Raw genomic sequence first — 286,575 nt, forward strand, 5'->3', positions numbered from 1 at the left:
TTTGGCTGTCAAACTTCCATAATGCCCCTTTAAACCAAAAACATGTTTTGGTACCAGGCTGTAAACATGTTTATTTCTGCTGTGAAATTGGTATTTTTAACATGGGAGTCAATGAGGATTTACTCGCTTCTGACACCAGCCCCCAGTGGATGAGGGTGGAACTGCAATTTATTTCATTTCCGCGTTTGCTTCAATTTTGCTTTAATTCTTGACCCGCATTGTGGGGCTTGGAGGAGACTTAAGCTCCCAATAGCGAATCTACAGAACAAGCTGCGTTTTGAACACAAAGACCATCATGGAACACTCTGGTGTCTTCCCTGATATATGTGGATGTATGGCCATGACCTATAGAGAGATCTCAGCTGTGGGGCAGAATCTGCGGTTGTCTTTCAGGCTGTCTCCGCATGCTATTGAACAACGTGACATAATCACCACTGTGGATGTCAGTCAACGGGGCAGTCTGCCTTGCACTGTTGAAGAAGATGCAAAAACATAGGCACTGGTGCCTATCTCCAGCGGTCAATGGGCAATCAGGCGGGGTACACCCTGGACAGAAAGCCAGTCCATCGCAGGGCAACACAGAGACACACAGGACAAACAACCATACCATACCATACCAACTTTATTTATAAAGCACATTTAAAAACGGCATGGCAGCCGACCAAAGTGCTGTACAGAATAAAAAGTAAAAACACAAAATAAAACACGGTCAACAACAAAAAAAAAAAAACACAACAAAGCTGATAATCATGGTCAATAAAAAGACACATGGTTAAATAATAAAAGTCAGGGATTTAAAAATGCCTGGTCGTAAAAGTGAGCCTTAAGTAGCGACTTGAAACGGAGGAGGGATGGTGCCAGCCTCACTGAAAGAGGAAGAGCATTCCAGAGTGTCTGAGCAGCATAGACAAAAGCACGCTGCCCCCGCGTTTTGTATTTCCTTGTTGGAGCGCGAAGCAGCAGGCAATCAGCAGATCTCAACACCCGGTTTGGCACATAACGAGTGACAAGTGTTCCTGGACTGTGGGAGGAAGCCGGAGTACCCGGAGAGAACCCACGCATGCACAGGGAGAACATGCAAACTCCATGCAGAAAGACCTCAGACCGGGAAGCAAACCCAGGACCTTGTTGCTGCAAGGCAACAGCTCTAACCACTGCGCTGCCCTATTTTCTTATTTTTAACTCAAATTTTTAATCTTTCATCTGTTTATGAAAATATATAATTTAATGACTTTTTTCTAATGTTAATCTAATTCTGTTTTGAGAGCATTTTGATTTTATGATTTTAATCTATTTATGATTTTATGGCTTTGTTTTGTTTTGATCAATGTGAAGCACTTTGTGATTCTATGTCTGTGATAAGTGCTATATAAATACAATTTACTTACATTAAAAAAAATTGTGGCAATAACCCAACTGGTACCAATCTGGCAACTTGCCGGTCAGGTCATAACGAATCTCTGTTTCTCCAAACTGAGGTTGTTCAGAGGTTATCCATGACAAGGACGCTTAAATCTGTCCTCAAAATTAATCTAATAAATACATGAACCACTTCAACGTTAACTTTCATCACTCTTATTGAATGCCAACAAAAGTATGACACAAGGCTGATATTTATTTCCCACAATGATTTTTGTTAAAGCTTGATTTTATTTATTTATTTTTTTTTTGTATTTTTCACCTATTGTTTTTAATTGTTAAACCATTTAGTTTTCAAACCAAAAGTGCGCCACGCTGATGGAGGTGTGGTGATGACCAAACCACTCAGGTCGGTTAAGTGAAACCAAAAGCCAGTCTTTGTTTCAGGGTGAATGTGCGCACTGCCTGGTTTTTGGAGTGAGCCATCGAGGATAAATGCTGCAGTTGATGTAACTTTTTAGAAGAGGTTTTGGTCCAATAACGGAGCAGGGAGTTGTGCACACGTGAGTATCACTTTAGCCAGAACCGACAGGTGAGGATCCCATCCGTGAGGGAGCGGGGTGGTCGCGCGCTTCAGTGGGAGAGATGATTCCCGACCTGCAGCACGCTGTTTCAATAGTTTGTGATCCAATTATCAATGAGAAAATTATTTATTTGTGATGTGCTTCGTTGGATTAAACACATGAATGATAAAAAAATATCCAAAAATATGATGCTGCAAAAAATAATAATATATGTTTATAAAATGTCTGAAAATTAAATGTAATCTTTGTTGGTTTCCGGTTTTACTAAGTCTTTAAAATAAGAAGTACAGCAAGTCGGATCAGTTTCTTTACGCATGCGGTAAAAATCAACACACGGGGTGAAGCAGGGGGAAATGCACGTACTAGTGGCGGTGCTGTTAGATGGGCTTTCGGGGGATTCACAAGCCAACTATTTGACGTGTTTCATGCCAAATCAAATTAAACATTATACAGTGGCGCGCGCATGCTGACCAAAGATGGCTGCGTGCGCAAATGTGGAACAGAAGAAAGTTCAAGCTCCAAATCAAAATGTGGTAGCAGCTTGTTCCTGTTTGGCAGGTGCGGTGTGTTTTTTTAGTAACGGTTTTAAATGGTATTCAGTTCCAACCTAAAACTCTGTTAGACTTTTTTTTAAAAGTAACAAACTAATAAAATAACAGGTTTATTTTTAAAAAGTAAAAACCATTTTTTTTATTTTATCATAAAAGCTTTTAAAAATAATGGAATTGTTAGGAATGTACACAACAACATAACTAGTGTGTGTAGCATAAGTGTGGACTCGAGTCAAACTCGAGTCATTATTTGATTTCTGACTTGACTATAAAATACCATACCATACCATACCATACCACCTTTATTTATATAGCACTTTAAAAACACAGCCATACAGCTGACCAAAGTGCTGAACAGTCGCACAATAATAGAGATAAAAAACATAAAACAATACTATAAAATACAGCCAACAATAAAAAAAGACAAGCCGATAAAAAATACCAATAAAAACCTTGCAATGGATGATAAAATAAGAGTAGTAAAAGCCAAACTAACAGCTAACTGTTAAAAGCAAGGGTAAAATAGTGTGTCTTTAGTGTAGACTTAAAATCTGCCAAGGAGGATGCCAGTCGAACTGTGACTGGAAGTTCGTTCCACAGTTTAGGACCCGCAACAGAGAAAGCTCTTTAAAATCTATAAAGACTCACGACTTGACTCAAACTTGAACGCCGATGACTTGCGACTTGAATTGACTTGCATTTGTTGACTTGATGGTGACTTGAGCATATTTGATATTTTAGCACAAAAGTGGCACGACATGGACAGAAATCATAAATCATTCTTTGTTCTGGGTGTGATCTTGTACTGCCAAGTGCAGCAGCACTTTGTTTATAAGTTGCACTTTCTGCTCGTTTGAGCAAATAAATGAAGTTTTAAGAAGCTTTTTTTCTGGAATTTATTTATTATCATTGTCATTAAATTGAAATTTGACAGATGACTTGATTATGACTTGGAAATTCAAAGTTAAGGACTTGGACTTGACTTGGACTTCCACATCATTGACTTTGGACTCGACTTGGACTTGGTTGTCTTTGATTTGGACTTGACTCAAGACTTGACTGGAAAGACTTGTGATTTACTTGTGACTTGCAAAGCAGTGACTTGGTCACACCTCTGGTGTGTTGCTTTCTGTAAAACTTCAGCACAACATTAGCCACAAGCCCAGGGTTTGAATGACACATCCTGAGGGAGTCCCTGGAGAATTTCCGTCCCGCAGTCTGATCTCTTCTGTCGCACGATAGTCCCGACATCAAGCAGGACTTGAGAACAGAAAGCGGAAAGTTTTCAGCTTTCTTTCCCAGGGTTTCCGCTATGTGTATTTTGCCGTGGCGCAATCTGGCACAATCAACCATGGACGTAATTTTCACTTTAGAAGTGGGGGGACACGGGGGGGGGGGGGGGGGGGGGGTATCTTTACAGTATGCTCTAATGGGAAACAGGCGTCAACACAAACGGTTGTTTTCCGCTTGGTCCTAGAGCTCAACCAGTGTCAATTTAATATAGCGTAATATTGTCTTTGGATGGTAAAAAGTGCAGGGGTCAAAACTTGACTTTGGAAAAAGTGGGGGGGGGCATGTCCCCCCTGACCCCCCCCCCCCCAATTACGTCCATGCAATCAACCATATCACATTCAAAGACAGTTTAAATCTTTTACATCCATTCTGAAGCTCCTGGTGCACCTCTGGGCAACAGACCTAGAATACATCATTTGATGATTATTATTCTAACATTATACAGTTTTTTTTCATACGTGTATAGGTTTTAAAGACTTACGTGTCCATAAGGAATGTCGCCAACTCTCCATCTGTCTAGGTAGATCCTCACATGAGTGCACGCTCTGTGATTGACATCTCTACATAAGCATATGTCTAATTATTGGCTAATGCTGAGCAACTGAAATTGCATTTGGCTTTACGGGACGGAGGCGGGCTTAGCAAAAGAACATTTGACGTATTGCCCACATTATATCGCAGCACAAGATTGACTCTGATTTTTACTTACTTCTAAAAAGTCCTACATAATTCCTGAAAGGGATCTGGATTGCGGCCACAGCGAGGACTTGTACCTGGCGAGTGTAGATGAGCTGTATAGTGCAAACTCTATACATTTTAATCAAATAAGCAGTAAAGTATGTGTGTATGTGCTTAAGACAACTGAGGGAGAATTATTCTATGTAATGTTTGCTAATTTCATAATTTTTCAGCTGTAGAAAGTCTGACTCAGCGTCTCTGCATTGTGCAGATAATAAAATGAAGAATGAGATCTGAGGCATTCTGAGAAGTGTTTTTATTAATCAGTGCCATGCAATGCCCTGAGGAAAGTCGTACGCGACCGGAACTCATCTGCTTTTTCTTGCTCCATTAATTAATTAATTAATTAATTAATTAATTAATTAATGATTGATCGGATCCTGAAGAGCACCTGAAATATATATTTATCTACATACTATATAAAGATCTTTTGCAAACCCCACCGATGCACTCACTTCCACCTGATTTTGAATAAAATGAAGAACTTGTGACGTGAGACCAAATGGCTTCCTTAATGTGCAAAGAAAAGGCATGTAGCATGAACTGATTTCCTTCCTCAGTTTAATAAAAGTCTACTTTTTATTAATTTTTTAATATTTTCATTTACATACTTCATCCTGTTTTATGTGTTTCTTCTTTATCAGATGCCAAGATGCAGGTCTGTGACCAGGAGCTCTTTAACTTCGACTTCTTTCCAGGTTTGTCTTGCAAAAACAACACAAGTCACCTCACATAAGGCCTAAAAGACATCAATGAGTAGATCATTTATAACATTTGGTTTCATATGTGGCACATCAAGGTTAGATTGCTCTATAAAAACAACATTTATTGTTGTGTTCTCAGGCACAAACTCATGTTTACATTTTGAAAAGTAGCTCTACGAGATGTTTAATAGTCCCCCTTTTTTTTAACAATGATTTATTAAGTTCTTAGAACAACACAAATAACTACAAATCAGCACAGCCAGATACAAATAAGAAAAGGAAAAACAAATACAGGTACATGAGTTACAAATATAAATAGTCCCCTTTCTGACTCAAAAAAAGGAATCTGACAAAGACGTGCAACACTAAATATGCTGGTTGAACATGACTTCTCAAAGTAAAACAAAATCATAAAAGGATAACAAAACAAGATCTTTCACTTACAGTGGAAAATTTATTTCTGTTATTTTTTTTTCTTACTTTTACATCAATAATAAAAGTGAAAATAATCTATTAGGAATTTGTTCTAAGTTTAATTTTATGTTTGGAGATCACCTCAAGACCTTAAAGGTGTTGTAGTGGTCCGTAGAAGGACTGAACGCCTTGTATAAGTTGTACTCAGGGGGAAAAAAAGCTCCGGAGCACCCGTATCAGCACTAGGGGTTGTATGAACTAGTCGACTAGTCGACTTCACGGCTCTGTAGTGACTTTTTATGCCTGTCATCGACTAGTCGCTGTCATGTGATAATGACTGACAAGATGCAGTCCTCCAGCAGGTGATGAGCACCTGCGTCGGGAGGCGGAGGCGACGCGCTGTGCCAGAGCGTCGGTACTGACACCGGCGGTAAAACGGACATTTAACCAAACTGTGACCTTTTGCCTCTTGCAATTTTACCCTCCCCTCACCCCCATCCTAACCGTAACCAGCTTGCGCATGCAAAGCTCTGATCGTTGACGCGCTCCAGACATCTGTGTCCGGAACACCGCCAAATCAGGTGTCACCACCTCAAAATCAAATTAAACACGTGATCGTTCATGTCGGCTCATTTCCTTTCATGTTTTCTGTCTGTTATTTGTGCCTGATGCGTTTCGCTGCTGCGGAGCGAGGCTCTTCACCTGTTTTGTTCTCCGGTGACGCACCCCTAAGATTCCACTATCTCCGCTCCGCTCCGGCATGGACTCCGCAGCAAAAATGGTCCCGTTGTAGTCGGCCGGCGAGCAGCGCGCACTCCGCTGTTTTTGCGGTCAGTAGATCTTTTAGAACTGCAGTTCAAAGGTAACTCATAAGGTGAATATATATGAACCCAGGTAGCAGTTTTTCTTTAGGATTGAGAGGAGATGCAGGAAGATAATAAACAGACAGGACAGAAAAATAGTCAAATAAAAACAAGTTAGTTTTTGTACCTGCTGGTTGCAACAAACAGACACCACTGAAGGTAATCAGAAGTGAGGAACAGAAAATTTTAATGTTTAGAGCAGCAGGAACTCCGAGAGGCTGCAGGCGCATCAGTTTGCTGCTGCTGCGCAGGGGGAGGGGGGAGGGGACTGAAGTAGGATGCAGAAACTACCGTTGTTAAAAGAGATGTGTTAACTTAGAAAATGTGGGCGCAATTTTAATTGTCAAAAACTCCCGCGAACCTACCGAACCTATGAGGGTTATTGAATGTGTCAACATGGACGTAAGTTTTTTTTTGGGGGGGGGGGGGGGGGGGGGTTGAGGGGGGGACAGGGAGATGCCTAGGGGGACAGGGAGGGCATGCCCCCCCACTTTTTCCAAAGTCAAGTTTTGACCTCTGCACTTTTTACCATCCAAGGACAATGTTATGCTATATCAAATAAATACTGGTCGAGCACTAGGACCAAGCGGGAAACAACCGTTTGTGTTGAAGTCCGTTTCCCATTAGAATGCACTGTAAATACCCCCCCCCCCCCCCCCCAGTCAAAACTACATCCATGTATATTAATGATTAATACGTACAACACAAACTGTGTATTCCTGGATTCTGATTTAACATTAATTTACAAAAGCTTTAAACCACATTTTGCTTCCATGAAGTAATATTTTCTAGTAGCTTCTTAAAGTAACCTTGATCGATAGCTCTTTAGGCTTTCTGAAGGTCTTTCAAGGGTTTTTCTTTGGACTTTGATTCATTGTTATCTAATTATATGACTGCATCTTGTCCGAGACATGGCAACACATTGTAAAGTCTGTGCCTTAACCCTCTCTGGCTCAAAATAAGTTTTGATAAAAGGACGAACAACTAAGTCATTCAGGGGTACTTCTGAGTAAAAAAAATGCTCATGAAATGCGTGTGTGGAGTAACCAGGTAGGTTGGTTTTAACGTTGCAAATCTGCAACGCCTGCCTCCAGAGGGTTAAAGATTAGGCGAAAGAACAGAAGAGTCAGATCTATCAAAGTAAGAACTGTGTCTGAACCTTACACGGCTTTGTATTTGGGAATTTTTTTGTTAGATGGCACTGAAGGAATAATCATTTTAGGCTGCTTGGTTTAGTAAAACGCAGTAAAAAGCAGCCACAGTCCAAGAAAAACTATTAACCAGGATTTAAAGATGGCAGGGAACTGCATTTGTTTCTATGCAAATAAATAAATAATGGTGGATGAGATGGCTTTAACTGCTCTAGGGAAGAAGCTATTCCTCAGCCTGGTGGTTGTGGCCTTGATGTTCCTGTACCGTTTCCTGGATGGCAGCGGCATAAACAGTTTGTGACCTGGATGGAAGGGATCAGCAGCGATACGGTTAGCCTTCCTTTGCAGTTGGATAGTAAACATTGAGTCTAGATCTGGTAGTGGGCTCCCCACGATCCACTGAGCAGTTTTCACCACCCTGGCCAGGTCTTTTTTGTTCTGGACAGTGCAGCTCCCATACCACACCGTTATACTGAGTTATAGAGTGCTCTCAATCATGGCTCTGTAGAAGTTCTTTAGCAGTTGGGGGGGGGGGGGGGTCGGGGGAGGGGGGGGGGGTCTAGCCTAGCCTTGTAGCCTAGCCTTGGTCAAAAATTACCCACAATACACCGCAGTATTTTCTAAAGGACGGCGGATCAGAAGCCGGCAGCTACTTCGGGGACACTTTTCAAGTTTAAAAGAAAGTCAACTAATTTAAAATGTTTTTGTAAATCCAGTGAAGTTATCTGTGGTTGGTTAGTTGCTTATTAGTCGCAGCTTCAATGGCTAGCGGGTAGTAACTCACTAATATATTTAATTTAACAAACATATACACAATTTAAAAAGTAAAAGGCTCGTTATATATTTATATTGAAACTAATACGTATAAAATATAACGTTATCTCCCGTGTCACGTGACGTTACGTGACCGCCGTGGAAGCCGTGGTCACGTGATGCAAGTCTGTTCCATTTAATTGTTTTCTTTGACCAAGGAAGGACAGCGTCCTCGTAAGCAAGGCACCTGGCCTAGCAAGCCATCGCCTCGCAAGGCCAGGCGCCTTAACATTGAGAAACACCCTTAGACCCACTTCCATGTATTTTAGACCAGCTTTTTATGGTTTTGTGTTACGAAGCCGCCAATATTTTTCAACAACTGGTTATCATTTAATTCATTTTCGACAACATTTAGATGTATTTTTCCAGAGATTCACGGTAAAAGATGCACATTGCCTCTTTACAGAACGGAGGTTTAGAACACAGAAATTAGGGCTGGGCGATACGGCCTAAAAGTAAAATCTCCAATTTTATATTTTTTAATTCGATTTACGAATTTTTTCCGATTCTCTCTCCCCCTCAATTATTAAGAATAGCAATAAGTACAAATGGACGGCACCTTAAAGCCAATTTTGTTTTTTAGTTTGTCACAAGCAAGACAAATGTAACCCTCATTTCTGGGATAAATAATGAATAAATGAACAGCCTCTTGGTATAAAAGTGCCACGCTCCATGTCCGTCGCAGCAAACCCAAACCAGTTCCAAACAACGGATGATTAATTCCTTTCTTAGGAACAAACTTCCTGTTGCCCCCTTTGAACGAACTGCCAGACGACATGTTCTTCTTCGTACTTTTGCAACTTTTATTAACAGAAAAATGCCCCTGGTTCAGAACTCAAGCATCCATTTTTTTTCTTCAAAAGGCCTTGTCCAACACTTCTTCTTCTTCTCTTAAAGGACTAGTACAGCATTTTATGTTCTGTTTAACACCAGTAAGCATTATGGATAACATTTTAACTGGTAACGTCATGGATTAACTAATATATATATATATATATATATATATATATATATATACTGTATATATATCCTGAGACCTATATTGTTCAACCCTTAATGAAATAAACAGAATATATGGAACATATTTCAGTGTGCTACATTCCCACTCTCACCGGTGGTCATGGAGTCGCTTGCTGTTGCTGCTACATGTACGTGCTGTGACGTTCTTGTAGCAGTTATGTGAAACTAACACTACGGAAGCTCCAGGGGGCCAAAAAGGTGCCACCCATACATTTATTTTCATCTGCTTATCTGGAGTTGGGTCGCGGGGGCAGTAGCCTAAGGCGAGAGGCCCAGACTTCCCTCTCTCCAGCCACTTGGGCCAGCTCTTCCCTGGCCAGGCGAGAGACATAGTCCCTCCACCGTGTTTTGGGTCTACCTTTAGGTCTCCTCCCGGTTGGACGTGCCCGGAAAACCTCACCAGGGAGGCATCCAAGAGGCATCCTGACCAGATGCCCGAGCCAACTCAACTGGCTCCTCTCGATGTGGAGGAGCAGCGGGTCTACTCCGAGCCCCTCCCGAATGACCGAGCTTCTCACCCTATCTCTAAGGGAGAGCCCAGCCACTCTTCGGTGAAAACTCATTTCGGCCGCTTGTATCCGCAATCTCGTTCTTTCGGTCATTACCCAAAGCTCATGACTATAGTTGAGGGTAGGAACATAGATTGACTGGTAAATTGAGAGCTTCGCCTTCTGGCTCAGCTCTCTCTTCACCACGACAGGCCGGTACAACGCTCGCATCACTGCAGATGCAGCACCAATCCGCCTATTGATCTCACGCTCCAGTTTTCCCTCACTCGTGAACAAGACCCCGAGATACTTAAACTCCTCCACCTGGGGCAGGACCTCGTCCCTGACCCGGAGAAGGCACTATACCCTTTTCCGAATCAAGACCATGGTCTCAGATGTAGAGGAGCTGATTCTCATCCCAGCTGCTTCACACTCGGCTGCGAACCGCTCCAGCGAAAAGTGAAGATCACGTTCTGATGAAGCCAACAGGACCACATCATCTGCAAAAAGCAGAGACCTGATCCTCAGGCCACCAAAACGGATGCCCTCCACACCTTGGCTGCACCTAGAAATCCTGGCCATAAAGGTTAGGGAGAGGCGCTATTACATAAAAATTTGATTGGCTTTTTTTTAAATCGCCCGCAACCAATTTTTAAAATAAATTCATTAAATCAATTTATCGCCCAGGCCTAACAGAAATATTGTTGAAAATGAACCGTCCTGTTGAGGCGCCTCACTACAATATCAGGAAAGATTGGTGAAAATGTCCTTTCTTTGTGTTTCAGAGGATTTATCCGAGTTCATGGATGAGAGCTGCCTCGGTAAGGTGCAACAAAGCCTCTGGAAAATGTGTGAACATGAGAAAATTCCATTTAGGTTCTGATGTCTTCTTTGACGTCTCTCATCTAGACCCAAGTGTGCTCCTTAACGATCAGCTGGGATGGATGGATGACCTCAACCATGGTACAAATCTGGATCCTGAACTTTGAACAACTTTTTTCTGATTGTTTAGGTTTAGTTTTGTCATTTCACTGGTGTTCCAGGTCACTCTCATTGCTCATACTATTTTAGATTCAGTACTGAAAGACATGACAGTTTCAATAATTTCTAGTTATGGTGTCTGCCATCTGCATCACCGACTCTTTTCCTTCCTCTTCTTTGCATTGCAGATGGTACTCTCATGCAGTTGGAGGTCCCAGAGTCACCAAACCCCAATGGGCAGAAAAGGGCACAAAAACAAACGGACAAATCGAGAGTCAAGAGAAAGAAACAGAGAAGTAAATGCCAAGAACTAACTTGGAGCTCAAACGCACCGCATGTCTCAGGTCATTCTTTGAACCTTAGATTTGTCTTTTCCAGCTTCCCAGTCTCAACGGTGCGCCAGAGTCAAAAAACGAAAAACAGGTGAAATATTATCTCTCTCTTTTTAAAATTATTGTTGATGTTTCACTTTCAAATGTAAAACAATCAACTGACATGAAAACTAGAACTAGCTTCTCCTCCTGTTGCTAAAATGTCTTGTTTACTGGCACCGCCATGCTGGATTTGCTCACCTCCCCATCTGCACACTACCCTGGTGAGTGTTTTATTTAGTTTAAAATGAATGTTTGAACAAACACAAGTAAGGTAAAAATGACTAAAGAACAATACATTTTATTTTATTTTTGTCAGGAAAATGTCCATTTCGTTTGCATGAAGAGGGCGGAGCTTAATACTTATATTGCAGCCAGCACTCAGCCAATTGTGGTTTTAATTAGCATTTCGTTCCTTTGCATCTAATTTCTTTTATACATGTTGATGTGACCCCAGCCTATCGTTGAAGTTATATTCCAGAACCAACAATAGGTGAAAATACACAAAATAAAAGTTTTTTTAAATTTAAGCCTTAAAGGTGAAATATGTAAAACTGAAGTAAGAGTGACATTCTGTGGTCAAATTTGGGTACTGCAGGTCCTTTTTCTAAACAAAAAGTGACTCTCACTACAGTTCAGTGAGTTTCATAGCTGTTACCAACTATGGATCAACACCAGACGTTTCTTGATGATGAGCAAAGATGTGTCAAACACAGTAAGTTGATAAGTAGATAAATACTTTTAATTCTAGGGGGGCAACAGATCACCATTGATCCGTGATCCGCACTGAACTCTCTACGGTTCAGTACGCAATTAGTCCGTGGATTGGCCACAAGGAGGGTCGAACGTCGCTCGCAAATGCGTACCTCTGATCTCTGTGAAAAGAGGAAGGGGTGGCTCGAGCAAAAATGCCTGGGACAATTATTACGTTAACGGTAAATATCATTGGAGGCAAATATGTAAAAAAGAAGGAATGAAAATAAAATTTGTGAAAGTAGGACACACAAGAAGTGAGCAGCAAGCTGTTTTAACATTTAATCAGCAATCGGACCTCTGTAATTTCTGATTTTAATAGCAAGTTCCAAATTGAGCAGAATTTGTTGCACCAAGTGTTCTACAAAATAAAAAGAGATTGCATTATTGTGTTGTTGGTAATTGAAAAAAATGATTGGAGATCATTTTAGAGCCAACTTATTGTTTCCAGTTCATAGTTAGCATTGTTAACTTAATGCTGGCTTCTAGCCAAAAATATGCCATGGGTTTTTAGGGGTACAAGAAATTACTTCTAGGTCACTCCTGTTTACTGGCTCAGGAATTTTACAAAATGCTGCTACATTTTGCCCACTGGTGTAGAATAACAAACGCTAACTCCAAAGTGCTAGCTGGTGAAGACTCACCAACGCTGCGGGCTTACAGATTGTAAATAGTGACTACGTCCGTCTTTGGCCATTTTGAAAGGAGAAACACTGAAAACCCCCTCGCCAGTTGAGAATAAAATCAATTTTAATGTAATTTTCCTTCCAACACGATTAAGACAAACAATTTAATATTCCCCTCCTGCACATGAAATTTTAGATTTTGTGAGTTCTGTCAAATAGCAAAGCGTAAAATGTGAAAACCCAAAAGAAATGGTTACTATGACTCTGCGGACTTCTGCAATAGAAAACTAGCTATGCTCCACTGAAGAACCCAGAATTTAGCTGGGGCACAATAGTGAAACCACGAGGGGATCACTGTCGCTCATCGGCTATAAACATTTTAAGCTGCAGATTTACTTATCACATTTATAGTAGGTCATAATTTTCCAGAGTCCAGATCCACGTAATAGCATTTATAGCTGTGCCACGACAAAATAACAACATGAAGTATTTCAATATCTGTCCAACATCTGGTCTTTATTCCTCTCCTCTGAGCATCAGAACAGCAGAACTTTCTACTATGTTGCTTAAAATGCTAATTAATGGCTGCGATAATTTGTAGAGCAAAATTCAGATGAAATTTTTATTCATTCCTAAAGGGCTGAAACCCATTCTTACTGTCCTAAAAACAAAACTTTCCAATAAAATATGGTTAATTCTCAATAAAAGGTTTTTCTCTTTATCAGTCGTCTCATGTTGTAACAAAGAATAAAAACAGGACTTCCTTTATTATTCCTCAGATGGCTAACAAACGATTGATGTCCTGTTTTGTTTGGCTTTGTTCTGTAGATGAACCAGTAACCCTGGAGGTAAATGCTGAGCTGATTGTCTCTCAGGGTAAGTTTGTTTGTTTGCTCACACCTACAAGTCAGCTGACTAGCTATTATACAGCCGGGTGTCATAACAGTGATTAATTGACAAATCTAAACTACTTTCAATAGCATGTACATGAGTGCAATAGTTCTGACCGAACCGGTGTATCACATGATCCCCTGGTGCTGAGAATCGGCGAAACCAGTTCAAGTGAGGATTGCTGTAAAGTCACTGACACTAGTCAATGACTTGATGCAATTTGCTGGGTTCCTTATATAGGAAACATTATTTCTGATTGGCTTAATGAACTGACCTGAATTGGAATGTTTATTATGTGAAATGCCTTGAGACGACTCTTGTCGTGATTTGGCGCTATATAAATAAACTTGAACTGAATTGAATTGAATAGTTGGTCGTCTTTCACTTTGTTCCTTTGTTGGTGTATGTTGACTAAAGATAAATATAAAATTCAGGAAGTATTACATTACAGATGTTAGAGATCATCATGGTAAATCAAAGGAACTACGACAATATGAAACTTCCCCAAAGTTGTTTTGGTTTTTGCAGTAGCTATCATGTTTTTGTTGGCCCTTTGCAAACACAACTTTACTCTTAAAGTCACCTTTATCTGCACTTGATCACTTAATAGATTGATTGCTTAAAAATCAAAAAGACACGCTTGTTTTATTTCTTTATATCTACAGTGGGAAGGTCATTGGGTCTAAATGATTGGCTCCTCCGCTTAAATGCGCTTTTTATTTTCTTCCACTCTCACGCCGATTCACAAAACCAGTTCCTGGAAAATGTTAAGGATGTTGTTTGTGGTTATCTTCGCAGGTCTTGATCCAGTAACCGTGCCAACTCTAACAGATCAGACAGGTGAACTCTGCACCCCTCCACCGCTGGTTCGGGTTAGCCCCGCCCAACCGGGAGCTCCCATTCCCCTCCAGTTCATCACAATCCCAGACAGTCCAGGATACAAAGTGGTCCAGTTGTCCTCTTCTCCTCCTCCATCTCTCATCAGGCTGCCGCTCCCCAGCATGACAGCCACACCTACGTACATATTTGGTGAGTTCATGAGAAAAAAATCCAGAACCTTCAAGGAAATGTCTGCTTATGGTGTTTGGTTTGGATTACACTTAAAATGTGTTTACCTATGATGCTACAAATAGCAGCTATAGTTATGGAGGAGATATGAATAGAATAGAATAGACTTAAATGATCCGACCATGGGAAAATTCACTTGTTACAGCAGAACCAACACTTAAGAGAATAATTTGAAGAAAAATAATAACAAAGGCACATTAAGCTAGTAATGTGACCTTCGATCAATTAAAACCAAAAGTCTGACATATCTACTGACTGTCACTTATCATTTGTGGACTCACCCATCTTGACTCGCCACAGGAAAGGCTGTTGTTGGTTTAGCGTCCAGGAAACGGCAGAGAATGTCTTGGCTAGTAGAAGCTAACTGTTAGCATTAGCAACTCCACCACACAGCAGAACCCCTTCAGGCTTGTGTTATTTGTGGATATAAAGCATCAATGTTGCAAAGCAAACAGAGTCAGTGGTAAAGTTGTTTTGCTGTTATCCACTCCCGAAGTGAGATATCAAAATATCAGGAGAAAAAAAACTCTAAATTCTGCCATCTGAAGCTATTTTCTCCTCTGGTTTCTCTATGCTGAAACAAGAACACCGGACCTTTTTTCCCCCCAGAGTACGACTTAAGCCTAAATGATGCGTCTCCATCTGCGTCGGTACAGAGACACGCAACGCCATTATCCGTTGATGCGAGTTAGGGCTGGGCATGAATCAAAAATTTATCGTTATCGGCATTTCTGACTCTTATTGAGAAAAATGTCCCCGTGTCAATAAATTTGATAATAAAAAAATGAAAAAATGTGTGTAGGTTGGCAGCGTTCATGTACCTTTAAGAAGCTGTACCACCTTGAGTCACGTAAAAAGGTGACTCAACGTAATACATGTGACAGCCCCATCTAGTGGACAACTTTTGTTTCTGCACACACCTGTAGTTATCGTCCATTTATTGTTATCGAGGTGAAATCCTCAATATATTGTGATATTGATTTTAGGCCGTATCGCCCAGCCCTCTTCCGAGTGCTCTCCAACAGGCACGCAAGGATGGACAAAGTTGAGCCCACTTTTCTAAACATACGTCTAACGAGATGATGAGAAATGACGACAAACGTCGGTTTAGAGGTGGTGAGTGCATGGAGAGGTGGAGGATAATGAGGGACACATTTTTCCGTGTAAAAAAGTCACCGAAATACAAGAAAACAATAGTAAATGCACTACCTTGGACCGGATACATGACGGGATACCCCAGAAAAGAGCTTTGCCCCCTGTTGCCCTGGCGGGGAACTGCTTTGCAACTCCCCCCAGGTGACGGAAACGTTTGAAGGCAAAACATCTCCATCAATGCGTGTGCGTCTCTCCCTCACATAGCTCATGGAGAAGCATAAATCAGGCTTAACGGTCCTACTAGAGACCACAGCAAATGTATAAAAAATATGAGTGAAGGACTTCTTTAAGTAATGGTTAGTAAAGTCCTTTTATCTACACAAAAATTACCCAAACTTCTACTCATTTGCTAATGATTCATATCAACCTGGGACGTAATTTTGGGGGGGGACGGGTGGGACATGTCCCCCCCACTTTTTCAAAAGGCAGTTTTGGTCCCCTGCACTTTTTTCCGTCCAAAAACAATATTACGCTCCATTAAATGGATTTGGTTGAGCACTAGGACCGAAACGGAAACCGCTTTACTATTAGACCCGCCTAAAAGCTAATCTATTGGCTCTGCTGATACTTGCTAACGTATTATTGGCTGTTGCTGCTGTCACTCAAGTTGTAAACAGTCAGAACGTGCTCACGTTGTTTTGCTAGTTTGGAGCCGCTAGGGAACACCGGTACTGAGTCACATCGTCAACTAGTCGCTGTGTAATATCAGAGCTCAGCTCAGCTTCCATTACATAACATTTGAATAAGTGTTCATTTGTGAGTCTTTGGTAGTTAGGCACAGCCAGGTGGCAGCATGTCAAGAAAACGAAAAGTGGATATAAGAGACTTCTTTCAAAGTCAAAACGTAAGTTGGAACATGTGACAGACCTGCATTAAGCTCAGACTCACCTCCTCCTTCACACACATACTCAAAACTAACTTTTACAAACTCATCTCCTCCACATAACTGACTCCTCAGACACAATTTATTCGTATTACTATAATTATTATTTTTTTATTATTACTATTATCATCATAATTATTATTACTAGTAGTAGTAGTAGTAGAAGTGTAACTTCAAAACTTTTATCATTTAACTTTATTGTAAACTTATCTATTGCAATGCATATTTTCACATTAAAAAGCTCTGAAAAATGAACAGTATCATCATCGTCAACAGATTTTTTTAAGCTTAATGTCAAAGATGTACACTTTTCATTAGATTTATCTTATTTTTTCCATTTATTTTTTGTGTGTTGAAATGCAACAACTGTTTAAACACTTTTAAGGGGAAAAACATATTTAATATGTTTTTATACACTCAAATGTTAGGGTGATGATCATGTGTAAAACATTAGTTCAGCATGTCCTCTAACACAGCAAATGAACAAACGGCCAGATCTCAGGAGGAACCGTTTATGTATAAATAATTTTTATACTTTTGACTAGGCCTGGGAAAGTAACACATTTTGCTGGACGATATTTTGTCCAACAAATTGTTGATGATAAACGATATTGTCAACATTATCTAGACCAAAATAACCACTAATATAATGTTAATATATCATAATAATGCAAGTACACCCTTTAAAATGCAACAAAGAAACCTTCATTTAACATTGAAATGTCCAGAACCAGAACTTCTAAATGAATAAAAATAACAAACAAAAATTAAATAAAAAAGGAATCTCACTCCCTGTTAGAAAATGTTGCACCAAAAACAATAAAAAAAGACCCAAAACAATAAATACAATGGCCTATCCATTGTCAACAGCCAAAACTGCACTTCAATAATGATAATAAATAAAAATAATAATAGAGTTGTAAATTTTTTAACTTTGATATATATATATATATATATATTGAGGATGGAACAATTATTGAGATGGGCACGTGACGTGTCAAGGGGTCTTTACATAACACCCCCCACCCCAAATCCGCACAAGCCTGCTGTGTCCCCCCCACTTCTGAAATCAAAATTTCGTCCCTGATATCAACATACAGATCTTAGGGACATATGTGGGTAACTCCCACCCGGGGCTGTCCGGATCAGAATTTTCTTGAGCCCTAGTCTGGTTTTATGTTGATGTTAGAATTCAAACATAGAAGATAAAAAATATATACTTTTTTTAATCTTAGATTATTTGTATATCAGAATAAAGGTGACAGTTTTTCATGTAAAGGATACAGTAGCACATTTTCTCATTTCGACCTTTTAACATTCGGAGATTGAAAAGTTGTCGTTCGAACATACAAACAGCACAACTTTTACTTAAAAAACGTACATGAAATAAATCCAGGCTGTTGCTCATTAGGACACCTGCTTGACATTGGGGTTCCTCATGGCTCAGTGCTTGGGTTTGACTTGTTGGCTGGTTAGTTTGAGTATAAGTGCAGCTGTACACCTAGCAAGACTAACACTGCTTGTGATGATTTGGTCCTTGACTAACACCTCTTTTTCACCTTATTTTGGTCACTTTTGCATTTGCATTGTCTATACTGCAGTGAGCTATTTATCTAGATTTTTGCTTTAATTACTGTAGATGAACAGCATTTGCAAATTGGTATTTAACCTTGTTTCTTCTTTAGTCCCTGCCACTCCACCAACTTGCAAGCGCCAAGTACCACCACACTCTCCAGGTGAGTAAAAGTTGAATTGTGCATGAATCTGTGTGCAGATGTGCAGGCCTCCAATTACTACGAATTATCCTCTTCTTTAATGTTTTTTTTTTCTCCTGTGTTCATAGTGGACGGTGCTGTTGCGCCTGTTTTGATGAGTTCGTTCCCCCCTGGTTCTTTGTCAGACACAGCCAGTAAAGCCATGTCTCCTTGTTACACCTCGCCTCCCTCCCCCTGTAATGGTGGGCATCACGATCTCTCTTATTTCTTCATCTATGTGGGTACTTGTTCTCCTAATGCCAGGTGATAAACTTGATTTTTCCCATTTCAGAGCTGCCGCCTTGCAAGGAACCACCAAAGTATCCCACTGTTGTTGAAATTCCAAGTAAGTTTCAGGAAGTTTAATCTGTTTAATCAAAGTTGTGTTTTGGTATTCATTTGTTTTTGTTCTCCAGAGGGTGTAAAGGACTACATACAACAATACAAAGCACATATGGCTGAAAGGAGTCAGGCTATTGAGGCGGGCCTGACCCTGACCTCTCATTACGTCGATGTTCAAGTGATCAGGAGAGAGATTCTTCGCTTGGGAAAAAACACAAATAAATGTTTGGACATGGAACTTATCATCACTGGAGACATCGATCGACAAAAAAACTCTGTAGGACACAGTCAGGTAAGAGGGGATGTGCTATATTTTAGCAAAACAGTACGCTAAGCCTAGTTATGGACAATCCATGTCCATGTTTTGCAGTTGAACTCTTGTTCCAAAATGAGTGGGCAAAATGTAGCAGCTAAATACCTGAACTACTGCATTGAAATCTGGGGAACAACATATAAAACTTACACAAATTCCATTTACATCTTACAGAAAAAAGCAATAAGAATAATCACAAGGAGCAACTACAGAGATCCGTCCAATCCATTATTTATTAAATTAAACACACTAAAATTCTATGATCTGGTGGACTACAATATTTTAAAATTTATGTATAATGCAAACAAAAGGAACATACCTGCAGGATTAATTAAACGATTTTCAAAAAGACATAGCAAATATGATTTAAAGGGACATGAATTATTTAACATACCTAGACATCGGATACTCGTAAAGGAACATTGTGTCTCCGTATATGGAGTTAAATTGTGGAATAAATTGAATACTGAACTCAAGAATGCAAAAACAATATTGGCTTTCAAAAAAGAGATAAAAAATAAAACGATTAACTTATATAGATCCGTTACATAAATGTGTGAGGGGAGGGGGTGGGGGGATGAAAGGAAAAAAATAATAACCCAGTAGGTGCTTGTATGTGTATATATGTATGTATATAGATCTGTAACTTAATGCTTCTTTCTGTGTAAATTGTTTTCTTTTTCTATTTTTTTCTCAAATTCATGGGTTGAGATTTTGTCGGCCAACAGGTCCAGGAACTATATTGTTCAATTTCTTTAAGAATCATATGATTATTTCATTTGTATTAATGCTATTTTAGTTAAAAGGGGAGGACAACATACGTTTTTCTTCTTTCTGTCCCCTTTTTCATTTTGGCTTGCAGCAATTTAGTTCTAACTGTATTTTTATTTTAATGTCAATAAATGAAAATAAAAGATTTTAAAAAAATGTCTACAAGCCAGACTATATAAATACATTATTTAGTCTGGGAACGCTCCATTGATGGCTCTCGGTCGTAGGGCGGATTCTACCGTTGTCTTTCAAACGATCTCTGCATGCTTCTGAATCCAATAGCTCCCGGCACCTTACTGGTACATATGCATTTGTCCTTTTCAGATCTTCTCAAGCCTAAATGAGGACAAGTGCAAACGTTACATTTTGCTTTTTGGGAAAGCAGGCATGGGAAAAACCACACTGATCAAGAAGCTGTGTCTCGACTGGTCTAAAGACCGCACCCCCCAGTTTGACTTTGTCTTTGTATTAGATGGGAAACAGCTGACTCTAACAGAGCCTGTCTATAGTCTCCAGACACTTCTGCTCAGCGTTTCCTCCTTTGCTTCTCCTTGCACGGACCTTGATGGCGTATACGCTCAAATCCTTGCAGCCTCTAAACGCGTGCTTATCATCTTTGATGGGTTTGAGGAGCTGCGGGACTATGAAATGCTGCTCCAGACTCTAGAAAAAGAATTAGTGACGTCATTGCAGAAGGACAGCAAGTTGCAGAGCTTCACAATAAGGCAGTTGTTCTCAGCCATCCTTCAGAGGGTCTTGCTTCCAGGTTGCACTCTTCTACTCGTTACCCGGCCAAGAGGTGCTGCCAGTCAGTTACTCCGGCGAGCAGACAGCCTTCTGGAGCTGTCTGGCTTCACCACAACACACATAGAGACGTACTTGTCGAAGTACTTCCCTGATTCTGAGCTCAGAGATGCTGCAGTGGACCACTTGAAATCCAGCAGCTATCTAAATCTCCTCTGCTGGAACCCTGGATTGTGCCACCTAGTGTGCACGGTTTTAGAACGGTCCAAATGTTCAGAGGCCTTACCAAGAACATTGACCGGCCTCTGTCATCAAGTTATATGTCTGAAAATAGAAAGAGACAGAAGTGCAGGAACGCCTGATGAAAGCCAAACAGAAGAACAATCAGGACACGAAACGCAATCAAAGGTCATAGACAGTTGTCGTGCAAGAAGGTCTCTAAGAAGTCATTCGACGAGCTCAAGAGGAGCTGGATGTGCCCAAAGAGCTAAGAGAACAAAAAGACAGGAGAAACAGCAAGAGACGGTGAATGAGGATGACTGTCAGGAAGCAGAAAAAGAGCTGCTGTCCCAACTCAGCTCTTTGGCCTGGGAGGGGGTCAAATCCAACAAATCAAACTCTTCCATCCTTCCCGCAGAACAAGCACTATCAACCAAACTCAGGGAGTTTGGCCTGAGGACGGGACTGCTGGTCTCTCAGCGCCTGAGGACAAAGACGGACAAAAGGGGGAGGGAGGGGCAAGACGGGGAAGGAGGGGGGAAAGAAGACAAAAATGAAAGTGGAGGAGTGGAGGATGGAGAGGAAAAAGTAAAAGAGATGGACATTAATGCTGTGGATGATGGTGGTGACCTTCTGCTGTGGGCCAACTCCTTCCTTCGGAGTTTCATGGCTGCTGTTCACCTGTCTTTATCAAGGTAAGAAGAAAATTTGTGCATTAATTAGGACTTAAAATAAAGGGATATCGTAACAAAGAAAACAAAAAATGGCTGACAGACTTGGCCAAAAGTGAAAAAGGTTCCTCTTTCAGTTACAGGAAATGTAAAAGAGAAAATTCTTCATGTGTTCTAGTTTCTCTTTTTTCACCTTTGTTACCGTTTCTCCATTTTCCTGACCAACGCTCATGCTCTGTTTTCCCAGAACGGTGCCAGAGCGTTCCTTTCTCCAGATTCTCCCTTTCCAGACGAGTGCAAAAGCCCGCCGAAAACCTCAAAGGGGGGAGTTTGAGCTCACTCAGCGGTTTGCAGTTGGACTCTTGTTCCAAAGCAGGACAGAACTGAACAGACTCCATTCGTACACAGAGACCGTCTTCAGAGACATGGTGGCTAGCAAGCAGGCTTTAGTGACCAAACACTTAGAAGGCCTCTCCTTCAGTGATCTGAGCCCGGCTCAGGTTCTGGAGCTGTGCAACTACGTTCACGAAACCGGTTTTACACACGAAGAGAGCTGCGGAGAGACTGGAAGCAGAATGCTGAACCATCTGGCAGCAAATCTTCCTGAACGCCTGACTTTCCGTGGAGTTCCCCTCAGCCCACCAGAAACGTTCATCGTGCAGAATGCTCTCAAGCGAGGTGGAGCTGAAGTTCGAAGTTTCTGTCTGGATTTGGAGGACTCGGGGATACAGATCCGTGGACTTAGAGATTTGGTGGGCCTCAGCAACATCAACACGTACAGGTAAAAGTCAGTTTCATTCAAACTATCTGTTTTAGACTCTTGGGTAATTTGTCCAACAAATCCATTACCATTACCTAATGACTTGTAATTGACTTGTTCCAAATCAGTGTGCAAACCACAATCTTTAACTTTTGGCTGTGACTGGCCCACCAAACCAATAGACCGCTGTGATTGGACTGCTACGGATGTCAGTCAACGGGGCAGCGAACTACATAAAATATAAAAACAAAAAACAAACAATACAATGTTTTTCTGAATAAACGTGCTGTGATTGGTCAGCAGCAATACTGGCAGGGCTTGAGGAGCATCCAATGGAGCGTACCTGGACCGACATGCAAAGGATCATTGTTTTGCCTTGGCAAATAACTAGTTGATGGGCAACAACCGCCTTTAACATTGCTCTTTGTCTGTGGTCTTCTACATAGAGCAGTAATTGAACTTGTGAGAAATCTAACCAAAGGTCACGCAGAGCATTTGTATTGTGGCCATTGATGTTGTGAAACCAAAAACCGTGGTCATGTACGAACACAAGCAAATGCTGACAACAGAGAATTTGCAAATCTTCACTTTGATCAGACTTTTTGAAAGAATCGTTGTTGGTGCCGTATACCTTCACTTTCATGTGGATGACAGGCCAAACAGTTCAAAAATATCTTTGTTTTGTGGGCTACAAGTGTACATGGTCTTGGTTAGACTCACAAAACCGAAACTGAGAAGAGTTCGAGACTGTCTTTGGTTATTCTGAGAGAACGTGGGCAGCAGTAGCTCAGGTGGTAGAGCGGGTTGCCTCATGATCGGAGGGTCACGGGTTTGAATCCAGCTCCCGCCAGGGGTATCCTGCTGTTGTGTCCTTGGGCAAGACACTTCACCCAACTTGCCTGTTTTAGTGGTGGTCAGAGGGGCCGACGGCGCCAAATGGCAGCCTCGCCTCTGTCAGACCTCCCCAGGGCGGCTGTGGCTACAAGTAGCTTACCATCACTAGCAGTGTGTGAATGTGAGAGTGTGTGAAAGCGTCTTTGGGGGTCTAGAAAAGCGCTATATAAGTTCAATGCATTATTATTATTATTATTATTATCATTATTAACGTTTGTCATGCAGTTGACTGGAAGTCAGCTTAACAACGAAGCCTCGCAACTTACTTGAGAAAATGAAAACTCTCAGGAACATCTTGACATATTAGAAATCCCCAATTGTAATTTGTTGTCAGTAGCTGCAGCCCATGCTTAAGTTAGTTTGCTAAATACTAACATAAAACATTCTCAAGAATCATAAATGCCATAAATGTTCAGTGTTACAAAGTTTAGACCATTTTGCTGAAAACATTCTGGTTTCTTATCATCTGAGAAGATGTTTCCTGCCTCAAACTAAGGTTTTCCTCTCAGAAGCCAAAACCCATACCCATAGTGAATGTCTATGTTCATTTGTTCATATATCCTAGCTAAATATCTAAGAAAGATACACATGAATGTGAAGACCCAAAGGCTCCCCACCAACATTCCAGCACAAGGCTTCACGGTTTCTCTCAGCCTTTACGGGCTGCTATGACAAGCTGTTCCTGATGTGAATTACTAACTTTAAGCATCCATTGAGTTCCAGTCTTAGACTGATCACTCATCACATCTCACTGCAGATGACCGATACAAGTGAAAACCTTTGATTGGTCACATAAAAGGTTGCATGAGCTAAAATGCTTCCTCTAAAGCCCAGTGTTGGTGTGTTTCGTAGGGCGTGCATTGCTGATGTCATCACCCTCTGGGAGCAGCTGAAGCAGAGCGGTGAAGACGAATTCCTACAAGGAGCAGTGTCCAAGTTCAAAATCCATCCTCTGAAAGCTACACAAGTGTGTCACATTGAGCACCTGGAAAAACTGGTCAGCATACATGTGCGTAAGAAGCTGTCAGCGAGGTGAGACTAGTCACATGCAGAGAGAGTGGTTTTTTATTTATTTTTTGCTGTATTTGTTTACCGAAAAAGCTGTTTTGCTCCTCTGCAGCTCCAGCCAATCAGATTCCTTCTTGGCAGACGGGGTGCCAGCAGTTAGGGAGTTGCTCAAACTGGAATTTGAGTAAGTAGCTGTAACCGCAGGGGGAAATACTTTGTAGCTGTATTCATTTTCAATGGGAAATACATTGTTGCGTGTTATTTTTGGGAGGAAATAAAATACAGAAATTAAAATTGAGTGGGGAAAGTAAAAAATGAACCAGGAAGTGAGGATGAAATTCTCAGGTGATTGTTAAAGTCCTGATGGCGTCCTTGAAGTCGTGTTTCTGTAAACATTTTCTGCTACTGTGGACCACAACATACTCCTTGATAGGCTCACAAACTGGGTGGGACTATCCGGTACAGTCCTTGCCTGGTCCCATTCATATCTGAAAGACAGGGGCTATGTTGTCTTAGCCTGGCCTGCCAGACTCCTCCTCTGTTTAATTCTGCACAGAGAAGGGGTCTGGGAACTCTCCTTTTCAAATAGCCCCACCCCCTGAGAATTCTAACCGAGCCAATCAGCGCTGAGCATCCAGAGTTTTAGTCCTATAGTTGGCTTTTAGAAAGTTTACTCAGGTTCTGCAACATGTGAACAACTTTCACATTTTTAAACGTTCATTCATATATAGTTGCCCACTTATCTGGGTCACATGGGTAGCAAGTCCTAGCAGAGAGGCCTAAAACATGCTTTCCCCAGCAACATTCACCAGCTCAACCAGTCTGACCTCAAGGTGTAACCTGGCCAACATGAAGATATCCCTCTAGTGTGTCCTGCCTCAACTGGCTCCTCTCCATGGGGAGGAGCAGCAGCCACTCCCAAGTCTTTCCTAAATTTTGAAGCTCCTCACACAATCTCTAAGACTGAGTTTGGCCACTCCCTTAAGGAAACTCATTTTGTATTCACGGTTTACCTGGGTATCTCAAGGCTTTGGGTGTTGTAGGACTGTCTTGGTTGACACGTCTCTGCAACATTGCGTGGTCATCAGGGGCAGTTCCTGTGGAGTGGCAGACCGGGGTGGTGGTCCCAGTTTTTATAAAGGGGGACCAGAGGATGTGTTCCAACTATAGGGGGATAACACTCCTCAGCCTCCCGGGAAAGGTCTACTCCAAGGTACTGGAGAGGAGGGTCCAGTCGATAGTTGAATCTCAGATAGAGGAGGAGCAATGTGGTTTTCGTCCTGGCCGTGGAACTGTGGACTAACTCCGTACCCTTGCAAGGGTGATGGAGGGTTCATAGGAGTTTGCCCAACCAATCCACATGTGTTTTGTGGATTTGGAGAAGGCTTGTGTCCCCAGAGGCACCCTGTGGAAGGCACTCCAGGAGTATGGGGCGGATGGTATTTTGCTAAGGGCTATTCAGTCCCTGTACCAGAGGAGTGTGAGTTTGGTCTGCATTGCCGGCAGTTAGTTGGACCTGTTCCCAGTGAGGATTGGATTCCGCCAGGGCTGCCCTTTGTCACTACTCCTGTTCATAACGTTTATGGACACAATTTCTAGGCGCAGCCGTGGTGTTGAGGGTGTGGAGTTTGGTGGCAGGAGAATCTCCTCTCTGCTTTATGCAGATGATGTGGTCCTCCTAGCTTCATCAGGCTCTGACCTACAGCTCTTACTGGAGAGGTGCGCAGCCGAGTGTGAAGCGGCTGGGAGGAGGATCAGCACCTCCAAGTCTGAGACCATGGTTCTTGACCAGAAAAGGGCAGCTTACCAACTCCGGGTTGGGAGAGAGATCCTGCCTCAAGTGGAGGAGTTCAAGTATCTCGGGGTCTTGTTCATGAGTGAGGGAAGGAGGGAGCGGGAGATCAACAGGCAGACTGGGGCAGCATCTGCAGTGATGCAGACGCTGATCCATTCTGTTGTAGTGAAGAAGGAGCTGAGCCGGAAAGCAAGGCTCTCAATTTACCAGTCGATCTACCACCCAATACTCACCTATGGTCATGAGCTTTGGGTAATGACCGAAAGAAGAAAATCGTAGATACAAGCGGCCAAAATGAGTTTTCTCCGTGGGGAGGCCGGGCTCAGCCTTAGGGGATAGGGTGAGGAGCTCGGACATTCGGGAGAGACTCGGAGTAGAGCCGCTGCTCCTCCATATCAAGAGGAGTCGGTTGAGGTGATTTGGGCATCTTGTTAGGATGCCTCCTGGACGCCTGCCCACGGAGGTGTTTCAGGCACATCCTATCGGCAGGAGGCCCCCTGGTCGACCCAGGACACGTTGGAGAAAGTATATCTCCAAACTGGCCCAGGAACGCCTTGGGGTCCTGCTGGAGGAGCTGGTGGAGGTGGCTGGGGAGAGGACAGCCTGGAACTCCTTAGTTAGGATGCTACCCCCGCGACCCGGACCCAGATAGGCGGAAGAAGACGAGACGGAACGAGATTTATGTATTATATGACCAAAAAGTCTGAAATTACCAAGTAATCGTTTATGTTTTTTACAAAAGAAAAGCTGTCTAGAAGACTTCCAGACTTCTAATGGAGCTGTGCTATTCTAGTGTCTGATCATCCTTCTTCCCCCAGGCTTGGCCCAGAAAACGGCCCATTGGTTCTCCCCAAGCTTTGGGACCTTCTGCCGGGACTACAAAACCTGCAGCACCTTGAGTGAGTGCTCACAACTTTACTTTTCATTTTAATAAACAGTAAAACATTGTGCCTTTGTAAAACTGGCATTAATATTTGCATTCTTCAGTCTAGAGAAGAGTAAGATTGGGGACAAAGGAGCAGAGAAACTGGCCGATGCATTAGTTACTCTGAGCTCTCTGGAGATACTAAAGTGAGTTTACGCTGATCTTTTCCTCCTTCTGTTAAACACATCTTCATCTTTATTTTTATGTAATTAATGAAACATTTTCTCACTTTTTGTTTCAGTCTGTCGCAGAATTGTATAGGAGATGAAGGAGTGAAGAAGCTAGCACTCACATTTAAAGAGCTACCCAAACTCCACTGTTTAAGGTTCATTTTACACACATGCCTACACAGCAACTATAAGTGGTATCCTTCGAGAAAAGGCGCCTAATTTCACTTTTTGTTTCTTCTACAGTCTTTACAGCAATGTGATTTCTGACGAAGGTGCAGAGAGTTTAGCAGCTGTCCTCCCACACATGGCGTCTCTCACAGAGCTTGAGTGAGTTTATGACTATTTCCTCTATTTTTTGTCACACTTGGATTTTTCAGATCAAAAAACAATTTCTAGCCCGGCAAGCCATCCTTTACATGCAAATATATAGTCTGGCCATCTGGTCTGTATTCATAAGTGGTAGTGAGTCCCTCGTGTTGTTCAGGATTTTCTGATCCAACATTCATGTTTCTGAGGAAGCAAAAAGATTCTAAGCGTCCCCAAACCATCACACTACCACTCCCATGTTGGGCTGCTGCTATGGAGTTCTTCTAAAGTGCAGTGTTAGTTTTACTCCAGATAGAACGGGACACACATCTTCCAGAAAGGTCTGCTTTAGTCTCGTCAGGCCACAGAATATTTACTCTAAAGTCTTTTGTGTTGTTTTTGGTCAGTATAAATTTCAGTCTTCAAACTCTTCAATCATGACCTCTGACCTTAGCTCAAATCAAATGAGAATGGCAATGTTTTAGATGTTGGTCAGGATTCTTTTGGTTCTTGAATTCCTTCAGAACAGGGTAGTCACATCCAACCCTGGTTCTTAAGGGCCACCGTTCATCATGTTTTAGCTGTTTCCCTGATTCAATGGTTGAATCACCTGTTAAGCAGGTTATCAAGCTCTGCAGAAGCCTGTTAATCTCCCATGGGTTAAAATCAGGTGTGTTGATGCAGAAAAAAACTCTAAAATTTGTTGGACTAGCCTGGTGAGCCATCCACGTCTCATAGACAGATCTCATTCATATTGGCAGACTCACAGGCTTGTCTTTTAAACAGTCTGCGCTAGGATCTATCAGAGCAGTGAAATCAGTCAGCGGGACAGTCTGCTATATGCTGTAGAGGAAGTACTTCTTGTGTTTTAAAGAAAACCCCAAGTCTAAATTGTTGAAAGTCCAGAGCCACCGCTATCATTGTTGCTCCGTCTGTCGCAGCTCTGCTGTCATCGCAAAAGAAATAAAGTTCTACCATTAAGGCGCTAAGCCCGCCAACAGACTGCGCTGTGAGTGGCCCGACTTGCTATTAGCTAAGCCAATGGTTGACCTGCTGAGGCTACTATGACTGTGATTAAATCAACCTGCAGAGCAAAATATGTTGCTGCTGCTACGGTTTGGCTAGAGACTACAATTAGACACCACTGGAGCATTGCATGATGTTGTGCTTTTTGAGGTGTTTTAGCCAACTTCATGTTGTCAGACAAGTTCTATTAAAGCGATTTCTTTCTTCTAGAGGTCTGATAGTAACTGGGTCTGGGTGGGGCTTCTCACACTTCCAAATAATATAGTTAATCACAATTAAAGCCGCAGTGGCTAATCTGCAAAGCTAGCTTTTAAACACGGTCTCGGAACTCTCACCCCTCCCGTCGGCTACCACGTCCCCCGATATGGGATTACTTTTCCAGAGTAAACAAGAGAGTGATGAACACCAGTTGCCCTTTTCTACATCCATATGTTTTTTGTTGTCCGTGACTTCAACTGGTGTTTTTCTTTTTGGGACTCTGGTAGTTTGTCCTAAAGTCGGAAGTGGTAGCAGCCGGCTGTTTCTCCTTCTCTGACTTTATTGAGCGGAGAACCTCTCACCAAATAAATACAGAAGTGTGGTGCTTTGTTTTTGACACAGACAACTAGATTGTTCAATTGCTTTCTGACTGAGCCGTGTTATTGGCTGAGGTTTTTAGACGCTAAGAGGCATTAAAATGTTTTAAGCGAACTTGTTTTGCAGATTTGACATTGCAGCGCTGTAATGACATTAAATGCATTTTTACAGCACTGCAGATCAATCACGCTGCAGTACATTTATGCTGGCGTTACAGTTTTTATTCAACCTTAATACAAAAACAACAGAAGTTGCACGAAAAGCCCACTTTTCCTGTCGTCGTGTCCAACAGTGTGAAGTACAACAAGATGACAGACGTTGGTGCTCAGATTCTGGGAGCAAGTTTGAAAAACTGCACAAAAATGAAGACATTGAGGTGAGCTGTTTGGTCCTGTTTCCTGATAATAAATCTCTCTGTCTTTTGCTGACTCGCTCTGCCTCGTCTCACTGCAGGATGTGGAACCAGTGTATTCCTTACGGCATGTTCGAGAGACTTCAGCAGCAGGATAGCCGCATCCTTTGGCATTAAGACCTTTCTCTGCCTTTGCATGAATCTAGGATCTGATGCATGCGTGTGAACACTACACGCTGGGTGTTCTGAAGCCCGTGCACTGTGACATGCGCACAGAGAGAGATTGCACTACGACGAGCAGTCGCTGCTTCACTCATCAGGTTGATTTTGCCTGTTTTATTAGAGCTATGAGCAGATTCACAGAGCTGCTATCCAAGTGTGTTTTATATAAACTTAAGAGGCAAATTTGCACAATAACTTAGATTTTAATTAACACGTCTAGTTGTAGATAATGTATAAAGACTTGCTGTGATGTGTGAACATATTTCTGGCTCTAAAATGGACTTCTTCTCACTTGATACTTTTTTATATAAACCTAATTTTTTTTATGTTTCTGTCACACGTTTATTTTGTTTCCACCACACCAGTTGCTTTATTAACACCCACAGCCCCCCACTTTTCACTTCCTCCCGCTGTAGTTTTCTGTTCCCGTTTACACAGACTGACCTTTCTGAACACGGAGATGTTTGAGCTTCCTCGCGGTTAAACGACTTACCCGTCTTGTTTTTCAAGCATTACACCCAAAATTTTAATGCACTCATTTATAATCAAATCAAATTATTGTTGTTAACCAACGATAGCATCCTGGATGATTCTAAATACCTCTTTTGTAAAATAATAATAATGATTGCACTAATCTGTGGAATGAATTATGTTCAAAATAATTTTGTTTGAATTTCCACTCATAAAACATCATGCCATGTATTTTCTGCATTGCCACTAGAACCATTGTGGTCCACCGGCTTCCTCTTGTGACCGAATCAAGTAACAGCAACAACATGAGAACATTTATTTACAGTGGAGTCACTGAGGGACCAATGGGTGGCACTCAAAGTTTATTAAATACGGATCAGAAAATAAAACTGGCACAAGGTTCAGCGAATGGATACAGCTGCTACAGTGTAGATGTGGACGTGACTGCAGTTCGGAGTCAATAAACACAAAATTCTAAAGATTTAAACTGTAAAATAACCAGAAATGATGCTACTTTGTAATTTCACATTGCAACATTTTGTTGACATCAATTCAAAATAAATGTTTCTACTTTAATGTATTGTTTCCTTGTAAAATGCATTTTTTTCACATTTTATCCAAAACCCAGGTTTGACTTTAAAATGTTCGTATTAGTTTGCAGACGAACGTCTGAAACGGCCACTAATAATAAAAATAACATGTTACGCATTTAGTCAATCTATTAACAAAAATATGCAAAAACTATTGACCAATTAGAACCATTTACATAACTTTCTGATCAAACTCTACAAATTTACAATAATTAATAAGCAGTATCCTGAGCATTTATTTTGCGAGCAACTTTTATCGTGCCCAAAAAAATTGCAAAAATTTGTTATAAAAAATGTTGCTTCATGGCATTTTGAAATAAAACAAAACAGCTTTTAGTGTTTTGATTGTTTAAATGTATAAAACTATGGTAACAGTTTGGTATCAGGAACTTTATACGTCAATATTCTTGCCTTAAACAACATTTGAACATCACATTACACTGGATTACTTTCTGGTTGCCCTCTCAGCTGAGTAGGTTTTAAATCCAAAGAAAGATTAAAATGTTTGACCAAAAAAAAAAAAAAAAATAATAATAATAATGGAGTCAGGCAAGGAAATTTTGGACCTAGAGCTTCAGAGTGAAACATGCATGTGTAAATATTCAATTTCTTGAATTAAAACCAAAACAATGTCCAGAGCATTCAGCATATTGAGTGTAAAGAAAGAAAATACTGTTTAAAAACAGGTTTTCAGTCAGGCTGTACGTCCTCTGCCTAGACCTGCAGCATGTCCAGTACATTCAAACCCAAAAAGGATCCATTCAGTCATTAAATGTGAGAGGTCTCCTTATTATCCGATCACCCATCTTACATTTCTTATTGCTGTTCAGAGCTTATGCTTTAACTATGTAAAAACATCATGCACTGAGTCTCTCAGTCATAAATCATGTAAAACCGACAGAAAAATTTGCATTTTTAGAAATCTCATGCACGTCTTTTGAGGTTTTCCACAAAATTGTTTGTCCTAATTTGCCAAAAATAATTTATTAAGAAAAATATATCAATATATTTGGCTGATAACTTGCTGCAAATTAGAAAAGTTCAATTCCTTTCCATCTCCAGTGATATCCTGTCCTGCCATTGCTACTGAGAGCTGAAATTCATTATGGAGAACCTCAAAAGACTTTCTGATTTAAGCCTCAAGGATGTGCGAGCTTGCGTTCAGAGTCCAAATATAAAAACAAGCTGTTGTCGGAGTGCCACATGCTTACAGGGGATGTTGTCTTCCCGTTCTTCCCTAAAGTCTCAGGACACTGGAACACAAGAGACAAGTTCTGATGAGTCTGTGGAGCTTGCTGCCAAGTCCAACATAGCCTGGAAAGCTTTTTGGTGTAAATGCCGGGCAGCTGGATGAGAAGCATAACGCATCCCTCAAATTACGGGAAACACTTTAGAGTCGTGCAGCACATAGTTGCTCCTTTTGTCCCAAATAAGAGTCGGTAACGCCACAGCTGTGATAGTCCTTTGTCCCCATTGGGACGGTCGACCTTCCTCGGGTCAGCTCTTTGTGACGACACAACCTGAGAACAGCGACAAAACATGTTTGAATTCATGCCAGGGCATAAAAACATATGGACCAAAGACGTCTCCAAACGGATGGATAAGTGAGGTCGCACCAAAAACAAATGCTGTTTAGGAGTTTGTAGCAGCTGTGTCAAAAATTGCAATCAGCTTTGGATTTAAAGAGCACAATGTTTATTTTTACCGTTAATCTCTGGAAGTATCCATCAAAATGTTGTCGAAAAGGAATAAAATGGTGTCCAGTCGCTGAAAATCATTGGTGGCTTCGTAACATATAACCAGTGTTGGGAAAGTTACTTTTAAAAAGTAATTAGTTATAGTTACTAATTACTTTGTCAAAAAAGTAACTCAGTTACTGAGTTACGAGATTATAAAAGTAACGAATTATCAAGAAAAATAACTACTTAGTTACTTTTTCATTAAGGAATGCAAGAAAAATGGGTTAATTGAACTTACTTAATTTACTATAAATGACTACAATAGTGAAATATAAATGACTAATGACTGGAACAAAATAAAATGTATGTCCAAATGTTTTTTATAAACCTGAATAATTTAAATAAATAAGCACATAACAGGAGGAACTACTAACAGGAACATTACACTTATCTAGACTATTAAAAGGTCACTGTGTGATATTTAACAAGACCCCAATCAGCTAAAATTTAAAATTGCAAACAGAAACACCTGTAAAGGTTCCCGAGCCTTTAAATGGTCTCTCAGTCTACTTAAATTACAGAAATAAATGTAATTTTGCACAGTATTTTAACTTTTACAGCTTCACATAATTGTGTGTTTTTAGTAGCATTTCTGTTGCTGGTAATCTAGTAATGGTTAAATAAATAAATAAAATCCTTTAAAATGGCACTAGAAGAGGCACAAGCCTAATGGAGGACTTAAATGTACTAACGTGGGTCAGACCCAACCACAGAAGAGCTGAAGCTGGGTGGTAAACACACACAGGTGGTTCTAACAACACCTGAGCTCCATGACGGCTGAGACTGATGCATCAGCGTTACAGCGGGACTAAAGACATGATCAGAAACAGGTTACAGCTGGATGATCTAGGAAGGTAGAAGATCAGGACGTCTGAGCGGTGAACAGGTGAGCGGACCTTCGGGACGTCCCGCTGTCACGCTAAGAAGGGCACGGCTGCAGACCCGCAGATTCGCGGCTGCAGATCCACACCTGCAGCCGTAGACTATTCATCATGTCTTCCTCGTTCTTCACGGGCCATGATGCGCTTGGATGAAAACATCTACCTCTTTAGCTCCTGATCAGCTGATGACAGCTTCAACACACCGCGCTGCTTAACGCACACATTTCCTTATCAGTAACAGAAACTATCGTTTTGTTAAAAGAAGACGGTAATTAATTAGTTTGCTCGTTAATGAAAGAAATGTTTTTTTTAATTAACGTGGTTATTTTAAACGGCGTTATTCCCATCAGCACTCTGTTGGGTCTACAGCAGGCAGTGACAGAGACAGTGAGAACACTGAGGGTCTCCGCCCACCCGGCCAATCATCATCGTGTTTGTAAGTGCGTTACCGACATCTCTCTCTCCCTGGCTGCAGCTGAAGTGTGGCGGTCAGAAAGCCTCACGCTGTTGCTCAACGTTCGACAAGCACATAGTAACGCACAACCTTCCGTCCCCAGTAACGGTAACGGCATTGCAACAGTGGGAAAAGTAAGTAATTAGATTATTCCGTTACCTAAAAATGAACGCCGTTAGTAACGCCGTTATACTTAAACGGCGTTACTCCCATCACTGCATATAACCATAAAAATCCGGTCTAAAGTACATAGGATCTAACGTCTTAGGTGGACGCCATGTTTCCTTTTGGCCAACTCGGGGTCCTGCGCCTGTCTATGACGTCACAAGATGACTGGCTGGATATAAGACTTAAGGGACTTATGTTCAAAAACATTTAGGTAGCAAGAAACACGAACTTAATAACAAAACTGCTGGACTCTTTCCGAAACAATCTAAGGAGATACAATTTGTTTTGGCAGAGTGGTACAGGGAGCCTAAGTCTCCTCCCCTTCCAGTCGGCTCCTGGGTCCCCGGAAGAATAAAAAAATGAATGCAAGTCAACGGGGCTAAAAACGCTATTTTCTAATCCGCTTTGCCTTACGCCCTGGATCACACACATGTTGTACTGCAATTTAAATGAAAAGAAATGATGGGTGTTTCAACCACGCCAGTCACATACTTTGAGATTTATCAGCTTGTAAAAGTTTGTAATTAGCATGACTACACACCAGAAATCGGCATGTCGTATATGTGACGTCACCACATAATCTCCTCTACCCTAACGTAGCTGCTACTTACCACATGACCAGATTCATGGTGGTTCTTTCCTCCTGTGGGACGTTAGCTGAACTTACAGCCATTTTCCCTCAAATTATCTCAGTGTCTGGTTCGATGACGTCACTTTCGTGAAGCGCATTTGTAGTCCTGGACTTATTTTCACACAAAACCTAAAATAGCGATTGCCTCCTCCTGCCCCCCCCCCCCCCCCCCCTTTGAAAATAAGCGTGTTCTTGGTATCAAAATGTGTGTTTAAAATTCACAGACATCATATGTGAAACCCACGGCACAAAACAAGCAGAATTATAAAATAGTGCTTTTAGCCCCATTGACTTGCATTCATTTTTTCGTTCTTCCTTGGACCCGTGGTCCAGAAGGAGATGGACGTGACTTAGGCTACCTATTGCCGCAGTATGATGACATCATCGGCAGGCGCAGGACCTCGAGCAGATCTGGAAAGTACAGCGCCAGGAAACTGCCATCAGCTTTGCATTGTCTCGATGGAATTTCCTGAAGGACCATCAAAGTCTGGGAAGTCACGCCGTGGTTTCAACATTTACTGTAATGTTTTATTAAACTGGGAACAGTCATGACAATTTGGTGTAAAGCTACTCTAAAATGTGTGTATGTACTGCCCCCTAGAGCCAGGAAACTACACACTAACTTTAAGTCAACATTGGTGCCATTTCTTGTTTTAATCTCAGCTTCTTCCTTGGCTGTGAAGCACTCAAGAGGGAGTTTCTAAAAACGTCCCAAATCATTTGCGAAGGCTCTCAAATTCCTCCTGTGGGACGACACGACTCTAGAGTTGTTGGAAGCATCAACATGTTCAAACAATTTAAATAAATTCTTCATCAAGTCAGTCGCAGAGTTCTGTCCGGATTGTGACCCCTTACCCAGACACTTAGGAGAGTTTGCTGACTTGTGAGACTAAACCGTGAATGACTAGAAACAAAAAAAAAGACGTCTAAGTGTGAAATTTTTTAGACAACAAATAGCGAACAAATAACATAATTACGACACCTTGCCACTACATTGGAATAAGAACTGTTATTGTTTGCAATTTTGACACAAAATGTGTCATAATTAATATTTTATTGTATTCCAACTAAATAAACTAGGTTTTCTTGGAGTTTTGTACCCCCCACTAGTTAAAGCCCAGTGAAAAGCTCAGAGCCGTGTGAAAAATCTTTTTAAATTAGAATTTTCCTGTTTTTAATTTTTAGACTAAACTTTTTTAAATAATAGAATACAGAAGTCTGGAAAAACTGTAAATAAAAGTGGATTTTGTGGTGAACTTGATAATGTATTATAAAACTGGCTGTAGGGGGAATGAGGTGGCCATCATTTGTGTAGATGCCCCCCCCCCCCCCCCCTTGGTCCAGTGCCGCCTCTGGTATTGATCCAAGTATTTAAACTGTGCCTTGTCACTGCTGCAAGTATGTATATATATATATATATATATATATATATATATATATATATACAATATAATGTTGTCACTTTTGTTTCTATGTAACATGTGTAGGTTTTTGGAAGCATTATTAATAAAAATAAGCTTTTCTATGAAGTTTCACGGGAAAAACGAGAGGTCATCGAATTGTAATATAGTATCAAATCACTATGGACTTATAGAGAAACATGTTTAAAAAGGATTGTCACAGTCCTTTTTTAGGCATTTCCACCATTTGTAATATCTGTTAAAATGGCGATATGACTATAATTTGGTAACTTTTGAATTCCATTTTTTAAGTTTTAAAAATAATCAGACAGAAAATAGGTTTCTGATTATGGGCTTTCATTTAAAAAAACTGATTTAAATGGTGATATAACTATAATTTTGTTTACATTTAAATTCCATTTTTAAAGTAAAAAAAATCAGTCACGTTTATGAGATGGTCTTTTATTTTGAAAAACTTGTTAAAATGGCAAAATAAATGTAATTTTGTCACTTTTGAATTCCATTGTGTACGTTTTTTAAACTATCAGACAGAAATTAAGTGTCTGATATGGGCTTTTAGTTTGAAAAACAGTGGTTAAAATGGCGATATAAATAAAATTTTGTAACTTTTGAATTCCATTTAAGTCTTTTTCATATAAGCAGACAGAAAATACATTTCTGAGATGGGCTTCTATTTTGAAAAACAGTGGCCCGAGCTTTTACCGTAAAGCTGTGAACGCAAGCGCCTAGCAAAATCAAGTGAGGGCTCACTTTACCGTGAATCGGCGAGTGGAGGCTGGCTTTATCCATTGTATTTAACCCCCCCCCAAAAGACGCGAACTGCTTACTTTTTACCGTTATATGTGACTGAGAGTCTGCATCCCCTCTAACAGGGTTCTTCATGTCCACGCCTCGATTCGTCATTCCAGATACCCCTCGAACACATCCAGCTCCGTGTCTGCGTCGTAGGGCACAGAGGCCGGCTCGGACAGCACCCCGAGGTCCACCAGCGCCTGGTCCATGTCCTCTGGCAGAAACACTATCCCCACATTCAGCACGATGTACTCCATCAGAAAGGCATAGTAGAGGATGAGGACGTTGACAAAAAACAGGCCCAAATACAACATATATGGGAACTCGTCCAGAAGCGATTCCACCGAATCCAGCTGGGCATAAACTGGGTGTGTCATAGAAAACAGAAAGACACGTTTCGGGGTCTTGTGCGGGACTAGATGCTGTCGATGGTGCTCCAGGAGATCTGTTTATGTCGGAGAGACTCGGGCGTCCATTTCTTCTCGGCCCGACTTGCAACAGTGACGAGGATGCCTTTCAAAGGCGATTTGTCTATCTATACGGTCCGCAGGAAAACAACGGGGAAGCAAGAAGACCCATGAACGTCACGTTCATTGCTAATTATATCCGTCGGAGTCGGTCAGGATTGAAATGGTGTTAGCTAGCTAGCTCGACGCATACTTGACATTGGTTATCTGCGTTAGCGGAATTCACACCACGCAGACTGGCGAAAAACACTAAAATTAGCTTGTTAGGGCTAGAACATTTTCAAAATGCATAACAAAATATATAGTCATACACACATGCTGGTTTTCGCTAAGTCTTCACGGATATATGCCGCATTGTTTTTTTTTACATTTTTGCCAACTGCCTGCAGAAAGAGCTGACCACAAAGCGACGTCTGAACTGTTCAAACGTGATTGGCTCGCAAACTAGCTGCCTCTACTCTGATTGGCTGAAAAGCTGTCACACGCGTACGTAAGAAGTTACTGTCGCTTGATTTAGTCGTCACTATCAACGAAAAGAAAATGTAGTTTTTATTCACCCATTTGTTGTTTGATTTCGAGACTGTTTAATGACGACGGAACAACAATTCCCAGAAAACACCAAGATACCAAAGAGCTGCTCACCTTTCTGCCGTATCCGCCTGTCACCCACTGTATGCTAAGAGGATATCGGTATCGGCTAAATAGGTGATATGGGTAAATGCAGATTATAAAATTAAAATTTTTTTAGAACAGATATTTTCTCAAACCTACAACCATGTTTGGTCGGTCGCGGAGTTGGGTTGGAGGACAAGGAAAAGCGAAAAACATCCATTCGTTGGACCATTTGAAGTGAGTAGTTAGCGTCACGTAGGCTAATTTAGCTTTTAGTAACTGGTAAACAACGGCACAGACGTTAGCTAAGTTATTTACGGCTAAAACACGACAGTGTATGAAAGCAGATATAGTCGGTCTTTAATTAATAATAAAGCTATTCATTGTTTCTCTGTTATTTTTTGTTGTAGCTGGCGAGATAAAGATGCTAGTTAGCATACTTGTCATTTGAAACCATAAAGTCAATGCCAGTCTCTTAATATTAGCAACACACTTCGCACTTTAAGGCTGCACACAGCTGTTTTCAAACATTCTGCAAAGCAAGACTACCACAGAGGCGGAGGCTTAGTCAAGCGTGGGTGTTTAGCAAGACCCCGAACCATCCTCTGCCAACATTACAACAGCTTCTAGATTTGTTTCTACAGCACTACAGGTTATAGTTTTACTGATAAGTATGAAAAAAAAGTGCTCAAAATGAACGAGAAATGTCTTGTGTCTAACCTGTCCCCCATAAATGTCCCATTTACCAGGTACATGTACCACATTCTGACCAAAAACACCACGGTGACAGACCACAACCGAAACTTGCTGGTCGAGACCATCCGCACCATCACGGAGATCCTCATCTGGGGCGACCAGAATGACAGCTCAGTGTTTGAGTGAGTCCCAGTCAGCAGTTTCATGCTGTTGTTATGTATCCGAATCATTCACTGGAGCTGAAGCATCATCTGTTCATTTGATTACATCTTTGGAGAGTATTACAGAAAAGAGGTTCGAGATGTGTACAGATGTTTTCGACCTTTAATTTGATTAATGCAAAGGCGTAAGAACCTTTGAAACGAAACTATTTGTGAAGTCTGAGTGTGAAAATTGAGTTTTTGGTTCCAGAACAGCTGATTTCTAAGTTTTAATTCACTTTAAGTGTCTTTGTTTTGAGCCAAGTCTGCAACACAAGAACAAACGAGCACAATGGAAAGAAAAAGCCATCATTAGTGCAGCTCTAATGAAGGGAAAAAAACCTTGTGCCACTGTACTAGTATATCCTTTTTCACACATAAGAAGAATAATGTCCTGAACTTAAAAAGGTACCATAAGGAGACAGAGGCTGCGTAGGAAAAGCTGCCAGAGTCAGCGTGGAAGTGAAAACACTCAACTGCAGCGGTCGCCTTTTATGTTCTGAACTGAATAAAATGATTAGTTGAAAATCAAATTTGGACCCAGGTGAAATCTGTTGACCCAAGTAAAGATTGAGGCTTGTATGAAAAGGTCTGCATGCATAAGACAACATTTTCCTGTTTCCCTGGACCTTTCTTCCCTTCCCTGTTTTTGTTTTCAGCTTTTTCCTGGAGAAGAACATGTTTGTCTTCTTCTTAAACATCCTACGTCAGAAATCTGGTCGCTACGTCTGTGTTCAGCTGCTTCAGACCCTCAACATACTTTTTGAAAACATCAGCCATGAGACTTCTCTATGTGAGTAACGATAATAACTCACTGAAAGAGCCAAATCTAACAGCAGCGGGGGTCTTTGTGTCATTTTGGTTCTGATCTCTTGTTTTGAGGGGAAAACAGCTAAGACATTCCCGAGGTTTTCAGCAGCGGATTAAATCAGTGGCATCTCTGCTTTTGGATTGATTTCATCTGTACAGTGTGCAGTTTTTAACTCATCACAGATTTCCTCACTTACAATTGGTTTTGACCCTTTGTCATCATATTTTTGTTTAAATGCTCTCACGTTCATTATAAGCATTGAGTTATACTGTAGATTCTAGTCACAGTATAATGTTTTTGCCTGAGCTTGTGTGTTAAGTTGTGCATCTCTCATGAGCTACTGGACAGATGTGGATAAAACTCTTTAGTGAAATGCACGAATCCCTCTGATACCCAGTGGACACCTGGAAAATACAGGTCATTTAACTCCTCTGTTCTTTAACGGGACATTTTATGTTGAGATATGTCTCATAAATAATGCAACGCTAATCACAAGTGTAAACATCTTCTCTGTACACAAGCTTGCTCTGGATTTGTTCTGTCTTGTTGCTAGGAAACCATCATCTCCAAAGATACGTTGCTGTCAAATTCAGCGACGTTTCCTGAGTAGAGCGGGGCCTTAAGAGACCCGGGGAGAGCCGTTGCTATTTTTAGAACAGATGGTGAAACTGTTGACTGAGTGTTGAGGTGTTTGTCTTTGAAATGGTTTGTTTTTCAGTTTGAGGAGTCCTAAAGAGCGTCTGATTAAAAATGTGTTTCTAAATGATGAGTTTGGGTTTGATGTGGGTTATTTACATGGTTGGCATAGATACCTCTGATTTTATTTAAATGTTTCTGTTTTTTCTTCTTTGGGTTTTATTATTGTTTTATTGTATTTTATTACGTGTTTTGTGTAAAGTGACCTTGGGTGTCCTGAAAGGCGCTTTTAAATAAAATGTATTATTATTATTATTATTATTATACATGGTTTTCCTTCATTTGACGCGTTTGTAATCCTCTCATCTGTTCACAGATTATCTGTTGTCAAACAACCACGTCAACTCCATCATCGTGCACAAATTCGACTTCTCAGATGAAGAGATCATGGCGTACTATATTTCCTTTCTCAAGACGCTGTCGCTCAAGCTGAACAACCACACGGTGCACTTTTTCTACAATGAGGTGAGGCCATAGAGGGACGTGGGTGTGGGAGAAAATCAAGAGACAAGTGATCACATTAGGGCTGCACAATATATCGAAATATTATCGTCATCGGGATAACAGGAGTCGGAGTCAGCCCGGTAAAAATGATTAACGACACCGAGCGGACTCGCGTTCACGTTTGAAAGCAGCGCTGATTCCAGAAACATCAGCGCAAAGTGCGTACGTTGCTCTGAGCCAGCATGACGAACAAGGGAACGGCGCCGCTAATGTTCGTGTGTTGCTTTCCAAAAGGGTCTACGTAGGGGCCGGGCGTATTATGTGAACGGACCCATCTGATTGGCTGCATATCAGAAGGGCTACATTTGATTGGTCAAAAACAGAGCGTAAAAAACAGAGCTGGTTTACAAAAAGTTGATGTATGACACGGATGGAAATGTTGAACCAAACATTTATCGCCATTTTTGACGTGCTTTGCGATGGGCCTAATGCTATTGGCTAATGCTGAGAGGCGCTCAGTTCAAATAGCAGGGAGCTCTATTGGACAGGGGGCGGGCTTAGCAAAAAACAAACAACTGTCATATTGCCTGCATTATATAAGCACAGGTTAAGACTTTTACAGGTTTCTACAAATGTCGTACATAATTCCTGAAAATTCCAGACTGCAGCTTTAAGGCACTACCGCCAAACTCACACGACGACTCAGATGAGCTCCAGAGAAGTTAACTTTCTAAAGTTTAAAAGTATCTCTAGTGATGTGTTTGTATGTCTGGTTATAGATTCTAACTCTTTATCATCCTGACCCCCTCTTCGGGTTTTTCAGCTCATTCTGTCAGTCTGTGTGCACCGGGGAAAGCTTTCGGTGTACTGTTAATGGCATCAATGCTCCTGAAACCAAACCAGACCATCTTTGTACGTTTCTGCTGGCTCCAACTACTTCATAAAAGTTGTTGGAGAAATGAAGGAAGGTGTAACTTGGCTGGCAGTCTTCAAGCGTTTTCTGTTGCAATCTTAATTTTCTTCAACAACATTGATCACTAGTTACGTTCAGTTTATTGTAATTAGTTTAAAATCAGATCCCAACTTGATTCTTACTGTCCTCCAGATGGCACCATTAACTTACTTTTTACTGCTGCCATTAAAGCACAAGTGCCAGTTTTAGAATCATTCAGTTCATTTCAGTTTATTTATATAGCGCCAATTCATGACAAGAGTCGTCTCAAGGCACTTCACATAATAAACATTCCTAAACAGTTCAGATTATTAAGCCAACTAGTAAAAAGTTTCCTATGTAAGGAACCAGCAGGTTGCATCGAGTCGCTGATTAGTCTCAGAGTCTTTACAGCAATCCTCATACTAAACAAGCATGCAGCGACAGTGGAGAGGAAAACTCCCTTTTAACAGGAAGAAACCTCCAGAGCCGGGGCAGGCAATCCTGGTCCTCGAGGGCCACTATCCCACATGTTTTACTGTTTTCCCTGTTTCAACACACCTGATTTCAATCAGCAGGAGATTAGCTTGCTTCTGCAGAGCTTGATGAGCTGCTGAATGAACTGTGTTGGAACTGGGAAGTAACAAAAAGATGCAGGATACCGGCCCTCGAGGACTGGAGTTGCCCACCCCTGCTCCAGAGGATCCTGGCTCAGTATAAGCAGTCATCCACCATGACTCACTGGGGATCGAGAGGACAGAACACACACACACGCACGCACGCACCCACACACACACACACCACGTATTGTGTCTATGGTTACATTGTGATTTCTTAATAAATATTCTATTTGGCGAGAGATAAACTTTATTGTATTTATGCTAGTGAATCTATAATTAAACAGGTAAACTAGTAGTGCATGGTGGCGCAGTGGTTAGCACTGTTGCCTCGCAGCACGAAGGTCGCAGGTTCGAAACTCTGCTGCGGCCTTTCTGCGTGGAGTTGCGTGTTCTACCCATGCATGCGTGGGTTTCCTCCGGGTACTCCGGTTTTCCCCACAGTTCACAACATGCCCTATAGGTTATTAATTGTAAGTCGCTTTGGATAAAAGCGTCTGCTAAGTGAATAAACATAAACATAGTAGCACATCCAATGTCAAGGAAAGCAAAAGGTTATTATCCAGAGAGGGAGAATGTTTAAGTGGTTAGCAGCAGTGTGCTAGACGATGGCCCCCTCCATGAGGCCACCACAGCTCAGCAGAACATCATTGCAGCTTCTTCTGGGGAGAAAAACACTTAGAGAGAAAATAAAGTTAGCAGCTGAAATAGCAGGAAATAATACAGTTAAAGAGCAGATAGTAGAAGAAAGTAGTAGAGTGTGAGAAGTGGTCAGTGTATCCTCCAGCAGTCTAAGCCTATAGCAGCATAACTACAGAGATAACTCTAGATAACCTAGCTGTTTTAGATGGAGGCATGTTGGAGGCAGGGCAAGGGAGAGCCGTCTTTACCGACTGTACACTCCACCTCCCTCTACTCCCCCACTTGTCCATATCTAGGCCAACATCAGATTTTAACCATAGGCCCTATCAAATAAAAATGTTTTAATCCTAGTCTTAAAAGTAGACAAGGTGTCTGCCTCACGGACTAAAGCTGGGAGCTGGTTCCACAGGAGAGGAGCCTGATAACTAAAAGATCTGCCTCCCATCCTAATTTTAGATATTCTGGGAACCACCAGTAAACCTGCAGTCTGAGAGCAAAGGGCTCGGTTAGGAACATATGGAACAATCAGGTCACTGATGTATGATGGAGCTTGATTATTAAAAGCTTTATTTGTGAGAAGAAGGATCTTAAAATCTATTCTGAATTTAACAGGTAGCCAATGTAGGGAAGCTAAGTCAGGAGAGATATGATCTCTCTTTTTAATTCTAGCTGCAGCATTTTGGACAAGCGGAAGACTCTGTGGACTTCCTGAGAGTAAAGAATTACAGTAATCCAGTCTTGATGTAATAAATGCATGAACTAGTTTTTCAGCATCACTCCTGGAAATGATGCATCTAATCTCAGCAATATTCCGGAGGTGTAACGCCGGGGACACACTGGCCGCGGAAGCGCCGCTAAAATGTGACCGCCTTCATTCGGCGCCCTTGTTAAGCTATTCTATAGACCACATGGGCCGCCGAAGCGCCGCGAATCGCCTCGCGCCGGCGCGCTCCAGCCCGCGCCGTGCAGCGATCATTTCGGCGTCGGCTCTATTTTTTTCGCGAGCCGCGGGTGAATCACGTCAATTCTGGCAGGAAGTCAAACGTAGACATAAGAGGCAGGCCGGTAAAGTTAACAAAATAAAGCATTTCAAAATAAAATTCCGCAATAGTCAAATGTGTTCGTAATCAGACACTGCAGAAAAACCACACGAACACACACACATCGAGCTTGTGTGCGTGTGTGACCACGTGAAGGGGGGTGTGGTTTTGGGTGTCTTTTCACCGGAGCAAACAGGACAGAGAGGCAGAAAGTCTGAGGCAAGCAGTTAAGATGGATGACTTTAAATGAATTATGGAATTTGAGAAACACAAGGAGCTGTACGACCCCCGAAAAACATGATTATTTACGTACCCATGTCGAAAGAAACTGCTAGGATTCAGCTGCAGAATTGGAGCGGGTTCCAAGAGATTCAACTGTCCGAAACAACTCATACCATAGGTTCACACACACACACACACACACATGCACGCACGCACGCACGCATGCACACGCACGCACACACACACTCAAACGTAGAGGAAAAGAGCTGAGAAAAGGCAGAGAGGAAATGGAGGACACCAAGTGTTTAAAAGAAAAACTACAGCTGAGCAGAGGCGTGCCTCGACTGCGGCGAGCAGCTGCCGAATTTTGTGAGCGATTCGCTTCTCGGCGCTTCCGCGGCCGGTGTGTCCCCGGCGGAAGAAGGAAATCCTGCAAACCTGTTTAATGTGGGACTTGAAATGACGTGTCTTGGTCGAAGATAACACCAAGGTTCCTTACTTTGTTCTCGAGACTAATTTAATGCCAAGGTCCAAAGATGAGAACTTCAGTCTTGCCCTGATTTAAAAGCAGAAGGATTGGAGTCATCCTATTTTTTATATCTTCTAGACAAGCCTGTAATCTACCTAACCGATTAGGTAAATAGGGTTAATGGATAAATATAACTTAGTATCATCAGCATAACCTCAGAGCCGTTGGTTTGAGTTTGGTTTCAGGATCAGATTTCTTCTTTTGCCGTGACTTCTGAGTGATTAATTCAACTCCACTTGGGGGTTTCAGTAACTGAGGAAATGCAGGGTGGAGGATCAGGCCCAGACACACAGAGAGACGGCTGTTTGTTGTTTCCATTACATGACTTTATTATTCAGGTTTGTTTAAAATGTTACATGTGTGAAAGTGGAGTGATTGTTATGAAAGGATGGCACTGTCCTGTGTCCCTTTTCTCTCTGGTGTCCTTTGTGGCCTGAGCACGGCGGTGTGATGCCTTGCTCACCGGCGCCTCCTCTCTCTCTCCCCACACACAGCACACTAATGACTTTGCCCTGTACACCGAAGCCATTAAGTTTTTCAACCACCCAGAAAGCATGGTCCGCATCGCTGTCCGCACCATCACGCTCAACGTCTACAAAGGTGAGTGAGTGTTGGTGGCACACACACACACACACACACACACACACACACACACACACGCACACGCACACGCACACCCGGGGTGTAAAACCGCCTTCAACTGTGCTCCCTCCTTTCTGCTCATTAATCGGCTGCATGAGTGAAGCCGTAACAAATGCAGTCAGCGGAGTCTTTTTCAGCCTTTGTTACTGTTTCTTTTTATCTGTGGTTAAATGTAATTTCAGATTAGCAGATCAACACTTGAATATGGATTAGAAACCTGCTTCATACTTGGCCAATTGTAAGACCACCTCCAGCAAAAGTATCAGAATATCAGTAAATGGATGAGCTGTCTATTGATTATTAAGTACCGTATTTTCCGGACTATAAGTTGCACTTTTTTCATAGTCTGGCTGGTCCTGCGACTTATATACCAAATTATGTGTACTTGCTGCGGGCCGGCTCCGGTCCAGGTTTCAGCTCCTCTGCCCCGCTGGGAGGGTTTCAAACACCGCCGTCCTCTGCTGGAGACCGTGGCGCGCTGCTGCGCCCTGATTGCTTACTCTGTTATTGTTACCGGTACTTGTCTTGCAATGTGAAACGCTTGGTCTCAGATTTTGTAAGAAAAATAATAACATTTCCCCCCAAAATACGACTTGTAGTCCAGTGCGACTTATAAATGTTTTTTTCTTCTTCATTATACATTTTATGGCTGGTGCGACTTATACTCCGGAAAATACGGTATAGAGAAGAGATCATTCTCTCCTAAAAGACCTAAACAGTTCAATGCCGCTTCTCTTTTTCCGTTGTGGTAATCCCCCGAGTAGAGCAAAGCAGAAAAGTGTTTGGCAGCCACTGATTGTGCAAGTTGTCCCACTTAAAGAAGAGAGGGATCTTTAATATTCATCATAGGTGTAAAATCATTCTGGAAAACACTGTATGATTTTTAATGGTGCAGAAAATAAGTGTTTAGCACCTACAAACAACCAAGAATTGTGCCTCTCACACACACACGTCAGCTGTGTTAATTGATCTCATTGTCTGTATGAAAGACACCTGTCCACACCTTTAAACAGTCACACTCCAACCTCTACAGTACCGGAACTGAGCCCAGTTGTTCAACTGACAGAAGAGCTGCACATTTAGGTTATTTTCCTTTTATGACCCTACAAGAGCCGATATTGATGCCTGTGGCCATTTGTCGCCCCCAAGTGCCGTCTCACATCACTGTGGGTGAGGGACAGAGAGACTTCTCCAGCAGTGGGGCGGGGTTTAAAGTTAAAGTGCCATCAGTTGTCACACACACATTTGACCCATCCCCTGGGGGATCGGTGAGCTGCAGACACAGCTGTGCCACCATTTGGTGGTTTAACCCCCCAGTCCATTTGCTGAGTGTCAAGCAGGGGGGCTTCGGGGTCCAGAAAACCATCCAGGCATCTCGCCTTGGTAAAATAATGCAGGGAAACCTCTGTATGCATTAAATATCAGGGTTCTGATCAGTCAGCCTCTCTGAGCTCCCGAGGAAACGGGTCATTCTGGGGAATAATCTTCATCATACTTACATCGCCGTGCATTTACCTCAGGACAAAGGTTTTACTACACAGTGTGTGTTTCTGTCATCACATAAATGTGGCCTCTGTCCAACAGTTACCTTCAACCTTCATTAAAGCTGAACTCAAACCAAATTTGATCGATTAGGGATGTGGAGAATGTGCTGCTCGCCCTGTTTTACCAAGGATCTGTCGAACAAGGAAACATCAGTTGTTTTGTTGTTAGCCTCAAGGGCTGCCTGCTGGCTTCATCATCACTTAAGTCGCTTTAGACAAAAGCATCTGCTAAATGCATAAACATAAATACAGTAACTCCGTCAGGATCACGATTAGGGCTGCAGCTATCGAATATTTTTGTAATCGAGTACTCTATCGAATATTTTTTTCGATTAATCGAGTACTCTAATAAATTACCCTTTTGTATTTGTAAACCATTATATCAAATAGCATGTTATAATTATGAAAGACCTGTTAAAATGAGCAAGCAATTGCCAGTTATTCTTCAAGTTTTATTCAAAATTAGTTTGCAAAACTTCAGCACTTCAACTTTACTTCACAGTAAACAAATGGCTGTGCAAAAAATAAGTACACAACCTGAGCCGATTTTCCCCTCGTGCGAGAATCTGCTAGCCTGCAAGCCAGACAAAAACTAGGAGGATAACTGTTGAAGTAGCGCTGCGAGCGGCTGCGGCCCAAACAGAACCAGAACCGCTCACGGTGCATGCGCAAACAGCTCGCCGGCTGTTCCCTATTAACACACGTCCGTTTTAATTTCAACACTTTTTTTCTCACACAATAACAAGGATTGTCGAGAAAGCATGTTTGCCGTGGTTTTGTCAAATTATACTGATCACAAAACATTTATTTACTTTCTTTCGTTTTCCTCCGCCACTCATAAATACCCGTGTTCTCCTGCAGCAATCCTGAGGGACAACAGACATCAATAACACAATAAAAAGTCCCACGTGTTGTGTAAAAACTGCTATTTTTTAGCACATTTTAAGTCCGACGTGTTGCTACCAGACGTACGGTGTGAGCTGAAACTGAGTGCTACAAACGAAAAAGTCGCACAGTGTCCGCAGAATATATAGAAAAACAGGCTAAAAAGCATTATCTTGTAGAGGCTCCGAGTCCGCATGCAGAAGTGACATTTACAGGTGCTGCAGCACGGAGGATGTGGTGTTGTGGTAGGCTTAATCCATTTTACAGTATTTATACTGGACTACGTTTTCCGCCTAACGACGTGAAAAATGGTTCCACAACTTGACATTTTCTGTCTTTTTCGCACTCCACCGTGGTCCACGTTGTCCGCCATGGCTTAAGAGAAAGTTAAGTTACATTCGCTACTCTCGTGTGCAGTCCAGTGGGCATGTGCGTCACTTATTTCAGTCCGGGTGAAACATGACCACGGGCGACTGCAAAGCCACGAATTAATTAAATATGAATTAAACGAATCCTCGAGGCAGAGAATTTGACTCGAGGATTTTTTGTACTCGAATTATTCGAGGTACTCGAGGAATCGTTTCAGCCCTAATCACGATGTTAAACAACATCAGAAATCACGTTTTCCTCCCATAAAAGGAAAAACTTCAAATATAAGCTACGGTGGCTGTGTTGGACTGCAGTCTGTTGCTGCTTCATGTTGCTTGTTTTGATGCTCCCTACTGATTCCTTGCTCATGCACTGCAACAGATGACGACCTGGAAAAATGTTTCATTCTGCACCGTGTATAAGTGAGGTGGCTGTTGTTTATTTGCAACGCAGTAAATGAAAAACAACCCAAGAACACAGTCCTAAAGGAAATTGAATGTATTGTTGAAACTCCTTTTCCATGTATGCCATTGTTTGCAGTTTATTTGCCTGCAGGATCTTCCCCAACTTCCACCCGTCCAGTCGCTCCCTTACTCACATTAACCCTGTGTCTGTTTCCCCCTCTCCAACCACTCCTCCTCCTCCTCTCTCTCTCTCCTTCTACGCGCCCATCTGCCTAACTACAGTTTCATGTAAGTTGATTTCATTCATTCAGTCTATTTCTCAGGGCTGGGTATCAGAGCAGCGTGCTGAGACGTTAATCCAGTGGCGCATTCACATCTGGGTCGGCCCGACCCAGCCCTAGCAGGGTAATAGTGTTCACATCTGGGTAATCTGTGCGTTTCCGGGGCTCAGCCAGCCGTTTTTTCAAACCTGCTCCCCAGTGGTCAGCTTCGTGCCAACCCAACCCAACACACCCACCTCGGACTGATTGACCAGCTGAAGTTCAGGCGTTCCTACTAGAAGGGGCCTCTGATCGGTTAAGTCTGGGGCACACCAGAGACAGATGTGTCGCGCCGTCATTTTAAATAGAAGCCTTTATAGTTAATAAGAGTGGGCACACGGGGAGCGCTGCGCCGAGGCGCTAAAGGTAGGTGCCGGTTCCATCTCAAGCCTTAACCCTGTTTACGAAACTGGAGAACTTTACAGCAGACATTACGACGCAGAACGGCTTTACGACACAAGCCCAGCCGCAGTTTTGATAACTTTAAAGTACTGTTGGTCCTAAAATATTCAAATGAATAGCGTACTTACCCATTTTTAATGAATTTGAGTCTCAAAACACGACGGCAAGTCTGATCACGTATAAACAATAGAGTCACTTCCCGCTTTCTGTTTTCAAGTCCTGTGTGATGTTGTGACTATCGCGCATCTTTCCGAGAAGCGCTCAGCGGCGCATCCTGTGTGACCGCTTGACTTCTAAAAATCCCGGGTGCAACGCTGCACGGCGCGTCCGCTTCCAGTGTGCCCCAGGCTTTAGGCGGCGGCGGCTTTCCGCATGCATGATCCAGTATCAGTCTGGATGCAGTGGGGTAAACATCTTCTCTGACTGCACCATGGACCTGCCGCAGCAGCGTGAGGACATTCTGCTGCACCGTCAGTGCGGTTACATGCGCACTGAACGACTTCTAAGTCGATCCAGGTCGATCTTATTGTAATAAGCTGGGAGTCTTCATCTTAGTTTACATGCGCACTAGATAACTGGCTTCTCAAATAAAGTTTGTTCCACTCTGGTACAGTAGGTGGCGACATGCCCCTTTCCATGTTGCTATTCTTCCGTTTAGCTTATAGCAACACAAGCAGTAAACAGAGGCTGGCGGGAGTGAAGCAGTGAAACAGGATATGCAAGATGGCTGAAGAAATGTACAAAACCAACACTACAGCACAGCTTGTTTGGTACGTACTGTCCTGTTTTATAGTGTTACGCACGTTGCTTTGTGACGATGGTCTTGTTAGAAGAACGCTTCCGCAGTCTCGAAACTTCCGGAACATGAGTCCTACCGGTTTAGTTCGGCTGGCCCGTTTGCATTCAGATTGTATTCGGATTGCTGCTGCATCATCTGGGTGCTTCAGCTCGATTAGACCCAGCCTGTTATCAGCCAGACTAACACGTTTACATGCATTTAAAAATCAGATGTGAGTCTTTTTAGGGCAATACTTCAGTTTTCTGATGCACATGTAAATGCACTGAGTGAGACTGTAGAAAGCTGTGTGCTTCATGTCAGAGTAAAGCAACATGGCCGCTTTTGTTTATAAGTTTGAGGACACCTCAGTTATTTTGCCCCGCCCACATGACCAGCGATATCTGCAATCCTGAGAAGGCTGTGTGAACAAAGCCTGGCTGCGCAGGGGTGAACCGACCCGACCCAACCAAGACCGGACCGGGTCATATGTGAAAATGCCATAGTACTCCTAAATAGCCTGTACAATCTTCTAATTGGAGAGAATTGCTCATTGATACCCAGCCCTGCTTCTTTTTAATGGTGTAATTGTTGTTAATCTGTGGGGTTTTGTATGCTTGTACATCATTAATCCCACATCACTCACCTGCATACACGCAGAAAGAAAATCCTGCATGCCACCAGTTTATTTCCTTGGTTTAGTGTGTTTGAAATGCTGCATTTCAGCTGAGCTCTAGCTTACTCTGATCCAGTTTCAGTCTGGATGTTTCCTCTGAGTATTTATGACCACAGATACCACGAAGAGGGCTAATGTGGAGTTAATCGGGATTAATACTGGACTGTGGAGGTCTGATCTGCTCATTTTCTTCATTTAAATGATTGATTTTCATATTCTTTTTCAGATTTTCTGCTCTTTTCTGGTGCTTTTTTTTTATCAGATTTTATTCATTACCAGGAGACAATTAAAGATTTAAACCAGGGTTGTACAATATAATTGGAATTAAATATTTTTGTTTTATTTCTAGCTGAAAATTGAAATTAAAGATTAGCATCTAAAAAGATATATTCAGATTAGGCCAGTGTCCTGTGACCTCGTCAGACTTGCAAGATCACAAAATCCCTCAAAGGACACGGTTTGTTTATGCCAACTTACATTAAAACAAAAAGAAGGAAATCACATCAGATGTTGCTGTTTGATGTCATATAATGTCGTTTCTCGCCACTTCCAGCATTAAAGCCATGAAAAACACTGAGTTGCACTTCTCGAAAGTGGGATTAAATAAACCGTTTGGCCACTTTTATTGACATAATCTACAGAGCTATGAAATTGCATAGCTACATTAGTGTTTTCTTTTGAAAAGTACCAGACGTAACCGTGTGTGATTTGCTGCCTAGCCCTACATCAACAGTGTACCAGAAGCAGCTAACGGCAAAAATAGAACCCAGTCTTCTCTTTAGTGGTGCGACGAGCCACTTCTGGGACACGCCTGAAGTGTTCCACGTTAGTTTTGATCACCCATATAGACTATATCCATCCATCCATTATTGTCCACCTTTCCAGGGTCGAGTAGTGGGGGCAGCAGCCTAAGCAGAGAGGCTCAGACTTCCCTCTCCCCAGCCGCTTGGGCCGGCTTCTCCAGCCGGAATCCCAAGGCGTTCCCTGGCCAGCCCAGAAACATTGTCCCTCCAGCGTGTTCTGGGTCTCCCCTTGGTTGGACGTGCCCTACAGAATATAATGGATTGTATTTGAAGCAGCGAAGCACTGCTGCCGTTCTGCGGCACTGATGCCTCCATTGTGAATTTGGGGTTAGATTGATTTGAGCCTGATCTGTTTTAAAAAGTCCAGAAAATGTTAAACTTTCTTTTTTTAGCACAGGACCTTGGTTGTGGCTAATTTTAACTCATTCACTGCCATTGACGACTAAAGTCGTCATTTGCGTTTTTTTTACTGTTCGGGCATCGGAGCGAGCCCCCGCACTTTGAGAACAAACATCTCAGCTCTGAAGCCGATCTTCATCTGCGTACGTCATGTGATCAGGAAGCTGAAAATCCATGTGTTAGTAGATCGTTTTCGGCCGCTGCTGTAAAAAAAAAAAAAAAGTGAGGCGCGAACCGGAAAAGCTTCTGCCGATCACAATTCAACAACGGATTATGAAAGAACGGATAAAGCTGGAAACGCACAGATTCTTCCTGATGTAAGAGGCTAGTCTCCTCTTTTTTTGTTTGTTTTGGCGTTGACATCATCCTAGCGCACAATGTTCTGGGACTCTAAAAAAACTGTAAAAACCGTGAGAAACGCTGGCAGCGAAGGGCTTTACCTATCAGGAAACGGCTGGCAGTGAATGAGTTAAGATAGGCTAAACTAGGATCAATGGAACCCGTTAAAGCAGAAATCTTGAGTTTTTTCCTCATAAGGCACCATCTAGAGGCAGAAACACGTACTGCACCTTAAGCCCCTCCCCTACTTCTGTGATAACGGCTGGGAGAAGCAACGCCTCTCGTTCTTGAACGCTCTCGCCTGTAGTCGGCCAGCAGACCTAAAACACATTGTTTTAGAATGATTGTTCTCATGTTATAATGTTTATTCATGTATATATATTTTTAAATACTAATTTGTCTTTAAGAAATGTTGCTAAATCAGTCAAGTAAAACGCTCTGGGATTGACATCTTACGTAAGCGGACGTCTTGGCAAAAAAATTTGCGTGTTGCCTAAATTATATCACAGTTCAGGGTAAGACGATCACTTGTACACATATAAAAAATACACAATTCTTACCTTTTGAGTCTTAACAATGAGATCTGAATTTAAATCAGTTTATGGTGAATTCTGCTTAATCCAACTTAAAAGTTAATTTTTAGTTGTTGGTTTTTTACCTGCAAGTGAAGTTGAGTTAAATTCACTTTAAAATATTCATGTATGACTGATTTTCAGTTTGTGTTTTTAAAAAGACATTCTATTTACTAAGATGGTGTTAAAGTACACCTTAAAAAACATCACTCTAATGACAAACTGAAAATCTGTTGGACAAACCTGGATGTGGTCTTTAGTGGTTGTTGTTGTGTCTTTAGAGCTGTTGGGACCGGTTGTTTCTTCCTTTTGATTTAGAAGCTTTTTGTTTGGATGGTTATTTTTTTGCTTGTTTAGTTGTCACTTTTAGGGATTATCGGGGTACCACACAGTGTGTGTGCACATGAGTAACTGTGTGTGTGTGTGTGTGTGAACATCTGTGTTAAAACCTCTCTCCTGGCGACCCCTCTCTTCAGTGGACAACCAGCACATGCTGCACTACATCCGAGACAAGACGGCGGTGCCTTATTTCAGTAACCTGGTCTGGTTTATCGGCAGCCACGTCATTGAGCTGGACAAGTGTGTGCAGACGGATGAAGAGTAAGTTTTCTCGGTCTCGTCCTCATTGCAGCCTCTAGAGGGCAGTGTCGTCTCAGGTTTTGGAAGTTTGATCGACCATAAATGTAAGAATATTAAAGTCCGGTGTTGTTACGATACACCTGTTGAATGTTTGTGTGCCGTGCTGCAGGCATAAGAACAGAGGGAAGCTGAGTGACCTGGTAGCCGAGCACCTCGACCATCTCCACTACCTGAATGACATCCTCATCATCAACTGTGAGTTCCTGAACGACGTGTTGACCGACCACCTCCTCAATCGCCTCTTTCTGCCCCTCTACGTCTACTCTCTGGTTAGTCCTGAGACGGTAGGTCACCCATAAACACCTGGACACATCTGGATTTAAACGCAACCCACCAGAAACGGTTTTAGTGCACGAGTTACCGTTCCCTCATAACGCACAGGAACTGTAATTACACAGATCTGTTTTAAAATGACACAAAACTGACTTCCAGTTTGTTTTGATTGTGTTTGAGAGGATTACAATAAATGAGACTTCCTCATCTCAGCTGAAGCCTCATAATGAAACAAACATGTTCTATTAAGCTACTTCATTCCAGATGTTTTAGAAGAGCAGAGCTCTGGAGTCTTGTGTTCCTGTTGGTGTGTTCATGTACAGATGTCTCCTGTCGTTTCCTAGTGCCATCCATGACAACTGAAGTCACTGCAAATGTAATCAACACAAATATAACAGATTTTTAAAAAAATTATTTTCTCATTTTTATTCTCTTTTTTTTCTCTCTCTCAGTCTGAAGAGCGGAAGATCAGCCCTCAGGTTTCCCTGTACCTGCTGTCTCAAGTAAGCAACACACCCAGGCCATGCCACCATCGACACCATTATTCAGCCCCATTGGCCTAACTGGTGGTCACGTGGTACAGTAAAAGCAAAGAACAGACCTGCTTGTTACTGACGAGGGTTGTCATGGTAACCGGTGTAGCGGTAAACCCCGGTAAAAAAGTTGACAATAATAATAACCGTCTTGTTTTTAAAAACCTATATTATCTCGGTGGATTACCGTGGCTGCGGTGTAGGCGCGGTGACCCTTACCAGCCACCGTATCATCTGCTGAGGTTGCCGGCGGCACATGCGCGCTCTGTTGTTTACAACCAAAACTTTCTTGAAGCTAAAGCTGAAATAATGGCCAAAGGAGGAGACGGCAGCGCTCAGGAGGACATTTATTATCCGTCAAAGAAGACAAAGTGGGAAGTACGGGCATCTTTTGGATATTTGAAGAATGCCGAGAGACAGTTGATAGAAGACGGCTATCCTGTTTGCAGCACGTGCAGAAAAAGTGTCTGTGAAAGGCAGCAATGCTTCAAATCTCATGACACATCTGCGTGACCCTCACCCACAACTCTACAGTCAACGCAAGGCAAGCTAACGTTAGCGTTTTAGCTAAAATGTGTGATCCGAGGATTTGGGTTGAGGGAGAACGCAACGAGTCGCTATATAAAGCAGCCGCAGCGCCGCTACCTGCATATAAACCGTGTCGCGGACACCCCCATGTTGAAATGACGCTATGCATTACGGGGCTCCCAGGGGCAGATAAGAGTTGGTCTCTCTCCGAGAATAATTATGAATTTAACAATGATTACTGCCTGATGACATTTTCCCACATCTGCAAAGCTCACTGGAAGGACACAAACCGAGGACAATATTTTCCTGATATAAGGTTTATTACTCAAGTAAGGGTAAAAAAGTATCTGATTAGAAGGCTACTTGAGTACTGAGTATCATCTGGTCTAATATTTTTAAAATGATGACATCAAACAGACATAAAATAAGAAGTTATGGGCAAATATTGGTATTTTAAAGACTAAAGGGAAAAAATGTAAACAAATAAACAACATTGTTACAAAATAACACATTTTAGGTTAAATTTAGACACAAACTGAGGACAATATTTTCCTGATGTACAGGGTTTATTTAGTTGTCTGAAAATGTAACACATTTAAAAAAATTCCGTGATAATACCGAAAACCGTGGTAATTTTGGTCACAATAACCGTGAGGTTACATTTTCATACCGTGGCAACCTTACTACTGACCATAATGCATTGCAACCTGAGCTGACAGAGCACCTGCAGGTTATTATTTAACAAGTTTCAAACTTTAAAATCTACTTTTCTAGATGTGTTTAATGTAAAATGGATCCTGATCTCCTCTGCAGCAGCATTGGAAAATATTAAAGGACCAAACCTTCATGTCAGTGTAAACAAACAACCATTTGATTGCTGTGGCCCCAGCGTTTACGTCTTTGCGTTGACGCTACAACTGAAAACACACTTGTGTTGTACAGAAGTTCTAAATAAATGTGAGTGATGTTAGTTGCATTTACAGCTGCAGTATGTTTGCCAGTTTTATTGAGCCACAAGTTCTTAATTACCAGCAAACCGATGTCGTAGGCCAGGGAATTCAGCAGGAGATTATTTCTGCAACATGTAACTGAAAACTTGTGTAATGATGAATCATTGCTGAATTCCGATGGTGTTGAAATTGCAAAAACACCACGCTGTTCCCATTCAGAACACTAAATAGTAACCACAACAGGTGTGAACGAGAAAAGCACTATTAGCAGAGGAAGTGGGTGGGGGTTGTAGGGGCTGCAGGGGCCCCTTGTGGTGAAGAAGGATATTACAACTGATCCATTGCTTTTTACGAACAGCAGCACTGTAGTTTTAATTAGCTAATAAACTAATAAACACATGATTATCTGTAGGATGGCGATAAAACGTGTTCCTACTTAACCTTCTTATTAAGTTCCTGTTTACATTTGAGCTAGCGTTAGCTTAGGAGCTGCAGTTACAGGATGTTGGTTTAAAACCCCGACATTGCTGTAAGAGTGAGGCAGTAACTCATGGCAGTGCCGTTTTGCTTTTACTGGGGCAGATGATTAATGTAGAGTTAATTTAGTGGTTTTTAGATTTGTGTTGCTTTACATCCTGAAACGTGAGCTCTTGGTGGACATTTGCTTTTTATTTCACCAAACTTTTGAGGATTAACATGGTAAACATATATTTTGGATAATGAATTATTTAAAAAAAGTCCTGAGTGGAATAGAATAAAACTTGAATGTAAAACTAAGGTTTTGTGAATATTAAAATCAGCTTTAGGAGAAACGGTGTAAGAAGCTGTTCTTAGCTGCCACAATGAAAGTGAAAGTCTTCCAGTGTAAACATGATGTTAGCCTGCTGTTAACATGCACAAAATAATGTTTTTGTGCTTGTACTTATATCATTCTGTAAAACATTGCTGAATCTGTGGGTATTATGTTAATAGTTGTGTCAATTTTTACATTTTTGTATGTTTTTCAGGTGTTTCTCATCATCCACTACCAGCCTCTGGTCAACGCCCTGGCAGATGTCATCCTGAACGGAGATCTGTCTGCCTTCAGCTCCCAGACAGACGTACACAGCACCCACAAAAACATGGTAATGCACACACACACACACACACACACACACACACACACACACACACACACACACACACACACACACACACACACACACACACACACACGCACACACACACACACACACAAGCACAGACGTACACAGCACCCAAAAAAACATGGTAATGTGAAAACACACACACACACACACACACACACACACAAACACACACACACATACAAACACACACACAAGCACAGACGTACACCGCACCCACAAAAATATGGTAATGTGAAAACACACACACACACACCGCATCCACAAAAATATGGTAATGTGAAAACACACACACACACACACTGCACCCACAAAAACATGGTAATTTGCAAACACACACACACACATGCATGCACACATACAAACACACACACAAGCACAGACGTACACAGCATCCACAAAAACACGGTAGGTAATGTGCAAACACGCACATATGTACTCAGGCACAAATACAAACGTGTACACACACACAAGTGTGTGTAGGTGGTTGTGTGTTGGTAGGGTCACCGGGTTTCTCCATGAGTCACCCACATCAGTGGAAAAAAAACATTTTCTATTTTCGACTCTGTTTTTCTATTTTTAACTCCTTCCTTACTTCTCATTTGTCCGTTTCTCTTATTGGGACTAAGGATAGAACCGTTGGCTTTTATTTTTGGTTCCTGTAATTCCCCTCTCCTCTTTTTATCTCCTCTAGTCTCCCCCCTCTGTCCCCCTTTCTTTCCCCAGCTCCTTCCCCTCATTTCTCGTTTTCACACTCTCTCCTCACCCTGATTGAGTTTCCTTTCCCCCTTTGCCCCTCCCTCTCTCCTGATGTTCTGACCATCTGTGCAGGCAGGTGGGTGTGCTGAGGTAGTGAGCGTTTCTCAGAACACTTGTGGTTTTTTGTCTGGCGTGTGTTTGTGTGTGTGTGTGTGTGTGTGTGTGTGTACCTGTGCGTGCGTGGATGTTGTAAGAAGCTGCCTACCTTTTCAGTAAATGTAACTTGAGGCGTGATGTTTCAGCACCACAGCAGCAGACCCCCCCCCCCCCATGTCCCTGCGTTTGTGGAGGATGAAAGGATGACAACCTCTAAGTGTCAGAAACCGCTGACACGGTTTTAAAGTGATAGCTAACTGTTGACTCACTCACTCCTGATTGGTTAGTTCATTTAGCAAAATTCCACACAGTTAAAATTGAATTTTTTTGCTTTATTTAAACGGATTAAATAATAATCTGACACACTATTCATGTAATCTGCACTGATGGTGTTATGGTCTCATCTGCGATATGGGTAAATCGGTTTTCTGACTTGTGGATGTTGACTATCTCTGCCACATCAGATTTCTGTTATTGTTTGATATCTAGCAGACGAAAAAGAGGCAGGTGGTGGAAAAGGCCATGCTTCATTGCAGGTGGTAAAATGGCATTTCCTGTGTGTCTGTGATGTGGCAGGAAATTAGGTCACATGGTGGAACACTAACGGGTCTGGCTCACCTAACCCAGATCTCTTTTCTGGAAGAATCATGTTTTTTCTTCTTATCTCTTGCTCTTCTGGATGTTTTTTTTAAAATATATATATATATATGCAAATGCACCAGTTAGACGCATAAAGTCAGTGTATGCATGTGTGTGTATTTTTAATCTATGTTCTATGTTTTTTACTCAAGCACAAGCAGCTGTTTTAGGCTAGATCCCATGCGTAAAAAATCTTTCATCTGCAGTAGTTGCCCTATTTTGACTTGCTGCTGAGTGTGTGTGCATGGATTTGTGTGCATGCACTAGGCTGCGTTTGTGTGTGTGTGTTTGTGTGTGCATGCATTTGTGTGTATGTGCTAGGCTGTGTGCATGGGTATACATGTGTAGGGCATGCTCTCTGACCTCCATTAATTTCTCAGCAGCGGCTGAGGCTGAGAGAACAGAACATTGTCAGCGAACAACTGCGGCACACACACAGATACTAGTTTGTGGTTTGTATCTGACAGCATGCTCCGTGTGTTTTTAGCAGCAGCAGCAGCAGCTGCAGAGCAGTCCTACTCAGGCTCACCCAGCCTTATATACAGTGAGATCGTACTGATATCCGCTCAGCTTTAAGGAGTTTTGGCCTTTGAAGAAAACAGAAACAGGTCAGAGTTGAGCCGAAGCACGCTTAATTCTGTTAAATCTTGTTAGAAACAATTCTGTTAAACGCCTCTAGATGTTTCTCAGAAGGCTGAATGAAAAGAGTCGCTCTGATGTCTGTAAGTTACAAGACCCCTTTTCCTGTTAGGAGAACAAAGAAGTGAAAGATGAGAACCGTCGGGGGAGGGGGACTAAAGCAAGAGAAAGAAAACACGGTTGTTTTTAAATAACCTTTGTTTTCGCTTGATGCGGGATGCTGAGGTCGTTCTGGAGAGTGTGGTTGGTAGAACTTCAGTTTCACACTTGGCTGGTGTGTGCGTTCTTATCCAGTTGTTTCCTATTGGTCACGTTTGCATGCTTGTGTGTTAGTTTCCCAGTTAGTGTTTGCTCAGAAAGCTGAATGAAATTGGGCCACCCAGTTGTTTACCTGGAGCTTTTTAAGACATAAAATCACTCGTAACTGCATTAAGGCAAGTTTTATGGCTGTTTGTTCAGCTGCATTATGTAAATAAAATGACTATCGTTTTTCATTATGAGTGACAGATGCCCTTTCTTTTTTTGTATTTTCACTCCGTGTTTATCTTTGTTATCCATTTTTTGTGCGTTTCTCACATCGTTTTAGTAAAAAATTGTTTTTTACCTGACATTTTTCAGCTTGTGTTTCTAGCCGTCATCAGAGATCACCAGTTTTGGTGGCGTCACTTCCTTTTATGGGCAGGCAGTAGAGGGCGACATCGTCCTCTGCTGCCCGCCCACATTTGGAAATACAATACAAAAACCGGCAACAACTCAAAACTAGTAACACCAAATTCTTCAATTAACCATCTTAATACAAACTGTTCAAAAAGACCATCACAGAATGTTGCATAAATGAGTGATGTCTTTAGTTACCGAAAAGCCAGTGTCAAGTTTCCTTTACACAGAATTTAAAAGAGGTTAATACAAAGAACCCAAATTCACAAAGTTGCTACTAAACTAAACGTTTAACATAAAAACTAGGGATGTCCTGATACAATTTTTCACTTCCAATACGATACCAATATTGCAGCCTTCAGAATTGACCAATACCGATATCAATCCGATAGATCAGCACAAATCATACATACGTTTACCTGTTTCATAGTGTGGAATGTATAAAAGGCTTGATCAAGTGATATTACTCAAACAGAAAACAAATGCCAACAACAGTAAGTATAAAAAAAGACAAATTTTTTATTAACCTTTGGTTGCATAAACGTGAACAGCTGAGGTTAGGGACATAAGGATAAAAACACAATACTGGCCAACTGCTACAAGTTGAGTGTCTAACCCCCAAATTCCACTACCTCCGCTCCGCTCCGCTCCGACACGAACGCCGGAGCAAAATCGGTCCCGTTGTAGTCAATCAGAGCAATTCCACTACTGCGGCCGTTCTCCGGCAGTGCGGCGCCGTGCGCCGCCCTCTGTTCCGGCGTCCGGCAAAAATAGAATCGATCCTATTTTCGCCGGACGCCGGAGCACCTCCGCAGTCAATGGACAGAAATCACCACCGCCCAACAGGAAAAGGAGCGAGCACAACTTCCGTTTTTCACAATAAATCGATAAACAAAAGGCGTTTTTTGTTTCATATGCACAGGTTTAACAACTTTTAACAACTATCAATGGCGGCTGAAGTTTAAATGCACAAAAGTAAGCCATAAATACAGTTTCTACTATCAAAGTAGTCACACTTTGTTGATCCAAACACTGCTGATCTCTCAACACAAATGATGGGCAGATTAAACAGCTCATTTCGATGCTTCTCCCACACAACGGGTGTTTGGATCTAACTTCCGCGTTTATTGCTCGGACTGTATCGCAAGATCTCGAAAATCCCGCGCATGCTTGTTTGCCCCCCCTCAGGTCTCCGCACCGGAGCGGAGCCGTTGTAGAGCGGGTACCAGTAAAAATTGAGTTCGGAAGCGAGCGGCTGCGGAGGGCGGGGGCGGACCGGAGCGGAGGTAGTGGAATTTGGGGGTAAAGTTTCAGTTTCGCATGCTGCGAAAATCCTCATGCAATGTTTTGTGATCCTGCTTCAAATGCACGATGAGGTTGGACGTATTATTCTTCCCCGGTTCTGTTCCACCGTGGGAAACTTGTGCATGATAGTGTTGCCAAACTGTCTTTTTCGGACTTTAACAGAAAATACAGCCACATGGCCGATATTGTTCCTTGCTACTTTGCTAGCACACACCATTCTTGCATGCTGGATCTGGGGGCTGATGGATAGAATTGCTGGAATGGAATTTAAAGCAGAATGTACTGCTAATATCGGAGATTTTTGATGCAGTCCGATATAAGCCGATACAGTGTTTTTGGGCCGATATCAATATCGGAATGGGACATTCCTAATAAAAACTGCAGAGGAGACAACAGACCAGAGAGAGTCTCTCTAGTCTGTTGCTCCCTGAAACTAAGGAGTGGCTGGCTCTTGTAGCAGTGGCAGGGCTGATTGTAAGTTGGGACAGCTGAAGAGTCAAAGTGGAGGTAATCAGTGAGTGGTGCCATCTCCTCTCCTCTCTCTCACCTATAGGGGGAAACAAGAAGAGAATTAAAATGCAATAAAATAAACAAATGTCCCTGGGCCGTAACACCAAATGATCTGACCCCTCTCAAACAGACGAACATATTTTCCATGACCACCAGAATTGTCATTCCACATGGTTTAAAAAATGAGAAGCAACTCATTGCAGCAGTTGGGATTAAATAACTTGTTGCCAGCTGAAAGATAATCACCCATGCAGTAACTATCCAAAAGGAGGCTCCTACCTGTTTGCTTCGTTAAATGTAGGTGGTGACTATTTTTAACAAGGCAGTGGAAGTACATATACTCTCTTTCTAGTTTACTAGGCACACCTCACTAGTACCATCTTCAGCCCTTTTTTCCCCCAGATCTTTAACCATCACATGCTATTGGATAGGCCTATGGCTGTTTTAACTCCACCTCCCTCATCCATGGTGTCCCACAAGGTTCTGTGCTGGGGCCTCTGTACTGTTCCTCTTTTGTCTGCTCCCTCTCCAGCACATGCTGAGCTCTTTAAAACATCTTCTACCATCTTTACGCAGATAACATTTAAATTTTATGAAAATAAAAAATTCAATAGAACATTTGTACCCAATAAAGCTGCTGGTGAGTGTAGATGAACACACGATTACACTTATCGGGAATTTTAAAGGCTGATTTGAAGACGTCATGAAAGCAAAACTGCAGCAAGGTTAATATAAGTTTGACCTTCGCTTTAGCTGATGTCATTTTACCAGTTGATGATGTTGAAGGTTGCTTCTCAATGATCCTGTGCACCGAAAACGATTGACCTCCCCTAAAAAAAATTAAAAAAAGAAGCTCTTGACTACTTTATCTGGGCTATTGTGGTTCACAGTCAGCTTGTTTCTGCACATTACGGTTAAATGTCTAATCGACCTCAGTTTCCTATCTCAGTCCAGTAACTCAAGCTAGGAGTAAAATGACACAAGTAGCCTGATGACTACATGGTTTTAGTTCAGATTTGGGTCACAAATACAGGATTTAAAAGTTATCTTTTTACTACGTGTTTAGTTTCTTTTCTATCTGGTACTCTTTATCACAACCATTTATAGTTGTATTCTACTCTGAGACATTTCATTATTATTTATTCAAATTTAAGGAAGTGGAAGCTTCCTTACGGTTATTCGGCTTTACTGTAAGTCACAGTGTTAGCATCACTGCCCAACATCTTATCGTATACCAGCTGTTTCCTCTCTCTCTCTCTCTCTTTCTGTGTGTGTGTGTGTGTGTGTGTGTGTGTCATAGCTGATTATCAGCTTTCTTGAAATGTGGTATTTACAGAAATCCTTAGCTTAGTGATGAAATCACATGTCCATTTGTGCATCTCTTGGTCATTTTTTTCACATGTTTTGTCAAAGTACATCTAGTAGGAAGTGGTATGTTTTTTAACAGATTTGCAGCAATAGTGCAGAACTCATTATCGTCAGCGCTAAAAGTCTGATTATTGAGGAAAGATTTGAGTTGTAAAGGTTTTTTTTTAATTCTCTAGTTTAAGTTTGCCACGTGTACATTCCTCTATATAAGGTTTAGTTGTGTCAACCCCTAGATTATGAAAGTCAGTTCTTTCTAACCCCTCCTTTCCACCGGAGCCGTCAGCAGCAAGTTACTGCAGCAGCACGTCTATAAACTCACCATCTTGCCCCAAAACCGCAGATACGTCACTCCATGCGTTATCCTTCTTGACGTTGTCTTTATAAAAACTGTGACTGGGATCAAACAGGTTTGGATACTTCTCCAATTCAGTAATACCTTTCGTCGTCCATTATGGAAAAACAAAGGAGACCGCTAGCTAGGTGATAACTTTTTTTTTTTTTTAAATTAAAGCAACCGGAAGGCAGTATGTTTCTTTATTCTGAAAATCTCGGGAAGCTTTGCTCCATTTCCGCGTCCAATTTCCTGTCTTTCCTTCCCCAAAAATGTCGAACTTGACCCGTTTCAGAGGCGTAGCGCATAGAAAATAGAACCGTCGCGTAAGGGCCGCGACATGCTGCTCCTGACACGCGGCCGACTCGCGCTGCTGACGGCTCCGGTGGAAAAGGTTCTGTTCACCACAGCGGTTCCTTTCAGCAGCTATGACGTGCTGCTGCAGTAACGTGCTGCTGACGGCTCCGTCACGGCTCCGGTGGAAAGGAGGGGTAAGAAACAAAACCCTAAGTCTCTGCAGAATGTAATCTTCTGATCACTTTTCAAATGCGTTTCCAACTGGGGTATCGCTTTAATAGGAAGGCTCCCCTCATTGATGGCTAAAATCTAGTTTATAGATATGTTATTAATCTGTAACACTTTATGAATATTAAGTGTTTATTATGCAATTAAATGTCTTGCGAAATAGCCAAATCTCATCTCCTATTTATTCCGTCTATCCATCCATTTTCAACCGCCTATCCGGAGTTGGGTCGCAGGGGCAACAGCCTAATCCTCTTATTTATTGTGAAATTCCCAATAAGTTTGATGTGTCACATGACCCTCTTCCTATTGAAAATACAAACGTTGGATGCAAGATGGCTGACTTCAAAATGGTCACCATGGTCAGCACCCATCTTGAAAAGTTTGCCTCTTCCATATACTATTGTGCCACAAACACGGCGTTAATATCACCAACCATTCCCATTTTATTAAGGTGTATCCATATAAACGGCCCACCCTGTTGAAGCTGTTGCATCATCCCGCCCACCAAACGAATAGAGGGCCCTGATTAGCCCTCAAATCGGATAAAGTGCTGTGATTGGACAACCGATGTGGACCAGTCACATTGGCCAGCCAGAATGCTGCTAGGGGCTGCAGAGGTTCCAATGGAGCTTTCCTAGACCAAACTTTGCAAGGCAAGAATTTAGTCTAGTTCACTAGGCAAACTTGGGTCAGCTCCTCCAGGGGAATCCCAAGGCGTTCCCTGGCCAGACGAGAGACATAGACCCTCCAGCATGTCCTGGGTCTTCCTTTAGGTCTCCTCCCAGTTGGACGTGCCTGGAAAACCTCACCAGGGAGGCGTCCAGGAGGTATCCAGATCAGATGTCTGAGCAACCTCAACTGGCTCCTCTCGACGTGGACGAGTAGCCGGTCTACTCCAAACCCCTCCTGGATGACCGAGCTTCTCACCCTATGTTTAAGGGAGACTGCAGCCACCCTGTTGAGAAAACTAATTTTGGCCGCTTGTATCCGCAATCTCATTCTTTTGGTCACTACCCAAAGTAAGAAGGTAGATCGATCGGTAAATCGAGAGCTTTGCCTTCTGACTCAGCTCTCTCGTCACCATGACTGATCGGTACATTGCCAGCATCACTGCGGGTGCAGCACCAATCTGCCTGTAGATCTCACTCTCCAGTTTTCTCTCAATCGTGAACAAGATCCAGAGATACTTAAACTCCTCCACTTGAGGCAGGACCACATTCCTGACCTGGAGAAGGCATTCTACTATTTTCCCTTTCTAGACCACGGTCTCAGATTTAGAGGAGCTGATTTTCATCCCAGCCGCTTCACACACTTGACTGCGAACCTCTCCAGCAGAAGCTGGAGATTACTGTCTGATGAAGCCAACTCTCACCGGAAACGAGTTTGACTTACTGCCGGCAATGCGAACCGAGCTCTTGCACCAGTCATACAGACTTAACACCCCGCATCAAAAGGCCTGGTAACCCATACTCTCGGATTACCCCCCACAGGGCCCCCCGGAGGATGCGGTCGAACTCCTTCTCCCTTCAGGACCCCCCTAAGGATATAGAGCTGGTTCAGTGTTCCACGGCTAGGACAAAAACCACATTGTTCCTCCTGAATTTGAAGTTTGGCAATCCGACAGACCCTCCTCTCCAGAACCCCTGAATAGACCCTGCCAGGGAGGCTCAGAAGTGTGATTCCCCCTGTAATTGGAACACACCCTGTGGTCCCTCTTTTTAAATAGGGGGACCACCACCCCAGTTTGTCAATCTGGTAAAACTGCCCCGTTGTCCTTGCAGTAATGCAGTTAAGCGTCAACCAACCCAACTACACAACATCCAGAGTCTTAAGGAACTCCGGGGGCCATTCCTCCCAACTGCACCTCTCCATCTAGAGTTGCTTTATTAAATATTTCAGACTAAGTTTCTACCAGATGAGCATTTGGAAACATCATTTATTAGCACACAGTAATGTTTTATCACTGCATTGTAAATATCCTCAACTAACACAGGAAGTCTTATTGAAACTTGTAAAACATGACACCATTAATGACTAATAAACATTTATAAATGTCAAAAACAAGTTTATTATAAAGGGGTGTCATAGAGTTTTAATGTTCCAAGACCTAATGCTTAATAGGCTCGGTCCTACTGTTCTAAATGTTTATTAAACAAATAAATGATGTCAAATTTGACATCTAATTTCCATTTAATTGTTGTTAATATTAATGGCGCAATGATGAAATATGTTTTATATGTTAAAACATGTTTCATTGTGCTTATAAACAAGTAAGTTATTCTGAAATAATAAAGCAGCTCTAGATGAAATAAATGGATGGAAAGATTTGGCTCACTATTTGGCAAGAACCCAGTTAGTTTAGTCTCTGTCTTGCCCTTTGTTAATGCATAATAAACCCTTATTAATGGTTCATAAAGTGTTACAGATGAATGGATAACATGCCCATAAACTATTAGCCATTTGTGAGAGGAGCCTAACTAGTACCTGCTTTGTGCATTTGGCTCATGTTGGGAACTAAAAGAACATTATGGAAACTTGGTTTATGGGTTTAACACAAACCATCATTGACTTAATAAAATAAGTCTTCTTCCGGCTCTTGGAGATCACAGACGCTTTTATTCCCTCTCCTCCCCTGCTGCTCCCAAGCTCTTGTCTTGTCTGTCTGTGCACGGCGCTTCTCTGCATTTTTTCTGGAAATTGGAAATTATTAAACATGGATCTGGTCAGTTGGTCTCAAAGCGATTGACACAATCTTTTCATTGATGAGAACGGAAGAAGGGGCTCCCGGATGCCCCTCTGGGACAGAGCAAGCTGGGTATATCATGGACAGGGCCGGCTCTAGGTAATTTGGTGCCCAAGGCGAGACTGCCCATGTGCGTTCCCCCCCCCCCCCCCCCCTGCCTGCATGCCTCTCACCCAAACCCAAGTCCACCCACCCACCACACATTGGAAAACAACTCCACAGTTATTCCTTGGTTACTAATTTCTTATTTTAAATATTCACACGGCAACTCTTTAAAGTCAACAGCCTGAAGAATAAATGTAAGCTTGAAAGATAAGTAACCTGAGAATATTACAATAACCAACAACTCAAAATGTTGAGCAAACGTCGTTGGAGGATGCAAAATCAAAAGCAGCATTAAACTGTGCAATCAAAAGCAAAACTCAAATATCAGTGTCATCATAAAGAAAGTTCTACTTTCCACTTTGTTCAACTGCTGTGGCCAGTCAGCAGGACCCATGGGGCCAGCAGCTCCTACATGTTCACAGACATCTGTTGAAGCTGATGATGGTGTCTCTTCAGGCTGTTGGATTGGAGCACTGAGTCTGCTGGTGTTGGGTTCTTTTTCTGTGAGAAAATAACACACACACACACACACACACACACACACACACACACACACACACACACACACACACACACACACACACACACACACACACACACACACACACACACACACACACACACACACACACACACACACACACACACACACACACACACACACACACACACACACACACACACACACACACACACACACACCACACACACACACACACCACACACACACACAAAGCAACTTAACCCTCTGATGCATGAATTAAGAACAGTGCCACTTTCATGTTCAGTATTCCTCAGTCATGTGCAGTGATGCTTTTCATTATTTTTAATGTTACTGGACTTTTTATTTTATTGATCTTTTTTTTAATCTGTTCTATGAAAACATGAATAAAATTATCAAAAACAGGTGGAAGTGGGGAATATTTGAAAAAATGTATGTCTCACTCTCAGGTGCTCTTCAGCATCAAATAAATTTAGAATATGAGGAAGAAGAACCGGTGATCTGAGGCACTCTGAGGATTTCATTTATTAAACAAGGAAACGCCAACGCGTTTCTGTACGACCTTCTTCAGGGCATAAACTTTTCTGCCCTGAAGATGACTCACTATGTCACAAAAACTAATGTCCATCCTTTTTTTTTTTTTTACAAATTTACAGCCTAATAACATCTTAAGGAGACAATTTCAGATGGGCATGTTCAGATTATTTAATATTCTCAATGCTAAATCAATGCTGCACTGATTGTGCCAAAAACAAGTGTCTGGTGTGGATTTAAATCAATTAATTTTGCATATCATATGTGATAAGCCGTTTAATTTGAAAAAGTCCGTTTCTACTGCTGATTACAAATTACCTAACAAGTAACTTACTCACCTGGTTCTAGATGCTGAGATTGTAGCTCAGTAAATGTGCTCTCTGCGTCATGCCTGGATGAAGACGCTGCAGCGTAAACAAGAAAGAGACATTATAAGATGTCATGCTGTGTTTGGGCAGTTCTCACTCCCCGCCGGGCCCGGCGGCAGCGGGGGAGTCCCCGCCACGGCCGCAGCGGTGCCGCCCGCCCGATGTGTCGGACAAAGTTGAAAATTTGCTACACCTAACGCTCTTCTGATATGGAAATAATATATACATATTGTATGCGTACTTAAAACTTGAAACAAGGCTCATAAAAAGGCCGCAATCATACTCCAAAAACCAGTAAACAATCTTACATTCTTCATCATCACAGTGAGACTCAACAGGTGTAAAGACAGTCCCGTCCGCCCCCCCTGGTGTCAACAGGTGCCTGTGTGGCTGCAGATATTGTCTCATAGCATCTGGACACGACGATTCAAAAGTAAAATTAATTGGTTAAAGTTATGAGATACTGTATTGTGTATGTAAATAGCTAGCGAGGGTCCGTCCGTGGACCATGCGTGGCAGGAGAGGCAGTTAGCTACAATGCTAACGCAAAAAGTTCCTTTGCCAAATTTATAAAGTCTACATACCTCTGCTTTGGGCCCGTTTATTTTCTTCTTCCTTCCTTCGCTTCCAGAATGCTGATCCCAATGGCTTAGGTGTTATTTTCATCATAAAACATATCAAAAGTTTCAACACAACGACAACAGGATGTCCCACAGTGCTAACCACGCACGTGACTACGGCAACCTTAACGGTCAAATGCTTCGGAGCGGTGGCCCAAGCAGGAGCTCGTCATGCAGCCAGATTATTAGAATTTAAATATTGATGTTTTAATTTCATGTCATTTCAGAGGGGAATTTTGAGTATGTAGAGAGTGCATTTCACATTACAAACATAAATTTAATTAAGGTTTTTTTTATTTTTTATTTTTTTTTTTTTTTTTGCGCCCTATCCATCAGATAGCGCCCCAGGCGGCCGCCTGTGTCGCCTGTCGACACAGGCGGCCCTGATCATGGACTCCTGGAAACAGTGGAAACTGATATGCCTTTCAACTGTCTGTAAAGGATTCTGAAGATGTCTGGATATTTGTCGTTTTGGTGTCGGGATTACTGCTGTTTGGCCTGAGCGGTTACCTGGCAAACCGGAAAATTAACGAGCTTTCGAGGAATATTGGCTCAATCCCGGAGCTCAGGGATGGAATGCATCATGCTGTAAACTCACAAACTCATATAATTGTCGAGATGAGTCGAAAGCTTGGAACTTTGGCTGAGATTCAGGCTCTGGCACAGAAGGTGGATTCGATCAAGGAGAGAGTTGATGGATCACCATGGATCAGAATAGAACGCCACTATTGGACCTGGATGGGTTGAAGACCAACAGAACTTTAAGGCAGAGAGGAAATGATCTCTGCCTGTACCCCAAACAATCCTTATCTAAAGCTGGTGCCCTTGAAGCCTGAGAGGCCGAAGTGAAAACTCCCCCCTCAGAAGAAATGTGGAATGCTGCCGTCGCTATGGAAACCCTTTCTCCCTATCCCAGCCTGGGCGGGACTGTGACCGGTGAAGGCCGTGGAACTGTATCTGGGACTCAGTGTGCTCTCTAACCCATTATCTCCCTCCCCCGTCCAAACGGAGGTGATGAGCGCTGCTCTGTGGTGCACACTCAGCTCACAGTCCCAACCCTACCTCCCCATCTAATGGACACTTATGTTGTGTAATGTCTGAAGTCTGTGTGCAGATCTGTCTGAGGTGTTTTTTGCATGGCAAAGCTACCCTCTCTGTGGAGGGTAACTCTGAAGTGCCTTTTTTCCCTCCCCGTGACTCTATCCTCATATAAACCCTCTTGATCTATTACGGTAGCGCGACTCGGGTTGCAAATGACCACAGTCACCAATTCTTGTCATGTGTCTATGTATGTATGTCTGATCTCAGAATTGTGTGTACTAAAACTCTAATTTCCCTCTGGGATTAATAAAGTATTTTTGAATTGAATTGAATAAGTAATTTTTATGTCTGTTATTAACTTTAGTCTGCAACTGTTTCTACCCAGCAGGTCAGTGCAGGAGGAGTGCGCCGGTTCAGCAAACCGCCCGAGTCTCTGGAGCGATCCCTGGAGTTGTCCCGGCACCGGGGCCGAAAGAGAACACAGAAAAGGCCCAACTACAAGAACCTGGGCGAGGAGGATGACGAAAGAGCGGGCGAAGGTGGCAGCAGTGGTGGAGGAGAGCTGGCGGAGGGCTGGGATGATGAGAACATCATCAGAGGCGGAGAGAGGGAGAAGGGAAAAGGTACAGAGGGAATAGGAGGAGGCAGTGGGAGCTCTAAGGGAAGCAGAGCGAGTGGGGAGATGGCGGAAGGTGAGTGTGTGTGTCGTTAGACGCAGCAGTGCAGGACTTTGTGTGTGAGTGTTGTTTCTACCCATCAGTCAAATCTGTGACCTCATAAACACCCATCACAGCAGCAGCTTGATTTGAATCAACGTTAATATCTTTTCGTTAAAGGTTTAATCCTGACTTTTAATTTGGGTGATTATTTAAATAACAATTATCACTTTCTGCTTCTGCTGCTCAAATGTTTATATTGAAAAGTCATGAAAAGGGCAGCAAAACATCATTTGGTTCATTAGAATTTCCTCATGTTTACCACCAAACTGTCAGCAGAGAGCCCATCCTCCCTGTGCTCCTCACCTCTCTGCCTGACTCCCACTGCTCCTCTGTGTGTGTGTGTGTGTGTGTGTGTGTGTGTGTGTGTGAGAGAGATGATTTCATTCACCTGAACTGATTCCTTCTCTACTTTGACAGTAAAGTGTCTCTGTGGGGCTTTTACACGGCGTCAGACCCAAAGGAACATAAATGGTTTTAAAACAGTCTTTTGCCATATAGTAGGCGGAGTCTCAGAAGATGGTTTCACAATGACATTTGTTCCGAAAAGGTTGGAAAAACAAAACACACAGTTTGATTAAAGTGTCAGTAAAATGACACTTTTCAAGATCAGATCTCTGAAGTGTGTGAAATGTTCTGAAACTTATGAATATTTTCTGTCACTGTTGTGATCTGTTGGAGAGGAGGAACCACTTCACACCATACATTCATACCTGCTTCAGGTCATGTGTATTAGTGGTGTGTGAGTGTGTGGAAGCTGTTGGATGTGATGTTTTCAACCTGTTATGATACTTTGTGTGTGTGCGTGTGTGTGTGCGTGCGCAGAGATCGAAATGGTGGTGATGGACAAATCGAAGGTATCAGATCTGACAGAACAGAACATCACAGATGAGGAGAAGACTGCTGCTGCCACACGAACACACACACAGAGGAGCAGGTACGCACACACACTCACACACAAAACACACATGCACACACACACTGCAGCAGCTTAACAAAAAGAGGTGTCTTCTCTGTCACAGGCCCTTCTTGGACATGGTGTACAGTGCTCTGGACTGCACCAGCGATGACTACCACGCCCTGTTTGTCCTCTGCCTGCTTTACGCCGTCTCTCACAGCAGAGGTTCGACTTTCTGCTACGTACATCACCTCAGTGATAACATTATCTTTATGTTTCTTGGTGTTATCACCTTAGTTTCAACCATTTCTGTGTAACGCCCGGAACACACCGGCTGAGAAGCGGATCGCTCACGAAATTTGTGCACTGCCCGTTGCTCCTCTGTTCATATCAGTCATATCAGGCGAGAATTTCCAACGAGCTCCTCTGCTCACACCTACTGTTTTCCAAACCCCCCACCCCCACCCCGTCCCCTTGCTGTGTGTGTGTGTGTGACCAGTTTGCCCTGCTTGTTGATGTCAGAATCTGCGCTGATCCTGCTGCTGTTTTGTAGACCAGTTCCTTTCTAAATGGTTAAGTAAAGATTGTGTTAGTGTGTAGGGCTGAAACGAACCATCGAATGGTTTGTTTCATTAAATTCCTCGCTTAATTTTTACTGATTCGAAGCTTCATTGAATGTGCGGTCCACAGTCTGAACACATTTTACTGGAGCACCATGCGGTAATCTAGGTGCTGTGGAGGAAAGTAGAGAAACCAGCAAAGACAGAAACCATTGTAAAAGGCCGACACGGTCCAAAGTTTTAAAATATGAGCAGAATTGCTAATACTAAGCTAGCAGGTAGCATTCCCAAGTCACCATCCCATTTATTTATGGATCTCTGCAGCGGTGTGGGGCAGAGCCGCTGCAGCTACTGCCCGATTGTTGCTTCAAGTCTGCTCCATTCACCGCAGAGCTTTGGCAAGCCATTGTAGCACATAATTCACTAACACTTTTATATTTCAATAAAATTTAGACGATTATGTTGCCAACCCATACATAATAAAATAAATATACCACAAGTACATTGTTACAAGTAGAAATGAAATGTTAGCATTTCTAGTAAATTACATGTTATGATGAAATAATCAAATTCTACTCATTATCTGTGAACATATTTAGATGTTATTTTGACTCGGATGAGGTCAATACAACCCTAAATTGTGAATGAAATGTGAGTCAAATGTTGTTCCATAAAATATTTATTAACTATAAACATCAGCTGGGACTGAGGAAACTAGACCACACCAGTTTATTATGTATAACTTTTATAATTTTATTTTCATAATTTTCATATTTTTAGCAGAGTGCTGTCAGATGTGAAGTTTATGGCTGAAGAACCACAGAAACCAGTGTGAAAACAATAGCTTCAAGTGCTAAAACGTCATAGTGTTGTATTAGCTAAGGCCATCTAATGTTGAGAAATGATTGAGTTTTGAGTCATTTATGTACATTTTATAAAAATTAACACAGGATTTCTCACAATCTGATAATGTTGGTTAGCTGTCGGATTGCGTTGACTCTCATTAAAATCCGTCTAAAAGCTCAGGGGTCTGAGAGAGACACAGACAGTAAAACGATCTCACTCCTTTTACTTGATGTCAGCGATCAGTAAGCATAATTAGCCCTTAACCCAGTTTATTCCAGCAGGACATTAATTTGATCAAATCTGCAATCAGAAATAAAATACTTGTGCACAGCTCTGTCCCAGGTATGACGGTTATTTGGGTTTAAACAATCCAGCAAACGCCCCAGGTTTGATTCTGAATGGGTTTGATTTGTTTTCAGGTGTGAACCGTGATCTTCTGGAGCGTCTGCAGTTGCCGGTTCCAGGCCAGGAGAGGAGCTCCTACAGCGTGGTGCTTGTAGAACGACTGATCAGAATAATGAACCAGGCAGCACAGCCAGGTTACCCCCCCCCCCCCCCCACCCCACCCACCCACACACACACACACACACACAGATCTGTTTATTTGTGTTATTGTTTTCGTCCATTATGATTCCACTTGTCCAGGGTCAGGTTGCTGGGGCAATACCCTAGACTTCCCTCTCCCCAGCCACTTGGGGATATATAAACGTACACATATATGTTCATAGATCATCACCAATTTAAAGTGCTGGAAAATCTAGAAAGCTCATCTTGAAACGGCTTGAAGAGTTCTAGAATTTGATTTTGGCAGAGATAAGAGCCCCGATATTAAAAATAGTTGAAGATGGACACAAAAAGAGTTTGTGTTTGAGTTGTTTGCGGCTCAGAACTAGGGCTGCATGATATTAGGAAAAGTCAGAGGAATTTTCAACAGAAGAGCCAAATAGCTGTTTAAGTTACGGTGCACTCATGCAAGCTTGTTGTTAATAAACCTGCTGGCCTATCGCAGCTGGTAAATTACATTCCTCTGGGTCAAGTCAGCATTTTTCCCCACAAGAAACAATCATAACTGCAGAGACAGTAAAACACTTTTGTCTAACCAACCAGAAATGCAAATTAGCTCTCTGTTTAAAGCCTCATATCACTTACAGAACAGAGGCATCTCAAACAAAACTGTCTTTTTACGTCCACAAGCGTCCATTTAATGTCCTCCAGTAAAATAATTTGTTCACAACAAGTCTCATGTCCACAGTCAAACGTAATAATCCGCTGAAAACCTCAGAATTTTCCTTCAGATGCGTCTCTTTTATACAAATCTTTCAACATAACTTCCATTAGCATCCTTATATTAGCTTCAGACTCTTACAGCACCACCCACGTTTTGTAGCTTTTGACCCACATCCATCAAGTGACCGATAAAATCTCACATGGTCTGCTTGGTCACGCTGAGTAAGGACGATCCTGATTAGTGGATCTCTGCGTGTCGGGTACCTTTAGCATTGGATGAGAACACGTTGAGTTCATTTTTCCTCCGACATCGCAGAGGGACCTGAGATGTGGCGATGACGCATGCATACACCGCCATGTCAATGCTTTAGCGTAACATCACGCAGCTCTACTCAGAAGCATCCAGGGTTTCCCTTACATAGGCGTAGCCGTGGCGGCCCGCCACGGCTGAAATCCCACCGCCACGCCTACAAGATCCCAAGTTTTTTTTTTTTGCGCTGTTTCCCGATGAAGCAGCGGGAACTACTATGTTGTCGCTTGTGATCACAGCCGGCGGGCAGCAAGGAGCGGGCAGGGCAAGGTGAAGTTACAGCATAAGTTACTGAGTTTAAAATTAGAAAGGTAGCAGTGGATATAATGATTTTTGGTTTACATGTTTCGATAGCATTAAGATAAACGAGTGTTGACGATCTTGACAGGGTTTCCTCCAGTGCTTATTAGGCCAGGTTCTCCCCCCACCAGGGTAAGCATCACTTATTCATGTAAAATTTATTTATTTTTTCGTGTCTGACTTTAACCGCATCTAATACTGTATTACGGTGTGAGCGCAACAGCGACAACTTAAGATCGATGCGTGAGCAGCGTGAGAGGTCGGGTGTTTTCATCTGAACCCTTAAAACCTTCAGCAGGCTACGCTGCACTATTGACGTTTTAGCGCGCGGCGCTAACAACTTAGCGACGTGACATGTCTCGGAGAAAGCGTAAAAACACGTTGGACGCTTCTTCTGAAGCGGGAAAATAACACCTCTTCTTAAGCAGAGCACAACGTCGCCTCGGCTCGTCCACCCTCTGCCGAGCTGGACTGAGCTAGGTAACATTGACCCAGCACCCTCTCTCTCTCTCTCTGGTCGTTGGAGCTGCCCCGTGACTGCCTGATGGAAAACCAGCGGGTTTCATGAGACTCGTAGTTTCTTGTTTTTGCTGGGGACCCCCTGTATTTTACCGCTCCCTCCTGCAGTCTTCCCCTATTAACATTTAAAATGATTCTGTAAACTCCGTGTATCAATAGAAAAAATCTCTGCCTCTGCCAGCTGCAGTAAATGTAGTCTCCAAATAATAAATAAGAGGTGCATTCATCTGTGTATCTCCTTTGATCCGCATTAGTGATATTCTCAGCACCAGAACAGTGAAGCAAAGAAAGATTCCCGAGTATGTTAGTAATTTTATTTATTAGGTGCATCTAACCTGTTCTATTTTTCTCTGAAATGAGATCAAATCAGTGCTTCTATGGGTTGTCTCCAATCTGCACTGGAAAATTTAACTTTATTTAGAGACTTGTCATAATCCCCCCCCCCCCCCCCCCCCCCGCCACAGCTGGGAAAGTTCCTAGGGGAAACACTGGAACACTGGCATCATTTACATCAGGAACTGCCACCTTGGATCTGTTTTATGTAAATGCTCCTTCCATGTGTGTCGACATCATTTGTGTTTTTATGATCTTTTCGTCCAGATGGTAAGGTGCGCCTGGCTACGCTCGAACTGAGCTGCCTCTTACTGAAGCAGTCCGTGTTGTCTGGGACCCGCTGCATCATTAAAGATGTACATCTGGCGTGTTTAGAGGTGAAGCCCACATAAATAAACTATTTGACTGGTTCTGTCTGAATGTCTAGTGCATGTAAAACCCATTTGTTCTAGTCACAATGGTTTCCAGAGAACAGAGCAAACAGGTGAAGCCACAGAGCTGGGCCACTTTATAGGTTTTTTTATCTCGCATGTTCCCACTTCCCAGGAATCTGAGTTCTCTGGAAGAGCTTCATCATGACAGCACTTTCTGTGAAAAACGTTATCTGAGCTCCTTTCTCTCCTCTTGGCAAGCAGCCCAAACTTCACATGAACTTCCTGAGTCTCTGGTTCTCTTTCTTTTTAAAAATAATTTTATTTTTAGTCATCATTCTGAAGGAGTTTGTTTATTTTCTGTCACTTCTCCTGGTATGATGACCCTATAAAATCCTGGAAATGGGTTTTTCTGACTAAGGCTCAGATGTTAGCATGTGTTACTCAGTTAAAACAAATTCTCCAGGATTATGAGTTCCCACATGTCACTTTGTAATATTAAAAGAAAAGACTCATTTGTTGAGTCCTAAAATAATAAGACTGATTGTCTAACAGTGTTTAGCTCTTTTGTGCCAACCCTTAGCTTGTAGCTAATAATTAAACCTGATTCATTACAAGATGGATTTTAGGCAAATAATTTAACTGTAATAAAGCTGGACTCCATCTTCTGAGAACCTTCTTAATAATATCCATTCTATTCCATTCCATTTATTTGATAAAGCACATTAAAAAAACAGCATGTGAGCTGACCAAAGTGCTGTACAGGGGTAAAAACTTATAAGGTTAAACAAATAATATAAAAGAATAAAACAGCTAGAGCTTAGCACAAAGAACCAAACAAGAGAAGTCAATAAAATCGGTAAAAGAACAGTGTAAATAAACCTAGATAAAATAGCTAGGCAGTAAAAGCAAGGGAATAAAAGTAAGTCTTTAAGTGAGACTTAAAAACCCCAATGGAGGAGGAGAGTGATATTCAGTGGGAGATCATTCCAGAGTTTCGGAGCGCAGACAGAAAAAGCTCATTCACCACGGGTTTTGCAGCATAGACGGGGAATCTGTAGTAGGTGTAGGTCACCTGAACGGAGAGTCCAGTCCGGCACATAAGGAGTGAGTAACTCGGATATGTAAGGTGGTGCCAAGCCATTCAGTGCCTTAAAAACAAACAATGAAATTTTAAAACGTATACGGTAGTGCACAGGAAGCCAGTAAAGTCTTGCTAAAATTGGAGTGATGTGCCGCCGACAGCCAGTATTGGTCAGAAATCTTGCTGTCGCATTTTGTATCAGCTGAAGGCGAGATAATGCAGCTTTTGAAATGCCAAACAGAACTGCATTGGAGTAATCCAACCTTGAAATGATGAAGGTGTGAATGGTTGTCTCCAGGTGGCGCCGATTCAGAATGGGTTTTAGTTTGGAAAGACATCTCAGCTGATAAAAACATGATTTAACCATGTGATTAACGTGAGGGTTCATTTTTAGAGCCAAATCCATTTTAATTCCAAGATTAATAATTGTTTGACTAATTTTAAAAGGAAGAGTAGAAAAATCAGGAGCAGAGGAAGATAAGCCATTAGGAGTAAAAACAATAAACTCGGTCTTAAAATCATTCAGCAGCGGAAAATTTGCTGACAGCCAGCCTTTAAACTCACTCAGGCAATCGAGTGGCTGGATGGAGGTAAGTCTTCAATGGAACATAAATCTGGCAGTCATCCGCATAAAGATGAAAGTTAATGTTGAACTTCCTAAAGATTAGTCCCAGTGGAAGAATATAAATGCTAAATAAAAGGGGGCCGAGGATAGACCCCTGTGGCACACCCCAAGGAAGAGCAGCAGAGGGAGATGAACAGTCGTCCATTCTAACTCTAATAGACCTGTTGTCAAAGTAGGAGCAGAACCAGTCAAGTGCAGATCCCTTAATGCCGACCAAATTCTCAAGGCGGGACAATACAATGGCATGGTCAACCGTGTCAAATGCAGCTGAGAGGTCCAACATCACCAGGGCAACATGGGAACTGGAATCAGTGGCTAAAATAATATCATTAAAAATCCTGATGTGAGCGGAGCAACTGTGTACAATGTACAAATGTAGGTAAAAACAAACAATATCAAGTATAGATTTAACCGACTTGGTTTATAATGAACAAATAAGATTAAATAGAATTAAACTGGACTGTATTTCGTGCTTGTTTTCCCCTTTTGTTGCCTGGTGAAGACATCTTGGCTGGTGCTTCATTAAAAAGCTGAGTTATCTCCCCAGTTGCTCTATTTCTCTGTAAGCCGATCCTTCTCAGGAATAGTAATCAGGGAGACATCCAAGGAAGCAGCTCTTCCCAGTAAAGCCGTCTGTTTAGTGTTGCTGTGAATCCAGAGCACATCTCACTTTAGCTGAAACTGCGTCACGTTGGAGGGAAACCCTTTCGCATTAGTGATAAGAGCAGTAATGTATAACCTCTGCTTCCTGCTTGGATCATAGCGGCTCAGATATGTTTTCATAGAAATTGATCGTGTGAAAGTGTTTTTGAATTGTTTGTGCAGTTATTAAAGATGAAGATATGTTTGTTGTGTGGTTTGAAAGCTGGGTAAAGTTCCAGAATATCATGTGTGTGTTTGCAGGGTGCTCGGGAAGAAAGTCTGCATTTACTCCGGACGTTCTACAAGGTAAACACACACACACAAAATAGCTTTTACTATTCAATTCAATTCAAGTTTATTTATGTAGCGCCAAATCACGACGAGTCGTCTCAAGGCACTTCACATCATAAACATTCCAATACAGCCAATCAGTAAAAAGTTTCCTATGTAAGGAACCCAGCAAATTGCATCGAGTCACTGACTAGTGTCAGAGTCTTATTTATTTTATTTTATTTATTTTATTTGTTCATTTCAGGGACAACAAAATACATATATAAAACATAAAGTGCACAAAAACAAGAAACAAAAATTACCTGAAAAGGAGTGGGACGAAGAAAACTTATTAAATCCCACCCCTATACTCACTCATCAACTAAAAAAACAATAAGCTTCCTGCAGCTACACTCACTCATCAACTAAAAAAACAATAAGCTTCCCGCAGCTACGCTCATCGTAGCAAACCAAACAACCCATCAACAGCTCCGGGCTCATGCAAACATCTCAACAGCAGCTCTCAAACAACAAATATAACCTTCATAACTGAATACAGAATATATTAATTATAAATTGCATTACCACAGGTAAACAGGCAATAATAATTACATAGTAACAAACACACATACATATACATACCTACATTTGTATCTACACACACATGTACATATATGTACATACATACGCACACACTTTTATTTTATTTATTTATTTATTTTTGTTCGTATCCATACCAGCAGTGGTAAGAGAACAGACATTACAGAGCACACTAAAAACATCATTGAGTATACTGTGACCAGACCAACTGTTTGTAGAGGAATTTAAATCTATGAATGTTATTGCATTGTTTCAGTTGAAAACTCAGACTGTTCCAGATTTTCACACGACATACAGACACACGAGTTCTTGGTAATTTGAATTCTCCAAGGCCTCTCACATTATAAACCCTTCCTCGAATTTCAAATATAGTTTGTAAATTTGCAGGTAGAAGTTTATTAAAGGCTTTGTATAAGATTATGGGTGTATTGTAATTAACCAGATCTTGGAATTTTAGTAATTTTGCTTAAAGAAAGAATTTGTGAGTATGATCTAGATAACCAGCCTTGTGAATAATACGAAGTGCTCGTTTCTGTACTGTGACTAATGGATTAGTTGTATTTTTATATGTGTTACCCCACACTTCCACACAATATGTAAAATGTGGAAGAACCAGGGTACAGTACATAGTACGAAGTGCATCTTTATCCAGGTATGGTTTCACTTTGTTCAAAACTGCGAGGCTTCTGTAAATTTTGGTTTTTATGTGTCTGACGTGGGGTTTCCATGAAATTTTGTTATCAATTACGACTCCCAAAAATTTGTTTTCACTCACATCAATGTTAATTGATAATTCCATATTATATTTTAAATTACCAAAAAACATTGCTTTAGTTTTATTTATATTTAATGATAATTTATTTATATCCATCCATCCATTTTTTTATTAATTTTAGCTCCCTTTTTACAGTCATTACAAGATCAGTATAATCATCGCTACTGAAAAATATGTTAGTGTCATCTGCAAACTGTATGATCTTAAGTACTTGAGAAACATCAAAAATATTGACAGCTGTCCTCATACTAAGCAGGCATGCAGCGACAGTGGAGAGGAAAACTCCCTTTTAACAGGAAGAAACCTCCAGAGGATTCTGGCTCAGGATAAGGAGCCACCACAACTCACTGGGGATGGAGAAGACAGAGCAAACACACACAACACACACATCATTTGTGTTGAGAGATCAGCAGTGTTTGAATCAACAAAGTGTGACTACTTTGATAGTGGAAACTGTATTTATGGCTTACTTTTGTGCATTTAAAGTTCAGCCGCCATTGATAGTTGTTAAACCTGTGCATATGAAACAAAAAAAACGCCTTTTGTTTATCGATTTATTGTGAAAAACGGAAGTTGTGCTTGCTCCCTTTCCTGTTGGGCGGTTGTGATTCCTGTCCATTGACTGCGGAGGTGCTCCGGCGTCCGGCAAAAATAGGATTGATTCTATTTTTGCCGGACGCCGGAACAGAGGACGGCGCACTGGCGGAGCACGGCCGCAGTAGTGGAATTGCTCTGATTGACTACAACGGGACCGATTTTGCTCCGGAGTTCGTGCCGGAGCGGAGGTAGTGGAATTTGGGGGTTACGAGCGCTTGTGGTACCTAGTCTCATGTTGACTAATTTAGGCCCACTGCTCATTGGAGAATTGTTTGGACATTAGAGGGTTTTCCAACATAAACAGTTGGTTAAAGGTCAGACATTCTCCTTTCTGCTAGAGCACAGTTCAGGGTTCCATCAGTTATTCTTTTGAGCAAGGTCTCATCTTTTTTATTTTATTTTTTGCAACATTTCAGACAGAACAAACAACTCATTACAACCCCCACCCTCAACTATCCCCCTATACTGAGACAAAAAGACAAACACAAAACAGGTTTCAAGATGACATTGATTTAAAACACAAAAATTAATTAACACAAAAAATTATCAACAGCTGCAATATTAAAACAAACAAATGGCAACCACAGAACATTAAACTTCTCGACCGAGCCCCTCAGGCTGTTGTTTCTAGGTGACATGACTCATAGTTTCCTTAACCCGATGTCTGAATGTCGCCAGATGAGACTCTGTCTGTAATGGAGAAATTTGTTCAATACTATTCCACAGTGAGACCATTTGTGGAGTCAGAAGTTGGGGGTTTCAACAGCCATCAATGTTCCATCTCGCACGGCTCGGCCACAGTATGGCTGCCGGTGGGGGTGTGTGTTGTTTCTTTTTCCTTTGGTATACCCCCCTCCCTCCCTTCCTCCTAGATAACACCAGATAGTAGCCTGGCAAGCCAAACTAAATAAATATATTATTTACTCTGGCGACGCTCATTGACGACTCTCGGTCATGGGGCGGGTTCTACCGTTGTCTTTCAAACGATCTCCACATGATATTGGACAATAAACAATGCAACGTACTCACTACAATGGATGTCTGTAAACAAGGCAGTCTGCTGTTGAAGAAGGCAAAAATACATCAATTTTTCTAAAAAGATAACTTTAATACATTTATCTGTTCCTGATTCTAATAAAGCCCAAGTCCAAAAAGTCAAAAATTGATGTAAAAGCTGTTTCAAACGAGCTGTCGCCATCTTGTTCTATGTCAGGTTCGATGGGCTGAGCTGGAGTGTGGCTAAGGTAGGTGTAGCGTGGCTGTGAGACCCAGGCGCGGAGAGACTGGTGTTTGGTCGTGACCAGTGTTGGGAGTAACGCCGTTTAAGTATAATAGCGTTTCTAACGGCGTTATTTTATAGGTAACGGAATAATCTAATTAATTACTTTTCCCGCCGTTGCAACGCCGTTACCGTTACTGGGGACGGAAGGTTGTGCGTTACTATGTGCTTGTCGAACATTGAGCAACAGGCTTTCTGACCGCCACACTTCAGCTGCAGCCAGGGAGAGAGAGGTGTCGCGCGCTAGGATGATGTCGACGCCAAAACAAAGTGGAGGCTCACCTCTCACATCAGGAAGAATCTGCGTGTTTCGAGCGTTATCCGTTCTTTCATAATCCGTTGTTGAATTGTGATCGGCAGAAGCTTTTCCGGTTCGCGCCTCACTTTTTTTACAGCAGCGGCCCACGTCTTCTTTTATCCACACGTCATTTCTGTTACTGATAAGGAAATGCGTGCGTTAAGCAGCGCGGTGTGTTGAAGTTGTCATCAGCTGATCAGGAGCTAAAGAGGTAGATGTTTTCATCCAAGAGCATCACGGCCCGTGAAGAACGAGGAAGACATGATGAATAGTCTACGGCTGCAGACCCGCAGATTCGTTGCTGCAGATTCCCACCTGCAGCAGCCGTGCCCTTCTTGGCGTGACAGCGGGACGTCCCGAAGGTCCGCTCACCTGTTCACCGCTCAGACGTCCTGATCTTCTACCTTCCTAGATCATCCAGCTGTAACCTGTTTCTTATCATGTCTTTAGCCCCGCTGTAACACTGATGCATCAGTCTCAAACGACATGGAGCTCAGGTGTTATTAGAACTACCTGTGTGTGTTCACCACCCAGCTTCAGCTCTTCTGTGGTTGGGTCTGACCCACGTTAGTACATGTAAGTCCTCCATCAGATTTGTGCCTCTTCTAGTGTAATTTTAAAGGATTTTATTTATTTATTTAACCATTACTAGATTACCAGCAACAGAAATGCTGCTAAAAACACACAATTATGTGAAGCTGGAAAAATTATAATACTGTGCAAAATTACATTTATTTCTGTAATTTAACTAGACCGAGATACCATTTAAAGGGTCGGGAACCTTTACAGGTGTTTCTATTTGCAATTTTAAATTTTAGCTGATTGGGGTCTTGTTAAATATCACACAGTGACCATTTAATAGTCTAGATTAGTGTAATGTTCCTATTAGTAGTTCCTCCTTTTAAGTGCATTTATTGAAATTATTCAGGTTTATAAAAAACATTTGGACATACATTTTATTATGTTCCAGTCAATAGTCATTATATATTCACTATTGCAGTAATTCTTGCATTCTTTAATGAAAAAAGTAACCAAGTAGTTATTTTTGTTGGTAATTAGTTACTTTTATGATCTTGTTACTCAGTTAGTAACTGAGTTACTTTTTTGACAAAGTAATCAGTAACTATAACTAATTACTTTTTTAAAGTAACGTTCCCAACACTGGTCGTGACTGATCTTTACAGCGTGGGAAGTTCTCTTCCCGGATGGTCTTTAGAGTTGGTAGATTTGGCTTGTCGTTTTAGAATGGGTTGGCGTCTATCGTGATATGATGACTGAGTGCCGGCTCAGCTGTGACAGGTCCTTAAATAGGCTCAGCAGGATGACGTCACCGGGTAGCGTCGGTGACAGGGATGCTGGAAAATGGAGTGCAGTGCCAGCCAGGCCCGCGGAGGAGGTTAAGAGGAGGAGTTCATGACAGGGACCCCCCCCCCACGAGGGATGGCTCCAGAAGGCCCAGGGCGACGAGACCAGAAATCAGCCAACAGGGACGGATCCAGGAACGAGCGGGCAGGCGCCCAGCTACGCTCCTCCGGACCGTAACCCTCCCAGTCCACCAAATACTACCATCCACGGCCCCGGCGGCGGGCATCCAGAATCTTCCGGACGGTGTAAACTGGGTCCCCATCGACACCTCGGGGCGTCGGCACCCGGACCGGAGGCGGATGGAGGGGAGACGACTCCACCGGCTTGAGCTGAGAGACGTGGAAGCGACCGGTAAGCGACCGAACCGAGGACATCTTGGACTTGGAAGGGTCCCAAAAAGCGGGGAGACAGCTTCCTGGAACCAGCCGGCATCCGTAGATTAGATGTAGAGAGCCAAACCTGGTCACCAGGCTGGAACACAGGGCCGGGCCGGTGACGGCGACGATGTTGTCGGGAGTATTCCGTATTAGCCCTGGTGATGGCGGCGCGAGCTCTGATCCAAGTGAGACGGCAGCGGCGGACCATATCCTGAGCCGCCGGAACCTCCACCTCTGGCACCTGATGGTCGAAAAGAGGGGGCTGGTATCCATAACAGGTCTCGAAGGGAGATAGACCCGTGGCAGAGGACGTCTGGAGGTTGTGAGAGAGCTCCACCCACAGGAGGTAACGGGGCCAGGTGGACGGTTGAGACGAGGCGAAGCAGCGTAAGTAGCGCCCGAGCTGCTGGTTTGCCCTCTCCGTCTGACCATTAGTCTGGGGATGATAACCTGACGACAGACTGGCGGAAGCGCCCACCAACCGACAGAAGGCCTTCCAGAACCGTGAGATGAACTGGGGTCCTCTGTCAGACACCACGTCCTGGGGAAATCCGTGGAGCCTCACCACATGATCGAGGAGTTCCGCTGTTCTCTTAGCCGTGGGGAGCCCTGCCATAGCCACTAAGTGCACAGCTTTCGAAAAGCGGTCGGTGATGGTGAGTATGGTGTCCAGGTGATCGGCAGCGGGGTGCCCCGTGACAAAGTCCACACCTATGTGCGACCACGGCCGTTTGGGCACAGGGAGCGGTTGTAATTCCCCGGCTCCAGGTTGGGTGGAGGACTTAGACCGGGCGCAGGTGTCGCATGCAGCAGTGTACTCGCGCACGTCCTTTCTCATAGAGGACCACCACAGGGCCCGGCGGAGGAACTGGAGGGTACGAGCCTGGCCTTGGTGTCCCGCGAGCCGTGAACTATGCCCCCACCTCAAGGCCTCCTGTCGGCACACGGCCGGAACGTAAAGGCGGTTAGGAGGCGTCTCTGGGGGTGCCAGGTCAGCCGGGAGGGCCGTCCGGATGGAGGCTTCCAGTGGCCATTGCAGGGCGGCCAAGAACCGTTCGGTCGGGAGGATGGACAACGGTTCAGGAGGCCTGGGGTCCTGGATGTGCTGACGGGAAAGGGCGTCCGCCTTGAGGTTTTTTGAGCCGGGGCGGTAGGCGATGTGAAAGTTATAAGGCTCAAAAAAGAGGGCCCACCGGGCCTGACGAGGGTTGAGTTGGCGAGCGGTCTGAATATGGATGAGGTTCTGATGATCAGTCCATATCAGAAAAGGAGTGGGAGTACCCAGGAGCCACTGTCGCCACTCTTCCAGGGCCCACTTCATCGTCAACAGTTCCCGGTCCCCGACCCCATAGTTCTGCTGAGTAGGAGAAAACTTCCGGGAAAAGTATGCGCAGGGGTGGAGTTTGGAGTCCAGGCCCCATTGTGATAGTACGGCTTCCGTGCCCGTCTCAGAGGCGTCCACCTCCACAACGAAAGGCCGTGTTAGGTCCGAGTGGAGGAGGATGGATTCGCTTACAAAGCGGCGGACCAGATCATGGAAGGCGGCAACGGCCTCCGGGGGGAGGCGGAAAGGGCGAGGCTCATTGGTTGTCTTAGTCAGGGAAGTTAACGGTGATGCCAGGGCACTGAAATTGCGGATAAACCGGCAGTAGAAGTTGCAGAACCCCAGGAAACTCTGCAGCTGCTTCAGGGTCTTGGGTAGTGGCCACTGCGCTACCGCCTGAACCTTCTGTGGGTCCATGCGTAGGCCCTGGGAGGAGATGATAAACCCCAGAAATGAGGTGGACTCCTGGTGAAAGGTACACTTATCCAGTTTACAGAATAAGTCATGCTCCAGGAGGCGTGACAGAACGGCTCGAACATGCTGGGTGTGTTCCTCGGCAGTGCGAGAGTAGATGAGGATGTCATCTAAATAAACAAAAACCCAACGGCCCAGCATGTCACGGAGGACATCAGTGATGAAACGCTGAAAAACGGCAGGGCTGTTGCAGAGGCCAAAGGGCATGACGAGGTACTCATAATGTCCAGTGGGTGTAATAAATGCGGTTTTCCACTCCTCTCCTTCCTTTATGCGGATGAGGTTGTATGCACTGCGGAGGTCCAGCTTTGTAAACAGTATGGCTTTGGCTGTGGCGTCCAGAGCCGTGCTCATTAAGGGAAGAGGATGGCGGTCCCTGATGGTGATCTTATTTAACCCACAATAGTCTATACAGGGCCGGAGGTCTCCCTCCTTCTTCTTCACAAAGAAGAACCCTTCCGCTCCAGGAGACGTGGAATGGCGGATAAACCCCTTCTGGAGAGCCTCGTTGATATAAACGTCCATCGCCTGAGTCTCTGCCGGGGAGAGCGAGCACAGCCGACCCCGAGGTGGGGTGGTTCCGGGCTGGAGCCTGATCTCCAGATCGTAGGGTCGATGAGGAGGCAGCCTGGTGGTAGGCTCCTTTGCAAAGACCCGAGCCAGATCGTGGTATTGGGGTGGAAGGAGTGTTAAATCCACATCCTTGGGCGGTGTCACCCTAGGCTGTGATCCTGGAGACGTACAGTGAAGGCGACAGTTAACACCCCACGCCATGACTTTACTGGTGGACCAGGAGATGTGAGGGTCATGGAGGCGGAACCAGGAATGACCCAGAATGAGTAGAGTCGTGGGGGCGTGAATGACCAGGAAATGAAGGGTCTCCACGTGTTCCTCGATGGTCATCCGGAGGTTCTGGGTTCGGTGCGTGATCAGGTATGGCATGAGAGGGCGACCGTCCACTGAGGTGATGGGAACTGGGTGGTCGAGGAGAGCGAGTGGAATCTTGAGCCGGTTGACCAACCCCTGGTCGATAAAGCTTTCCGCAGCTCCGGTGTCGAGGAGGGCCACCAGGGGGGCCAGTCCTTGGTTCAGCTGGAAGGAGACCGGGAGGTTGGTGTGATGAGGAGCTGCATGAGTGGAAACTCCGAGTGAGACAGCTCCTACACTGACCCAGAGGGACCGTTTCCCGGGCGTATGGGGCATGTTGCACGGGGATGACCCAGAGCCCCACAATAGGCGCATCGTCCCTCCTGAAAACGGCACGCCCGTTCCTCGGGGGGCAAACGACCCAGTTGCATGGGTTCCTCCATGGGTTGGTTCTCCTGACGGCGGGGGAAAGTTCTGGATTGTACAGGAACCGTCCTCACTCCTGGTCTGGTGAGGAGGCAGCGATCCAGCTGGAGAGCCAGGTCCACCGCCTGGTCCAGGGAGGTCGGGGCCTCGTGTCCGATCATGCCCTCACGGATGCGGGGTGACAATCCCTCCAGGTACACAGCCTTCACTGCAGCATCACCCCAGGTCAGACGGGCAGCGGTGGTCTGGAAGCGTGAAGTGTACTCGGCCACGGTCTGAGAGCCCTGCCGAAGCTGGAGCAGGCGTGTCTCGTCTGCAACCTCGCTGCTGGGATGCATAAATGCCTTCTTCAGTTCCTTCACGAAGGTTTCATAATCGTTGCACATGGGAGACTTCTGGTTGTACAGAGCAGCCGCCCATTCACCGGCTCGCCCCGTCAGCAGGGAGGTTAACAGGGCAACGCGAGAGCAGGAAGTCGGGTAACGTGCCGGCTGACACTCAAAAGTCATTGACAGGACGGCCAACATGCCCTCCGGGCATCCTTTAGTCCCATCCCATTTGTCGGGAGACTTAGACACGGCTCCACAATGTTAGGGGTGGCAGATGACTGACGTTGGAGTGCCGAGGAGAGTTGGACGACCAGTTCGGTGACAGAATCAAGTTTGGATGCTTGGCGATCCGTAACAGCACGAAGCTGGTTGTTCTCTATTCGAAGTTGGGCGTTTTCCGCCTCCTGGCGTTCTACACGGCTGAGCAGCTGTGCAACGTCTGCTCGCAGCTGTGCGATCTCCGCTGGGTCTACTCAGGACTCAGTCATCCTGTCAGGTTCGATGGGCTGAGCTGGAGTGTGGCTAAAGTAGGTGTAGCGTGGCTGTGAGACCCAGGCGCGGAGAGACTGGTGTTTGGTCGTGACTGATCTTTACAGCGTGGGAAGTTCTCTTCCCGGATGGTCTTTAGAGTTGGTAGATTTGGCTTGTCGTTTTAGAATGGGTTGGCGTCTATCATGAGATGATGACTTAGTGCCGGCTCAGCTGTGACAGGTCCTTAAATAGGCTCAGCGGGATGACGTCACCGGGTAGCGTCGGTGACAGGGATGCTGTAAAATGGAGTGCAGTGCCAACCAGGCCCGCGGAGGAGGTTAAGAGGAGGAGTTCGTGACATTCTACTCTGTTGCTTCGTCCCTCCCACCAGATGAAAAGAGGGCCCTAATTGGCCCACAAAGCAGATAAAGTGCTGTGATTGGTTCACAAAGCAGATAGAGTGCTATGATTGGGCCACCATTATGAACCAGTCACAGCTCTCTGTGTGTTTGAAACTCCTAGAGAGCTGTGATTGGCCAGCCAAAATGCTGCTAGGGGCTGCAGAGGTTCCATTGGAGCGTTCCTAGACCAAACAAGAATTTTGTCTAGTTCACTAGGTTAGCTAGATAGCACTGTAAGCCCCTCTTTTATTATCTCCCTTGGGGGGTTCAAGGGGGAGGGACAGCAAGGGCCCTTTGCACTTTCGAGGATTTTTGAATGTTCCTTGGAATCTTGTTCCAGACCAAATCTGACAATCCAACACCCAGGTTCAGTTCCCATTTCTGCTTTAAAACATCTAGACCGGTCTGATAGTGAAGCAGATTATAAAGTCTGCTCAGAACTTTCTTAGAAGTAGTTCGAGACAGTCCAAAATCTCATTGAGAGTCCAAGATGGGCACAGGGGAAGACTGTGTCCCAGTTGTAAAGAAATGTGAGTTATGGATGTGAAGCATGACCACCAGTTGCTCAAAGGAGGCAAATGTACTGTCGACCTATAAGTCATAGAGACAATGTATGCCTTTAGTAGCTCACCCATTAAAGGCCTCATCGGATCAAGTGGTCCTGAAGCTGCAAAGCAGCCGCAGACCATCACACTACCACTACCATGTATGACTGTTGCTCTAATGTCTGTTCCAGAATTAGTTAGTTTTACAGATGTAACAAGACACGCGTCTTCCAGAAAGGTCTATATTGTCTCATCGTCCACAGAGTCTTGTCCCAAAAGTCTTTAGGAACGAGATTCTTTAGCATATGTGACAACATTACCGTTTTCATTCTGGTCAGCAGAGATTTTCTTATGGAAGCAGTTTTTGCCTCCCCAATATTATAATCATGCAAGTAAGTGAATGAGTTATTTTTTATGTTTATTTTTTATATTGATGTATTTATTGTCATCATTTGAAAACTACATTTTGTGTTTACTCAGGTTGTCTTTGTCAAACACTTGTTTTTCTGCTGATGTGAAACATTTAAGTTTGACGAATAAAAATATAAATATATTAATAGCAAAACGGTTTATTTATAGCGCTGCGCCTTACTGTAAAATGCTTTACGTTGTTTTTCCCCTGGTAAGAGATCGTAATCTTGCCTCTGGGAAATGTTGTGTGTGAGAACGAGAGGCGGTACCCTTCTGTTAAACCTTTGGTAGATAGAAACCAAGGTGTTTATTATTTCACATGAAATGTTTTCATTACAGTCGATGCTTTCTCTTTTACTTTGGCTCTCTGTGTACATTCTCAGAAAATAATCTTGTCTTCTTTCTTTATGGATTAAGATTCAAAGTTGATTCTATACTATCACAACATTTGAAAAATGAAACGACCAAACAGATCAAATATCACCTGGAAAACAATAACCTTAGAAGGTTTTATGGAGCATGATTCCAAAGGTTGTTTTTAATATCAACATGATAGTTAGTTTCTTTTGTTTTGAAGCAACTCAGAGTTGTGCAATTTATAACTTTGCACCGAGTACGCTCACGTTTACTTTTAGATCTGCAGATGCTTTGGAATTTCCTCCCATACTTCATCACAGTTCTGTGCTGTGATGTAAGAAGCAGCATCAACACCTGATGTCAGTTGGTTTTAAATGTGCATTTTGGAATAAAATGGTGTGAAACTGTAAAAAATGACAACAAAGCTTACTTTCAAACAGCAGAACACACAAACCTTTGCGCAACAGGCGTCTCTGTTGAACATGATGATCTCATGATGAGTTCGTATCAAAGCAACAATTGTGCTGGATCGGCCTCGCTCAGTGGTGCATGTCCAAACACCACCCTCTGTTTCGGGACATAACATCCTTTCTGTTTGTCAGACTATGGTTCAGACAGAGGATCGGGATAGTGTTTCACTTACACCTAGATCAGCAGAAAGAGCCACCCATATTTTCATTATTCCAGGAAGTATTTAAAGGCATGAGTACAAGCTGTAACCCAACAGAACGTGATCAGAGGCCGCTTAAGGACAACTTGTGCTCTAGTGCTCTGGTTTGATGTTTATGGGCACACATAGGTGTGACGTTAACTGAATGGGATTGTGAACACAACTCAGTATTCCCATTAGTTTGTTCGTACAAAGGTTTTCTGAAGCCATTAGAAGTTCATATTTTTATTAGTTGTTGATGCAGTTGATATGAATGCCTCACCAGTGAGAAGTAAACATCAGAGAGGGAATCTGAGGACACAAAGTATCAGCTTCAGCTCAGTTTGGAGCTTCTGGTTCCAAATATGTTTCGCTTTGTATGTTTCAGTAACACTATACAATAAGGGTCCGATTATTGGCGTTACATAGTGCATTATTAAGCATTAGTAAACAAAAGATCCTTTGATTAATGTTACTGTTATTGTTAACTAGTAAGTGTCCTTGGAACAAAGAGCCAGGAGGGGGGTGTCCGCTTAGTAATACATTACATAATATGGTTATGCTGTGGTTAATACTTTATTTATTTAGTAATTTATTAATGCTTAATTATGCACCAATTAACATTAATAAAGGGCCCCTTATTGTACAGTTTTGCCGTATGTTTCATCCCTGCTGCCAGTATCAAATAAAAACATTGTTTAAAATCACAAAAACATAAAGACATCCAGTAGAGCGCTGAGAGGTGCCCCAGATACAAACATGTTGACATTTAAACTTCTATTCTTGCTGTCGTTCCAGGGGGAAGAAATCTTCCTGGACATGTTTGAAGACGAATACAGAAGCATGACGGTTGGTCACATTATACACTGTACCAGTTTTCTCAGGGGGATGTACTAGTTTCCCTAAACATGTGTGCGTGCGTGTGTGTGTGTGTGTGTGTGTGTGTGTGTTTGTGTGTGACAGAGTAAACCCCTGAATGTTGAATATCTAATGATGGATGCATCAATCCTACTGCCGCCCACCGGTACCCCCCTGACTGGCATTGACTTTGTTAAAAGATTACCTTGTGGAGATGTGGAGAAGACTCGACGGGTGTGTATACACACACACACACACACACATGCAAGGAAAAATAAGCTATTTCTTCATATCTTTAAAGGGACATTAGGGAAGTTTGACAGCCAAAACATGTATAGAAATAATAAATGTCTTCTTCATACATTCTCCTGCAATGCCCTGGTCCTGTAGAATGAGCCCTGGCATTTTTACTGTGATTGCCTGTTTTTCTGTAAAATCACAGAAAAAGAGAGCTGCTCGGGTCGAGCAGGCTGCTTCATGCGCGTTCACGCTCAGGCATAGCCCGTAGCATTTGCTATCAGTAGCTTTAGCAGCAGAGAGAGAGGCAGTGCCAACTCAGCGACTTTGTCGCTGTTCCTAACGCCTAGTGACAAAGCTAGCTACATTTCTGAGGACCCTTAGCTACTTTCTGTAGAACTTTCTTCTAGATATTTCCTGCAAATTAGCAACAAAATAGCCATTTTCGCTCCGAACCATTCTTTGGTTTGATGTTGTTTCAGCTGTCATCAAGGACATAAAAGTTACAGATACTTTGTATGTTACTAGAGTGTAGCTCACCTAGTAAGACGTCTGACTCCCATGCAGAAGACCTGGGTTCGATTCTGGATGTGAACATAGTTTAGGTAGTTTATTTTTTACATTAACGGTACATTTTTTTACAGTAAGATGCACAAATTTTTATTTGAGACTCGCCGAACGGCATTGAATTCACAGATAAAAAAGATGTGGGTTCAATTTTCATTTTGGAACAATTTTTCAAGCAAGGGAAGGGAATGATCTGAGCATGCAGGAGGACTGACCCATCATAAACCTTTGTCGGCTGTGCTGAAGAGAAAGGTACAGAACCAAATTATTTAATTAATTAGCTGCACGTTCTCCTGTCCTCTGTCCTCCGGGCCACACACACACACACACACACACACACAAACAAGGGACTGTCTCAGCTGTTATTTTCATTAAGGAGTGTGCACGTACAGCATGCGCGCCTCGTGCACGAGCCTACTATTGAAGCTGCCGTTACGCTTTTGGCCTGAGAGGGCAATCGCGAGCATAAAAATTCAAAACTCCGTAAAGTCCCTTTAAAATTTTGACCAAGAGAACCTTTTTGCATGGACGCTAGGTTGTTGTAATGACTACAACACATGACTGAAGTAGGTTAAACTTATGATGAGTCAATAAAGTTGTTATAAACAAAATAACTGGATGGTTGGAGAGATTCAGATTCTAGTTAGGTGAGGTCAGCGGGTCCCACTGGAAATATTTAAATGAAACTTTCAGAAATTCAGAAAAGATCAATACAAAGTTTGGAGTCAAACTGGTATTTATAATTGCCCACCACAGCTAACTGACATTAGCAGGAACAAACATAGCTACAACTCAGTCAGTTTTTACACATTTCTACATACACTTTAAAGTGGAAGTAGCTTAGATTCATTCAGAATCATTTGACTTGAAGGCAGCGGGTGATTAGGGCTGCAACAAACGATTATTTGGATAATCGATTAATCGGATGGGGTCTCGACACGATTAATCGATTAATCGGATTACATGGGGAAATTTTTAAAAACTGCTAGGGAAACGTTATTTCTCTCCTTCCTTCACTTTATTTAACACAACATTATTAGAAAACAGTTCAATAGCAGAAAAACAACATGCCATCACCTAAATTGTCTTATAAGGTGTATAGACAGAGACCCTAAGCTACACCTATCTGTGACCTAAAATGCTTGGTCCAAGTTAAATAGCTTAAGGGCAATTCTCATCTGTTTTGTTTGATCTCATCTGCTGACATTTATTTTAAATGTAATTAAACATAGGCTGTGAATTAATCAAAATTGATCACTATTTCCAAAAATGACTGAAAAAATACCAAATAAAACAAAAGTAAATGAATGCCATCCTCCTTGCGATGATGCCCTGGGCAACTGCCATAAAGTCACATCAAGAAATGCTGCTGATCATTCCAATGATCCCAAATAGACTCACATTAGGCCACATGAAAGCAACTGAACCCAAAAATATATTAACCAGTATATAACTGCACTCTCACACAACACGCCTGCAGCAACAGTTAGGACTCCTCCCTCCCTTTTAAAAGCGTTTTTGCTTCTGAGGACATTGTGGTTGTAAAACCACATGCTAGTAGTCTGGCCCCGGTGTGATCAACCAGTTTCTGCGGGAATGTGACGGCGGAACCAGGGCCAGATTAACACTTTGTTGTACCCTGTTCAACAATATTCAAGGGCTCCATCATCACGACCCAAGGATCACCATAATGTGGTCACATACAGAATATTTTACTGTAATATGCAGTAAATATACTCAATACTTGAATGCCTGACAACACGTAACCCGCCCAGAGTAACCTTTGACCCACCTCGTGTGGACTGACCAATGAGGAGAGGGTCTTAACTTGAGGCCCTCTCTTCATTGGTCAGTCTGCATGAGACTGACTCTCAACTGACGTTCAGTCGTAGGCAGCGAAGCGTCTCTGTGCAGTCCAAAAGCCCGGGTGGACAGTTTGTTTAATGTAGGGTGACCATATTTCCATTTCCAAACAAGAGGACAGGGGATCTGTGCCTATGACGTCACACTATGGCAACGCCACACAAACCATGTTGGGACCCATTTTTTGTAAGAACTAAATTAATATCAGATTCTGCCAATAAAAGGGCTCTAAAACAATTCATATGTAAATATTTTGCATATTTAATGCAAAATCTAATTTTTCTGCTTTAGTGCTGCAACAAGGTTTTATTAATAATAAATTATTATACCTTTTGTTTTACTACAGCATCGGTAAGCTTCCTGTGCACAGATTATTAAGGATGCTTGTTTCAGCTGTGAGATTAGACGATACGATCAATGAAAAAATAAGTTGTCACACACTCCATGGAAACTTTCAGAGAATCCACAAATAGTGGCTTTCAAATGGTTTTGTTACTTTTTGCAAGTTTATAAAAGCAGCAGATGAGACAGCATGTCTGATAATTTAGTTTTTCATCTGATAATATTAGAACATGTCAGTAATGTCTGAGGGGCTTTTATAAACACCATATAACTAACACTACTGGAGAGGGTATGAATTACACAGAGGCTTCTGGGGAGCCCAGTTATTGGGGGGGGGGGGGGGGGGGGGCATTTTGCCTTGGCCCCCAAAATGTCTTGAAACGGCCCTGGGTGTGTGACTGAGTTTTGAAGGTGATCTGAATTGTATCAGATGTATAAATATGACATGTGTATAACTTATTGTTTTTTACTGGTAAAAACGTGTCGTGGAGATAAATCACACCCTATATTTTACTTTTCAACACTTTGTTTTGTTTTCTTGTTTTTATTAAACTATTTTCCTGTCCTGTCTGTCTCTCATCTTCCTGCATCTCCTCTTAATTCTCCAGAAAATCTGTTGCCTGGATTCTTACCTTTTCACCTCATCAGTTACTTTTGAGCAGATCAAAGGGATCTCCTGACCGAAAAGCGCAGAGCGCGTTTTCGATGCTGCGTGAGGTGACATCATCGCAGCACAGGTGATGAGCTCCGCAGTAGCGCGCTTCAGGCACAAATAAGACAGAAAATAGAGAACATGTGCGGACATGAACGATCGTGTGCTAATTATAGTTTTTTGGTTGCGCCACTTTGAGAATGGACCGTGCGCTGGAAGCAGCTGCCTGGATCGCTGCGCGACAATGCGGAACCGGTTCGCAGCAGCGCAAGTCTGCCGGCTCTCCCTCACGCTGATCTGCGGCTCTCCCTCGCGCTGATCTGCCGGCTCTCCCTCACGCTGATCTGCGGCTCTCCCTCGCGCTGATCTGCCGGCTCTCCCTCGCGCTGATCTGCGGCTCTCCCTCGCGCTGATCTGCGGCTCTCCCTCGCGCTGATCTGACTTGCTCTGGTCTGCGCGCAACGGCGGGCTGGAAGGGGGGGGGGGGGGGGGGGGGCTTTTGGAAGAGTTGTGCGACACAACGAATCGATGACGCAATTCGTTGCCAACGCTTTTAGTAATCGATTTTCATCGAATTTATCGATTCGTTGTTGCAGCCCTACGGGTGATATGCATTTGTTACAGGAATCTTAGCCTTGAATCCTTAAGTGGCACTTCTGTTGCTGCTTTTGACGGTGTTTGAACTTCTTTCCCTTCTCTCAGGCAATTCGAGTGTTCTTCATGCTGAGGGCTTTGTCACTTCAACTTCAAGGAGAACCTGAGACTCAGCTCCCTCTAACCAGACCTGAAGACCTGATCAAGATGGATGATGTCTTAGACCTCAGTAAGATGCGCGCGCGCATGCACACACACACACACACACACACACACACACACACACACACTCACTAACTCTTGTCTCTCATAGAGTCTCACAGTAACAGAAAGCAGCTGCTCAACACAAAACATGCTCTACCAAAGCCAGATACATGCAGACATTAGCAACCACAGCAATGCAGAACTGAGCGCGCGCGCACACACACACACAATTATTACCATCACTGCTTCCCACACAAGTCGATAACCTGGGCCATTTTCTCCTACTGCACAGTTGTGTTGATGCTTTGGAAACTTACACATGGTTAGCTCTGCTGTGGAGGGTGTCACAAGTGCAACTGCACAATAATGTCAAACAAAGACGACACTGCCTCAAACACCCAGTACAGACTCTACTAATCCATGCATGTGCTCCTCTGTTTATTCAGCTTTGTAGACATTTGAGTTTCCCCTGAATTGCACTAATATTTTGATGTCAGAAGTATAATTGTTCTACTTTTATGACTTTGGCGATAGCTGTGATGATTTTTCTGGATCTTTGAGTTCAGTATTAATATGCCCATCTCCAGCGGTCAACGGGCAATCAGGCGGGTTACACCCTGGACAGAGAGCCAGTCCATCGCAGGGCAACACAGAAACACACAGGACAAACAATCATGCACACACACACTCACACCTAAGGACAATCTAGACAGACCAATCAACCTAACAGTCATGTCTTTGGACTGTGGGAGGAAGCCGGAGTACCCGGAGAGAACCCACGCATGCACAGGGAGAACATGCAAACTCCATGCAGAAAGATCCCAGGCCGGGAAGCAAACCCAGGACCTTCTTGCTATAAGGCAACAGCTCCAACCACTGCTCCACTGCGCAGCCCATGCAATATATATATACACACACACACACACACACACATATATATATTTTATATATATAAAAGAAGGACAAGAGACATAAAACCAAGTCACATAAAGCCAAACAGTAAAAATGAGTCTTCAAGCGACTTTTGAAGACATGCAGTGAGGGTGATTGTTTGATGCTGAGTGGCAGCTCATTCCAGAGGGATGGAGCCAAGACCAAGAAAGCCCGATCTCCTCTAGATCTATACCGAGAGTGAGGAACAGTCGGTAGCTCCAGCTCAGCCGAGCTTACAGATCGTGATGGGGTGTGCCGTGTTAATAGTGCTGTTAAGTATGGTGGAACACCACCATATAGAGACCGGTAGACGAAGCAGAGGACTCTAAATTTTGCCCGAAAGACCGCAGGAAGCCAGTGTAACGTTGCCAGCACAGGAGTAATATGTGCTGATTTCCTCGTTCCTGTCAGAAGCCTGGCTGCAGAGACAATATAAACTAAATTCCCACAAATTTAGTTCTGTTATAGAAATTGTATGTGAGAATGAGGCTAACCTGAAGCCCCACCCATTCACAATGGTGACACATGCTTGTGGACAAGCCTGCTCCGTGGCAGGCCAGCTTCAAGGCTTATTTAAGCTTGGTGAATACGATTGGACAAGGCCTGTGAACTCACAGAGTGCATCCCCTTCTTCTTCTGTGATGTGTGTTGGCAGGCAACAAAGTGGTGCATTAGCGCCACCTCTGGCCCAAAGCTGTGGCAGCTTAATCTTTTAAATGGACGCCATATTATCATGCTGTCCTTTTCATTAATGTAAGGAAATTTAAAGTGTCTCACAACTGAAATACTGTATTGATTTTTACGTTTTGTACTCTGCTCTCAAAGAATCCACACTTCTTACTGATGTCTAGGTTTTCTTTAAATTCCTCGTTCCGCAGAACAAGTTTCAATTCATACCACAGCAGAAGAATGAACAAAAGATGTAAAAATTTGTTTTAAATGTCATCGTACAATCTTTCCGTGGTGTGTGATATGAGTGCTAAATGTGTATTTGTGACTTAGAAATGGTTTTGGTGCATTAAAGACTTACGGGTCACATGACCCGACACAAACTTCTTAAAATTCACAGCTGCTCAGCAAGAAACAAAGTCCTGGCATCTCAGAACATACAGATTCTAGGAACCGAGCATGAAAAACAACAAATTAAAGGTCTAAACCAGAGTAAATTATGTGGAGAAACCAATACAGACTTGTGGCATTGCCTTGGAAACATCTAGGTGCTTAGCATTCTAACTAAACAGCACCAGCTACAGTGCTTTAATCATGCAGCTAGCAGCCTATTCTTTAGTTATACACTCTTTGTAATCCTCCTGGGCATTCATTTATAGTTGTTGCTCTGCCGGAGAGAAGCACGCCGCTCTTTCCTTCCATTCTCACTTATCTAGCATCGATAGGGGCTGCCTTTAATGTAGCGAGCCTCGCTCAGCACTCTTTGCTTGACTTAGAGATGATCGAGTCTACCTGAGCTTTGTTTGTGGAACCGAATAAGCCTGGAGTGAACTGGTGTGCGAATTCAAGCGAGAATATTTCAAGTGAGCCCTGACTTGTTGAGCTTGCTTCATGGAACAGTCCTCTGGTCTTCATGTTCCCCTTGATTTTATTTATCTTGGAATAAAATAAGGAAGAAAAAAAACGGATGCAAAGCTCAAGAAAGAAAAAACAGAAGTAAAGGATCAGATGTGAAAAGGTGTTGAGGCTCAGCAGGTTTCAACAGATTTGATGTATTAATCACCAGGGCCACCAAGAGCTTTCTCTACTCAGTGATTCTACCAGATCTTGTCCTTAAAGAGCTGTTAAACCGTGCCAGCTTATTCCAGACATCTTGTCTAAACACCTGTAATACTAGGGTTAGGGTTAGCCACAGCAAAAGTAACAAACGTGATAACAGTCTGGTTTTAAGCTGTTTAAGATGAACTGGTTCCCGTTTACCAGTCCTGAAATAGCTCTAATGATTGGAAAAACGCTGCAGAAAAGCAGGACGGTTTTATAAACAACATGATCTATCCTCTCAAGGATAGTAGAAGGGAATTTCCCCAAGTTGACCGGCAGGCTGTAGGGTATTTTTTTGTACATGTCTGTGTTTGGTTGTCTGTAAGCCACATTTCTCATGAACCACTGAACGGATTCGAAGCAGACTCCCAAGAAAGAAGCTTTGGGTGAAAAAAAAAAGGAAAACAAAGCCTCTTTTCTTCATTTTTGAGCAAAGCAAAATCATCCCGTCAATGAAAAACGAGTCAATGTGCAAATTAAAATAATACAAGATCAAAAAATGTCCTGCTTTAAGCATAAAGTTAGATTTTAGGTCGGTTTTTAAAGAGCAAGTCACCCCCTACCAGAGTATTACTCAACTCCCACTTTCTGTTTGAAAAATGCAACAAATGCTGTTGCCTAGCAGACCGAGAGGACAGAGCCGCTAACAAATACACACACACAGGCTCACAACGACATTGTGACATCATATGGTACCAGCTAATGTTCTAGGGTACCTCTTAGCCAATAGCGATGGCAGAACACTGACAGTTTTAGGCAGAAAATTAAAATTTAAACTAAAATGCACTAAAGTGTGAATCTATTGACTACACGTGTCTGCAGCATGATTAGACACACATTTATATAGTTTATCAGAAAAAAAAGGTTGATTTGGGGGCAACTTGCTCTTTAAATCTGTCAGCTGCAGTGTCTACTTTAAATTGGATTATTTCTCATGTAGACTGTGTTATTCTCTTCCCAGGATATCTGTCATGAAAGTAGCTAGTCATGGCCTGTAAACGTTATCACGTCATCTGTGTTGAGTCAGCCGCAGTTTCTGTTCTCCTTGGAAACCCGTCTGGCAAATGCTGTGGTCTGTTAGACGGAACAAACCTGTGACACTACACTGATCGCTGTCACTGATCTGATTTTCAGATCAGGCTCTCGTTGTGGCAACTCGCTTCTTTACAATACGCTGCAGGTAAATGTTTACAACAGCACAATCTGACGGGGGAACGAGTGTCTCACAAGTAAAGAGGGCATGTGATGAAAAGGTGGCGGTGATTTTGGTATCGACGGCCATTTGAAGTGTCAGGTATTTCACACATCCTGTAACATGTCATTTAAAAGGTAACCTTGATCTTTGGCAATGGGTTTCTGTCCCGTTTAACAGAAGTGTGGTTAAAAAAAGATGTTTCTCTGGTGTGACCAAGGTGGGTAACTAGAAATACGTTCTTAGTAGCCTGCTGGGCTGGGAAGGGGGGGGGGGCTCCTCGGGTGTGGGCGAATTAAAACCTGCAACCTCTCACCCACGTCGCTTTCTGACCATTAGGCTCCCATCGCCCACGTTTCACCACATCATCTAATAACTGTTGAATCATAGATAAATCCCACTTGTCTGCTGCTGTTCACTGGCTTAGAGGTGTGAAAGGTCGCCGTCATAACAACAAGAACACTTTTTTTATCCCTGTTTTTACATGTGACACAATCAGGATCCTGAAAAACATTTAATGAAAAAGGCATAGTGTGGGCTCCAAGGAACCAACCCCATGAATACAACGAGAAGGTAGTTTTAACAGAAGAGGTCTTAATCGTGGGCTGTAGGTCTGTTTATTGTTTATTCCTGTTTACACTTAGAGCAAGCCAGAGTGGGCGATATGTCAGCCAAAACTGGTGGTGTCAGATCAGGTCGCCAGCAGGGGTTTGCGTCTCCACTGAACCCAACACACTCATAATGAATCTTCTTCGTTCTCCTACGAGACATGTGGGAGCAAATACTCGCCTTTCTTCTTCTGTGTGAACAGAATTTATCACCAACTCATAAATAAACACCAGCAGGTTGTGCCTTAGGAGGAAATCTTTTCTTTCCCCATGAGACTAAATCAGACATCTGTGGATTTAGCGGAGCTCTTCTGAAGAAGATGACACATTGGTGTGAATTTCATTAGAAAGATAAAACAGAAGTAGTGTTGTAAAGCCGTGGTGTTCCTTCCGTGAAGTGAGGTTTGTTTTTCAGCATAATAAGCTTTTTATTTATTGCATTAATCCAGAACTTGATGTTTCAGCAAATTTACTGCAGAATTTTTTAAGCAAGTTTTCAGAAGAATTTTTGAGACTTTGTTTAGTTTCATTGTTTTGAAGTTAAACTTAGTTTGGGGCTAAAAACCAGACCGAGTAATTGTTTTGCAAGTCTCAAGTAAGTCTCAAGTGTTTATGCTCAAATCGAGTCAAGTCTCAAGTCTTGCACGTCAACTTTCAAATCATTTTTTAAAACAACATTCCTGATTTCTTATTCTTTTGCATGTTTGTCACACAAAATGTTTCTGATCATCAAACACGTTTAACCATTAGTCAAATAAAACACAAGTAAACACAAAATGCAGTTTTGAAATGATGGTTTTTATTATTTAGGGAAAGAACAAAATCCAGACCTACATTGCCTTGTGTGAAAAGTCATTTCCCCTTGAACCTAATAACTGGTTGGGCCTCCCTTAGCAGCAATAACTGCTATCAAGCATTTGCGATAACTTGCTACGAGTCATTGCTACATGCAAAAGAATTAGAAATCAGGAAGGGGGCAAATAGTTTTTCCCACCACTGTATGTTCAATGTAAATCATAGACCATGTGTTCTTTTTTTAACTTTGTAATTATTTCATCACTTGATGAAACAAGTGCATTCTGAACTTACACCTGTATATTAAGCATTTTTAATAAACCTTAGCTAATAAGAATAGTCATCCTTTAAAGGACTTGTATATTACTCCTTCCAGAGCAACTATTATATGATAAAATAACATCATTGGCATTATTAAGATGTGATCTTTTATGATATGTGTTATTTTTGTGACCTAGTTCAACCCAGAAATAAGACGCTTGGATCCGATGATACTCTAGCCTGGCAAGGCTTCTTATACATGAGAATATATAGTCTGAAAACGTCCCATAGAGAGAACGATGAGACGTTCTCACTGCTACAGATATCAGTCAACAGGGCAGTATGGCGAAACAAATACATCCTTTTTCTAAATACAGGGTAAAGTACCTCTATCTGCCCTTGTCTCAAAGTCTAAATAGTCCAAAGTTGATGCCAAAGTGGTTTCGATCAAGCCACTGCCATCTTTGTTGTTTCGCTCAGTCGCAGTAGCGTTTCGCTCACTAAATCAAAAGAGTGCTGTGATTGGGAATACACCTTCTGAGGCTCCAATGGAGTGTGGCACAGACAACATACATATATATATATATATATATATATATATACAGTATAAACACCAGAGCTGCCTATTTGAGCTGGCGTAGCAGTTAGCCGCCATCTTGGATGGGTTCCCATTCGCCCCCAGTGCATTTACTTCTACTGAGGAAAGTGTTCACCTAACTAAAAACACATTTATTGTGCTTTTTAATAAATTCCAACACGTTGTTGTGTGGCAGATTGAATGGTAAATGAATAATTTTAAAAGTTACCGGTACATTGTTCATTTGAATTTCTCAGACACACACACAAAAGCCCACAGAGAGACATCTCAGTTTACTGGGTGCATTAATGACATAAAAGTGGACAATTTTGAAATAATAAATGTTTAAAACAAGGCTTTGAAGTTAACAGGTTCAAGTCAAGTCACCGTTGTACAAGTCACTGGTGTACAAGTCCAAGTGTTTGAAAGTTTTTTTCAAGTCAAGTCTTAAGTCGTCAAATTAGTTACTCGAGTCTGTCTCTAAACCAAGTCATGTGATTCAAGTCCACAACCCTGCTAAAAATGTTAAACTCCACAATAACTTCTAAAATTATCTTTGTCTTGCACACAAACCTAGTTCTAAACCTAGTTCTAAACTAGACTTTGTGTTTGTCGTGTTGTTCAGACAACAGTGACCTTATAGCCTGCATGGTGGTCAGCAAAGATGGCAGCCAGGCCCAGAGGTTCCTCGCCGTCGACGTCTACCAGATGAGTCTGGTTGAACCAGAAACCAAACGCCTCGGATGGGGGGTGGTCAAGTTTGCTGGACTTTTGCAAGTAAGAGAAAAGTTTTTTCTGATGCATTTTTATGTGTGTTATCGAGGTGGTGCAAACAGGAAATTAGGTTTAATTTCCTTCCAGGTACCCCTGGAGGGCCTATTCAGCATGTTTTAGTTGTTTCTGTGTTCCAGCGCACCTGATTTTAATCAATAGGTGATTAAAAGGCTTCTTCAGAGCTTGATGACCTGCAGAACAGGTGATTTAGCCGGGAAACAACAAAAACAGACATGTGAAGGAGCTTACCTGATGATGGCACAACACTGACAGTTTTATGGGCTCGATACACGGGAGATGACATTGCCTCTCCATTCATTTTCTATGAGACATGCGCGATAGCGATAATTGCAGAAAAAAACAATCAATGATGAACAAGAGTCTGCTTCTAGACCTGCAGGAGAGAGAAAAAAAAAGAAAAAGAAAAGGGGGACACAGCAATACAACAGGAGCAAGCTATCACTGCGTCAACCTGATGAGTAAATATAAAAACATTGTTTTACTGAACAATCACGATAATAAATCACAGTGCATTAAGTGCCAACCACAGCCGACATGTGTTGAACATGCCCAAGTCCATACTTATGAGAGCACCGTGTGAGCACCTGTGTGCATACCCGTGCTTGTATATGTAAGGTTTGTCTATAAGAGCGTCCAATAGAGACCATGAGGGGCCACAGTTCTGCCCCCCAAAGATGCGTAGGAGATGGAAGAGGCTCCAAGTCTCAGAGATCCAGGAGCTGCCCCAGAGCACAGGGACCCCAGGGAGACTGCGACCAGAAAAGCCCCTGCCCCCCTCAAGAGGGGCAGAGGATTGCCCCGGGGGCCACAACCAGCAGTCGGCAGAGTCCCGGGGAATATCAGCGGCAAGCCCACAGGCCCGCCCGCAGCCTCCCACCCCCAAGCCGGCCAAGCCCGGAACCCAGCGACCCGGGACCCAGGGGCGACCAGCCCTGCCAGGGACCCAACAGAAGCCCAGGGACCCAGATCCCACCAGGCAGCCACCGGGATTAATCAGGCAGACGCCAAAAATCTTAAACCCCCTGACCCAGGAGCCATGAACACTCAGGCAGACCAAGGCACCACACTCCACACCAAGTGTGACAGGGGGAGGGGAGGCGAAGATGTATAGCAGCAAAAGAAGTCCCGGGAGAGGGGAGGAGTCAAAGGCCCCACCTGACATATACAGTCATACACAGACACAGTCACACACTCTCTCCCTCATGCTCACACATACACATACAACCTAAGACTTACAAAAATGCATGCCGGACACACACTCATGCTCCCCATACACATCCTATTCGCTCTGGTCCCGGTACTGCTGCACAAAGGGTACAACCATCACCGGTTCCCAGCGTTCAACCCTTTCTGCTGGGGTTCTGATGAGCAGGCTCCCCCGCCCAACGCTGAGCAAAGCGACGCACCACCCAGACCTCAGACAGACGGCCAGATCCCCCTCCTAGCCTCCAGCCCCGGAAGCCAAGTGACAACAGAGGTGTGCTAAGAACCCTAGTCACCCTCCGCCTGCTCCGATACAGTGTTGGTGCGTGTTGATGAGGTGTATTCGTGGCTGTGGTGAGCAGGCAGTGCAGGCATCGTCTGGCCTACGCCAGCTGCCACCACACCACCCCTCTTCCCCCCACAGCCCTCTGTGTCTAAGTGCAGATTAAAATTGGAAGTGGGCACCGGCACCTGGGATGAGGCTGAAAGAACCCCTTGCCAAATGTTGTTGAATGTGCTTACTCCCAAGGCCCTAAGTGTGTGTTTGCATGGAATGTCATTAGTGGAAGTGTTTAATGTGCAAATAAAATTGGGGGGGGGGGGGGGGGCAGGTTGCCACAGGAATGCAGAAATGGGGTCCATACCCGCACCCCCTGACTTGTCCACCCCTCAAAGTCCTATGTGCATGTTTGTGTGATGATGTGAGGGAGCAGGAGGAGAAAAATGTGTGGGGATGGGGAGGAATGGCTGGTTGGCTTAAGCCGTCCAGGGAGCTAGCTCCCCCACTGGCTCCAGTAGGCACCTCCGTTGCCAAAATGCCACCCAGGGCATGGAGACCCCAGCCCATCCTGCCAGGACCCAAAGCAGCAGCATTGCATAGCTCCACAGAGTCCAAGGGAACCAACGCAGCCCCACCCCAGCAGAATATCTACTCCCATCCCTGCATTTGCACAGCTTCCAGAATATATGACATAGGACATCCAGGTAAAGTTGGGTCCTCCCCCTCCTGGACATTCCCCTCCCCCGTGATGGACAGCAGAGGAGCCAAGGTCTACCCGAGGTCCCTGAGCCCGGGCCAGGCTCTGCCGCATGTTCCCGCCTTCTTCCCGGCAGCAGACATGTCAGGACCTGAAATATCAGTGACCCTCCTATAATCGCTATGTGATGGAACCGATCAAAGGAGCCCAAAGAGATTCACTTGAAGTGGAGGCAGAGGCTGTATCAAGTGCAATATGATCTAACAAAAGATTTCTATACTGGTTAATGCAAAGAGTATCTCTATTTTTCCAATTCAAGAGGATAGTTTTCTTAGCGATGCATATGGCATATGGACCACATGAACCAAAGATGTTTCAATTGGGTCATCGTCCAGGTTTCCCAGTAAACCAAGAGGGGGGGAAGTTGGGATATGACATTTCAGACACTTTGACATGTCTTCACATACTCTACCCAAAAATTCCTGGACATGTGGACAGGACCACAGTGCCTGGATGTAATTGTCAGGAATGTTGTTTGTGCACTGTGTACAGGTGTCAGATGACACAAACCCCATCCTGAACATCCGATGGCTTGTATAGTGTACTCTGTTCAGAATTTTGTACTGCATTAATTGTGAACTGGGGTTTCTGATTATTTAAAAAGTTTTTAAACAAGTTTGGGACCAGACGTTCTGGTCAAAGCTGACTGATGGATCCACCTCCCATTTTTCAATAGGGATTGCAATTTTATCGTCTTATATACTTTAGACAGTAGTTTGACGGGTTTGAGATTATAGAAGTCTAAAACCCTTGGTGGTGTTTGTAATTCTACTTTATTGAGCTGAAATTTTTGTTTGACTACAGATTTAATTTGGTGATATTCTGAAAAGCTATTATTATCAACTCCAAATTGGGAGACTATTCTGTTAAATGGGATGAAGTCCAATCCTTCATATATGTGTTCCAGGTATAGGATTCCTTTATTTTTCCAATCCGGAAGTTTCATCATTTTGTTATTTTGCAAAAATCTGGATTATTCCAGATAGGTGTGCGTCTGCATGGTACTAGTGAAGACTCTGTCATTTTTAGATGAAAGTTAGAAAGTTTTAGATGAAAGTTGAAATATTTTCAACTTTTCATCGCTGTCGCTCGGGCGAGGATCAATCATTGGAGGTTTCATTCCATAACCAGTGAGCGGACAGGATGCGCCTTACAACTCCGAGCAAACATGGAGGAGAAGATACTTGCTGTGACGGATTTCCCAGAACTGTACAATATTTCTACCAAAGAATATAGAGATATTCACAAAAAGGCCACAGCATGGGAAATTGTTGGTGCCACAGTTAACACATCAGGATAATCCTAGAAGTCTCTCATGAAATGATGGTATTCGCCATTTCTTTCTCTGGTTTGTAGTATGGGATGAACGTATTCTCAGGTATTTTTTTTTTATATATATATATATAGTAAAATCAGAAGCAAGATTTCACATAACTCTAACAGCACCTTGTGAAACATCATATCTACCGCTTTTTTAACTCTAAACCGCTTAAATAACCTTAATTCCCTCCAACCTGACACAGCCAATCAAAACAAAGGAAGGTTCGATTTCGCCATGGAACCGAACGCGTAGACGGCTTTGTCACTGGCCGCTGCCGCGGGTCGCCTCCCGTGTGTCGGGTAATAAAAGTGACAGCAACAAATTTTGCTGGTCGCGGTCGTTTGTCGCCTCCCGTGTATCGAGCCCATAAGGCAGCAAATTTTACTTTTAACTAAGATGCACTAAAGTGCCAAATTATTGTCTACACTTGTCTACACGTGTTTATATAGTTTATCAGCCAAAAAATGATTGACTTGGGGGTGACTTGCACTTTAAAAAATGGGGAAAAGGAAACTTGGGACTTTATCATTTACCATTTTATCATTTTTAAAACAGATTGTTATTCCCTGTGACCCCGCTGTGTTTCTTGACCCACAGCAGCAACGTTGGAAACAGCAGTTTTAAATAAATAAAGGAGTAGATTTCCATCTGACTGATTAGTAGCTTCAATAATGTAAATATTTAAGTGTAGCTGGGTCCCGTTTTATTTTTTTATAGGTTGGTTTTTTGTGTTTAATTTAACTAATCCCTCTCATCATCTTTCAGATGTTTCTTAGATCCAGTCCAGTTTCCCACAGCTATTTCGCATTCCTGTTGGTTACCATTCATCTCCTGATTCCATCGTTCAGTCTTTACTTTTATATTCTTTAACTTTTCCGTTTTAATTGAAAGCGACCATGAGAGAAAATTTGGGTGTTTTCTTTAGCACCATTAGTGGTGCTATAAACAGTCAGTCTACCCCTGGGTCAGCGTTACTGACACCACCTACTGCTCTGTGTGTCTCTCTCTCTCTCTTTCTAAAGGACATGCAGGTGTCCGGTGTGGAGGACGACAGCAGAGCTTTGAATATCATTATCCACAAACCCAGCTCCAACCCTCACGCCAAGCCTTTGCCCATTCTGCAGGCCAACTTCATCTTCGCCGACCACATCCGCTGCATCATCGCCAAGCAGAGGCTGGCCAAAGGCCGCATTCAGGCCCGCCGCATGAAGATGCAGAGGATTGCAGGTGAGGGAAGCCGATGAGGGCGTTGTCAGTAAGCTCCCTCTGCACAAACGGCCTGTCTGAACGCTTCTGTGAAGCGTGGGTTTACCAGGAAACACGAGGGTAGACGCTGAAACGTTCAGCTGATGGATGGGCGCAGCAGATAGGAAAGAGATTTTAGTTTTTATTGAACTGACCAATCAGAGCGGAGTTTTACGAAACATGATGTCATTTCCTTGAATTTGACACGTTTAACTGGAACAAGTAATTCTGCTTAATACAGAAAGTGACTCACTTCATTTATCAAGAACTGTCCTCCCCTGTTGTCTTTCCTGTATTTGTAACCCACTTAGAAAGTTCTTGCAGATTAGTTTAGTTCTATCAAATCTGATGACTTCAGGAGGTTAAACTTCCCCTCATCAAGATGTATTTCCCTAGAGATGCAGTGGGAGCATCTAGTCTCACTGGTTCAGCAAATCTAGGAGGATGTGACTCCCGTCAGAATCTAGTCACTGTTTTAGTTTCTCCTTCTCAGATGTTTATCCTCACCTGTTTTCACTCCACTTCCTGTACACTCAGCCCTGTTGGACCTGCCGGTGCAGCCCGGTGCTACAGAGGTGTTGGGCTTTGGTCAGACGGCCAACGCTTTGCCCAGCGGCCTCCCGTTCAGATTCTACGAGCAGTCCAGACGGGCGCCCAACGACCCGACGGCCAACAGATCTGTGTTTGCTTCCGTCGACAAAGTTCCAGGTGACAGAAGCGAACTGCGCTAACGAGCTGGTCAGGGTTTAGTTTAATGAGATTCATTCATCTGTGTGTGTTATGAGTCTGTGATGAGGCTGAACCATTTTTCATTTTCTGATCAAAAGTGCGATTTCAGACAACTCGATCGTGTGATTGTCAAAATGATGTTTTTTAGCAGCGCCCTGACTGACCCAGGATCAGTTGTCATCTATTTTTAAACATCCAGGCTTTTAGAAGTGTTACGGCGGGGTTAAGGTCACCCGCAGGTGGATTTTCTAGTGATGGTGCTGCTATTTATGGCTGTGGCCCCTTCCTGGAACAGGATCTACTGTCGTAACATGGAGTGGACTTGAAAGCGCAACTTCCTCTCTTTCAATTCAATTTTATTTATATAGCGCCAAATCACGGCAAGAGTCGTCTCAAGGCACTTCACATAATAAAACATTCCAATCCAGGTCAGTTCATCAAAACTGTTTCCTATATAAGGAACCCAGCAAATTGCATCAAGTCACTCACTAGTGTCAGTGACTATACAGCAATCCTCATAATAAGCAAGCATATAGCGACAGTGGAGAGGAAAACTCCCTTTTAACAGGAAGAAACCTCCAGAGGATCCTGGCTCAGTATAAGCAGCCATCCTCCACGACTCACTGGGGATCGAGAAGACAGAGCAGACACACACACACACACACATAAACTGATATATTTTTCTGGTGGCACAAACCTTGGCGGAGTTACGGTAATTCATAGTAAGCATGTAAAAGGCATCATTATTCTGTGTGTTGTGAGAAAAAAGCTCTGCATGATTCTGGTTAAAATACATCAAAGATCTTCTTATTGTCTAGTTTTCATCCTTGCATTATTACTATAGCCGCTTTTATTGCTTTGATGGGATGATGTCATTTCCTGTCGCGTTCATTAATGTTGCTGTGTGAATATTTTTCTGAAGCTTGATTTTAAGAATCAAATAGAAATTGCAGTTCAGTCTCTTCCTAAAACCCTCCTATGATCTATGTGACTTTCACTTTCTGACTCGAGTGACTAAAAGTGTTTCAGATGTGCTTTTATTTGTTCGGCTGCATTTGAGTCGATTAGAAAACCTTCAAATGCCGAGTAGAAACCGGGTTGTGATTTGATCTCCACCATCGGGTCTCAGCAGCATTTGGAGGTTTTGGCGTAGAAAAGCATCACTTCAGAGTCCCCTGGGTGTAAAGAGGACCTCTTCAAGTCCTCTCACGTCGGTTTTCCTATTCCCTACTGACCCGCGGCTCCGTGATAAAGCAGGCAGGCTGAAAGCGGCAAGACCTTTAATGAGTGTGTGTTTTCATGTTACACCGTCTGCAGGTTTTGCTGTGGCCCACTGTATACCACAACACAGTCCCTCACCCCTCTCCTCCCCTTCGCCTCCCTCCAGTGGGAGTGGAAGCACGGGAAGATGTGACTCTGTTACTGCAAGCACCATTTCAGCTCAGAGCCCTGCAGGTAACACACACACACCACAGGACCGACACGGTTGTAATGTTCTCCGTTCTCTTCAGAACTGCAGATTCCTCCTTTGAGTTGAGGAGAAGGCCGAGAGCGTTCTCCTGCTAGAACTCATACGTTCTTGTTGGGTGTTACGTAAACAAACCACCAGAACCGCAGCAGTTGGCAGTGGTGTTTCAGAGTAAAACATTTCTATCTCAGTGTCTTATAGATGCTTATGTGGTTGATGTGGAGAACACTGGGGAGTTCATACCTGGTTCTACAGCACAGCCTTACACTAACCCACACACACACACACCTTTAACCCTTGTTTCCTGGTGGAGGAGAGAATCATTGACATCCTAGGTTTATTAGTAATATTAATGGATGTACGATGTTGCAAAGGGTTTGTCAGTACTTTAGTTGTGTGGTTTAGACTCCAGTACAGCGTTTCCACACTGCCTGTCAGCCCGGACGTCTGCAGAAGTTTCTGTTGTTGTTCGTAAAGTCCGGTTTTTCTCTTCCAGTGTCTGCAGTGGTGTGAAAAAGTATTTGACCCCTTACAGATTTATCCTTCTTAGCTGTTATGTAACTGAAATGACTCAGAGCCTCATTTCTTCATGTCAGACAAAGATCACATCAACACATAGAATTGCCATCCTTATTAAAGACCAAGTTCACTCTTTTCAGCATATCTGCAGTGCTGTATAAATGAATGCCTTGTGAGTTGATTTCTGTGGGGTAATGGCTCTCACGCTCCTGTTTCAGGAAGTAAAAGTGAGCCAGAGCAGGGGCGAGCCGCAGACGGCAAAGTTCTGACTCATTTTCTGATATTTGGACATCTCTCCTGTGATTGGCTAACAGCAACACAACTCTACCACTGACCTAGTTTGCTTTGCAATGTTGATGTTTTATCTCCACAAATAACATGAACCTGAAGGAGTTCTGCTGTGTGGTGGAGTTGGTAAAGCTAATGGTTAGCTTCTACTAGCCAAGAAGTTCTCTGTGTTTCCTGGATGCTAAACCAACAGCAGTCCATGAATACTAATTTTCATAGTGACGTAGATCTGTCAAGCTTTTCCAATCCAAGTGTTTCCTGTCTATTTCTTATCAGCAGCTAATACAGGAAATAGCCTGCATGGCTCCCTCTGCAGGTTGGGCTAACAATAGATAACGCTCTGCAGGCCAGGCTAACAACAGCTAACCCTCTGCATAAGATAAGATAAGATGACCTTTATTAGTCCCACAAGTGGGAAATTTGTTTCGTTTACAGCCAAGCAAAGTAAAAGTAAAAGTTATGCTGAAGAGGGAGAAAAACATTAAAATACAATACAATAAAACCGACCGCAATGAGATAAAATAAATTCAATACAATAGACAGTTTATACCTTAAGAATGGGTTAAAAAGTAATAAATAATAACCATACTAGATACAGCTAGAAATACAGAGTACACTTCAACCGACAGATTTGTTGTAAAGTCTGACAGCAGTGGGGAGGAAAGACCTACGGAATCTCTCTGTCCCACACCTTGGGTGCCGCAGTCTCCCACTAAAAGAGCTGCTCATAGCTGTCAAAGTCACCTGCATGGGATGAGAGATATTATCCAACATGGATGACAGTTTAGCTGTCATTCTCCTGTCACTCACCACCTCCACAGGGTCCAGGGGGCATCCTAGAACAGAACTGGCCCTGCGGATCAGTCTGTTCAGCCTCTTCCTATCCCCCGCAGAGATGCTGCTGCCCCAGCAGACCACACCATAAAAGATGGCCGAGGCCACAACAGAGTCATAAAAGGTCTTCAGGAGAGGGCCCACTACTCCAAATGACCTCAGTCTCCGTAGTAGGTACAGCCTACTCTGCCCTTTTCTATACAGGGCATCTGAATTATGAGTCCAGTCCAGTTTATTGTTCAGATGGACCCCAAGGTACCTGTAACTGTCCACAGTCTCAATGTCCATGCCATCTAACGCTCTGCAGGCACCCTCTGCAGGCCATGCTAACAACATCTAACCCTCTGCAGTCCATGCTAACAACAGCTAACCCTCTGCATGCCGGGCTAACAACATCTAACGCTCTGCAGGCCACGCTAACAACAGCTAACCCTCTGCATGCCGGGCTAACCACATCTAACGCTCTGCAGGCACCCTCTGCAGGCCATGCTAACAACAGCTAACCCTCTGCAGTCCATGCTAACAACAGCTAACCCTCTGCATGCCGGGCTAACAACATCTAACGCTCTGCAGGCCACGCTAACAACAGCTAACCCTCTGCATGCCGGGCTAACCACATCTAACGCTCTGCAGGCACCCTCTGCAGGCCATGCTAACAACAGCTAACCCTCTGCAGGCCATGCTAACAACAGCTAACGCTCTGCATGCCGGGCTGACAACATCTAATGCTCTGCAGGCCTTGCTGACAACAGCTAACGCTCTGCAGGCCATGCTAACAACAGCTAACGCTCTGCAGTTCATGCTGACAACAGCCAACGCCCGGGCTAACAACAGCTAACGCTCTGCAGGCCGGGCTTCATTACGGACATTATTCAGCAAAAAGATAAATAAAAACAGAGAGATGAGGACAGCAAAAATGGACTCCACCTCTGCTGTCCAAAAGGAACACAAAGGTCTGCCTCACATTTACCAAAAAGGTGAAATTTTATGTTGCCTGGTGAGACTTGAGTAGAACCTTCTGGAATGTGTCCCGATACATCTGTTTAACACCAACAGCCAAACATGGAGGTGGTACTGTGGACCCCTACAAGTATCTTTATCTCTGTTTGTCTCTTTCCCGCCTCCAGATGATTCTGCCTTTTTGGAGCGCACCCCATCCTCCTCCTCAGGTGGAGAAGGTGAAGGGGGAGGAGAAGCATCACAAGCTCCCTCCACCCCGGCCCCAGCTCCAGCCCTGGCACCGAGCCTCACTCCGGCCTCCCAGCCCACCATCTCCCTCCTCACAGATAACCTGAGCGTGGAGTCGCTCACGCTGCTGCCCCCCGCCGACTCCCCCCACCTGCATCCGTGTGCTGCTGCTCTCTCTCTTCAGAGACCAGACGCCTCTGTTTTAGAAGAGGAGGACGCGTCTCCGACGGACGAGACGGATATCACAGTAAAAGATGAAACTACTGAAACGACTGAGTTGGTCACGCCCACTGATGAAGGAGGTGAGGATGCTCCGGTAAATGGAGACAGCACGGCGGAGCGGGAGGAGAAGGAAAATGTAGAGGTCCAGTCTGAAACACCAGAGTCGCCTGAGCTGGATTGAAGTGACCTGTAACCATGGTAACAATGGCTACAGTATGCTTTCATGCTGAGGTTGACGTGTGTGGTGTAAAAGGCCTGAAGAGGATTTCATCTATTTGTTTGCACATAAAGAAAAACACTTTTCACCACCAGAGGTGGACTCTGGTGGAACCGCAGCCGAGATCAAAGCACATTAGGTTTTCTGACCAGTGGCTCCACTTTTTATCCCGCGTGTATCGAGGCGCGTAACCAGCAACGTTTTCTACTCGTTCTGACCCACCTGCCTCCAACACACACACACACATGCTAACAAGTCCTTTCTTTTTTGTCTTTGCTGTTCCCACTATTGTGCTGCAGTTTGTATGCTAAACACACACACACACACACACACACACACACACAGTTTATAGTTTAGTCCCCAAAGGCATCTTTTATTGTACATTTTTGCATCTGAATGAAATGACAGAGGTGTGTAAAGGCAGCTCTTTGAATGTACCTGTGTGTGTGCGTGTGTGTGTGCGCTTGTGCGTGTGTGTGTGTGTGTGTGTGTGTGTGTGGGTGTGTGTGTGTGTGTGTGTGTGTGTGTGGGTGTGTGTGTGGGTGGGTGGGTGTGGGTGTGGTGGGAGGAGACGAGACGTTTAAATCTGCAACCTGCTTTCATCACTGCTGTTCAGTCCAGCTTCAGTGGTCATGATGGTAGATCAGCGGCTGTAAGTAGAGATGCACCAGAGAATCGACCAGAAGCTCCAAAGTCTCCGAACCCAGAGTTGTTTATTTTATTTTATTTTATTTTATTTTTTTATTTTCGGTCTGTAAATGCACCAAAGCCATTTCCTGGTCTGTGAGCTTAGTGCTGATTCACATGAACAGGAAGATTCCAGTTTTTTTCATCTAGAATTGTACATTTTTACTGTATACTAGGTATATACTAAGTACTATAGAAAAAAAATAAATTATTTTTCTTTGGTGAAGTCAGCAGGTCAGAGGTCATCTCTAGTGGTCGGCTTTACTGATGAGGTGATTAATTACGGCGTGGATAAGAATTCAGTCTAGTATAAATAAGTTCTCTAGATTTTGGAATCAGTGGGATAGGGTTTGAAAAACACTCTTTCTCAACACAACTAACTTCTATTTGATGGTTTTGTGAGGATGGGGGACGAGACTATGTTTTGCAGCTTTCTCCATCCAGGACCAGGGACCCATCTGTAATCTATTACTGCAATAACGTCTAACAGCTTACTGGTAAGGCCAGGGATGAATGTCGTCAACACCTTCCATTCCGCACAGCAGCGCTCGTCTTGATTTCCCAAACAAGGAGCTCTTTCTGTTTCATTCTCTCCCTTTTCTTCCCTCTCTACTCAGTTCAGGCCTTTTTTTCACCCTTCTCAATCCTCAGCAGGTAAATTGAGAAATTCAGAGCAATACTTCCTGTTGGTGTCTCCATCCTGCTGCTGTACATAAGGAGGCCCCGTTGGTTACAACCACTGGAAACGACCAACGGCCTCGGTTATTATCTGATTGTAGTGTGTGTGTGTGTGTGTGTGTGTGTGTGTTATGTTTGTATGCTCTGTAAATGCTTTTAAACTTGTAAGTATTGTTAATGAATTAAAAAGAGACAATTAAAGAACTGCAATAAATTATTCTACCTAACAGCCATATTCCTGTGTGGTCATTGCAGAAAATATATTTTCACTGAGTTGTAAACACTTTTCTTTCTATATTTAAAGAGCAAGTCATCCCCTACCAGTGTATTCCTCCACTCCCACTTCATGTTTGAAAAATGCAACAAATGCTGTTGTCTGGCAAACCGAGAAGGCGGAGCCGCTAACAAATACACACACACACACAGGCTCACAACAACATTGTGACATCATATGGTACCAGCTAACGTTCTAGGGTACCTCTTAGCCAATAGCGATGGCAGATTTAAATTCAAATGGCAGTGCAGAATTTTTACCCGACACTGACAGTTTTAGGCAGAAAATTAAAATTTTAACTAAGATGCACTAAAGTGCTAAACTATTGACTACATGTGTCTGCAGCACGGTTAGACACACATTTATATAGTTTATCAGAAAAAAGTTGATTTGGGGTTGACTTGCTCTTTAAAAAATACTTTTTTTTTTGCTTAAAATCTGTCAAACTTTTGAATAAATACTTTTATTGCAAAAGTACTGAATGTAGGACTAAATATTTTTGATGGAGAGAGCGAGAGTTCGGATCGTGACGTGGTTTCTACCCGTCTGCGGCTGCTGCTGGGGCCCTCTGTCATCTTGTGGTCTGTTCGTGTTACTTTTATCGCGGTTCCTCTCTTCAGGGAAGTCTAGTTGTGTGTGCGTAAACGTAAATAGGTTCCTGGTACTGAGGCCACACTGCGAGTCTTCTCAGTACTAAACCACACTCAATATAAATGTAAGGTTTTTTTTTCTTTCTGCTGCAGAGATCCAAGACAGATTTGACTTTAGTTTCTGTGCCATTTGTGCTTTTGAAGTCTTGCTCTTCATTTGGTCTCCACGTGTGGCAGTGCAGAAAGACGTGCAGATGTTTTGGTTTTTTTACAGTGAAGTCGAGGTCAAAGGAATGCCCGGGTTAGTCACAGTTGACAACTCAGTATCTGCATGCAAATACAGTTTACACCTGGGAAGCCAGATTGTCTGCCGCCTTTCATCCCAGCTAGTTTTAAAGGGATGTTCCCTAAATTAAAGGTAGTCTGCTGCCATATTCCACAAAGGAAGATCAGTGGGAAAAAGCATTTTGTAGCGTAGCTTAGCATAAACAATGTAAGTGAATGATAACGGTTAGCATTTCATTTGAAAAGTCGTAAAAATTACTCTATCCTGTTGTTGGTGACCAATGGCGGTTTTAAACGGGGGCCCACAGGGGCCTGGGCCCCTGTAGAACCGGCCCTGGCCCCTGTGCTGAAGAGATCGGAATTTTTTTTCCCTGCGCTGCAGCGTTTCATACGGAGCCTTTAAAGCGCAGCACACTGTGGACAGAACTGTTTACCCGGTGGATTTTTGAATAAAAGATTAAAAATTGTTTAAATGGAACCTGAAGAAGTTCTTGAGGACGCCAAACGGAAAAGACGCTAAGAGACTAAGATAAGCAATACAGTTTATTTTCCTGACATCAGTGTTTTGATCGTAGTCGCGCGTTTCTGTCATTACTTTTAAGTTCTTAACTGAGTCTTTCCACAGTTAACACTGATTTGTTTTTCCTTTGTAACATTAACTGTAAAATAAAAATGAAGTTGCTGCATTTTAAGCCTTAGACACGTTGAGATTAGATCACAGTATTCATTTATCTATGACTTTCTCGCAGCACTGACTGGAAGCATCAGCGGCCATGAAAAGAAAAAGGGACATTTTGTCCTTTTTTACCGCTGTTAATAAAGAACAGCGTAGACAGAGAGAGGATGAAAGTCACGAGGGAGCTGAGAAGCAGGATGAAAGAGAAGGAGGAGTTGGTTGGAGAGGAACCAGAGAGGTCAGAGGCTGTCCACCCTGAGAGTGAGGAGGAGGAAGATGTAGGCTGTGAGGGAGAGAGTGAGGAGCAAAAAGAGGGACATCTTCTGTCGTGTGCACCGTCTGTCATGTACTGTCAGGTTTATGGGTGTTGAACAACCCCTCTGTGATTGCAGCTCATATTGTGTGTAAAATGTATTTGAGGCATGCTGAGGACCAAAATTTCTGTTGTTTATATAAATAGATAAAATAAGACTCTGAATTAACTAATTATGACTTTTATCCTCATGCTAACATTTATTTTCTTTCAGATATCAGCAAGTGCAAGGATGACCCACCTACTCAGCCTCATTTGAGGACATTTCCAGTGACATTAATAGGAGACAGAAGATGCAGCTTTCAGCCAAGCTGGTATGAAAGTCATCCTTGGGTTGAATATTCTGTTACTATGGACTCTACTTATTGTCATGCATGCAGACATTTTAGCCCACCAAGTAGCACAGGAAGTGTGTTTGACTCACCATGTGGATTTAGGAACTGGAAAAAAGCAACTGAGAGAGGAGGTTGGTTTTTTTTTTTTTTTTTTTGGTACATGCAAAGTCTGAAAGGCATAAGGATTCAATGATAGCCTGGAGGGACTACCAGAGGGCTGTGAAAGCTAATACAACATTGGCTAATGTACTCAACAAGGAACACAGTAAAAAGGTTAAAGAAAATCGTGAGTATATCAAAACAATTGAAGTGATTTTGCTTACGTGTGTGTGTGTGTGTGTGTGTGTGTGTGTGTGTGTGTGTGTGTGTGTGTGTGTGTGTGTGTGTGTGTTGACTACAAAAAGCAAATTGTATTGTGCAGATATTTTATTTGTTTGAATGTTTGTTTTTCATATGTACAGTTCATATAATCTTCAAATAAAGTCACAAACTATAATAATTGACTAGAATTGTTTTTTTTCTCAAGTCTCATGTTGCGGTGAAGCATTCAGAATTGTTATCTGAGTACCATAAAAACATGCCAGTTTTATTTTCACAAGTAAACCATTACTGCATTTGCCGTAATAGTTTACTTGTTCATTGTCTTTTATTATGATTTTTTTTCTTGTGCCCCCATGAAAAAATACTGGCCCCCCTGGAAAATTTGGTCTAGAACCGCCCCTGTTGGTGACCTTATCGCTGCAAATAAAAATTACAAACACAAAAAATTACAGAATCCATTTTAAACTAATAGGGAGCCCAAGTCACGCCCATCTACTTCTGGACCACGGGCCCTCGGAAGAACGAGAAAATGAATGCAGTCAATGGGGCTAAAAACGCTATTTTCGAATTCCGCATATTTTGTGCCATGAATTTCACATATGATGTTTATGAATTTTAAAGACAGCAATTCAACATGCAGCACAGCTGCTGCCTTCTGGATTCCAATGGCTACCGGTACACGTAAAACATCAAACACTCCTTGCTTGGCATTTGAATGTGTTGCAATCAGCCGTGATATGTGTTCATCGCACGTTGCTGCATGTCTCAAACGGGAAGCCAACGTTAGTTGCCAGATATTTAAAGTTTTTTCGCGTGCCCCGTCACCATCGACATATAAATATTGGACAATGGGTTTCCATAGGCTCCAATAACACGTTTTTGAGGCTAAATGGGAGGTGGCCACTACCGCCATTTTGACCGTGTCACAGGTTCCGTCAAGCCCAGACAATCCCACAAAAGGGAAGAGAGGTGGAGCTGAGGGTGTGGCTGTAAGGCTGGGATCAACTGTCGACACCCGGTCGAACTAGCTACAAGCTAACCCAAAGCTAACGCGGAGGTGGGAGCTAAGCTAACGGAGGTAGTAACCTAGATACAACCGGAGTTAACTGTGCACAACACCAGAGCTTCTGAGTCAGAGATACGCCGGGCTGACTGCTGGGTAAAACCGGGTGGAACACAGAGGTCTCCCGAAAGCTGCTGAAATCTGGCAGTCCGCACAGCAGACAGAAGCCGCGATCAGACAAGAGATGCGCCGAGCTACGGGGAGGGGAGAACCACAAGCTGGCCAGCAGCCCGCGCAGCAGACAGAAGCCGCGATCAGACAAGAGATGCGCCGAGCTGCGGGGAGGGGAGAACCACAAGCCGGCCAGCAGCCTGCGCAGCAGACAGAAGCCGCCATCATACAAGAGATGCGCCGAGCTGCGGGGAGGGGAGAACCACTAGCCGGCCGGAAAGAAGCCGCGATCAGACAGAGATGCGCCAAGCTGCAGGGAGGGGAGAAACGGGTGGAAAACATTGGTCTCCTGAGAGCTCCACAAGCCGATAGTCGGAACCCAGCTCCACCAACACGTTATATTTCAACCCATTTTCTAAAGTGCAGCATTATGTTAAATGCACTGTTTACCCTATTACATTTAAATTTCATGGTTAAACAGTACATGTTAAAATCTAAGCTCAGCTCGGCAGCGACCTAAAATACATAAATATAATTTTACTTACCGAAAAAAATGAAGTGGAGACTCCTTGGACGCTCTATTAGTGCAATTAATGCCACAGCAAGTCATTTTGTCCAACAATTGCACAAAAAATATCCAAAAAAGAATATACAAACACAGAGACTCAAAATCGCGGAACAGTTTCCAAGCCAGACTGAGGCCTTTCCACGGAGCTAGTGCAACGGGCGAGCTGTAGAGGTTCGAGCTCATGGTCTCAGGACAAAGAAGAGATAGGTGAAAAATACCTTTGGAATACGGGAACAAGTCTCCGTTTTTTTGGAAGCTTCACTTGTTAACACCACAGCAGCCTGCGAACGAATGAAGGTCTACACAGAGAGTCTAGTGACTCCACCCTCCAGTCCGACAGTTCAAGGTTAACGGCACATGCGCTCAACCCATCACCCGCTTACACTAGCTCTGTGGTCACGTGGGTCTGATGCTCATTAATTATACAGAACTTTAGGCTTTTAATACACTTAAACAGAAGAGTGAGAAAAAAATTCACCCCCCTCAGAGTTGTCATGAGTGTAAACTAGATCATTTAAACCAAAAACATATTTTGGAACCAGGCTGTAAACATGTTTATTTCTGCTGTGAAATTGGTATTTTTAACATGGGAGTCAATGAGGATTTGCTCGCTTCTGACACCAGCCCCTAGTGGATGAGGGTGGAACTGCAATTTTTGGTACTTCTAGGTTGGCCTCAATTATTGAGCCACATTGTGGGGGCTTGCCCGTCACCCAATCTGTGGGTTGCCAGATCTTTTAAAATCCCCCTTCTACATTTTGATACCAAGAACACGCTTATTTTCGACCAGGGGGAAATGTTATTTTAGGTTGTGTGGAAAATAAGTCCAGAACCACAATTGCGCTTCACGAAAGTGACGCCATCGAACCAGACACGGAGAAAATGGAGGGAAAAGGGCTGTAAGTTCAGCGAATTTCCCACAAGAGGAAAGAACCACCATAAATCTGTTCGTGTGTAAGTAGCAGCTACATTAGGGGAGAGGATATTATGTGGTGATGTCGCATATGTGTGCTGATTTCTGGTGTGTAGTCATGCTAATTACGAACATTTACAAGTTTATAAATCTCAAAAGTACGTGACTGGCGTGGTCGAAACACCCATCATTACTTTTCATTTAAATTGCAGTACAACATATGTTTGATCCAGGGCGTAAGGCAAAGCAGATTAGAAAATAGCATTCTTAGTCCCGTTGACTTGCATTCATACTTTCGTTCTTCCGGGGATCCATGAGCCGACGGGAAAGGCAAGAGACTTAGGCTCCCTATTCAATTCCGGGCCTCGAGGACCGGTATCCAGCGTGTTTTGGTGGTTTCTCTGGTCCAACACACTTGGTTTGGTGGTTGAATCTCCTGTGCAGCAGCTCATCAGCCTGTTAATCACCTACTAATTGTAATCAGCTGTGTTGAAGCATAGCTAAAACCAAAACATGCTGGATACCGGCCCTAGGAACCCAGAATTGAATAGCCCTAGTGTAGTTACCAGGATTATATCCACCTGGTACAGTGCTCTTTTTTTCCTTCTTCTTTTTTTGAAGGAACAGCAAAGTTGCACTAAAAATTACAAACTGTTTTTGTGGCTGCTGAGTCATGACCTTGCACTTTGCAGCAGCGGCTTACAGCGGTGCTTTGTCGTAATGTCCCATGTCTAAATCATCTTTGTGTTACTTATTATTTTCATTAGCAGTCAACATGAATATTGAGGTCAAAAAGAAAAATTAGGATAATTACTGAGTAATTTTCAACACTTTTTCACACAAAATGCTAGCTGTTACTATTCACTTACATTGCTCATGCTAAGCTAAAGCAAACATGATGCCAGATTAGGAGAATGACTCGTTATAAAAAGCTTTTCACTTAGAGGTGGAATATCCCTTTAAATGAAGCTCACGTTACACTTGGTACTGTTAAAAACTTTCTGTGTTTCACGGTGCAAAGTCAAGGCCTTGTTAGCTAGCAGCTGTTATTTGAACTAGCTATGGCTGCGGCTGCCGTGTTTTCCCTCCATGTTGCAAAAAGGAAACAAAACCTCTTTGCAGAAACTGATATCATTTCTTTCTTTGGAGTTCACTGACTTGTTGGGCACAGCTCGCCCCACTTTTGGCAAGTCATTGTGAAACCTCACTCCTCTGATCCTAAAGGGCTCATGTTTCCTGTAAATCATCACAGATCATGCTGTGAATAGTGAGACACCACATTAATAAGAATAGAGGGTAACGTCAACAGTGGATGAATGAGGAATGTTCAGGGAATCTCTCCATTATTTCTCAACAACCCCCCCCCCCCCCCCCAACACACACACACTCAGGGAAAAATAGGAAAAGCCACATTTCCTGTTACCAGATGGGCTAACAAAGCTGATGACGTCAATGTTGAAAGTAGTAATGCTAAACACGTGTATTTACAGAATCTGTTCCAGTGATGTCTGAATCTAAGCTTATCTTACTTCTGTTAAATACTCCTGATTATCAGTCGGTTTCTGTGTAGCTCAAACTTTAAAGAACAGAAAACTCAAGTGAACAATTCCTCAGAAACCAGCTGATAAACTTCATCACTCAACACCCTCACTTCACTTCTCAAAATGCTCGGGAATGCCCTGAAAACACAAGAGATGAGTGGAAGTGATACGAATGAATGATTCACTCGACACCAAACCTACAAGAACTCACACCTATTTATTATCTAGTCTTTTTTTAAAGTCAGCCCCAGGTTTGATGTCAACCAGAGATTATGGTGTTTCAGCCTGTAGCCTGTGACTCATGTTGTGCTGTGCTGTGTGCATCATCCTTGTGCTGACCCTCTTCCTTAAACGTACATATTTATACCTTCTAACTACAAATGGTTTACTTGAAACAAACACAGTTTTATAATAAGTTTGAGTCTGTGTGTGTGTGTTTGCGTGTGTTTTTGGCAACAGAGAGAGTTGCAGAAATCCCCATAGGGCTATCATGGTGAGATTTGGTTTTGGTGTTGGCGGTCTGGTTAGGTATGAGTGAGAAACTGGTGCCTGTAAGCAAGAATGCAGCTTCAGATTAAAAAAGATGTTTACGTCACTTGTAGCGACAAAGTTTCATACTCTTTAGCAAATGTCAAGACTTTAATAAGCCATGTTAAAAGTGGGCACAGGTGCTGTTATTGTACAGGAATAGTTTAGAGGTTTTGAAGGTTATGAACTATAATCTTACATGATGTACATAGCCCATTGACATGTGGAAAGCGGAGAAACTGAGGTAAATACTGTAGCTAATGGTAAAAACTAGGATTTAAGAAAATATCAATACGCTGGGATGTAGCAATAATTCATGGTATGATACTGAATTAAATGAAGCAGTGTATCAATGTTTCATTGACAGTTTACATGCAACCCTTTACTGAATTTCTTTTGTGTTATGCAGTTCAAACTCCAACTGCTAGGTGGCAGCAGATTTTTACACCCTTCATTCTGATTAAACAACACTGGATCTGTCTTGGAGGAGTCTGAGTTTTCCAAATAAATTCAGTCGCAATAAATTTCAAAATCTTGTCTGCCATTTAAGTATTGCGATATATTTTATCTGTGTTGTGATCTTTATCACAACGCCAAATTCTTGTCAATAGGCACCTGTATAGGCTTCAGTTTCAGGACTTAATTGTGTGACCCCTAACCTATTAACTGAACTTAAAGCTGTTATAGCTAATTTGGAAAACAAACTAGCTTAAAACATTTTTTTCATGCCTCTTACCAAAGTTCTCACAGAGTATAACTATAAATATATTGTGGAGGTAAAAATAAATAAATAAAATAGTTTTCTTGCATTTGTCTAAAAACCTCAGCAAATAACACCTTTCAAACCAAAAAGCAACCTTTGAACTATTCAGTTGTCGGTCTCGCCAAACCGCGTATTTAGCAACAGAATACCAGCTGGTGCGAAAGGTTCGTGGCTCAATAATATTAGAAAAGGAGAAAAAGCTGGCTTCTCCCACTCCAGCTTCAGGACAAACTACCAGAGTCCCAAAAAGAAAATGCCTGTTGAAATCACGGAAGAGAAAAGATGTTTGGACCTAAAAAATGGCGACTGGTGTTAGTGCTACCTCGTTTGTTCTGGCATTGTGGGTTTCTGGTTCCAGCAGAAACGCGTCTCAAGGAAGATACCCGAAGAAACCTAGCTTGTTTGCAAATTCGCCGTAACAGCTTTAAATTTTCTTCAGTATTGTTGCAGTTCATCATTGGATAGCATGAAACCAGCAAGCTAAGACAGCCAACTATACTAGTAGAATAATAGTGACCTCACAGCAAAATAAACTTAAGATCCTAGCGGCCTAGCACAGAATTTAGCCACACGCCAATGCTAGCTAGTAACATCTTACGTTAGTCACAATGGGACCAGTTACAACGTATCATAAAACAATTCTAGTCTTTAAAAATTAATTTCCGTTAGTCAATATCGCTGTATTTGGACAATCTGACTGTTAATGAAATTTGTGATTGTTGTGGAATTGCAGTCATTTTCCACTGTTCATTTGAGTGCTTATAGTGAAATAAGAAGGGATTTCTACTTGCACATCTACTACTGGACTACAGTCAAACACTTTGAATAATTTGAATGAGTGATTCATCTTTTTCCTTTTCACAGGGTGTCTTCTGTGTGTGGTCTGTTTTAGAGAATCTCTACTTTTGATTAAAAGTGTCAAATTAGTTCCTATTTTTAGTCCCGTTTGAACAATAACCCCCAAAATGTTCCCACTTCCTCTTGCGAAAATTCTTGTTTTGTGTCCACAAGACTGAAAGTGACACACACACACACACCATTATGTGTCACCCCTGCACCTAGTTCTGGTAAATGTGTTTATTTAGGCGTAACACTTCATTCACTACCAGCCCCACCCACTGTTCACTTTGCCCTACAGAGATGACTCAGTGTGGCGACGATACTGTATTCTACCTTCCACTTCCTGTCTGTCTGTCCTGTGATCTGTGACACAGCCCCAGTAAAGAACTGTGAAGGTGTTTGTCCCTCCTCCTCCTCACCTGACCCCAACAAGCCTCCCACCACAAAGAACAGCACAGAAATGCCCCGGGTGACTCGGTAGAAACACAAGGTACCAGGGTGAAATTTAAATATTTTTATTTAAAATACAATTAAAAAGCATGTAAAAAAATATAAAAAAAAGTATTTGCATAATAATAATAATAATTTTAATCTGTTATTGATAGTTAAATAAAGGTGAGCCACCTCTGCGTACAGTACAAGTGCATATCACATATCCAGAACCATCAGACGTCCTCGCTGATGCTTCATCTGCTTCACAAAGTCCACATTTCCTCAAGAGTGGTTTTTGTGCCTCAAGTTCTGTCAGAAATTCAGATGAGATGTAAACATTTGATATTAGAGTGTTAAAATCCGCTACGCAAGTGAACCATTCTGGTTTCAGTCGTACCCTCCTCCATGACTCCAAAGGTTTATCTGTCCATTTCTTCAATGTCCTTCTGCAACATTCCCCATCAATAACCAATCCGGTCCCTATAATAACTGGCTTGCACTTCCTTTTTAATGAGTCCCCTTTCAACCTTTCGTACTTTCTAGACACCAAAGGACACTCCGTTTGTGTGCAACTGGGAGCCGAGTCTCTAGAGGTAGAAAACGTTGAAATGTTGTGGGAAAGCAATGCCCAGCTGGAAGCTGACAGTGCTTGATTTTGGTTATAATGTCTCTCTGGTTGTATTTCACAGCTATTTATAAGAAAAAGGTTAGCTCCTTTTATCTGTAACCATGGCAACACAGTCTCTTTAGGCTTTGATGTCCCCTCCGGTGCACCTTTACTTGGTAATAACTGCCACCTTAATGCAAAAAACAAAGCAATCAAGGCTTTCAGTGGCAGCACAGTCACAGTTTGAAAGGGAACTCCAACAGGAACTCTTGGACTACATGTGTGACCGGCAGCTCTGAAACCTGGCTCTTTTCGCCACACAAATCCATGATGCGTCTCCTGCACAGCTCCTGCAGCGTTGGCTCCCATTTCCTGTATGGGATGCTCAAGCTCTTTTTGGGTGAATTGATGTAATGCTCCAGGAGGGCAAAGAGGGTCGGGAAGGCGCGCTGGTTTCCCGACAGAGAGAACTTTAGCTGCTTGTAGTCGATGCGAATGCTGAGTGGTCCACATTTGCCTTTGTAGGACAGCGTGAAGAAGACGCCCTTCTGTCGGCTGTCCCGGATGAGGAAGCTGCCCAGCGGGGCGCTCTGTAGCATGCGGTGGGCCTCCTCCACTCCCAGGGGCCCCCAGTAGAATCCGCTACGCTCGAGCTTGGCTGCCGTATCAGTGATGATGTCGCAGTCCTCCTTGCTGGTGAAAGTTGGGAAGTGAGTCGTATACGTGGAGCGGGTCACGGTAGATCTCGGGTTTGGGCTGGAACCGGACCGACGCTGGAGCTGCCCTGACTGGGTCGCCGAAGGCAAGGTCAGCGAAGATGCCGGCGGTGAGCTTGACAAGGGGATCTTGTCATGGCCTTCCACTGTGCTGTTGGCTACCATCCTACAGCGGCCCCAAGCCCTCTCCCATCTCTGACCACCACACTGACATCCTGAGAGGAAACGGAGAAGACAACATGAAGCCAACATCGCTTATACAACAAGCTCAACAACAAAGTCGGCAAAAGGAAACCGGGAACACAGACCAAAGACTGTGTTCCCATTCATCAGATCAGTGATGGTGTCAGATGAAAGGTTAGAGGTATTATCTAGTTTCCACAGAACAGAGCTGCTCTTTATATGACTGGAATTTGTGGTTTGGCTGGTGAACCCACATCCAACTGTTCCCTGTAGCCGCACGCGCGCACACACACACACACACACACACACACACACACACACACACACACACACACACACACACACCCCATGGCTATATCACAATCTAGTTATAATCAAGCTACAAACTAGAGTTTTAGATATTTAAATCAAAACGTGTCTTTATAATGACAATCCCAGGGAAACCTCCAGCCAAGGATGACTTCAACCCAACACTGGAACAAACTAACAGGCAAGAGTTTGCTTCACTTCCAAGAAGCCAGGATAATGAGTAACAGATGTGGGTGTTGGCTTTTCTTTCCCTTTCCCCATTAAATCCACCCAAATAAAACCATGTTCAGACCGTTTAGCTGAACAAAACCCCATTCTTGTTACTACTGCACCCATAAAATCAGTTTAAACCCGCATTTGAACCTTTCACAATAACAGCTCCGTTGGGTAAAAAGGTCTCACCGTTTCTCTCTGACAGCGGCTGTTAATGGATCCGTGTGTCGGTTATCCCAAACTGTATTCCAGGCTGCTGATCGGTGCAAGAGTCCTGATGGAAACCCGGCTTCTCATCAGGCAGCTACTGCAGCCTCCGGCTCGCGGGCAGCTCGCGCGTGTGTGAATGAGCCATGGTAGACGCTCCACGACTTTATGGGCTGCTCCCAGCTGGCCCCGCCCCTTTAGAGGCAGCCCGACTGTTTCTCTGAAACAGAAACGAAAGTGAAACTGAGCTCCGACACGGTTCTAGCTTATGATAATAAACCACGTGACACCGTTTGCGTTTACCGAAACAGGTGATCGGTTTGAGTAATGTTCCACTTTTGTTATTTGTGGTTGGATGCATCCCAGTTTCATTAATTGTAACATTAGTTATTTAATGCATGCATTGATGCATGTTGCAATTAAAGGTTACAAAGTTTGCAAAACTAGTATTTTTTTTTTATTTTAATGCAAATTTTGAGGAGGAATTTTGGGCCACTTTACATAAATGTTTAGACTCAATAGGGAGCCTAAAGCCTGACTTATACTTCTCCGTGAACTCCGCAAAGGAGAGACGCACACGGAATGTCGGAAAGGTTTTCACATTCAAACTTCTGCAGCGGAGAAGTGTTGCATGAATGAGGCATGATGCATGCCTCTAAATCAGTTTTTAGAGGAGGCATGCCACTGTTGCCACGCCCGACCCCTCCTAGGATTTGTTTTGTCTTCAGTAGGAGTTAATTGCTGTAATGTGGTTCGGTTATCAGCTTTCAGTTTGGCCATTGAGGTGTGTTGTTTTGTGTGGAGCCGTGAAGCGTTTAAAACTAACTAGAAGGAAAACTGGTGAGCCCAAGCCGGATTTGCAGCTTAGCATTATTCACAAAGCCTGTTTTTTTCCCTCTTTCCATGTCTTGAACGACATGTCTAATAGAAATCTGACTAGTTTGTATATGCTTTAAAACTTTTATCTGGTTTGATAAATAGCATTTATTATGTGTCATGAATGGGTGGGCGTTGTGATTAAATCTCATTAAAGACTCGTTTTACAGTCAGACTCTGGTACGTTGCACATTTTGAATCTTGGCTTGACATAAAGATACAAAAAGGTTTCCAAGGTGGGCTTCATTTATGTTCTCCCATAATAAACTTTGGGATATTCCATTTTTCTGCACTGTTTCTATTTAGGTCAGTTTTGCTGCATAAACAGAGGTCTGTTTGTCCGCTAAGGCTCTCCAAAGGCATTTAGAGTTTCAATTTCTAGTGCATATGACCACCAGCCCCCACCTCCATGCGAACGCTCTTAAATTGCAGAAGAGCCTCTCTCACGAACTGAAAGTTAAGGAAACAAGCTCATCATCCTGATTCCTCAGCGCCGAGGCTCTGGATTAGTTTAGTTTCAGCTTGTTGGACTCATCTTGGACAAGCCTCACAACTCCTTTTTTTAAAATTTAACAATGTGTGCACACTCCGGTGTGCACACAAATGATTGTGCAAAGACATTTTGCAACTCTGTAAAATTAGTTTTCTTTTTGAGAACATCTGAGGAGAAACAGCCCATTCGTCTACCCCTCCCCCAGCCTGAAAACCTTCAGTGGGCTTCTTATCTTTCACACTTATTGTGCAAGCAGCAGAAATAATTTATGAAAACATTTGCTAGAATTAAAATATTATGTGCTTTGAACTTGCGTATTTTCTGGTTATCCAGACTTAATTTTCATCATTTATTTGCAGAATAAAGACATTTAAACCCAGTAATGGTGACCTAGAAATGCAAGAAACAGCTGTAGGGAGGAACAGAACCAGCTGTGATTCAGCTCTGTTGTATATGAGCTAATGAGAAACACATTCCTGTTGTAACGCTGCTCTTATTTGTGCTTGTTTTTTGTCCGTTGTCTTCATATTGAAGATGTATGCAATGCAGATTTGTAATAAGCCATCTGCATGTGATGGATTTTTTCGTATAACTTGGTTCACGTGTTGACACGGACTTGCATGCATGTCCATTAAGTTTCATTTCTGTCAAACAGGGAGAGATGGAAGCGGAGGCAACAGAGCGTGTTGTGTCTGAGCCCGCCTTTGCAGATTAAACCGGCTGGGTTTAAGCTTCAACGCTGATACAACATTTCTTGTTTATCTTTGTGTAATGTAGCAATACAGCTGATTAACATCAGGGAACCCTCACAGATGAATCAGCAGTGTCTTTCTGCACGAGTGAGGAAAAATGTATATCACATTACCTTTTAAAGAGCAAAATGTAAGAATTCCTTAGGGACATCATCACCAAACGGTCTACTGTCTCAATCATGTTGGAAAGGTTGCATTGAAAAGTTTTTTTTTTTTCTCAGCCGGCGGTCAGATTTTCTCTTAATAAAAAACAAGAGAGGGACAAAGTTACTGTTAACAATCCATCGGTTTGTTTACATGCACATCTGAACACGGAGGTCAGGTTTTTAAATAGCAAGTAAACGGAAAATAAAAGCTGCCACGCCTGAAGAATACATTTGTTGTTGTTAAAGAGCAAGTCACCCCCTACCAGAGTATTACTCCACTCCCACATCCTGTTTGAAAAATGCAACAAATGCTGTTGCCTAGCAGACCGAGAGGGCGGAGCCGCTAACAAATGCACACACACACAGGCTCACAATGACATTGTGACAGCATGTGGTACCAGTTAATGTTCCAGGGTACATCTTAGCCAATAGTGATGGCAGATTTAAATTCAAATGCAGTGCAGAGATTTTACCTGACAACGGCACGACACTGACAGTTTTAGGCAGAAAATTAAAAATGTAACTAAAATGCACTAAAGTGAAATCTATTGACTACACGTGTCTGCAGCACGATTGGACGTGCATTTATATAGTTTGTCAGAAAAAATAAGTTGATTTGGGGGTGACTTGCTCTTCCAACATGTTCCTTCCATGTCGAATCTTTATTCCGGGTTACTGTTGGCCGCAGCCCACGCCTTAACTCCAGGAAAAACAACGTTAACGATCCCCGTTCAAACTCTCTTGTTTTCTCTTTCTAAACAACCTAGCCGGATCTCTCCACACAACCAGCCAAGGACACCCCCTTCAACAAAAAAGTCCAACCCTAACAAATCGTAACATTATGGTAAACAATGCAAAGCATGAGGTATATAACCTATATTTGTGCACTTATACTAACCACAATCGTAGTTTCAAATAAATTAAAATATCATAAAATGTTAAAATTTCACTTTATTTTGAAAAGCCCCTGGCTTCTTCCTGTCCAGCTGCGGTGCTTTGGGTGCGCTTCTCATTAGACACAGTCTGAAGTCTGTGTCTGGCCTTATTGACGATCTCCCGTTTCGAGTTCAATATTTGTATAAACTGTGGATAAAGCAGGAGGCGTGACTTAACCGGGTTCGGGTTCGGCGAGCGCGCTCACCGCGAACCAGCAACACGAGGTGAGCAGGGTGAGCACAGAGGATCAATAACTATAAAACAAAGACGGAAAACAGGTAGATGGGCGGAGAAAATTTCTTATTTTGAAATATCGGAGGTGAAGTAATGAGCAGGTAACAGCTCAGGAGCGAATAAGAAGAAAGAGGCGTTTCTGTTTTTGAAGGGGGTGTTCTCGTTTACAAACAAAAACGCCCCCTTTAGCTGCTGGCTGGATAGTATTGGAATTTTCCATGCTGACACAGGTGCACCGGAGCTTTTTGTCCCCAGAGTATGACTTACAAGTACTAGAGACCACTGCAAATACATTAAAATATGAGTGAAGGACCTTTTTAGGTCTCAGAGGTACGGTTTGAGTTGGTGTAACTACTTCACACCCCTGGAGTAAAGACTGATGTCATACTCGTCCGACCTGTCACGCGAGAGAACACCACTCGCAAAAATACGAGATGCATGAATCTGCATAAATGTTTTGTGTAACTCTTTTAAATTCTGATGCGAGGTCACTTGTTCAGTTAGTCTACCAGTCATTGTAAAAACAATTCTTCCTCCTCTCTTCCTGGGAAATTCTTCAGAACTTCCTTGTTCTTTTCCTGCCTTAACTGGAACAGCCTTTGCATATATTTAAAACAAATGGCCCGGTGCAACCAGAGAGACCGATGGTTCCGTATTGCATCACGTCAGTCTGCATCATATAAACGTGTCTGACTGAATAATGTCATTTTGTGTTGTTTTACACAATCGTGAATCCTCTTGTTTGGCACTGTGTGGTTGATGCTGTACTAGTGTAGTTGTATACCATACAGGTGTCCAGGGTTACCTGTAAACTATGGATTAGTGTGATGGACCTCAGCGGACAGTCCAGGACAGCACCGGCCCTCTGGATCGGCTGTCTAGTTGAGTACTGATGCTTCCCTTCCTGCCTGTCTTTCCTAATCCCAGTCATTCCTGAGTCATTAACAAGCATCCACAGCAATTACAGTAAGAGGAACCCTTTCAGTCTTCCTACTTTCAGTATGAAGAAAACATCCAAACAAAAGTTTTGACAGTAATCTATATTCTGGGTCTTGGGTTTGCCTTGCTTTCATTTTCATTTGTTCTGCAGCCACTGGAAACGGTGTTGGCCTTGTCAAACAAGAGAAACCAAATGGGATCCGTCTCTTTCTTTAGATGACAGGGTAATGTTTTACAGTGGGGTGATTAGGTGTTGTATAACTTTATGGCTGCTTTTGGTAAACGTACTTTCATTTATTCAGTTTACGTTTTATTATGTCAAAATAAAGTACGATGAAGAAAATGTTAAAAATTAACTTTAAAAGACATTAAAACGATGGTGATGTGTTGCAACAATGCTCTGGTTGTCTACACCAGAAACGCTATGGGGAAGTTTGCCTTCATGCTGGGAATCAAATAAAAATATTTCTGGCCCAACGGGCCTTTCCTTCTGCTTCGGCTTATAGGTGCCACTAACAACTGATTAACGTGTCCACAACTACGATGGTGGTGGTTGGAGATTTGGTTGGCGCCTGCGTACGGAAGACTGTCCTCTGTCAGTCTTCCCCAGGGCAGCTGTGGCTGCGATGTAGCTCATCATCGGCGTGTGAACGGGTGAATGTAAAGCGCTTTGGAATCCTCTCATGTGCTGTTCAAGTAGAGGGCATTCAGGGGTGGACTGGCCTATCTGGCATTCTGGCACTGTCCCAGTGGGCCACAGTGTTGGGGCAGCAGTAGCTCAACAGGTTGAGTGGGTTGTCCAGTAATCGGAAGGTTGCAGGTTCGATCCCGGCTCCAGACAGAGTATTCTGCTGTTGTGTCCTTGGGCAAGACACTTAACCCACCTTGCCCGCTGGTGGTGGTCGGAGGGACCGGTGGCGCCTGTGCTCGGCAGCCTCGCCTCTGTCAGTGCACCCCAGGGCAGCTGTGGCTACACTGTAGCTCATCACCATCAGTGTGTGAATGTGTGTGTGAATGGATGAATGATACACTGTAGTGTAAAGCGCTTTGGAGTCCTTACTCTGAGAGGCGCTATACAAGTGCGGGTCATCATCATCACTCAGCCAAGTGGGCTGCTTGTCCAGCTTGGGCCGACACTACTCCACAGCTGGTGATCTGCAGAACATTAGCTACATGGTAACCCGAAGCTAACAGAGTTTCTCCATGCATTTTTAGCAAGAAAAACGCGGTAGAGCGATGACGTAGTTGTTTTACCACGCTGATCTCCACCCGTGGAGAATGAGCTGATCTGGAAAGCCAGGGCTCCTGGTCGCAGCGGTCTGGCCCTGCTTGTAATTTAACAGTCCCAGTCTATATTAGATCTCACATTCGGCCTAGAGACGAGTCCGCGGACGGCAACATCCCCCACCCCACTACTCTCCCAATGGGGAGGGCCGACGATTCGTAAAAAGGCCAGGGCCAAATTTTGGTCCCAGTCCACCCCTGTTTACCGTTTGTCATCAATTTCTAAGGCAACCAAACTAAAAGCATTACTAGTCCAAGCAGACTGATTTCCACCTCAAACATAAAGGCGCGCCAGTCGTTCCCGTTTCATCTCTTCCCATCAGGTGATTGAGACTGAATGAAAGTGGAAGTAGACCTCCAGCTGTGCTTCACTGAAGCGCTGCTAGTTATTGTAAGCTGGTTGTGAAATCACTGGAAGAGACATGTTTCATTTTTATTACAATGAGCAATTAACTCAACAAGCTGGTTTTGTTATCAGTCTGGATTACACGTGGTCAAGTTCCCGAAACGCTCAAATATGTAAGCAGAACTCTTCTGTCAAATGTTGAACTGGGAATATTGGTAGAAGCCAGTAAAACCTCTTGAATTTTAACCGTTTCCTTCATTTTTCCTGGCAGGACAAACTCATAAGTCAACATGAAAAAGTTTGTTTTGAAAGGTTCTTGTTGATGCCACAACATCAGCCTTTCTCTTAATCTTCTCTTTTCCAAGAACTCTCGCTTATTCTGTAAAAAAAACAAAAACAAAATAACAGATATTATTACAAGTAGGTCAGGGCTATTCAATTCTGGGCCTCGAGGGCCGGTATTTTGGTTTTATCCCAGCTTCAACACATCTGATTTCAATCAGCATGCTTCTGCAGAGCCTTGGAGCTGCTGCACAGGCGATTCAACCGCTGAATCAAGCAGAGAAACCACTGAAACGTGCTTGAGGTTTCCAAAATCCTTTAGGAAGGGTTTTAATCCTCCACTGCTAAACCATGCACCACTTGTTGCTGTCCAAGTCAGCAGAAGAACCAGGCAGTGAAAACTTCACTGTTCACTTCCTCTGAGGCCGCGGTGTCTTCTCAGCAGCTAGCTCACTTCAGCACTCAGAAACTCTTTTCTGGTGAAACACAGATCTGGAAGCAGCTGACACACTTCATGATACCACACCTGCAAGAATGAACAGAGGGTTTACCCGAAGAGCCAGAACGTCTCCTAGAAAACCAGTTTAACAGCACAGCTTGAATGGGTTCCTGATAAGCTTCAGATTAATGGACTTCTAGTGAATCACAGAGGATCTGTTCTAGTCTTAAGTAAATGTTTTCTTCTCATGTTTATATTTGGTTTTATAACATGAAGTCACTTCTAATCCGGCCAAACTGAAGTAAATGATTGGAAATGGAACATTTGAGCCGGGGCTGACGTTGTTAGGTTCTCAAAATGATACAAACATTAGTGGACTAGATCAGCGTTTTATCATCTTCATCAAATAGCATGACTCAGGAGGTCTCGTGTCCAGACAGGACCTAGAGAAACTAGGCGCATTCATCTCCAGCAGCCTAGACTATTGCAGTGGTCTTTTCACTGGTCTTCTCCAAAAAGCGGTGAAGCAACTGCAGCTCATTCAGAATGCTGCTGCTAGAATCTCAACAAGAACCAAGAGAACCGAGCACATCACTCCTGTTCTTCAATCTCTACACTGGTTACCAATAAACTATAAAATCGATTTCAAAGTGGTACTATTAATTTATAAACCACCCATTGGAATGGGGCAAAAATACACATCAGATCTTTTTCTTGTATATATGCCCAGCAGGGCTCTAAGAATCTTAGGAAGTAGTCAGCTGATAGAACCCTGGGCCAGAACCAAACGGGTCGTTTCTCAATTTTCAAGGACGCTAGTACGTTCTTGTGTACTAGACAAGTATGTTCTTGGCTAGGACCCCAGAAAGTCTGTTCTACAGAGTACGGGAGGACGGGGACGGCATTTGGAACAGAACCGTACTTCGTTGTGTCCTGGCAACAAGCACAGCTTCTTGCTACCGCTAAAAAAAAATGACCTGACATGAAAATAGAAGTCTACTTTGTTCCTTAAATAGCAACAAAAAAGTATCATTTGTATTATATTTGGCCACCTTTTGATCAAAACTATTAAAATACTAGCATTTCCTGCTCGTTAATGAATTAAAAACGTTTTTTTCATCAGAACAGAACCACAGTACTTTTATTTTGAAAAAAGAATGAAAACAAAAGAATGAAAACAATCTTTTCTATAGCGCCTTTCAAGATAAAAATCACGAGGAGCTTGACAAAAAAATTGAAGTATAAAAAAGATTTAAAAAAATGATTACAAAATGTTTAAAATGAGAGAAAATAATTGTGATAAAAATAATGTAAGGAAAGGGAGAGAGAAAATGAACAGGAAAGAGGGAAATCAGTGGATTGTGGGTTAGCTAATTAGCATTTTTGAAGTATCGTGGTGAGTGAAAACCAAACACACAGCAAAATTTACAGTTTAGACATGATTATTTACAATAACAGACAAATTTATATTAGGTTATTTATATTTCTAATAGAAAACATTACAGTTATTAGCTTTCACCTCTGACGTTCGGAGTTTAATGGTTAGCAATGCAAGGCATTATGGGAAACTTTGCTGTCCCAAGTCCGTAGAAGGATGCATTCATGCATCCTCGATACAATGGGTGGAGCAAGAACAAAACTTGAGCAACATTTCCATGATGCAAACTTAAGATTGGAACAGTCCTTGTGCCATCATTGACAACGTTTCACAAGGACGTGAGCACACAAGGACGTGAGTACACAAGGACGTGAGCACACAAGGACGTGAGTACACAAGGACATGAGTGCACAAGGACGTGAGTGTGAGTACACAAGGACGTGAGTGCACAATGACGTGAGTGCACAAGGACGTGAGTACACAAAGACGTGAGTACACAAGGACATGAGTGCACAAGGACGTGAGTGTGAGTACACAAGGACGTGAGTGCACAAGGACGTGAGTACACAAGGACGTGAGTACACAAGGACGTGAGTGCACAAGGACGTGAGTACACAATGACGTGAGTGCACAAGGACGTGAGTACACAAGGACGTGAGTACACAAGGACATGAGTGCACAAGGACGTGAGTGTGAGTACACAAGGACGTGAGTGCACAAGGACGTGAGTACACAAGGACGTGAGTGTGAGTACACAAGGACGTGAGTGCACAAGGACGTGAGTACACAAGGACGTGAGTACACAAGGACGTGAGTGCACAAGGACGTGAGTACACAATGACGTGAGTGCACAAGGACGTGAGTACACAAGGACGTGAGTACACAAGGACATGAGTGCACAAGGACGTGAGTGTGAGTACACAAGGACTTGAGTGCACGAGGACGTGAGTACACAAGGACGTGAGTGCACAAGGACGTGAGTGTGAGTACACAAGGACATGAGTACAGTACACAAGGACGTGAGTACACAAGGACGTGAGTGCACAAGGACGTGAGTGCACAAGGACGTGAGTGTAAGTACACAAGGACGTGAGTACACAGGGACGTGAGTGTGAGTACACAAGGACGTGAGTGCATAAGGACGTGAGTGCACAAGGACGTGAGTACACAGGGTCGTGAGTGTGAGTACACAAGGACGTGAGTACACAGGGTCGTGAGTGTGAGTACACAAGGACGTGAGGACACAAGGATGTGAGTACACAAGGACGCGAGTGTGAGTACACAAGGAAGTGAGTACACAAGGACGTGAGTGCACAAGAATGTGAGTGCACAAGGACGTGAGTACACAAGGACGTGAGTGTGAGTACACAAGGACGTGAGTACACAGGGACGTGGGCGTGAGTACACAAGGAAGTGAGTACACAAGGACATGAGTGTGAGTACACAAGGACGTAAGTACACAGGGACGTGGGTGTGAGTACACAAGGATGTGAGTACACAGGGACGTGGGCTTGAGTACACAAGGACGTGAGTACACAAGGACGTGAGTGTGAGTACACAAGGACGTAAGTACACAGGGACGTCGGTGTGAGTACACAAGGAAGTGAGTACACAAGGACGTGAGTACACAAGGACAGGAGTGTGAGTACACAAGGACGTAAGTACACAGGGACGTCGGTGTGAGTACACAAGGAAGTGAGTACACAAGGACGTGAGTGCACAAGGACGTGAGTGTGAGTACACAAGGACGTGAGTACACGTTTGGACAAGTATGCACATTGAGAAACGACCAGGGTGAAGCTGCTTTTAGCTACTATGCTGCACACAGATGGAATCAGCTTCCTTGTGACATCAAATGTGCCCCAACTCTAGAAACTTTTAAATCAAAACAGAAAACTTTCCTGTATCCATCGGCCTTTAAACGACGGTTTCTTATGTTGCACCTTCTGTGCTGTAACTGCTCACCCTTTCACTTCGGTCTGTTTTTTCCTACTTATTTAAAAATCTTGAATCTGAGATAAATTTGTGTTTTTTAATGTGCTGTCATGTTGATTTTAATGTTCTTGCTAATGGAACGCACAGTGAATTGTCTCTATGTACGAAATGTGTTATAGAAATACTGCTGCCTTGCCTAGTGTGGCTGTGTGCTTGAAAGATGAACACGACTGATTATCTCATAACTGCTCACGTCTGTGACTCCCACCATTATACGGAACGGGTATCTCTTGGCTCACTTTCCCAGAAGGTCTGACTGTTGCGTCCAGGCTTCTGATGAGTATTATCAGTGATAACACCAGACCTTCTGTCTCAATGCGAGACTTTTACATCTGAAAATTATGCATTTTTTCAGTTTTCTTGTCCTTGTCCCATAGTGTTATTTTTCCTACAATGTTCCAAAGATTCTGTGTTAACCCTACATTTTACTAAGGGGTAAATTGTCAGGATGAAGCTGAAATCTTGGCGGATAATCAAATCAAAACACTTCTTGATTTTGTCACGACAAACCGTGCTGGTGATTGGTTGTGTCTTTTTTGCCTCCTGGGGGGGGGAGTAAAGAAAGTGTTCCAGCTTAAGTGGTGGAGCAACTTCAGAAAACGCAACTAACATGTTGGTGTTAGTCTCAATCTGCAACAAAAAGAACTGAAAACATGCAATTAAAAATGATTCGTTGCACATCATTTTTTTTTACTGAAGCATGTGCTGCTCCTTAGAGCATGCTGCAAACACTCAGTGCACAAACATGCATGTTGACCTGTGACTGAATAAAAAGGTTAAAGGGAATCATTTAAAAACCTTTTATAAACTAAGCATTCTTTAAATGTGCAGGCTCATGTTTGTGCACACAAAGAAACCATAAAGACGTAGTCGCGTCTGGCTGCAGCTGAAACGGACGTTTTCGGGGAAAAGCAAAGCGAAAGTAAAAGCTCTCACACACAAGCAACAGGTGATTTGTTACTTTTAAAACGTTCTAATTGGCTTGTTTTAGAAAAGCTTGAAATAAAACATTTGTATGCATTTTTGTTTAACATTTATTCCATTCACGAATGATCACTTTTACACCAACTTGGAAAGATAAACAGCTTAAAATGAGGACACCTTCTTAGTACAACATGGCTTTTCTGAGTACATGATTATAAAATGTTGAGATTAGCTTACTTGTACTTTATTTTTTTAGAATAGTTTCTCTGCGAATAAACAGCAGATATTACGGCCTCAGGGGAGTTAAAGAAATGTGTTGTCTGTGAGGAAGTTGAGACTCGATCATAAGTCCGTGCACAATCACATCATGATCTTTATCTCAGCCCTGTGACTAAAATATTATGGCACCAAAGCGCGCGCACGCACGCACGCACACACAGTCCATGTTGTGATGTGTTGCCACAGGAACTCATAAAATCAAACAAGACGACAATACAAGCTGTACTTGCAGTTAATTTCTAAACAAGGACGGCAATGTAGACCCCTCTCTCTCTCTCTCTCTCTCTCTCTCTCTCTCTCTCTCTCTCTCTCTCTCTCTCTCTCTCTCTCTATATATATATATATATATATATATATATATATATATATATATATATACACATTATGTTATTTAGCAGACGTTTTTATCCAAAGCGACTTACAATTTATAACCTATAGGGCATGTTGTGATCTGTGGGGGAAACCGGAGTACCCGGAGGAAACCCACGCATGCATGGGGAGAACACGCAACTCCACGCAGAAAGGTTGCAGCCGAGTTTCGAACCTGCAACCTTCTTGCTGCGAGGCAACAGTGCAAACAACTGTGCCACCATGCAGCTCTATATATATAAAACATATAAATATTATGTATATATCTGTTTATTTATTTATATATATTTACATATATATATATATTATATACATATATATATATATATATATATAGAGAGAGAGAGAGAGAGAGAGAGAGAGAGAGAGAGAGAGAGAGAGAGAGAGAGAGAGAGAGAGAGAGAGAGAGAGAGAGAGAGAGAGAGAGAGAGAGAGAGAGAGAGAGAGAGAGAGAGAGAGAGAGAGAGAGAGAGAGAGAGACCCCAGGGGAAAGTACTAATCCTGTTCCAGAGGCAGAGCCCATTGAAGGAGAAATATTCATACTAAACATGGAATATTTTGAATTTTAAGAATTAAAGCCTGATTAATGTGAAAGTAATGTGTGTCATTTTGGATTTTGGATTACAAACACACTTGGTGGGGCTTAAGCTCTGTTTTCAGAGGAGCTGGATACACGCCAGATTGATCAAATTAAAGGAGGTTTATGAGGGACTGTTGGTGGGTTCCAGGTTTGGTGTTGATTACCAGAAGAGCTCAGCTCACTTTCAAACTGCAGCCACTTTCTGTAGAAGTTCTTGTTTCATTTAGCAGAAATGCATTTCTATTTCTCTACCATAACTTGCTTCTACTTCCTGGTTTGTGTCTCTGGGTTTGGTCTTCTGGTAATTGTCCTCAGCCAGCACCACACCTGTTCCTTATCACTCCTGTCATTATTTTTATGATCGTGGTTTTTTTAATTACCCAATGTCGTTGGTCACCTCCTTCTTCAGTTAGTTTAATTTTGATGTTAAGATTAGGATTAGGGTTAGGGGTGGTTTTGCTTCAGCAAACCCAGTAGTTGTATTCTACACTCCTCTGGTCTTTCATGTGTTCTCCTTTCACAATGACCATTAGCACGGTGCAACCAATCACATGCTACTATTGCAGAAAGAGTCTGGTCTTCCTAATTTAGTTATGATGGTTGGAAAAAGGAGAATAAAACGTTCTGGCAAACCTGCTATATGTGGAGAGGCTGGGGACACCCTGGACAGGTCCATCACATGGACACACACACACACACACACACACACACACACACACACACGCACGCACGCACGCACGCACGCACGCGACACGCGTTGAACCTACAATCTTCTAGCCATGAGGTGGTAGTGCTTCCAACTGCATCACTGTGCAACACGATTAAGAGAATGATGTAAGCCTGGCAAGCCATCCTATATATCGATATATAGGATGGCCAAGACCCATAGACAGAGCTCAGTCGTAGGGCGGGATCTAGGGTTGTCTTTCAAACTGTCTCAGCATGCTATTGGACAATGAGCAAGGTGACGTTCTCGCTGCTACAGATGTAAGTAAATGGAGCAGTCCAGCATACCCCATCAAAGAAGATGCAAATACATTATTTTTCTAAAAAAAACTTAAGTACTTTTATCTGCTCTTGACTCAAAAGGTAGTTTTTGAAGAGCACTACTCAGAGTAACTCAGCCCGACCACATTTTCCAAGAGCAAGGTTTGCTATTTTCCATCTACTTTTCCCAGATTTTAGCCTGGTTGGTGCACATCAGGGATGGTCAACTCTCTCCCCTTTCCCTTTGGGTCTCCTCCTGGTTGGACGTGCCTGGAAATCCTCACCAGAGGACATCCCAACCAGACGCCCGAGCCTCCTGGTTCCTCTCTGCTGCCATGAAAATTAAAAATTCTTTGTAAAGCACAATGCTTCCTTTTCACATTCAGAGAAATGTTGAATTGAAAGTATTGCCAACGTCAGCCGTTTAACTGAAAGGGGATCGTGCTGTGGCTGGAAGAGTCGCTGCCGGCCAGGTACACAAATCAGTGCTCTAAAACCATAAAAAGGAAATGAAAGTTCTCCGTTATCATGTAGACTTTGAGAAAAAGAGGATGTCTGTTAATGATTTACAGTGAATTGATTATAAAACCAAAATGTAACAATTCCTCAGAAAGTTGTTTTGCGTTTTGATTTATTTGTCAGTCGAACACCATCTCTTTAAAAACGGTGACAGCCTTATGACTTTACTCAGATCCCATTAGTCTGGGTCGGACAGGTACTGAGACACTGCTGCATTAATCATCACACAGACATCTTTACAGGGTTGGAGTAACTAGTTGTGAGAAAGTAAACTGGGTGAGTCACACGGGTTAGTCACCATGGGCTGCATCGACTCGTGGAACAATGCTGGTGTTAGCTGGAACGGGCCATGCTTGTTCCTGAGAACTGGTGTCCACTTCTTGTTCTGGAACATTTGAATTTGTTCATTCCAGACCTGTTAGTAGTATTACTCAGGAATTTTTGTATATTTACGTAAGATTTTTTTAAACGTTTTAGTTATTGATGAAATATTATTTGCTCTAAACATGGACGTAATTTTTTGGGGGTGGGGGGGTGGGGGGGGCATGTCCCCCCCCCCCCCCTGTTTCCCATTAGAGCATACTGTAAAGACACCCCCCCACCACCACCCCACCCCCGTGTCCCCCTCACTTCTAAAGTGAAAATTATGTCCATGGCTCTAAATATATATATTTTTATATTTCTGAGATTCTACACATCCAGAATGACTAGGTGAGGTTAAAGGTGCACACCTCAATACATCTCAGGTCTGAAGGTGTATGTGCTGGAACACGTCAGCTTCATTTCACAGTAATGTGAGAACGTCTAGCGGCAGAGAGGCGTGCAGACATGTGCAGTTACATACACAGTACCGGGTGGGCAGTAGCACTTGATTTTTCCCTCAAGTAAAAGTACAGATACAGGGGTAAAGAAAGACGTTACTTGAGAAAAAGTAAAAATATTGTGCGGGTAAGAGCAATGACTGTACATAAGATGGACAACCCCCCGCCGTGACATCACCTGTGGTTTTCTGAGGAGCCGCCCAGTGGGCGGTTCCCTCCACCGCCATCTTGACCGTGTCACTTGTCTCGTCATTCTTGAACAGTACAAAAGTGGGCAAAGCGGTAGAGTGGAGAGCGGTGCAGTGACGATGTGGGAAGACATGACACCCATCGAACTCTGAGGCGATGTAGCTACGAGCTAACTGAGCTAACCAAAGCTAACGAGGCATTTTTAGCCAGTAAAATGCAATTGAGCGACTCTAGCGTAAACACGCTGCATTGTTTCTGTGGTCTCCCTCAGAAAGCTCCACAGGTGGCCCACAGCCTCGCTTTGCAACGATACGAGCTGGACAGCCAGGGTGCGCCGCAGCCCCCATTCCACTGCTTCGTCTGCATTCAGAGATCCGCGAAATAAATTTGTTACCATGGAGGGAGCTGATACGCTTTGGATGGTCTGTGAATTACATCCGAACACAAATTCACAGAGGACGCAATTAATGGTCAAGTTCAGAAAGGCTGCTAATGCCATCTCTGACTCATCTGCTACCTGTCAATCAAAAGGACACGCCCCTAAGATTTCATCATTTCACGCTTTATTCACATCTAAATGAATAAATGACAAAAACACACCCCTCCTTCAGAGTTGTCATGACTGTAAACCGAAATAACTTTTTGAACCAGGCTGTAAACCTTTCTGCAGTGAAGCTGGGATTTTTGACATTTTAACGTGGGAACTTGCTCCTTTCTAGGTCCAGCCCCCTGTGGATGATGGGGGAACTGCAGTTTTTGTCATGGCCGTGTTTGCCTGCACCTTGGTGTCTGGCGCGGGCAAGGGAGTGCGCTGCCGGTCTCCATCAGACCAGGGGTGGGGATCAAACAAAATGCAAATTAAAGTAATTTTACTTTAGAACATTTTTTGTAAAAATGATGGAGTAAAAGTAAATAGTGGGCCTCAAGAAAGTTACTTCAGTAAAGGTACAGAGAGCGTGGTATAAAGTGGCTGTGAGAGTTTAAAGACTGACGTATCTGCTGGTGAGGGGCTCTGAGCTTCATTTGAGAGAGATGGGAGGAAGTAAAAGCAAAATTAAAAGCTTTAAAGGAAAGTAAAACTTGTGAGAGAGTCTTTTTGATCTGCTAATTTCTGGAGCGACACCGACGTCACACCAGAATCCTGAAAGTTTGCACCACCTGTGCAACTGTTGATGTTATATTTAGTCAAGCTTTCTCCTTTTAGTTTCATTCGGCCCCCTTGGAACGAAATTCTGTCTTGCCACGATTTGAGTTTTGAATTTGGGAATTGGGAAACAACCACACCTGGTTGCACACTTCCCTCTCCTTCAGCAAAGTGTCTCTTCCATTTTCTCAGTTATGGTAATGAAACTATCGAGCATCTTGTCATGAACCCCCCAGGTTCTGCCTCACGTTTCTGTGAAGTGCTGCTGGGATCTTCTGAGTGGATTAACCATGGGCGTAATTCACGCGGGGTACGCGTGGGACATGTCCCCCACACTTCCCATAACAGTGCCCTCTGTCCCCCGCACTTTTTTTTCAGCCGTTTTATCCGTTTATATGGGGAAACAACCAGGTGGGGTTCGGGTCCCTTCCTTCTCCCCCATCCCACCCTGACCCCACCCTGAGGGACCCACTGCCTTTTATTCTTTTATTCTTCAACCCAAAAATGGGGGAATTGTTAAAACTTACCATTCCACACTGAATGTGGTTACCTTGTTGGTGTCTGTTAAACCCTAGGCGAAGTTCTCGGGGGGGGGGGGGGGGGGGGGGTCATCAGCGTTCGGGGGACCCAGACTGGACAGAGCCTCAAAGGGACCACGGCCTTCGGCGGTGGCCCCTTTTGCTTTGTGGCGTTCATTTCCCCAGAAGACCCGATTTCCCTGAAACAGGAATAAGTGGTTTTAGAATAATCTGCTTTCTTTTGTCTTTTTCTGGGAATTGTTAACACAAGGGTGACAGTTTATCTTCCTAACTCTGCAGACTGTTCAATTCTTTACGAGTTATTGTTCACTTTGAGTGGCTGCATGCATGGTATCACAGCTGGAAGGTGGCCAGTATGTCTCTGTGTGTCTCTGTGATGGGCTAGACCTGTCCAGCGTGTCCCCACCTGTCACCTGATGACTGTTTGGAGATTGATACCAGGTCCCTGTAGCCCCAATCAAGATGAAGGAAACAATGTGTGGATGGATGTCAACTGTGATACCACCTGAATGTAACATTCCTACATTAACACCTCCCCCTTTTAGAGCACAACAAGCAGGTGGTTCATTTTCTCACGCGGCACAAGAATCCACAGCAAACATTATGATCTCTGCAGAGAATGATGAGTCAAGGTTTGCTTATCCTTACTGATGGTAAACTGGTGATGTCTCCCTCTAGTGACAGATAACAGTTCTGCCTCAGATCCTTCACTATTGTTTGTGGCTTTTGCAGCTCTTACCAAGTCTTTCCTCTGGCTCTGGGGTGGGGAACCCTGGTCCATCGAGGGCCGCTATCCAGCATATTTTAGTTTCAACCCTGCTTCAACACACCTGATTTCAATCAGCAGGTGATTAACGGGCTTCTGCAGAGCCTGATGAGCTGCTGAACAGGTGATTCAACCACTGAATCAGAAGTGTTGGAGCAAAGACGTGCAGGATACTGGCCCTCGAGGACCAGGTTCCCCACGCCTGCTCTAGTTCTTTATTGAATCGAGATCTGGACTTTTTTTTTTAGTAGCTCTTGGTTTGGGTAAACTTCTTGCTAGGGAACAAATAAACTCCCAAATCTTAGTTCTCTTGTTAAATAACCATAAAAAGTGATAAAAGCAGTTATGAAAAAGAAATAAAATATGTTATAGTTGTAGGAAAATGGTTTCAGATCGGTTTAAAAGGGTTTTGTGGTCTGTAGTGCCCTCCAGTGGTGTGGAAGTGAGTTGTAGAAATGAGCAGACCCCCTCGGTTTCGGATGGACTGGATTTACTGGTGATTTTATTTTTGTTGAGAAACTTGAAACCAAGAGTGAGTTACAGCAGTCAAATCTAGAGGAGATGATGTCATGGACAAGAAATGTGTCAGCATCTGAGGAGAAGAGGCTGGAAATACTTTTCAGATGAAAGAATGACGTTTTGCAAAGGTGGGATGGGCGTCGTTCCAAAAACAGTACAACCCCTCCAGGCACATCCACAGAGCATGCTGCTGCCACCACCGTGCTTCATCACGGGATGGTGTTTGTGCTGATCTTTACTAAACAACAGATGCAGTTTGATCATCAAACAGCTTCTTCCGGTTTACCTTGGAGATTCCCACTTGCCTTTGGATTAAGTCCAGATTAGATGATTTAATTTTTACCTGTTTTCTGCTGAACCAATGATCATCACCTATTTAATCAGGTGTGTTGGAGCAGGACATCAACAGAGAGGGGTTCTAGAGCATTTGTTCCCAACATTGTTTCCTTGATGACCCCCCTTGCCTGGGCCCAAATCAAGCCAGGACCCCCAACCCCAAAGTCTACCCACATTCCAACATTAAAAGTGATTGAATAAAAACTTGTAACGCTTACACCGAGCTGTTATGAGGTAGTCTGTAGGGATTTTATAAATGTATGTTTTACAAATATAATCTTGGTAACCTCAGCACAGACAAAACCTGCAGTCTTATGGGGACCCCAGGTTGGGAACTAGATGACCAGGGAAGCGATCTTCTCCAGGTAGTTTTCTCATTATGCAGCAGCTCCCACAGTTCAGAAAAGAAGGCTTGGAGCATCCGTGGACACTAAACCCAGGAGCAGGAGAGAAACCAGTGAACACAGAATGACTGAACAGAATAAAATCAGACTTGAACCACTAGAGGGCACTGTTTTACAACCTTGCGTCAAACCTTGCTGCAGAGAGAAGCCTGAAAGCAGAGGGAGGTCATGTTGGAGTGCTGTGTGGGAGTCTTTTTTTAGAATAAATTAGCCAGATGAGAGATGGAGATGATCACCAGGCTGGATGATTAAATCACCCTAAATGTTCTCCTGTTGTCGCTTCTTTCCAAAGTCATCCTGTCTGTTTTTATGAGCCACTAAAACGAAATGGACTTAATCTCAGTCTTCCGTGTGGACCAGCTGCTGTGGCTGCTACGACAGTTTTTTAGAGCTTCTACCAGCTGGCAGACCAGAACTAGCCAAACTTCTTCTCTCGTTCCATCTTCATTCTACACAGCTGACCTTCACCAGATATTAAATATCGCATATTGTGTCTGCCATGTTTGTTTTTATTGAACAATGTCTGTTTTATGAACAGCCGGAATAAACAAAATAAGAATCCGCACACTTCAATCTGCGATGTAGGAGTTTATTGGTCAAGCTTTCGGTCAGAGACAATTCCTGATGAAGGTCTCTGACCGAAAGCTTGACCAATAAACTCCTACATCGCAGATTGAAGTGTGCAGATTCTTATTTTGTTTATTCCACTTCTTGATCCAGCACCTTTCCCAGACGAGTGGCGACTCCTTCTACTCTATATGAACTGCCGGAACCAAATTCTTGTCCGACTTGTAAATAAATCGGGTTCTGAACATAATGCTCATTGTAACCCGACATCACATGCAGAATATCAGTGATTCCCAGCTACTACCACACAAACCATTAGCTGAAAACTGGCTCAAACTGGCTGTTACAGCCCTAACCCCAACGCCAACAGGCTTTATTAGCCATCGTGAATGAGGTCCGCTCTAAAGGGTTTTCGGTTGTAGAACCAAAAATTTCATTTGCACAGCAGCAAATAATATTTGCTAATTTATTGGAGATCCCTTCATCCATTTTTATCCGCATATCGGATCGCGGGGGTAGCAGCCTAAGCAGGGAGATGCAGACTACCCTCTTCCCAGCTACTTGGGCCAGCTCCTCCCCAAGGCGTTCCCTGGCGAGACAAAAAACATGGTCACTCCAGCGTGTCCTTTAGGCCTTCTCCTGGTTGGACATGCCTGGAAAACCTCCCCAAGGAGGCATCTAGGAGGCACGCTGATTAGATGCCCGGGCCATGTCAACTGGCTCCTCTTGATGTGGAGGAGCAGCGGATCTACTCCGAGCCCCTCCCGGATGACCAAGCTTCTCACCCTTTCCCTAAGGGAGAGTCCAGCCGCCTTGTGCAGAAAACTCATTTCAGCCGCTTGTACCTGTGATCTCATTCTTTCTGTCACTACCCAAAGCTCGTGGCCATGGGTGAGGGTAGTAACGTAGATCGACCGGAAAATCGAGAGCTTCACCACTACAGACCGGTACGGCGCCCACATCACTGCAGACGCAGCACCAGTCCACCTATCAATCTCACTCTCCATCTTTCCCTTACTCATGAACAAGACCCCGAGATACTTCACTCCTCTACTTGAGGCGCGACCTTGTCTCTGGAGATGTAGATATATAATTATTTGTCATTTTTACAGTAATAGTCAAATAAAATTGGCACTTACCACCTGTAGATACTCCACCAGATGGCAGTAGGCATGTCTAGGACTGTATAAGGCAGGTTTGTGATGAAAGCTCTGAAACTCCATCTGGACGCTTTCAGACCACGAGTGGATCATGAATCATGATCATTGAAAGTTTTGGATTGGACTCAACAGGCTAGTCAGTAAACAACGAGTGCACATCTCATGCAAAACAAAGAGCTCTTAGATGTGACAGCTGCCACCAGGTCTGAGGGTTGTAGGTTTACCCCTTCCAAGTTCAATTTTTAGTATGAAAGGTCGAACAGGGTCCTGAGAATCGGTGATGTTTTTCATTTTCACCCACCTCCGGACGACAGTGGGAGGTTTAGCAGCAACAAGATGCACAGCGAGAGGGGGATCGACTGTTCCAGTGAGGGAAACGTGGGGTGAGATTTCCTCCAGCAAACATTGACTTAAGGAACTTTTCCAGACCTGCCGACACAGGTGTGCTGAAGGAGACACGTGTGCTGAAGGAGACACGTGCACATAAATACTGTACTGGATTGTGAGTTGAACAGATGATTCAGATTTGTCAAAGTCTGCAGCAGACAGTGATGCCAGTTTGAGAGCAAACCTAAAGAATGTGGGCGAACACAACTAGACTAAGCCGGGCCAAACACCGAAACATCTCAAATCAACTCGAATGCCAAACATTCAAAAACACGACTGTTGAAGCTATTTAGTTTTTTATAGGCTTAAGTTATAGCCTAGTTCATTTTCTTTATTTTATGCTAAGGTAATTTGTACACTCAATTTGGTACATTTTTTGAATATATTAAATTACAGAGTTTTTTAAATTTCCCTTTTAAGGTTATTCCATAATGTAACACCATTTACTCATGTTGTGATTATTAGTCAACGAATAATTTGTAAGCTTTACTTACTTTTTGGATTCATCAATAAATTCGTAAATATGGAAATATTTACCAATTTATTATGTAATTAGGACATCCGTGGATCTCCTCGGGGCACCATCCCCTTTTTACAGGGGAAAAATGAATCCACACCTCTATCAATCTGTCTAAAGTCCGTAAAATCCTTAACGAGCTGCAGTTGTATTTATATCAACACAAACAAATTCACTTGAGACGAAACTTAATTGGCAATCATTTATTAACTAATTTCCAATCCAATCCAATTTTATTTATAAAGTGCATTCACAAGGCATTACAACCAAACAAGGCGCTGTACACTAAAAATGTTAGTTAATTAAACAGGCGATATACAAACATGTCGAACACAGATAAAAGATAAAAAGGAAATACAACAAAATGTCATGTTCTGCGGGTGGAGGTGGCAGACCATGTGTGGTGGTGGGTTCCAGGTGGCAGAAGATCAGGCAGACGGATGAAAAAATAAAAAGATGTTTTAATTGTAGCACGGGAGCAACAGGACGAATGAACATGCATAAACGACAATGAACCGACAAAGACAGCAACAAGGAGGGAGGTATAAATACACAAAGGAATCAGGAACACACGGGCAGAGTAATCAGGGACAGGTGAGAACAATTAGGCTAATCAGGGCAGGAGAGACACAGTCAGGGAGGCTGGGGCGGATCATGACAGTGCCCCCCCCCCCCCCCCCCCCCCCCCCCCCAAGGGGCGGATACCAGACGCCCACAAGCCACAGAGCACAGGAGACACAGGGACGAACGAAGACCAGACTAGGGCACACATGACCAGGGAACACAGAAGACAAGACCAGGGAACAAACACAGTCCAGGGCTGCGGAGCAGGGGCCTCTAAGATCAGGCGGCACTCCGTCTTACAAAGGGTCTCTCGAGCTCAGACTGGGAAATTCGGACTCGAACACTTGACTGGGACTCGAACACTTGACTGGGACTCGAACACTTGACTGGGATACGAAGACTTGACTGGGACACGAAGACTTGACTTGACTCACGAAGGCTTGACTCACGAAGACTTGACTTGACTCACGAAGACTTGACTTGACTCACGAAGACTTGACTTGAGACACGAAGACTTGACTTGGCTTGAGACACGAAGACTTGACTTGGCTTGAGACACGAACACTTGACACCAGGAACACTGGACACCAGGAACACTGAGACAAACTGCAGCAGCAGGCGTGGGACCCAGCAGGAACTGCAGCAGCAGGCATAGGTCCCAGCAGGAACTGCCGCGTGGAGAACCTGCAGGCACAGAACCTGCAGGCGTGGACCAGGAAATGGTTGAGCAGCGGGAACGACGCGTGGAAGCCCAGCTCGGTGGCAGGTACTCGACATCCAATCAGAGCAGGTGCACATCCCGATCTGCTGGGTCCATCGGCGGAGGCTCGGGTGAAGGGAAGCCGGAGAAGAGCGGGGAGACCAGCCCTACCACACCGGAGAACAATGGCGTGCGTAGGGGGTGAAGCTCCCTTGAGGCTCCAGGATCCGCGGCTTCCAGGAGAAGAACGGGACGGGGCTAAAACAGCAGGAGGAGAATGACCCTGGCCACCCCGAAGATAAATAGGATGTGCCAGGATCTCCCAGAGGACTTCGACCACCCCGAGAACAGGTAGGATGCGCCGAAGACACAAAACTCCAGGCCAGAAATCTCCCACAGCTGAAAGGGACAAAAAAGAAAAAATAATCCTCCAGAAGCAGGTGTTAGCTCACCACAGGTCCAGGTTAGGTCGGTTCATTCTGTCATGTTCTGCGGGTGGAGGTGGCAGACCATGTGTGGTGGTGGGTTCCAGGAGGCAGAAGATCAGGCAGACGGATGAAAAAATAAAAAGATGTTTTAATTGTAGCACGGGAGCAACAGGACGAACGAACATGCACAAACCACAATGAACCGACAAAGACAGCAACAAGGAGGGAGGTATGAATACACAAAGGAATCAGGAACACATGGGCAGAGTAATCAGGGACAGGTGAGAACAATTAGGCTAATCAGGGCAGGAGAGACACAGTCAGGGAGGCCGGGGCGGATCATGACACAAAATTCCCAAAAACTAACACCTAAAAATCAATAAGACACAGGGAGAATAAAAAAAAAAATTAGAAAAACATTTTAAAAAAGAACCTCAATAGTACAGAAGTTGATATTGTAAAGTCCATTTTTAAACAATGCAGATGTAAGTGATGGTCATAATTATGTTGTATAAGCTAGGTTGAAGTAGTGAGTTTTCAAGCGTGATTTAAAAATGCTAGCTGTTGGTGCTTGCCTCACTAGCAGTGGTAATGTGTTCCACAGCTTCGGTGCACAGAGAAAGCCCTTTCTCCACGGCTTTTTAAACGTGCATTCGGAACAGCTAGGAGGAGCTTATCTTCAGACCTGAGAGCACGCGGCGGGTTGTAGTAATGGACAAGTTCACACAGATATGGAGGAGCTTGATGGTTCAAGGATTTGTAAGTCAGAAGCATAATTTTGAAATTTATCATAAACTGCACGGGCAACCAGTGGAGAGATTTCAGAATTGGAGAAATGTGTTGTATTCTGTCAGCTCCAGTCAGCAACCTAGCTGCTGAATTCTGGACCAGCTGAAGTCTAGAAAGAGCTGCTTTACTGATGCCGTATAAGCAGGAGTTAGAGTAATCCAGCCTTGAGGTGATGAAAGTGTGGACCACAGATTTCAGAAGACGGACACCCAGGATGTGCTTTAGTTTCGAGATGCGTCTTAGTTGGTAAAAACATGATTTAACTGTGTTATTGACCTGGGCATCCATCTTCAGAGCCTGGTCCATTTTTACTCCAAGGTTGGAGATTACAGAGGATACATTAGGTGAGAGATAGTTGAGGTCAGGTTGATGAGTAGCCGTGGTACTGTAAGGACTGAAAACGATTAAGTCAGTTTTGGAGTCATTGAGATGGAGGAAGTTGTCAGCTAGCCATTGCTTGACCTCAAGGATACAATCAGACAGAACTTTCGTTGATTGAGTTGGCTTAAATGAAAAGTAGATTTGACAGTCATCAGCGTAAAGATGGTATGAGACAGCGTGCTTTCTGAAAATGGCTCCTAAGGGCAGTATATAGAGGTTGAACAGTAACGGGGCGAGAATTGAACCTTGTGGGACACCCCAACGTAGAGGCTGTGACTCGGATGAACAGCCATCCAACATGACCCTAGCAGACCTGTTACAAAAGTATGACCTAAACCAATCTAGGGCTGTGCCTGAAATGCCAGCCCAAGTGTGAAGTCTTGTGATCAAAATGTCATGATCGATCGTGTCGAATGCTGCAGATAGATCCAAAACTACCAGAACCACATGGAAACCTGAATCTAAAGCCAGAAAAATGTCATTAAACACCCGAACGTGAGCAGTTTCAGTGCTGTAATGTTGTCTAAAACCAGACTGACAGATGTCCATTACCTGAATTTCATTTAGATGTTTCATCAACTGTGCATAGACTATTTTCTCAAGGACCTTAGATAAAAACGGTAATTTGGAAATTGGTCGGAGATTAGAGTAATCGGTGGGATCAAGGCCGGGTTTTTTCAGGATTGGTTGTAGAACAGTGTGTTTAAAGGCACGAGGAACTTCAGCCAATGTCAAGCTACTATTTATAATGCCTAGCACGCTATTGCTAATTAAAGGAAACACCTCTTTTAGGAGTCGAGGTGGGATAACATCATCTGGGGAGCCATAGGGTTTCATGGCTGCAACAGTTTTTTCTAGACAGGCCAAAGAGATGGGCTGAAAGCTTTGAAGTTGCACATGAGAGGGGATAAATGAATCAGGAACATGGTTGGTTTGGTGAATCTGAGCTCTGATTACAGTAATCTTATTTAAGAAAAACTGCAGGATTTGGCTACACAAGTCATTGGACAACAGAGGAAAATAGTTTTTGAACTGGGGAAAGCACTGCATTTATGGTTTTATATAACACACCTTGATTATTTGAATTAGCCGTGACAATGCTAGCAAAGAATTGATTTCTCGTGCCTCTGACTGCTTTTTGGTACTGAGACCAAGCCTCTCTCATGGCCTCAAAGGATACAGTAAGCCTGTCTTTTATCCATTTACGTTCCAGTCCACCAACTGATTTTATCAAACAAATAAAAAGTAATTAAACAATGGAATGATAATGTGAAATAATGACCTGATAGGTGGGGTAACAGAATGGAGGTAGTTGAAAACCCAAAATGGCTGATCCCTTTGTCTGGCTCCTGGGTCCAAACGTGCGCGCGCACGTGTGTGTGTGTGTGTGTGTGTAAGTTTCTCAAACTTTCAAACCGTCAGTGGCTTAACTTTCAACAGTGATGTGGCAAGTTTTCATGCACAGTAACTTAAACAAAACACTTCAAAACCTTAAACCGCTTCACAAAGCTCAAGGAAAAACAACAGATCAATCATAAAGACAGATTAAATATCTCAACAGTCTGCCAGCCTGGCCACAGCGTGTACAAACTTAGATATTAAACCATAAAGAAACGTAGCTTACTTCAATATGGTCAGGAGGGCGTATTTGGTACAAAAGAGAAACGGTCTTTAATTTGAAACGATCACGCGGTTGATCGCTTGATTGGCTATAAGAGAGAGACGGGAGAGAAAGAAAGTAAAAAAAAGAAAATCTTGCATGAACGAACCCGAAGGCGTCCCTTTGTGTTCGCGTTGAGCAGATTTGATGGTTTTCCGTTGCTTTTCGGCCGTCAGGCCTCCACACGCTGTCCTGTGCGGTAGCAAAACGAGTTCCTCTTCACGCCAGTTGAAACTTCTGGACAAAAGAGGTCGAGTTTCGCTCTCGTCTCTCTTTTTACTTTCCAGCGGCCGGAATCTGGGGGTCCACCGGGGTTCGGCGTCACTTTGGTGACGTCATCACGTTGCTTCCGGCTGCAGGGAATCATGGGAAATGAAGTCTCTCTTGGCGCTGATCTCAATATGCCTTTTTATGTACGCTTCAGGGCGTTTTTGGCACAGTCTTTTGGAGAAAAATACTGCATAGTAATTTCCTCATGAGGGCAGACCCTCAACATTCCCCCTTTTGGTTTCGGGGATCGCGCCAGAGCTCAATCGTCGGAAGCACAGATTTGTTCGACCCTCAGGAACGTTGGTCGACTTGATCGTCGGATCCTGGTCGCCTTTGGTCTTTGTCTTGGATCCTGGTCAGGCAAAAGAACAAGAGGGGATAAGAAACGGGATAGTCCCATCGCGCATAACGAGGAGGAGCCACCCACGCAGGTGGTACGCACATTCTACCAGGGGTGTCGTCGTCCGTGCGAGAGGTAGTAGTGTGGAAGGAGGGAGGCCGGCGGGCGGTTGACTCCATGAGGGGACAAAAGGGGACAAGGATCAGGCAGTCCACAGTCCATGGGGACAAGGGGACAGGGATCAGGCAGTCTACAGTCCATGGGCTTAACAGGGGCACCTGTGAGGGGATAAAAGGGCATGTCTCCGCCGTTCATGTACGAGAGTCCATAGTTCGCAAGCGCGCATTGGCCTATGTGGTCCCAAGACAGATATATTCCATTCCATTAATTTTAGTTCCAAATCTAGGTTTTGTAAACACATCAGTTTCTTTCAGCATTTAATTACTCTCTTTTCAAATATCCGCTGAATGTTTGTTGGCAGAGTACCTAAATTGGCTTTATCAAAGTCAAAGTCGTTTTTATTGTCATTTCTACCACATGTGCAGGACATACAGAGAAACGAAACTGAGTTTCAGTGCACACAATTCAGAGATCAGACATACATGGGTAAGACACATGACAAGAATTGGTGACTGCGGTCATTCGCAACATGAGTCGCGCTTGTCATGGTTCTGCCTTCTCTCTGCTTCTGCTGCTATTTTCCCTTCATTGTTTGCAGGTGAGTGTGTTGGGGAGCAGCAGCAGCAGCTGCAGCTAATTACCATCAGCCTGGCCAGAGGATTTAAGGAGCGGTGCTGCCACACCTCATTGCCGGTTGATACTCTACTGTTGGGTACATCTAGTCACGTCCTTATCTGTGCCTTGACTTTAAGACTCGTTTACCTGAACTAACCCAGCTCTGCATTCTTGTCTGTACCAGCCCTGGATTCCCTCCATCTGCCTGAGGTGTGATTTATCACAAGCGTCGTTCAGCTTCCCTGGCCTCCTGCTCTCCACCGCTCACCTGCCTTCCTGAATCCAGCATCACCTCCAGCGACCATCTCCTCCCTGCATCAACCTGACTTGCCTCTCCCTCCTGCCCCTCGTCCTGCTCAACTCAGTAAGCCCGTTCCTCTCATGATTATTCATCTCCTGGTTCTCAGTTTCTAATCACTCTCACCGTTCTTCTTAGAGTCGGAGTTGCCTCGTTTCCTGTCCCGTTTGGATCTGCGCCCTCAGTTTTCGCTTTGTTTTCTTTATAAAATAAAGATTTTATTATCATCTCTTACCTTATCCCTGAGTGATTCTTCATGTGGGTTAAGAAATTACCACCCATCATGACAGTGCTACCTTAATAGATAGATGAAAAGGGTTTATACATGGTTTGTATGATTTTCCAGCCTTTTAAATCATCACATTTCAGTAATTTATATTTAATAAACAACAGATTTGATGGATCTCTACAGCCACTAAAATTGATGATTCTCAGAGCTCTTTTCTGTAAAATAAATAAGGGTTTTGTATAGTTTTTGTATGTTGTTCCCCAGATTTCTACACAATAAGTCAAGTATGGAACAATCAGTGAGTTGTACAATGCCAACAAACCAGAATTAGTCAGTAAAAACTTGACTGTATGTAATGCTCCTAAGGATTTGGCAATTTTAACTTTTATGTAACTAATAAGGGATTTCCATGTCAAGTCTTCATCAATAAGAACTCCAAGAAATTTAGTTTCTTTTACTCTTTGTTGTTAATAAAGCCTTCTGAAAATAGTTTCACAGCGACCAGCATCCCAACATGCGTTGTGATCGATGACACAATGCTCCCTGTCTCGTTTCTGCAACTATTTGCACACTTGTGTACTACGCACTCAAACCCTACTGTACACTTTCTCCAAGTGTACTTTTCTGAAGTTCGCAGTGTGAGTATTGAGACTGGGCCTTGATTTCTCCAAACTGAAGCCATTCAGGAAGCTGACACAGGAAGCTGGCACAGAAACACATTTCAAACAGGTGTAAACATTTTAAGTTTGGGATTTTCAGTTGTAATTTGAATTTTCACCTCAGTTTCAGCCAATCCCACCCAGCCACTCTGGAATCGCTCCTTCAGACGGATCCACTCTCAGTACAGATCTGAATTATGCAATAAGAATTTCCGGCCAGCTGCTTTCAGTCTGCTTAATAAGCACTAACGAAACAATAGATGAGGGTAAATTGTTTATATTCTTCCATTTTTTTCCTATTTAATGTTTCCAATATTCTCGTCTACTACGTGTTCTTGATCTATGTGGCGACGAGAAGCTGATGCAACAAAGTCATTTCCTGTATATTATTAATAAAGTGCTTTCAGTTCCTCGTTTATCCCCCAGAAATAGGGTGGGTGCTTGTGCTGCCAGTAGTTCTGCATCTCCAGTAAACCAGACAGTCTGAAAGCGGTCTGGCAGACGGTGTTTTCCCTCTTAAATAGAAAGGTCCTGTGGTGACTCATGCCTCAGGTAGCGCTAATTATAACATCCAGCTACGGGTTCACCGTCAACTCCAGAAATTACAACACCTCCTCAAGCAGTTTGGAGGTGTTTCATGAAAACTATGGCACTGTGCGTTTAGAATAGAGCCATGTCTTAGATTTGTCACTTCTGTTTTGTGGTCGGATTGGACATGCGTGAGCGTGTTTGAGTGGTGGTGAGAAGAAAAGGATGAAAACAGATCAGAGGCTCAGCTGCTTGTGCTCCTCAGAGGAAGTAAACACGATTCCTGTCAGCTGCCTTGGCCTCATTAGCCTCTTTGGCCAATTAACCCAAACAGGTATGTTTGTAAGCAGGGGCGCAGATAGGATTTTCAAACTGGGGGGGACAAAGTTCCAATGTACCCTCCCCCAAACACACGCACACGCACACACACACACACACACACACACACACACACACACACACACACACACACGCGTACACATACACAAACTATTGCAAGCGCCTTAACTAGAGCTCAGTCAGTTTGTGAAGTTTCATCCAACGGTTTACGTAAAAACGAACACTTTTATATACGTGTTTGAAGCCATTATGCAACAAAGCTCTGCCTGATCAACACTATAAATGATAAATGACCCGCACTTGTATAGCGCCTCTCAGAGTAAGGACTCCAAAGCGCTTTACACTACAGTGTATCATTCATCCATTCACACACATTCACACACTGATGGTGATAAGCTACGATGTAGCCACAGCTGCCCTGGGGCGCACTGACAGAGGTGCCCCACTATTTAATTCAGTCATTTGTTATTCTTCCAGTCAATTACTAACCAAAACCTCATGCTTTATGCAAAACATTAAATGATTTTCAGCATATCAATCTTTACAGAACTGCACATAAAATATATTTAAAAAACGATATTCACTTATCACTTAGAGCAGTGGTTCCCAAACTTTTCAGCCTGACCAACAGATGTTCCTTCGTATTTTTACGTTATTTAGAAATTTTCATTATATTTGGAAAGTTTTTATTTATATATAAATGTATAAATCTCTTTGAAAATTGTATATTTTACTGTTTTTATGATTATGTGGCACACTTGACTTCCATATTGACGCATCGGCATCTGCCTCTTTTTTACGGCTTTTTTTTTTACATTGTCGCTACGTCTGTCAAGTTTGCGGTGTCTTACCATCATTTCTACATCCATCACGTCCCAGAGAAGGTTAAACCAACATCAAACCCAACGTTTGGAGCTTGTAAACTCCACACACTCTCGTGCAGCACCAGCTGTCTGATGCTGCAGCAGCGTCAATCTTCCCGGCTGGATGAGTGAATTTCTTCATCAGAGCCAATATTCTGCTTCATAATCGGAGTCAATCATGACCAGTCAAAGTGATCAGTCAACAAAGACCAGACCTGTCTGCAATTATATGTTTTATCTAATATTTGCGCTCTTATGCTGCGCGCATCTCCTCCTCTCCCCGACTGGGAGCCTCTCAGCGGGAGGCGATTTTCAAGCTCTAAAAACTCCAAAACTTTGCTCAGCCTGAAGGTTCCACATCTCCACTATCTTCTGATGTAAAGTAGTAACTTGGTGAGGGATCATATTTGTAGATGGGACTTGTTAAAGTCAGCAATGAGGCTTTGGCACTTATAACGAGTAAGTCCCAACACTGACAACAACATACTGAAAGTAGAACCAACAAGCATAAACAGACAGATCGGTCCCGCCTACTTACACTGTTGGTCTTTTTTAAAAACGCAGTAATCGTTGCTTGCCTTTTTCGCTTCATCCTGCATCCTAGCAGCACCCTCTTTGGCGCCTTTGGAGTCGGTGTTTGTTTACATCATGCTGCATTCAATGTAATTGGAAAAAGGAGCTTCAAGCACTTAACCTCCGATTTTGCTTTCTTTCTGGCCTTAGTTGAGGGGGGACGGATCGGGGTCAATCTGAATCTGGGGGGGGGGCAGATCCCCCCCGTCCCCCACCCCATCTGCGCACCTGCTTGTAAGAGCTCACACAAGTCTGATGGAGAAACACAAATTAGATTAATGGGCTTGTTAGCTGTGAACAAGATAATCTGAATCAGTGTTTTAAGGCTGTTGGTTTTGGATATTTAGGAGCCGGTCCATCGCTGGCTGAAGTCCAGGACTGACCCCCAGGGCTGACCCCCAGTCCCCCTAGTTCTTTAATTTCCAGGGAAGGGTCATCCAGATCTGGAACACACTTTAAAAACCAAGTGACATTCCCTTCTGTTTCCTGGACGCTAAAACAACAACAGCCTTCCCTGTGAGCCTAGATGGGTGAGTCCATGAATGTTAAGCGACAGTGTGACATAGATCTATCAGGCTTTTCTAATCCTAGAGTTTCACCGTCTATTTTCCATCAGACGCTAATGCTGGAGATAGGTGTAGGAGACTATTTTCGTGTTCAACCTGCATGAAAAACTCAGAGTGACTGATTATAATCAGAAATTACAGAAATAAAAAATTTGACGTATAATCCAAACACGAGAAAATGAAAAAGAAGGCTGGAATGATGAAGAGCACCAATGACAAACAACACACTGACAACTGATAGAGAGAAAGGGCAGGGTGTAAACACACACACAGCTGGAAAGCGGAGGCAATCACAAACAGGAAGCACAAACCAAACAAGAGAAGACTATACAAAATCAAACAGTAAGTGCAGCAATACAAAACAAACCCAGGAAAGCACATAGCAGCAGGCAGTTCGGTATCATCTGAGGATCCTTATTAGAAAATGATGGATGATCCTGAGCATCTTCACAGGGCAGCGATTCACCAGCAGGGTTTTCAGTTGAAGGCTTCTGCAGATCCCTGTTCACACACGACTGTGTTGCAAAACATGAGTCCAACATCGTCATCAAGTTTGCGGATGATACGACCATCATAGGCCTCATCACAGGGAATGATGAGACGGCCTATACAGAGGAGGTGACGGCATTGCACGAGTGGTGCCTGGATAATAACCTGTCTCTCAACATCAGCAAAACCAAAGAAATGATAGCGGACTACCGGAAACGACCAGTCAGGGAACACCGACCCATCCACATCAACGGTGTCATGGTCGAAAGGGTCAGCAGCTTCAAGTTCCTTGGAGTCAACATCACTGAGGACTTCTCCTGGACCCTCCACACAGACGCTGTTATCAAGAAAGCTCGCCAGCGGCTTTACTTCCTCAGGAGGCTAAGGAAGTTTGGCATGAACACGAGTATCATCTCAAAGTTCTACAGGTGTGCTATTGAGAGCTTGCTGTCGAGCTGCATCACAGTTTGGTATGGAAGCTGCTCTGCCAGCAGCCGTAAATCACTACAGAGGGTGGTGAAAGCAGCAGAGCACATCACTGGCACAAGGCTTCCTGCCATTCAGGACATTTATCTCCAGCGATGCCTCCGGAAAGCACACAGCATCATCAAGGACCACAGCCACCCAGCGCATCAGCTGTTCTCCTCGTTACCATCTGGCAGGCGTTACAGGAGTCTGCCTGCTCGGACTACGAGACTTAAAAACAGTTTCTACCACCACGCCATACGACACCTCAACCATTACACTTAAACACACACAACACAGGATACAGATGTTACCCTGCAGCTCCACAAGTAAAATTTAACCTGCACTGGTTACTTCATTTTAATGTTACTACTCACTTTTTTTTTAGATATATTTATATTTAGTCATCTATACTTACTTATCTATTTAGTAAGCTTTTACTTTTAGCATGACTCTCTAATATTTTGCTTTTACTGTATTATACCTTGTTCTTTTTTTCTATTGTATTATGCTGCTGAGAGACCGCTGCTCGTCAAACACATTTCATTGCAATGTTGACCCTGTGCTAACTTGCATATGACAAATAAACTAAACTAAACTAAACTAAATCTGCTGCAACACAGACCACTACTGAAGATACTTCCAGCCCACAGCGAGAAGCAGCTGCAGTTCATCTTAAAAATGAGTCAGTACACAGTCTAGTTTCCCTCTGGCACTGGGAAAGTGTTTTTAATTGAATCTGCATTAGAAATACATCATCTTTCACCCTTTGGTCACCACAGTAAACACCCTAATCAACCTGCTTTTCTTTTCATGAACCTCCATTTTCCCTTCTCATTTCTGCACCCAGAGACAAAAATGCAAGCATCTTATATAACAGTTTTCTCACAGTGCATACACTCCCGCTGAAAAGTCATTTATAATGCTGAGTTTTCCAGAGTGAAAAATGTAAAATAGATTAAAAAACATTCTGCCCCAGAGCTGTGAGCACTGCTGCTGCATGTGTCAATCAGCAACTTCAAGAGTGAGCACGGTTACGCACAATGAACATGCACAACAACACACAACGACATGCAGTGGTGCACAGAGCCAAAGGAAAGACAGAAACACAGGGGTGAGAGAAAAAATGCAGCTATGTAAATGTGGTGTGAAGGCAAAACGAGCCTGCGTGGCTTCAGATTGACGATGTCTGAGCCACGTTTAATAGCACTTGAGTAGAGAAGAGATTCGGTGTAGAGATACAGTAAAAGAGCGAGACGATGAGGGATAAAACTCATCAGAGAATTGTTACGCAAGTCAGGCAGAGAAGAGCTAAAACGTTGCTTTGCAGTAAATGAAGATAGTGCGGGTAAAGCAGCACAGCTGTGAGAGCGTTCGTGTCTGCTTCAAGTGAGAAAGGTGCCAAGTTGGTCTGTGATGGAGGCAACAACAGGTTTATATAACAATTTCCCCTCCTCTTGTGCAGGGATTGATGAAAAATAAAGATCACTGTTTTGGGAAAAGCAATAAATAAATAAAATTCGAGAGAGAGCTTTGAGAACAAAATTTAAGATTTATTTGTAGCACAAAAAGTTAAAGAGCAAGTCACCCCCAAATCAACTTTTTAGCTGATAAACTATATAAATGAGTGTGTAATCGTGCTGTAGACACGTGCAGTCAACAATCTGACATCTTAGTTAAAATGAAATTTTTCTGCCTAAAACTGTCAGGTAAAAACTCTGCACTGCATTTGAATTTAAATCTGCCATCGCTATTGGCTAAGAGGTACCGTATGACGTCAGCTGGTACATTTTGATGTCACAATGCTGTTGTGAGCTGGTGTGTGTGTATTTGCAAGCGGCTCCGCCCTCTCGGTCTGCCAGGCAACAGCGTTTCTTGTATTTTTCAAACAGGAAGTGGGAGTGGCGTAAGACTCTGGTAGGGGGTGACTTGCTCTTTAAATATGCAGAAAATGAACATATGGTATGACATCATGAAGGATAAAAACACAGAAAGAGACAAAAAATCACAGGAGAAATTTTAATTCAGATAAAATATACAATACAGCACAAATAAGATACTCGACAGGATCACAGTTGATTGTGAACAGAAAAGAAGATTATCGTCCCTCAGCTGGTGTCAGCAGCAAGTCAAGTAAACCAATTAGAATTTCTAATGGCTCCAAAAATGTTTTTGGCTGCCAAAAGTTTTCATAAAGACACAAGTTTTTGTTTTCATAAAATTTTCAGCTTTAGTGAGTTTGGATCTTTTTGTCAGATGTTTGTTTCTATGGTTACTGAAGTAGAATTAGAAGGATTTCAAGCTTCAAAGACTTTTAGTGGCGATTACACTAACTCAAAATTTGCAGGAAGGTTTTTTTGTTTCAAAGATCCAGCTAGTGTGAGGTGATCTGTAGCACAGGTTGATCTGTACGTGACACAAACACAAAACAGCACCACGATTGTGAATATTCTGCTCGGTGTCTGGCTTTTTGTCAGACTCTGAACCTGAAAAGGGCTGTGGGCAGCAGGTAGAAAGCCCGGGAGAAACCAGTGGGTGTTTCTCAATGTCAAGGCGCCTGGCGTTGCGAGGCGATGTCTTGCGAGGCCAGGCGCCTTGCTTACGAGGACACTGTCCTTCCTTGGTCAAAGAAAACGGTTAAATGGAACAGACTTGCGTGACGTGACCGCGGCTTCCACGGCGGTCACGTAATGCCACGTGACATGGGAGATAACGTTATTTTTATACGTATTAGTTTCAATATATGTATAAAATGAGCTTTTTAATTTTTAAATTGTGTATAAATTTGTTAAATATGTAAGCAAGTTACCACCCGCTAGCCACCGAAGCTGCAGCTAATAACCAACAATAAATAACTTTTTTGGATCTAAAAAAAAAACATTTTAAATTAGTTGACTTACTTTTAAACTTGAAATTTGCCCCCATAGTAGCTGCCGGCTTCTGATCCGCCATCCTTTTGAAAATAACGTGGTGTATTCTGGGTAATTTTTGACCAAAGCTAGGCTACAAGACACCTCCCATGAATCCTTGCTCAGCTAGCTAAACGGCTATCAAATGTAGAACACACGCCTCGGTAGAACATGAACATTGGAACACGTCTTGGCGGCTCCCGATGACGTATCTCCTAGGCAACTGGGGCGGGGCCAAGACATCAAGGCGGGGTTCCTTGGCGTTGAGAAACACCCAATGACTCCACCCCCTAGCCAATCGGTGACCGGCAGGCACTGACATGGTATTTTCGACCTGGCTCGGTATGATTGGAACCACAGAGAATATTCTCACTGTGTGTTAGGAGCGCTCAGGTCTGCTTGGAAGACCATTTTTCGGGCTTCCCTGGGTGCGTCAATAGCCTGCTTTCGGGGGAGCCGGGCTTCCCCTAGCTCCCCCATAATTCAAACCCTGGGGACAAACATGCAAAATGCCACAACATGGCTAAGGGGTAGGGTGAAACCTATGATTCCAGACGGATAAGGATGAAGATGAAACGGATGTTTGTCCATGTAGCAAAAAATAGAAAAAAGTTTTGCCCCCACCGGACTGCTTCTGGGGTTAACTGTCCCGACTAACTTCACCAATGGTGTGGATGTGCTCCTTATGGCTCAGCAGCCCTACGGAGGAGTTACATCACATCCTCTATGCTGATAAAATATAAGAGCTCTGTGACTCAGGCTATATATAAAAATAGTTTAATCTTACACTCAAGCTAATTCAGGTTCTCACAGATATGTCACTACCCAAGTCTCTTGATGCATGTAACCATTGCAAAGTAAGCTATTAATTTCTTTTCACAGCTGACAGGACAGCCGGTTATATAATCCTGCAGGTAGATAATGTCAGAAGTATGAATAGGTGAGTGAATTAATGGGGACCAGAGAGAGAGAGACAGAGAGAGAGACACACACACAGAGAGAGAGAGAGAGAGAGAGAGAGAGAGAGAGAGAGAGAGAGAGAGACACACACACACACACAGAGAGAGAGAGAGAGAGAGAGAGAGAGAGAGAGACACAGAGAGAGAGAGAGAGAGAGAGAGAGAGAGAGAGAGAGAGAGAGAGAGAGAGAGAGAGAGAGAGAGAGAGACACACAGAGAGAGAGAGAGAGAGAGAGAGAGAGAGAGACACACACAGAGAGAGAGAGAGAGAGAGAGAGAGAGAGAGAGAGAGAGAGAGAGAGAGAGAGAGAGAGAGAGAGAGAGAGAGAGAGAGAGAGAGAGAGAGAGAGAGAGAGCGAGCTGGATCTTGATTTGATGAGCTGATCTCCACACACTGTTATGTATCATGCAGCATAATCAATCTCATCTAGGTCACTTACAGCCACGTGTGTGTGTGTGTGTATCATGTCTTGGGGGGGGGGGGGGGGGGGGGTGAACAAATTCAGAATCATAATATAAAGTAGCAAGGTAACAGTTATTTTTAGTTTTTCAATAATGCAGTCAGGCAGAATATCAGTTATTTCCCGAGGAATGATCCTAATGATGGCTGCCATCACTAAAGGTACATCTTTATTAGCACTAATATTAAAACTGCACAATAATTATTAGCCTGTTATGGTAGAAAGGCAGGGAGCATCTACTTTATCCTTAAAACTCAATAATGAAGATTATGATAACATGAATCATAAGTTTTACAGCAAAGGCTCATGGGAGTTTTAAATGGCTACTTTTCATAGACAGAGCCTACTGGATCCCTGCGCTCTACAGCAAGGGTAGGATGTTACTGCGGCGGAGAGAAACAACAAAGATGGCGGTGGCTTGTTTGACACGGCTTTGGCATCAACTTTGGACTATTTCTCAGACTTTTTTTTGAGTCAAGAGTAGACAGAGGTACTAAAGTCCTTTATTTAGAAAAAGGATGTATGTTCGTTTTCTTCGACAGTTCATGGCAGACTGCCCCGCTGACTGACAGCGGTAACGGTGAGTGGTGAGTTTGTCACGTTGTTGATTGTCCAATAGCATGCTGAGACAAGGTTCTGGCCAATCACCAGACTTTGTCTATGGGTCGTGGCCAGAATGTTCACAGAAGGCTTGCCAGGCTAGCGACTTGCTGCGGCAGTGCTAGCATCTGTCTGTATGTTAACCGGTAAAACAAGTGAATTCTGTTTTAACTGTGTTGTTTTGATTTTAGATTTCTAAAGCTGCGTTAGCTTCTGTTAGCATTCGTCAGAAAAGTACAAGTTTATGTGTATCGACTAGCTAAAGCAACAATATTCTTCACCCACCACCAGGAGGACTTCTGAAGAGTACCCTAGCTCAACGATTTCCAAACGTTTGTCCTTGAGGACCCTCTTTCTTGTGTCCGAGACAAGTCAGGACCCCCAACCCCAACTCCTACCCTCATTCACACATTAAAGGCGATTAATTACAAACTTTCTATAGACATACAGAGTTCTGATTATACTGTTGGATGAGTGGACATTAGGAAAATGTCCACTAATAACTAGGAAAAAGATAGCTAACAATGCGATTATCTTGCACATGTATTAGCCATTAGCGCTGAACTAACATTGTATTTATTTTCCTACAGTTTATTGTTAATTTCGCTGAAACGTGTTACATTTCACCTTGTAACGGAACAGAAGGCTGTGTTTTTTCCCTTCTTTGCTCAGGACTAGTCTGCATGAGAGATACTCTCAAGGTCTCGTGCATTCCTTCTAACCTGCTTATTTTCAGCTCAACAGAAGAACGAAGACTGAACTTTTTTCTTTTAATTAATCAAAGAACTCTATTTTAATAAAGCTAATCCAACCAAGTGTTAGTCAATATAATAAGATGTGACCGATCTGTGAAATCAAAATATTTATTACTTCATTATGATCCTATAGAATATAATAAGTAATATGACTTTAAGTGTTCCAACAGGACTCATTTCACGAAGCGTTAAAAAGACATGACACATTCCTTTCACTGATCCAATCAGAATCTGACAGATCTGACGGAGGCGTTGTGGTGTTTGGTAATTTTCATTCGACAATAAACCATAACAACCGAAGTATAAAACTATGCCACGTCAGCTCTAACGCCAGTTCAAAGCGTTCCAGAGAAAGTGATGGAGAGGCCAATCCTGATCTCTACTCTTTAACCGAAAGAACAACGACAAGCTGAAAAATCCAGTCACTACACCAACCAGCGGCAACAGCTCCTTTCAGAATAATAGCTCCATCCACCGACCCAGGCTTGGGTCTGACCAGACGCCAATAAAAGTGTCGTGTGCCGGAAGTAACTCAATACGGGTTTGATCGGAACCGCGGCTTCTCCTACCGGCTCGGTTCCAGAGAGGGTTCGCTGGACCTCGATGTTCCTGATCTACTGAGGACTTCCACCAAAGGCAAGGTAGGCCAGCATGATGGGGTCTCATGTGCTTCTGAAGCCAACCAAAGCTTAATGCAAAACAACATCTTCAGTTCCCGCCAGAACAATCGCTTCTTCGGATTTACATCACACGTCATCCATTCACCGCCTCATCCATTTTTAGTTACACTATACATTTAGTTAAAGTCAGTCTAGTTTAATTGGTTAGTAATAAAATTCTTAACTTTTAATCTTGACTCTTTCTGTTCTGTTGTCTCTGAGTGAACACATAACGGTTATCTAATCCCTGCAACAAAAAGATCCAATCTTCTGGTTTAAATAACCCAGTGTCTCACCTGTTTCTCTTTGTCATCACCCCTTAAAGGATCCAAGCATCTTGGTTCCAATTGTTCCTGCAGCGTCCTTTCCATCCGTTTTCTTTATTGCAGGTTTTCTTTAGTTCACCTGCACCTTGGGTGAAACACCAACTGAAATGTGACTAAACCAAAGTTCTCCAACAGAACAGATTGTTGTTCAGAGTATTTTTGTTACATGTCCGACTTTTGACCACTTTGACCAAAACAAAACCAAACAAAAACCTAAACTGTTACAAGATCTCTGCTCTAGATCAGTTGAAAAGAAGCATTCATAGAGAATTTACTGAACTTGATATTAGGTAAAAAGATTCGGTTGGTGTTGTGTCAAGTTGTGATTTCTGTTGAATCCTTTTGTTTTGTAGGGGGGGTTTTCAGCAAAACAGGTGGTATAAATACAACAGGTTATTTAGGAAACATGGGCAGGTTAACGAGGGACAGGTGAGAACAATACAGATTAATCAGGGCAGGAGAGAGACAGTCAGGAGGGCAGGGGCAGATCATGGCAGAAGTTTCTATGAATGTTGATGATGCCAAGGTGTCTCTCCTGTCAGATGAGAACAGGAACCTGAGTTCACACAGGATCAACAGAGCTACACCCGAAGAGACTGGTGAACCTTTCCTGGTCTGATGAGTCTGGATTTCAGGAGCAACATTCAGATGCTCAGGTCAGAATTTGGTGTCACCACCATGAAAGTATGGATTCATCCTGCCTCACGCTACAAACTGCTGCTGTAATGGTGGCAGCGGTGGGGGGTGTTCTCCTACTTTGGACTCCTCAGCACCACCTGAGCTTGGTGTAAACACCACAGCCTTCCCAAGTCTTGTTGCTGACCATGTTCATTCCTTTATGACCACATGGCCCCCTCTGATGGTTACTTCCAGCAGGATCGTGCACCATAGCTCAGATCATCTCTAACTGGTTTCTAGAACATGAACACGAGTTCACTGGACTCCAACTACCATAGTCACCGGATCTCAGTCAGTCCAGAACATGTGGTGGAACAGGTGGCTCCCATCATGAATGGAGCTGGGATGATGTCATGTCAAGATGGACCAGAACCTCTATAAGGAAGGTTTCTAACACCTATGAAGGATTAAGGCAGTTCTGAAGGCAAATATGGGTCTAACCCGGTAATGTGGTATAGTGAGATCCTTGTCTACCTTTATCTTATTACAATAATAAAAACTTTCTGACATCAACTGTTTAGGATGAAGTGATGGATGGGGTCATCTCCTGAAACGAGCGCAGCTCTATCTCTCTGCTCTGCTGCTGTCGGAGCTCTGAGAAGAAAAGGAGGAAGCGGAGGGAGGAGAGGCAGAGCGCGGCGGCAGCAGCAACATCTGAACCCAGATCAGCTCAGCAGACACTTCCCAACAACTCCAAAACACGCGCCACTTTGCTTTTACTTCAAACAGCGCTCGTGTGCTTTTTCTTCCTCTTCCTGTATTTTTATTTGTTTGTTTGTTTACTGTTTGTCCGTCGGCGACACCTTGAGTTAAATAAGCCCCCCCGAACAGCCGCACCGTGAGCTCGGAGAATGGCAGACTCGGCGGCGACGAACAGCGACGGAGAGGACGGACCCAAGCAGCCCGTGCGGGGCTTCGCGCGCCAGGGAGCTCTCCGGCAGAAGAACGTGCACGAGGTGAAGGACCACAAATTCATCGCGCGCTTCTTCAAGCAGCCCACCTTCTGCAGCCACTGCACCGACTTCATCTGGTGAATAGCTTTTAAAACTTATTTCAGCTCTCATTCATAACGGGTTAAGGGTTTTACTTAAAAAAAATATCTGATCCCTTTTCAATCTTGGAATCTAAATAAAGGTTTTATCGCAATTAGGATGTTTAGAAGCGGGGTTCTGCTGAGAATAAATTATTTGACCCTATTTAGCTCACCGAATGGCCTCTTGAGAAAAATGGCAATTAGTGGCTGGATCGATAAGCTAACAGCTAGTCAAGTTTATCACTGTTTCATAATTCCTCACAATTTTTGGGCATAGTTTGAATTTGAACGATTATGGTTCAGATTCCAGTTCCTCATTTCGATTCCGGTTCAATTCCTGAATCTGATTCTTTCAAGAGGCAGAGTCCAAAAGCTTTACATGATTTAAAGGAGCCAGCTAACCACAGGTTGATGGAATAATCTGCACTTCAACATGAATTTTAATTTTATGAACAACATCATCACCTTCATTTAGAAACACGTTTTCAAACACGAACGAAAAAGACTTGCAGCACAGTCAGTGTGTTTGTTTCGGACCACAACTCACAACCCAAGTCTGGGAACTAAAGAAGGCTGGGATGAGAGGCTAAATGTCTTCAAGAGAACCAGAAAAGTCCAGCTCAGGATGATGGATGACAGCTACAGGCTGCAGCAACGAGACTCAAGTCACTCGCCGTCTGCTCTCAACAGACTAAAGAGTTCAAAAAAGCCAAAAATAATCTCACAACGTTGCGTGTTGTGAGATTTATTATGTGATTGAGATCATTTTTATTATATTTATTTGTAATCCATAATTGGCTCTAGTGGGAAGAACCCGGTGTCAGCCGTCCACCACAGAGAAAAGCTGATCTAGCACGATGACTTGAATTATTTTACAGGTTAGTTGCTCAGCAGTCAGACGGTCACGCTCACACAGACGAGTGTGAGCGGAGATTAGCTGTTGAGTTTCTGCAGTGAGCCTTGAAAACTCGCTTCGCGCTGCCCAGAGTCTGTTTATGTTTATTTATTTGGCAGACGCTTTTATCCAAAGCGACATACAATTGTTAACCTACAGGGCATGTTGTGATCTGTGGAGGAAACCCACGCATGCATGGGGAGAACACGCAACCCCACGCAGAAAGGCCACAGCCAAGTTTCGAACCTGCAACCTTCTTGCTGCGAGGCAACGGTGCTAACAACTGCGCCACCGTGCGGCCCGTTCTTTAAAACTGGTGGTAAATCCACCGTGTTGACGCATTTTTACGAGCATCCTCTAGGTAGTGTTTTTCGCTGCTGAATGCAAACTTTGCATCACAGAGTAAAAGTTCGACAGACGAGTTTGTTTCCACTTAAGGTTGGTTTATGCTTGACGCGTCCGCGAGGTTCGCACGGCAAAATTGCATCATTTTAACAACCACGCCCCTCCACCGCGCCTCCGCACGGCCCAAAATTTCTGCACCGCGCACCTAGGAAATTTTCTAACCACGCGGACGGTCGGACGCGGAAAACATGGCGGACCGGCACTAACTAGTTTGGCAGAGGTTCGTAAATACAGACATTTGTATGATTCAGTTCTCAAAGATCACCGCGATCAACATGTAGTTAATAATTCTTGGAGAGGAATAGCTCGCACTGTCGGAAAAGACGAGGACTCTGTTAAAAATGCTGGAATGCCATGTTGTAAACAACAGTAATTTTTACTTCTACTATGGTGTAGTGTTGGATGCCTGCTGTAGAGCTCCATGCTGCCCCCTACAGTTTGGGAGAATATTGGCTCACCGCAGAGACAAGCCGCATGAACCATAAACGCTGCGAGTTGTGAAGCGCGTTCCATCCGAGAGCCGCATCACTAAGCGGAAAGTAAATGCGTCAAGCATAAACCAAGCTTTACAGCTGAGCGCCTGCACAGTGTGAGGAAAGGTAGGGGACACAATCCTGCACACTCGGGGACTCTGTTATTTTGCTAATATTGAAAATGTTTAACATGAGAGCGGTTTTCACTAGAAAACATTTCTTTTTCTGTAGTTTCATGTTAGCAGGTGGCAGAGTTTAGTGGTGAGGAAAACACGAGCAGACTTGATAAAACAGAGAAAAGCTGCTATTCAGGGAGATAAAATAGTATTGATGCTTGAAAGTAGAGGTTTATAATAAATGTAGCTTGAGGTTGCATCAAACTGTATGCACACGTTTTAGTTGGGTTCAACAGTTGCAAATGTACATTATCAAAGTCAAAGTCAGTTTTATTGTCAATTCTGCCACATGTACAGGACATACAGAGAAATGAAATTACGCTACTCTCAATCATCTTTAGGAAAGACAAAATGAAAGCATGCCTGAGAGGGAAAATCTAAATTAAAATACACATTTTGGCTCCATTGGGAGTGACTATTAGTTTGTTTTTCTTGCAGAAATAAACACAATTTCTCCAAACTTATAGCTCTCTACAACAGTGCTCAGTTGTTTTAACCATTGCACTGCAATGCTGCTTTAGTTCATCTGAACTATTCCTTCAAGTTTCACCAGGAATAGAGAAAGTAGGAAGGACTGTCCAGCTGCACTTTCCATTCCCAAAACAAACGTCCATTTAATCTCACTGATACTCGTCGATGTAAGGCAGGACAAACGAGAAGACAGAGTGGGCTGCTCTAGTAAAATAAAAGAGAAGAGCTGCAGACCGTCGTTTGATGGGATGAAGTAGGCAGAGAGGCCGCGGATCTCACAGGGTGAGGAAAGGTTTCCCTGAGAAGTGAAAAGAATAAAGTGTTTCAGTGAGTGACAGAGCTGACACCAGTTCAGCCGCCCACCTCAGCCTGAACCTGGATAGACACGCCACCCTACAGCCCACCTGCACACACGCACACACACACACGCACGCACACACACACACACACACACACACACACACACACACACACACACGCACAGACACACACACACACACACACACACACTCGTTTACAGCTCAGATTTGGCCCTTTAGTATTTTCTGCACTAATCCCACAATGGCTGCTGGAAGTGACAAGCTTTTTAATATGTAGATGACCTAGATAGGACTGTAGTCGGATAATCTATCTATCTATCTATCTATCTATCTATCTATCTATCTATCTATCTATCTATCTATCTATCTATCTATCTATCTATCTATCTATCTATCTATCTATCTATCTATCTATCTATCTATCTATCTATCTATCTATCTATCTATCTATCTATCTATCTATCTATCTATCTATCTATCTATCTATCTATCTATCTATCTATCTATCTATCTATCTATCTATCTATCTATCTATCTATCTATCTATCTATCTATCTATCTATCTATCTATCTATCTATCAGTGCAGATGATCTATTTGTAGCTACAATATGAAAACGAGCTGGGCTCTGTGTGTGTGTGTGTGTGTGTTCATTCATGCACCTAGCATGATCCCAGCATTGCCCATACCATTTGACTAGGCGTGTCTGAACCTTTTGGACCGGTTGCAGCTGCAAATCAACATGTGTGATAATTGAGTGTCCTTCATGCATAGCTTTGTGGTTGTGGATCAGCGTGTGCTCGATTTGCTCTCCCTAGTCTGTCGGTACAATGGATCTGCAGTTTAACATCAGACTCCATGAAAAGATCTTAAGTTAAAGAGCTACACGAGTCCGTTTTGCAGATTATGTGTGTAAATTGCTCTCTTTATGTTCTCTCCACAGGGGCTTTGGCAAGCAGGGATTCCAGTGTCAAGGTAGGTCAGTTAAAAGTGCACGTATGCACACTAGTGGGAGGTGCTGTACATAGTAATGACTTCTTAGGTCTTAACTTAGAATGGGACACTGATTGCTCTGGTGTGGAAGGGATGCCCAGAGCATAGAACAACCTCAAACGGCATTTTAAATGGACTAAATGCTGGCCAGTAGAAATAATTCACTAAAATATATTGATTAATATTTAATGCTTTATTTGTGATAGTGAGTGTTAAAAGTGTTGGCTGAATGTGGATGGGACAATAAAATCTGATTGGAAACAGTATTCAATGCAGTAGTGTATATACTGTAGATACTGGACAATAAATAAAGTGATCAAATACAATATGATACAGTCTGTTGTCAAACAATGCCATATAATTTAATACAATAAAATACTGTTGGGTAGGGCTGGGCAATAAATCGAAAAGTTATCGTTATCGAAATTTCTGACCCTTATTGAGATAATTTTTCCCATGTCAATAAATTTGATTATAAGAAGCTGTACCACCGTCAGTCACGTAAAAATGTGACTCAAAGTAATACATGTGACAGCCCAATCTAGTGGACAACTTTTGATTCTGCGCATACCTGTAGTTATCGTCCATTTACCGTTATCGAGGTGAAATCCTCAATATATCGTGATATTGATTTTAGGCCATATCGTCCAGCTCTACTGTTTTGTATATCGTTACGATCTGATGTAATACATTACTATATTAGTACAAAACGTTGCAATGATACAATACAATGTTATATATTATGACTGAAAGGTGAATACTAGGGGTAGACTGATATATCGGCCAATTTATGCTGTTAGAACAACTAAAATTGGTCAACCTCTAGTGTATACTTAATTTTTTCCGTAGGGAATTTAGTTTTTCTCTCTGGAAAGTAAATTTCAGAATTAAATCATTAAAGCAATACTCTGCAACTTTTTCATGTTTTCAAGTAATTTTCTTGAGCCAGTATGTACTAAAATCACCCTTTACAAGGAAAATGAAATGTCACTCCCCCACAGCACACTGTGGCCACAATATTGCACTTGCAACTTCAGAGTGGGGGGCCGCCTCCTGTTGGACTTAGTAAATGTGGAGCGGACATACTCGGCGCTGCAGTCTGCTTCCAGCATGTTTTCCAGCACATTTTCCAGCTGATTTGTTTAATTTAGTGATTAATCACTCCTGTAGACACTAAAGAAGGATGAGGAAACGTTTCAGCTGTTAAATTAAGGCGTCAAAAAGACAAACGCACGGCTAGGGGATGAGTTTCACTTTCGATTTTACTAACTGGACACCAGGGGGTGCTAAAGGAAAGCCAAAACTGTAAAGTCTCCTTTTTATTTGTAAAACAAAAACACAGTTCACCCTAGCCTGACAAGCCAAACTAAAAAAATAAATAATTTTATCCGGCAACGCTCCATTGACGGTTCTCGGTCGTGGGGCGGGTTCTACCTTTGTCTTTCAAACGATCTTCGCATGCCGGACAATGAACAATGTGACGTACTCACCGCAACGGATGTCGGTAAATGAGGCAGTCTGCCGTTGAAAAAGGTGAAATTGAATCCTTTTTCTAAATAAAGAACTGCTCCTGATTAATAAAACCCAAGTCCAAATGATCCAAAAATGATGTAAAAGCCCTTTCAAATGAGCTGTTGCCATCTTGTTATGCACCAGTCACAACACTTTATTGGTTTGAAACCCCTATAGAGAGCTGTGATTGGCCCGCCAGAATGCTGCTTGGGGCCGCAGATGTCCCAATGGAGCGTTTGTAGACACAGCATTGCAAAGGAAGAATTTGGTCTAGTTCACCAGACAGTCATGTTATCGTTGTACCATTTAAGAGGATGTACACTTTTCTATATATATTTATTTATTGTAAAAAATGTCACAATGTGCTCTTATCAATGGACCAGAACACTTGTGTTGTGTGTTGGGATAGAAACCCACACACACGACAAAAAGGCTACTTTTCTTTTGAGAATCAAGGTGTTTAAAACTAAAACTGATCATGTGAGCGATGGTTTTAAAGAGAAAGTGAAACGGGGGATTTTAGTTCCTAGATGCCAAAGTTAGTTCATTTTAGATCAGGAAGACTGCGCTGCTGCTTTTATGTAACCTGAAGCATCACTACCATGTCTTTAAGTTATTATCTATTCAACTGGGGGAAAAAATAGCCATTTTAGAGAAGGTTTCTGATCTTTGTTATACTTTCTGAGGAATCAGCCCGTCCAGCAGAGACAGACACCCTGTTCTCAGCTCTCACACTGATAAACGATAATAACTATAACAGGAACACGATAAAAATGTGGAGGAGCTTTTGGCATTTCTACTTCTATTCTATTTGCTTGAAGTCTGTGTTTTCCCCCACTGTCTTAACAGCCAGTTAGATGTTCAAGGATTTTCTGGTTTCTTAGCAACAGTGAAACATCCAGCCCTCTATAAGCTTTAAGATGCTTTTCAACACAGCAGTGGGTTAGCTGGTAATTAGCATATGTGTACACAGTTTGTAACGAGTCGGAAGACTGCTTTTGAGGAAGCAGGTGCTGTGGGGGCACTCACAGGGGAACGGGTTAGCAGAAGTAGGTTTTTTTTTAAATTCACATCTTCTGATGGAAATTAGTTGTGCTTTAAATTTTCTGACTCAAGTCTGTCCTCAAAACGCAGCTAATTAGCATTTAGCTGCAGTTAGCATTTGTGTAAATTAGGTGTGAGAATTCCTCTGCAAGGTCAAATAACACACACACACACACACACACACACACACACACACACACACACACACACACACACACACACACACACACACACACACGCACACACACACACACACACACGTGTGAAAAGAGATATCAGTGTTTGGGCGTTCTTTTTCACAGAGTTGTGGGAGATCTCAAATATTCACACTGTGAGCGTGTGAATATTTGCCGTCAGGTTGCTGTGCTTTTTTTAAATAATTTTTTTGTGCACAACATTTTATAATAGATTTGTTTGCTAATGTTGGTTTATAGCTTCCACAGGCCAGAGTTTGGGAGAATGAAGGATTCAGCAGTGGCTGCAAAAGTCAACATCATCTTTGTCTGAATATTTACTTAAAAAAATTAGAAAAAGGGAAGTGTATTTTTATTTTCCTGCAACACCAACATCTGCTTTTGTTTTTACTTTATGCTCCTGTAAATTAATCAATTAACTGAGCCTAAAGTACTGTGAAAACAGCCATTTTCAGAGCCCCTCAAAGAGTTTCAGTCAGTTGTTTTTTTCTATATCTTACTGTCCTTCAAGCAACTAGTTAGTAATTTTAAACTTGAAAAATAAAATGAAAGGCCAACCCTTTAATGAAGGAACGCATAGCACTCTCCACCTTTCAGGTGAGAGTCCTCTCAGGCCTTTCCACTGGACACGTAAGGGTTGCGTAACCTCTGCTAAGCGTAGCACGCATCAATTAGCTGCCTTTATATTGAACGGGTGCGTTTCCACCAGCCATTAAGTATTATCTTCAAGCCTAGTTTTTATGCGTTTTGCTTCCAGATCGCATCAAGCTCAGCAGTTTAGCTCGGGCCATACAGGAAGTCAAACATGAAAACATTATAAAATATCCAGAGAGTTTCAAAAATAAAAATCACATGCAGATTTCCAGGTGCTTCAAGGTGTGGTTGACTGAAAAAAACATGTTTATGTTTATTCATTTAGCAGACGCTTTTTATCCAAAGCGACTTACAATTTATAACCTATAGGGCATGTTGTGATCGGTGGGGGAAACCGGAGTACCCGGAGGAAACCCACGCATGCATGGGGAGAGCACGCAACTCCACGCAGAAAGGCCGCAGCCGAGCCGAGTTTCAAACCTGCAACCTTCGTGCTGCGAGGCAACAATGCTAACCACTGCGCCACCATGCAGCCACCATTTTTAATGATTATTTCTGAACATAATCAGTCACTCTGAGTTTTTATCCACCTATCTCCTGTGTTAGCGTCTAATAGAAAATAGACGGTGAAATGCGATGATTTGAAAACCCTCACATATCTATGTCACACTGAATTTGCATTCATAGCCCCGCCCATCTTGGCTACCCCGCCCCCAGGAAGGCTTTAAAAAGGTTTTTTTTGCAACGAGGAGAGAAAGCAGAGTATCTTGGTGATAGCGACTTTGCAACATGGCTGAATGCATTCTGTTAGCCAGTCAGAAGCGAGGTGTGTGCATATCTTTATTAATAATGAGTAATCCTGCTTTTTTCAGCACACCTCTGCATCTCAGAACAAGAGCATCATAGCTTTTTTAATGACTCATAAGGCACTGACACCAAAGAACACTGCAAATGTATTGAATATGCGAGTAAACCGCACCTTTAACAAGTAAAAATGTAAATTATTACCCATGAAACCTCCGTAATTGAAGTAAACAGAACAGAAAAATAAACCACAGACCTTTTTTGTAATAATAAATATTAATATTTTTACATTTTTGAATCAGCTGCGCAGTGGTGCAGTGGTTAGAGCTGTTCCCTTGCATCAAGAAGGTGCTGGGTTTGCTTCCCGGCCTGGGATCTTTCTGCATGGAGTTTGCGTGTTCTCCCTGTGCATGCGTGGGTTCTCTCCAGGTACCCCGGCTTCCTCCCACAGTCCAAAATTATGACGTTAGTTTGATTGGTCTGCCTAAATTGTCCTTAGGTGTGAGTGTGCGCATGTTTGTTTGTCCTGTGTGTCTCTGTGTTGCTCTGCGATGGACTGGCACTCTGTCCAGGGTGTACCCCACCTGATTGCTCATTGACCGCTGGAGATAGGCACCAGCCCCCCCCCCCCCCCCCCCATCCTACGTGGACAAGCGGGTTCAGATGATGGATGGATGGATGGAACATTTTTTAATCATCCAGCCTTCCAACATGATTGAAACATTAGACTGTTTTGTGATTATTTTGCTGTAAAATGCTTACATGTTGCTCCTTTAGACCCCAGAAAGTGGTTTGTGGTATTTTCTGACTTCTGGTAACACAACAGACTATGCACGTTTACCAAAATTTCTTTAACTGGCTATTGACGCCCTTAATGGTAAATAGCCGTTTAACTGGAATCCAGGCTCAGCTCTTTGATGTGAGGCTTACTGTGTTCCAAGAATTAAATAACTAAGAAACAACTGCTCCTGACTTGTTAGTAACCGCTTCGTGTTTGAGCACATTTCTTCTTCTTCTGTCACCCAGTAAACATGTTTGATAGCGGTTCTCTTGTGCTTTCTGGTGGCACAACATATATTGCACCCAGCGCAGCAGAAGGACTTGAAGCAGTTAACAACATTAACGGCAATTAACCGGTTAACCACGTACCTCCCTACAACAGACAAACTCATGTATACACACGTACACACAGGCAAGAATGTCATCTTTTGATTTTTGCTTTTTTTTGCCATCAATTAATAATTGTTAGTGATGCACCGATATGAAAATTTGGGCCGATACGATATCAAGATCGCTGTTATGACCGATAACCGATATTTGCTGATACCGATATACTGACATCAATGCTTCTAAAATCAGCAGATTTTGTATAGAATGAAAAATTTTAAAGCAGAATTTACGTTATTACGTACACACACACACACACACACACACACACACACACACACACACACACACACACACACACACACACACACACACACACACACACACACATTTACGCTTCTGAGATGATTACAATCACTGTCACATGACTAAACAATTACACATCACCCCCTCACCCTCTGAAACGGATAAATAAATGGAGACAAGATGGAAAAAATATCAGTTGTTAATGCTGGCCTGGTTTTATTTATGGGGCCGATACCGATATGATAAAAAATGACTAACATCGGCCGATACCGATATTGATGCTGATATATATGGTCCATCCCTAATAATTATATTGTAGTGAATCGATTTAAATGCTTTTCCGGTAACGCTTCCTTTTACAGTCCCCTAATTACTGTCACACCCTGTCCTGTCTCCCCGTTTGGTTCAGCCTTTTGTCTCGTTAATCGCTTCCACCTGCCTCTCGTTTTCCCAATCACTCTAGCTCCCGGCCCTCTTGTATTTAAGCCCCTTCTGTTCTGTGTCTTGTGTCGGTCCATTGTTTCAGTGTCCTGTGTGCTTCTTATTAAAGTTATGATAAACGTCCTACCTGTCTGCCTGCCTTCCTCCACGCGTTTGGATCCTCGCCTCACCTCCGCTCACCTCGCCCACACGCCGTGACAATTACCAAGTACGTACATGGTAATTACATGGTGAGTTTAATTATATTATTGTGTAATTAAAGTGTAGAAATGTAACAAAGTGTAATTATTCTGTAAAGCTGTATATACTGGGATTGATTAAGAAATATAAGAACTAGAATTGAACCTGAGTTACATGGTAATAACTGTTTAAGAACTCAGAAAAACAAGATTACACTTTAACTTACTATGTAATTACCATGTAAGTACTTAGTAATTAGGGGACCGTAAAAGGAAGCGTTACCGATTTTTCTTACAAAAAATAAGTCAAACTTTTATTTACGTATAGCCTGCAGCTATCTTTAACATTTTACACCTCTTAAAAAACATCTTATGGAGAAAGAAAACAAAGCAAAAACAGGTGTTTGAATGTTACGGCACATTGGTGTGGAATGGTGTAAACCACCGTGAGCAGAAGCAGCCCACTCCCACGCTGTTGATGCCGTAAACAATAAACTGTAGCGCCTCGACGGGATTCTGCTGTTTTGTTTTCCATTTTTTCAGAAATCCTGTGTGAGGCTCATGGGGCTGTAAGAGCTTACACAGTATTAGGTCATCTCAGTTTCATAGAAATGTATGTCGTTTTGGGGCTGGTCTCATCAATGTGAATGCACAGGCTTCATGTTCCACTTAATGTTCTGGTGAGCTCTTATTTCCTTAATAGCTTCTCATGCAAAACCTCTCTAATGCCTCTGTGTGATTTGCTCGTGTCCTGTTCTGCAATGTTAATAATCAGTTGGGTTTTAGCTTGTAACAAGCCACAGAGTGTCCTTCACTGTCTCCTCGAAGAGAGCTAATGGACAAATTATCCCTTTAGAGGGCTCGAGAGGGCTGCAGGAGACAATACGAGAGGAAGTGAGAGCAAGAAATAGCTAAAGTAGGAGAGCACGAGAAAAGGAGGGCAGATGCACGAAAAGATGTGAGGATGAGAAAGAGGGTGGGGGCAGAAGCGAAGGAGAACTCGGTGAATTTGTGGGGGTGGATTTCATTCAAGGGAGAGGGAGAGACCGAGGATGAGTGGGAAGGGTGTAAGGGAGGGAAAGGGTTTTCTTGAAAAGTTAAAAGACGCTCGTGTCAAGTGTAGGAAAATATGTAAAAAGCTCTCAAAAAATGTTACAAGTCCTTTGAGAAGAGTTACATTTTCTCTGTGGGCTACCTGCATGATGAAACACAAAAACACTACAGGCTGGAATTGGTTGTTTTATAAACGTACGGTGGCTGAGCAGGACCAAAAACAGGTGTGCATGGATGATACTTCAGCTGAAAGCTGGCTGAAGAGGGCGTTTTCAAGGCCAAAATATAATAGATGGGATAGATGAGGTGGAAAAGAGGCGAGAGATGGAGAAAGAGGGAAGAGAAAATGGTGTGGGTGTGTATATGTGCCTAAAATAAACCCCATGAAGTGATTGTTAACTAAAGCACTCATTTAAAAAGCACAAAAAAAAAAAAGTTCAAAAAATGATCTTCAAGCTTGCAATGACTGATGTAGTCTTCTGTGATTGAGTTTTCCCCGGGAGCGTCTTATTCCGGCCACCCAGATGCTTTTGGGAATCACGGCACAAGTTTTCCTGCTTTTTCACCGTTCGCTACGGGTTCAAATACTCTGGAGAATATTTGCAAACACTGCGTGTCTGAATGCAGCTCAGGTGCTTCTGTAACTCCAACCTGCGTGGGGGGAAGGTCACGGGATCTAAAACTCGCCTCCCACACTCAAACACACACACACAGACATAAGTCAGGGTTTTTCTATGCATGGGTGCTTTAGACACACACACACACACACACACACACACACACACACACACACACACACACACACACACACACACACACACACACACACACACACACACACACACACACACACACTGAGAGGATATTAAAGTGTATCACTGAGTTCCAGGAGCAGAAGGAGGTTAAAGCATTTGACTGAGATCCAGTGTTTTTGTTTTTCATCCTTATTAATGTTCTTTGTTTTCCAAAGCACACTTTTGACTTGCTGGTCTCTAACTCGCTCACTTTATCACCTGCTTGCATGCGCGCGTGTGTGTGTGGTAGATTGTGATGCAGTGTTGAGGAGAATAATTTTGTTACAGAATACTGAATACCTGCTATAAAATGGGTTTTGTAACGTATTCCGTTACTTTGCTGAATCTTGTATTCTGAATACTTCCCTTTAACTCATTCACTGCCAGCCATTTCCTGATCGGTAAAGCCCTTCGCTGCTGGCGTTTCTCACCATTTTTACTGTTTTTTAAGAGTCACAGAACGTTGCGCGCTAGGATGATGTCGATACCAAAACAACCAAAACAAAGCGGAGACTCACCTCTTACATCAGGAAGAATCCGCGCGTTTCGAGTGTTATCCGTTCTTTCATAATACGTTGTTGAATTGTGATCGGCAGACGCTTTTCCGGTTCGCTCCTCACTTTTTTTACAGCAGCGGCCCAAAACGATCTAACAAATGGATTTTCTGCTTCCTGATCACGTGACGTTTGATGTATGCGGATGATGATCGGCTTTAGAGCTGAGATGTTTGTTCTCATGGCAGGCAGGCATGTAACATTTTCTTCACTTCATACGACATGTTCACATAGATCTCAGCAGACCAAACTAGTCCATCCCTGCACAATAGAACAACAAAATTTGAGCTAATTAACCAACTAATCAATCATAGCATAAAAATAGCTGTAATTCAATCTTATATTTATGTTTATGTATTTAGCAGACACTTTTGTCCAAAGCAACCTACAAGTTATAATGAAGCCACCAGGTTAGCCTTGAGGCTAACAACAAACACTATTCAGTCAATGCCAGGACTTTGTATGCTAGTGCTGGTGATTTGAATTTGATGCGTACAGCTAGCTGTAGCCAATGGAGCTCAATGAACAGAGGGGTGACGTGTGCTCTTTTAGGCTGATTGAAGACCAGATGCACCGCTGCATTCTGGACCTTTTGAAGAGGTCTCACAGTACAGGCTGGAAGACCAGTTAGAAGGGCATTGCAGTAATCGAGCAGATTGCACCAGGAGCTGGGTGGCACATCGTGTTAGGTATGGTCTGATCTTTCATATGTTATGCAGCGCGAAACGGCATGAACGAGCGACAGAGGCAACGTGATCTTTAAAGGTCAGCTGGTCGTCAATCACAACAGCCAAATTTCGAACTGCCTTTGAAGGAGCCAGAGATAGGAATCATTTTGGATTGAGACATTTTACTGTATGGATGGTTTTGCTGGCATGACAAGTAATTCAGTTTTAGAGAGGTTGAGTTGGAGATGGTGGGATTTCATCCATCTTGATATGTCAGAAAGACAGTCCGAGATTCGTGCAGAGACTGTGAGGTCATGTTTCTGCACACCCGCTGATGGTATTAACTAAGCTTTAGGGCTCAAATTCACCAAAGGATATTTGGATTGGTGTGAATTCTGCACTACCCTCTGGTGGGCGTATTACCTAACAACCACTCCATTTTCCTGCTTGTGCAGAACAATGTCAGCCTAAGCTACTGCTAACGCTAGCCCAAGCTAATGCTAATGCTAGCTCAAGGAACTGTTAACATCTTCATTGGACAAGAGGAAAACAACATAGAAGGATGTCAGAGCATTCATGTTACAGGATGTCCTGGAAATATCCAGTAAAGATCCAATAAAAACTTAAATAATCTAAGTAGGTAATCATTGGACATAAATCTATAACTGATTAGGGCGGTGACACAAAATAATAATGAAACCTGGTATGTAACACAACAAGTTGACAATTGCTGAACTTTCAGACAGAAACCAAATTGAGAAGCGTTACAGACACTGGTGACTATTTTTGTAGAAAACAAGAGGAGCATTTTTTTTTATCTTTTATTTTCATTTATTGACATTAAAATAAAAATACAATCAGAACTAAATTGCTGCAAGCCAAAATGAAAAAGGGGACAGAAAGAAGAAAAACTTATGTTGTCTGCCCCTTTTAACTAAAATAGCATTAATACAAATGAAATAATCATATGATTCTTAAAGAAATTGAACAATATAGTTCCTGGACCTGTTGGCCGACAAAATCTCAACCCATGAATTTGAGAAAAAAAATAGAAAAAGAAAACAATTTACACAGAAAGAAGCATTAAGTTGCAGATCTATAAAAAATACATATATACACATACAAGCACATACTAGGTTAATATTTTGTTCCTTTAATCCCCCCCACCCCCCTCCCCTCACACATTTATGTAACGGATCTATATAAGTTAATCGTTTTATTTTTTGTCTCTTTTTTGAAAGTCAATATTGTTTTTGCATTCTTGAGTTCAGTATTCAATTTATTCCACAATTTAACTCCAAATATGGAGACACAATGTTCCTTTACGAGTATCCGATGTCTAGGTATGTTAAATAATTCATGTCCCTTTAAATCATATTTGCTATGTCTTTTTGAAAATCGTTTAATTAATCCTGCAGGTACGTTCCTTTTGTTTGCATTATACATAAATTTTAAAATATTGTAGTCCACCAGATCATAGAATTTTAGTGTGTTTAATTTAATAAATAATGGATTGACGGATCTCTGTAGTTGCTCCTTGTGATTATTCTTATTGCTTTTTTCTGTAAGATGTAAATGGAATTTGTGTAAGTTTTATATGTTGTTCCCCAGATTTCAATGCAGTAGTTCAGGTATGGTATGATCATTGAGTTATATAACAAATATAATGAATTATTATCAAGCAACCCTTTTGCTATATGTAACAGTGCAATCGTTTTAGATATTTTAGTTTTGACATTTTCTTAAGCATGCTCAAAAAGACTCGAGACCGAGGTGCAGTGACTCACACGAGGAAGTTAAGAACCTTGGTATATGGTTTTAGACATTTTGAGATTTCTCTTGAAAATGCTCTTTACAATGTCGCCAGCAGCAACTTGCCAGTAAGAAACTGGGTTCAGTTTTGGACAGAGTGAAGATGGTTTTTACAGATAATCCTAATAAATACCGTAAACAATATTGATTCATTTTATGGAAATTGAGTTAAATTTTTCTGTCTTTTACTTTTTTAATTCAACCTTCAGTCCCTTTTATGTCCAGTTCTTGGTTTGTTCCCTTTCTGTCCTGTTTGTGTCTCCTAATCTCTTCCCACCTGTCCACTTCTGTCTTTTCTTTAAATTCCTCTCAAAGTCTCCTTCCTCTTCTCTTTTTCTCCCCTTTTTCCCTCACAAGTGGCTGTGTGCTAGAAGCTGTGGGCTTTGATGATTTTATAAATAGCTAAAGTGATCCATTGAGAGAACCACCAAATGGGATGGATGGATGGGAGGGGGCGTGGAATGGAGTGAAGAAGGAGGAGGGGGCTGCAGTGATTGTGTAGGTGTGAAGAAAAACTGTGGATATCATCAAAAAAAAAAAAAAAGAAAGCAAAGACTAAAAATTCACAGAGGTAGAAGGGTTCAATAGAAAGCTCATAAAATGAATAATAATTTTAATAATCAGTTTCTAAAATCCATTCATCCATTTCCTAACGTTTATCTAAAGTCAGGTCATGTTGTCAGGATTAACAGTGCGAACTGTCAGCGTGTTCGAGTGTAGCGTGTCGGTCTGACCCAAACGCAGAAGAGCTGGCGCTGGGCGAATTAAACATGTGATCTAGTAACACCCGAGCAGAACGATGTTACCATAAAAAGAAGAAATGCGACTTTCTAGTCTGATGGCTGATCGGAGAAGGTAGGAAGAAGATCAGAATTGATTGGAGTTTGATTCCAGAGGAACGATGACTGAGCCGGTGAGGAGGCGAGGTTGACTTCCTTAGCGCCATCTTAGCAGTGTCCAGCTCAGATGTTCAGATGGGAATCTTTTCTTGAGTGATTTAGCTACATCTGCGATGTGCGTAGAATAACGTGTCAGTTCGTCTGCATGCGTCGGGGTAATTCTTTCTATTCTTTCTCCGTCAAAATAAACGGTCAAATACGGGAACTATCCGATCAACACAACACAAGCCCTGCTTTTAACTGTTCTGTTTTCTTGTGAAAATTGTTGCAAAGAGATATAATTTAACTTAATTAACACCAGAGCCAGGCGCACTGCGCCGTTATCTCCGTCGCTGTAAATGAGGGGAAAACAAATTGATCGGATCCTTTTCTGACCTTCCCCACCTACAAAGTTTAATTACAACAATCAAACGTGACAGAGCCTGGATTTGTATTCTGAACAGTCTAAACATGTTTTAAAAAGAAACGTATGACAAAAGTGGCACCTGCTCAGTAAAACCACCAACAGGGTGAAACATATCAAAATATTGTCGGCAGAGACGGGCTACAACTTCTGGATCCATTTTATATAAATCATTTTATTGATTATATTTTTATTAAAGATAACTTTGACGTACACGAGCGACCGGTACAGGCTGCTGTCACCTGTTGTGAGCAGTGCTCTGCTGTCAGAGGGTAGGCCCCGCCCACAATGCTGCGGCTGCTGTGGCTCCCAGTGTTTTCTTTACTGTGGGAAATGGGTAATGGGAACAGGTTGCCGACCCCTGGTTTAAGTGTTTCAATTTTTTAAAATGAATTCGATTAAAAATAAAGGCGTCCGAGGTAATTACACAGTCATTGGCCCGAAGCCCGGCCCGAGGGCCATCGGGCTGGGCTGACCCGAGGGCCTAGGGCTTCAGTGCAGGGCTCTAGTGGATCCTGAGGAAGAGGAGAGAGAGGAAAAAAAAAACTGAGCGGAGGCTGTGACTGACGCAGTACGAGCCGTTTTCAGCTGTCTTGTCAAATGCACCACATACGTTACGAAAAGAGTAACTTTAAATAACTTTCAAGTAACTTTAAAAAAAAGCAAACTGAAGAAAATCTAGGGAGTACTGAAGAAACGTGAACAATGAAGCAAGCACAGAGAGATCCGTTACTGTCTGTGTGTGTGTGCGTGGATGGACCGGACGCGGACTGAGCCGTGAGCTCCGGCTGCACAGTTTTGTGTGTAGGGAGGGGCGGGCGCTCTATGTGACTGGCCAATCACAGAGCGTGAAGACAGTCAGTTACCCAATGAGGATTTTCCTTCAGCACGATTACAGATATTTACAAGTTTTACTCGTTTCATGCTCCTACTCATCAAAAATGATTTATCCGTACAGGATACTCGTCTGAAACGAGTATCCGGCTCATCCCTGGTAAATACACTATCGGGGACCAGATACATGAGTGTTACCCCGGGTTTCCACGGGAGCCGTCAGCAGCACGTTACTGCAGCAGCACGTCTTGCTCGCGTAAGCTGCTGCTTGGCCCTTCCCACGAGACGCGAAGCAGCAGGGGAGCAGCTGTCACCGACAGAGCATGAAGTCACACGAGTGACTTGGTCAGTAAACACAACAACAAGCAGGAGAAAACTACAACATGGTTTGTGTTTTATGTTCTGTCCGTTTTATAATCGCCAATACAGACCTGAAAAAAAAAGCAGACCGCTAGCTAGGTGATAACTTCTCACGGGGACGCACAGTTAGTACCTGTTTTTAAAAGTAAAGCTACTGGAAGGCAGTACGTTTCTTTATTCTGAAAATCTCGGGAGCTTCTCTCCATTTCCGCGTCCGATTTCCTGTCTTTCCTTCCCCAAAAATGTCGAACTTGACCCGTTTCAGAGGCGTTGCGCGTAGAAAATAGAACCGGCGCGTAAAGGCCGCGACATGCTGCTCCTGAGACGCGGCCGACTCGCGCTGCTGACGGCTCCAGTGGAAAAGGTTCTGTTGACCACAGCGGTTCCTATCAGCAGCTATGACGCGCTGCTGCAGTAACGTGCTGCTGACGGCTCCTGTGGAAAGCCGGGGTTAATGTGGCAGGATACCACAGAACAGTAGAGGTGCTGAAAAAAATCGATTCAGGTCTGAATCGGGATTCTTATTTATAAAGATTCAGAATTGATTCCAGGAACTCAAATGTTTGGCATGTTACAGGTTTGAGATGCACTTTTGTATGTTTTTTTGGTCTTTTTTAAAAGAGTTTGTACTCTGTTTACTTTTGTGGTCCCATAAATTGGGATGATTTATTTTTGAATCTGCTGATAAGTGGGGCCTAGAATGCAATTTTTTTCCATACTCTGTTGGTACAAGTTGATAAGTGAGTACCCAGGATTACTCATGTATTTATTTGAAGTTATTGATAAATGAGAGAAAACATTTCCCTTTGTAAGAAATCCGAGGCACTTTTTATTAAACAAGTTGAGGACTCAAACGTTAAACTTGTTTCCACACATACTTGAAAAGTATTTGACTGTATTACTTTCAAATCTACTGTTAGGTAACTAAAGATTTGTTATATTTTACAAGGTAAGCAAAAATAAATTTTGCCTTTTGGTCAAAAGATTGTTTCTGTTTACAGTTTTAGAATCACTTCATTTTACATTGTAAATCAGCTTTTTTTTAGCATGACCAGTTTAAAGTAAAATAAAAAATTTCCCATAGCTTTAACTAACTTGCACAACAAAGTAGTTAATCCTGGAACTGACACTCTTTGTTAATATTGATTGTGAATCGATTTAAAGTAGGGATGGGTACCTTTGACATTTGAATCGATTCGGTACTAATTCACGGTACCTAGGAATCGATACCAGTACTTAACGGTACCAATTTTTGATACTTTTGAGTGTTTATTATTTTAATTCTCTTTTATAATTAAAAATATATTTTCCTCAATATATAACAATATTTGATAAATATCACGATAAATAACATTCAACTGTTTGTATTTTAACATTGTCCTTGTAGTTTTATAAGCTGATAATTAAACTGAAGCAAACATCTTTACTGTGAACTAAATTTACTGTGTGTCTTCATTCCTTTTGCCGTCTTTTTTCATTTGATTTTTCCTACTGGGAAGTTAGAATTTCCGAGGAGAAAGCGAATGCACCATTAGCTGATAACGGTGGCAATGGAAGCTAACATATCAAGCTAACGTTATCTTAAACAGTTTATTTAGCTGCTGGAGCAGATTAAAACGATGATGCCTCACACTTAGATCGTTGTCACTGGTTTCATCTTCACCCAATCACCCGTCGCATTTAGTAAAGTGAAGCCAAACTTTAGAGCACGTTCATGTTCTTCTAGTCGGAAATTCGGAGATCCGAGGAGAAAGCGAACGCACCATTAGTGAAACAGAAGCTAACATATCAAGCTTACGTTATCTTAAACATTTTATTTACCTACCGGAGCAGATTAAGATGAGGATGACTCACTTAGATCGTTGTCGCTGGTTTCATCATCACCCAGTTACCCATCACATTTAGTGAATTGGACCCAAGCTTTAGCGTGTGTTCTTTCTACCGTGCTGCTCTGTTTACAACTGGCTCGCAGCGAGCGACGACATAACGCTCTTGCGCATGCGCAGCTGTCTTGGCAAGTTCTCGTTATGAAGGACGGGTACCGAAACGAGGCACCGTTTGAAATGACGTGAATCGGTGCTCGGTCGGTACTATGGAATTTGGTCGGTGCCTTAAAAAGTACCAAATTCTGTACCCATCCCTAATTTAAATCGAGAATCGATTCGGAATCAAATCGGCACACCGAGAATCTGAATCGGAAATTAATCAAATCGTGAGTTGCTCTGAGATTCACATCCCTACAGAACAGCACTACAGCCTCTGTTGTCCGGGCGGGAGCAGAAGTTCGAATGTGAAAACCTTTCCGTCACTCCGTGTGCGTCTCTTCATTGCGGAGCTCACGGAGATTCATAAATCAGGCTTAAGGAGTGATTTTGTTTACTACAACTTCCTGCTCCACTGAATTAAACCAGCAGCTCCTTTTGAGTGTGTCTAGCTCTTTATCTCCATGTTTGTCATCTGAGTTACAGCAGAACGATGTGAGCTCAGAAAGCAATAAGTGAAGAAATCAAGTTGTGATCATCTGCTTCTATCCGGCCTGATTAATCTGTAGTGTTTTATCTTCTGTAAGCATGACCTATGAATAATGCTGCTGATGCAAACTGAAATTTTACTTAGTAAGATGTTGCAGCATGAACTGAAACCAAATAAATGCTTGCACTTGACACTTGACCTGCAAGTTTCTAGAACAGCAATATGTGTGCCAACGGTGTTGTTAAAAACGTGTGCAGCACTAGTTACACCCTTTTGGGCCTGTGCATTTCGATAAAGATCTGTTTTTTATTTGCATGCTTTGCTAATCTTTGTATTAAACTACTGGTACTTGTTTTTGTGGATGACAGTTCATTGCAAAGATGTAACATTTCATGTTTCACACTGATCAAGCTAACGCTGTCTAAGATTTTCTTTTAAAATGTCTAAAACCAAAATTCTTTGAGGTTTGGAAAATATTAGGAAAATGAGATACGGTGACATGTCTTTACCAGGTAGAGCAGAACCGTTACAAGGTGTGGTGTGAAAAACTGTATTAAGTAGAACTAAATGTTTGCAGTGTTCATTTTGACAAGACATTTAAATATAGTTGTAGTCTTAATCTTTTGACTAAAAATATTTTTTATTTTAGTCACAATTTAGCTATCCAATTAGTTTTAGTTGACTAAAATATATTTGTAGCAAGGTGGATAAACAAGGGCCCGGGTGGGATTCGATCCCCAGACTCCCAGGTGAGGGTCACGTGCGCTAACCAGTCATCCAAAGGGACATCCCCTTGGCCAAATAGCCTGGATGCATGATCAATCGGGACACTGTGACAGGATGCTCACACTGTCACATACCGTAAATCCTCTAATATTAGCCTGTATTTAATTAACTGCCGGGTATCACATTTTGGTCGGAGTCGGCGGAGGTGAATAATGGCCGTTTTTTTTTATTGTGGCCGGGTGGAACTTGGTAACAAGCAAGTACGGAGGGCGGTTGTGTCATCCGTCTCACTTTTGATTTGCCAGTGATAGACGGCGAGGGTAACTTTAACTGTGCGGAGATGAAGAGGAGGCGACAATTTGATGTCAAGTTCAAAGAGAACGTGCTGATTATGCTGCAGAACACTCTGGGGAGCAGTAGCAGGGTTGTATGAACTAGTCGACTTCACTATAGTGACTTTTTATGCCTGTAATCGACTAGTCGCTGTCACGTGATAATGACCGGCAAGATGCAGTCCACGGAAAAGACAGCAGCCTGCTGTCAGCAGGTGACAAGCTCCTGCGTGTCGGGACGCAACGCGCTGTGCCAGAGCATCGGTACTGACACCCGCCGTAAAACGGACATTTAACCAAATTGTGACCTTTACCCTCTTGCAATTTAACCTTCCCCTCACCCCCATCCTAACCTTAACCAGCTTGCTCATGCAAAGCTCTGATTGTTGACGCGCTCCAGACATCTGCGTCCTGAGCACGGCCACAGTAACATTATCAAATCAGGTGTCGCCACCTCAAAAACTAATTTAACACGTGATCGTTCATATCGGCTCATTTCCTTTTATATTTTCTGTCTTTTACTCTTTTATTTGTGCCTGATGCGTTTCGCTGCTGTGGATTGGGGCACATCACCTGTTTTGTCCTCGTTGACGCACCTCACTGATGTGGCCGGCAAGCACTCCGCTGTTTTTGCGGTCGGTAGATCTTTTAGAACTGCAGTTCAAAGGTAACTCATGAGGTGAGTATATATGAACCCAGGTAGCAGTTTTTCTTTAGGATTGAGAGGAGATGCAGGAAGATAATAAACAGACAGACAGGACAGAAAAATAGTCAAATAAAAACAAGTTAGTTTTTGTACCTGGTGGTTGCAACAAACAGACACCATTGAAGGTAATCAGAAGTGAGGAACAGAAAATGAAATAATTATTTTAATGTTTAGAGCAGCAGGAACTCTGAGAGGCTGCAGGCGCATCAGTGAGTTTGCGGCCGCTGCGCAGGGGGAGGGGGGAGAGGGCTAAAGCAGAAACTACCGTTTCTGAACTTTCTCCTCACAAAAGCACCGCTAGAACACCAAATGCTGATCATATTGGCCTTAACAATGTCACTAAAACCAGACAAGATGCGCAGTGCTCTGCTCCATGGTTCGGTTCGGTTAGTGAGCGCCAGCACCTGTGGCGGATTTAGCAATTTGGGGGCCTAAAGCGAACACCGACATGGGCCCCCTTACACAAAATTTTCGACAGTCATCTTTAATTGGATTACCAAAACTCTCCCCTCTTCTGACATGAGTTATTTTCACTTTTTATTAGTCCTCCTCTTTATTCCTGTCTTTCTCTCCCTTTGAGTGCTTTCTTCTTCCAGTCAGTGCTTCTGTGCTTTTGCCTTTCTTTTTTTTCTTCTATTTTCCATTTTGGTTTATGTTTTCCTCCCTTTAAACATTTCCATTGTCTTTCCTTTTCTGCTTCTTTTGATGTTTACATAGAAAAAACGACGTCACTTTCAGAAGTGAAAATAAAAGCTTTTTTAAAGCAAGCTGCTTCTTTCTCTTATTGGAGCCACTAGGATAACTCCATTTCATGCTTAATGTTTTGACTACTGCTTTGAGTTTGTTACAAATGCTCCTGCCTCTCATCTTCTTTTTCTGCTTTTTCTTCTTCTTCTTATTTGTGGTCTTATGGCACTTGACAAACAACAATTTGGTGCATTACTGCCACCAACTGGATTGGAGTGGAATGACTACCAACCACTTCCTGTTTGTGCATCGGCATCTTAAAGAAATAGTCCATTGTGGCATTAACGGAGGGGTGCCAGCAGTCAGGTCTAGGGTGCCCCCCAACATAAGGGGGCCCCAGGTGGCCGCTGACCTATGCCTAATGGTAAAACCGCCACTGGCCAGCACCCCCTCTCCCACCTCCGCTAGCTGCTAACAAAACCATAACACTTAAAACCAGGGGAAACCCAGGATGTGTACTCACTTTTCAGGTCGTCACATATACAAATTTTACTCCCAGCCGTGGACATTTTCTCCCTTTAGACATAACTTTTACTGGCATGAACATTGATAAATGATGTCTGGTTAGCGTTAGCTTGTTCAAACAGCGGCCGGCTACGGACTCAGATTGGTTCTTTTCTCTTCGAGTCCCGCCTGTTCCATTTGCTGATTGGTTAATTTTTCCGGTGTCCCATCTTTTCTGTTTTCTGACAAAATGTTTATTTTCTGTCAATTTTTGTTGTTGTCTCTTATTTGTCAACTAAAATGTTGGTCAATATTCACCATAAATTAGTCTTTATTGGTGTGTATGTTTTTGTTCTTTTTATTCCACAAAATTCATTCGTCATGGAAAAAATAAATAAGTAAAATTTTTAGTCAACAAAATGAACACTGCAAGATATAGTGGCACATGTACTTCCAGGTACAGTATTTCTGTACAAGCTGCACGTTCCTCAGATACAGTGTTCTGTTGGATACATCATTGTAAATCTGGTAAGCGTTACTTGTATTGGATACAGTGATGAGATTGTGTGAACAAATAAACTCTGGCCACTAAGGCTGCACGATATTAGAAAAACCTGTGTTAATCGATAACAGTGATTAATATTGCGATGGCGATATTACTTGCGTTAAATAAAAACTTAAGGAACAAAAATAATCAAAAACAAAGAAATAAAAAAATCGTAAAAATGAAAAAAGCTAAAGATGTGAGGAAAGGGAAAAATAAAATGAACTACAAAAGTATCAGTGGATCCCGGGAAAAGCGGAATCAGCAGGAACAGCAGAACAAAGCTAACTCAGGTGTTTGCTAGCCATCCGAATTAAGTGTCGTCCTACTCGGGGGTGAGCATCTAACCTATGAGAACCCACCCAGTTGGTCAGATGGGTGAAGTGCTCTATTTGATTTGTTAGAAAAACATAATATTTCCGTTTGATTGACAGAATGCATTTGAGCTGACCATTCATTGCGATATTTATCTGTTCTTTGCGATATGCATATTGCGCATGCTGATATCGTGATAACGAACTATTTGCGATATATTGTGCAGCCCTACTGGCCACGTATAATGACTTCATTACTTGATTACTTTTTATGAGGGAAACTGAGAGCTAAAGGTAGATGTAATTCCCGGGTGTCAAACTGCTGGTGTAACTGATGTAATTGTCAGAAAAAGTGCAGAGTGAAAATTTGTGAACTGAATATATAAAACCATTACAGGGTAAAACCACACAAGCACTAATGTCATTAAAGACAGGATTAGCCTGCCAAGTTTTCTTTTGCATTGTGTCCGCATGTAATTGACCAGCAACCAATCAGAGCAACCAGCAAAGTAGCGAAGTGTTCATTGCTACAGAAATCTGTCAGTGAAGCAGTCCGCTATACACCGTTGAAGATGAAAAAGTCGTCTAAATTGTACCAAGCTGATGCTAGAGTTGTTTCAAACGAGCGCCATCCCAGAGCTGCCACCATCTTTGCTGTTTAGCGCCGTCGTAGCTCTGCTGTCATTGTGAAAAAAGCTCAGTCATAATGGTGCTAAGCCCCCCCAGCGTCTCCCTACAAATGTAGAGCACTGTGATTGGCCAGGCCTAAACTTCGCAGTGAGTGGTAGACCTGCTGAGACTACAATAGAACATGGCTATGCCATCCTGCAGACCAAAACCTTCTACTTGCTATTGCTGCTGTTTTCTACCCTGCAAGATATCCTAGGTATGTGAATACATAGTCTGGCCATTGACAGAGCTCGGTGGTGGGGCAGAACTATTGGACAAACAACAACGTGATGTACTCACCACTATGGATGTCAGGGCAGTTCGCCATACATTGTCAAAGAAGACGCAAATACATCTATTTTCTAAACAAAGGACTGAAGTACATCTACTTGCTCTTGGCTCAAAGTCTATATCGTCAAAGTTGATGCCAAAGCCGTTTCAAACAAGCCACCACCATCTTTGCTGTTTTACTCCGTCCCACCCACCAAACCGATAGAGCGCTGTGACTGGCATAACATAATACTGCTCCGGCCAATGGTAGACCTGCTGAAGCTCCTATGGAGCGTGGCTAGACCAGACCGACCTGCAGAACAAAATCTTTTTGCTTCTTTTGCTGTGTAGCGTCATGAAGGGACTGTTTTCCTTTTTCCTCAGGAAGAACTTATCTCCTTGAGATATTGCTCAAGAACTTTGATGCCTCTGCATCTAAACTGTCTTAACTAGCTATTTGCCTCCTCCTACAGCTCAAGAGAAGAAAGAAGGCCAAGAACTCTTTTCTCTATTAAATAATGATAAAATAACTTTGTTAGTTCAAATAATCATGTAAAGCTCAATGTTCAATCAATCTGTGAAATGACAATATTAATCACTTGATATTATAATCCTATGATAGTATTTTAATAAGTAATATAACTTTAAACTACACACTAGACTGATCACACTTAATGTTAAGGTCACATGACACATTCCTTTGTCTCTCCAATCAGAGCTTTCCTTTCTGACGCATGGCATGATCTGTGCGGTGTTTATATTTGTTGTCCAATTCTGATTCGACCATAAATCAAAACATCTGAATCATAAAACTAATTCCCACGTCACCATAAACTCAGTTCAAACGTTCTAGAGTTGCGAGCCGGCCACTCGTAACTTTTTAACCACAAAGAACCTTGACCAGCTGGGTAACAAAACCTGTTTCAAGCCACCTGAAGCAATGCTCCTTCAGAGTAAAAGCTGAACTCACTGACCCTTCAGGGTCCCGCTGACGCTGTCAAACACCCGTTGCTTACTTGGAGGCAATCCCAAGACTAGTCTGTCGTACCGTATGCTGTTTCATTGGCTCCAGTACCAAAGGGGGGTCCTGAGGACCCTGCATTCTGGATCTACAACGGAGGTCTCCGTCAAGGGTATGTAGAACGGCGAGATAGCGTCTTAATGTCGTTTTTGAAATTCCGACTATAGTTAGAGCAAAACCTTCGCTCCCACACAGAACTAATGCTTCTCCGGAAATGAGAGTTCTGATGACAACATTCCACATTTACACCCTCCATTTGCCTCATTCACAACCTAGATCCATTCATCACATAGAGTGTTTAGAGTTAGAGTTAGCCTTGTTTTAAATTGTTTAGAAATAAATCTTCTTAAACTTTAAAACTTGTCTCTCTCTCTTTTGACTTTGGGTTATTACGAAGTGTCACCTAATCCCTGCAATAAAAAGTTCTGATCTTCTGATTAAAGGTAGTATTCAAAGATACATCAAATTGATTCCATATTTTCTATGGAATCTCACCTTTGATGGTTTCCTACGTAAGATGCAACTTTTGATCCACTACAGCTGTCTGTCTAGATATTTGGCTTAAGCCTTTCTACACCGAAAGGGGAACAGCTGCTGTCTGGTTTCTGATTGGTTGCAGCATAGATGTAAAATCCAATCAAAACATTCACACCAGGTGTGTGGGTGGATCTGGATGCAGAGCTCCAGAAAGTTTTAGCATGGAATCTATTGAAGTAAGTTGTGCGTGGATCGACATTAAATACAAAAAAATACACGAGCAAGGAAGTCAGACGTGTTTCAGTACGGTGCATCCGGTTTATTTCAAAATTAAACTTGTATCATCTCATTCTGTCAGATTCTTTTGTTGGTATTAATAATAGGGATGGTTTTTAACCATTTGGTGCTCTTGTGGGAGCAGAAATCTGGACACATTCAGCACACAAACCACAATCGATGTGAAGGGCAGTCTGTCCGGAAGGCCTACGGAAACCAGATCGCATTTGGTGTGAAACAGGCCTCGTAGAATATGAATCTGATCATACACCGGTGCCAGGTAAAACTGGTTTTCCACTGAAAAAGCTCTCTGGATCTGATGAAGACTGTTGTCCTTGTGTCTCTGAGAAGCACCTTGGATTTACATAAACATATTCTCCTGTGGTAAGCAAGCATAATCTGCTGTGCGGACGGTCTCATTCTCGGGATCTTTTGCTTCATTCTTTGTCATTTTAATCTGGGTCTTTCTGTCTTCCATAAAACTTCTACCTCAACATCCAAGTGGCTGGAAGCATTTATTTACAGCTACGTCTCTGCCTGGAGTACGGTAACAAAAATTTCCTCAGACAGTAACTAGTACCATTAGATCTATTGTATAGGCCACTGCACCGCATGACTTCTATAAATCCATTGGCTTGATGTTAAAGTAAAGCTGTGACCTCATCCAAACATCTTTTCAACAACTTTGTTTGCCGCATTTTGAAAAAAATCCACTCTGCTCTGTGGTCTTTAGTGTCACACTGCTTTATTCTTCACAGCAGCCTCAGTCGACCTATCGACAGGCTGAAAATTCAGCAGAATATAGCGGATTGATTTCCCCATCGTTCCCCATTGCTTTTTAGGCACAAAGAGCTTTCACTTGAACAGCTTGTGGCCAACATGCCACACAGAAATATACTGAGTATGAAATGCTTCAGATGGGAAGCTGAGGTCTGGTTTGTTAGCTTCAGAGGGAAGGCTAACATTGGCCGTTAGCTCTGTTAGCGCTGATTTGTGATTTAAACTGTTTCAGCAGCTACTTCCGTCATTTAAAAGTCAATTTATTCAAGAAAATAAAGGATGTAATTAGTCATGAGGGCTACAATTTCAATAACATGCATGGATTCATCTTCAGGGTGTTAGCTAAGAAGTTATCTCTAACGTTTTTAAACCATTTGTTGCACAACACCACCCAGTGTGTTTCCTTTAATTAGCAGCTTCCGTTCTAATGTAGATAGGGTGTTAAAGATCTGTGTGTGTGTGTGTGTGTGTGTGTGTGTGTGTGTGTGTGTGTGTGTGTGTGTGGGTGTGCGTGTGTGTGTGTGTGTGTGTGTGTGTGTGTGTGTGTGTGTGTGACATTCTTAAGAGCAGAGCTGATGTGTGTGTATGCATTCCCTATTGCGGCCAGAACAAGAGAGAAAAAAAGTCAAGCAGCTGAGGCTAGAAACAAAATGGTCACTTTTCCTTTTTGTCAGAAAATTTGAGGCATCTGATTGTTGGTTTAATGTGTGTGTGTGTGTGTGTGTGTGTGTGTGTGTGTGTGTGTGTGTGTGTGTGTGTGTGTGTGTGAAGGTTTACAAGTCTGAAAATACGTCCTAAATCAAACATGTCACCATCTCAGCAGCAGTGGTGCCATGTTTCCCGTCTCCAAAATGTGCTTAACCTGGCTTCAAAGTTTGCCTAAAGTTGTGCACTTTACAAGTTTATAAAAAAAAGGCCCCAGCTCCTTTTGCTCTGATCACTGACAGTTTGTGTGTGAATGTGTGTGTGTGTGTGCATGCACATGCACATATGTGTGTGTTTGAAGTCACCTTAAGTTACAGATTGACAATCTCCTGCAGGACTTCTTGTCATTTCTGCTGACATTTGTGGCAACGATACCCCCGTTTCTACGGCAACACCTTGGAGATATATCAGGACGGATCAGACAGTGGATGTGGGTCAAGCTGGTTTGATGCTCTGAAGTACATGCAACGCAGACATGGAAATCTAATTGACAGGGCAGCCTTAAAGGGGTAGTAGAATGTAACACCGTTGTTGCTGAATAAAGGAAGCTTGTTTGGTCAAATGTAGCATACTAAAGAGTCAGAGTCAGGTCTGAGCTGCTTTCTATCAAAAAAATTAGTAAACTTGAAAAGGCAAGGCAGTGACGGTTGGTTCTGTTTATTATGTAATAAGCGAACCACACTTGCTTCCATTTGTAGGCTCCAACAATGGCCGCAGTATCGCTAAACAAGAAACAACAAGGCCGAGTTGTTGTTAATGCTAGCTTGGGCTACAGTTTGGGCAGCAGGAGCTCAGGAGGTAGAGTGAGTTGTCCAATATTTGATAAGTTGTAGGCTCAATCCCGGCTCTCGGCAGAGGATGCTGTTGTTGTGTCCTTGTGCAAGACACCTAACTCACCTTGGCTTCTGGTGGTGATCAATGGGACTGATGGCGCCTGTGCTCTGCTGTCTGGCCTCTGTCAGTGCGCCCCAGGGCAGCTGTGGCTACAATGTAGCTCATCACCATCAGTGTGTGAATGTGTGTGTGCATGGATGAATGATGTACTGCAGTGTAAAGCACTTTGGAGTCCTCTGAATCTGAAAGACACTATACAAGTCATTCATCATTTACAGCTAACGGGCTTGGTGGAAGAGAGGAAAACAAGCTAGATGTTCTGGGAATAAGCAGATTTTGAACGAATCCCAGATAGATCCATAGATCGTGGTCCAGTCTGATAGTTCCCCTCATCCGATTCCGGGCGGATACCTAAGTTCTCTGCTACTCTTGCCTCATCTGTGCGCTATATTTGTCATTTTATTTGGGAAGTATTCAGTCCCCTTTATAGCAGCTATGGAGATTCTACAGAACAAGCTAGGTTTTGAATGCAAACACGTTCACAGAACACTCACCTCTCTCCTCGAGTATCATCCCTTAGATGCTTCCTTCTGGAACCGGAAGCCCGCATTGCCAGAGGAAACGAGTTAGCATTTAACATCAATCACCGTTTTCTACGTCCAAACGTCTTGTTGTCAATGACTTCAAATGGCAATTTTCTTTTTGGGACTCTGGTAGTTTGTCCTAAAATTGAAGTGGTAGCAGCTGGCTGTTTCTCCTTCTCCATTATTGAGCCGAGAACCTCTCACACCAGTGGTGTCCTGATGCAAAATGAGTGTGTAGTGAGTGGAGGACCCAGGGAAGTGTAGAAGTGCGGCAGCCAGACTGACAATCGGATGGCGTTGGTTCAGGACTGAAAGGTGTTATTGGGGGAGGATTTTAGACAAATGCCAGAGAACCACTTTATTAAATATTTTCTAAATCTTCACAGTGTATTTATTACTTTACTATGTTATCGCATTTACAACTTCAGACTGGCGGGCCCGCCACCTGTTTGACTTAGAAAAATGGAGCTGACATACCTGGCGCTGCAGTCTGCTTCCAGCACGTTTCCTGCATGTTTTAGATCATAAACACAGCTGGCTTGTTTAATTTAGTGGTGAAACAAGGTGCAGGAAAATTTTTTGAGCTAATTTGTTTTCCAGACTTGCAGATTTGAGGATATATTTTAAAAGAGTGAGCAGAGACAAAACTTGCTGGAGTCTTTTGAACATGAAACCACATATCACTATAGAGCACTCACAAGCAGCCCAGTCCAAATGCATCTGTCTCCCTCTGAGCTGCCATGTACACAGAAACACTATATGAATTGAATTACAACCACTCCTGGGAAAGCGGTCTTCACTTTTATCCTTTGCCATATCAGGTGCGGTTTTAGCCCCGAAGCTATGGAACCAACTTGCACTTGATATTAGATGTTCCACGTCACTCTGGAGTAAATCGAAAATGTATCGCTATCGAAATTTCTGACTCTTATCGTGATAATTTTTCCCATGTCAATAAATTAGATAATAAACAAAATGAAAAGATGTGTGTAGGTTGGCAAAGTTCATGTACCTTTAAAGCCCTTTTCAGACAGACATTCTGGAACATTTGCGGACAATTCAATCCGGTTTTTAACCGGAACTGTGTTTTCAGACACACCACTTTCGTACCGGAACTTGTCCTTTCGGTTGCGTTCACACAGCAGGGAAAAGTTCCAGATGTCTGACGGCGGCGGGGGGTGGGGTGTAGGATCGGACTTATGTTAAGAAGAAGAAAATATCATTTCTATAGCACCTCTCAAGATAAAAATCACGAGGCGCTTAAGCATAATTCTGCGCACACGAAGACGCATAAGAGACCTGTATGATGAAGCTCAATGGTTAAAGGAATCACTGAAGCGGTGTGAAGCGCTCCGTCGCGCGTCTAGGCGGTACCGTAGGAGGCGAGCTGCCGTGGTTCGCCGCATGCTACAGCAGCGGGCTATATAGGTGCGCACAGCGTCCCCTCCTCCTCCCCCTCCCCCTTGTCCGGAACTTTACCTCACCAGTCTGAAGCAGCCACCCTGTCCATAACAATTCCAGACCTGTTACTAGGGGCTTCGTCCGGTAAAATTCCGGAACACGTTATCCGGATGTTTGTATTCAGACACAAAGGTCTTACGGACAGAGTCCGGAACATTTCCGTTTTTCATGGCCTGTCTGAAGGGGGCTTAAGAAGCTGTACGACAGTGAGTCACGTAAAAATGTGACTCAGTGTAATAGACGTAACAGCCCCATCTAGTGGACAACTTTTGATTCTGCGCATACCTGTAGTTATTGTCCATTCATCGTTATCGGGGTGAAATCCTCAATATATCGTGATACTCATTTTAGGCCATATCGCTCAGCGCTACTCTGGAGCTTTAAAGCAAAATTGGCCTGGTGTCTAAAGATGACCTAAGTAGCTCTTGGTTAGGTTTAATATCTTGGTCCTATAGGCGATTTACAGTTTTTAGTGTGTTTTGTTTATCGTTGCCATGCCATTGTAACTGGGTTTTGTGTTTATGTGTTTTAATTGTATTGTGAGTTTCTATTCATCTTTTTTTTCTTTTAATGCTTTATCACTGTTTTTATTGTGTTCAGCACTTTGAGCCACCTTGATTGGTGATAGTAAAGTACTTTATAATTGAATAACTGGAATGAAATGAAAGGTCAAAGGTCATTTCGGTTCAGATGCATACTTTTTCCACCTGTACTTAGTTTCGTTTGAGAGCTTTTGTCTATCTTGGTCGTGCTCGTTCTGCCTGCTTTTTTACAAGGATTTGGATTCTGTTGTTTGCCATTTGTTTACTTTTTCCTTGTTAATCCTTTGGATTTGACCTTTTCTTCGCTTTTGGACTTTTAGCTGTTTTCTGTCGTCTCGTTCTTTCGCTGTCTTCCAGTTGATTCGCGGCAAAGTTGAATCCATATATATATATATATATATATATATATGACAATTCTAACACAACATCGTCCACATTCACTAATTTCATATTTAATACTGCCTCAGCTCATCTGTTAAGCTATTTTAAAGGTGACATGTAAATGGTCAAAACTCTTTATTCACCAATAAGCCTATAAAAGGCAATAACAAAGTTTTTTATGTGTTAAAAATCTATTTTTGGTATGATATGGATTGCTGCTTCTCTTCAGCCACTCCAGCTGGTAACCAAGTAACCTCTGATGATGAGGATATGAGCTTTGAGTTAATTAGTACCTTGCAATAATGTCTATCTCCTTTATTTCACTTATAAACTGAGGCCACTGTAAATATGTAGTCCTAGTCCAGTTAGGATCATTGTGTGTTCCCCGGAAGGTAATGTTCCCATCAGCTGTAATGATAATGTTTAACTAAACGCTTCAGTTTGTGTCCCTCACTTTCTGGTAGATGAAGAACTCTGAAACTATCAATACCTGAAAATCTGTTGGAAGACTGTTAAGTAAACACAGTGAGCACGTAGTCAGCACGTAGAATTCAGCTGGAGGATGAAAGTAGCTTTAGACATCAGGATTTAAAGTCTTATTTACTGATATTTGGACATCTCGCCTCAGATCGGCTAACAGCAACATGACTCTACCACTGACTCTGCACAAATGTCTAAAAATAACACATGCCTGGCGATGTTCTGCTGTGTGGTGGGGTTGCTAATGCTAGCGGTTAGCTTCTACTAGCCGAGACATTCTGCTGTGTGGTGGGGTTGCTAATGCTAATGGTTTGCTTCTACTAGCTGAGACGTTCTCTGCTGTTTCCTGGACGCGTCATTTGGAATTCTAGGATGTCCAAGGGAAGTCCCACCTTTCTCGCCTCTGATTGGCTGGAAGGGCTCTACTACGATTGGCTATTTCGTGTAAGAGGGAAACAGTTTTCCCTTGCTGCAGGTTTTTATGTTTACAGCCAGATCTTGAGTTTTTTGAAGAAAATGTGAACTCATCGCTATAATAAACATCCTTTCCTGTTCAGCAACAAACCAGGTTCAGCTTCTTTCATAAAAGAGCCTGAAAAACATCAAATGTGAACTTGTAATAATTATTGTAGCATTTTATCACACTGTAGACTGATTTTATATCTGTTGGCTCTATTGGGGTTATCTTATTACTTCATTATTAGGCAATCTTGCTTTAATAGGTTAAGGCTGTTTACACGTTAGAGCACATCTCTCATCATCAGATTAAATGTATATAATTTAATCAAAAATTAAATCAAAGCTGACTATTTTTCACCAGTTTTCATTATTCTACAGAAGAAACAGACCTGGCGCACACAGCCGGGCAGAAAAGGGCAGTTTTATTAAATGTCATTCCCAGGTAAGGCAGGCACATATGTTTATCCTATGTACTCTTAATGCTTCAGAGCCAAGAGATATAAAGTAAGTCCAACAGTTTGATAAATGCAACAAGATTATAAATTCAGTTTTTTTTATGAAACATAAAACATAAAATATTTTGCAAACCAGAACAGAATGTTTAATATAGCGCTAAGTTCACATTTTCTTTACTAAACTCCCCAAAACAGCTTTCTGCTGGTGGCAGAGGGACACAGCAGTCAGCACTTAGCGAGGACAGCCAGTTTGCTTCTAAATGAAAAAGCCAATCGTAGTAGAGCCTTTCTAGCCCAATCAGAGACGAGAAAGGTGGGATCTTCCTTGGACATCCTAGAATTTCAAATGACGCTTCCTGGACGCTAAACCAACAACAGCCTTCCCCGTCGTGAGTCAAGTTGGGCGAGTCCAATAGTGTTAAGTGACAGTGTGACATAGATCTGCCGGGACTTTCTAATGCTAGAGTTTCTATTTTCTATCAGAAGCTAACGCAGGATATAGGTGTAGGAGACTACTTTCATGTTCAACCTGCATGAAAAACATTAAAAAAGTTTTTTCAGTGAACTACACCTTTAACAATATTTATATAAAAAAAAACATTTAATTTTATGACAACTCAGGTTGTTTCTAAAACCCCTCTAATTCATTCTCAGCACACAAAAAATAAACCCAATTTTCACCTTTGACCTTTTTTTCTTTAATTATTCCCAATTAACACACTTGTCTCGTGTATCATTACAGAGCAGCTCAGTTCTGGGCAAAAGCAGCGTAGGCGAGTGAATTATCGAACTCCATCCATTGTCTTTTGCAGTCAGGGCAAATTGGTGCTGCTGATGAGATGAGCTAAATGTCTAAACCTTGAGTCACACTGTGTGTGTAGGTGTGATGGCCCACCTGGATCAGTAACGGCCGAGGGAGAGGAGCTGCTGTGCTGCAGTTGTGGGTTTGAAGGTATTCTTTGAAACAGACTGACAACTGAGGGAGCTGGATTATATAACTTCCAGGAGATCAGTGCTTTTGTGTGTCCTGGTTGTTCAAATTGTGCAGTTATATGGAAGAAACAGTTTTAGCAAAAAGGTTTACAAACTTATTAAACATTTCAGTTTTTACAAAAACTCAGAACAGTAATAAAAACAATTTCATGTCGTTTTTTCTGAGTTACGATTGTTTGCAGCTGTTTGATCGTGTGTTTAAAGAGCAAGTCACCCTCAAATCAACTTTTTTTGTTGATAAACTATATAAATGAGTGTCTAATTGGTCTGTAGACACGCTCGGTCAATAATTTGTCACTTTAGTTAATTTTAGTTAAAATTTAAATAATCTGCCTAAAACTGTCAGCGATGCACCATCGTCAGGCAAAAACTCTGCACTGCATTTGAATTAAAATCTGCCATCGCTATTGGCTAAGAGGTACACTATGATGTTAGATGGTACATTATGATGTCACAATGCCGCAAGTGTGTGTATTTGTTAGTGGCTCCGCCCTCTCGGTCTGCTAGGCAACAGCATTTGTTGCATTTTTCAGACAGGAAGTGGGAGTGGAGTAAGACTCTGGTAGGGGGTGACTTGTTCTTAAACCCACAATCATCTCCAGCAGGAAATTCAGAGGAGAATGTTTTTCCTGACTTACCTTTTTCTTTTTTTAAGCTTCATTTGGAGTTTTTATTTGTTGAAGAATCCCAATTCTCTCTCGTTTTTGTTCAAATTATTACTAGTAAGATCTAAATAGTTTTGAGAATTGCTCCATTTGTGTGTGTGTGTGTGTGTGTGTGTGTGTGTGTGCTTTCTGTAATGGAGCCCAGCTAACTGTGTCACTGTAACTCCTGAGATAGTTTAACCCATTCATCTGTGGATGGTAACCTAGCAACAAGGGCACAAGCCGACAGGAGTGCAGTCATGTCAGACCTCCTTTCTGTCTTAACTTCATCCATCCATCTGTCTGTTTAAAAAAAGACACTTCAGTCGGCCTGTTTTCTCACCCGTATTCACTTCCTCCTCTTCCTCCATCTTTCACTTTAACTCTAGCTCTCATTCTTTTAAACAACACATGCTTGTCTAGTTATTCATTTTCAATTAAAGAGGACAAAAGATGTGAAACCCACAATCCAACAACATTTGGATCTTTACCTGACAAAGTCATGGCTGTAGATGTAAATGTGGATTCGCTTTGGAATGTGGGGCAAAGCTTTTCACCGTTTTGGTGTCGTTTTCTGCCCTGTTTAATCTCTTAAAGAGCAAGTCACACCCAAATCTACTTTTTTTTCCTGATAAACTATATAAATGCGTGTCTAATTGTGCTGCAGACACGTGTAGTCAATAGTTTTGCACTTAAGTGCATTTTAGTTGAAAGAGCAAGTCACCCACGACCAGATTCTTACTGAACTCCCACTTCCTGTTTGAAAAATGCAACAAATGCTGTTGCCTAGCGGACCAAGAGGGTGGAGCCGCTAACAAATACACACACACACACACACACACACACACACACACACACACACACACACACACACACACACGGCATTGTGACATCATAATGTACCATCTAACATCATTGTGTATCTCTTAGCCAATAGCGATGGCAGATTTAAATTCAACTGCAGTGCAGAGTTTTTACCTGACAACGGCACAGCACTGACAGTTTTAGGCAGTAAATTTAAATTGTAACTAAAATGCACTAAAGTGCAAAACTATTGACTACACGTGTCTGCAGCACGATTAGACACACATTTATATAGTTTATCAGAAAAAAAAGTTGATTTGGGGATGACTTGCTCTTTAAATTTTAAGTTTCTGCCTAAAACTGTCAGTGTTGTGCCGTTGTCAGGTAAAAACTCTGCACTGCATTTGAATTTAAATCTGCCATCGCTGTTGGCTAAGAGGTACCCTAGAACGTTAGCTGGTACCATATGATGTCACAAACTCGTTGTGAGCCTGTGTGTGTGTGTATTTGTTAGCGGCTCTGTCCTCTCGGTCTGCTAGGCAACAGCATTTGTTGCATTTTTCAAACAGGAAGTGGGAGTGGAGTAAGAATCTGATAGGGGGTGACTTGCTCTTTAAATCTGCAACACCAAAGGTATCATATTAGATATGCATCAGAGTTCAATCTCTTTAACAGTATTAGCACCTTTCTCACAAACCTCTTGTATTAAACACTAATAAACACTATACTAACTGGGTTCTGCAATGAAGAAAATACATACCACTGCTGGTAATGAGTGCCAGTTTTTTTTCTTCATTTTAATCTGATTAGGTAACTAGATGAATTGCATTTCTTGTAGAAATGCGGTCTGAATGCTGAATTCTGAAAATGATAGCTGACGCTAGCTGAAGGTAAGCTAAACTTTCAAAATTGCAAAATGTATTCAAATATTTAGAGGCAGTCACGAACACAATGTAAAACCGCCCAAAAGGTGGATGAAGAGTGGAGGAAACCATGACATAACCATCACGTCACACATGTTACAGCAGGCGGGGAATTCAGACATCATAACAAATAGCTGTTAGCTAGCAGGCTAACACTGAGCTAATATGCCGCGTCATGAGAGTGAAAATGTTTATGGTTTGCACATATTTTGAACTGGACAGTGAAGGCAGCTCCTTGTAATGCGTGCACAGTTTGGATTTAATATGGTGGAAATCACATTTTCAAGCTCAATTTATTGTTTCCAATCAATCAACAGATTATTGTAACATTAATATGACATAAAACATGATTAGAGTGATGACTTTTATTTATTATAAAAGCAGCAAATTAATAGATTATACTTAGCTCTTTTTTTCATTTAAATCTCAAAAATCTCCTGGGTTTTGTTTTTGTCTGTAGCTCTCCACCCCAGTGGCGGCACCAGGGGGGCACCAGGGGGCGCTATAGCTACCCCTGGATTAGTCATTGCACCCCCACAGCACCCCCAAGTAAATATTAGATTTATTTTTTTAGAATTTAATTTTAATTTAATGTGTGGATGTGATAATATTTAACATACAAAACAAAAATAATCAGTAAATTATCATATAGATAGTAAAAACTTAAAACAAAACAGGAAATTGATGTTAACCTTTGACCTCATTTTCCACCTGCGAACGAGTGAAAGGTAGAGCTAGCGGTAAAATGGATCGGTTTTTGTTGCCCGAATTTCCACGGGTTCCGTCAGAAACAAATGAATCTTTGGAAGTGATCTCAGACCCACAAAAACCTACGGATCTGGATGAAGAGAATCATCAATCTTTGCTGCGGCGGTCGAGGGTTGATTGTTTCCGGTGTTGAGGTTTTGTGCACGCATGTGTATCTGCTAGTGTTGAAGGTGTTTTAGAGAGCAATAGGTACGCATGACCACTTCCTTCATAGCACCCTCAATAAAAAGACTAGCTCCTTCATAGCACCTGCAGAAAAACATTTCTGGAGCTGCCACTGTTCCATCCTCCCCTCCGTGTCCTGTCTCTCACTCTTTCTCCCGTGTACTCTTCACATCACCTCTCTCTGCCAGAGTTAACGAGTAAATCACTAGATAAGCATCACAATAAGCATAATGACCACTTTTCAGCAAATTAACTGCAGGGAGCAGAAAAAAATAAAGCCCTTATACTGTACGCACTCCAGCTTTCTATTTATCAAACTTGCTTTCTGTCTTATTCTCATTTTTTCCTTCTTGCTGTCTGGCCTAAAACAGCAGGTACTGTTTGCGTGGGAGTTGAGAGAAACCAAGAGGAAGTGGCGGTGAGGTGTGGAGAGATCGAGAAAAGGGGGAGGAAAAGTTTACGTAAAACACTGAAGGGCTACAGCACTCTGTGTGTGTGTGTGTGTGTGTGTGTGTGTGTGTGTGTGTGTGTTGACCTGTTCAGCAGTTGCGGAGGTAGATGTACTTCTCCAATGAGAGGACATTAACAGCCCTCCAGACACACACACACACACACACACACACACACACACACACACACACACACACACACACACACACACACACACACACACACAGAGTCTCTTAGAAAGAAATGTTTAGGCACATGCATTGCAGAATCCAAATGTCTTCATTTTGCTACAGTTATCCAGGAATCCACCACCGCATCGAAATTTCAGACTCGAGATGATTGTTCCCATGTCAATAAATTTGATAATAAAAATTAAAAGATGTGTGTCGGTCGGCAACATTTACGTCCCTTTAACCCTCTGGAGGTTAAAGTGATGTAAACCTACCTACCTGGTTACTCCACGTACGTATTTCATGAGCATTTTTTTTTACTCAGAAATACCCCTGAAGGACTTAGGTGTTCCTCCTTTCATCAAAACTTATTTTGATCCTGAGAGGGTTAAGAAGCTGTACCACCTTGAGTCACGTAAAAATGTGACTCAGCGTAATACAGGGATTCCCAAAGTGTGGTGCGCGCACCCCCAGGGGTGCGCGAGCTGCCGCTAGGGGGTGCGCGAGGTGAAAAGTGTAATGGCTGCGGAGCTCAGAGAAGTCTGTCATATGTCACCGTTAGCGTAGAAACTCATTTGTGGGTGGGCCAAAGAAAAAGTAAGTGGGCCCAATAAATGTAATTAAAAAACAAGTATATTTTTGCGCGTGTCCTCCGCATGTGCCCTAGCTTCATAATAACAATGCGCCGAGCTTCAGCACTCTGGCCTGCGCACGCTGATATGTTCCGTATTTGATCATTTTTAACGGTGTTGGAGGAATCTGAAGGTGGCGAGTCATTCTGGCAGATTGTAATCAACACCTGTCTCATGCAGGTGTTCTGACGTTGTAAACCTCACACACAGAACATTGTGGATGTAACAAAATAACAAGAAATGATTCCCATTCAGGCTTTTAACAACGCGCTGACGATCTGAAGTTCAGAGTGCATCTGTCAGAGGTCAGACACGTTCCGGCTGAACCACGGCTCACGGGTGCACAAGTGAGCACATCTGGGCTGGGCAGAAGTCATTTTACAACATTGGTTTAAATAGCGTCAATAACGAGACGCGGTGACTTGAGCGGCTGTGTCACACACACACAGAATCAATAAGCGCACACGCTGCTTTAACTCCGGCCCGCCGTCAGACTGAAGGCAGAAATGAACGCTGCCTCCACCGTGATAAAAACTTTTAAGAGATTATTTTTCATTCAAGGTCAAATTAAGATATTAGCTTCTGGGATGAGTCGGGTCCGCTCCAGCCAGTGACTCCGAACCTGACCACAAGTCCACTGCAGCATTTGTTATTCCGGTCAGCGTGGCAGCGGATCGCAGATTCAGCCACACCATAAAACAGCAATAAGTCGGTCTGAGGCAAAAGTGAACATCATGGCTATATCTTGTCCCCTATAGACATTTGATCACGCACAAGTAGGTGATCAGCTCAGGTTTACGCAGAGCAGAAGGAAGGAGAGCGCTCTGGCCGCACAGGTTAAACGTTCCTACTTTAAGAAAACTGTTAAATTGCATTGTTTATGTGCTACACGGGCACTCTAAATATTTATTCAAAATGAAATCAAAGGAAATTGTAATGATATCGAATGCTTATTAATTACTATTTAAAAAATGAAAGTGATGGGGAATTTTTTTTAACCCTTTCTGTTTAGCTTGACGGGCGACGGTGGCACAGGAGTTAAGTGCTCGCCCCGTAATCGGAAGGTTGCTGGTTCGAGTCCCGCTCAGTCTGTCGCTGTCGTTGTGTCCTTGGGCAAGACACTTAACCCACGTTGCCTGCTGGTGGTGGTCGGAGGGACCGGTGGCGCCAGTGCTCGGCAGCCTCGCCTCTGTCAGTGAGCCCCAGGGCAGCTGTGGCTACATTGTAGCTCATCCCCACCAGTGTGTGAATGTGTGTGTGAATGGGTGAATGACTGATAGTGTTGTAAAGCGCCTTGGGGGGTTCTAGGACTCTAAAAGGCGCTATATCAAATACAGGCCATTTACCATTTACCATTTGACATCTGATATATATATATATATATATATATATATATATATATATATATATAGAGCCATGCCCCGATGTGGGGGCTGGGGGGGGGGGGGGGGGGGGGGGGCGTCGACATGGTCGGGACATAGAAGGGGGTGCGCGGCTAAATAAGTTTGGGAACCACTGGCGTAATACATGTGACAGCCCCATCTAGTGGACAACTTTTGTGAAATCTTCAATATACCGTGGTATTAATTTTAGGCCATATCGCTCAGCCCTAGTCTGACTACATTAAGTAGACTAAAAGATCTCAAAAGTGACACATCATGCCTTGTTCTTAAGACATTTTAAATCAGAATAACCTAAAAAAATCACCATGGGCCTCGGCTGATTCAGACAGCTGTCAACAATAAACATGAATTTATCTGGAGCACTTTTGTGGACTGACAAGACAAAAGCAGAACTTCCTGGAAGCTGTGCGTCCCATAGCACCTGGAGTGAATCTAACACTTCAACATCATAACAACAGTCGGACACGGTGGTGGTAGTTTGGTGGTCTGGGGATGCTTGACCTAATCATGAATTCTGCTCTCTAGCAAACATCAGAAAGGACAACCCCTGATATGTGACCCTAAGCAGGCTGTTCATGTGATGTGAGTAAAAAAAAATCTGCAAAGAAGTGATGTGAGACTCATCACCAGTTATCAGACACTTGATAGCAGCTAGCACAAATTGGATTACATCCACTTGAAGAAATAAGCTGTAGCAAGTGGACCTAAGCTGCTAGCATGTGTGCTTTAAACATTTGGGAACATTCCTTTCAGCAGAAGATTGGATCAGAATTCCATTCAGCGTTTCTGCTCATCTGCTGTGTTCTGGAATACGTGATAGTGAAATGAAGAAGCATGAAGATAGATGGGGATAAAACAAAGATGATGGAGTGAGATGCAGAGAACAGGTTTGGAGGTGTTAACTGGACCACATAAAATCAACATGTGCCAGAACATTCACAGCGCTGGCACAGACCTGAGACTGAAACTGAACAAAGCATGAAGCTGGCCAGACTGGTGTCTGCTGAAAAGGGAAGGCATTTGTGATAATGTTCCTTTTTTAAAATTCTATTCAAAATGCACTTGGCCGATGATACATTATCATCTTCTCACATTTTTGCTGATTTAATTGATTTGGTTGAAATACACAACCAGATTTGTCTGATTTAGAGGAGTTTTTAGTCTTCTACACCTATCTCTTGCAATAGCTTCTGATCGCTTCTGGCGCTGAAACGCTAGGATTAGAAAACCCTGACAGATCTACGCCACACTGTCACATTCATGGTAGAGCTGCAGCTATCGAATATTTTAGTATTCAAGGACTCTATTGAACCATCCATCGACTAATCGAGTATTCTGTTTGATGACGTTTCAAGTGAAACGAGACTGTGGTCTGCTGCTAAAATGATAAAAAAATAAAACAACAAAATGTTAAAAGGATCAACATGTATTAAATTGATGTTGCATTTCCCTCTTTCCCAGCTGATATTTACAATTAATAAATAGTTTATGGAACAAAATTTGACTTATATTTCAGTATAATTTTTGGTGTAACATCAGTCATTTTAGTCTAAACATATATAAATAAATTCACATATAATCAGTAGAATTCAATTATTTTAGTAACGTGTTCAGTAGTAAGCTACTGGAAATTACAATAACATTTAATTTCTACTAGTAACAATGTAAGGGTGGCATATCTACTGTTTTATGTACAGGTTGGCAGCATAATCCAGTCTAAATTATATTCAAACATAGAAGACTTTGTGAATTACATGCTACAATGTCTTGCCGTACTCTACTGAGGCGTGTGGAGCAGACTCGCTAATGCGCAATAGCAACAACAGCTGATTTCCATACCGCTGCAGCTGCAGAGATCCACAAATAAACAGGATGGTGGCGATTTTTCTTCCGATTCTGGAGTTTAGTCATTTACAACCATCACGTTTTTTTTAACTCCACTATCGTGATTCATGAACGTGCAACGTGCTAACTTAGCATTAGCCAATCTACTCGTAGTTTAACTCTTGATCCCAAACTTTGGACCGTTTCTGCCTTTTACAATATTTTCTGTCTTTGCTGGGCTCTCCATTGTCCTCCAGAGCACCTAGATTACAACATTGTGCGCCAGTAAATTATGTATGACCGTGGTGTGCACATTTGGCTTCATATCAGTAAAAAATGAATCGAAGAATTTAATGAGGAACTATTCGAATCATTTAATGATTCGTTTCAGCCCTAACTCATGGACTCACCCATTTCGACACATGACGGTTTACCGTCCAGGAAACAGCAGAGAACATCTTGGTTAGTAGAAGCTAACTGTTAGCATTAGCAACTCCACCACACAGCAGAACTCCCTCAGTCTTGAGTTATTTGTGGAAATAAAACATCAGTGTTGCAGAGCAAACAGTCAGTGGTTGAGTGGCATTGCTGTTATCGGCCCTCATTTCTCCACCTTGCCACACAGTCAGAGGCGAGAAAATAAGACTCCAAATGGCAAAAATTATATTGATGATTATTTTGACCAAAACTGAGATTTCAATAATTTAAAGAGAGAATGTGTAATTTTTTACCATTAACTCATTCACTACCATTGACATTTGGTCATCATTTTAAATCCAACCGTTCACTGCCATTGACGACTAAAGTCGTCATCTGCATGGTTTTACTGTGTGGGCGTCGGAACGAGCCCCCGCACCGTGAGGACAAACATGTCAGCTCTAAAGCCGATCTTCATCTGCATACGTCACACGTCACGTGATCAGGAAGCAGAAAATCCATGTGTTAGGAGATCGTTTTGGGCCGCTGCTGTAAAAAAAGTGAGGCACAAACCGGAAAAGCTTCTGCCGATCACAATTCAACAACAGATTATGAAAGAACGGATAACGCTCGAAACGCGCAGATTCTTCCTGATGTAAGAGGTGAGTCTCCGCTTTGTTTTAGTTGTTTTGGTTGTTTTGGCGTCGACATCATCCTAGCGTGCAACGTTCTTTGACTCTTAAAAACCAGTAAAAATGGTGAGAAACGCTGGCAGCGAAGGGCTCTACCAAGCAGGAAATGGCAGGCAGCGAATGAGTTAATCTCTGGAAAAATCCATCGAAATGTTGAAAGTGAATTAAATGATTTCCAGTTGTTGGAAAGCATTGGCGACTTCGTACCATATAAGACCAGGTATAAAGTACATAGGGCGCGGGTCTAGCGTCTCTGGGGGATGCCCTATTAGACGCCATACTTCCTTCTGGCCGACTTGGGGTCCTGCGCCTGTCGATGACATCACAGGAAACTACACTCAGCCACTTTAGGACAATTTTTACTTAACCACGATAAAACAAATACTGCAAATACTGACAGCAAGAGAGAGATACAGTGCAAACATTTGTAATATAAACATAAATAGGAACATAAACATCCTTGTTGTGGTGAACTTTCACAACTGCTGCATAATAATTATGTAGGGTTGTCCAGCTGTGCTTTAGGGAAGTGTGTACAGTAGCGTGACGCAACGTGTCGCTCAGATAGACAAACTATTATTATTTTCCCAAGATATTGAAGGTGTGGCATGAGAGCACGTGAAGACAGTTGAATGAGTGCCTCACACTCATCGTGGGAGATCTAAATCCACACATGGCTCCCTGTATCCTGAATTTATTTAGCTGGCAAGCCAAGTGAGAGTGAGATCCACCCAGAAATGTTTTACGATTGGTCTGGTGATGTGACGTGATCGTGTTGCACATGGTATGTGCTTGTGGGAAAGAAAAGTCAAGAAGGGGGTCTGAAAAGTTGTTAGAAATAGCGATAAAGTTGCTAAGGTGGCAACACTGTGAGGAAGCGGCGCTCGATTTGCAGCTGGGAGCAGCGCGAGCGTAAACCACAAGGAATTTGATTAATTCAACAACCCTACGATACAATATAAACTATTTTTATATTTCTCTACATTATCAACACCTCCTAGGTTGCTTCTCTGCTTCAAGTAAACACCCCCTCTATCCTGTGCTGCACTCAATAATCAAGGTAAAACTGGGAGCCTTTATCGTAGTGTACAGGTCTACGGTAGGTGGTGAGATACGCCCTTTCGTGCCGGTGTTCCTTCGGTTAGCCTATAGCGACACAGTAAAAGTGTACTGTACTGTTTGATGGTGTTACACGTGCTACGTTGTTATCAGAACCCGCTACTGCAATCTTGTGGAAGGAGAGTACCCAGCTGGTCGCTGCTTGGCTGAGCTGTTTACATGCAGAGGAGTTTGGTTTCCAACCGCATTACCTGGGTATTTCAGCTTGATCACATGACTAAACAACACACATCACCCCCCCCACCCTTGTAAACAGGCAAACAAATGGAGACGAGATGGAAAAAATATTGGTTGTTAATATCGTCCCGGTTTTATTTATCGAACCGATACCGATATGTTAAACATGACTAACATCGGCCGATGACGATATATTGTCCATCCCTACTCATGACGCTCTTTCCGGTCTCACCATCAATTCTCAGCTTTAAGTGGTTCGTCCATTTTCTTCTGGAAATAGAGAACTTTAATAATGTGACATGATGACTGGACCAGTCCTTCTGTGCTTGACTGTGGCCCTCCTCTGTCATGCCAAACCCCCATTCAGAGGGCAGGAACCCTTCGGAGGATGGTTCTGGCTCTGTTGGAGTTCCGTTAAAAAGGAGTTTTCCTTTCCACTTTCACCCTGTGCTTTCTTAGGATGTGGAATTATGTTGGAATCAACACTTGATGGAATCTGCTGGTTTATTTTGGGCAACTCAGTAACTGGCCTTATAAAATTTGCTGAATCTTATTAATCTACATGAAAATGGCTTTGATTCTGGGCCAGCGTTATTATGCATTGACCTTTAATGTGAATGGAGTTTTGCTGGGTTTTTATGAAGTGCTTTGAGATTAAATTGTATCATATCAACAAACAACACTAATTAATTGTGTTTATTGTTTCAGAACTCAGGTTTTATTTGATCAAATAGAAACTTTGTAGGTAAAAGGTAGAGTTTAGTTTGTGGTGTACGCCCTGGACAGCACCACATGGCAGCCATTCATACTCGCAGCTTTTTTTTTTTTTATCAGTTTTTTGTCTGTGGCAGATAATCCATGCGTGCACAAGGACACCATGCAAATCCTCAGCTACCTCCCTGCTGCAAGCCAATAGTTCCAACTAGCTATGCTATTGTGTAGCAAAATTAAAAACACGCATTTCATAATTATTTAATTTAACTCATCTTTTAGACGCATTTGCAACCTAAAACAGTTTCTCTGGTATAAAGAAAGTCGTAATTGAATTGTTTTGTTTATCCTACGATCACCACCGGTTGGAGGTCACTGAATGCCTGCCAAGTGAAAATTTTGTGCTTTTGTGTAATGGCGTTAAAAAATGTTAGATGAAAGAATGGAGGAGGAGAAGAGAGGATGTGCTGGTGTAAGGGAGAGGAGTGACATAGGTGTGCTGACTCACTGTGACCCTTATCCTTGCTCTACCAGCAGCATTGTGGGGTATTTATACATCTGCGTAGGCTGTGCACCCCCTTATATAAGCCCTTACACACATATGCACACACAGACACGGGGGGAGGTGCACGAGGTGAATGGTGCATTTTGTTCAGATTATTGACTTTGTTCTTCTTTCGATTCCTTATCGTCGTACTCTTCTTGTCTTCCTCCTGCTGCACAAGCCTCGTCTTTGTGTCTTCCTCCCCACTCATCAGAAAGCTTCCTTTTCTCCGAGACAGTAGGAAGAGCTAGAAACAGAAAAGGCAACAGGAGTGCAGCTCGCCAAACACTCCTCTCTCTCGACTGGCTTTAAACACCGTGCCAGGTCTGCCGAGCTGCAGCGAGGCAGGAAATCTAACACAGGTGTTTTTTTGTTGTTGTAGCCAATCAGTCAATATACTACAAATGTTAAAGGTTTTGTTTGTGGGATATTTTACCAATAATATCATTGAGTGATGTATTATTAGGCAAATTAACTGGGAAATTATTGCATTTTAAGCACTTCTTTATGTGGCAACTATAGGGCTGCACGATAGTAGGAAAACCTGCGAAATGCTATAACAGTGATTAATATTGCGATGACGATATTACTTGCGATAAATAAAAACTTAACTCAGGAATTAAAATAATCAAAAACAAAGAAAAAAAACTGACAAGATATGAAAATTATTAAAGGGGCATTATGGAAGTTTGACAGTCAAAACTTGTATAGAAATAATAAATTTCTTCTTCATACATTCTCCTGCAATGCCCTGGTCCTGTAGAATGAGCCCTGGCATTTTTACTGTGATTGCCTGTTTTTCTGTTAAATCACAGAAAAAGAGAGATGCTCGGGTCGAGCAGGCTGCTTCATGCGCGTTCACGCTCAGGCATAGCCCGTAGCATTTGCTATCCGTAGCTTTAGCAGCAGAGATAGGGCTGTGGCGAATCCCCGATGACGTCGACGGCTCGATTCTAAAAATTCGTCGACGTCAGATCCGGTAGTCGACGCACCACGCCCACTTGTTGCATCCCCAGGAGTTTGTAAATAGAGGAGGAATCTGCCTGTTTTTCCTCTAGTTTGCCCTCTTCTCCGCCTTCACTAACATCTCCGCCTAATACCGAAGACCCGGAACAACGTCCGTCCGCTACTAGATTCCTTTCCTGTTTTGCCCGCCTTCATCTCCCAGACAACGGACAACAACTTCCGGGGTCATATGCTCTCTAGGAGAGATGAGGATAGGGAAGTAATAAAATTGGTGTGCGGGTGAAATAATAATAACGTGCTGTGTCGCTAAAATAACAAAGGATTTTATTACAAAAACAGTATTTACACATTAAAAGGAATGTCTATGTACAAAAACAAAAGCGGCGATCTACAAAAAAGAAGGGGAGAACAGAAAACGCCAACCCAGAAGGGGCTGGGGATTAACCAACCGAAAATATGAAGAGCTTTCCTGATAAGCGGGAAAACTCAGGGGAGATCCGAGGTCAATGTCAATAAACGTTCTGAAGTCGAGATGCCAAATGGTCTAATCCTAAATTCAAATCCAAATGAGTGTGTATACCAAAGACGAACGAGAGCAATACGAGTTTTACCAGAAAAGCGCACGAGGAGAAGAGAATAGTATAAACTCAGACAAGTCTACACTACCCTGGACCTTCTCCTAGACTGAGGGCAGGAAAGCAGCTTTTAACAGCTGTCTATTGATTAGTGATTAAGAACAGCTGGGCACCGGGAGACAGGCGAGGCAGAGGCCACTGAGGCCATCTTGTGGCCGAAAAGGGGCAAGGCACTTAACATGTGGGTTTTCGGTTTGGTTTAAAATATCACCTTGAGTTTGGTTTAACCAACCAGTTTAGAGTTTGGACCTTTGGAGATGCTAATATTGGTCCAGAACCCTGTAATCTTTGCCCAGTTTGACATCCCTACTTATTTGTACTTTTGTTTTAATTCCCCATAGGCAGAATTAGCTTTATTATTCCCAACCTGTGGATGGAAAGAGTTATGTTTTTTGTGTTGTTGTTGTAAATAAATCTGATCATCATTTTAACTTTTAAATCTCGTTATTGTCCCTTCCTTTTTGTACACGAGCCAAACTCCCCAGGAAGGGTCGTAACACCACTCGTCTCACGCACATAAGTGACCAAAACAAAGCAGCATGGAGACACTCCATCTTCTACCACCTCTCAGGCAGCAGCCTGCACTCCCAAGTTCTACACGTCACCAGAACATAACCAACCGCAGCTAAATAAAAGCAGTGTTATACAAAATGGAAGGCCTGTAGTGTTTATTCTCTTACAGTAACAATTTATCAATTATTTTGAGGAATTTATTAGAGATTTTTTGGTTTTTATTAACAGTGCAATAGAAAAATGAACACTAGATTAATTGTCTAAATAGTCATTAGAATAGTCGACTATTCGATAAAATAATCGTCAGAATAATCGTTTTAAAAATAATCGTTTATCCCCAGGCCTACGGTTTACGTTTATTTTATGATTAGCTAAACTTAGACGTCTATTCGGTGTTTAATACCAAGTTTAAATATCTACAAAAATCTAGATTTCGACTCCGTTTTAGCCAGGATACACATATATTTGTAGATTTTTATTTCACCATAACATGTTTAGTGTATTTTTTTTAAATGTGCTTGGTAAAAAAATTGAATCAACAAAAATGTACTCTATTTACATCATATTAGAGCATCATATCCACTCCGTTTACGCGCGTCTGAGAAATGATTGGTGACGTTCCGCCAGAGCGCTAGGTTAATAAATACAAACAACTAGACATCTTCATCGCTCCGAACATGGCTGCAGACACTTTTTAAATCTGGGCCATCACTGTGCAGCATTTCACTCCGTCTAACAGACACGCACGCACGCACACACACACACACACACACACACACACACACACACACACACACACACACACACACACACACACACACACACACACACACACACACACACACACACACACACACACACACAAGTTGGCAGCTCATTAGAGAAAACAGCTGTGTAAAATATCCATGTTCTGCCAATGATTCGTAAGCAGAACATACTGGAATGAGAGGGTAGAGGAGATCTGTGGTAAAATAATAAAATTAGATCAGCGAAGGGGATGAGAGATCTGGAAACAAAAAGGAAATGCTAAAAAAGAGATCTGCATTAAAATGTCCACCCTCTAAAAAGATGCAGTCCTGCTGTAATGAAAGTGAATCTGTTCATGTACGGTGGGGGAAGGTTTGGTTCGGAGTGGGTTCTGGAAGTTTTCACCTGTTTGTGAATTTGTGAATTACAGCTGGTCCTATCAGCATAGCTCTGTGTCTAATGCATGCTTGTACCTGTGCGTGTGTGTGTGTGCGTGTGTGTGTGTGTGTGTGTGAGAGTGTGTGTGTGTGTGTGTCACAAGCCGGTGTCACACTAATCTCTTTTACCATCAGAATCTGTGACTCTAGGGGTAATCTGAAAAAAGGGGGCTGGAACTTGTTATTTTTCAAAAATGCAGCTTTTGGCAAGAACACGTATTCCACCTTTAAAGAGCAAGTCACCCCCTACCAGAGTATTACTCCACTCCCACTTCCTGTTTGAAAAATGCAACAAATGCTGTTGCCTGGCAGACTGAGAGGGCGGAGCCGCTAATAAATATATACACACACCGGCTCACGACATTGTGACATCATAATGTACCAGCTAATGTCATAGTGTACCTCTTAGCTAATAGCACTGGCAGATTTAAATTCAAATGCAGTGCAGAGTTTTTATCTGAAGACGGCGCAACACTGACAGTTTTAGGCAGAATATTTAAAGTTTAAACCAAGATGCACTAAAGTGCCAAATTATTGACTACATGTGTCTACAGCACGATTAGACAGTCATTTATATAGTTTATCAGCAAAAAAAAAGTTGATTTGGGGGTGACTTGCTCTTTAAATAATACTTAATAAGTCGTACTTAATAAGTATTAGGTTGTCTATATGTAAGGTGTTTTAAAAGAGTGAAACTATAAAACTGCATTCTCAAAAATCTTGTGTGCGCTTAACTTTTTTCCAGTGCACCTAAGAAAAAAGTTAGGTGAAAAAAGGCTGGAGCCTTGATGTGGCAAGAGCCAATTTTATTTCTTTATTACTGTTACATTGTTGTATAATTACATAATAAAATAGGCAAATAGTTGCCCCTTTTGCTGTTTGTTGTTTATGTCGATGTTTAGCTAGCTTGCCTCCACAACGGCCTCCTTTTCAACACTCCCGTTTAAAATGCAAAAAACCGGAACCTGTACATCAAAAACTCACTAAAACACAAACATAGTGGAGCAGAAAAGGCACCCACTCGCTCCTTATGTGTGGCGTGAACTACTAGAAAGTAGGCCGGACCAACTTAATGCAAAAAAAAATTAAAGATCATGGAAGGCTCGTCAACTTTCCAGAACGTGCGCGTGCTACGTTCAGATGCACAGGTGGAATGTGGGAGAAGTAGTTAAATGCGCGGATGCTCCCTACAAGACTCTTTGGTGAATTTAATGACTCATAAACTCAGTCTTAAAATAACACAGTTAAAATGTCACTCAGCTGCATCTATGGTGTAAAACAAAACTGCAAGCAGTGGCATGTACTCTCAGGGGAAACTTAAGCCCATTAGAGTCATAAAACCAGTTGCTGTTGGGTCAGTGTGCGAACGTTTACACATGTTAGCCTAAGTTAGAGGTAGCCAACCCTGGTCCTAGAGAGCCACATTCCTGCTGGTGATTACCTGGATCAAGTGTGTTCAGCCAATTCGAAGCTGCAAGTTCATGCAAGGCTGGAAAACATGCAGGACTGTGGCTCTCTAGGACCAGGTTTGCCTACCCCTAATTAAATAGAGGAGGGAGGTAGCTAGCAGGTAGTATCTACTAACTGTAACCAGCAGGGGCGGACTTAACTGTTTGGTGGCCCAAGGCACCCAGAGCTATGAGGCCCTCTGCAGCTGTTGACTTAGAAAAAAAGCGTAAGCATTGACTTCTTACTTTTCGTTTGCAGTGTTAACATTAATTCATTCACTGCCATTGACGACTAAAGTCGTCATTTTAAATCCAACTGTTCACTGCCAATTTTTTAAATATATTTTTTACTGTGTGGGCATCGGAACGAGCCCCCGCACCATGAGAACAAACATCCCAGCTCTGAAGCTGATTTCATCCGTGTACATCACACATCACGTGATCAGAAAGCAGAAAATCCATGTGTTAGGAGATCATTTTGGGCCGCTGCTGTAAAGAAAAGTGAGGCGCGAACCGGAAAAGCTTCTGCCGATCACAATTCAACAACGAATTATGAATGAACGGATAAAGCTGGAAATGCACAAATTCTTCCTGTTGTAAGCGGTGAGTCTCTGCTTTGTTTTGGTTGTTTTGGTTGTTTTGGCGTCGACATCATCCTAGCACGCAACGTTCTGTGACTCTTAAAACAACAGTAAAAACGCTGAGAAACGCTGGCAGCGAAGGGCTTTACCGATCAGGAAACAGCTGGAAGTGAATGAGTTAACATGACTTTCAGTCATAATTACTCTTCTTCAGCACTGTAAAAAAAGTCGTAACATTTGGCGGTGTTTGTTTCTGTTTTTTCTTTTCCTGCTTCTTTTCTCTTCAGAACTCTTTGGAAACCTTTCAAATTTATGTTACTTGTAATTATTAATCGTTATCGGACTTTCTCCTCAGTTTTTCACTTCCATTGCTATGATCTTGTAATAGTCCATTGAAGCTGTGTGACGTGGGTAACTGAAATACTTTCACACAAGACAATCCAGTACCATTTCAGTGTAATATTTCTTTTAGAACGACAAGATTAATACATTTTGGAGGATAAAAAATATCTTGTTAAGTGTCATGGGGCTCTTGTGATGATGAACTAAGGTGGAGTAAGACTGAGGATGGTGTGTGTGTGTGAATATGTTCAGAACCAGCAAATCCAGAGAAACGATCAGTTCTGATGGGAGTGAAATGGTGTTTCGCTCTAAGCTTTTGGGTTGGAGATTATAACACACATTTAGACGCCATCTGTTGGTCTACGTACCCCAACGGAAGTCCCCGTTTAGATCAGGAGGTGTTGAGGTCCAGCTTGGACCTTGTCTGGAACCGAAGCCTGTAGATATGCAGCGGCTGCTGACCAGTCCAGTCTTGAGTTACTCCCAGGTCACGACAGTTTTTTGGCATCAGCGAGAAGACCCTGAGGGGGTCGTGATGACTCCGATTTTATTCTGAAGGAACTGTTGCAACAGGTGGAACATGCAACAGATTTAATCCAGCTTGTCATTAGGTTCTTTCGACTTTAAGAGGAAAGTTACGGATTGGCCACTCCGACAACTTCTCTAGAACGCTTTGAACTGAAGTTAAGAAGACGTGAGGCATAGTTTTATAATTTGGATGTTTTGATTTATGGTCGAATCAGAATTTGCCAACAAAAGGGGATTTACCAAGCACCAACAAAACCACACCTCGCGTCAGATCTAGAAGGTTCTGATTGGATCAGAAATAGGGAATGTGTCATGTGATTTTATATTACGTGTGATCAGTCTAGTCGGTGTGTAGTTTAAAGTTATATTACTTATTAAAATACTATCATAGGATTATAATATCAAGTACTTAATATTCTCATTTCACAGATTGATTGAACATTAGCTTCACATGATTATTTGGTTATTATTTAATAGAGAAATAGTTCTGTTTCTAAAAGAGTTCTTCTTTCTTGTGCTGTCCGGGGTAGCAACAGTTTAGATAAGAGCACAGAGCATGAGTGGCCTTGGCCCATAACTTGTAGATTAGGCTTGTGTCAGAAACTTATGGTTTTGCTTGGGCAGAGCAAACGGAGCAGGGCCTTTTAGGTCAAAGATGGACAATTCATCACGCTACAGGGCCCTAGGCAATTGCCCTTTGCTTATTGGTAAGTCCACCACTGGTGGCCAGGATGATTGTTCCTTGGTGAATGCTGCATGAAGTCTACATAATGAAGGTAAGCCAACAGTAGAAATATGCAAAAATATGCAGGAGAGAATGTTTTTACACGTGAGTAGAAAGTGTGTGGGAGTCAAACAGGATTTTTCTGAGCGTAAGACCTCTCATATTCCTTAAATAACCTGCTGAGTGATGGTAGAGAGGAAAGAAGGAAGGTTGGGTAGCGCACTCTCACAGAGGTGAGACAAAAATCAACCCCCCCAGCTCACGGACAGCAGAGGGAGGACAACATCGACTAAATCTTCTTTTTAGAAAACTATAAATAAATAAAACCATAAATTATCACACACAAAACTTAAATTACATGTTTTTACTTACATCCTTTACACCTTCTTCTTTTAGCCACCTAAAATAAGAACATGGATCGCTTTTTTTTTAATGTTCAAGAAATTTACGGACTTTGTGAAACTATCAGATTTTCCAAAGGAAGTATGAAATGTCAAATCGCTTTTCGTTTATGTTTCATTGTTGGCAACTGAGCAACTTCAAACCCCCTTAACCCACAAAATTTGTGTTTCTGTACTCGACAAGTTGCGCTATAATCATAAAACGGATTTTTTTTTCTGTGAATGGCAACATATAGTTGCAATTGTGTAAATATTAGAAACAATAATTACTGATTATTTTAATTAAAAGGAAAAAACAAAGAATTCTCACACTATTTTCATGTGAAGGCAGTGTTTACTTTGACCTTCAGGTTATGATATATATGAGCCCTGTAATGGATTTTTAGTGTTGTCTTTATGTGTGTGGTTAGTGTGTGTGTATGTGTGTGTGTGTGTTGATTAGGGATTTGGTTGTAGCCGCACTCAGGAAAGAGCAGTTGCCTTGTAGCAATATGTGCTTACAGATTGCTCCATCCCTATCTGTACTCATATCTCTCCACCTGCACTCAGTATGTTCTCAGTCTGCAATATCATTGGAATGTGTGGGTGGTTTGTGTGTGTTAGCGTGTGTGTGTGTGTGTGTGTCTGTGTAAGCGTGCGGTACAGTATCATCGAAGTAAGTAGGTGGTGTAACCAGAGAGAAAATTGCGTAGGAGTGAAGTACCATTCAGGTACACATGATTTTTGTGTGTTTTGGACAAAGTGTTTTTGTGTTAAGTACAACCCTTGTGGTAGGTTTGCTTGCAGAAAGGAATTACTTTAACGTGATACATTACTTCCCTGCTAAGGGTAAGTTTGTATATATTAGGGATGCTCTAATCCAGTCACGTGATTTTCAAAGGATCTGGAATCGTGTGGAAAATATCATATTTAACCTTAAAAAACAATCAACATTAGTATTTTAAATCACCCTGAGATCGATTTCCAAACGGACTAACACTGTTTTATTTTTAACCTGTCCTGTCCTGGTCAGTTGAGGCACACAAAATGGATGATCTGGGTACCATAACATGTCAGCAGTTTTACACTAGAGCAGCGATACTCAATGGCCCGCGGGCCCTCTCTTTGTGGCCCCCAAACTCCGCGCGCACCCCCCACCCCCGATGGCCGACCGGGAGGCGTAGGACAGGGGCGGATTAAGGACTGAAGAAGATCTGGGACTTAACACACACACGCGCGCACACACACATGCACGCGCGCGCACACACACACGTGACACGCACCAGTCAACATCATACATATTTGTCTTGTACCACGTAATTTTTAATCTGAAGCTACATATTAAGCATATTCAGGGCAGAGTATTGTTCCTGTTAGTGTTTAGTGTGAGATGATAGTAAATATTCCCTTTCTTTCTCCATCAACTTTACCTGATAGTAAGCTAGCTTTAGGCAAACCAGCAGCACAACAAATATTTTCAAATAAGACTCACAAACCTGAGTCAACACCAGTCTTATCAAAGCTGGGGTTCTATCGCGGTACTTTTGGTCTAAAAAACGTCCTTATGTCCATCTTCACACATGTGTTTCAGGCAGAGACTGTAGAAGAAACCAGGCACTGCAGAAGAAGCCGGCTGCTGAAGGGCTTCTTCTTCAGTGGTGGAGGTTCAGGCAGGCTGTATACAAACTACTGCCAGCTGCTCCCTCTCTGTTGGACTTTGGTACTGCATGTTACTTCCACGTTTGAGATCCGGGGCTTTTCATTAAAGATTCGGGGCTTGAGCCCAAGTAGCCGGGCCTAACGCCGCCCCTGGTGTAGGATAGATAGAGCTGAGGAAAATAATCAAATAATCATTGCATGAGATGCAGGCATAAACGATTCTGCATCATAGAAGAGCAGCCATAACCAATTATGGTGGAATGTAGTTTTGTTATTTTAGGGGCGGCACCAGCGTAGCATCCAAATCTGTCAGAGTGGGTGTTCTCCACATTTACCGGGCAGGAAACTTTGGTCTGCCTTTATGTGGTACCGCAGGGCTGAGCGCTGGAGTTATAACCTCAGACCGAACCGAACCGAATCAGCCCGATCGGTTCTGTTGGATTTGGGCCGTGAATTATGTTAAATGAGCGGGTTGTCGCGCTGTGCGCTTCGCTCGCTCAGTCAGTGACTGAGAGAGAGAGAGAGAGAGAGAGAGAGAGAGAGAGAGAGAGAGAGAGATCGTCTACCCACACAAGAGAGGGGATCGGAGGACGCACCTCCAAACATGCATTATTATTTTCATAACTTCATTATTGTTTCTCTTGGAAGCGCTCAGTCAGACCGAGTGTTGTGATGCCGGGAGGTCCGGTCTTGGGGAGGGGGCGGGGTCAGTGATGGCGGCTGCAGAGTAACCTGACTCTTATTTAGGGACAAGGAGAAGTTAAAAGGAGAGAGAAATAGAAGATAGAAGCTCTTGTTCCACTTTATTCTTTTGTTTCATGATGATAAACTGATGTTAAATTCAGCTTAAAGAGGAACTGGGAGGAAGCTTTGGTCCATTTTAAGTTACAGGAGGTCTTGTTTCCTATCTGCTCCTCCAGAGACAGCATGGGCATGAGGGTTACATGGTGAGGGTTACACAGGACAGGTTAGTGCAGTCACACAGCCGAGCTGGAGGGGAACAGAAGCTGTTCTTCTTTATAGTGCAAGCTTGTTTTTTATGTGCATTACAGCCAGCGATCCAAACAGCAGCAGCGGCACCCCCTGTCCAGCCCTCTTGCTTCTGGGTCTTTTTTGTTAGTTGCCCTCGGACCATTATAATTGAGGACCCCTGCTCTAGAGGGATGTGGGACATTCCTCCTGTTGCGCAGTAGCCTTTATTATGTTTGTGGCATTTGCTTACGCTCCAGAGTGGACAGGCAGGGAGAAAAGAGACATACAACACAGACAGGGAAAAGGAGGGGGGATCAGAATAACCAATACACTGATAGGACAAAACGGTGGGGTCATCATAATGATGTTTGTGAGTTTGGCCAAGTTACTCAGGTTTGAGTAGTTTTATTTGTTTTGCATATTTTCAGGTAATTAAAAAAAACTCTTAGTTATTTGTCTTTTCTTGTCTCTTTCAACTGTCTTAACCCAGTCACTGCCAGCTGTTTCCTAATTGCTAAAGCCCTTCGCTGCCAGCGTTTCTCGCCGTTTTTACTGTTTTTAAGAGTCACAGAACGTTGCGTGCTAGGATGATGTCGACGCCAAAACAAAGCGGAGACTCACCTCATACATCAGGAAGAATCCGGGCGTTTCGCGTGTTATCCGTTCTTTCATCATCCGTTGTTGAATTGTGATCGGCAGAAGCTTTTCCGGTTCGCGCTTCACTTTTTTTTACCGCAGCGGCCGAAAACGATCTCCTAACACATGGATTTTCTGCTTCCTGATCACGTGACATGTGACGTATGCAGATGAAGATCGGCTTTAGAGCTGAGATGTTTATTTTCACGGTGCGGGGACTCGCTCCGATTGCCAAACAGTAAAAAATGCAAATGAAGACTTTAGTCGTCAATGGCAGTGAATGAGTTAATTTTTTGTGATGTGTGGAAGGATGACCTTCTTGAAAACGAGGTGTTTCATCTCAAGAGGCGTTATCCTCTGTAAATATAAGTGGCTAAAATATCTAAAAGTTTAAACAGAATAGTAACTGTTAGTCGTTATTGTCGATATTTATTGAAGCACATACCTCTGTGTGTGTGTGCGTCTGTCTTAGAGAACGTGTTCACCTGTGTGTGTTTGTGTGTTTACTAGTTATGTCCCGATACAACTTTTTCACTTCCGATACGATACCGATATTACAGCCTTCAGTATTGACCGATACCGATCTGATACGATATCAGCACATATCATACATACTTTTACCTATTTCGTAGTGTGGAATGTATGAAAGGCTTGATCAAGTGATATTAATCAATCGGAGAACATGAACCAATAACAGTAAGTATTTAAAAAATGAAACATTTTTAAACCATTGATTGAAAAAATGTGAACCTTAACGGACTGCTTATATTGAAGATTTTTGATGCAGTCCGATATAATCCTATTCACTGTTTTTGGGCCGACATTCCGATATTGATATCGGAACAAGACATCCCTAGTGTTTGCAGGTCTAAGCTGTCTAAGCTGTTTGTCAATCAATATTTGTTTGTTAGTGTCTGTATGTGACTTTGTCACCAAGAGTGTTGTTTTGTTTTTTACTTTGTTTTAGATTGTTGTGTATGTGATGAGGGAGGGGCTTCGTGCAGCAGCTCAGATACCACCATTGCCAAAGTTCTGGGCCACCCATGTTCTAGCAGGCGATAGCCACAAACCAAGGGACACCAATAAGCCAGGCCAGAGGACAGAACCAAGCGCAGGGAAGAAGGGGGTCCAGCCAGAAGATATCAGGGCACCAGCCCCATGCCAAATTTGAAGCCACCAAACTTGGGGCCCCCAGCTCAATACACTGTCGCCTCCTCTGATACAGGCCAGCCCAGAGCAAGCCAAACCCAACCTCTAAGGGCCTATCCCAACGCCCCACAAGGAATAGCCAGCATGGGGTAACCAAGCCAACTGGCCCGACCCCCCAGCTGAGCGACCGCCAGCCCCCCAGCTGTGCTCCCAGCCCAAAGGATGGTAGTTGGATAGAACACTGTTGGCCACAAAACTTGGACTACTAAGCAATAGAGGGCCCTCCCCAATCCGGGAACAGCCCCCAAGGCAGCAGGCAGTCCAAGATGCCCGAGACCCGACACAACAGCCACCCACCAGGCTACAGCACGGGCCAGGGCCTCTAGACCATACCCCAACCCGAGGGCACACATTCTCACCCATTCATCCCTGCAAATTTAATTATTTACAGTTTTAACAAGCCTCTAACTATGAATATGATACTAAATTTATTTTTCTAAGGAAAATACATTTCATTTTAGAAATTATGAATGCACACCACAGAATAAGCTGCATTTAGCTGAGAAAATACTTGCCTTAAATTATAGTTAAATACAAAATCATAGATTTAACAAACAAATGGAGTTCATTGGTCCTATATACATTTATTGAACCTGAATTTTAATTTGAAAGCTTCTGTAACTGGAAACAGCAGAAATAATTAGATTAGATATTATTTCGCACGCGCGCGCACGCACACACACACACACACACACACACACACACACACACACACACACACACACACACACACACACATTGGTGCATGATCATAACGAGTGTGTAGATCATGGTGGAGACCACAAGCTTTCAGTGGAGCCATCCTTTCAACAGACTTAGCTTCAGACTGTAGACATTTTTTTGATGTTTGCTTTCAGTATTTTCCACAAATCTGTTGATGGCATATAAAAATTTCAAATTTCTGTTGAAGCCTTTCATACAGCAAATCTGGTAAAAAAATATTGACTTTTGAGAGAAAAGTATTTTAATGCACATTGCCACAAGCACAAAGACCTGAAGTTATATTTATGTTTCATTCGATGAATACAGAAGACATCCTGAGAGCCTAACAATATTCCAACGACGAGGGAGTAAGAATAAGAAAGTGTAGGTGGGAAGACAGAGCCAGGGAAATCCTTTTCAATGTTTCCATGACTTGAACTTTACAAATGCTGTACAATGTTAACCTAGTGAACTAGACCAAATTCTTGCCTTGCAAAGGTTATTTAGTCTGGTTTTCCAGGCAATGCTGTACCCAAGTTGGCATCAGTGCAGACTTCATAGTAGTTCATTTTAGGATGATTATATTGATGCTCTGAATGTTTTTGACAAAGCAGCAATGAAAGTAAATTTATTTCAAAAAATTTACTTGGGTAGAATACTTTGAAGACCTCCTCAATCCCACCGGCACATCTTCCAGTGAGGAAACAGAGTCCAGGGACTTTGGGTTGGACTGTCCAATCTGGTGCTGAGGTCAATGAGGTGGTCAAACAGCTCCTCGATGGCAAGGCTCTGGAGGTGGATGAGATCCGCCCAGAGTTCCTTAAGGCTCTGAATGTTGTAGGGTTGTGTTGGTCGACGCAGCTCTGCTATCGCGTGGACATCAGGGGCAGTTCCACTGGATTGGCAGATCGGGGCGGTGGTCCCCAGTTTAAAAAGGGGGACTACAGGATGTGTTCCAAACACAGGGGGATCACACCCCTGAGCCTCCCTGGTAAAGTCTGTTCAGGGGTTCTAGAGAAGCAGGTCAGACGGATTGTCGAACCTCAGATTTAGGAGGAGTGGAGGAGTTTATGTATCTTGGGGTCTTGTTCACGAGGGAGGGAAATATGGCACAATGATCAGCCTCCCGGCATGCGTTGCGGTTGATGATGCAATGCTCCCTGTCTCATTTTGACAATAATTTGCACACTTGTGGCACACACACACACACTTAAAGAGCAAGTCACCCCCAAATCAACTATTTTTTTCTGATAAACTGTATAAATGCATGTCTAATCATGTTGCAAACACGTGTAGTCAATAGTTTAGCACTTTAGTGCATTTTAGTTAAAATTTAAAATTTCTGACTGAAACTGTCAGTGTTGTGCCGTTGTCAGGTAAAAACTCTTCACTGCATTTGAATTTTTAATCTGCCACCGCTATTGGCTAAGAGGTATGCTATGATGTAAACTGGTACATTATGATGTCATAATGTCATGAGTGTGTGTAGTGGCTCCGCCCTCTCGGTCTGCTGGGCAACAGCATTTGTTGCATTTTTCAAACATGAAGTGGGAGTGAAGTACGCTTCTTGTAAGAGGTGACTTGCTCTTTAAAGCCTTACTGCGCACTTCACCCAAGTGCACTTCACAGAATACCGTAGAGCGCACTGCGAGTGTTGGTATTTGGCCATTGTCTGTTTAGGTTTGAGAGGGGAGGGCTCGGTGACGGAGAGTGCCTGGGTCTGTGTTTTGATTTGTTGGGAGAAAGTAATGACTCTAATATTAAGCTACCCAACAGGCTATAATGATAAAGAAAGGAAACTTTTATTTAAGTTTTTATTGACCCAGACACCACACGCCTATTGACGGAAATATATTGTTATTGACTTATTGCCCAGCCGTATGCTAAATTTTTATTTGATGGCCAAATATCCGGTCTAGCAAAGAAATGTTGAAAGATTTAAAGACTCAAAAGAATGTCTTTAATAAACGTCAGAAGAGCTCCTCGTAGCACAAAAAGCAGCTTGGGAAAGCAGCACAAACCCAGAAACATGGCACTATGATTGTACATAATAAGGTGTTCTCTTTGTTTTCGCCCCTCTCTCTTCGCAGTGTGTTGTTTCGTGGTCCACAAACGCTGCCATGAGTTTGTTACTTTCTCCTGTCCAGGCGCGGATAAAGGACCAGCCTCGGACGTGAGTACAAACACATTCCACACTTCAAATATATAAACCAGGGGTCACCAACCTGGTCCTTGTGGGCACCAAGGTGCCCCCAGGAACCCTATAAGGTGCTCTCAGTCCTAAAATACCTAACCCTAAAAGCATTGGAGCAGAGATGGCGTACAAAAAGATAAAAAAAGTATGTCACTACCTGTGAAACTTCCATAGCTGAGGTCAACAGAGTCAACAGAAAGTAAACCACAGACCTTTTTGGGACATGCTGCTCTGCCCTTACTTGTTATGGTGTGAACTTCCTAAATCACATGTGGCCTTGCAATTCTCCGGCCATTTCATGACCTCCCAGGACCAACTGCATGGAACGCTTTTGTTGCCGTTTCACGTCTGAAATGCTCCCGATGAGAAGGGAGCTTACGGGTAAAATGCTGGGGTCAGAGTCAACATGTTCATCCAATATATTCTGTAGTGGCAAATCCATTGTGTACCAGCAGAAAAGACAGATACATAATGTAAGAACATAAGATGTTCTAGTGTTTTGTTCTATATAAAACAAAAATATTAGTGTCATATTTTCCAACCAGAGGTGTGTCCAGACTTTTTTAAAATGCTGTGGCCCAGGTGGGGCACAGCTACCATAATCATCTGTTTTCTTTTTCATCTCAACTGACTAAAAGCTGCAATAAGCTTCATTTTTTAATAGTAACATCAAATGGCACCCTGCATCTCCATCATTTCCTGTCTATTTTCTGCACTCCCTTACTTCTTCTCCTGACACTTTTCCATATTTTCATATTTGGCTCCAGGGATGGGTACCTTTGACATTTGAATCGATTTGGTACTAATTGCCGGTACCTAGGAATTGATACCGGTACTTAACAGTACCAATTTTCGATACTTTTGAATGTTTATTATTTTATTTCTCTTTTATAATTAAATATATATTTTTCTCAATATATAACAATATTTGATAAATATCACTATAAATAACATTCAACTGTATTTTAACATCGTCCTTGTAGTTTTATAAGCTGATAATTAAACTGAAGCAAACATCTTTACTGTGAACTAAATTTACTGTGTATCTTCATTCCTTTTGCCGTCTTTTTTCATTTGATTTTTCCTACTGGGAAGTTAGAATTTCCGAGGAGAAAGCGAACGCACCATTAGCTGATAACGATGGTGGCAATGGAAGCTAACATATCAAGCTAACGTTATCTTAAACAGTTTATTTAGCTGCTGGAGCAGATTAAAACGATGATGCCTCACACTTAGATCGTTGTCGCTGGTTTCATCTTCACCCGTCGTATTTAGTAAAGTGAAGCCAAACTTTAGAGCACGTTCATGTTCTTCTAGTCAGAAATTCGGAGTTCCGAGGAGAAAGCGAACGCACCATTAGCGAAACGGAAGCTAACATATCAAGCTAACGTTATCTTAAACATTTTATTTACTTACCGGAGCAGATTAAGATGAGGATGTCTCACTTAGATCGTTGTCGCTGGTTTCATCATCACCCAGTTAGCCATCACATTTAGTGAAGTGGACCCAAGCTGTAGCGTGCGTTCTTTCTACCATGCTGTTCTGTTTACAACTGGCTCGCAGCGACCGATGACATAACGCTCTTGCGCATGCGCAGCTGTCTTGGCAAGTTCTCGTTATGAAGGACGGGTACCGAAACGAGGCACCGTTTCAAATGAAGTGAATCGGTGCTCGGTCGGTACTATGGAATTAGGTCGGTACCTTAAAGAGTACCGAATTCGGTACCCATCCCTATACCCCCCCCCCCCCCCGTGTCTCCGCCCTAAACTAAACTGCCCTGAACACCCTCTATTTAAATGCCGCTCCACTCAGGGGGGCTCTCGTTCTTAATTACGAGGTCTCGCCACCGCCACTGCATCTTGTTAATGAGTTTGCGGCCTTTTGACCTTAGTCCCTGGGACTGTTGGGTAACTGTTGCAGACTGGCTGTTCGTTTTAATAAAGAAGGAAAAGAAGCTTTTCACAAAAAGATATCAGCTGGAAAGATAATCAAAATCAACAAGATGGATTTAGCTATTTCTTTAAAATCTTTATGGATGACGATGCAGACTGACGCAGCATCAACGTTTCAGTCTCAGATTCGTGTGATCGTTCTGACTGCAGAGCTTTAATTCCTGTTGCACCTCCTGCTCTCTGTCAGCAACGTTCGTTTAAAAGAAGAATTCAATTATAGATCTGGGTTAATAGACTGGGCTCCCTGTGGGAGAAGTCGAGGGATAAAATCCTCTAATGAAACCTACATTTCAGGCCCGCAGTCAGCTCGACTGTATTGTTCAGAGCCATGCCTGTGCACATGTGTCCTTATTTAGACTTTGTCCACATAAGTGGTGAAGAGGGAAGGGCATGCACAGAATCACACTGCATAAAACTAGAATGGTGCCTAAATGTAGAAGGTGATTAACTTGGTTACATGAACAAATATTTCCTTTGAGTTGGGAACGTCTGGGATGTAGGAAGGCACAGATTCTAGTTCTGAATACTATCTTCTGATTCTTGTAAAGTTCTGGGGCCTCATTTCTGAAACTTTGGAAGAAATCCTCCCTAAAACAGACCAGCACAGATAAACACTGCGTACGCACAGCCTCACACCATCCCTTTTTGGTAAGTCTTCCTAGAAATGTGCTCAGGTGATTTTTGTGCCATACATGGTCAATGCTATGCATATACATACAGTAAGTGCCATTGGCAATTCACCAGTAGTCATGGCAACTGAGAGGTCTAGAAAACACAGGACTCTAGAAGGCGCTATATCAAATACAGGCCATTTACCATTTACCATTACCAGATCTAGATCTGGGATGGACGATTTAACACCTGGCCCATTTCAGCACTTTGATCTAATAGGACTTGAGCCAGGAAATCTTCCTGGCCTCTAAGAACTCCCCATCTGGATCCTGCCATTGCTGTGATCTTCTAATAGTGTCAGCACATCCATAATGAAGCGTTACACACGAACGCCACTGGAGTATTTATATATCTACTCAGTAATCTCACCAAACCACATCACAATTAATGCATCAATAGGTGCAATTGCTATGCAATTTGAAGACATTTGTATGAATGTAGTGTGATGTCAGTCTTTAAAGACATAATTAAGCAACTGTTTAATATTTTAGAATAGTTTTCTGGAGCCGGTAGGTGCTGGTGGTGGTCGGAGGGACCGGTGGTGCCAGTGTTCAGCAGTCTCACTTCCGTCAGTACACCCAAGGATAGCTGTGGCTACATTGCAGCTCATTGTAGCCTTCGTTTTTTCTATTTTTACCAGACATGTGGCCTGTTACCTGCAGCAGGCTAAAGCTAAACTTTCATTAGCCATTAGCAGTGTGTTCCTCTGGCTGCTATCGTTTTATCGCCTAGTCCCAAGACTGTGTGTGTGTGTGTGTGTGTGTGTGTGGGGGGGGGGGGGGTTGGGGGGGGGGGGGTTCAGTGATCCACACCTTTTAAAGTAAATTTTACACTCAATGAGAATATAAATGCAACACCTCTGTTTCTGCTCCGATTTTTCATGAGATGGACTTAAAGATCTAAAATTCATTCCAGATACACAATATTACCATTTCTCTCAAACATTGTTCACAAATCAGTCTAAATGTGTGATAGTCAGCACTTCTGCTTTGCTGAGATAATCCATCCCACCTCACAGGTGTGCCACATCAAGATGCTGATCTGACATCATGAGTAGTGCACAGGTGTACCTTATACTGCCCACAATAAAAGGCCACCCTGGAATGTGCAGTTTTGTCTCACAGCAAAATGCCACAGATGCCACAAGCATTAAGGGAGCATGCAATTGGCATGCTGACAGCAGGAATGTCAACCAGATCTGTTGCTTTGGCATTGAATGTTCATTTCTCCACCATAAGCCGTCTCCAAAGGCGTTTCAGAGAATATGGCAGTACATCCAACCGGCCTCACCACCGCAGATTACGTGTAATCACACCAGCCTAGGATCTCCACATCCAGCAGGTTCACCTCCAAGATCCTCTGAGACCAGCCACTCAGACAGCTGCTGAAACAATTGGTTTGCATAACCAAACAATTTCTGCACAAACTGTCAGAAACCGTCTCAGGGAAGCTCAGCTGCATGCTCGTCGTCCTCATCGGGGTCTCTACCTGACTCCAGCTTGTCGCGGTAACAGACTTGAGTGGGCAAATGCTCACATTCGATGGCGTCTGGCACGTTGGAGAGGTGTTCTCTTCACGGATGAATCTCGGTTTACATTGTTCAGGGCAGATGGCAGACAGCGTGTGTGGCGTCGTGTGGGTGAGCGTGTTGCTGATGTCAATGTTGTGTATCGAGTGGCCCATGGTGGTGGTGGGGTTATGGTATGGGCAGGCATCTGTTATGGACAAAGAACACAGGTGCATTTTATTGGTGGCATTTTGAATGCACAGAGATACCGTGATGAGATCCTGAGGCCCATTGTTGTGCCGTACATCCATGAACATCACCTCATGTTTTAGCAAGATAATGCACGGCCCCATGTTGCAAGGATCTGTACACAATTCTTGGAAGCTGAAAATGTCCCAGTTCTTGCATGGCCAGCATACTCACCGGACATGTCACCCGTTGAGCATGTTTGGGATGTGCTTGACCGACGTATACGACAGCGTGTACCAGTTCCCACTAATATCCAACAACTTCACACAGCCATTGAAGAGGAGTGGACCAGCATTCCACAGGCCACAATTGAAAATCTGATAAACTCTATGCGAAGAAGATGTGTTGCACTGCATGAGGCAAATGGTGGTCACACCAGATACTGACCGGTTCTGAGTCCCCAGACCCTCAATAAAGCAAAAAAATGCACATTCCAGGGTGGCCTTTTATTGTGGGCAGTATAAGGTACACCTGTGCACTACTCATGATGTCAGATCAGCATCTTGATGTGGCACACCTGTGAGGAGATTATGTCAGCAAAGCACAGGTGCTCACTATCACACATTTAGACTGATTTGTGAAAATGTTTGAGAGAAATGGTAATATTGTGTATCTGGAATGAATTTTAGATCTTTAAGTCCATCTCATGAAAAATCGGAGCAGAAACAAAGGTGTTGCTTTTATATTTTTGTTGAGTGTATATGTGCATATATACATTAAGGTAAAACTTTATGTTAATACAGCGAATGGGATGGAGGACCCGCCTGCTTGTTCTGGCTGTCACAGGACATCATGGTTGACATGACAGGATGTGTGATTTGTGTGTCGGCGTGTGTTGACTGATGCTGCTGGCAGGAAACATAAAGAACAGGATGAGGGGAGTTGATTTAAAACAAAAGGAACAGAGGGCGAGAGAACGTTCATTGACAGGAAAACAAATTAAAACAGTGGACGCCTTAATGTAGGCATCATTCTGGCACAGCGTGTGTGTGTGTGTGTGTGTGTGTGTGTGTGTGTGTGTGTGTGTGTGTGGGTATGCGTGTGTGTGTGTGTGTGGGGGGGGGGTGTATCTGTGTGTGTGTGTGTGTGTGTGTGTGTGTGTGTGTATATCTGTGTGTGTGTGTATGCATCTGTGTGTGAGTGTGTGTGTGTGTGTTCATCTGTGTGTGTGTGTGGGTATGCGTGTGTGCGCACGCATGTGTGTGTGTGTGTGTGTGTGTGCGTGTGTGTGTGTATGCATCTGTGTGTGAGTGAGTGTGTTTGTGTATCTGTGTATGTGTGTGTGTTCATCTGTGTGTGCATGTGCATGTGTGTGTGTGTATGTGTGTGTGTGTTCATCTGTGTGTGTGTATGTGTGTATGTGTGTGGGTATGCGTGTGTGCGCGCGCATGTGTGTGTGTGTGTGTGTGTGTGCAAGTTTCAGGTTCTGACTCAGCAAGACAACAGATGCCTCACGATACACGTGTTTCTTCAGGAGAAGGTAGCAACAAACAAACTATACGTGTTACTCAGACGGTTTAGTAAAATGAAAATCAATATGCAATATGAATACATAAAAGTAATCTTTCACCTTTTACTCATAAATTGCTTTGCAATAAACTACTACTTTAAAAATCGTGTTACAATATTCTTCTGTTACACCAACTTATGGAATAGCTAGCTCTGGTAGCCGAGGATCAGACCACTAAGGTCTCCGACTTCAACTAACGCCTGTCACACATTGCACCCAACCTCTTTGGCTCCTTCCATGATGATCACGCTGTGATCTCCGGCTTTCGCTGGAATGATTCGCAGCGGAGTGTGAAGCAGCTGGGATGAGAATAAGCTCCTCTAAATCCGAGACCACGGTCTTGAGTCGAAAAACAGCAGAATGCCTTCTGCAGGTCAGGGATGAGGTCCCGCCTCAAGTGGAAGAGTTTAAGTATTTTGGAGCGGGAGATCGACAGGCAGATTGGTGCTGCGTCTGCAGTGATGTTGTACCAGTCGGTCACACGGAAAGTGAAGCTCTCGATTTATCGGTCGATCGATGTTCCTACAGTCACGAGCTTTGGGTAGTGACCGAAAGAACGAGATCACGGATACAAACGGCCAAAATTTGTTTTCTCCGCAGGGTGGCAGGGCTCTCCCTTAGAGATAAGCTGAGAAGCTCGGTCATCCACACCACATCGAGAGGAGCCAGTAGAGGTGGCTCTGGCATCTGGCTGGCACTCCTCCCTGTTGAGGTTTTCTAGGCACCTCCAACAGGAACCCAAAGGAACACCCGCATGCTGGATACACACACACACACACACACACACACACACACACACACACACACACACACACACACGTGTGAGAACCTGGGAGTGGAGGCAGCTGCCTGAGAGGTAGTTGGAGACGGAGTGTCTCCATACTCCATATGTATATATATATATATATATATATATATATATATATATATATATATACATATATATATACATATACATATATATCAGCACCTTGGGCTTCTGATAACGTTGTGGAAGGTGCTCTACAAATAAAATTGATTGATTGATTGATATGAGATTTCTTTTTAGGCAAAGTGATAATAAGATGCAGGGGCCTCATTTATAAAGCATGCTTATTCACTAAGCAGGGTCTCAAAATTGCATGAGTAATTTTCTACACAAACTTTGTGGTTAAGAAATGACACCATGTTCTTGTGTATGTCTTCAGATTACTTGTTGGTGCATTCATTGTCAGACGCGTGACAGCACATCTGTTAATGTTCCCCGTAGATCCCTGAGCACCACAATACAGCCATTTTGGATGCATCACTGATTATTGCCATCTTCCTCTTTGCCTCCATCCAACCACTTCTTTATTTATGTTTTTTGTTTTTTTTGTGCACTTTTTCGTGCCACGGACAAGCACCTCTTGGTTGAAATGGTTACCCGTAAAATGCCACTGATGAGTCGGCTTGTGTATATGCAGACTGTTCATCGAGTCCTTGGCGTTGACCATTTATGGCAGGAAGCGGATGTGTAGGAGGCAGGATATGATATAGGGAGCCTAAGTCATGCCCATCTACTTCTGGACCATGGATCCCTGGAAGAACGAAAAAATGAATGCAAGTCAACGGGGCTAAAAACGCTATTGTCTAATTCCGCTTGTTTTGTGCCATGGATTTCACATATGATGCCCATGAAGTTTAAAGACGCATTTTGATACCAAGAACGTGCTTATTTTCGAACAGGCGGAAACGCTATTTCATGTTTTGTGTGAAAACAAGTCCAGGACTACAAATGCGCTTCACGAAAGTGACGTCATAGAGTCAGACACGGAGAAAACTGAGGGAAAATGGCTGTAAGTTCAGTAAACTTCCCACAGGAGGAAAGAATTCACCATAAATCTGATCATGTGGTAAGTAGCAGCTACGTTAGTGGAGAGGAGATTATGTGGTGACGATTTCTGGTGTGTAGTCAGGCAAATTAGGAACTTTTACAAGCTGATAAATCTCCAAATACGTGACTGGCATGGTCGAAACACCCATCATTACTTTTCATTTAAATTGCAGTACAACATGTGTGCGATCCAGGGCTTAAGGCAAAGCGGATTAGAAAATAGCGTTTTTAGCCCCGTTGACTTGCATTCTTTTTTTTTTCTTCCGGGGACCCAGGAGCCGACTAGAAAGGGAGGAGACTTAGGCTCCCTATAAAACACCTGAATTCTAGGATGGGTGTGAATGATAAAGCAGAAATTGCATGCAGCTGTGCATAAGCGGTGACTTATAAGTCGGACAATTAATTAGCATACTTTTTTTGCTGAGTTTAAAAGTCTCTTTCTGGAGAATTTCTCTTATCCGATGGCACCATCTAGTGGCTGACAAGCATATCACACAAAAAGTCTATCGCTCAGTTTTTTAAGATGGCGACTTCACGTTTCTTGTTTATAAATGTGCTTCTGTAGCCGACAAACAGAGCTAAAACATGTTGTTTAATGAGTATTATTCTCACGTCATGTTGTGTTCTCATACATTTAAATTTTAAAGACTTTCTTGTCCGTGAAAAGTTCATCAACTCTGCATCAGCCGAGGTATTCCTTAAATGTGAAGCGTCTAAGCAGTAGTCTAACGCTATTGGTTAGTTCTGGTCAGCGCTCAGTCTCCTATTGCATGGAGCTCTGCGGGGCAGGGGGCGTGCTTAGCAAAAAAAAAAAAAAGATGCATTGCTTATATTATATCACAGTACATGATAAGATAACCACTTTTATGGATTTCTGAAAAATCATGCATCATTTCTGAAAGTGGAAAACTCCGGAAAGCTACTTTAAGTGCGACTATAGTAAAGCTTCTACACAAAGTTTTATAAATGAGGCCCCAAGTCCTGAGAGCATAAAATGTTTCTGCTGATTTAGAAACGTAATCCTAAACAGGATTACTGAGGAGGGGTGGCTTTGTTTGTCGTCCTGTAACACCTGCAGTCTGTTTCTTCAGTTTGCGAAGCACAATCAGACAGCATGTTGAAATTTATAGGCGTGTTCGCTTTGTGAATCTGATTCTGGAAAGAAGCAGATAGCGGGAGGAATAAAGGAGCTATCACTGAGTTATTTAAAGAGCTGTCAGATCCAGAATCAGAGTGGGATTTCCTTTCTAAATCCCAGTGCACCTGAACATGTGCCTCACTCCCAACACTCCCACGTTCAGCTGTTATTGAAAGCACTTTATTAATGAGACGTTTTGTGGGAGATGCTTGTGGGTGAGGTGGATATCATAAAACATGAAGATGTGCGGGAAAAGGGGAGACAAGACAGTGCATGTGCCATTTGTTCGTCCTTATATTTGTGTTAAATGTGAAAACTGTACTGAAAAAACTTAAAAAATCGTTTTAACAGGCTGAACATGGAAATAGTCTCCTACACCTATCTCCTGCATTAGCGTCTGATAGAAACTCTAGGATTAGAAAAGCCTGACAGATCTACGTCACACCGTCACTTAACATTCATGGACTCACCCATCTTGGCTCACGACGGGGAAGGCTGTTGTTGGTTTAGCGTCCAGGAAACGGCAGAGAATTTCTTGACTAGAAGCTAACCATTAGCATTAGCAACTCCACCACACAGCAGAGCTCCTCCAGGCTTGTGTTATTTGTGGAGATAAAACATCAGCTTTGCAGAGCAAACAGAGTCGGTGGCAGAGTCACATTACTGTTAGCCAATCAGAGGAAAGATGTCCAAATATCAGGAGATAAGACTCTTAAGTCCTGCCATCGGGAGTTCAGCTGTGATGTGGCTCACTCCTAGTTCCTGAAACGGGTGCACCAGAGCGTTTTTCCCCAGAGTACAACTCACAAGGCATTCATTCCTACTAGAGACCACTTCAAATGTACTAATTAAACAAGTGTTCAACGCCGTTAACGCCATTTGGTGAAAATGTAACACGGTTGGCCGGCACGGTGGTGCAGTGTGAGCCTACGGAGGACCTCATATTCAACTATTTCCTCATGGATACAACACAATCAAAGTCTCAGTGAAATGATTACATTCTTCCCCTAACTGGGCCTGTTACACATCTAAATTATTAAAGACTTTTTGTCTAATCCTCTGAGTTGTTTCTCTGCAGGACCCGAGGTCAAAGCACAAGTTTAAGATCCACACCTACTCTAGTCCAACTTTCTGTGACCATTGTGGCTCGCTTCTCTACGGCCTCATACACCAGGGCATGAGATGTGACCGTATGTACACACACACACACACACACACACACACACACACACACATACACACACACTCATATCTGATCATACTTGTGGAAATCACTATAATTAAATGTATTTACGTCATATAAAAGATCTCATATGTCGTTTTTGCAGACTGTATGATGAACATCCACAAGCGCTGTGTTCCCAACGTGCCCAACCTGTGCGGGACGGACCACACTGAGAGGAGAGGTCGCATCGAGATCAGTGCTGAGGTCAAGACTAACGTTCTGACCGTCACCAGTGAGTTTACACCAACAACACACACACACACACACACTTGCAAATATACGAGCTCAGAAGGTTTAGAATGCCTGTGGTTTGTCTCCCTCTGCTGTTAGACCAAGAGAAGGTGAAAGAATTGGAATTCTTAAAGGATCGTGAACGTTTAGTTGGCTTTACTTGCAGATTTCCTCAAAAAAAAAATTTTTTTTACACAATCTTTGTTTCTCAGTGCAGATCCAGTTAATTCCAGGTGATTTTTAAGCTAAAACTCAAATATTAGTTTTTCTTGGAAATGACAGCGGTGATTTAAATTTAAATATGAAATGATATATTGTCATATTTTGTCTTACGCCAACATTTCTCAGTTTAATTTTCTTTTCTTGTTAGAAGCATTTACATGGAAGGAGAAAGAACCAAGTTTGTGGACATGTTTAGTTTGTGTGGATAGTGGCACTGTTGTCCTGCAGCGAGAGTTGCAGGTTCAAATCCCAGCAGTGGCCCTTCTGTATGGAGCTAGAGAGTTCTGTCCGTGCATGTGTAGAGCTTCCGGTTACCTCCTCATGGACAAGAACATGCGTGGCAGGGAAAAGGGAGACTCTAAATTGTCCGCGTGTGTGTGTGTGTGTGTGTGTGTTTAGGTTACGCCGCCGTGTTTGTGTTTAAAAGCAGATTTACCATTGCAGCTTTAATGCAATTAACATATTACATTGCATTAGCTGTTCCACATTTTTTTAAATCAAGGTCTCTACTCGTTCAAAACAATGGGATTAAAATTCTGGACTTGGAATCAGGTCTGGAAAATCAGAAAAAGATGTATTTTTATCAGGGATGGTCCGACCCAATCACGTTATTGGAAATCGGGTTAGATCACGTCATTTTTAGGAAATCGGAATTGATGGAAAAACAATGGCATGATCTGCTGTCTTTTCCCACCTTTATAAACGTACCAGCTCTACAGGTGTTTTGTAGAAAAAGGTTACTCTGCTGCTGACCGCCATGTGCCGTGCCATCCCTGCTGCTAACAGCCCCACACTGAGTAAACGATTAAAAATATGAGCGACAACGAGGGACCGTTGCTCTGGCTTGGGTCACCAGGAGGTCACCTCATTTGTTTTAGATAAATGTTTACGTAAAAATTCTGTTGCAGATTTTTTGCTGATGAAATTTAAGTTAAAAACTTCTAATAAATAATTTCACGGAATAAAAATGACTGAAGTCATAATCTGGTGTGACCTAGCACACACTTTTATTTGCTCATAGGCGTAATGTCATTTCCGTGGCGTGTTTATCCTTCCCTTTGTCTAGCTTGAAGGACTGCTGTTATTGCGTCTACTAGCTCAAACCTGAGTTTGGGATTAAATTCTGCAGCTGAATGACTGAAAACCAGGATGTTACTCAGTAGAAACTTTGCTTTAAGAAACAAGCAAACACTATTTATTGTAATATTTAGATGTTATTTATGTAGGATTGAATGACACTTGTGTAAGTACCACAGAACTATCTTTTAAATCTGAAATCTAACAGCGATCTCATAAAGAAAACTCAATATCACAACTATATTTTCTCTTTCACTTCTTGCAATCAAATAGGTGAATATTTCTTTATTTGAAAAATATTTTTGAACACAATCAAAATACAAAACACTCATTTTTCCTCCTTTACATGCAGTTACATATTTAACCAGCAGGTGGCAGCATATGTCAACATTAAAGCAGTTGATTGCTTGAACTGATTTTACATTTGTTGCTGCTTTGTCTAAAAGTTGTAGAGCATCATCTGTTCCTCCTAAATAACTTTCTTTAGAAATTATATATGTTCAGAAAATGAACTTGAGCCTTTTCTCATGCAGCAATGGATTGTGGGTAATACACTTCACCCAAGTCCGCGTCGATGCAGGCTTGGGTGAAGTGTGGATCAAATGTGCAAAGTGGAAGTGGAAGTGCGAGTATTGGGACTGGGCCCAAATGTATTTTAGACCCAATTTTTTGGTTATATGTTATGTCGCCGCCAGTATTTTTCAACAGCTTTTTAATTAATTTCCAACAGCTTGATGGATATTTCTAGAGATTAATGGTATAAACTACTCTTAGCTCTTTAAAACACAGCAAAGTGATCGGGATCAGAATGTGCCACTGGGGGTAGACCTGCTGCTAGTTAGCGTGCTTCCTGGTCTCCTCCCTTGTGAGGTTTTCTGGGCACGTCCAACCGGGAAGAGACCTAAAGGAAGACCCAGGACACGCTGGAGGGACTATGTCTCTTGTCTGGCCAGGGATTCCCCGTTGGAGCTGGCCCAAGTGACTGGGAAGAGGGAAGTCTGAGCTTCTCTGCTTAGGCTGGTTCCTCCATGACCAGACACAAAAGCGGATGAAAATGGATGGATGTATGTTTGTAAAGTCAAGTTAGATTTTACATATTGTCCTATGATTGTATAAATTATAGGTTTACCATGTGTTTTAGTAACAAATACAAAAAACGTCCTCACCAAAGGTCGATCCAAATTATAACAAACGAATAGGCAAGATGATCTTTTGAAGAGTTTGATCCCTGTTTGACACCGTTCTGGGTTCCCACGCTCACAGACTGATCATCAGCTCCTCGTTACTGTAGGAAATGATAAGACAAGACACACTCTCGCCCTCTTTCTGTTTCTCTTTTTGTGTGCGTGTGTGAGAGAGAGAGGCAGACAGAGTGAGAGAGAGAGGGAGAGAGACACACACAAAGAGAGAGAGGGAGAGAGAGAGAGAGAGAGAGAGAGAGAGAGAGAGAGAGAGAGAGAGAGAGAGACAAAGAGAAAGAAAGGGACAAATAGAGAGAGAGAGAGAGAGAGAGAGAGAGAGACAAAGAGAAAGAAAGGGACAAATAGAGAGAGAGAGAGAGAGAGGGAGAGAGAGAGAGAGAGAGAGAGAGAGACAAAGACAAAGAGAGAGAGACAGAGAGAGAGAGAGAGACAAAGAGAAAGAGAGGGACAAATAGAGAGAGACAAAGAGAAAGAAGAGAGAGAGAGAGAGAGAGAGAGAGAGAGAGAGAGAGAGAGAGAGAGAGAGAGAGAGAGAGAGAGAGAGAGAGCAGTAAATTCACCCAGAGCTACAATGCAGCAAGGAAAATTGAACTCACATCATTTAAACTTCCCAAAAAATAGTTTTTAATTAACAAAACTAACCTGTGAGTTTCTATTATGGCACAATAACAGTAAATATAATGCTTTTGTGCTCATTTGGTGATGAAGGTTTTAATGTATGTGACGATCTCAGCAAAACTGTTAAAAGCCGCGGTAGTACTCAATCTTTTCCACAGGGAGCAGTGTGGAGCCACTAAATCTGTTCCTGCCATGGGTGATTAAAAAAAACAAGTAGCTGCTGTTGGGAATGAACAACAGAACCATCAGGAATTGTACCACAGCTCAATGAAGCATCATCTGCTCAAAAATAGCTGCTACAGTTAGATGCATAGTTGATATTATTTTATTATTATTAATAATAATAATAATAATAATCCACTTGCTTTTTAAAGTATACGAGTGTTGACCCTTCTCTCCATAGCAGCTTTAGACACATCTCCAAGATCTTGGAAAAGGTTGTTGCTAAACAACTCACAGCTGCTCTTGATGAACATAACATCTATGGTTGCTTACTGTCAGGTTTTCGTAGAGCTCATTCTACTGAAACAGCTCTTCTTAGTGTTTCTAATGACCTTCTGACCCACAGTGATGCAGGGGACGGTTCTGTTCTGGTCCTGCTGGACCTGACTGCAGCCTTTGACACTGTTGACCATTACCTGCCACTGGAGAGGCTGAGAGATTGGGTAGGCCTATCAGGAACTGCTCTTGAGTGGTTCTCCAGTCTGTCTGAGCGTTCCTTCTCTATGGTCGTCTCCAAGTTTAGGTCTTCCACCACCTCCTTCACCCACGGTGTCCCTCAAGGCTCTGTGCTGGGGCTACTACTTTTCCTCTATCTGATTTCTCTTCAGCACATCCTGTGCTCCTTCAAAGGAATCTCCTACCATCTTTACGCGGATGACATCCAACTGTACATCTCCTTTAAGCCCCATGAGATGTCTAAGCTGCAGCTGTTACACACCTGCTTAGACTCTATTAAAACCTGGATGGCTGGGAACTTTCTACAGCTGAATGAAGATAAGACTGAGATCTTCATCTGTGCCCCAGACAAGCTGGTTCTCAGGGTTCTCACACCAAAGCCACTGTCAGGAATATTGGTGTGACCTTTGACCCAGCTCTCACCCTGGATTCTCATGTCAGTTCTCTTGTTCGCTCTTCCTTCTTCCATCGCAGGAACATTGCTAAGCTGAGTCCCATTCTGTCCCGCTCTGAACTTGAGACAGTTCTCCACACCTTCATCTCCTCACGCTTAGACTACTGTAACTCTCTTTTCACGTGTCTGAGCAGAACCTCCCTGAACCGTCTACAGGTGGTTCAGAATGCCTGTGCTCGGCTTCTGACCAAGTCCTCCAAACACACCCACATCACCCCACTTCTCCTCCAGCTTCACTGGCTGCCAGTCAACTTCAGGGTTCATTTCAAGATCCTGGTTCTGGTCTATAGGGCCTTACATGGACAAGCACCATCTTACATTGGTGATCTTCTCAGTCCCTACACCCCCAGCAGGTCCCTTCTTTCTTGTAATAAATTTTGAAAACAGAACCTTTTCTGGACTTTATCAGCCTCAGTGGTTGACACTAGGACATCGATTACAGTCCAGAGGCTGACTGATGTTGGTTTTTCTATTTAAGACAAAGAAGAAGACACTTTTTTTTACATGTCTCCTCTCAAGATAAAGATCATGAGGCACTTCACAAGAACAAAAAAAGAAGAAGATAAAATATTTATATACATTTATCAAGCTGACTGATGTATCGGGCCAACCGATATGTCGGTCTACCCCTAGTTCAAATTAAACTACTACGTACACAAGATGCTTTCTCAGCACATAGAAGAACCTCCAATGAGGCTGTACCACCATCATAAACCATTCTGCTGCTGCTGTCTCCATAAGCACACCTCCTGCACTCACACAGCTCTACACACACCCCTGCATGTCCTTCTGTGACCAACAACCTACAAACATAAATCCTGCATGTGCATTTGGGGTCAAACTGAAGTTACACTGATCTGAATAACGGTGGATTCACACACATTTACTCTCCACTATTTACTCCCAGTGTCCTCTGAGACCATTTGGCATGCTCCTCTCTTTACGGCTCTCCTCAGTCAGCATTTGATGGTCACTTTAACAGGCATCATCTAATATTTATTGACCTGCTGTGTTGAGAGTTTAGTGCTGGGTCCGTGCTGTGTTTAACCTGTTGGAAAGATGTTCTGATAGCAGCCTTTCTCTAGCGTCTCAGGGTTTTCTCACACCAGGAAGCTCTCCTCTTCATATTGTGGCTCTTGCAGGGTATTTGGAGTTATTTTTAAATAAGCTTACAAGCTGTCAGTTGTTTTTGATTTGGTTCTGTTACCAAGACAAAACTAAGCTGCCAACTTTTACAAATCTTCAAACAAAAGAGCACAGTCATGGCTGAGATCAGCTCTTTGTGAGTGCCCTTCTGCAGGAACGTCAGTGTGAAACTTTTCCTTCTATAACCTCGACTGACACTAGAAGCTCCGACAGGCGGCTCTTATCTTTTTTCTCACAGCAGAAAAGCAGATAATTACCTTAAAGCTCTCATTCACTTGTTTTTCAAGTCATCTGCAGTGGGCTCTGGTGTAAATGAAAGCCTTGTCAGTCATTATCTGTGGGTTATCACCCAGTCATTATCTAAGGCTCTCCTATTTCAGGAAGTAAAAGTTAGCTGGAGGAGAAAACGGCAGGATTTGGAATCCTGCTCATTATTATTCATGATACGTGGACAGCTCACCTCTGATTGGCCAAAGCCTGATTTATACTTCGTCAGCTCCACAAGGGAGACTAGCACGCCCGGACGAAGACAATTTGCCCTCACACCTCTCTGTCTCCTGGGAAGTGTTGCTAAGCAATTCCCTGCCAGGACACTAGAGGGCGTAGCGCTGTTCTGTCGTATCCTGTCCAAGATAGTGTTGTGATAGTTGCTGCCTGGCGGCTGCAATGCCCCTGAGTACATCTGGGTGGGGACCTGAGGGCTCGGGGTTGGCCGGCCTTGTGTGGGGATCTGGGCGGGGTCTTGGGGGTCGGGTCCTGACATGTATGCTGCCGGGAAGAAGGCAGTAACATACGGCAGTGCCTGGCCCGGGCTCAGGGGCCTTGGGTAGACCTTGGCTCCTCTGCTGTCCATCACGGGGGAGAGGGATGTCCAGGAGGGGGAGGACTCAACCTTACCTGGATGTCCTATGTCTTATATATTCTGGAAGCTGTGCAAATATAGTGATGGGAGTAGATATTCTGCTGGGGTGGGGCTGCGTTGTTCCCTTGGACTCCGTGGAGCTCTGCAATACTGCTGCTTTGGGCCTTGGCAAGATGGGCTGGGGTCTCCATGCCCTGGGTGGCATTTTGGCAACGAAGGTGCCTATTGAGGCCAATGGGCGAGCTGGCTTGCTGGAGCGCTTAGGCCAACCAGCCATTCCTTCCTATCCCCACACATTTTTCTCCTCCTGCTCCCTCACATCATCACACAAACATGCACATAGGACTTTGGGGGGTGGACAAGTCAGGGGGTGCGGGTATGGACCCCATTTTCGCATTCCTGTGGAAGCCTGCCCCCCAATATTATTTGCACATCTAACACTTCCACCAACGACATTCCATGCAAACACACACTTAGGGCCTTGGGAGTAAGCACATACAACGGCATTTGGCAAGGGGATCTTTCAGCCTCATCCCAGGTGCCGGTGCCCACTTCTAATTTTAAAGTGCACTTAGACACAGAGGGCTGTGGGGGAAGAGGGGTGGTGTGGTGGCATCAGCTGGCGTAGGCCAGACGATGCCTGCACTGCCCGCTCACCACAGCCACGAATACACCTCATCAACACGCACCAACACTGTATTGGAGCAGGCGGAGGGAGACTAGGGGTCTTAGCACACCTCTGTTGTCACTTGGCTTCCTGGGGCTGGAGGCTAGGAGGGGGTTCTGGCCATCTGGCTGGGGTCTGGGTGGTGGGTCGCTTTGCTCGGCGTTGGGCGGGGGAGCCTGCTCATCAGCACCCCAGCAGAAAGGGTTGAACTCTGGGAACCGGTGATGGTTGTACCCTTTAAGCAGCAGTACCGGGACCAGAGCAAATAGGGTGTGTATGGGGAGTATGAGTGGGTGTCTGGCGTGCATTTTTATGAGTCTTAGGTTGTAAGGGTATGTGTAAGCATGAGGGAGGGAGTGTGCGACTATGTTTGTGTATGATTGTATACGTCAGGTGAGGCATTTGACTCCTCCCCTCTCCTTGGACTTCTTTTGCTGCTATACATCTTCGCCTCCCCTCCCACTGCCACACCTGGTGTGGAGTGCAGTGCCTTGGTCTGCCTGAGTGTTCGTGGCTCCCTGGTCAGGGGGTTTAAGATTTTTAGCGTCTGCCTGATTAATCCCGGTGGCTGCCTGGTGGGATCTGGGTCCCTGGGCTTCTGTTGGGTCCCCGGCGGGGATGGTTGCCCCTGGGTCCCGGGTTGCTGGGTTCCGGGCTCGGCCGGCTTGAGGGTGGGAGGCTGTGGGCGGGCCTGTGGGCTTGCCGCTGATATCCCCCGGGACTCTGCCGGCTGCTGGTTGTGGCCCCCGGGGCAATCCTCTGCACCTCTCGAGGGGGACAGGGGCTTTTCTGGCCGCAGTCTCTCTAGTAGGGCTGTCGCGGTAACCGCAAAAATGAAATATAGCGATATGAAGAAGCCCACCGCGCTGCATCATGGGCCACCGCGATTACTGAACTTGGTTCAACTCAATGATGCATGTAGAGAAGGATGGCTGCACTGGTATCAAAACGAAACGTTACTTCGCTCCTTTGGGAGCACTTTGGTTTTCAGTACGTCAGCTGCTGCGCAGCCAGAGTCCTTGGCCGAGACGGAGCTGCCACCAGCGGCAAAAAATAAATAAATAATAAACGCTCGGAGACCTCCTGAAGTCCCGGACAAGCACTGCTTCTGCAACCGTCCCGAAGAGAGTTTGAGCCGAGCTGGAGCTCACTCGCTACCTGCAGGAGGAATGCATCCACCCTAAAGAACCCCCCTGACATGGTGGAGCAACAACCGGGAGAGATTCCCTTTGCTCGCCAGAGTCGCACGCAAGTTGAGTTCGGAAGCGAGCGGGGCCGGACCGGAGCGGAGGAGCGGAGGTAGTGGAATTTGGGGTAAGTGCAACGAGCGCACCATCCGAGAGGGTTTTCAGTGTTGCTGGAAATGTTGCCACCCCTCTCAGATCCTCTCTCAAACCGTATATGGTTAACATGCTGGTTTTCCTTGTGGGTAACAAGGACGTGACCGAGCTATAAATCACCGTCATTCGTGTGTGTGAAAGTGAAATGATAGTGCGCCCGCCCCCCGGCGCGCGCGCCCGGTACATGCAATTTTTTATGCTTGATTTTAAACAACTAAACAAAATGGGGACTTGTTTCTTATTTGTTAGACGCTGCAGCCAAATTTGCATTTAAAAGTTTAACCTTCTCCTGAATTTTGTTGTTTTTAAGTTCAGTCGGACTCCAACTGTAGGACAAACAAACGTTACTGCGATCTGTGTTGTTACTGCCCTTTGATCTGCATTCAGTAAATTGTTATAAAAGAAGGCACGGCAATTTTTAACCTTTTTTAAATGTGTAAACATTATGTTTAGATAGTACTGCAATAAAAAAAGGACTGCAATAATATCGCATACCGCAATATTAAGCCACCCTGAATCACCGCAGGGGGAATTCCTCAACCGCGACAGCCCTACTCTCTAGGGTCCCTGTGCTCTGGGGCAGCTCCTGAATCTCTGAGACTTGGAGCTCCTTCCATTTCCTACACATCTTTGGGGGGCAGATCTGTGGCCCCTCACACTCTATTGGATGCTCCTATAGAGAAATCTTACATATACAAGCGCGGGTACGCACACAGGTGCTCACATGGTGCTCTCATAAGAATGGACTTGGGCACGTTCAACACATGTTGGCTGTGGTTGGCACTTAATGCACTGTGATTTATTATTGTGATTGTTCAGTAAAACAATGTTTATTTTATATTTTCTCATCAGGTTGACACAGTGATAGCTTGCTCCTGTTGTTTTGCTGTGTGTCCCTTTTCTTTTTCTTTTTTTTCTCTCTCCTTCTGCAGGTCTAGAAGCAGACTCTTGTTCATCATTGATTGTTTGTTTTTGTGCCCCCCTCCCCCCCCCCCCTCCTTTTGTCTCTTCCTTTCTCTTTCACCTTCGTCTCCGTGTCTGGTTGGAATTACAAGCATTCAAAAAACAATAACAATTAAGTTGCATCGTTCTTGAGAATATCACTCCAATCAGTCTCTCTTAGGGTTTTATCAAGATTTAGCATTTGGTTTTCTGGAATGAACTCGTGACAGCTCCTAGATGTCTGTGGGTTATGAAACCTTGCCTTTGAGAGTTTATATGAAAAAAATAATAATATTATGATCTGACATCCCTGTTAGGAGATTATGGATTTTAAGAATTCTTTCAGGTCGGTTTGTGAATACTAAGTTTATTTGGGTTGAAGAGTATAGTAATTCGGGTGGGGTTTTCTACCAGTTGTTTAAGATTAAAATATTCTGAGATCACTAGTTACTCCAATACATTCAAGTCCAATTTCACTAGGCAGATGGATTTTTTCGCATTTTATTGTGTTTCTGATATGTATAGTAGCACCCCCCACCCTTTCCACTGCCCCGATCACTTCTAAATGTATTATATCCAGGCATACTTATTACGGTATCTATAGAAGAGCTAGTTAGCCATGTTTCTGTCAGTCCAAGATAATCAATATTTGAGCTTATTAATAAATGCTCCAGTTGTTCACGTTTGGGGGCCATGCTCTGAATGTTTAAAAGCCCACCAAGTAATCCACTGGGTTTAGATTTAAGGTCCCAGATTATTTTAGCCTGGTTTAGAGTTGAAAATAGATTGGTGGTGCGATGTCTTTTAAACAATGCATTCCTTCTAGATGGAGATAGAGGCCCAGCTGGCAGTGAAAGAAGCCTGTCTGGTGGTAGTTGAGGCCTAGCTTGCTGTAGTTGGGGTCCAGCTGGTGGTGGTTGAGATCCAGTTGGTGGTGGTTGGGGTCCGGCTGCTGGTGGTTGAGGCTCGGCTGGTGGTGGTTGAGATCCAGTTGGTGTGATTGAGGTTCAGCTGGTAGTTGGGGTCCAGCTGGGGGTGGTTGGGGTCCAGCTGATGGTGGTTGAGGCTCAGCATGTGGTAGTTGAGGTCCAGCTCGCGGTGGCTCAAATAGCAGTAGAGGTAGCTCAGGTAACATTGAATGTAGCCCAGTTTGCAGTTCAAGTGGCCCAGGTAGCTGTGGAGGCAGCCTAGATAGCAGTAAAGGCAGCCCAGGTAGCAATGGATGCACCCCAGGCAGCAATGTGGGTAGCCCAGGCAACAATAGGGGTGTCCCAGGTAACAGTGTAGGTAGACCAGGTAGCAGTGGAAGTAGCCCAGGTAGCAGTGAGGGCAGCCCAGGCAACATTAGAGATAGCCCAGGTAGCACTGGATATGGCCCAGATAGCAATGGAGGCAATCCAGGTAGCGTTGTAGATGGCCCGGGTAAAGTAACCTATGATCCTGGTATATGTCTGGGTTTATTTCAACATCTCCAGCCAAAAGCAGGACCAGCAGAAGGTGTATAACTCCCAAGGAAGATTTAGAAAGCTGCGACTGTTCATGTTTATCAGGAGGTAGCCTGGCACGGCCCTTATCCAGTATTCTTGTGAAAAGTGCTGACTCACCCTTATTGGAAGGAGGGCTTGGGTGCTGTTTTCATCCTTATTCTATGGAAAGGATAGGCACAGCAGTATATGAAGACAAACAGAAATAGATAGTAGATAGGTTGATGGCAAGATCCACCATCTTTTAGGTTTTTTAAGTTTTTTTTTTTTTGTGGCGAAGACACAGGACCTGCCAGACTGTGTGATCGCACCACGGCGGCCATTTTGAGACATCATGTTGTGTTGCCTTAATAAACCATCTTCTGTTAAACTAGAGTTTTGGCTACTTTCTAAGTTTGTGTACATTTAAAACTGAAGAATCTTTGATTTTTATTTAGACAAACTGGGACAAGTTTGGAGAGAATACAAGTTAAAGTCAGATTTATGTGTTTTTATCAGCATCGTCTCCTAGCTAAGTGTGTATCGAGGTCAATGTATTCTTTGGTCTCCAGTTTCTGACGATATGGTTGAAGAAGCATGTGTGTGTGTGTGTGTGTGTGTGTGTGTGTGTGTGTGTGTGTGTGTGTGTGTGTGTGTGTGTTTAGGTGGTGGAAAAGCTTCCTGTGCTTAGCGCTACCTCAGACACTGCAGTACTGCTGTAATTGATGTGACCTCACAACTTGACCAGCAAGCATAATTATGCAGACACACACATAAACTCACACACACAGTTGAAAACACTCAAATGGCAGGGGATTTAACAGCACTGGAATACACTCAGCCCATAAACATGTAAGAAGAAGGATTAGTGCTGGAACTGCACCCTCAGTTGGTCTACATGGTCATTATCATCAGATCTGCTACTTTATAGCAGATCTAATTAGGAAAACCATTTTAGAGTCAACAGAACATCTTTTTAGTTTGTTTTCTAGTCTGGCACGGAGCCTAAATCAGCATTTCTGGAATCAGATCGTTGGTGACAAATTGCAAAGGGAGTTTTCAAAATGTCAGCCCCCAAGTCGATTCCAAAAGTCCTAATCTGGTGACATGAAATGATCAGTAGAATTGTTCTGCTGTGCCTTCTGATCTTTTTAGTGGTTTATTGGACAGACAGTTCCCTCCTTCATTGCCTGAACAAGTTTCTTCATGCCTGCTGACATTAACTTCAAGCTGCTAGCATGCTGGTTGGTGAGGCTAGCTTTGGAGCATGTGGATTTTTTCCAGTTTCGTCCTTATTCATCAGCCTGTTTTACAGCTGCACAAGCTGGGATATTATGGGACACTTAATCAGTATTTTATTGGAGCCATCTATGTGGCACACTGTCGGAACAGAAGTCAAAATCAAGATTTTATTGTTAATAAGCTTTCAGAATGATGCTGTTTGATATTTCTGACCCTCACCTCTTTTCTGTTCTTTTCCTTCTTTCTCCTCTTTTTCCTTTCAGTTAAGGAGGCCAGGAACCTGATCCCCATGGACCCCAATGGTCTCTCAGACCCCTACGTGAAGCTTAAACTGATCCCAGATCCTCGCAGCGAAAGCAAGCAGAAGACCAAGACTATAAAGTGCTGTCTGAACCCCACCTGGAATGAGACCTTTAAATTGTAAGACTGGAAACATGCTGGCTTTCATCTTTACCCCATCCCTTGTTTCCCTTTTTGGTCTTTATCTCTTCGTCTCCCATTTGGCGACGTGTCTTCAGACCGTTACGTTAAGCTAGTCTTTCCAAGCACATGAAACCGCCGACGCTCAGATAAAAACATCTGGCTTCTCGTGTTGGTAAAACCTCGCTTGTGGGGTTGTTTTGCTGCAGATGCATACTTAATAAGCCTCAACAGCTCCAGGCGTCTCGGCACAGATGCTCAGGCTGAGGGGGACTCTGTGAATCCATCAAAATTACTAATAGAAAGAGTTGGCATTTATAAGATGGTTTATACCTGCATGCACAGAGATGCATCCGTTTGGTGAATATGCTAAAATAACGACTTTCATGTTGAATATTCAGCCATCCTCTTGTCTCCTCCAGCCACCTGAAGGAGTACGATAAGGACCGCCGCCTGTCGGTGGAGGTGTGGGACTGGGATCTGACCAGCCGCAATGACTTTATGGGATCACTGTCCTTCGGCATCTCGGAGCTCCAGAAGCAAGGGGTGGACGGATGGTAAGAATGAATGAAAAAGTTAAAAAGGAGAGGGGGAGGGAGAGACATGTGGAGAAGTGAGGAGCAGGCGAGGGAGTGAAGGTGACCTTGCTCATTACTGTATCACAGGAGGAACCCTCCAGTTGGAACTTCACTTTTTATTCTGCATAAACTCAGTGCCAGAACAAGTCAGCCCCGTCTCTTTATCTCTACTGCTTTATCGCTCCACCACCTTCGCTCCACGCTGCCACCCACACCCCCACACCGTCTTTATCTCCCTGCATCTTCCCCTCTTTCTGCTGACACTGCTCTGTCAGGGTTTTTAATGAGATGCCTGCTTTTTGAGGTGGAGGTGGAAAGACGCCTTTTATACACCTGAAATTCCGAGGTTTTTCCCTTTAAACCTCGTACTTGATGGCAGAACTACAAGGCAGGGAGTGGCATGAAGAGACATGAACACAACATTCCATGTTTTTATGTGGAATCATTTGAATGTGAGCGGTGGGATTTAATCTGCACAAGTGCAAAACCTGTAAAATAAAAGTACTTTACTAACCTACAGAAGCAGCAATTAACTGTGCAAAACATGCATAGAATAGTACTCCCAAAAGTATTTTTATAACAGTTTAAAGATCAAGTTCACTGTTGTTTTTTTTTTTAACATTTGCAGTGGTCTCTGGGAAAAAAAGCTCTGTAACTCCTGTTTTAGGATCTAGAAACGAGCCAGAGCAGAGGTAAGTAGGACACGGCTGGTTTTCGAGTCTTTTTCCTGATATTCGGACGTCTCACCTCTGATTGGCTAACACTACCACTGACTCCATTCACTCAGCAACATTGATGTTTTATGTCCACAAATAACACAAACCTGAAGGAGTTCTGCCTCGTTCTGGAGCTGCTAATGCTAAAGGTTAGCTTTTATTGGCTGAGACGCGCTCTACTCTCTCCTGGATGCTAAATCAACAACAGCCTTCCCTGGTCATGAGCTAAGATGAGTCCAAACTTCAGTGTGGCGTCGCATTGAGTGACCTTTCTAATCTGAGCATTTCTATTTTGTATCAGTGGCTAATGCAGGAAATAGGGGTAGAAGACTATTTTCACATTTAGCCTGCATGTCAAACTCAGAGTGACCAGCCGTGTTTAAAAAATAAGTTAAAAATGTTTCTCAGTGAACTTGGTCTTTAACTAAAAATAATATGTTGCTTTAATTATAACAGACTCAAAATGATGAGTGGTTCCATGGTTGTGCAGCTGGTATTACTGCTGCCTTTCAGCAAATCGGTTACAGGTTTAAATTCCATCTGTGCCTTTTCTGAGTGGTTAGCTAAAATATGACAACAACTTTTTTATTTTATCTTTATATTTATGGCAGTAGGTGGGCTCAAGGAGACTAGGGCCATTTCTCTATACCCAAGTACGCTAGTACGTTCTTGTGTACTTGTCAAGTATGCTCTTGGCAAGTACAGCAGAACGTCCATTCTACCAAGTATGGGAGGACGAGGATGGCATGTGGAACATAACCATACTTGCATCAGAGTATAACGGTTTGCCACGCAATGCAGTATGGGATACTTTGCTGTCCCAAGTCCGCAGAAGGATGCATTGATGCATCTTCGATACAATGGGTGGAGCAAAAGCACACCCAGGAACTTTGAGCAAACTTGTCATGACATGTACTTAGGATTGGACGGTTCTTTGGCCATCGTCGATGACGTGTCACAAGTACACGAGTACACAAGTTCAGAAGAGTACATATACTGAGAAACGCCCAGAGTCACTTTTTGGAGTTCAGTTGGGACCTGATGGTAAATGTTAAAAGGCCTGTATTCGCTTAGACACCCCCCAAGGCACTTTACAACAGTCATTCTCTCACACACACACACACATTCACAGTCTGATGTAGATGAGCTACGATGTAGCCACAGCTGCTCTGGGGAACACCAACAGGAGCGAGGCCACCGTACACTGGCACCACTGGTCCCTCAAACCACCACCAACAGGCAAGGATGATGAAGTGTCTTGCTCAAAGACTGAGTGGGGCTTATACCTGCAACCCCCTGGTTAAGAGGTGGGCACCTAACTCCTCTGCCACCATAAGATGCCTGATGCTTTTAATGACAGAAGTCTGCTGACGAAGGGCGTAATGCCACACAAGGGAAGCCACACTGTTCTCCCCACAGATCCGCCTGCCTGTTCGCCAGCTTCCCATGTTCTCAAAGGAGAGGATACAAACACGGAGAAAATCTGCCAAATATATCAACAAACTGACTGATCACTTCGATCTGAAAACACTTTTTTATAGATTAAAAAGGTTGTAAACTCTGTTATTAAATCTGTATCACTGAATCCATTATTCCTCTGCAAATGTCCTATGTTCCTCAAATGGCCTGAATATGCTGATGGTGCAGTGAGGTGTGTAGTCATTAGTGGCACCAGTTGTCAGACCAGATGTGGACCATTATGAGAACCGATTACCATGAAGTAGAGTAAATTATTCAATAACCAACTGATTTTCCTTCAGAACTTCAAGCTGGAGCCCAAACTGTCACCATCATGAATCTTTGGCTCATGTGAACAGTTAAGCACCTTCATTGTATGAAGTAATTAGGAGTTGATCTGACTGCAAATATCCGCTGATTTTAGGTTTAAGCTGCTTTCCCAGGAAGAGGGCGAGTACTTCAATGTTCCGGTGGCTCCAGAAGGAGAGGAGGGCAACGAGGAGCTACGGCAGAAGTTTGAGGTGTGTGTGTGTGTGTGTGTGTGTGTGTGTGTGTGTGTGTGTGTGTGTGTGTGTGTGTGTGTGTGTGTGTGTGTGTGTGTGTGTGTCTGAGTGAGAGCCACTCTGGGAAAGCTGTTAGCAGTTGGCAGGCACACTTATAATACCATCCGGTCTGGCACACTGCAGGTCCAGACGTGCGCGCGCGCGTGTGTGTGTGTGCTGACCAGTATGCCCATTCATTAACTCATTTGGCAGTGGATTAGGATAACCCCACTGTGGATTTTTTCCTCTTCATCAGTCATTCTGACACCAAGCAACCAACATAAAAGACTCATGGAGAATGCCTTAACGTTCCTGTGTACTTAGTGGTCGAGTATCCACCCTGAAACTGGGAGATTGGGTTAAAGTCCACAGCCGGGTCATACCAAAGACCTTAAACAAATGGGACCCTACGCACCCCCTCTTGACACTCTGCATTAAGGGGTTTGATTGTTGGGGGGTTAAACCACCAAATAGTTCCCGAGTGCAGACATGTCTGCAGCTCAACGCTCCCCATGGGGATGGGTTATGGAGCTAGGATAATGGGTCAAATGTGTCGATGTAATTTCACCACACATCTATGTGTTTGTGACAACTAATGGGACTTTAACTTTTATTACCATCATCCCCGTTTATGCTGAATCAAGGCGTTTGTAAGGTTTTGGCAAAGTCTTGGGGAGTTTATTTCATGACTACATTGGGATTCCCATCATTCCTGACAGAATGTGAAAGCCAAACATTTGATCTTAGTATGCACCAACTACCAACTCCCATTGGCCTTATCAGTTTTGTGTCTTGCCAATCACAGCGCTCTAGGTTTTAGGCTTAACACAAGCAATGCGATGGTGAAAAACTACAAAGGTTGCATCTCTCAGGAACGGCGTTTGTTTGAAACAGCTGTGGACGATTTAGACTTGAGCCTTTCTTTTAGACCAGGGGTGTCAAATATGCGGCCCGTGGGCCGGATCCGGCCCGCAAGCGGGTTAAATCCGGCCCGTGAGATGGTTGTGTAAACTTTATTTTCATACTTTACAATGTAGAGTGAAAATAAACTTATCGTTGTGAGCAAGTTTTCTCTGCAATGAGTATAAATAAAACAAAGCTGCGCTCAAGGCCCACACAAGAACTTGAATCACATCCTGAAGTTGGCCGCCACTCAGGATGTGACTTCTGATATTGATGTGCTGGTGAAAGCTAAAAGATGTAAAGTAAAATATATTTTAAGTGCTGCATGAAACTGATCTAGCCATGTGATCCGTAAGCTCTTTGAATCACTAAGGAATGTTTTTTTTATTTATTCATTTTTTAGTTTTTTCACATTTTCAAGTACACTTCAGGTGTTGTACTTGTACTATTTTGGATACACTGTCCTCAGGCTCCAGCCTTGTTTTATATTGATTTTATTAAAACAAAGAAAACAATCTGAAGTTGTTTTTAATTTACTGGTCCGGCCCACTTGGGACTAGATTTCCCTCAATGTGGCCCCTGAGCTAAAATGAGTTTGACACCCCTGTTTTAGACAGAAGCAGATAGAGGTACAGTACTTAATTTACATACATACAAGGATGGGTGGCCAAGCTACCAATCAACAGTAAAGAGGTTGTAATGGTTGGTTATTGATATGGCACTATGTTGGAGTCCTGGGTAGAGCTTGATTGCATCAGTGTGCTTCATTCATGATGCAGCATCCTCTGAAGTGGCTCGGTCATTCAGAATTTCTAGCACAACTAGCCATGCTGGCCTCACTCCAAGGCCACAACCTCCTAATCTGATAGTGTATTGTTTGCGTGGTCTTCTAGCGTGTAATGGCATACTGATGTGGTTTAGGAGAGTTGTTCCAGGGTAGGGTTACGGGAAGGTGCAGTTCCGTTTCTGTTTTATAGCAGGAATTTTAAAGAATGACACTTTTTTTTTAAAACTTGGTTTTAATACTTCTATGTGTACTTAAATGTGTACTTTACAAAACAGACAAATGATGAAACAATGGTGTACAGTGCACTAGAAATCACTATAGTTCTACTGTAGCTTTACTTTTATATTCTTGATCAAATGAGATTTGCCCAGAAATTGTTTCTGTTAAACTCAAATCGTGCACAAAAATTTGATTTGAGAAGAAATGGTTGATTATATTAAACAAAAAACAACAATTGTCTTCTTCAGAGGTGGAAGGAGTACTAAAGTTTCCTACTTAAGTACGAGTATGAGTACTTTGATAATTATTTACTCAAGTACAAGTAAAAGTGCTTGCCTAAATTTTTACTCAAGTAAAAGTAAAAAGTATCATAAAAAATGTACTCAAAGTAAAAGTTACTTAGTTACATTTTTGTCAGCGTAAGGATGGCTACATCAGTGCAAAATCACAACACCAGTTCACAACACGCTCGTGTGTGTGTGCGCGCGCACACACACACACACACACACACACACACACACACACACACACACACACACACACACACACACTGCAGCATGTTAGAATCATGTGAATGACTAATTTACCTACACTGAACTTCTTTTGTAATACTTTAATCTCTTATTCTGGAGTAAAATAAAGAAACAAGCTAAATCATCACATATCTGTGGCATCAAGAAGCATCCTCTGAGTTCAAACACAGGGATGGAGAACAATGTTTACACCTGAACAGTATCAGGATGTTTTAACTCACAGAGGCCTGCAGGTCTTCTGTTTTATGAGCAAAGCGCTGAGAATCCGCTTGTTAGGAGCGCTAAATGTTATTTTGCCGCTTCCGTGCGGAACGGTAGGGAAACACACTTCAAACACGGAACCGAGTCCGGCTACCGAAACGAGCAGAATTCTGATGACGTAACACCGGTGCGCAAACGTGCGGGATCCAACCCACAGGAGAGGAGGTGAACAGCGAGTGGATCACTGAACTGATGTTTTTAGCAAACCTGCTGTAAAAATGGCTGTCTGTCATCATTATCTAAAGTATACCCCCCCCCCCCCCCCCCCCCCCCCAGACGCGGTGCTCATGCAGGTGTCTCTTCCTGTTCCGATGCTGCTACACGCAATATTTTTTATTTATTAAGCCCACAATTTATTTTTACTCAGTAACAGATATGATTTAAATTGTAGCGAATTACAATTCCTTTTTAAAAACATACTCAAGTAAAAGTAAAAGTACAGATTTTAAAAACGGCTTCAAAAGTATAAATACACAAAAAAGCTACTCAATTACAGTAACGTGAGTAGATGTAATTGTTACTTTCCACCTCTGGTCTTCTTTAGTGAACAATTAAGGCAGAAGTCATCACCACCCTGGCATGGCTATTTTAGTTTCATTTAACTGTTCTGTGTGTGTGAATTTAAAGGAGTTTCATTCAACATAAACAAAAGCATTTTTAAATGATCTGCTCCGTCTTCCTTGTCCTCAAGTGAGTTGTTTGTCCTCTGTCTCCTTTGGTTTCCCTGGCGGTTCGTCTCACTTTTGATCTGCTGTTCTTCATTACTTCTCCTCAAGGTCATCGTCCTCAGACGTCTACTGAGTCTCTCAGGGGGCCAGCTTTTAAACATACACACACACACACACACACACACACACACACACACACACACACACACACACACACACACACACACACACACACACACATACAAACACACACACACACACACACACACATACACACACACACACACACACACACACACACACAGTGCTTCAAGTGTGAAGTCCCTAAACAGATGGTAACGAGATGAAAAGACAGGAGCAGAGAGATTTCGTTCTGGTTACACAAGATTTATTGATTTGTGTCTCAACATCATGAGACGTATGAATCCTTGCTTTCATCATCAGATTGCAGCAACACAACATAAAGTAGAATTAGCCATTATTTAGCCGACGCTATTAGGACTCCTATGATTTATTTCACATTTTAAAATCATTCATCAGTAAATAATGTAATAAGCACTTTCACATTTCCCGAACTTTAGGAGGGAGGTCACACGTCTGGTCGGATAGTTGCAGAATCTTCTCTCTACTGCTTTATTTGTCATCTAAAATGTACCCTTCTCCAGAACTCTGGAGGCTCTTTTACTGCAGAAACAGTATTTTTTAATTAGAAATAACATTTAATCACTCATCAATAATCATGAAGAACTGAGGGGTCATTTCTGCTCACTCTAACAAAATATTCAAATATTCAGATGAATAAGATGTTCAAAGAAATCAAGATCAAAATGTTAAAACTGCTGACAGTAACTCATCAAGTTCGCCATGGCAACCGGCCTCCCATTCTTGATTGCAAGCTTATTAAGAGGCAGAGAGTGAAGCAGACAGCCTGACACAAACAGGTGAAGGCAGAAGCGTTAGGATTGACATCGCCCCTCCCTTCCAGTTTAAAGAGGAATATTAGGGCATGCCACAAAGAGGGGGCCCGCGGGTGCCAGGTCCAGACCTATTGAGTACCGCTGCATTAGGTGGTATCTCAGTCTAATTTGAACTAATGAAATGAACCTTTGCACCATATTTTCATTTTTCCAGTTTTACTTGTATTTTTTCCAACAACTGAGACCAGATCACACATTCTTCTAAAACGTTTGCACTCACACTCGTTATCTTAGCAGTAAAACATATTTTATGCATGATTCACATGCAGCTAATGTCTAACACAAAACCACTGTTATTTATGTGAACAGATTCTGAGTTAATAAAGCAGAAGCAGGCATACTTGATTGACTGATGTAGAACTAAATCAGCACCGTAGAGATGAAGTTTCACACTTCAGATGACTTTATTTACTTCATCTGGCCATTCTTCAGTCCTCTGGGGAAAAGGCAAAAGAGCCAGGGCTAAATATTCATGTTCATGGTGCTTTTGGTTGACGTACATCTAACGCCTCTTACTGCTCGCACCAGTTGCACAAATATTTTCCTCTTTTTTCCCTCCAGTTGGTTCAAATTAAGTCAGATTTAGTGAAAGCAGAATATCTTCACTAATATTAAAGCAAATGTCAGTCTATTGATCATTTATGTGCTTTAGGCAGAGGCGTGGACTCAAGTCAGGCTTGACTTGATAAAATCTATAAAGACTTATGACTTGACTCAGACTTTAACGCCAATGACTTGCCACTTGAAATGACTTGCATCTGTTGACTTGATGATGACTTGAGCATATTTGATATTTTAGCACAGAAGTGGCTCGACATGGACAAAAATCATAAATCATTCTTCGTTCTGAGTTTGATTTACTGCTAAATGCAGCAGCACTTTGTTTAGAATCAGTTTCAGTTGCACTTTCTGCTTGTTTGAGCAAATAAACGAAGCTTTAAGAAGCTTTATTTCTGGAATTGTTTATCATCATTAGGGACACTGATACCAGTACCGGTATCGGTAAAAGTTAACCGATACCAGGAACCGATACCAATGCAGTTGCTTGAAAATGGCTTCACTCTAACTTGTCATTTCTGTTCACCTAATATTTTAGTTTTGTGATAATTTCTATTCATATATTTTACTTTTTATCTACCTCACAGTCTTTTCCTGTTGAAAGCAGAGAAGAAATATTCCAATTCATATAATTTTTTTGTATGGCAGAAGTATCGGTAATCGGTATCGGCGAATACTCAGATCCAAGTAACGGTATCGTATCGGTTTGGAAAAAATGGTATTGTTGTATCCCTAATCATCATTGTTATTAAATTGAAGTTGAACATTTGACTTGATTATGACTTGAAAATTCAAAGTTAATGACTTGAACTATGACTTGACTGGAAAGACTTGTGACTTACTTGTGACTTGCAAAGCAGTGACTTGATCACACCTCTGGCTTTAGGTTATTTCCTTTGAAACACAACTGATAACAGCTAAATATTACTTGTGTGTTTTAATGACTTCAGATTTTTGAAATGTTAAAAGCAAAGTACCGAACAGCTGAAACATGAAGCTGGAGGAAGCTTCCTTTTGTTGAGACGTGACAGTAAAGAGCTTCTGCAACTGCACAGGAGTGGAAACACACAGAGCTTTGTTTGGATCAGCAATTACAGATAAGATCAGAAAAGATAAGGCGTACTCGTCCCGTCCTCAAGTGTGCACTCGTGTAACAGGAGCATCCTAGAAACTACTGGAGAATAAGATTGTCTATTTATTCTTAACAGAGTCGGGGCAAAAGACTGACAAAGTCTGGGTGGAGAATATTCATGCAGAGTCGCAGGGAGCGGAGTTGTGATGCAGAGCGGGACACGGTGTGTGGAGGAGAAATCAAATGAGACTAAGACGGCTCTTAGGGCCCCGTCACACCGGATTAAAGGAAGGGAATGTATTTCTGAGCCACCCATTTCTCACCTTAAATCAAATGTGTGTCTGTGGTATCTAACACTCTTTCTGCTGGATTAAAACTCCTCCATGACCATCACAGCTTCTCAGAAGGTGGCCGCACTGAAACTAATTAGGAAAACTTACTTCGGCGTAGAGCCAGTTGTGAGTCTGTGTGCTAAAAGACGATCTAAATCATTTCAAGCATATTGAGGATCTGACATAAATAAGGTATTTCACCAAACTACTTCATGGACTAAATCTGACCCTTTTGCCTTAAGGCTGATTTATGCGTCTCCGTCTGCGTGAGTACGGAGACGCGCATCGCCATTATGCGTCGGTGCAAGGGCTCTGTTACAGGAATGATGGAGACATTTTCCTTTTGGTCCCTTAACAAGTGGGCGGCACATATGCAAACTGTTGTAATTCCTACACCGTTCACCTGATTTGGATGTAAATACCCTCAAATAAAAGCTGACAGTCTGCAGTTAAAGCACATCTTGTTCGTTTCATTTGATATCCATGGTGGTGGTGTATAGAGCCAAAAATGTTAGCATTGTGTCGATGTCCCAATATTTATGGACCTGACTGTGATTTTGAACATCTTAGTTGTCTGAATGCACTGAGCTGCTGCCATGTGATTGGCTTGTTAGCTATTAGTCTTGGTAAGCAGTAGAATAGGTGTACGAGTATGTGCTCTTTTGATGTAGACATAGAGCTAAAAGACATCCTTATCCCTATAGCAGCTCAGAAATGAAATCATCCCAACCTCTTCATCTTAACTTTCTAATCAACTTTTTCTCGGTTTATACTCTTTTGACCTGTATTATCTTTATTGTCTATCTAGAGAGCTAAAATTGCTGTGGGCAAAAACACCGAAGGCAAGTCGGCAAATGCAGCATCCAGATTCGACTCCAATGGCAACCAAGATCGCATGAGGCTGTCTGACTTCAACTTCTTGATGGTACTAGGCAAGGGCAGCTTTGGCAAGGTGAGCACATGTTCATGCATGTCTACTACGTCTCTTTCATTGGTTCAAATTAAGGCTGAACAATCATTGCATATGCAGTTAAATTGCTATGTGACAAAAGGAGATTTTACAATCGCAAAGGCTGCGATTTGACTGGCAGCGAGTGGTTAGCACAATGCTAATATACATGGAAAAACCCATAGGGACGCTAATGCTAATTTCGCAGATCACGTGCCAAATGATTACATTTGGAGTCTAATAAAAAGTAAAAACTGCAGTCAATCAAATAAGTACAGACAGATATTTTAGTAAAGCTAGAACACTGTAAGAGACTAACTACACAGTTTTGGCTAGCAGCTATGGACGCAACTGAACTACGGAAGCTCTGCATGGACAAGACGTCAAAAACTCTAAACACAAAAGACGTCAATAAATGGGACACACTTCTTTCCTGAAAATAAATGTTCACAGTTGACGCCAATACCTATGCTCCTTCAAGGGATGTGCTCCTGGCTGCGAAGCATTGCACCTTCAAATACAAAAGTTTGTCTTTACTTGGGAGTGTTTATGTATGTGTAGACAAATACACTTGTTGATATGATATGTAGATAAATATGTAGATACATAAACTTCTTTATATTCAGTACAAGTTACATAGATTTTTTTGTTTCCGTTAGTTGAAAAATATGAGAAAATAATCGTGAATTAAATCACAATTGGATTATTTTCCAAAATTGTTCCACCCTAGTTCAAATGGTACCACAGCTACTGTTGATACGATGATTTAACCATCCAAGGTCCTATGAGATTGATACATTACCATTGTAATGGTCATTTAACAGGGCAGCATTTCATTTCATCATTGACACGCCCAACGAAAGAAGATCCTGTAGGCAGCCCACAGAAATACTTGACGAGGTTTGACTGATGCAGAGATTAAAGAGAAAAGTTGGACAAAAGAGAAAACCGAGACAGAAAGAATTAGGTTTGATGAAGCACAGGTAAACAGAAATGGATGGAGGGGAAGAGGATGACATGACAAGTGGTGAAAGTGATGAAAGGAGAGGAGGACAGCGATGAGATCCATGGTGACAGGGCTGACATGAATGAATGGAGAGAGAGGTAAAAACGTCAGGGTGAATGAAATGCAGCCGACTGAGATAGGTGCTGGTTGGTGGGAGGGGGAGTAAACCTTGGAGAGAAGGGAGGGGGGGGCATGAAAGAATGAATGGCAATCAAGACAAGAAAAGAGGACGGACGTGGTGTGAGAGGAATTGAGAAAAAAGGCTGGATTAAAGACACGCAGAGCAGTGGGGTGGAGGAAGACTGAAAGTGACATAAAGACCAAGACGAAGAGGTAAGGATGAAAAAATAAAAAAGCACCACCATTGTGTGGCTCAGACCTGTGTGGCAGCTGCCTGTTTCCATGGTAACAGGCATTTCATGCAACACAGATGCGTCACTGTGTAGAGCCAGAGTCGAAGCGTATTCATCACTGGGTAAGCTGGAAACCCGACGCACAGAAATATACTTCAAACACGTGCATAAACACACCAACACATCCTATGGAGACGAAACTGGGGACGTAACGTGTTGAGGAGCACGCATGCACGTGACGTGTGTCATTTGACATGTTCCTGGTTGTGTGTGGGAGGCTGGTACCTTCAGAGGAAATGCGCATTACAAGCCTGCTGCTGATGTTTCTCAGTGGATGTTCATATGATGTGATAAAAGCACACACACACACACACACACACACACACACACACACACACACACACACACACACACACACACACACACACACACACACACACACACATTCTTGTATTTGTACCCATGTTAGGACTTTGTATTGACTTCCATTCATTTTAGTGAGTCCACTATGCCTAACCCAAATCCTAACCCTAACCAGTGTATTCCTAAGGTTATTTGTAACAAAAACTCATTCCACATCTAATCTGTAAACCTCAACTCTAGGGAGGACTCCATAGTAGGACCGGGTTTGGGTCCTAACAAGGACCATCAGTCGTAAGAAGGTTAGTGAATGTCCCACATCTGGTCTTCACAAGGGTACAAATACACACACACACACACACACACACACACACACACACACACACACACACACACACACACACACACACACACACACACACACACATTCTTGTATTTGTACCCATGTTAGGACTTTGTATTGACTTCCATTCATTTTAGTGAGTCCACTATGCCTAACCCAAATCCTAACCCTAACCAGTGTATTCCTAAGGTTATTTGTAACAAAAACACATTCCACATCTTATCTGTAAACCTCAACTCTAGGGAGGACTCCATAGTAGGACCGGGTTTGGGTCCTAACAAGGACCATCAGTCGTAAGAAGGTTAGTGAATGTCCCACATCTGGTCTTCACAAGGGTACAAATACACACACACACACACACACACACACACACACACACACACACACACACACACACACACACACACACACACACACACATTCTTGTATTTGTACCCATGTTAGGACTTTGTATTGACTTCCATTCATTTTAGTGAGTCCACTATGCCTAACCCAAATCCTAACCCTAACCAGTGTATTCCTAAAGTTATTTGTAACAAAAACTCATTCCACATCTTATCTGTAAACCTCAACTCTAGGGAGGACTCCATATTAGGACCGGGTTTGGGTCCTAACAAGGACCATCAGTCGTAAGAAGGTTAGTGAATGTCCCACATCTGGTCTTCACAAGGGTACAAATACACACACACACACACACACACACACACACACACACACACACACACACACACACACACACACACACACACACACACACACACACAAACACACACACACACACACACACACACAGGAGGCTTGGGAAAGGGCATTGTCTGTTTTAGTCTATTAGGTCATTTCTACACTCCAGCTCACTAGTTAAACAGGTGCAAAGACACACGTACGTGTCTTCTGTTGAGGTACTTGTGTTTTATGAAGTCTCGGCATAGTGAATGCAGCACATTCTCACACCTGAAGTGTCAATGACGATGGGCGACCAAGCATTTGTTTCAGATGTTGGGGAGGCGACTCACTGTGCCAGAGGGTCATTTTCCGTCGGCTGCGGTAAAACGGAGATTTCACCAAATTGTGACCTTTACCCTCTTGCAATTGAACCTCCCCCTCACCCCCATCCTAACCTTAACCTTTTCATGCATGCAAAACTTAGTTTCTAGTTGTAACGTCCCTCTCCAGCATGGTTAGCGGGAAGTTTAGAATGAGAAACTGGGTTAAGGTTAGGATGTGGGTGAGGAGAAGATTAAATAGCAAGAGGTTGGAGGTCAAATGTCGGTTAAATGTGCGTTTTACCAGGCGGGCGCTGGAAACCCACGCTCTGGCACAGCGGGTCGCCTCGTAAACAAACGCTTGGTCACCCATCGTTATTTTTAGCCGCTTCGGGTGTGAGAATGTGTTGGTGAATGACACCATTTTAATTCCTGGCACTTCGGACAGTCGCTCAACCCAAAAAGCTCCTTTTTAAAACAGAATTATGTTCACCTTAATTCCGACGTGTCCACAGTATGAATCACGTTTTTCTGGGTCTCCATCATCAGTGAGCTATTTAATAGCTGATAAGTCCAAGTCATTAACGACATCTTAGTTGACATTCTGGACAGTTGAAGTCATCAATCAGGGGTGTGGTGGTTTTTCTGAGCAGCGTTGCCTGTAGATCAGTATTGCTGAAGGAGGACTAGGCACGGATTTATGCCATCAGAGCAAAATTGTGCCCCACTGAATCAAGACTACTAGTTTTCTATGACCACGAGATACCACAATGCTTGAGAAGGAGCTTGAGCTGATCACTGTATCTCTTGCACTGCCCAGCTTCTAGTTGTGAGCCTTCTGCTATCTTGCTGTAGAGCAGCAGCTGCTTGGAGTAGAGTTGCTGCTTCTCCACGTTAAGAGAAGCCAGCTGAGGTGGATCAAACATGTGGTCAGGATGCTCCCACGTCATCTCCTTGGAAAGATGTTTTAGGCATATTCTTTAGCAATGACCAAGGTCAAACTGGAGTGAAGTAATCTCTAGGCAGGCCCTGGGCCACATTGGGATGTCATCGAAAGAGCTGGTGAAGGTTTTTTGGTCACGATCTTTGGGTGGTAACCAAAAGAATTACATTGCGGATACAAGCAGCCGAAATTAGTTTTCTCCACAGGAAGTCTTAGAGATAGGGTGAGAAGCTTGGTCATCTGGGAGGGGCTCGAAGTAGATCTGCTGCTCCTCCACATCGTGAGGAGAAAGTTAAGGTGGCTCGGGCATCTGGTTAGAACACCTCCTGTATGCCTCACTGGTGAGCACGTCCAACCAGGAGGAGACCAAAAGGAACACCCAGGACACGCTGTAGGGACCATGTTTCTCATCTGGCCAGGGAACGTTTTGGGATTCCCCCAGAGAAGCTGGCCCAAGTGGCTGGAGAGAGGAAAGTCTGGGTCTTTCTGCTTAGTTGCTACCCCTGCTACCCCACCCCAGATAAATGGATGAAAATGAACGGATGGATGAGATGCCACAAATCTTGCATCTTAAATGAAATTGGTCCAGTTTGTACTATGATATTCAATTCAGAAATACTTTATTAATCCCAGAGGGAAATTGATTGCTGTAGTAGCTCAGAATAATAATAATAATCAAGTCATCAAAGAGTTGTTGTATATTACAATGGCTGTTGGCAGGAAGGATCTCCAGTAGCGGTCAGTGTTGCAGCCAAACTGAAGAAGCCTCTGACTGAAGACACTCTTCCGTTGTCGGACAGTCTTGTGAAGAGAATGCTCAGGGTTGTCCATCATTTTCTTGATTCTCTGGAGAATCCTTCTTTGCATTATCTCCTCCAGCGGTTCCGAAACTGCCGAAACTCTGGCTGAGTTCTTGAAAGGGCTTGGAGTTCCTCCATCTTGTTGGCCAGTGATCTCACATTGCCCATTATGATCGATGGAAGAGATGGTTTGAATTCCCTCTTTCTCTGTCTCCGTTTTGCTCCCGCTCTGCATCCACGCTTCTTGCGTTTTAGCTCATTTGGGATTTGTGGCTTCAGTTGAGGTATTATTTCAGCCTTTCCAATGTTAATCAGCTGCTCCCGATTGTAAACCAGCTTGTTGCCATGGTTACGCATCATAACAAATGCTCAAAAGGCGAGAAAAGCTAAAAAATAGCAGTAAAAATCCTCCAAGCTTCACAGCACCAGAAACAGAAAAGTAAAGTGTCCAAAAAATACAGTTTTTCTTGAGAAACTAGAAGAAAAAATGCCCAAAAAAAGGCTAAACTTACATATAGTCAACAGAGTCACTCCAACATGCAGCCACCCAGAGCAGCGCAGTTAGAGAAGTGCTCAAAACATGAAAGTCCTTTTATCCAACCAAAACCTTATTTTAACTTTGCAAGTGGCAGAGCTGGCTTAGCTAATTCTGACTTGTGCCTATCAGTGATTAATGGAGAAAACACTGGTGTCATTCAGCTTCAATACCACCTAGACTAGTGTAAACAAATGTAGCCAGATAGTCTTTAAACATGGTGACGCTGTCTGTGTACTGCAGCCTTGCTTCTGTCTGTGAGCTATCTCCTTGTGGAGAGTGGTTTGGTTTATTTAGCCTAGATAAACTCACTCTGCAAGGTCAGCAGAGAAAATGCAGTTGCAATATTTATGTCACATGCCAGCTGATCTCCTCCAGGATGGCTTTATGGCTAAATGACCCTGAACAACAATCCAGTAATAATTCATAGTGCACTCGTCACTCTTTGAATAACAAAATACTGGTATTTGTGCTCTTATCCTTGGGATGAAAATTCATTTTGGTCAATGCAAGACTTGCGTTGAAAAAAGAGCTCATACGCATCCTTTAAAAATTTAGATTCTAGTAAATTTGTGTTAAACGGCAACTCTGTTTGCATTCGACCATCCATCTCCAATCTGTTGAAGGATTCTACGTCTGATGAACAGCTGTTGTTACGCGTCTCTTTTTCCTCTTGCTGGTTTTGTCCTTGTTGCTGAACTTTGCACCAGATGGCATCCTTCATCTCTCTTTCAACCTTAAAAGTGTTTGGATTTACATAAAGTCCCACTGCCACCATATGTGCTGAGAATATGGACTCAAACCCCAACACTCACATTCATGCCAGAGTTTTGGAAAAGATTACCACCTTAGCAATGGCAAATGAAACGGGCTGAAAGCTAAAGATGTTAAACTGTGACTCCTGTGGAAAAAAACATAAACAAACATTTTTATCTTCACACTCATTTGTTTACATGCACCTGTGCTTTAAGCAGAAGCGAGACCCACTAACTCCTTTACATTATCCTATCTGAATATGTATAAGGAATATAAAGCTAAGTTGCTATTTTTTATTTCCTTCAGAAAGAAAATGTTGAACATTTCCACAAGTCCATTTTTTAAACTTCCAGCTGTAAGTAAATCATCAGAGTTAATCAGCGGTCACAAGAAACTACATCTTGATTCATTCGGCTTGTTAGTACAGACGCTGCTCCTCCTCATTAAAAGTTGCCAGTTAAGGTGGTTTGGTAGCCTAGAAGTCTAGACTAGCCATAGTAATTGCAATAAGATTATTCCCTGCAGGCCGGTTGAGCCACGCTTCGTAAGATGCTTACACATTAGCATCAGTACAATCCGGTACGGGACCACACGTGGGTCAGATAGGTGTTTTCCCTTCCGAGGTAACTCTTTTTTTCAGACCTCCTCCCCAGTGGCCCGACTGGGACTGAAGTGACACTACGGACTGATTGGCCGGCTGAAATTACGGCTACTGCCTCCAATTGACAAGTAGAATCAGCTAGCGGGGGTTCCTGCATGTGCGACTCATTTTCATGCTAGATGCTGTTAAGTTAACATCTCTGTCTGTAGCATGGAGCTCCTGATTGGTGGAAACGGTAAGAGAGAGAGAGCTGTCATCAGAACTCTCGCCCCAGCGAGCTGCCAGACAGCTGCTCAGTGGGAGGAGAAAGCAGTGTGTAATTGTGTGTGTATGTTTGTGTCCTGCAGCTGCAGAGGACAGAGTTTTATGAGGACACACACAGCAAATTAATAAAACTATGTGGTTCAGAGTCTCTAATAGCAACACAGCTCATGCCCGTCTTTGTTTGTCTTATTATGGAGGACACAACTGACTTTCCCGCATGTCTTAAATGCCGCCCATGGGCTCGGGGATTTCCGCATTCCTGCGAAGTCCTTCGGAACTACAGTATATGTGAACACCACACCACCCGTTCGAGATCGAGCTGACGCTATCCTCCCCCAACCATACCAATGCTAATGCGCAAGCAGCAATTGTAGCCTCAACAGGCCTACCACTGGCCTGAGCCAGTGTCTAGCCAGTCACGGCCCTCTACGTTTGTTGGGCGGGGTTAGCACCAAAGCTGTAATAGAGAAAAACTATAAAGATGGTGTCAGCTCAGGAACGAGGTTTCTTTGAAATTTTCTTGGCATCAATTTTTGACTATTTAGACTTGGGCTTTTCTTTGAGTCAAGAGCAGACAGAGGTACATAAGTCTTTAATTTAGAAAATGGATGCATTTGCTTCGTCTTTAAAGAGACAATGTGTAGTTTTTTCCATTCATTTCTGAAAATATACATCCATCAAAATGTTGTTGAAAATGAATGAAATGATGCCCAGTTGTTGAAAAATATTGGTGGCTTCGTAACATATAACCATAAAAATCTGGTCTAAAAACATGGGAGCAGGTTTAAGTCTCTGGGCAACACCATATTAGATGCCATGTTTCCTTCTATGGGAGCCCATGAGGACAAAATGCATTTACAGATTTGTAGCGGTTACAAAACTTTTGTCATTTTTAAATGTTGTTGTTTTACACATTCACCTATTCACTTGTTGCCAGTGATGAAAGGCAGTCTGATGTGTGCGTTATTTAGCTAAAGTTTTCACTCCCCAGGGCTTTTTGACCCTGATGGGCATCCGTTGATAAGGTCTTACTCCAACACAAAAATGCTGCTTGCTTGCAACTATTTAGGCATCCACTGCTCCCCATCACCAGGAAAAATACACACAGTCACTTTAACAGTGTATGGCAAACTGCCCCATTGACTGATTGCCATAGAAATGAACATGTCATGTTGTTTATTGCTCTGATTGGTCCTAGTGTTGTCCAGTTGCGTGCGAAGACAGTTTCAAAGACAACCATTGATTCCGCCCCATGACGATGTTTTTTAAATGGCTTACATATGTGTAAATGTACAGGATGCCAGGCTAGTGTCTTTGGCATCTGACCAGAAGCCTCCTGGTTACCTTGTTTATAGGTCTTCCAGGCACACCTCAGTGGGAGAATCCTCTGGGGCAAACTCAAAACTCCCTGGAAGAATTCTATTCTATAGTCTTGGAAATGCTTTGTGGTATCCAAAGAGGCAGCTGGGGTAATGGATGTTTGCTTCCCCTTTCTGGATCTGTGACCTTCACAACCAGTTGTGGGTACAGTGGTGGAAAATGGATTGAAACTTAATTTGATTATGCACCATTGCTTTTGCAGAAATGTTTCCAAAGCCTCTTCAGGGAGGACGAGCATCACCTGCTTGATTGATTTCCACAGAATCTCACATTTAAACAATCTGGCAACCCATTCTATATATATGTGAATATCTAGTCTGGCCACGACCCATTGTTTATCGGAGTGACTGCATGCTATTGGGCAACGTGACAAACTCACCGCTACAATCAGTCAACGGGGCAGTCGGCCATACACTGTTGAAGAAGACACAAGTACACTATTTTTCTACATAAATGACTTAAGTACCTCTATCTGCTCTTGGCTTGGTATGAACCCCGATCTCCCAGTCCCAGGGTGGACACTCTACCACTAAGCCACTGAAAAGTTGTTTTTCTGTTTGCATTAATATTATGTTTCTAGTGTTCCTAAACTTTGGCAGAAATATACAAAATAAGCGTCAAGTGACTGAGTTTAGGCAAACTTTTTTGTCCCTGTTTAAACATAAACCATGAAACACGTTTCTGTCATCAGTGAACTGTGCATGTTATCGCCGTTCTGATCACAAGGAGAGATGTCCTTGGATTTGTCAGATTAAAATCTGAAACATGTAACAGCTGCCAATCTCTTCCTCTTTTATTCCTCCTCTCCTTCCTCACCTTCTGTCCGCCCTTTAAACACTGTCAGCCATTTTCTTACTTTTAAATCCTCTTTTTTTATATCCAGCTGCTGCCCTCTATCTCAGCTTAGCCAAAAACTGCTCCTACAGACATTTCTGAAACTAAAATGCAGTATAACCCCCAACTTTTTTTTTGTACCATTTTAGTTTTTTCCCCAATGAGTCTTTCAGGAAGGGCAAAGAACAAAATGATCTTAGTAAGGTACCAAACAAAGGTTTTCAAATACTTTCTTTTTTACTTTAATTTGTTTATTTACTATTGCGCACATTTAAGCAGCAAATTATAACGTGCCATTCTCTTTATAGTAATATGAGAGGCCATGTCATGTTAACACACTTAGCATTAGCTACTTTAAGCTAGCAGGCTAACATATCAACAACAGACAGTAACGGGTGTCTTGATGACAAACTCACAGTGAAATCATGTCAAAAGAAGAAAGATAACCATTAAGTAAACACATCTTAAATGCGATCAGGCATACAGTGTGTCACGTTTAAATGTTCCAGGCAGAAATGGTCCTGTGATGTGTTCCTAGTCTTTCTAAAAGGAACAACATGGCAATCAATGGTATGATCAGTGTTGCCAACTGTTTTTAGACTGAAAGTAGCTGAAGTTCCCCGCAAAAGTCGCTAGATGTCGCCAGATGATGTCACGTTCTAATTTGCGTATGACGCAATGACGTCATCTAGTTTGCGTGATGACATCACCACGATGGCGTCATGACGTCACCGGTCTTGCAGAGTAAATCCAATAAAACCTGCGTGATTTTATTAAAAAAATTATTTATTTATTTTTTAATATTTTATTAAAATAAAAAAAAACATAGAATACAAAACAGCAGCCTTTAAAACGTCAAGAAAAGATGGCACAAAAAAATGGAAGGAATATTTTTATTTTGTCTGAAGAGAACGGAACTCTTAAACACAAAAATATTAAATTGATAGGAATGTATGTATGATTGAATTAAAATGAATTTTCTCTTGTAGTTTTCAAGTGCCTTGAGATGTATTTTTCTGTTGTGATTCAGTGCTATATATTGACCTAACAGATTATATATATATATATATATATATATATATATATATATATATATATATATATATATATATATATATATATATATATATATATATATATATATATGTTTTGGTTTTGTTGTTTTTAGTACTTTTGTGTAAAAAGAAGCAGGCCATATTTAGTACTCAGAAACGTCACATGCAAACTGCCAATGACCTGCCAATGACTTAAAGTATTATTCTGTTTTTTATAAAAGTTTTAAATGTGCTACGTTATTGAACTCATCATAGAGTTCCAATGTTCCTTGAATGCACCACAAATGGTGCGAGAAGCCATGTGTGAAAGCAACGCTGCCTGCCAGTGCCAGCCGAGCTCAGCTGCCGAAATGCGGCAGGATGGCGGAAGGAACGGTCGCCCTTTATGTAGCTCGGCTGGCTATCTCAAATAATGGTCTTGTGAAAACCCACAAAAGGTTTGATTGGCCAATGGGGATAGCATGATCATGCTGCACGCACATTGGCAGATAATTTTCTTTCTGATCCTCTGGAAGGAAGGACGGTCCTGTCGCTTCAGATGCATCTCTAATCTGCAGGTAAAGTCAGCTACAAAGTTGAAGTCAAACTAGCTGAGGGGGGTCAGAAATGTCGCCAGATTTGTCGCTAGGCGCTTTTATGAGAAAAAAAGTCATTAAGGGGGTCTGAAAAGTCGTTAGAAATGGCGACAAAGTCGCTAAGTTGGCAACACAGGGTATGATCTCTGTGCTTTGGCAGACCATAAACCTGTTCTAATCCTCAACTCTCTGATATACTAAACCCAGGCTAACCCTAACCCTAAAACCCACCCACATAAAAGGAACAACAGACAGAATGAATAAAGCAGAAAATCCCTTACAGTTTTCCAGACTATGGTGAGTTGGTCTCCAAATTAGCAAAATAACTATTTTAAATGTCAGAAAGGAGTGACAAAATAAATGTCAGTGTAGTGATTGTTCTGTTTTATCAGAATATGTTCCATATTATAAATGTAGCTTTTTAAACATACACTTTATTATTTAAATTTTTTAAAATAAAATCTATCAAAAGCTTTTAAACTGTTCAAATATCATCACATCCCCTTTCCCCCTTTAATGTTCTTGGTTGTGTGTTGGTTTTTATTTCATTCTTTTCTATTTCCCAGTTTTTCCCCTGTTTTCGACTCATCTGGATAAGTAAAGGTTAAAAAAAATTTCCCTCCCCTGTGCCGTGTTGAAAGGTGACGAATCGGTGTAAGCCTCATTTTCGCCGCTTCTTTTTATTACTACACACTAACCAAACCACAGAGCTTTTCTTTATCACACAATTACGCCACTTTCTCCCAGTTTTAATTTTTTAATTCAGTTCATTTCTTTGGTTTATTGAGTCATGGCAGAACTTGTCTCTTCTGCTGTTTTCTGCCTTAATGAATGGGGTTTTGTCTTCACCTTTGACCTGTGGTACCCTTTTGGTCCTTCCTCTCTAGGTGATGCTGGCGGAGCGTAAAGCAACAGAGGAGCTGTACGCTATAAAGATCCTGAAGAAGGACGTTGTTATCCAGGATGACGACGTGGAGTGCGCCATGGTGGAGAAGAGGGTTCTGGCTCTGTCTGGAAAGCCCCCGTTTTTAACGCAGCTGCACTCCACCTTCCAGACTATGGTGAGTTGGTCAGCACGAACCCATATGATTTATATTTATAATAACACTTTTTGTGCTTTGCACGATTGCTTCCTTGTTTTTTTAACAATTTCGAGACAAAAGGCAAATATTTTTTGTTACCCACTGAATATGGACCTCAGAGAGAAAATGTACAAATTATAAAACAACATTTCATTTATTTCTAAAGTCTTGGGTCATCCTAACCCTAACCCTCAATTTTAATTTAGGAATACCATGTACTAATCATTAACCCTTTAAGACCGCCGGTGCTCCTATTTGCATATTTGTGTTCAAATGCTTGTAGAAGAAGAAGAAAATATAATTTTTATAGCGCCTCTCAAGATAAAAATCACGAGGCGCTTCACAAAAACAAAAAATGTTAAAATATAAAAAAGAATTTAGAAAATGTTTAAAAATATATTTAAAATGAGCAAAAAAATAGATAATTGTGATTAAAAAAATTTTAAGAAAGAGAGAGAGTGAATAGGAAAGAGGGAAATCAGTGGATCCTGAGGAAGGTGGAATAGGTGGGGAGAACAGAATAAAGAGAGAGGGGTTGAAGAAGGTCATACAAAAGCCGGCTTGAACAAGTGAGTCTTCAGCTGCTTTCTAAAGGAGACCACTGAGTCCACTGATCAGGGACTCAGGGGGAGAGAGGTCCAGAGTCTGGGGGCCACAGCAGCAAATGATCTGTCACCTTTGGTCTTTAGCCTGGTGCTGCACAACCAGTAGGCTTTGATCACTGGACCTCAGGGACCTGCTGGGGGTGTAGGGACTAAGAAGATCACCAATGAAAGATGGTGCTTGTCCATGTAAGGCTCTATAGACCAGAACCAGGATCTTGAAATGAACCCTGAGGCTGACTGGCAGCCAGTGAAGCTGGAGGAGAAGCGGGGTTATGTGGGTGTGTTTGGAGGACTTGGTCAGAAGCCGAGCACAGGCGTTCTGAACCACCTGTAGACGGTTCAGGGAGGTTCTGCTCAGACACGTGAAAAGAGAGTTACAGTAGTCTAAGCGTGAGGAGATGAAGGTGTGGAGAACTGTCTCAAGTTCAGAGCGGGACAGAATGGGACTCAGCTTAGCAACGTTCCTGAGATGGAAGAAGAAAGAGCGAACAAGAGAACCGACATGAGAATCCAGGGTGAGAGCTGGGTCAAAGGTCACGCCAAGATTCCTGACAGAAGGTTTAGTGTGGGAAGCAAGCTGACCAAGAGAGTCTCTGACTTTGGGAACCAGCTTGTCTGGGGCACAGATGAGGATCTCAGTCTTATCTTCATTCAGCTGAAGAAAGCTCCCAGCCATCCAGGTTTAGATAGAGTCTAAGCAGGTGTGTAAATTTAAGTTCTGGCGAACTTGTTCTATGGCAGGTCTTAAAGGGTTAACTTTTTCAATGCAAGTTTCTATAAGACAGGAACTAAAATATGGTCTCACTAGTGACCTGCCAGTCAGATAGTTTTGCCTATTTATTTTTAAATGAGTTTTGCATTTTTACATAGCAATGCACCATGCTTATGGTTGTATCTTTATACCATCAGCTGTTGCCCCAGAAAAGTGGAGGGAAGAATGGCAGCAGAGGAAAAGTTTACAGAAAGTAAACTCTTTACACACATGTGATTTACAAAACTTTATAATTTACTTATGAATTCACATCACGGTTGTTAAGGTGCTCTTTTAGAATAACCCTTATAGCTGCATTATGACTCATGCCTGCTATGCATGTTCCACCAGGAACCATATCACTGTTTGTCCACAATTGCACCATGTGACGGGTCATTTTCTTAAATGATCCTCTAGAACTGTGCCAGTATGCATCTATTGGCATCTTCACATCTGACCTATCACGTTCTGGTATTGATAGCGGCCCGTCCCTGTGCGTTCACACAGCCTTCTCAGAGACGCAGATGTCTCCGAGCACATGGGCGGGGAAAAAGATGCACGGAGAAGTCAGCGGTGTCCTCCTGATGTTAGTAAACAATGGCGGACACGAGTGTTGCTTTTGGAGACTCTAATATGAGGAACGCAGCTTCCTACTCTCTCCCTGTGTGCTCCTCACAGCAGTCTGTCCTGGCGCTGCCGCGGCTGGAGCGGTGGTTCTGAGCTGCAGCCAGAGAAGATGTTTACTCCACTTTTAAACGTTTGACCCATGTGTGAAACCAAATTCCGGTCCTTTAAGGGACCGAACCGACGCTAATGTGTAAGCGTCAATAATTAAGCTTCCAGGGCTGGGATGGGCCGACTTAGATGTGAAAGCCTCATTAGTGCCACAAATTCACTCCCCCGTTGCACGGTGTGGATGATGTGATGTCATGAAACAACCATGTTGGTGCATGCAGTCCCTACATCATGTACACGTAGACATTAGCCCCATTCCCACCTGTACCGGGTCGGCCCGGGCCGGGTAGCATAGGTTGTTTACATATCTGGGTGGCCTGGAATTTTCCCAGGCCAACCAAGGCTCATTCTCGGCCCTCTTCCCGAGGGGTACTGCTTCAGGCCGACCAGGGCCAACACGCCCACTGCTGACAGCAAATTCACACCTTCCATTAGAGCAAGCCTCTGATTGGTGGGTAGAATCAGCCCATTCACACCTTCCATTAGAGCAAGCCTCTGATTGGTGGGTAGAATCAGCCCACATGGGCTTAAGGCAAGGATGTGTGGAATCAACCGGGCCAGGCTGGGGCCGACTGGGGCTACCCGGCCCGGGCCGACCCGGTACAGGTGGGAATGGGGCTAACGTGTTCCACCCAGGGACCAGTACCATGATGGTAAACAACCACTATCCTAGAAATACCATTCATGCTCTGGCTGTATATTGTATTGAAGTCTTCATCCAGTTTAAGGGATGGTAAGTGGGTTCCTGCCAGGCGTGTCCACTCCCTCTGAGGGTTTCAACATGATGGAGGTGCGTGGAGCTGCGGTGAGTTAGCTCACAGCTGGAATACACAACCTGATTTCATGTTAGACTCCTACTCAGCTTGTGACGCATAATGTGTTACACCAAAGATGAGTCAACGAGGAGTAAATTTAGCTCTTCGGTTTCACTCGTAGCCATCGATACATGTCACTTCCCTTCACATGCTATACGCACTCGCTGATTTGTGATGCCTCATCAATTAGTTGGAGTTTGTGTTTAAAACTGGTTGAGCTGATCCGCACTCAAACACGCACACACACGCGCACACACACACACCAAAACCCATGCTTTCGTTCTTTTTTAAACACAGAAACAGTTTTGTTTACCTGTTTGTAGCTACGGTTTCGCCGACAGCTGCCGGCTTCTTCAGGCTGACGCTGAAGCTGCCGGCAGCTGTCGGCGAAACCGTAGCTACAAACAGGTAAACAAAACTGTTTCTGTGTTTAAAAAAGAACGAAAGCATGGATTTACAAAGACACAGCAAGAACACACCTAAGACACACCAAAACCTTTTAAATTCCCCTCAAAATGAACCTTGTTGCCAATTTCTGCAGATATCAGAAGACAAAAGGTTCTTAAATTGATGTAGCTGTTTCATCAGTGGAGAACCGATGAAAGGCTCTTAAAACAACCCAGGCACCTCTTTCTCTCGGTTCTCCACCTTCTTTTTACCCTCTGATTTTCACTCCTTGTATTTGTTTTTTAGCTTCTATCTCTTAGTCTTATCTCATGTGACATGTCCACCTCTTGATAACCCCGTTACAATCATCCGTGTGCTTTCTGACCTGCCTTTCTGTGTCTGTCTGACCTATAGGACCGCTTGTACTTTGTCATGGAGTACATCAATGGTGGAGATCTAATGTATCAGATACAGCAGGCTGGCAAGTTCAAAGAGCCCCACGCTGTGTAAGTACACCCTATTCTTACCTCCACTGTAAAATCTCAAGTAGCTCCTGAAGTTGTTTCACAGTTCGGTGAGGATCTCCAGGTCTCATGATATAAGCCACCAACAGAGTGTTGTTTAGTTAGTTCCTAGAAGCTCAACACATCAGTACAAGGTGCGTGGTTTTTTGTTGTGCTTCTTTTTGGCCGGACAGTGTGTGTGTGTGTGTGTGTGTGTGTGTGTGTATATATATACACATATATATAGATATAAATATCTATATATATGTGTGTATGTGTATATCCATATATATATATATATATATATATATATATATATATATATATATATATATATATGTGTGTGTGTGTGTATCTATATATACATATATAGATACACATATATACATATACATTCATATATATATGTATATGTATACATACATACATACATACATATATATATATATATATACATATATATATATACATATACATACATATATATATATATATATATATATATATATATATATATATACATATACATACATATATATATATATATATAAATATATATATATATATATATATATATATATATATATATATATATATATATATATTTATAACAACATTAAATAAAGTCAGTCATCAAATGTATGCATATTTTTCTCTACACCTTTGGGGCACCTTTCGACATGTTTATGTTTATTATTATTATGTTTATTCATTTAGCAGACGCTTTTATCCAAAGCGACTTACAATTTATAACCTATAAGGCATGTTGTGATCTGTGGGGGAAACCGGAGTACCCGGAGGAAACCCACGCATGCATGGGGAGAACACGCAACTCCACGCAGAAAGGCCGCAGCCGAGTTTCGAACCTGCAACCTTCGTGCTGCGAGGCAACAGTGCTAACAACTGCGCCACCATGCAGCCCACACTCACACATTTTTTGCACACACTCTCCCAACACACCGATTGTACAGGACAACGCAAACGCAGCTGTGTGGTCAGTCTGTGGAGACCTCTCGCGTTGATCTTATCAGCTGTTCTCTGGCTCTGAGAAGACAGCCCTGACCTTTAAACTGACACACACACACACACACACACACACACTAATTACTCCTGTGTTGTCCTTTCTCTCAGTCTCCCTCTAATTGGCGTTTGTGTGTGTTGGTTCTGTAGATTCTACGCTGCAGAGATAGCCATCGGTCTGTTTTTCCTTCATCAAAAGGGCATCATATACAGGTAACTTTTGCACTGAGCATAATGAATATGTAGCAAAACCAGCAAATCAAAGCTAGGATCATATTTAAAGGCAGCTCACTTGTTGTAAAACAAAGTTGAGGTCTTCTACGTGAGAAGAAAGAAGGATTGATGTGGTCCACCACCATAACTTTTGCAGGTCTACATCAGGCCTGGTTTTGTGCAACGAGAGAATCTGCAGTTTGTTTAAAGCTACAATGGCAAGTCTGCAAAACAAGCTAGCTTAAATAAGTTTTTCTCATATTTCCTAACAACCTTCCAACACAGTATAGCTACTGTCAGGTCCATAAATATTGGGACATCGACACAATGCTAACATTTTTGGCTCTATACACCACCACAGTGGACATCAAATGAAACGAACAAGATGTGCTTTAACTGCAGACTGTCAGCTTTTATTTGAGGGTATTTACATCCAAATCAGGTGAACGGTGTAGGAATTACAAGTTTGCATATGTGCCTCCCACTTGTTAAGGGACCTAAAGTAATGGGACAATTGGCTTCTCAGCTGTTCCATGGCCAGGTGTGTGTTATTCCCTCATTATCCCAATTACAATGAGCAGATTAAAGGTCCAGAGGTCATTTCAAGTGTGCTATTTGCATTTGGAATCTGTTGCTGTCAACTGTCAAGATGAGATCCAAAGAGCAGTCACTATCAGTGAAGCAAGCCATCATTAGGCTGAAAAAACAAAAGAAACCTACCAGAGAGATGGCCAAAACATTAGGCGTGGCCAAAACAAAAGTTTGGAACATTCTCAAAAAGAAGGAACGCACCGGTGAGCTCAGCAACACCAAAAGACCCGGAAGACCACGGAAAACAACTGTGGTGGATGACCGAAGAATCCTTTCCCTGGTGAAGAAAACACCCTTCACAACAGTTGGCCAGATCAAGAACACTCTCCAGGAGGTAGGTTTATCTGTGTCAAAGTCAACAATCAAGAGAAGACTCCACCAGTGTGATACAGAGGGTTCACCACAAGATGTAAACCATTGGTGAGCCCCAAAAACAGGAAGGCCAGATTAGAGTTTGCCAAACGACATCTAAAAAAGCCTTCACAGTTCTGGAACAACATCCTATGGACAGATGAGACCAAGATCAACTTGTACCAGAGTGGTGGGAGGAGAGGAGTATGGAGACGGAAAGGAACTGCTCATGATCCTAAGCATACCACCTCATCAGTGAAGCATGGTGCTGGAAGTGTCATGGCGTGGGCATGTGTGGCTGCCAGTGGAACTGGTTCTCTTTATTTATTGATGATGTGACTGCTGACAAAAGCAGCACGATGAATTCTGAAGTGTTTCGGGCAATGTTATCTGCTCACATTCAGCCAAATGCCTCAGAACTCATTGGACGGCGCTTCACAGTGCAGATAGACAATGACCCAAAGCATACTGCAAAAGAAACCAAAGAGTTTTTGAAGTGAAAGAAGTGGACTAGTTTGCAATGGCCAAGTCAATCACCTGACCTGAATCCGATTGAGCATGCATTTCACTTGCTGAAGACAAAACTGAAGGGAACATGCCCCAGGAACAAGCAGGAACTGAAGACTGTTGCAGTAGAGGCCTGGCAGAGCATCACCAGGGATGAAACCCAACATCTGGTGATGTCTGTGTGTTCCAGAGTTCAGGCTGTAATTGACTGCAAAGGATTTATAACCAAGTATTGAAATGTATAAGTTTGATTTATGGTTCTTATTCTGTCCCGTTTCTTTTGGTCCCTTAACAAGTGGGAAGCACATATGCAAACTGTTGTAATTCCTACACCGTTCACCTGATTCGGATGTAAATACCCTCAAATAAAAGCTGACAGTCTGCAGTTAAAGCACATCTTGTTTGTTTCCTTTGAAACAGGTGGTGTATAGAGCCAAAAATGTTAGCATTGTGTCGATGTCCCGATATTTATGGACCTGACTGTGATTTTGAACATCTTAGTTGTCTGAATGCACTGAGCTGCTGCCATGTGATTGGCTTGTTAGCTATTAGTCTTGATAAGCAGTAGAATAGGTGTACGAGTATGTGCTCTTTTGACGTAGACATAGAAATAAAAGACATCCTTATCCCTATAGCGGCTCAGAAATGAAATCATCCCAACCTCTTCATCTTAACTTTCTAATCAACTTTTTCTCGGTTTAAACTCCAGTCCTCGAGGGCCAGTATCCTGCATCTTTTTGTTGTTTCCCTGTTCCAACACAGTTGATTCACCCATGCAGCAGCTCACCAAGCTCTCCAGAGGCCTGTTAAAACCTGCTGATTGAAACCAGGTGTGTTGAAGCAGGGAAAACACTAAAACATGTGGGACAGCAGCCTTTGAGCACCAGAGTTTGACACCTGTGTACTAGATCTAAAAGCGAAGGCCACTTGTAGTCAACAGCTGTCGGAGCTCTTCTAGTTTGAAGAATGATTCTCTCATGTGAGTTAAGCTAACAGCAAAGAGCATTCAACAACATAGAAATGCTAAAAGACATAGCTAATTGTAACACTTTTTTCATCTTTGGTGTGTTCTTGCTGTGTTGAAATTCTAATTCCATCTTTTAGTTCTTTTTAAAACACAAAAAGGTTTTATTTACAACGTTTCGTTTGCGGCCGCAAACGAAGCGTTGTAAATAAAACCTTTTTGTGTTTTAAAAAGAACTAAAAGATGGAATTGTAACACTGTTTTAAAGAAGACCAAATGTCCGCTCCCTGTTGCTGTTTACAGATGATTTAGCTGTGGCATTGCAGGAATGCATTGTTTCAGGAATGTTGAGAGCACAAGTCATTCTTATCTGTGGGGATGAGCTTTAGATAACAACCAAAAGAACAATATTGCAAATTCAAGTGGCCAAACTGAGTTTCCTATGCAGGGTGCTTGCTGAGCCTTAAGCTGTTTTTACAGGACCATAGCGTTTGCAAAACGGGATTTGCCGCGGCTCTGTGGGGAGGATAAAGGTCGTTTATAAGATCAGACCGTGGCGGTAATGTGGCGCAATTTTATATAAGATTAGGTGATGGCGGCATAAAGCGGGTATGGGGGCGGTGTCTCTGCGCTGCCGTAGACTTCTGTTTATCTTGGACATGACTTGCTTTTTATTGCGATTGAAGCCATGATCATTAAGTTTTTTTTAACTAGCAGCTCCTAAAGGTGTCTGTCCCCATCGGTCCCTGTGCAGTCTCTGGTGATCTGAGCTTCAGCAATAACAGAGGCTCATGGAGCGCTGCAGCGCTCCAGTTTGCCACCTCAGCTGATTTTGTTCAAAAAGCAAACCTTATTGCCTGTGTTTACTTTCATTTTCAATAAATTTGCCAGCCGGAGCTCAGCAATAACTCCCCACGTCAGACATCTGCCTCTGTTGCGCCAGGACGCAAACGACAGACCATTACTGCAATATTACTACCCAGTGAGGCGGAACGAATGCCGCAAAGTTCTCGCAACGCCATGCCGGCATGGCGCGTTTATAGACATACCATTGCGGTAATATTACGCCAATTTGCCAGCATGGTGTGTCTTATAAAAGAGGCTTTAGAGATAGGGTGAGGAACTTTTGAGCTGTAAACGAAGTCTACAATAATCAATGGTTTCACTGATCATGAACACCGACTCCACATCAGCCTTGCAAGATTTAGTAACCGGATTGTTGTCTCCTTTGATTTCCCATCCGTTTGGAGATAAAGCGTTTACTTCAACATTGTTTGATTGCTTTGCAGGGACTTGAAGCTGGACAATGTTATGCTGGACTGTGAAGGCCACATTAAGGTAGCAGACTTTGGTATGTGTAAAGAAAACATGACTGATGGAGTCACCACCAAGACGTTCTGTGGAACTCCAGACTACATAGCTCCAGAGGTATGTCAGGGGTGTTATCAGTGGCATCACTCTAAGATTGATGAAGGGTTTCTTTTGAAAGGGCTAGGGTGTTGTTTTTACTTGTTGTGAGTACGACTTTCTTTAACAAAGTTTCCACATTTCAGATCATTGCTTACCAACCTTATGGAAAATCTGTGGACTGGTGGGCTTTTGGAGTTTTGCTCTATGAGATGTTGGCCGGACAGGTTGGTCCTTGAGTGTCGTGTGTCATGTCATGTCACCTGATGGGATTGTTTCTTTTCTGGCTTGGAGTCTATCATTTCTCTGTGTATTTGTGTCTTCCTTGTTTTTGATTGTGAAGGGTTAGGGTTACTTGTTTTTCTGTCTTGGTAGTTTAAAAAAATAGCACAACATTTTCAACCTAAACTCAAAATATATGATAAAATTCAAACTATGATTTGACCTGAATCGATACATTCTGATGTGATGTGAAAGGACATATAATACGATGCAAAATGATGAGTTTTAGAGTTTGATATAATACGACATGACTATTGTGGTAGAAGTAGAAAAAGTCTAAAAAATTTGCTTCTTTTTATCTGAAAGTTTCTACCTCTTAACCCTCCCACTGTCCTAATGGATGTGACCCCGCGAAGGAAGATGACCATTGAGCAGGGTTGATGGTTTATCCCTTGGGTCCATGTGGCAGGGTGAGATGGTGCTTACTCCTCACCCCTGCTACATGGACCTCAAGGGATAAACCATCAATCCTGCTCAATGGTCAACTTTTCCTCACGGGGTCACCCATAAAGACAGTGGGAGGGTTAAAAGCATCTCAGTCATGGGAATTATTTGCTTGACATTACATTTAGTCTGGTCTCAGTCTTTCATTAGCCGTGTGTCCATTGCTGGAACTTCAGGGTAACTCCTGGAAGTGGGAAATTGAGCGGGAGATGCGATGTCTGGGTTTTCTCAGCTGGTGTCTCCATTCAGATTCAGCCCTTTGAGGACTTTGCACACCAGCATGTGGCGACTGCCTAGGCAGTGAGTGATGTCACTGATCAGCGCCAAAAAGCGTCCACAGCAGTGGCGGCGCCAGGGGGGCGCTAGAGCTACCCCTGGATTAGTCATTGCACCCCCACAGCACCCCAAAGTAAATACTAGATTATTTTTATTTACAATTTAATTTTAATTTAACGTGTGGATGTGATAATATTTAACATACAAAACAAAAATAATCAGTAAATTATCAAAACAGGAAATTGATGTTAACCTTTGACTTCATTTTCCACCTGCGAACGAGTGAAAGGTAGAGCTGGTGGTAAAATGGATCGGTTTTTGTTGCCCGAATTTCCACGTGTTCAGTCAGAAACAAATGAATCTTTGGAAGTGATCAAAGACTCACAAAAACCTACGGATCTGGATGAAGAGAGTCAACCCTCAACCGCCGCAGCAGTCGAGGGTTTTGCCACTGGAAATGCTAACACTAACGTTAGCTAACCTTGCAACACTATAGATGGTTTTCTGTGTGGCTGTGTGTGTTTATGATTTCATGGAAAAGTCAGTGATTGTTCATATGTTTATGATGTATATTAATTATTGTTTCAGGTGTTGTTGAGGTTTTGTGCACGCATGTGTATCTGCTAGTGTTGAAGGTGTTTTAGAGAACAATAGGTACGCATGACCACTTCCTTCATAACACCCTCAATAAAAAGACTAGCTCCTTCATAGCACCTGCAGAAAAACATTTCTGGACCACAGTAACATTAAAAACATCAAAAGTTTTATTCTCTCGAAGTACGTCATAATTTAATCCATTCAGAGCACTAGGAGAACAGCTGTGTGATGTAAAATGTGGCATTCAAGTTCAGTTTTTCACGGCGCTCTGTGAGACAACAAGACACCGTGAGTTACGTCATTGTGGGAGAATTTCCTCGTGTTTTCCGATGTTGGAAGTTCAGTAACAGCAATTTTAAAGCAGTGCGATCTGTGCTTATTTTCTTTCTCTTCCATCGTGTTTCACAAGCAACTCTTCTAATTTTACAACTGCTGGATGTTTTGGATGGCATCTGCTGACATTACAACCAATCAGCATGGGTTACCAAAACTCCACTGGGTCATTCCGAGTACCTACCCCTGATTAGGAATTCAGAAAGTTCCTGAAAACAGCCCAGAAAATGGCCGTTTGGCCGGTCCGGTGAAGTGGAGACACGCCCATGTCGCGAAGTTCTTGTAAATTTACCCTAAAGTTCTGGTAGTGGGAATGCAGCTACTTACTCTGTCTGCTACCAAATGTTGTGGCAGCAGTGGGATGCGAACACACACTATTACCTCGTCTACCGGAGCATCAAATCCACAAGCTGGGTCTTTTACCTCATGACTGTGACACGATATGACATGAAAAATACAAAACAATGCAACATGATTCAGTGCCATATAAAATTCTTTACTGAAGAAATATGTTTAGTGCTTCACAAGTCTTAAAGTATTTGATTGAAACATCTGATTGCTCCATTTGAACTTTTTAATTTTGCCAAATCTTTATTTCGCATTTTGCTACAGCTGTAGCCTAAAGTTATCTTTTAACTGTAGAATTTAAATTCTTTGTTTGACTTTGCTCTCTTAAAAAACTTTTTGTATTCTTATTTTTCATTGATTTGGACCAAAATGCTTCTTGTTTCCTCTGCAGCCTCCATTCGATGGGGAGGATGAGGATGAGTTGTTTCAGTCCATAATGGAGCACCATGTCTCCTATCCAAAGTCATTGTCTAAGGAGGCTGTTGCCATATGTAAAGGAGTGAGTACACACACACACACACACACACACACACACACACACACACACACACACACACACACACACACTCAAGTCCCGTGTTTCAGGCTGAAACAGGGAGGGTATTAAATCTGTTTGAAGAAAGGAGAGGAGTAAGTGGGTAAGCTAAAGAAAAGATGACAGGAAGACAACAAAATGAGTTTCAGCATTAAAATGACAGAGAAACATGTTGACTGAAACAGCTGTCCAGTCCTTCCATCTTGTCCTACTTTCTGCCTAACTCCCATCCTTCTCTTGAACTCGTCTGTAAGCCGTTGTTGTGCTTTTTACAGTCCTCTATCTCTCGTGACACACACTCTGCATTGGTCTGATAGCTTGAGCCAGTGCTCGGTTAGCTGTAAAAAGTCCCCGTTAGAATAGACTGGCCGGCAACACGCCACGCTCCGACTCGTCCCGCCTGAATGAAACCGATGTTTGTTTGGAGGATCGGTGGAGCTGATTACTTCCACAAATGGAGTTGGTTCTCTCCGTCAAACCTCTGTCTCATCTTCTAACTCTAAGCTCCACTGACCACAACAAACAACACACACACACACACACACACACACACACACACACACACACACACACACACACACACACACACACACACACACACACACTCTCTCTCTGTATGTAATGCATTGGTGATGAGAAGCATGAAAGTTCGCCTCTGTCCACCCCAGAGTTCATCCTGCACCACTCGTGTTGCTTCTTCAGTATTTTGCTGTCCACATTGAGCAGTGCATGTTCATAAGAAGAAAGGAGGTGTTAGGCCTAATTAGCTAAGCCTTCCCTGGAGTTTAGGAGCCAGCAAAATACTCTTGAAAATGTTCAGGTGCTGAATAGAAAGTGAATATCTAAACAGCAAAGTCCAACTTTCACAAATTAACTCATATTTTTGTCATTACTATGAAAAAAATAAATAAATAAAATGAGGATAATAATAAAATTTATATGAAGGTTTTCTGAGTTTTTGATAGGTTTCTACTGGACGGGCAGGGGCAGATTTAGGAGTGAAGAAGATCCGGGGCTTAACACACACGCGCGCACACACACGTGACACACACTAGTCAACATCATATATATATGTCTTGTACCACATGATTTTTAATCTGAAGCTACATATTAAGCATATTCAGGGCAGAATATTGTTCCTGTTAGTGTTTAGTGTGAGATGATAGTAAATATTCCCTTTCTTTCTCCATCAACTTTACCTGATAGTAAGCTAGCTTTAGGCAAACCAGCAGCACAACAAATATTTTCAAATAAGACTCACAAACCTGAGTCAACACCAGTCTTATCAAAGCTGGGGTTCTATCGCGGTACTTTTGGTCTAAAAAACGTCCTTATGTCCATCTTCACACATGTGTTTCAGGCAGAGACTGTAGAAGAAACCAGGCACTGCAGAAGAAGCCGGCTGCTGAAGGGCTTCTTCTTCAGTGGTGGAGGCTCAGGCAGGCTGTATACAAACTACTGCCAGCTGCTCCCTCTCTGTTGGACTTTGGTACTGCATGTCACTTCCACGTTTGAGAGCCGGGGCTTTTCATTAAACATTCGGGGCTTGAGCCCAAGTAGCCGGGCCTAACGCCGCCCCTCCTTATATACCAAATTATGTATACCGTGCTGCTGCGGGCTGAGCTCCCCTGTCCCACTGGGAGGGTTTCAAACACCGCCATCACCTGCTGCAGCCTGTGGCGCGTTGCTGTGGGCCGGCTCCGGCCCAGGAATGAGCTCTCCCCACCCGCTGGGAGGGTTTGAAACACTGCCATCCTCTGCTGGTGACCGTGGTGCGCTGCTGCACATACCGCTGATGCAACAGCTAGTTGTTTATTCTGTTATTGTTGCCGGTACTTGTCTTGCAATGTGAAATGCTTGGTCTCAGATTTTGTAAGAAAAATAATAAAATTTCCCCCCCAAATATGACTTATAGTCCAGTGCAACTTATATATGTTTTTTCTTCTTCATTATACATTTTATGGCTGATGTGACTTATACTCCGGAAAATACGGTAATTATTGTGTAAAACAGTATTTACTGGAAATGATTAATAAAAACAAGAACTAGAATTGAACCTCAGTTACATGGTAATAATAGTTTAAAATGTCAGAAACAATAATACACTTTAACCCTCTGATGCATGAATTATGAAATCTTCAACCATGATTTTTTTAACAATTTTTTTCATTCATCTTTAGGTGTGAATGAAACAAATTTCAACAAATATTTTTGTAATATTCTGTTAATTTACAAATACTTTATTACATGTCCATCTCAGTGGACAGCGTGCATTCTGAACATGAAATATGGTGGCTTGCCTTACTGAAGTCCAAATGAAGGGGCTCACATGCAATAAAGTCTTCAACAGCTGTGCTTAATAGCAAAAATAAATAAATAAAAATTTTGAGTACCTGTCCACTGTAGTGACCATTATGCATCAAAGGGTTAACTTACTATGTAATTACCATGTAAGTACTTAGTAATTAGGGGACTGTAAAAGGAAGCGTTACCAATGGTTTCTTAAAAAGTTGCCTAGTTTCTCTTTAGGATTCTGATTGGCTTAGGTTGCATCAAACTTTCTGTCTCGAGCTGCGTTTGGTTCAGGGGGGAGACGAAAACACACATACAGTACACCAAGCCTGAGTTATGTCTCCCACTGAACAAATTAAACAGTTCTTCCTCAACTGTAATGTAAATAATAACCTGTAACGTGCAAATGTTTAGAGCCTAAAAAGCTGCAGTCACAATTGTAGCTTAGTTTTACCCTAAACTGGCCGCTTCAACACACACAACTTTCCCTCCGAGGGAGAGCTCTCTGACAGCCGACGGCTCTTGTTCAATTTTCATCTTACAAGTTTGGTAATGGACCGGGCTGACACGGAATTGTTCGTCTTCATTCAGTGCGACAGTAACACAGGCAAAGTGTTAACAACGTTCATGCTGCATCAGCGGCTGAGAAGCGAGCTCACACGCAACAACACGCGTTAGCAAAAGAACAAGTAGGACAATTAAATTAGACGATAACCTCTAGACAAGCACTTTTCATTGTACAACATGAACAACTGCATATGAATTACAATTCATAAATAATCAGGCTGGGGAAAAGGGGGATAGGGCAAGAACACTGGGAGGAGGGAGAGACAGATGGGCGTTTGGAGCATTTGCACATATGCGAACAATAAAGATGTGAGACACAGATAAAGAAACAAGAGAAACTACCAAATAGGAGCGGTTGTAATAATGATGAAAATGAGGGGTGCCATGTAGAAGTTCTCTTTCTTTTCCTTTTGTGTTCAGCTGATGACGAAGCATCCGGCTAAACGGCTGGGCTGCGGTCCAGAGGGGGAGCGAGACATCAGGGAGCACAGCTTCTTCCGCTACATGGACTGGGAAAAACTGGAGAACAAGGAGGTGCAGCCGCCTTTCAAGCCCAGAGCTGTAAGTTTGATGTACAGATCAAATCCAAGGAGTGCAAATAACCCAAAAATCCTCAATCGGACAGCATGACTCTACTTGGGGTGACAGACATTTAACTTTTCCTTCTTTTACTTAAAATTTCTCTGTTTCTTTTTTACATCTCTATTAATGTATACATCTTTTTGCTGTTACTGTGACATTCTGTCCTTTTCCTCTTTCCTGTTTGGCACAATGCATACAGGTAAGTCGAGACAACACGATGTTAATGCTAAAGGAGATGTGTCAATGAAAGTATAGGCCACCTTCACACTGGACCCAGTTAAAATGTCTGTCAGCCAGCTTGTCGATTGGTTTTGTGGGATTTTGGCAAGGTCTTAGGAGAAAATATAAAATGTGGTACATGTGATCGATCAGTGATGGATAGCAAGGTTGTGAGGATTTGCTATTTTTTTAGCAGGTGTTCTAGGTCTAGCATGGCATCAGTGGGGATAGGGTATCCATGATGTTTGG

General features: G+C 42.8%; 5 protein-coding genes across 12 annotated transcripts in view; 3 read left to right on the forward strand and 2 right to left on the reverse strand.

Annotated features, from left to right (window-relative positions):
- Positions 1 to 1,451: 1,451 nt before the first annotated feature.
- On the forward strand, positions 1,452 to 31,146 carry ciita (class II, major histocompatibility complex, transactivator). Of its 2 annotated transcripts, XM_015945476.3 has the most exons (22): positions 1,452 to 1,922; positions 5,170 to 5,223; positions 10,764 to 10,799; positions 10,888 to 10,941; positions 11,148 to 11,255; positions 11,338 to 11,382; positions 13,538 to 13,585; positions 14,399 to 14,629; positions 18,392 to 18,442; positions 18,550 to 18,663; positions 18,753 to 18,806; positions 18,877 to 19,094; positions 20,211 to 21,544; positions 21,768 to 22,301; positions 24,027 to 24,206; positions 24,295 to 24,366; positions 26,796 to 26,876; positions 26,965 to 27,048; positions 27,144 to 27,227; positions 27,316 to 27,399; positions 29,273 to 29,356; positions 29,434 to 31,146. In XM_015945476.3, the coding sequence occupies exons 2-22, from the start codon at positions 5,178 to 5,180 to the stop codon at positions 29,507 to 29,509; spliced, it is 3,618 nt and encodes a 1,205-aa protein (XP_015800962.3). In that variant the 5' UTR covers positions 1,452 to 1,922; positions 5,170 to 5,177; the 3' UTR covers positions 29,510 to 31,146. The 2 variants fall into 2 exon arrangements, with proteins under 2 accessions (XP_015800962.3, XP_070398913.1); XM_070542812.1 differs by lacking the exons at positions 1,452 to 1,922; positions 5,170 to 5,223 and adding an exon at positions 7,174 to 7,987.
- Positions 30,371 to 37,716, reverse strand: dexi (Dexi homolog (mouse)). 2 transcript variants are annotated; one of them, XM_015945478.3, is made up of 2 exons: positions 36,744 to 37,716; positions 30,371 to 32,135 (listed from the first exon to the last, which is right to left on the reverse strand). In XM_015945478.3, exon 1 carries the CDS (start codon positions 37,076 to 37,078, stop codon positions 36,809 to 36,811), a length of 270 nt encoding a protein of 89 aa, XP_015800964.3. In that variant the 5' UTR covers positions 37,079 to 37,716; the 3' UTR covers positions 30,371 to 32,135; positions 36,744 to 36,808. The 2 variants fall into 2 exon arrangements, with proteins under 2 accessions (XP_015800964.3, XP_015800963.3); XM_015945477.3 differs by having other exon boundaries at positions 36,737 to 37,716.
- A 32-nt stretch (positions 37,717 to 37,748) lies between these two features.
- On the forward strand, positions 37,749 to 113,913 carry clec16a (C-type lectin domain containing 16A). Of its 5 annotated transcripts, none has more exons than XM_054750657.2 (23): positions 37,749 to 38,017; positions 38,530 to 38,658; positions 39,336 to 39,469; positions 40,500 to 40,648; positions 45,103 to 45,208; positions 53,215 to 53,338; positions 53,487 to 53,661; positions 54,103 to 54,153; positions 56,669 to 56,785; positions 69,934 to 70,240; positions 71,090 to 71,201; positions 71,287 to 71,387; positions 72,988 to 73,107; positions 75,525 to 75,634; positions 78,241 to 78,285; positions 90,593 to 90,643; positions 90,758 to 90,886; positions 95,016 to 95,136; positions 101,873 to 102,024; positions 106,626 to 106,830; positions 107,386 to 107,556; positions 108,895 to 109,032; positions 111,814 to 113,913. In XM_054750657.2, the coding sequence occupies exons 1-23, from the start codon at positions 37,944 to 37,946 to the stop codon at positions 112,275 to 112,277; spliced, it is 3,285 nt and encodes a 1,094-aa protein (XP_054606632.2). In that variant the 5' UTR covers positions 37,749 to 37,943; the 3' UTR covers positions 112,278 to 113,913. The 5 variants fall into 5 exon arrangements, with proteins under 5 accessions (XP_054606632.2, XP_054606636.2, XP_054606633.2 ...); XM_054750661.2 differs by having other exon boundaries at positions 69,934 to 70,171; XM_054750658.2 differs by having other exon boundaries at positions 69,937 to 70,240.
- A 9,385-nt stretch (positions 113,914 to 123,298) lies between these two features.
- socs1a (suppressor of cytokine signaling 1a) lies at positions 123,299 to 125,607 on the reverse strand. The gene is made up of 2 exons (XM_015945474.3): positions 125,449 to 125,607; positions 123,299 to 124,769 (listed from the first exon to the last, which is right to left on the reverse strand). The coding sequence occupies exon 2, from the start codon at positions 124,717 to 124,719 to the stop codon at positions 124,075 to 124,077; it is 645 nt and encodes a 214-aa protein (XP_015800960.3). The 5' UTR covers positions 124,720 to 124,769; positions 125,449 to 125,607; the 3' UTR covers positions 123,299 to 124,074.
- Positions 125,608 to 165,509: 39,902 nt separating this feature from the next.
- prkcbb (protein kinase C, beta b) overlaps positions 165,510 to 286,575 on the forward strand; it is a 166,559-nt gene continuing 45,493 nt past the window's right edge. For both annotated transcript variants that reach the window (XM_054750673.2, XM_054750672.2), the window contains exons 1-16: positions 165,510 to 165,826; positions 169,512 to 169,543; positions 225,804 to 225,886; positions 235,869 to 235,980; positions 236,119 to 236,247; positions 248,423 to 248,579; positions 249,002 to 249,136; positions 251,756 to 251,852; positions 258,992 to 259,135; positions 270,808 to 270,981; positions 274,710 to 274,801; positions 275,969 to 276,031; positions 279,734 to 279,872; positions 279,998 to 280,078; positions 282,523 to 282,630; positions 285,946 to 286,086. In XM_054750673.2, coding sequence (XP_054606648.1) covers positions 165,648 to 165,826; positions 169,512 to 169,543; positions 225,804 to 225,886; positions 235,869 to 235,980; positions 236,119 to 236,247; positions 248,423 to 248,579; positions 249,002 to 249,136; positions 251,756 to 251,852; positions 258,992 to 259,135; positions 270,808 to 270,981; positions 274,710 to 274,801; positions 275,969 to 276,031; positions 279,734 to 279,872; positions 279,998 to 280,078; positions 282,523 to 282,630; positions 285,946 to 286,086 — 1,866 coding nt within the window. In that variant the 5' untranslated portion in view covers positions 165,510 to 165,647. The remainder of the gene's footprint in view (positions 165,827 to 169,511; positions 169,544 to 225,803; positions 225,887 to 235,868; positions 235,981 to 236,118; positions 236,248 to 248,422; positions 248,580 to 249,001; positions 249,137 to 251,755; positions 251,853 to 258,991; positions 259,136 to 270,807; positions 270,982 to 274,709; positions 274,802 to 275,968; positions 276,032 to 279,733; positions 279,873 to 279,997; positions 280,079 to 282,522; positions 282,631 to 285,945; positions 286,087 to 286,575) is intronic.

Source organism: Nothobranchius furzeri, chromosome 12 (assembly GCF_043380555.1).
Source record: "Nothobranchius furzeri strain GRZ-AD chromosome 12, NfurGRZ-RIMD1, whole genome shotgun sequence".
Classification (NCBI taxonomy): Eukaryota; Metazoa; Chordata; class Actinopteri; order Cyprinodontiformes; family Nothobranchiidae; genus Nothobranchius; species Nothobranchius furzeri.

Excerpts from the sequence above, each read along its gene's own strand:
- dexi (XM_015945478.3), bottom strand. The coding sequence starts at position 37,078 with ATGACACACCCAGTTTATGCCCAGCTGGATTCGGTGGAATCGCTTCTG.
- socs1a (XM_015945474.3), bottom strand. The coding sequence starts at position 124,719 with ATGGTAGCCAACAGCACAGTGGAAGGCCATGACAAGATCCCCTTGTCA.
- ciita (XM_015945476.3), top strand. The coding sequence starts at position 5,178 with ATGCAGGTCTGTGACCAGGAGCTCTTTAACTTCGACTTCTTTCCAG. Across the intron at positions 24,207-24,294 it reads CGTAAGAAGCTGTCAGCGAG|CTCCAGCCAATCAGATTCCT; the intron begins GTGAGACTAGTC and ends GCTCCTCTGCAG. Across the intron at positions 27,049-27,143 it reads AGCTCTCTGGAGATACTAAA|TCTGTCGCAGAATTGTATAG; the intron begins GTGAGTTTACGC and ends TTTTTGTTTCAG.
- clec16a (XM_054750657.2), top strand. The coding sequence starts at position 37,944 with ATGTTTGGTCGGTCGCGGAGTTGGGTTGGAGGACAAGGAAAAGCGAAA. Across the intron at positions 90,644-90,757 it reads ACGAATACAGAAGCATGACG|AGTAAACCCCTGAATGTTGA; the intron begins GTTGGTCACATT and ends TGTGTGTGACAG. Across the intron at positions 107,557-108,894 it reads TTCCGTCGACAAAGTTCCAG|GTTTTGCTGTGGCCCACTGT; the intron begins GTGACAGAAGCG and ends CACCGTCTGCAG.